The 288,358-nt window shown below is 39.1% G+C and overlaps 1 pseudogene; it reads left to right on the top strand.

Annotated features, from left to right (window-relative positions):
- The first annotated feature begins 106,015 nt into the window (after positions 1-106,015).
- LOC106828895 (small ribosomal subunit protein uS15-like) lies at positions 106,016-106,475 on the top strand (annotated as a pseudogene).
- Positions 106,476-288,358: the final 181,883 nt, after the last annotated feature.

Below are 288,358 nucleotides of genomic sequence, written 5' to 3'. Positions count from 1 at the left end.
CGGCTCTATGAATCCACGTTTGCTGCCCATGGTTACTCTATGGGGCAAATCGCGGCATTCAGCTTGAAGAGAATCAGTACCTTAAGCCTCAGGGTGATGAAGAACGAACTAATCTATTCATTCTTGACCCTATCTCTAATATGTAAATTTTACATGGGCATGGGTTGACCACTTAAGTCATTAGGACGGTCGCCAATCTCCAAGACTCCAGTGGAAGGTTTCTTTTCCTAAGGCTGGATTGGTATCCCTCCCATGGCACCTGACCACACTCTGAACTGCAGGGAAAGTCCCAATTGGGACTCCAGTTCAAGGAAAGTACCAAACTCTAACCTTTGGTTGAGTATGGGAACCCCTTCTTGGGAGAATGGCTCCAGGCTGCAATTGGATAGAATGTCCCCCAGATGGCAGAAAATTCCTCACTGTTTTTCTCTATCCTTTTATCCTGGGGACCATTCACCAGGCACCTATTCCTGCCAGGCAGAATAGGAAAGATGTTCAAGGGATGCCCCATCATCCCTTGCTACAGGAACCCCAAAGGGGGCATTTTCAAGGTAATGGCTCATTTTCTTTCATCTCTCTTAAAGTTCTCCTTTTTTCTCGGGGACCATTCGCCAGGCACCTGTTACTGCCATGCATAACAGGGAAGGTATACAAGGGCTGCAATGCTGGGGGATGCCCCCATCACCCCTTGCTATAGGAACCTCACAGTAGGAACAACGAGTAGGACACTGCCCTAGGTTCAGGGGGGATTTCCAAGGTAATGGACCCGTCTCTTTCATCTCTCTTCTTTTGTCTTTTTGCTTCTTAGGACCATGGGAGCCTCTAATTCCATACCTAAGGATTCACCTTTGGGTTGCCTTTTAAATAACTGGGAAAAATTTGATCTACAAGATCTAAAGAAAAAGAGACTTATTTTTTACTGCAATGCTGTTTGGCCTCAATATAATCTGAATGAGGAAAAATGGCCCATGAATGGCACCCTGTTTTAATGCTATTCTTCAACTAGACTTATTTTGCTGCCACCTGGGAAAATGGTCTGAAATCCCTTATATTCAAGCATTCATGGCCCTATATCAAGATCCTGAACTCAGAGCAGTTTGTCGCATGTGTCTAGCTTCCCCAACTAAAGTAGAAAAACCTACCCCTGATATATTAGATGATGACTGCCTTGTTAGACCTATTCCTAAGGCTCCTGCAGCTCCTGCCAAATTAACCTCTCCTGAGGACTCAAAGACCAAAATGCCCCCTCCCTATGACAAGGAACCTAAAATTGAGTCCTCAATCCCCATAAGCGCTGCAGGTCGTATGAGGAGTGGGACCTCTTATAATACTGGACATTTCCCTCTCCGTGAGGTAGCAAATGGGTAAATGGGGACCATTCGAGTCCATGTGCCATTTTCAATGTCTGATATGGCTCAACTTAAGACACAACTGGGTAGATATTCAGAAAATCCTTCCCAGTTTATTGATGACTTTCAACAGCTTGTCATGATGTTTGAATTGACTTGGCAGGATATTTATATTATTCTTACTCATTGCTGCACTACAGACGGAAAAAATCGTATTTGGGTGGGACATGTGAATTTACAGATGAATTACATACTAGAGACAGACATAAATATCCAGTAGGAGGCACTGCGGTGCCAGATACAGACCCCACATGGGATTATAGGGATGAAGAAGATCAAGGACAATGGAATCACCTGGTTACTTGTTTAATAGAGGGAATGAAGAAGGGATTTACAAAGCCAGTCAATTTCGACAAACTCCAGGAAATAACCCAGGGAACAGATGAAAACCCTGCCCTTTTTCAAGGTAGATTAGCTGAAGCTATTCGAAAATACACTAATCTAGACCCCACTTTTCCAGAAGGGATTACTATTCTAAACATGTACTTCATTAGTCAATCTGCCCCAGACACACACCGAAAACTGACTAAACTGGCGTTAGGTCCTCAAACACCTGTAAGAGACTTTTGGAGGTTGCTACTCAGGTGTTTAATGATCGGGACTTGACTCTTAATAGGCAGGATAAGGACAGAAGGGCAAAGTTACAGGGTAAGGTACAGGCTCACATTTTAGCAGCCTCCATTGAAGATATGCCACAGAAACAGGCTAACCAGGGGTCCAAGTCTCAGACTACCAATGCTGGAGGCTCAAGTAAGTCCCCTTTTTACCGTTGTGGTCAATCTGGACACTGGAGCAGACAGTGCCCAAGAAAGGATCTTCCTCCTGGGCCTTGTCCTCTCTGCAAGTGAGAGGGACATTGGAAGCGTGATTGTCCTCACCTCCAGAGTGAGGAGAGGCCAAGAACACACTTCCCTGCCTGGAGATGTGATCCTGAGGACTCCACCTGAAGGGGCCCAGAGACCAGTCTGGCTCCCATCACCATTGAACAGACTGAGCCCCGGGTTACTCTGGATGTGGAAGGTAAGCAGATCAATTTTCTTATTGATATGGGTGCCACTTATTCTGTACTTGTTTGCCACTCTGGCCCAACTCGTAAGTCTCATCAAAAAAATTGTCAGAATAGAGGGTGACTCTAAGTTTTGTTACCAAACTTTTCCTTTAACTTGCCAATATCGGACTTAGGTGTTTTCCCATACTTTCTTAGTCCTACCTACTTGTCCTACTCCACTATTAGGGCGAGACTTAATGAAAAAAATTAGGAAGCAAATTTATTCTAACATGTGAGGAGGATGGCTTGTTTGTCGCTCTGTCTCCAAGCTCTGTTGTTTCCCAGATACCCTCTAATATTCCACCCCCATATATGGGAAGAAGTTGATCCCCAGGTTTGGGACTGCTCCCTTCCAGGAAGAGCTATAACAGCACAGCCAGTCTCTATTACTCTGCAGGACTCTTCTCTTGTACCCCATAAGAGGCAATACCCTTTAAAGCCAGAGGCAATTGAAGGATTACAACCCCTTATATTAAAATTCCTCAGTCATGGCCTCCCTAAAAGATGTCAATCTCACTATAACACTCCTATCTTGCCTGTAAAGAAGCCAAATGGAGATTATCATTTGGTCCAGCACCTCCACATAATTAATGAGGTCACTGTTCCTATCCACCCCATCGTGCCCAACCCATACACTATACTTTCCCAGATCCCAGAAGACTCTAATTGGTTTACAGTCCTGGACTTAAAGGATGCTTTCTTTTGTATTCCTCTGGATGAAACTTCCCAACCTTTATTTGCCTTTGAATGGAAGTTTCCTAATGAAGCTCTTCCTATCCAGTTGATGTGGACAGTCCTCCTTCAAGGTTTTTGGGATAACCCCCATTTGTTTGGAAGTGCCCTAGGCAAGGATCTGCAGGATGTCCAACTCCCTGTTGGTGGTTTACTACAATATGTTGATGATATTCTTATTTGTAGTCCCACAAAGGAGGGTTCTGACCACAATGCTGTCCTTGTCCTTAATTTCTTAGCCCAATGGGGATACCGAGTGCCCCCACAAAAGGCACAAATTTCACAGCAATCAGTGTCCTATTTGGGCTATGATTTAACCCGCGGACACCGGGCACTTTCTATAAACAGGAAAAAGGCTATCCTTGAACTTGGACCACCAAAGACAAAAAGACAACTTTGCACTTTCCTGGGTATGGCAGGATTCTGTCATTTATGGCTTCCTCAGTTCGGGGTAATAGCAAAGACATTATATGAAGCAAGCAGAGGACCTGATACAGAACCTCTGGAGTGGACACAAAACGAAGACAAGGCCTTTTGGTCAATTCAACAGCAGCTATCTTCTGCCCCAGCCCTGGCTCTGCCTAATGTCAATAAACCTTTTACTCTTTATGTTACTGAAAAGCAGGGCCAGGCCCTCGGTACCCTCACCCAAAGACTAGGGCCAGAGACCTGAATTGTCGGATATTTCTCAAAGACTCTAGACTTGATGGCTTTGCGATGGCAAGCATGCTTAAGGGCTGTAGCAGCTATGGCTCTGTTAGTTGAGGAGGCCTCCAAATTAACCATGGGACAACCTTTAAGAGTCATGACTCCTCATCAGGTACAAGCCGTGTTACAAACTAAGGGACATCAATGGATGACTGGAGGACGTCTAAATATCAGGCCATCCTCCTAGACACCCCCGATATCATGCTTAAGGTTTGTCAAACAATAAATCCAGCATAACTTATGCCCAGTCCTGACTACCCTGTCCAGGACTTGGAGCATACATGCTCTGAAGTCATAGAGCAAGTGTACTCTAGCAGGCCGGACCTGCTGGATTCCCCCATAGATAGTGCAGAGGACACCTGGTTTGTAGATGGCAGTAGCTTCATAGAACAGGGCATACGCAAGGCAGGCTATGCCATAGTAAACGCCTTGCACATCACTGAGGCACACGCCCTTCCAGCCAATATGTCTGCCCAAAAGGCTGAACTCATCGCTGTTACCCGAGCCCTTCACCTGGCAAAGGATATGGTTATTAATATTTACACTGACTCAAAATATGCCTTCTTGGTCCTGTATGCACATGGGGTCATGTGGAAGGAAAGGGGTTTACTCAATGCAAAGAACTCCCCTATCAAATACGGAGCAGAGAGTTTGGCTCTTTTAAACTCTGTGCTTCTTCCTAAGCAAGTGGCTGTGGTCCTTTGCCGGGGACGTCGGAAGGATTTATCCCTTGAGAGCAAGGGTAATAACTTTGCTGACTGGGAAGCTAAACGGGCAGCTAAACAAAGTAATCTTTTAAGCTTACTCCCCACTTCCCCTGCTTTGGGCCTTATTAGTCTTACTTGTACAACTCAAGAAATAACCCTGGCTCAAGAAAAGGGATATACCCAGGAAACAAAACAGTCTTGGCTAATTAATGACCAGCGAAAAATGTTCATACCTAAAAGCCTTCAACGGAAATTAGTTAATGGAATTCATCAGGCTGCCCATTTTGGCAAACAATCATTGACTCAGCTACTTTCTAAATCCTTCAATGGCCATACTTTCCATGCCACCATTAGACAGGTCTGCCGCTCTTGTGCCACTTGTGCTCAAGTAAATCCAGAGGGGGCAGCTAAACCACCTCCTCTGTTACGGTCTATACAACGACTGGGCACCTATCCTGGGGAAGATTGGCAACTGTATTTTCCCCAAATGCCTCCATGTCATGGCTATAAATATCTTTTGGTATTTGTCGATACCTTTACAGGCTGGATTGAGGCCTTCTCTTGTCGAAGTGAACAGGCAATGGAAGTAACAAAGGCCTTTTTAAGGGAGATTATCCCACACTTTGGCTTGCCCAAGACCTTACAGAGTGATAATGGTCCCTCTTTCATAGCTCAAATAACACAACAGGTCTCTTCAGCTTTGCAAATCAAATACTATTTGCATTTGGCTTGGCATCCACAATCCTCTGGGAAAGTGGAGAAGGCAAACCATACTCTAAAACGACATCTCTCCAAGTTAAGTCTCGAGACTCAGGAAACTTGGATTACACTCTTACCTATTGGCCTCCTACGGATGAGAACGGCCCCTAAGAACAGTTTAGGGTTAAGCCCATATGAAATCCTGTATGGAAGGCCCTTTCTATCCACCGATATAGTATTTGACTCTGATTACCACCAATTATGTCGATATTCCATTGAGCCTGGTCTAATACGAAAGGAACTAAATGACTATGTTAATAATCATTTACCTAAGCTGGAACCATTGTCTGCCGATGTACCTTGCCAGGTAAATCCTGGAGATATGGTATATTTAAAAGATTGGAAAACACATTCCAATGGGTTAAGCCCAAAATGGAAAGGACCTTATCAAGTCATTCTAAGTACTCCCACAGCTGTAAAATTAAAAGATCATACTTCCTGGACTCATACTTCCCGAATAAAACTTGTGACTTCTTCTCAGGACAAAGCTGATCCAGATCCTGCTGTTCAACCGGACTACTCTTGTGAACAAACTGGTGATGATTTAAAACTACTTTTTAGAACAAAATGAACCCTACCTTGATTATCCTCTTATCTCCTTTTGTAATGACTGACAATTCTATTTTAAAATGGGCTCAACATTATGCTGAGCTCCGTAACCAAACCACGTGTTGGGTTTGTGGACTTTTGCCTCTGTCTAGTACTTCTGGCCTCCCCTGGTGGGTCCCTCTCCTCCAGGGTACTCATTGGCGTGCAATGCTTCTCTTCACTACACAATACATTTATAGCTTGTCTCTTTTACAAGATTCATCTATTACTAATCATAATGTCTCCTTGTGGCCATCCGTTTCTGACACCTGGGAGTACCCTGGCCACAATCAAACCTTTTCCTTCAGTACTACTACCCAAATACTAACTAGATTTGCCTTGTCACAGGTGGATCATAAGCAAAAAGTTCAAAATGTAAAGTCTCCAACTTATCGATATACACAAGATGGACTATATCAAATTTGGGACGAATATATTTGGCTCACTCTTACTAGTGGTCAACTCAGTCAAAAGGCCACTCTATGTTGGAAGCAAACCAATCACACCTGTGATACATGGCCTACTAGCACCTGACCTATGGGAAAAATTCCCCGTTATATGTGTTCTCATATCATAGCCTTAAGAAATACTGATTGGTTTGGGAATGACTGGGATAGACGGCCCGGCATACATTGGTTAGCCCCTAATGGCACTCAGTGGTTATGTGGCTCCAACTTATGGCCTTGGCTGCCTCCTGGATGGATCGGATGATGCACCCTAGGCTTCGGCTGGATGCAAGGTAGAACTACATTTACCATATCTCCTCCTGCTAACCTACCCAACCTGCAACAGTGCTGGACCCACTCTGTCTTCCACTGGTATGACCACGTTGCCTCAATTTTCCTTCCCCAATTAGGAATTGAAAGTGTCATCTGGCACATGGAAGTCCTAAACAAATTTACTATGAAAGCAGTAAATGATACACAACATAGCCTTTCGCTGCTTGATTTAGAAGTGTCCCAAATGCGTAAGGCAGTCCTCCAAAACTGAATGGCACTGGATGTCTTGACAGCAGCACAGGGGGGGCTTGTGCCATTATAAAAACTGAATGTTGTGTTTATATTCCTGACTACCATCAAAATATCTCTGGCTTCTTATCTGATATGAACCACCAAATTAAGTCCATGTCTGACCCTACCCTATCTCTAAATGATTGGTTGAACTCTTGGTCAGGACCAGGTTTCTGGACTACTATCGAAACCTTATTCATTGGGTTAATCATCTTACTTGTATTTCTTATTATAATTTGTTGTATATTTCGTTGTTTGTCTTCTGCATGTCAACAAAGGTTCACCTCCTGGACCACCTCTCACCAAATGATTCTCTCGTCGCCAGAGGATCTGTACCCCTTGTCAGCCTTGGACTCGATGGGTGCAGCCTTCCGGTCTGCTGAGCCCCCTACCTGTAGCCATGGCCCCATTTAGGGACAGCTCTATGACCTTGTACAGACGGAAGTAGTTACAGAAGACTGACCATCGTCCATATCTCCAAAAGATTTCAGGGTTTGGGGGGGTTATGATGAGGTTTTAGGCTGGTTAATTTTAAAACTACAGATGAGATGTAGGCTCCAAGTGGTGGAATTTGCTTGCTCCTTTGTTGGGAAACATTTACATTTCTAAGGGAAACCTCTGTCTCTGAAGATGCCTCCCTCTCTGTGCCAGGAAGAAGGGGAATGGCCTTATCTCTGGAAACTCTTAATCAATGCCAGAGGCAAGGACTTAAGTTGTTTACTGTCTGGCAAGTTCATTTAACTGACTGCCCCCCCAAATCCTCCTTTGTCTTTAGCTGAAGATAATATTCAAGCGGTGACTTCTGCCATTTACTCAATCCGGTTTGATTCTTATCTAAAAGTTGTGGGACCGCCAAATGGCCAGACCCTATGGGCACTGATACCATTTTAACTTTTTTACATATTCTTTGTCTTGTAAAGAGATAACTCACATACCTATGCCTTAAATTTAGCTCTAACCCTCAACTTGGTGCAGCAGAAGCTCTGACGGCCCATGGGTCCTGTCCCCATGCTATTCTATTCTCTAAGTAAAAGAGCACTACTGCCAGATCTTGAGTCTAAGAAACCTTACTTTCGACTCCTTGGCTCACTGACCCTGCATCACCCCCCACCTCTAGAGCAATGTAGGGCATGGCTGAGAGCATAAGTTCTACTCCAGTGAGATCAGGGCTGGAAAGAAATGGCATTTCAGCCACCTTTGTAGGAGACGTTCCCAGTACACTTTAAGAGCACAGTGGAAAGCGAGTACTTTCTCAGCTTCCTAAAGAGCTGGAAGCAAGATGGTTTGTGGCTTGTCTCCCCTTGAGGGATGGAGGCAGTGCATTGTGCCTTCCACCTCTAGAGCAATGTAGGCTGAGAGCAAATGGGCCTTGCTGATTTAGGTGCTTTTTGACAAGCTCTTCAATAATGCCTGATGCCTGTTGGTTAAAATCCTATTGTCCCTCTCCTCCTCAGCATGTGGAAGCACAATCATTCAGACGCTGCCCTGTTGCTTAAGGAGAAGCTGTAGGCATTGGGTGTGAGCAGGGTGGGCAAGACGGAAATGTGGCAGAAGTTCTACAGCAGTGATGTCAGTGCTGGAAAGAAACGGCGTTTCAGCTGCCCTAGTAGGAGAGGTTTCCCGGTATGCCGTAAGAGCACCGAGGAAAGTGAGTACTTTCTCAGCTTCCTAAAGAGCTGGAAGCAAGACGGTTTGTGGCTTGTCTCCCTGTGAGGGATGGAGGCAGTGCTTTGTGCCTTCCACCTCTAGAGCAATGAAGGGCATGGCAGAGAGCAAAGGGGCCTTCCTGATTTTGGTGCTTTCTGAGAAGCTCTCCACCAGCGCCGAAGCGCTGTTGGTTAAAAGCTTATTCTTTCTCTCTTCTGAAGCATGTGGAAGCACAATCATTGGGCTGCTGCCCTGTTGCTTAAGGAGAAGATGTAGGAACATCTTTGGGCCAGCGTTGGCAAGACGGAAATGTCGAAGAAGCTGAAGGTTTAAAGCGGCGAGACCAGGGTGGAAAAGAAATGGCTTTTCAGCCACATTTGTAGGAGACGTTCCCGGTATGCTGTAAGAGCACCGTGGAAAGTGAGTTCTTTTTCACCTTCCTAAAGAGCTGGAAGCAAGACCGTTTGTGGCTTGTCTCTCCTTGACGGATGGAGGCAGTGCTTTGTGCCTTCCACCTCTAGATCAATGTAGGGCACTGCTGAGAGCAAAGGGGACTTTCTGACATTTGTGCTTTCTGACCCTCCCTTCAACAGTGCACAGGGGCTGTTGGTTGAAAGCCTATTGTCTGTCTCCTCCTAAGCTTGTGGAAGCACAGTCATCCGGGCCTTGACCCTCTTGCTTAAGGTGAAGATGCAGGCACTCAGTCTGAGCAGGGTTGGCAAGATGGAAATGTGCCAGAAGCAGGAGTTCTAAAGCAGCGATGGAAGGGCTGGAAAGAAATGGCGTTTCAACTGCCTTTGTAGGAGAGGTTTCCCAGAACGCTGTAAGAGCACTGTTGAAAGTGAGTTCTTTCTCAGCTTCCTGAAGAGCTGGAAGCCAGTCGGTTTGTGGCTTGTCTCACATTGAGGGATGGATGCAATGCTTTGTCCCTTCCAGCTCTAGAGCAATGTAAGGCACAGCTGACAGCCAATGTGCCTCTTGAGATAGGTGCTTCCTGACTGCTGTGGGCAAATTGGTTGCTCGTTGCCTGGGACAGCTTCCCTGAAGCAAATCAACTGCAGTGGTGCAGGAGTTCATCCAGGCCTTGCCAAGAGCCAGAGGCAGGAGTGTTTCTTCTTCTTGTGATCTCATGGAGGGCAAGCAAGACACATTGTGCCTTTGCTGCACAGTGCTTTCTTAGGTTGGCTGGGACATGGTTTCCCTCTGGCTGCTGACTTGCTCTGCTGCGAGGAAGGGTTCTTCTAGGTGAGGGAGATTCTCTCTGCTGGTGCCCGAGGGAGGTTTGTGAAAAGCAGATTGTTTCACTCTTCCTAACCATGTGGAAGCACCAGCCTTCTGGCCTCGGCCCATTCCTTGAGGGGAAGAGGTAGGCATTATATCTGAGCAAGTTTAGAAAGATTGAAATGTGCCCACAACAGAAGTGCGATGGCCGCGCTTCAGAAGCTGGAAAGAAGCCACGTTTCAGCTGCCGTTTGAATCAGACGTTGCCGGGCCACTGTCAGAGCACTGTGGAAAGGGAGTTCTTTCTCAGCTTCCTAAAGACTTAGAAGCCAGACTCTTGGTGGCTTGTGTTGTCTTGAGGGATTTAGGGAGTGCTTTGTGTGTCCCAGCTCTAGACCCATGTTTGGCATGGCTGACAGCAAATGTGCCTCTCGAGATAGGTGCTTCCTGACTGCCTGTGGACAATTCGGTTGCTCCTTGCCTTGGGAAGACTCCCTGAAGGAAACCAACTGCAATGATGCAGGAGTTCCTCCAGGCCTTGCCAAGAGCCAGAAGCAAGAGTGTTTCTCCTGCTTGTGACCCTGGTGCCTCCCAGCTCTAGAGCAGTATATGGCATGGCTTACAGCAAATGTGCATTTTGAGATAGGTGTTTTCTTGACTGCTTTTTATAATTCCATTGCTGTTTGCCCAGGAAGGGTCCCCTGAGGGAAACCAACTGCAATGATTCAGGATTTCATCCAGGCCTTGCCAAGAGCCATAAGCATGAGTGTTTCTCCTCTTTTGATCTCATGGAGTGTAAGCAAGACTCATTGTGTCCTGGGTCTTCACTGAATTGTAAGTTTGCCAGTGACACAGTTTCCCTCTGGCTGGTGAGTTACCCTGCTGTCAGGGAGCATTCTTCTACGTGAAGGAGATTCTCTCTGCCATTCCAAAATGGCTATTAGTTAAAAGCATATTGCTTCACTCCTCCTAAGCATGTGAAGCACCAATGTTCTGCCCTCGGCCCTGCTGCTAAAGGGGAAGATGTAGGCATTGTGTCTGAGCAGGGTTAGAAAGATGGAAATGTGGCAGAGGCAGAATGGGGATAGCTGCGAGTTGGAAGGTGCAAGGATATCAGGCCACATGCAGGAGAAACACTCTTGCTTCTGGCTCTTGCCAAGGACTGGAAGAACTCCTCAAGATTGCACTTTGTTTCCTTCAGGGAAGCTCTCCCTGGCAGACCACAACGCATCTCTATAAGGCAGTCAGAAACCACCTATCTCTAAGACAGATTTGGTGTCAGCCCTGCCAAACAGTGCTTTAGACCTGGGACCTACGATCCATTACATCCATCCCTTAACATAAGACCAGCCACAAACCATCTTCCTTCCAGGTCTTGAGGAAGCTGTGAAAGAACTCCCTTCCACAGTGCTCTTACAGTGTAACCGCAATGCCTGATTCACAAGGCAGCAGGAACCCACTTTCTTTCCAGCTTCCAACTCGCAGATATCTCACTTCTGCTTCTGCAATATGTCAATATTTCTAACATTGCTCAGACACAATGCCTAGAGCTTACACTGAAGAACTGGAGCTGATGGAATATTTGTTCCTCTTCATGATTCTACAGATCAAAGCAAAGTGGTTTCACAAAAAGCCCTTGCTCCCTGACAGAGAATCTCTCACACCTAAAATGTCACTCTTCTGAACATATGAAAGAAGCACTCCAAGGGGAACTTTGTCACAGGTGACATATCAGAGCACTGTATAGCTGAGAGAAAAGTGCTATTTTTTCCTTGTCATGAAATCACAAGGAGGTGAATCACGCTTGCTCCCAGCTCAGGGGATGTCCTTCCATAAGTCGCGCAATATTGTGCTTAACTTGCTTCAGGGAAGCACTCTGGGGCAGACAGCGACAGAATTCTCAGAAGGCTCTCATGAAAGGCACCATTGGTCTCAGATGTTTCATACATTACTCTAGAGTTCACACGCAATAGCTATTCCATCCATCCTCAAGATAAGAGAAGCCACAAATCCTCTTCCTTCCAGGACTTTAGGAATCACGGAAAGAACTCTGTTTATACAGTGCTCTTACAACATAATAGCGAGGTCTCATTCACATGCGAGAATCAACTCTATTTCATCCTAACTTGTAACACGCAGCCTAGGAACTTGTGCTTCTGCAAGATTTCAATCATTTTCACATGGCTCATGCACTATCTGTATATCTTACGCTCATGCAGTGGTACCGAGGGAAGAACCTTGGTGCTTCCACATGCTTAGGAAGAGTGAAGGAAAATGCGTCTACTAAACAGCCCTTGCTGACTTGCAGAGAGAATCTTGCAACCCTAAAGGAATACGTTCTCAGAACAAAAAAGCAGCCACAGGGATCTTTGTCACAGGAGACATATCAAAGCAGTGTAGAGCCAAGACAGAATGTCTGTTGTTTGCTTGCCATGAGATCAGAAGGAGGAGTAACACTCTTGTTTCTGGCTGTTTTCAAAGATCTTGTATAACTCATGCAACCCTACACTTTACTTCCTTCAACCAAGTGCTCACCCACATAAAGTGAAACGATTTTTTTTTCAGCACTCTGTGCGCACCCATCTCTAAAGATGCATTTTCTGTCCAAGGTGTCAAACCTTTGACTAGAGCTTGGACAGAATAGCTATCACTTCCATCCCTCAAGATAACAGAGGAAGAAATATTCCTCCTTCTAGGTCTTTGCAATCCTCTCTAAGAAGAGTTTTCAAACAGTGCTCTTTATAGCATTCAGTCAAGCACTCAATCACATGCAATGTTTGTTCCCTTATCCCAGCCTAAAACACACCACTTAGTAACATTTTCATTTCAGAGATTTTAATCTCTTCAGTTCAGCTAGGAAGGAAAGCTTGTAACAAATATTCCAAGAACCACCCCAGGGTAGAGAAGCTCCTGATTCTACATCTTTAGGAGCATCTCAGGAGATCATTTTTAACAAACTGCACTAGAAGGCATACAGACAGAATCTCCCCTAAGTTTAATAAGAATATTCTGTCTAAACACAGCATTATAAGTAGGTGTTTGAGAACCTTGTCCTGTATGAGATTTCAAACTCACTACAGCCAAGCGAGAATATTTATCACTTCCTTGCTATGAGATCACAAGGAGGAGAAACAGTCTTGCTTCTAGCTGTTTCTGAAGATCTTGTATAACTCATGCAACATTGCACTTTGCTTCCTTTGATCGAGTGCTCACACACATACAGTGAAAGTATTCTCTCACAGAATGCAGTTCACACTTCAAAAGGCACACTTTGTGCCAGAGGTTTCAAACACTTGGCTACAGCTGGGACAGAATGGCTATGAAACCCATCACTCGAGATAACAGAGGGAAGACATCTACTTCCTTCTATGTCTTCAGGAACCTCTTACAGAACATTTTCACACAGCATTCTTTATTGCATGTGTGCCATAAAGATGTTCCTAAAGACATAGAAGGAAGAGTGTTTCTACCCTTTGTTCTTTCTTAGAATGTATGTTATAGACATTCTGTCCAAGCTGGAGTGAAAAGTTTCAAATCTCTTTAACCAAAACTTTTCCCAGGTTAAATTAGTTTCCTGACAGATTTTCACAATCATCTTCTTTATTGCGTGGTTCATCTTTTCTGTCTTTCTTGCCAACTCGGGCCACCATGAGTTGTGGAATTTCCAAGTGATACCCCAGCCCTTGAGGCTTCCTGGGTTGTTTGGGAGATAACTGCAGCGCTGTTGTCATTCTGGATCGACAGTGGAAGTCTATACCTGGGAATGATCTCCTTTCACGAAACTTTGGTCACTTTGGTGTCCTTCCCTGTTTTGGAAGGGAATGCTTCAACCCACACTGTGAAGGTGTCTATGAGTACAAGGAGTTACATGACATTCCCAGAGGCTCAAGGCATCATGTTAAAGTCCACTTGCCAGTCCTCACAGGGGACCACTCCTCAATGTTGAACCCCCTTATTCAAGGAGGGCAGCCCTGTCCTGGGATTGTTTTTGGCACAGATCACACATTTTTGGTAACATTCTGAATGGTTCGTTGCAAATTAGGACCAATTAAACACCTTTGGATCCACTGCAAGGTGGCATCCCTCCCATAGTGAGTGCTCTGAAGGATTTAACAATTTCTCCCAGAAGGGCTTCAGGTACCAAGATGAGTCTTTCTGACTTACATTTATATCCTTGATACTCCACAGATGAGGAGTCAAATCTCCATGCCCTGGCTCTCTCTCAAACTTTCTGTGTGTAGCTATGCTGGAATTTAGCAAAGTCAATTTGGGGAACTAAGGGATCCAAGAGTGCCCTGAAAGTCATAGTCCTAGCAGCAGTCTTCGCTGCCTGATCAGCCAGTTGATTACGTCGGGCTTCCGAAGTGTCCCCTTTCTGATGTGGAGGGCAGAACATGATGGCTACTGCCATGGCTAGTTAATGGCCTCTAATAAGGTCAATATTTCCTGGGAATATTTTATGTCCCTCTTTCCGGCAGTCAAGAGTCCCGTCTCTTTCCTTACGGCCCCAGGGGCATGGACCACTAAAAAGGCATATTTTGAGTCTGTGCTCTTGTGTCTTTACCTATTTGAAGAGCTTTAGTTAGGGCTATTAGCTCAGCCTCTTGAGATGAAATATCTGGAGGCAGAGCCTTTGATTCCATGGTGTCCTGTAGGGTGACAACTGCATACCCTGCTTGATGTTGCCCTGATCCAAGAAGCTGCTTCCATCAGTGAACAGTCCCAAGTCCAACTGCTCCAACAGTTGGACATTCAAATCAGGACAGCTCTAGAACACCTGTTCAATGATCTGAAGTCAATCATGAAAGTGGTCTTGTTGACTCAGTAGGTAGAAATGTTGCAGGTTTTAAGGTAGAAATAGCCTTTAACTTTACTTCTGGATTGCCTAATAAAGTAGCCTGATCCTGAGGTTAGCCAAGATCCTCCTTTCTGTTCTTTTCTTAGAGGACTCATAGAGGGAGGACACAATGGGGAGTGTGCACCATGGTGGGCTGTGCCAATGTGAACATTTCAGCTTCTTGTAGTATTTTACAGATGGTGGCAATGGCTCAGAGGCAAGACAGCTATCCTTTGACCATCTGATCTGACTGCTTAGTAAAATAGGCCACAAGCCTCCTGGTGGGTCTAAGGTTCTGAGTCAGGACTCACAGACTAAGGCCCTGTTTTTCGTTTACAAAGAGATCAAAGGGCTTTCTCAAATCTAGAAGTCCCAAGGCTGGGGCAGTTAATAATTTTTCTTTAACTTGATTGTACTTGATGGGGTTCAGGTCAGGCCGTCCCAGGATGTGTCACTCTGGTATGAGGATTATTTCAAGCTGAAGACAATAAAGGCTCAAACTCAGGAAGAATATTTGACATTTCCCCCCTAACTGCCTAAAAGAAATTTAAAATGAAGGCCTGTCCCTCTGGGTTTCGGTAGACTGGAAAGATCCTTGCTAAGCCCACTCTTATCAAGTCCTGTTTACCATTAACTTTTCCATTTCCATGTGAGTTGTCTTCCTCCCCTTTGAAGCCTCAAATCACTACCCCAAATATCATCCTTGTCTGTAGCTGAAGATATTTAAACAGGCAGCCTCAGCCTGTTTAACTCAGTTGGCTGAGTTACTCAGTTTCTCCTGAGTTTCTCCCATGTATACATGCTATTAAACTTTGTTTGATTTTCTCCTGCTGACCTGCTTTTTTAGTTATTTTACCAGCCATAACAACCCTAAGGAAAGGGCGCTTTCCTGACAAACACATTCTGGCCCTTTCATGTCCACATCAAAGGCTCGAGGTCTCCTCCCATTAAGTCCTCAAATAGAGATTTTAACATTAATCTAATGCTGACTGTCCAAATTCGACAGAAGCCTGACATTCCCAAAAAAGTCTACACAATTATCGATGGGGAGTAGGACTTCCAACTCAAGTGATTGCTTCTCTCCTGTCTGGGAACAGGATTCTCTGGGCTTCTGACAGTTCAAAACCTAAGTATTTAACATTATTTGTCACTATTTGTGACACTATCTACCTAGAGATAGCATCAGATCCTACAAGATTACCCTTTGCCTGCCATTTTAGATGCCAATTGCAAGTCCAGGTTGTCACCCATCCTTCTGACCAACCTGCCACAGACCAGAGGTGCCCATGAACACCCTCTTTTGGATTTGATTAAACTACTTTTATAGAGCAACTCACAGAACTCAGGGAAACAATTTACTTAGCCAGACTGAAGAGATGCATAGAGCACGATATGTGAGAGAGGGATGTGGAGTTCCCAAGCTCTCTCTGGGTGTACCGCTCTCCCTGAGTTTTCCCATTGTCAAATAAAAATGGCAAGTAATAGGATATATTGGAATATATGAGGAAGCCATTTTGGTGTAAACCTAATTCGGCCTGACCTTGTCTTTCCAAAAGGGCCTGACGGAGGCCATTGAACATGCATTGTATATCTGCTTTAGAGATTCCCTATGGCAAGAGCAAAAGGCCCTTGAGATAAAGGTGCAACTTCCCTCCCCCTCCCAATGTTGGCATCTCCTTAAGGGCTAAGTATCTTTCCTTAGGCTAGAAACTGATTGCTGTGCTCACCTGTGACCGCCCAGCTCGAGACAATAGCCTTGCCTCCTGCTATGCCCACGAAGATAGCAGACCCACTACCTGCTGTGTCCGTCAAGCGCTGTGCAGACAGGGCAATCTTGTGACTATTGTGGGAGGGACATTTCAATCACATGTGAAACACCCTCTTTGAGCGTATATAACCGCCCTATGTGCCCCCACTTCTTTGGAGTGCTCTGTTCCTTTGTGGAAAGACTCTCCCGGGTTATAATCCTAAGATTTAAGCTCAGAATAAACTCACTCAAATTTGCATTTATAGATTGGTTATGGATTATTTTCGTCGACAGTTCTTGGCGTAGTCACGACAGGATTTCAGAGAAACCCACCGGAGGCCACCTGGAATCTACACTGAACTGGCATTCGGTACCAATAAGGGCCCATTGAGCCCACTGGATCACTGCATTCTTCAGGTGACCTTGGTGAGTTCTCCTGAAACCCAGACCTCCTTATTTTAAGTTGACGGTCCAAGAGTTTATATGAGCTGGGTGATGTCTTAAGACCAGATGTTTTGAGGGGTACCGGTACAGTTCCTAGGTGGAGGAAAGCCTAGAGAGAATTCCTAAGCTGCAGGGGCTTAGAGGAGCTTGGAGTGAACTGGGTTGGTTGTCCTTTTAATTTGGCTTTAAATTGGACAGAATTGTGTTTATATAGTCTGAACAAACTGCTTGATAGAGAAATGAGAGACAGAATGTGTTCAGCTCCGAAGAAAAGGGACACTTGCTTCTCCCGGCCTTTACCAAAAGGCACCCTTAGGTGACTAAGGACCTCAGCGGGAGTGTCAGAGGATCAATCCTCGTGACGTGCAGCGGTCCCATAGGGAACTCCACTCATTCACGGTAATTAATTACAGGCTTGTCTGGGGACGCGCACATAACGGTTGGTCACCCCTAGCTCCAAGCTCCCACGGCGGTATTAGGCAGCCGGAGGGAAAAACCGAGGCACATAAGAGAGTGTTTACGACCTTTCTATAGGGAGTAACACTCACAAGCAGCACACTTCTGACCCACTACACTGTCCTTAGAAGTTGTTCAGACTTTATTTTAAAAGAAAAAACAGACAAGCAAAAAGAAAATGGGAAAACTGTGCCTTTAAAGCCGCCCAGCTCCTGGATGGACAACCTCCCAATGGAACTCCAGCTGGTTTCCTGTATGGAAACAATGCTTGCAAGTATCTAACAAAATGGGAAGGATTAACTAAGAATTACTTAAGTGGCCAAAGTGGGGAACATTTGATATCTCAAAGCTACTGTATTTGCGCGCAGAAGTAGAAAGAGCCGGGACTAAAACTAAAGCAAAAGGATGGGAAGCTTATTATTGGCATTTAGAGGCTTCAAAACATAATAATGATAAACTGAATTCTTTACGGGAGACTAACCGTAAATTGGCAGAGACTGTATCTGTATTAAAAAAAAGGATAGGAAGTCAGAAACCATCCCTGCCCGCTTATCCCTTCCATCTCCTCTACAGCTGCCTTTGGAATCTCAGAGCTCATCTCCTTCTTTTCTAAAGAGCTCTATTCCGTTGACTTAAAGTAAGCGCTTACAAAAGGTTTTTCTGAATAGAACTAACCCAAATGTCTTCATCTCTCTTAGAGTTACAATGGCCATTTTCATCTCCTTTTGAGCTTTGCAACCGGGAAACAAAGAAATCTTTAAAGAGTCAAAGGCTCCACCCCTGGGAGCCCCAACTTTGGGTTTCTGGGCCTGATCACCCCAGCAACCCTGAGTGGGGTGCCCTCTCTTGAAGGTTATCTCATTGAGTATTTTAGTCACCTACTGAGTCGGTTATGAGGGTAGGAGACCTGTGATTTATGCTGTGAACTGTCATGCTATGGTAGCGTGCCCCAGCATGGGAATTGTGGTGTGACTTATCTTGATAACCCTCTGGAAGAGGCCATGAGGGTGAGGTCTGATCTCTTCTTTTACTTTCTTTGTCTGTTTTGTTCATCATCTCCTCTGTTGTCACCAAGTCGAGGTTAAGTTCAGGCTGGACCTGACCAGAACCTGGACCTTCTGTAAAATCGAAAACTTGAGGAGTTTCTCTGTGCCTTTATGATGCAGTTGGACAGGTAGATCAACCTAGAACGTCATTCCAGTTACAATCCAGTTTCTGGGAAATCAAGAGAAACTGTCCTTAGAAAATCCTTGCAAGACTGGAAATACTGCTCTAGAGGCAGTTCAGATTCCACCCAGTTCCTTTATCTCAAAAAGGATTATCATCTCCCCTCTCCAGGAACTACTATCTAGCCCATCATTAATTCCTAAGACTGAAGGGAAAAAAAAAAAGAGGGGAAAGGTCATAAGCGTGCCCTCGCCGAGAAAAATCTAGCATCTTGAGTGTCTTCTCCACAAATATTAGTAAAAAGGCTTAGAACAAAATTTGGATTCATAGCTAGGGAGGTTTATATTATTGTACCTGATTCATGGAGTGATTTTTAAAAGAATAGCTGTGGAAGCTTTGTGTCTGTGTGTGTCTATATGTGTGTGATATTTTTACCCCCGGGTGATATGGCCAAAACTAAGAGCTCTGTTTAATTGGCTTAAAGTAAGCGCTTACATAAATTCTAAATGTAATAGAAATTAACCCAATGTCTTTTAAGTTAAGATGATATGGATTAATCTTTGGTTAATGAAAGTTTAAGTTTGTTGGTTTGCTTAAAGTGTTTGGATATGTCCTCCAGAGTTAGCACTGCATATGCAAATATGCAGCCTGGGTCTACTAGTCAAATAAGTTCATGTTTGTTAGAAATTTGTCAGCATAATAGCTTTAAATGATAGCTAAAATTGTCTAATGTCTCAAAGTTTTTATGGGTAATCTAAACATCATTATTGGGAACAAATGGTTTAGATAAAAATGAAATAAGAGTTTATAGATAAACTTTTAGCAATAATTATGGTTTATGGTATGTGTATTTAAAATAACTTCCAAAATGTTTTTGGTAACTCGAAATTTTGAAGTTTTGCTAGGTTAATTTGAAGGATAAAATTCGTTGAGTACCTAGAGAAATTCCAAATAAGATATTAGACATTAATTATTAAATGTAAGTTTATCTACTTTTGGCTTCTTATTGCAAAGAGGCTAAAAGTGTTTGGGTCTATTGGAAAGTGCGTCTTGTGTTTTATTGTAAAATGGCATGTTTCTAGAAATAATGAAAAGTGTTTATGATGCGGGGCCGGTGAGCCGAGGAGTCGAAAGAAAGATTTCTTAGACTCTCAAGATCTGGCAGGAGTGCTCTTTTATTTAGAGAATAGTATAGAATAGCATGGGGACAGGACCCATGGGCAGTCAGAGCTTCTGCTGCCGCTGCTTCTGCTGCCCCCACTGGCATGGGGACAGAGCCCATGGGCAGGCAGAGCCGCTGCTGCTGACCCCGCTGGCATGGGGACAGGACCCATGGGCAGGCAGAGCTGGTGCGTGGGGACAGGACCCACGGGCAGTCAGAGCTCCTGCTGCTGCCCCGAGTTGAGGGTTAGGGCTAAAATTAAGGCATAGGTATGTGAATTATCTCTTTACAAGACAAAGAATATGTAAAAAAGTTAAAATGGTATCAGTGCCCATAGGGTCTGGCCATTTAGCGGTCCCACAACTTTTAGATAAGAATCAAACCGGATTGAGTAAATGGCAGAAGTCACCGCTTGAATTTTATCCTTGGCTAAAGACAAAGGAGGATTTTTTTGGGGGGGGTCGTCAGTTACGTGAGGTTGCCAGACAGTAACCAACTTAAGTTCTTGCCTCTGGCATTGATTAAGAGCTTCTAGAGATAAGACCATCCCCCCCTTCTTCCTGGCACAGAGAGGGAGGCAACTTCACAGATAGAGGTTTCCCTTAGAAATGTAAATGTTTCCCAACAAAGGGGCAAACAAATTCCACTCCTTGGAGCCTGAATCTCATCTGTAGTTTTAAAACTAACCAGCCTAAAAATCCTCATCATAAGCCATTTTAAAATTAAGCAGCCTAAAAATCCTCATCATTTAGAACGTTGATATAAAAGACAATTCGTAATTGCTTAGTTTTTAGTGTTTACTATGGTCTGTTAAAGGTTAAAGAGTTGTAATATATGTGATTAAAGCTACTGGAAATTAATAAGGAAAACAGCTCTGTATTCAAGGAAAGTAAAATGTAAGTTTTCAGTAAAGAAGGTATAAAGAATGGAAATATTTTTGTTTGTTCGGTTAAGGAAGATAAATTTGTCCTAATGTACTAGAAGGGAAGAGAGAAGGCATGGGACAAATTCTGAAGGCAAAAAGAAAGTTGTAGAAGGTTTGTGAAAGAAATTCTGAAAAGAGTTTTGTACCTGGTCAAGTTGGCTAAGATTGAAATGAATCTAATTAAGTAAATGGGTTTTAATATGAAAAAAGTAAACTGGTACAAAAATTAGAATTAGCTCTCTCTCTTAAAAGGATAATTTTCTTAAACTCAGTCTGCTCTTGATAAAGAGATTATAAAATGTTTTTCCTTCTGAGTAAGTTTGCAAAAGATCTATGTTTTGTTGTATCTATGTTTATGTTTCCTAGGTGCAAAAAGACAGAGGTCTCTCTGATGCGGGGTGAGTGAGCCGAGGAGTCAAAAGAAAGATTTCTTAGACTCTCAAGATCTGGCAGGAGTGCTCTTTTATTTAGAGAATAGTGTGGAATAGCATGGGGACAGGACCCATGGGCAGTCAGAGCTTCTGCTGCCCCCGCTGGCATGGGGACAGGACCCATGAGCAGGCAGAGCAGCTGCTGCCCCCGCTGGCATGGGGACAGGACCCATGGGCAGGCAGAGCTGGTGCATGGGGACAGGACCCACGGCTGGTCAGAGCTCCTGCTGCTGCCACTTCTGCTGCCCCCACTGGCATGGGGACAGGACCCATGGGCAGGCAGAGCTGGTGCGTGGGGACAGGACCCACGGGCAGTCAGAGCTCCTGCTGCTGCCCCCGCTGGCATGGGGACAGGACCCACGGGCAGTCAGAGCTCCTGCTGCTGCCCCGAGTTGAGGGTTAGGGCTAAAATTAAGGCATAGGTATGTGAATTATCTCTTTACAAGACAAAGAATATGTAAAAAAGTTAAAATGGTATCAGTGCCCATAGGGTCTGGCCATTTAGCGGTCCCACAACTTTTAGATAAGAATCAAACCGGATTGAGTAAATGGCAGAAGTCACCGCTTGAATTTTATCCTTGGCTAAAGACAAAGGAGGATTTTTTTGGGGGGGGTCGTCAGTTACGTGAGGTTGCCAGACAGTAACCAACTTAAGTTCTTGCCTCTGGCATTGATTAAGAGCTTCTAGAGATAAGACCATCCCCCCCTTCTTCCTGGCACAGAGAGGGAGGCAACTTCACAGATAGAGGTTTCCCTTAGAAATGTAAATGTTTCCCAACAAAGGGGCAAACAAATTCCACTCCTTGGAGCCTGAATCTCATCTGTAGTTTTAAAACTAACCAGCCTAAAAATCCTCATCATAAGCCATTTTAAAATTAAGCAGCCTAAAAATCCTCATCATTTAGAACGTTGATATAAAAGACAATTCGTAATTGCTTAGTTTTTAGTGTTTACTATGGTCTGTTAAAGGTTAAAGAGTTGTAATATATGTGATTAAAGCTACTGGAAATTAATAAGGAAAACAGCTCTGTATTCAAGGAAAGTAAAATGTAAGTTTTCAGTAAAGAAGGTATAAAGAATGGAAATATTTTTGTTTGTTCGGTTAAGGAAGATAAATTTGTCCTAATGTACTAGAAGGGAAGAGAGAAGGCATGGGACAAATTCTGAAGGCAAAAAGAAAGTTGTAGAAGGTTTGTGAAAGAAATTCTGAAAAGAGTTTTGTACCTGGTCAAGTTGGCTAAGATTGAAATGAATCTAATTAAGTAAATGGGTTTTAATATGAAAAAAGTAAACTGGTACAAAAATTAGAATTAGCTCTCTCTCTTAAAAGGATAATTTTCTTAAACTCAGTCTGCTCTTGATAAAGAGATTATAAAATGTTTTTCCTTCTGAGTAAGTTTGCAAAAGATCTATGTTTTGTTGTATCTATGTTTATGTTTCCTAGGTGCAAAAAGACAGAGGTCTCTCTGATGCGGGGTGAGTGAGCCGAGGAGTCAAAAGAAAGATTTCTTAGACTCTCAAGATCTGGCAGGAGTGCTCTTTTATTTAGAGAATAGTGTGGAATAGCATGGGGACAGGACCCATGGGCAGTCAGAGCTTCTGCTGCCCCCGCTGGCATGGGGACAGGACCCATGAGCAGGCAGAGCAGCTGCTGCCCCCGCTGGCATGGGGACAGGACCCATGGGCAGGCAGAGCTGGTGCATGGGGACAGGACCCACGGCTGGTCAGAGCTCCTGCTGCTGCCACTTCTGCTGCCCCCACTGGCATGGGGACAGGACCCATGGGCAGGCAGAGCTGGTGCGTGGGGACAGGACCCACGGGCAGTCAGAGCTCCTGCTGCTGCCCCCGCTGGCATGGGGACAGGACCCATGGGCAGGCAGAGCTGGTGCGTGGGGACAGGACCCACGGGCAGTCAGAGCTCCTGCTGCTGCCCCCGCTGGCATGGGGACAGGACCCATGGGCAGGCAGAGCTGGTGTGTGGGGACAAGACCCACAGGTAGTCAGAGCTCCTGCTGCTGCCCTGAGTTGAGGGTTAGGGCTAATTTTATAACACATGCGTACGTGACTTATTTTTACTGGAGAAAAGAATAGATGATGTAAAAAGTCATTAAATGATTTCAGTGCAGATGGGGTCTGGTTATTGTGCGGTCATATAACTTTAGATACGAATCTGGCCATATAGATCGGCATGTAGGTGAGGATGCCCTGGGCTTCTCTCCCTGGGGCGGTCCTAATTCATACCATAAAAAAAAAGTCCACTGGGTCGTATAGTTTGGCATGTAGGCCAGGTCACCTTGGGCTTCTCTAGCTGGGGCAGCCTTAATCCACATCATAAACCCCCCCGAACCCATTTGGCCCCGAAATCTTTTGGGGATATGGATGACGGTCAGTCTTCTGTAACTACTTCTGGCTGTACAAGGTCGTAGAGCTGTCCCTAAATGGGGCCATAGGTATAGGTAGGAAGTTCAGTGGACCGGAAGGCTGCACCCGTGGAGTCCAAGCCTGACAAGGTGTACAGATCCTCTGGAGACGAGAGAATCATTTGACGAGAGGTGGTCCAGGAGGTGAAACTTTGTTGACATGCGGAAGACAAACAATGAAACAGACAACAAATTATAATAAGAAATATAAGCAGTATGATTAACCCAATGAATAAGGTTTTGATAGCAGTCCAGAAACCTGGTCCTGACCAGGAGTTCAACCAGTCATTTAGAGATAGGGGAGGGTCAGACATGGACTGAATTTGGTGGCTCATATCAGATAGGAAGCCGGAGATATTTTGATGGTAGTCAGGAATATAGACACAACATTCAGTCTTTATAATGGCACAGGTGCCCCCCTGTGCTGCTGTCAAGACATCCAGTGCCATTCGGTTTTGGAGGACTGCCTTACGCATTTGGGACACTTCTAAATCGAGCAGCGAAAGGCTATGTTGTGTATCATTTAATGCCTTCATAGTAAATTTGTTTAGGACTTCCATGTGCAAGATGACACTTTCAATTCCTAATTGGGGAAGGAAAATTGAGGAAAGATGATCATACCAGTGGAAGACAGAGCGGGTCCAGCGCTGTTGCAGGTTGGGTAGGTTAGCAGGGGGAGATATACTAAATGCAGTTCTACCCTTCATCTAGACGAAACCTAGGGTGCATCGTCCAATCCATCCAGGTGGCAGCCAAGGCCATAAGTTGGAGCCACATAGCCACTGAGTGCCATTAGGGGCTAACCAATGCGTGCTGGGCCGTCTATCCCAGTCAGTCTCAAACCAATCAGTATTTTTTAAGGTTATGATATGAGAACACATGTGACAGGGAATTTTCCCATAGGTCGGGTGCTATTAGGCCATGTATAACAGGTGTGATTGGTTTGTTCCTAACATAGAGTGGCCTTTTACTGAGTTGATCACTAGCAGGAGTGAGCCAAATATATTCGTCCCAAATTTGATATAGTCCATCCTGTGTGTATCAATAAGTTGTGGACTTTACCTTTGGAACTTGTCGTTTATGATCCACCTGTGACAAGGCAACACTAGTTAGTGTTTGGGCAGTAGTATTGAAGGAAAAGGTTTGATTGTGGCCAGGGAACTCCCAGGTATCAGAGACAGATGGCCACAAGGAGACATTATGATTAGTAATAGATGAATCTTGTGGAAGAAAAGAGCTAGAATCTAATATCCATGAATGCGTACTATAGCTTCTACTGAAACGTAATTTTTCTCTCTAAAATCACCCTCATTTTTACAAAAGATAGCCAAATTAAGATTAACTGGTTTGCAAATAAAGTGTAGTTTCAATACAACTTGGTCCAATTATTTACATAAGTGCAGCAAGAATGGCAATTGATTATACAGGCTTTTTAAATCTGCTTTGCTGGAATTTTTGAGGAATCTTAGATTGAACTGTAAAGGCCTCTCGAGGCCAGAAAAGCCAAGCCAAGGACTTGCCATCAGATTTTGCCTGCAGTACCTCCAGATTTGGGTGGACTCCTCTCTTCTCAAGTTCCTCCAAAATATTCTGAGGTTCCTTGCACCTGCCAGATAAGCAAGCTTCCTTACTTACGGGGTAAGATTGCCAGAATCTCTGTAAACAAGGTACCAGGCCCATATTTCCAAGTGGCTTTAGTTCCAGAAAGTCCAATCTTTGTTCTTGAAAAGCTGTGATGTCATATCTGAGCCTGTATATTTCTCTCAAATATGACATTCCAGTCAAAGCCTTGGTAAGATAACCAATGTGTCCTGTTATAAGGAGACCGAATTCTTATTGAACTTATGCAAATAACTATATTGTCACGAAATAACCGTACTCACAAAGAGTTTCCAAATTCTGGAGGGAATCAGGTCGGGAGAAAAAGACAACTGTTTCAGTTTTGCTCATAAAGATGTATTTCACTAAATTGCTGTAAGTCATAGTTAGCATAAGAGAAAAGAAAGAAAGATTTCCTTAAACATGAGAAAACAAAACAAAACATCAAAACTCAGCAATATTTCAAACAGAAGTCATAAAAAATTATAATCATCCTCATCAGTTCACACAGTCCTGTATAATCAGTTCTTGAGCTTAATCTTCTGTTAGCAGATCTATGAGCTTAATTTCTGTTAGAATTCTGTAATTTCTTACCCAGTTCAGTTTTACAATCTGAAAGTTTATCAGAAACCTGTAGTTTAGAACCCTTGTGTCAGAATCCTTTCCAGGAATTTCTCTGGAGATGAAACATATTTGCAAAAGCAAAAAGCATCACAGTAAAACAGCAACTATCTGCAAATGGACAAAAGACTCAAAAGGGCAATTGACAAAGAAACTTGGCTATTTCTGTGACATATAACACTTTAAGATAATAACTGGAATTATGACTGATAACCAGAACAGATTAGAATTTTAGAAATGCTATATAATGTTAAGACACGTATATTAATAACATTCACCCACGTAATACCACATAAGAAAGTTTATCATCGCTTATTTGACAATGCTTCCCATGTAATTTAATAAACCGAATAAACCTAATTAATTTAGTATTTTCCTCCTTATAGGAAGAGAGCAAATTTCTTTGAGAAGTCTCAGGGGCCCTCTGAAAATCCTCAGAGAAATTCTTCTTCCATCTACCAGGTCAAAAGAAAGCCTTCATTCAGGATTTGAATATTTTTGAGGGAGAAGCTTGTCAAAAATATCAAAAGTTTTTAAAATGTTTGTTCAAATAGGAAACAACGCTCACTGTTAAACAATGCTCAGGCATCCATTCAAAGTGACAACAGAGACAGTCAAGAGCAAACAACACCGTCAAAAAATTTTAGAAGAGACCTCTTTCTTTCTGAATATAGGAAATTATTTTAACAAAACATAGATTTTTGTCTTTTAGGTAGAGTTAGAGCAGGCCAAAAGTTCAAAAAAATTATACTTTGAGAGAAAACCAAATTTTAATTTCTGCACCAGCCTATTTTTAACCTTAAAATTCATTTACTTAATTGGATTTACTTTAATCTTAGTCTACTTGACCAGGCATAAAACTCCTTTCAGAATTTCTCCTTCACAAACCTTCTACAACTTTCTTTTTGCCTTCAGAATTTGTCCCAAAATCTTTCTTTTTTTACTTTCTAGTACTTTAGGACAAATTTATCTTTCTTAACCCATCAAACAAAAATACTTCCATTCTTTATACCCTCTTTACTGAAAACATACATTTTAACTTTCCTTGAATACAGAGGTATTTTCCTTATTAATTCCCAGTAGCTTTAATTATATATGTTAATTAGAACTTTTAACCATTAACAGACCCTAGTAAACACTAAAAGGTAAGCAATCACAAATTGTCTTTTATATCACCATTCTAAACACTTCATAATTTCTAGAAACACGCCACTTTACAGTAACAGACCCAAAGACTTTTAGCCTCTCTGCAATAAGAAGCCAAAAGTAGATAACTTAGATAAGTTTAGCTGTAATGCTTGTGTGCTATCCAATCCAAAAATGACCCAGATGCTCAGATTTTTATCATTTAACTTAACTTGGCAAAACTCAAGGTTGTTATCAAAACAATTTGGAAGGTGTTTTTTTTTTTCAAGTATACAGACCATAAAACAGTTATTGTACCCACAAAAACTTCATGAGACATTAGACAAAACTGGTCATCATTTAAAGCTATTATTTTGCTGACGAATTTAACAGACAATGTGAACTTATTTGACTAGTAAACCCAGGCTGCATGCCTGCATCATAGGCAAATACTGACAACTCTGACAAGAAGACTATTTTCAATCAAACCAACAAACTTAAACAAGCTTTCATTTACCAAAGGTTAATTCACATCAAGTTAACTTGAAAGACATTGGGTTAATTTCTACTGCATTTAGAATTTATGTAAGCGCTTACTTTAAGCCAATTAAACAGACCTCTTAATTTTGGCCATACCATCCAGAGGTAAAAATGTCACACATATAACATACATAAGACATACGTACACAGAGACTGCACAGCTATTGTTTCTTTTACCAATATTTGTGGAGGAGACACTCAAGATGCTAGATTTTTGGCAAGGGCACGCTTATGGCTGTTTTTCCTCTCCCCTCCTCTTTTTTTTTTTCCTTCAGTCTTAGGAATTAATGATAGGCCAGGTAGTAGTTCTTGGAGAGGGGAGATGATAATCCTTTTCGTGATAAAGTAACTAGGTGGAATCTGAACTGCCTCTAGAGCTGTATTTCCAGTCTTGCAAGGATTTTCTAAGGACAGCTGCTCTTGATTTCCCAGAAACTGGATTGTAACTCAAATTACATTCCAGGTTGATCTATCTGTCCAACTGCATCACAAAGGCACAGAGAAACCCCTCAAATTTTCTCCCAGATGGAGTTAGAACACATCCACAGGGTGGGTCTCTGGGGATGCTTAGGAGCCTTCCCCGTGGTGGTAAAGCCAGTGTCTGACTGACAGCAGCTGGAGAAAGGGTGCAGAGGCTGATTGCGGGTGTGCAGAGGCCGATTTCAGGTGTGCAGAGGCCGATTGCGGGTGTTGACATAGTTATAAGATTTAGTCAAGTCCCGCTCAGCCTGGGCACTTTGTCTCTGAGCCAGCAAAGTTGAGGTAGGGAAGCAGGAGGCAAAGGCCTGGAACTGGCTGGAGGCTGGGGCTCCCAGAGACAGGTTTGAGAGTTAAATCCCTAGCAAAAGGCTTATTTTTCCAATTTTACAGAAGGTCAAGGTTCTGCTCAGGTCCAGCCTGAACTTAACCTCGACTTGGTGACAACAGAAGAGATGATGAGCAAAACAGACAAAGAAAGGAAAAGAAGAGATCAGACCTCACCCTCATGGCCTCTTCCAGAGGGTTATCAAGATAAGAGTCACACAACAGTTCCTGTGCTGGGGCACACTACGCTAGCACGACAGTTCACAGAATAAATCACAGGTCTCCTACCCTCATAACCAACTCAGTAGGTGACTAAAATACTCAATGAGTCAACTGTCAAGAGAGGGCACCCCCGCTTAGGGTTGCTGGGGTGATCAGGCCGAATTGACGAGTAGGATCTTAACAGCGACTCAACCAAGGACAAAGAGGCGTCCCCAAAAGAGATCCAGAAAATTCAGTCCCAAAAATAGCCTAAGAAAGTACAGGCAAGAGACAACAAAGGCCCCTTATGAAAGCAGTTGGGACCTCTTATGACAAACTTCCCCTAGAGCTTACACAGCCGGACAAAGAGTGTCAAGTTTCCTGGAACCCCAGTCTATGTGACTGGCCACCAAGATGCATGCCAGTACATGCATCCTCCAATGGCGGAGACCAGAAAGTTCACAAAACCAAGCTCTCAAGACATAGAACAAGACAAAAGGCCCAGACAACAGGCTTATAGAGATGCCTGTGTCTTATGACAAACAAAAAGACAGAGACAAGGAAAAGTCTATCTCTGGGAGGAAAAGGATCTACGACCAGTGAGTACTCAAATCCTAGAGTCACTGAATCCAAGAAGCTAGCCTCACCAACATTTTCTCCTGCTAATCTAAATTTAGAAGAGCAAAAAAACTCACCACTCTTGCTTCCATTGGACTCTGCCGGCAGAGATCCGGGAGACTGACGTGGTAAGAACTCTTACCTCTTGCCGGCTCTCGTCAGGGGTCCGGGATCTCTCGGCCGCAGCAGTCCAGGAGCAAGCAGTGTCCAGCCAGTGAAATTTCATCCTGCTGACTACACCAAAACTGTAGGGGAGGAGGACATTTCCTCTCCTCAAATGGGGGTTCGTCTGGCTGGAGAACGAATTAAATTCACATGAGACAGAATAGCAAGAGAAAATTAAACAAAGCTTTATGAGGAACCATGGCCCTGGGCCTTTCTTCCAGAAGGAAGAAAGGGCACCCCCACTTAGGGTTGCTGGGGTGATCAGGCCCAGAAACCCAAAGTTGGGGCTCCCAGGGGTGGAGCCTTTTACTCTTTAAAGATTTCTTTGTTTCCCGGTTGCAAAGCTCAAACAGAGACGAAAATGGCCATTGTAACTCCAAGAGAGACAAAAGAAACGGGTCCATTACCGTGTAAAATCCCCCCTGAACCTAGGGCAGCGTCCTACCTGTTGTTCCTACTGTGGGGTTCCTATAGCAAGGGGTGATGGGGGCGTCCCCCGGCATTGCATCCCTTGTATACCTTCCCTGTTATGCCTGGAAGTAACAGGTGCCTGGTGCCTATTCTGCCTGACAGCATAGGCCTGGTGAATGGTCCCCGAGAGAAAAGGAGAAAGAAAAGGAGCCATTACCTTGAAAATCCCCCCACTGGGGTTCCTGTAGCAAGGGATGATGGGGGCATCCCTTGAACATCTTCCCTATTCTGCCTGGCAATAATAGGTGCCTGGTGAATGGTCCCCAGGATAAAAGGACAAAGGCAGTGAGAAAGAGAAAGATAGTGAGGAATTTTCCGCCAGTCTGGGGGACATTCTACCCAATTGCATCCTGGAGCCATTCTCCCAAGAAGGGGTTCCCATACTCCACCAAAGGTTAGAGTTTGGTACTTTCCTTGAACTGGAGTCCCGAGTGGGACTTTCCTCGCAGTTCAGAGCGTGGTCAGGTGGCAGAGGGAGGGATCCCAATCCAGCCTTAGGAAAAGAAACCTTCCACGGGAGTCTTGGAGATTGGCGGCCGTCCTAATGACTTAAGTGGCTGACCCGCGCCCACATAAAATTTGTCTATTAGAGATAGAGTCAGGAAGGAATGGATTAATTCATTCTTCATCACCCTGAGGCTTAAGGTACTGATTCTCTTCAAGCTGAATGCCACAATTTGCCCCATAGAGTAGCCATGGGCAGCAAACGTGGATTCATAAAGCCATCCAAGAAAGTTCCCGATGGAGAAGTGAATTTAGATCCATCCTTGAAAAAGAGAAAGGCACAAGGAAGAAAAGGGCACTTACCAGAACTCAAGCTCACAAGCCGATGAAGCAAAGCCCCGTATGGGCCACCAGAAATGATGCGGGGTCGGTGAGCCGAGGAGTCAAAAGAAAGATTTCTTAGACTCTCAAGATCTGGCAGTAGTGCTCTTTTATTTAGAGAATAGTGTGGAATAGCATGGGGACAGGACCCATGGGCAGTCAGAGCTTCTGCTGCCGCCACTTCTGCTGCCCCCGCTGGCATGGGGACAGGACCCATGGGCAGGCAGAGCTCCTGCTGCTGCCTCTGCATGGGGACAGAACCCATGGGCAGGCAGAGCTGGTGTGTGGGGACAAGACCCACAGGCAGTCAGAGCTCCTGCTGCTGCCCTGAGTTGAGGGTTAGGGCTAATTTTATAACACATGGGTATGTGACTTATTTTTACTGGAGAAAAGAAAAGATGATGTAAAAAGTCATTAAATGATTTCAGTGCAGATGGGGTCTGGTTATTGTGCGGTCATATAACTTTAGATACGAGTCTGGCCATATAGATCGGCATGTAGGTGAGGATGCCCTGGGCTTCTCTCCCTGGGGCGGTCCTAATTCATGCCATAAAAAAAAAGTCCACTGGGTCGTATAGTTTGGCATGTAGGCCAGGTCACCTTGGGCTTCTCTAGCTGGGGCAGCCTTAATCCACATCATCTCTATCAGGGTTTTTTTTGTTGTTGTTGATACCTAAGCATTGTTTCACAGTGAGCATTGTTCAAATAAGTGTTTTAAAAACCTTTTTGATATTTTTGACAAGCTTCTCTCTCAAAAAAAAAAAAAAAATCAAGTCCTAAATGAAGGCTTTCTTTTGACCTGGTAGACGGAAGAAGAATTTCTCTGAGGATTTTCAAAGGGCCACTGGGACTTCACAGAGAAATTTGCTCTTTCTTCCTATAAGGTGGAAGGTTCTAAACTAATTAGGCTTATTTGGTCTGTTAAATTGTCAAATAAACGATGATAATCTTTCTTAAGTGGTATTATGTGGGTAAATGTTACTGATATAAATGTTCTGAAATTATGTAACATTCCTAAAATTCTGATCTGTCCTGGCTATCAGCCATAATTCTAAATATTATTTTAAGGTGTTGTATATCACAGAAATAACCAAGTTTCTCTGCCAATTGTCATTTTTAAGTCTTTTGTTGCTTATAGTAAGTTGTTTTACTCTGATGTCTTTTTGTTTTTGCAAATATGTCTCATCTTCAGAGGGATTCATAAAAGGGACTCTGACACTTACTCTTGAATACTGTTTTCTGATAAATTTTCAGGTCATAGAAGTGAACTGGGTAAGAACTTACAGAAATCTAATGGAAAAACTGATGGCCTCATAAAACTGCTAACAGAAGATTAAGATCAAGAACCGGTTATACAGGACTGAATGAATTCAGGATGATTATAATTTTTTTTTTACGACTTTTGTTTGAAATATTGTTTTTGATGTTTTGCTTTGTTTTCTCAGATTCAAGAAAATCTATTTCCTCTTTTCTCTTGTGCTAACTAACTATGACTTAGCAATTTGGTGAAGTTATACCTTTGTGAGCAAAACTGAAACATTTATCTTTTTCTCCCTACATGACCCCTCCAGAATTTGGAAACTCTTTGTGAGTGAGTATGGTTATTTCGTGGCAATATAGTTATTTGCATAAGTTCAATAAGAATCTGTTCTCCTTATAACAGGACACATTTGTTACCTTACCAAAACTTTGACTGGAATGTCATGTTTGAGAGAAAGATACAGGCTCAGATATGACAATACTGCCTTTGAGGAATAAGGGTGACTTTCTGGAAATAAAGCCACTTGGAAATATGGGCCTGGTACCTTGCTTTACAGAGAGAGATTCCAGCAATCTTACCTGGTAAGTAAGGAAGCTTGCTTATCTGGCAGGTGCAACGAACCTCGAAATATTCTGGGGAATCTGAAGAAAGGAGAGAAATTCACCCAAATCTAAGGTATTGCAGGCAAGGCTTGATGGCACAAATCCTTGGCTTGGCTTTTCTGGCTTCGAGAAGTCTTTAAAGTTCAATCTGAGATTCCTCATAAAAAAATTCCAGCAAAAGGAGATTTAAGAGCCTATATGATCAATTGCTATTCTTGCTGCACTTATGTAAATAATTGGGCCAAGTTTCTTGAAACTAAACTTATATTGCAAACCAATTAGTCTTAATTTGACTATCTTTGGTAAAAATTAGGGTGATTTTGGAGAGAAGAATTATGTTTCAGTGAAAAAACTATAACGCACATTTGTAGATATTAGATCCTAGGTCTGTTAATTGTCTTTGAGGCTTTTTCTACCTGTGAGCTGGACTGGATCCTGAATTCTTCTACTGAAACATCTGGTTACAAATCTCCAAACTAATGTTTTCAATTTTTACCTCGTTTTCATTTGGAATCATTGAGAATTGAACATGCTCTTTTTCCTGAAACCTTACAAACTGAAGCTGAACGACTTGATAGAAACTTAAGAGAGATTCCTATCTGTTGCTGGGTAAGCTGTAAGCCACTCAAAAAGATACCTGAATGCCTGATGACATCATCAGAGACCTTTCAAGCTGCAAAAAGATGCTTTGACTCTGACATCTAGAAGTCTTCTTGACTGTCTGCCCCCTGGACGCAGGAACTAATTTATAATTTGCTCCAACCATTAACCTTGCTACCTTGCTTCCAACATCACAAGGGAGAGAAGACCATGACTGCATTCTATTGTTTAATTTGGTTTACAAGTAAGTCTTACTTAAACGATAAGTGAGGATGTTACACTGTCTAGCCTCAAGAATGCCTGCTACTTTCTGTTAACTCTGCTAACCCAGTAAAAGGTTTCCTTCTACAGGCTCAAGAAATTGCCATGGAACAAGAGAAACAGATATGGCACTCAAAGGGGGGAATTTTTGACACCCCCTCGCAGATGTGGTTCAGGCCCAATAAGAAACTCACTCCATGGGTCACAAGGCCACTTTCCCCTTCCTAAGGGACCCTTTGAGGTATGGCAATTGGACTTTGTCCAAATGCCACCATCTCAAGGATATAAATACATCTTGGTAATGATTTGCATGCTTTCACATTGGATTGAGACCTTTCCATACAGGAGAGCAACGACTTTAGCAGTAGCTGATTCTTTCACGGAGCTCCCAGAACTTAAGGATCTTGGACTGTAACCTGAAGAATTTACTTATTGAAAGAGACATCAAATAAGACTGTTTGCAGCCCTGTTGAAAAGGACCAAACCAGGAGGAAAAGAAGACGACATCTGTTGTAGAAAGCTGTCCCAAGACTCTGGACCAGGCCTGTATTCCCAACCTTATATCTCCTCATTTAAATATTTGTTATGCTTAAACTCTATACCTATTTTATAATTTGTTTCAAATGCTATCATACTTAAAGTGATTAATTCTGAACAGAGTGGTCTTGAAGGCCAGGAATTTATCGAGTGACTCCTAATGGAACTCAATGGTTATGTGGAACAAATCTTTGGCCTTGGCTACTGCCTGGATGGCTAAAACACTGTACCTTGAGTTTCCTTTAAAAGCAGGGAAGGATTCAGGCTGAGTTAAAACCTGTTGCCAACCTCCCTCTCTTTAAGGCCAGATGGGCTTGTTCAGTGCTCCACTGGTATGGCTGTATTTGCAACTATATGTGCTTCTTCTTTGGGGCTAAAAGATGTCATTATTACATATGGAAGATCTGACTAAATTTACTCAAGAAGCCCTTAATGATAGTCAAGCAGGAATAGTCTTATTAAATACTGAAATGCCTTTAATGAGAAGGGCTGTCCTTCAAAACAGAATGTCTTTAGATATTCTTACTGCATCCCAAGGTGGTACATATACAGTGATTCAGACTGGATGCTGTGGTTTTATACGTGATGAGTCTGCCAATGTGTCATCTCTTCTAAAACACATAAAGAAGCAAGTGGATGCCTTATGCGATCCAACACCCAGTCCTGAATTATTTGGTTGGCTCCCTTTTCAGTATCAGTTCCCTTTCTCGATCCAGAATGGAATTCCTCTTTCTATGATTTATTGGAATCCTTGTACTGGTCATAATATTCAAACTAATTGTTGTTTTCTTTACTCAGTGTTGTAAGAGTAGCATACAAACTAGAGTAATGATTGCTCGACGGCTTGAGATGGTTGATCTATCTTATAACCCTGGACAAATTTCCTTTTCTGATAGAGACTATGACTAAGAATTCATTTCAGACTAGTCCTTTCAAAAATGCTGTTATTATCGTTACTGTACTTGTTCTATAATCATATACAATGTAAATGCAAGGTGTCATAGAAAAGCGCATATGCAATGTTTGTGCAACAATCTAAATTAATTACATAACATATGAAATGCTTCCTCTGTTAATAAATATACTTCCATGCTTGTCCACTATTTCCCCCCAACGTGGACGACTAGGCAAATAAATGAAACAAAAGCCTAGCACCGAGGGACATGATGGACCCAGGGCAGGCAGCAACCATCCTGGCACCGAAGGACAATATTTTGATCATCAGTGCTTTCTATCAAAAGATTAGAGATCAAAAGGGGGAAATGTCAAATAAAAATGGGAAGTAATAGGATGTATTGGAATATATGAGGAAGCCATTTTGGTGTAAACCTAATTCGGCCTGACCTTGTCTTTCCAAAAGGGCCTTACCGAGGCCATTGAGCATGCATTGTATATCTGCTTTAGAGATTCCCTATGGCAAGAGCAAAAGGCCCTTGAGATAAAGGTGCAACTTCCCTCCCCCTCCAACATTAGCGTCTCCTTAAGGTTTAAGCATCTTTCCTTAGGCTAGAAACTGATTGCTGCGCTCACCTGTGACTGCCCAGCTCAAGACAATAGACTTGCCTCCTGCTATGCCCATGAAGATAGCAGACCCACTACCTGCTGAGTCCATCAAGCGCTGTGCAGACAGGGCAATCTTGTGACTATTATGGGAGGGACATTTCAATCATATGTGAAACACCCTCTTTGAGGGTATATAACCGCCCTATGTGCCCCCACTTCTTTGGAGTGCTCTGTTCCTTTGTGGAAAGACTCTCCTGGGTTATAATCCTAAGATTTAAGCTCAGAATAAACTCACTCAAATTTGCATTTATAGATCGGTTATGGATTATTTTCATCGACAGTCTCTCCTTTTCCTGATACCTCTTTTATGTCATCAGGAACTATAGCCAACTTTTGGAGTTTCCCAATGGATATCTGGAGCACTTTAAGATATGACATAGTGTCAGGGCATGAAAGTCCCCTTTCTTCCCTTATTAGGTTTCTATGGCCGGACTAATAGTAAAACTGACACAAGACCAGGTTAACAGGAGAATAATACAGTTTAATGCATGCATTTTGGAGACCATAAAGAAATGATGCTCAGAGAGTGAACAAAACAGACAGTGTATATATCTTTTACACTAAGAAACATAAAATTATGAAAAATTGACAGGGCAAAGAAACTCAGGTGTGGGGCATGTAAATAGTGGGAATGTAGGATGAGATAGTAAATTTGCAAGGTTTGTTTATGCAGGCTTCTCAGCCCTTAATCCCCTAGCTCTGGTGATAAGGATGCAGGGAGAACACTTTTCAAATGGCAGATTCATTTCCTGTATTCAAGGGAACAGAGACAGCAGGCTCAGAAAGCCGTTTTTGCTGTCTGAACCGGCAAACCCCTGGCCGCAGAAGTGAAACGTGTGAACTTAACTGCTGCCCCACTGGGCCAGCCCCTAGATGCATTATTTTATGTAAGCAAACTGGGGAATAAAAATATGTGAAGTGCATTATTGTTCTTAATAAAGAAGACTCAGAAGCAAACATAATGCTCATCCAGTTTAAATTCATGAACCAAATCCATAGCAATCAAGATAATTAAATGTCCAAAACTTATGTTTGAGCAAAATATATATGTATGTGCCAATCACAAAATGATGTCAACATCACAAATCTAATTATATAAATTTAAAGATTTTATTTTTCCTTTTTCTCCCCAAAGCCCTCTGATGCATAGTTGTATATTCTTAGTTGTGGGTCCTTCTAGTTGTGGCATGTGGGATGCCACCTCAGCATGGCTTGACGTGAGGTGCCATGTCCGCACCCAGAACCCGAACCGGTGAACCCCTGGGCCACTGCAGTGGAGCGCACGAACTCAACCACTCAGTCACTGGGCCGGCGCCTCCTTATATAAATTTAAAACCACATAACTAGCAATAGGGAGTATAATTTATTTATCCAAGAACATAACGATAAATTCATTTTAGTTTTTCAAAAGGCAAGATGGATGAACGTCGAGGACATTATACTAAGTGAAATGTGATTCCATTTACATGAGGCATATAAAATAGTCAAACACGTAGAAGCAGACAGTAGAATGGTGGTGGCCAGGGGCTGGGGGAAGGGGAAATAGGAGTTGTTATGCAATAGGTAGAAAGTTTCAGTTATGCAAGATGATTAAGTTCTAGAGATCTGTACAACATTGTGCCTATAGTTAGCATTACTGTATTGTATACTTAGAAACTTAAGAGTGTGGAGCTCTTCTCAATAAAAATATAAAAAGATTTGGAAAAATAGAAAAAAGATTCTAACACTTGATAGTTGTTGCCTCCACACAGGGTAGAGGGAATGGGAATGGGGGACACTGTATGAGTGCAAACTTAGCTTATAAGTAATTATGTGGTACTTTATTAATCTTATCAGGCAAAACTATTGTTTAAAGTGGGTGATGGAAATATGGTCTCTATAATGTCATTTTCTACATATTTACGTGTGTGTGTATGCATATGCATATAGGTGTGTGGGTGTGTTACCTACAAATATTTAGAAAGGTGAAATTTTGTGATCCACGTGATGGTCCTGTCTTATAATTTTATCTGCTTGACCAAGGTAAGTTTATTAATAGCAAACCAAAACTTAGGAAATGTGAAATGCCTCTCGTACAATAAATGATAAGCTTCAAATGAGAGATCAAGCTGTAATATAAAGCATCAATAACAATGGAAAGTAAAAGCAATGGTTTTTTTCAAAAAAGCTTTACAAAATTCTGGAAATGCTAACTAGATGAGGAAATTGACAGAGCTGTCATGAGAATAAAAGTATTGTTAACTGAGCATGGTACAGACTGCCTTTGGTCACACAACAGACAATATACAAAGGAAATTACACAGGAAGGAACATGAACTTCAGGTGGATATTTGGACTCTGGAGCTAACCTCAAGGATATAAATTCATTGTAATGAATAGCTCAAAGTTGGGAGAAATCTTTGTAATTTCCTCTGTATTGTCCACAGGTTGTCTGTTACTTCATTATTTTAGAGCCTAGAATGTGCAACATCCTTATTAACTATTAGGAGCACCAAAATGAAGAAAGAACACTTGTGTCTTACCTTAAAGTAGTAAATATTCTATAGAATGATACACAAGTTGTCTCTGTTTCTTTATCAAAGTTAAAATCTCATTAAATGTAGAATCCAGCACTGGGAACGAAAATCACATATGTTCTTTCAGAATTTTAGAGTGTATATTGTATTCATTCATTCACTTATTCATCATTCACTCCATCAGTCAGCCAACAAATAGCTTTTGAACATTGACTCTTTCTTGGATATTATTTTAGAAGGTGTTCATAAAAACTATCTAAACATACCCTTTTTTATGAAAAAGCTTATAGACTAGCAAATTCCATTCATAAAGTAAAATAAAAAATGTTGTCGGTATTTATTACAATATTTATTTTTGCTTGAAGAGAGATCACGGGTTTATATGAAAAATATATTTTCCATCCAAATAATTTTTTATGACAAGCTAGAAATTGGATGAGGTATATGATGGGTGCTTTATGAATTTCAATGAAAAATTGATATTCAGTATCATCACAAGAATTCATACTTTGAATTTATGCTTTACATCCTCCGATTTTTGTGGCAAATACACGAAGGCTTATCGCTTTTTTTGTCTGAGGAAGATTATCCCTGAGGTAACAGCTGCCAATCCTCCTCTTTTTTTCTGAGGAAGACTGGTCCCGAGCTCACATCCATGCCCATCTTCCTCTACTTTATATGTGGGACGTCTACCACAGCATGGCTTGCCACGCAGTGCCGTGTCCGCACCTGGGATCCGAACCGGCAATCCCCAGGCTGCTGAAGCAGAACATTGCGCACTTAACCACTGTACCACCAGGCTGATCCCTGAAGGCTTATTGTTGACATAAGAATTGAGGTTTTGCAAGCCAGCCATGCTGGCCTAGCAGTTCAAGTTCAGCATGCTCCACTTTGCTGGCCTGGGTTCAGTTCCTGGGTATGGAAGTACACCACTCGTGTGTCAGTAGCCATTCTGTGCTGGTAGTTCACATAGTACTCTAGTTCTAGGACTTAGAACTACAATAGACAACTATGTGCTGAGGCTTCGAGGAGGAAAAAGAAAGACGAGTATTGGCAACAGATCTTGAATGGGGTGAATCTTTCCCAGCAAAGAAACAAAAGAATAAAGAAAATAATCTTCTATTATTAAAAAGAAGAATGAAGGTCTGGCATTCAATTTTATTCATAATACTCACATTAAAATTAAACATTGGAGCCAGAATCCTTTGTTTTCCAACTGCTGGATTTGCTTACATCCCTGGACCAGAAGCAAAATTTCCCAGCAAATGTAGGGTTATCATTCAAAATACACAAACAAAAAGTGGAATCATAGCATGTGATGGTTATTCAAAATGATCACCTAAGAGAGTCCCTTGTCTATCTCCACTTTTTCACTCTAGTGGATACTTGACTAATGAATATTCAATTTATCTTTCTTTCCCTGGGGAATGAGACCTTTATTTGGGAATTCTGGTTCTCATTCAGGGAATAGGGTCATAAATAAATATATTTCAGTGTGAAGGTCTTCAGGGACTTCAGACACTTCTGAAACTATTTTGCATGCTTCATGCAGCAAGCTCAGGAGTGGGTCTCAACAGATCTCTGTGTACAATTAGGTTAAATCAAATAATTTACTTATTACTAATTCTAGATGTGAAGACCAAGTACCTTGAAAGTTTTATCATTTCAAGTCAGACTCTGCTCTATTGATATCTGCTCTAGTCTCTTTCCCTATACTCAAATCTCTGCTCACTGCTAAGTGGACATGAAGGTGTTATGACCTAAACAATAGAGTCCAGCATCCCTACTGATAAATTACACGGCTTAGTCATGTACGGAATAATGAATAGTCGTTATAGGGAGTATATTTCACCATAATATCAAAAAGAATGTTATCTGCCTTTGACTTGACAGGATTGATGGATGTTTTAGACAAGATAAGAAACTTCTCAAGTGTCTTTAAAATACAAGACTCTATGTCTCCAAGAAAGACCTATTAAATGACATCAATAAAAACAAGTTTCCATTTTGCTCAGAGTGACAAATCATAAGACAGAAGGATTCCTAGTGTCAACAGTCAGTCTCTATGTTGCTGGTGGACACCAATAGCTCATATCAAGATGCAGTTTGTCTCTAATACAACCTAGGCTTAAATAAGTTTCAAATTCTACTGTTAGAGACCAATGGCACATACTCTTGAAATCAATTCAGAGGCTATTTAAAAATTAATTTGCAATATTATTTCTCATCCATAATTGTAGCATAAAATTATTAGGATCAGGTAATTTTTACAATTTATTGAGAATTTATTTAGGTAGAATTATAAAATATTTCTTTTTATAACAAACTTGTAAAAGACTATATGTAAAATATTAAAATAACTTATCAGGAACAAGTGTAAAATCAAACAAGTTTCTAAAGAAACAGGAGAAAACTGGGGTTGTTCTACAGAATCTTTGTTTCAGTGACATATACTTACTGAAATAAAAAGTCACCCTAGATTTGCCATCAGTTATATTTCAGTAGAAGAGGGAATTTTAATAGGTAAGGATTTTTGCCAATAGAGCCAGCCCTGGTGGTCTCCTGGTTAAGATTTGGTGTTTTCACTTGCTGTGGTCTGGGTTCATTTCAGCCCAGGGAACCATACAACCTGTCTGTCAGTTTTCATACTGTGTATGCTAGTGCAGTTCTTTTGAGATGTGGTGGAAGGAGACAAAAGATACAGGATAGCTGATGCAACACCATTGGATCAGCTCCAGACACAAGCATTTCTGGAAAGCTCCACCTAGAATGTTGTCTAAGCAAAGATGCCGATGCTCAGGTCAGGGATATTCACGCTGTCTGTGCCTCAGATATTAATGGTTTCTGATAGGGCTTCCACTTATCCAGTATTGCAATATTATCACTATTTCTTATTATCAAGACTCCATAGAGTGTCATTTGTGCTATAGATAAGTGTGGCCTCATAGGCCACTAATGGCATACAAGAGACTAGGATTGTAAGAATGGAAATTGCCCCAAGAGCAGACCCTGAGGCAAGGACTTGGGTATACAATGTTTATTTGGTAGGTGATTTCAGGAAGCAAAAATGAGGGAATACGGAATGTGCTCCTGAGAAGAGAGAAAGTTACTGACGTGTGCAATAAAGTATAGATTACTGCTGTCAGCAACTAAAGATCCATCACTTGAAATGCTTTGACATATCCTTCAGAACATTTCTACATTTCTAGGAATGGTTTGAAAGAAGACTAGGAAAGCTTCAGTGTTTATCCATTGGTTCCTGTCACTTACTGGTTGAGTACTGCTCCTTGACACATGAATCTCAGGCAATACCAAACTGTCTTACGTATGGTCTGAGCAAGCTGTCAAGACAGTCTGTCCTCAGGAAAAAGAAGGGAAACTTTCAAAGTGGGAAGCTGCCATCAAGCCAGAAACAGTCTACCATAGCTGTAGGCCACGTCAGAGGTGGCTCAACGTGACAAGGGATGGGGAGACACAGTGTCTACTACAGTGATCTTTGCAATAGTAAGACGATGGCAAAGCCAAAATAATATAACACAAACTTTTAACTTAGGCTATGTCTATGGCACCACAATAGAGGATGTTTAGAAAATGTCCTGCTTGTGGTTCTTTAATATCATCTTCATAAGTGACTTTTAATTCAATGCCGAGCAGTCTAGACACAGGCTCTCAAGCGCATGTGTGGAAGGAAAATGATGACTGAAATCAGCTTGCCAGAAGCTTCAAGTGACATTTTCCTAGGAGAGTTTTTAAACATTCCACTAGAGCTGGGAAAGAATATATCTCACACACAATCAAGCAAAGTACACTGTGGAGAAAAGGTCTGGCATTTAGCTGTTTAGGATCATGCTAGTGAGAATGGCACACATTGCAGTTCACGCCTTCAGTCAGGCTGTCTCTCCCTTGATGTGAAAGCATGTTCCTGCTGAACTCAGCTACCTGTAGCTGTGAAGGGATTCATCTAAAGAGATTGAAAACCCTTCACTACCTCTGGGATAGATTATCTGTAACTTTCAGACAATGCGGGTATGCAGTTCAGAAAGACTCCTGCCTGTGGTTCTTTAATATCATCTTCCTAAGTGACTATTAATTCAATGCTGAACAGCCTACACACAGGCTCTCCTGTGCATGAGATGAAGAAAGACTACTGGTGACCTCACCATGCCAGGAGCTGCAATAGGAGAGCTATTAAAAATTTCACTACAGGGGCCGGCCCGCTGGCACAGCGTTTTTAAGTTCACACGTTCCGATTCTCGGCGGCCCAGGGTTCACCAGTTCGGATCCCAGGTGCGGACATGGCACCACTTGGCATTCTATGCTGTGGGAGGTGTCCCACATATAAAATAGAGGAAGATGGACACGGACGTTAGCTCAGGGCCAGGCTTCCTAAGCAAAAAGAGGAGGACTGGCAGTAGTTAGCTCAGGGCTAATCTTCCTCAAATAAAAATTTCATTACAGCTGGGAAAGAATATCTATAACACATATTCCAGAAAAGTACTCTATACTGAAAAGCCCTGACTTCTGCTTGTTTCAGATCATCTAGGTAAGTGCCTCACACACTGCAGTCCACAGACTTCACTCAAGATCTCTCTCAAATGTCAGGAAAGCACATTTCTTTATATTTTTTGGAAGAAGAAGATTAGCCCTGAGCTAACATCTTCTGCCAATCCTCCTCTTTTTGCTGAGGAAGACTGGCCCCGAGCTCACATCCGTGCCCATCTTCCTCTATTTTATATGTGGGGCGACTTGTACAGCATGGCTTGTCAAGCGGTGCCATGTCTGCACCGGGGATCTGAGCCGGTGAACTCTGGGATGCCAAAGCAGAAGGTGTGCACTTAACTGCTGTGCCACCGGGCTGGCCCCTAGGAAAGCACATTTTTGTTGAACTGAGCTACACGTAGCTGTGAAGGAACTTCTCCCAAAGAGACATTGAAAACCTTTCACTAGCACTGCAACAGATTTTCTGTAACTTTCAGGCAATGCTGTTATATGGTTTAGAAAATCTTCTGCTTGTGGTACTTTAACACCGTCTTCATAAGTGACTTTTATTTCAATGCTGATCAGTCTACACAAATATCTTACACTCGTATCATGAATGCAAATGACTGCCACAGGTTAGTTACTGGAAGAAATTAAACGGTAATTTTTGGTATTTCACCTTTTCCACATTGTTATTCTTCCTTTTGTTATGTTTAGGAGATGCCACCACCAACCATCATGAACTGGAACAGGTCTCACTATGAAAGCTGCGCCTGTGACCTTTGCATTACTTTTAGTGCTAAGATCTCTCCTGGAGGAGCTTAGGTCTTATTACCATCAGCTACAGTGTGTGTGAAATCATATTTCCCAACAGAGCCTGTACAAGAGGATATGCACCTCTCTTTTCAATATTCATTCCCCAGCCCAAATAAATGTCCCTGCTTCCCTTTGTATGGGGCCACCACGACTATGGAAATGATTCCTCATGGTCTCCTATTTACCGCAAATACACTTTAGTTTGTGAGACAACTACTTCTGGTGTAGAGTCTGACTTAACTCACCAGGAGGGAACCCACTTCAGTTTCGGTGACAAGTGAGCTCCCAATGGGGCACTGGCCCCTTCATGGTGCCTGTGCCACAACTTTCATGTCGCTCCACCCTCAGGAGACCCAACAGCCTCACTGAGCACTTTGCTTGGTGGCTCTCTCAATGGAGGAGGGGGCGCCAAACCCACTGCATGGCTATAAGAGGTCTTACTTTAAGCTGTCTCACAACAGCATGCCTGTTGGGGCCTGGATTTGGGATTTGAATCCCCATTTGGGGGTTGACAAGGTTAGGGCAGCGAGAGTCCCCTCTGGTCGGAAGGACCACAGGACTTGTCCACTCCGGAAGGGCTGATGCTTGACTCTGGCAAAATGGGAGCAATCCCTGTTGACCAGTCAGGGGTTCGAGTCCCCTTTAGAGATTGAGTCTTGTCTGGATGGCATGGCCCGGATACTCTGGTGAATGGGCGCAATCCCTGTTGACTACTCAGGGGTTTGAGTCCTTTGCAGAAATAATTTCCTCTTCACTGACGAGGTGGGGATTTTAGTTCCCCCTACAGACACTGGGTCTGTCTTTGAATTGGGTCTGTGATAGGAGAAGGGCTTCCCTTCGATGGAGTTAAACTGTCCCTTAAGTTGCTGAGTCTGTCTTTGTCTTGGGCCTGTGACCTGAGGAGAGGTCCTCTGCGATGGGGTCTAGTCCCCTCTGGAGTTCCTGAGTCTGTCCCTTTTGGTCATTGGTTTGTTTTTGTCAAGGACGCTAGACATCCATATTGTTTTTTCACAGTCTGGTTTTTCTGGACTCCTGGGTCTCCTTTTTCTGTTCCTTACCCTCCCTCATCACATGTTCTTGGGTGAAAGCCAGCATCCAACCATTTTCTTTCCCCTTAAAGGAATTAGTGACTCGGCCTTTGTCTCACTTTAGGCTATTAGGGTGCCAAATGTGCTCAGGGCACAGATTTGTGACATCTGAGTCTCCACTAACCATTACAAGCAGGGCCTGGAAACTTGGAAAGAGACCATCAGAAAAGATGATGGAATAAGAGGGGAAGAAAGCTCCATCACAGGTAGAGCACATTGTGCTGTGAACTCTAGAACTACAAGATGTTCAAGTGTTCACCCATTGGCCAGAGATGAGATGGTCATTTTATATATAAAACCTGGTTGCAATATGGACTGGAATATAGGTAAATATGTCAAGAAAGGGACTGTAAAGGTTAACGCTATACTTTAATGAAATCTAAGTTGCAAAGGAACCAAGAAAGAGGAAGAAATTCCTCAGGTTCACTGCCTTGAGGCACCATGTTTCAAAGAAGGGATAAACATTGAATCTAAGATTGATTATTATGAAGAGGCCGACCAGCTTGGAAAAGAGAAAAATGTGAAACAGAGGAAAGCCAATGTTACCCACATACACCAGATTCAGCCCCACGGTTAGAAGAGTTGGTGAGCCCTGGGGTATGTCCATCTCATCACACAGGGTTTCAGTGGTCCCCAGTAGTCAGGGGCTGGATGATAAACCAACGAGGCAAGACCCACGTCCCCAAACCAATAGCCTGGGGACTCCTTAAGGGTGCTCATGCTGTCTTACACCTTGGAAAAGCGGTTTGTCCCAAGATCTGCTAGATCCTAGTTGGGTAGGGCGTCACCTGGTGTCCCTAACCACAAACTCTTCCCTGAAATCACAAGGAATCACCCCTTGGATCCACCAAGCAAGGTAAAAGAAAAATAGAAAAAAAGAAAGGTGCCCAGCCCTGAACATCCAGAGAGATCGTCACAGACAATTGAGGACTCAAATGAGTGGTTTCCTGAAAACCACTCTCTGATTTGAACCTCTGGTTTCAGCAACCCTATCCAGACAAGTAGTGACTGCCTCTCCACCCGAAGCTCTGCCCTGGATCCTAACCAGCCGCATGGCACTTAGGCACGGTAGGCGGCCAAGGAGGTTGCACGTTCGTGGGCAGCAGGAGTAGGTCCATCAGAGAGGGATGGGCAACCCAGTGTGCAGACTGTAACAGGGCTGGTGGAATCTGGAGGGAGGGTGCAAATACTAAGGAAAGCCCACCTCGGAGTCCACCTCACTCACATACTCCAGCTTCTCCGGCCCCACCGTTAGACCAGCTGGTGAGCCCTGGTGGACCTCCACCTCATCCCCCTACCTCACCCCTGCTTGAGCCAGAGGGAACTGCCACAGGCAGAGACCCTCCCCCCTCCTCTTCCAGAGTGTACAGCCAGATTAGGAACAAGTGACACACCTGGGATACAGCCCCTGAGACAGGTCCCTGAAGGTGAGGGGACGCTTATTGATGTGCACGTCCCCTTTTCCACCTCTGACCTGTGCAATTGGAAGGCACACACGAAAGGACTGAGCGCTGACCCAGAGGAGTTCATAAGCCCGACGAAGGGAATCTTCTGCACTCGTGATCCAACCTGGGCAGATATTCCAAGCCTGTTGACTACACTCCTCAGGCCTGAGGAAAGTCAACCGTTCCGTTTGAGGCCAGAGAACAAGCGGGTAAGGAAGATGACCCAGGATTGGACATCTGCAGGCCTGGTGGACAGGCTGTGCCAGAGACTGAGCCAGGGTGGAATCCCAATGATCCTGAGGATCGAGGAAACGGGGGATATTTTCAGGGTCTGCTTTTGAAAGCCATGAAAAGAGTAAGCCAGCCACCCATTAAATGGCCTAAATTAAGAGAGGTCCAATAGGGCCCTGAGGAAAGTCCCCCCCCCCGCCCCACGCACACACACTTTGTTCCAGAGACTGCAGGACTGCCTCAGGCGATACACGAATTGGGACCTGGCGGCCCGGGGCAGTACAGTGATCCTGAATTCGTATTTCAGATCTCAGAATGCCCCAGACACCCATGGGAAACTCCAAAAGTTGGCTCTCTCTCCTGTTACCTGTCCTGCACAGCTACGAGTGGCTGCATGGAGGGTGCTCCATAAGCGGCTTGAAGCAGAGGATGCAAAGGAAGACAAGAAGATGAAAAGGCAGGCTGCCCTGCTCGCTGTGGCCTGCCAGTCTCCTCAAGGTAACCTGAGGGAGAGGAGGCATATGCTATGGGTGAGTAACCCCAGCCCCCACCAAGGGGCCAGGAGGCCACCAACAACGGCAGGGGCTAACCAGTGTGCAGACCACCAACAAGAAGGGCATTGGTGACAGGATTGTCCGAACTATCCCCAAGGAGGGAAGGGATCAAAGAAGACTGAGCCGTGGCAGTTTCCCTTGACTATAGGTGAGATGTGATGGGGCTGAGTGAACAGCCCCCCCACCCCCGTTTGGCTCCAGGAGGCCCCGGTAACCTTGGCAGGAAGGAGGAGAGCAGGCTGAATCTTTGCTCCCTAGTGGAGCCATGTTCTTGGTGTTGATTGCCCACAAGGGAAACCTTTCTGAAGGAAAGTGTGAACTGAAGGAGGTCTCAGGAAAGGGAGAGACCAAAAGATTTCTGGAGCCCTGGATCTGTGAAACAGGGTCAAAACTGCTGAAGGATTCCTCACAGTGTGTACCAGAATGCCCCGTTCCCCAACCCCTTCTAGGGAGGGACACACTATGTAAGTTAGGGGCCTCCACAGGCCAGGAACAGGAGAAAATCGAGATCCAAGCGCCACAAAGTGGGGGAAGTGAGCTGATGGCCCTCTTACAGGATACAGCGGCACCTGAGAAGGGAGAGATTCCCCTACATGTTTCAAGCAGGGCTAACTCGGAACTATGGGCCCAAGGACAGGTGGAGTGAGCACCTGGTGCCACGCCAGGAAAGGTAAAATGGAAGCAGGTAGGTGACTGGCCCTGGGTGAAACATATACCCCTTGAAGCCAGAAGCCATAAAAAGGAAGCTTTCCCATGATCAGTAAGTTTTCAGATCAGGGGAATCTAGATTTGCTCGAGACCTTAGTGCTTTCAATGCTGTGCACTCTGGGGCTATCATAGTAAATGTCTTCCCTTAGTTTCTGGCACAGAGGGCCTAAAATTCCTGTAATTGCCCATATGAGAGCCATGTGGGGCATCTTTGGTTACGAGAATTACTGTAGGGCTCAGTTCCTGAAATAAGTCCAGAGCCATAAAGGTGAAGTGGTTTGTCTGGCGTTATTCCTAACAAGCCCCTTTCAACGCCACCTGAACTGGTGTTAACAAGGTGAGTGTTGGAGAAGCCCTAAGGGTGGGGGCTGGGTGCCAGGGAAACCAACTGTGTGATTCGATTCCGGGCTTGGAAGTTTCAGGCTCGTCCCCACCCCCACACCAGCCCTCAGGTGGTTTTGGTGTGTTGGGTTTTGGGGGGATTTGCTGAAGTTCTTGTAGAATTGCCTATAGCCAATGTTTGAATCGACTATACCTAGGTGATGAAGTCTCCTTTCAACCCCAAAAGGATGGTCTTGTGACAGCTTTTGTGTTGTTGAACACGTGGAGGTTCAGGGAGAGTTTCACACCCAGAGAGGCTCTAGGAGCTCCTCCTCTCTCCCACGCATGTTTTGATCTATGCACCTCTTCCATCCTGCTCTTAATATGTGAAAGGTTTTCCTGAGTGTGTGAGCCCCTCTATCAGAGCATTCAAACCCAACGAGGGGTTTGTTGGAACATGTGCTCTTCTGGCTTGTTGATCAGGAGCACAACTGACACCCTGAACTTGCAGTTGGCATCTAAATTGTGTTCAGGGTGAATGGTAATCCTGTTGGATCTGATTCTGTCGTCTGGTAGAGTCAGAATTGACTTAAGTATGTTCAACTTCTTAGCCAGTAAGGGATATAAGGTGTCTAAAGGGATGGCTGTGTTTTTCCTTCTTTGGATTCTTTACATTGGATACATGGCTATTAGCCTCTCTGATAAACTACAGGGACCAGAAATGGACACTTTTGAATGGGGTAAGCTAGACACTGTGGTGAAAGGATAGCCCCCATGCTTGAGAGCTGTAGCTGCCACCTGCTTGTTAATCAAGAAAGCCAAAAAATTGGCTACGTGCCTACCTATGAGGGTTTGGACCCCTACATCAATTCTCTAGTCTACCAGTGACTGAGGACGCCTCTGGCTATCCCAAAATAGAATACTGCACTATCAAGATATGATGCTAGATTTGCTTCAGATTTCTTTAAAATCCTGTCATATCTTAAACTCTGCTGCCCTTCTCCTTGATTCCAATGGGTCTTTAAGCCATGCTTGCCCGGAAGTGACCTCCAACCACAGAGGTCTCCAGAGTGAACCATGGAAATTAAACATGGGCCGGAGATGCTTAAACTGCTAGAAGTGGTACACGTCCCCAAGAAAGAAGCTGGGATCCATGGTAAAGCCCATCAAAGTGAGGAATCAGATTCCACAAAAGGACTTAACATGGCAGCTGCAGCTGCAAAAATGGCCACTCCATCAGGAGAGCTTCTCTAGTTACCATTAATTTCCACACTGCCCTTGTGTGAACTGACACCTTCTGTGAACTTACTACAGATGAAGTGACGGAAGCTACTACACAGCATTATCATTGGTCCCCAATAGTCAAGGGCTGGATGACAAATAAAACAGGCAAGATTTATGTCCCCAAATAGCTTTAGTGTGCTCATGCCAACCCACTTTGATTTTGGTAACACCATGACCTCACAGAGACCACCTCTGATCTCATAGAGGCCCCTGCTGACCTCACTGACAGAGATCTCAGCTGACTTAACAGAGACATCCCCTGACACTTTAGACACTCCCCTGGACCACACAGAGACTTGTCTGACCACCCAGAGACCTCCACTGACCTCATAGTGACCCCCTCTGCCCTCAAGGTGATGTCTTCTGACGTCATAGAGACCTCCCTGAACACAGAAAGAACTCCCATGACCTCCAAGAAACCTCTAGTGACATTATAGAGACCCCCCTCTGACCTCACTGAGACCTGATATCACAGAGGCCAACCATTACCTCAATAAGACCCCCTACAACACAGTGAGAACTCCACTAAGTTCATGGAAACCTCAAGTGACTCTCACCAGATCTAGGATCTCAGGGAAATGAAGAGAGGATGGTGGGTGCACCCGCCCCTCCCCAGCTGACTGACAAATCCCATGGGTCCTATTGACTGTTCCATTGTCCCGCTCCATGGAGGGAAAACCCTTCTTTCTATCTACGCATGCACAGCAAAGGTGACTGGACTCAGAAAGGCCCTTAGCCTTGCTGAGGGCCAGGCCCTTGTGGCACCGAAAGTGTGGGGGAGCCTATTGGTGGTGGCCAGGTGCAGCTGCAGGTGAACTGGGGTTCCCAACTTCTACAACTGTGTCTCACATCCGCTTCTCCAATTCTGCTCAGGTCCCACTCCCATCCTTTGAAAATAGCTTTCTGCCCCTCTTTGCCCATCAGGGACCAGGGGCCAGGGCAAGGCTATCCCTCCTGCATGCTGATCATCTGGGGCCTCCTTTATTGTTTGACAAAACAAGGCCTCCCATCAGGAAGGAACTTTTCAACACAGGGAGCAGTAAATGTTTGACAAGTCAACAGGGCTCAGGAATGCTAGCCAAAGGAGTGTGGCCACACTAGACATGCCATGCCCCCTGCGTAAATAGTGGGGAAATTGGCTGGCCTGCCCTTGCATGGGCAGGCACCTCCCTTCACTCTGGAGTCATGAAAGCCATGCCCTCCTGCTGCCCAGAGCTCTACTCTTGAGAGAAATCCATGACTAAGGGCCAAGGCAGGCCCTCCCCTGGCCATCTCCCTGGGTGCACTGTGGCAGGGCACAGGGAGAGGTGTATCCTCTGGGGGAGCCTGTTTTGTCTGAAGGAGACCAGCCATTCCAGCTTCCTGGGATGAGTCTCTGTCCGGGGTCTAGGATGGGGAAAAGGGTCCTGAGACCTGAAAGTACCCTGGCAGTTGTCATCAGCCTGGTTTGAGTAGGAGGCTGCCAGGCAGCTAGTGTGCCCAAACTGTGTCTCAGCCCCTCCACATTTGGGCCCCTTCCAGCCCAGGCCGGGCTCCCGAGGGAGGATGATGAACTTGGCAGCAGCCGGTGCAAGGGCACCAGCAGTGGGGGTGGTGTCCCACAGCCTCCTGGGATGCATTGTGTGAGGTGGGGCCCCCGTGTGGTGTGGCATGCGGACTGGGCTGCCTCTGGTCACCTCTGGGGCAGGGATCCACCTCAGCTCAACAGATGCAAATGCTACAAATGACACTTGGAGAGGAGCTCAGGGATCTTCATGCCCCTGCCTCAGGGTAATTCCTCTTGCCCCACGACTCCTATCAGACCCAATCCCAACATGCCCAGGTCCAGATTTGAGACCACAGTGGTGAACTTGGAACCTACTTCTTACTTCCCTGTCCAGCCTACTGCAGTGGTGTTCTTGGTGGTTGGGGAAATGGCACTGGCGGTGGCTGCAGTGGTAAAGGCCATGGTTGCAGCTGCTTCCCAGACATCTGGCATCTTGGGGACCCAAGGAGTGTATCTTTGGTGCAACCACACCCTCCCCACCCCCCCATCTCTCCCATCTGTCCTAGTGACTCTCACCACTCCAGGAGCCCTGCTTTCTTGACTTACAGCCATCTCTTTGACTGCACTTGTTTAAATTACATGGCCTTGAAACCTCCCTCCATAAGCTATTCAGATCAAAATTCTCCCTGGAACCTTCTGAGTTGGCTGAGAGCAGGGCAGCAAAGTCCACAACATTCTCCGAAGTTAGAAGCAAGATTTTCATCTTGAACTTCCTGGGCACACCCCTGGGCTCCTAAGCAGGCTTTGTCTGACCTTAATTATGGATTTAAGGCCATCCCCTTCTGTCTTTTTTTTTTTTTTATTAATGTTATGATGGATTACAAGCTTGTGAAATTTCAGTTGTTCATTTTTGTTAGTCATGTTGTGGGTACACCACTTCCCCCTCCGTACCCTCCCCCCACCCCCCCTTTTCCCTGGTAACCACCGATCAGATCTCCTTCTCAATATACTAATTTCCACCTATGAGTGGAGTCATATAGAGTTCGTCTTTCTCTGACTGACTTATTTCGCTTAACATAATGCCCTCGAGGTCCATTCACATTGTTGTGAATGGGCCAATTTCGTCTTTTTTTATGGCTGAGTAGTATTCCATTGTGTATATATACCACATCTTCTTTATCCAATCATCAGTTTCTGGGCATGTAGGCTGGTTCCACGTCTTGGCTATTGTAAATAATGCTGCAATGAACATAGGGGTGCAATGGACTCTTGAGATATCTGATATCAGGTTCTTAGGATAGATACCCAGTAATGGGATGGCTGGGTCATAGGGTATTTCTATTTTTAACTTTTTGAGAAATCTCCATACTGTTTTCCATAGTGGCTGTACCAGTTTGCATTCCCACCAACAGTGTATGAGGGTTCCTCTTTCTCCACAACCTCTCCAACATTTGTCGTTCTTGGTTTTGGATGTTTTTGCCAATCTAACGGGGGTAAGGTGATATCTTAGTGTAGTTTTGATTTGCATTTCCCTGATGATTAGCGATGATGAACATCTTTTCATGTGTCTATTGGCCATATTCATATCTTCTTTTGAGAAATGTCTGTTCATGTCCTCTGCCCATTTTTTGATCGGGTTGTTTGTTTTTTTGTTGTTAAGCAGTGTGAGTTCTTTGTATATTATGGAGATTAACCCTTTGTCAGATAAGTGGCTTGTAAATATTTTTTCCCAATTAGTGAGCTGTTTTTTTGTTTCAATTCTGTTTTCCCTTGCCTTGAAGAAGCTCTTTAGTCTGATGAAGTCCCATTTGTTTATTCTTTCTATTGTTTCCCTCAACTGAGGAGTTACAGTGTCCGAAAAGATTCTTTTGAAACTGATGTCAAAGAGTGTACTGCCTATATTCTCTTCCAAAAGACTTATTGTCTCAGGCCTAATCTTTAGGTCTTTGATCCATTTTGAGTTTATTTTGGTGTGTGGTGAAAAAGAATGGTCGATTTTCAATCTTTTGCATGTGGCTGTCCAGTTTTCCCAGCACCATTTGTTGAAGAGACTTTCTTTTCTCCATTGTAGGCCCTCTGCTCCTTTGTCGAAGATTAGCTGTCCCTAGATGTGTGGTTTTATCTCTGGGCTTTCAATTCTGTTCCATTGATCTGTGGACCTGTTTTTGTACCAGTACCATGCTGTTTTGATCACTGTAGCTTTGTAGTATGTTTTGAAATCGGGGATTGTGATTCCGCCGGCTTTGTTTTTCTTGCTCAAGATTGCTTTAGCAATTCGTGGTCTTTTGTTCCCCCATATGAATTTTAGGATTGTTTGTTCAATTTCTGTGAAGAATGTTCTTGGGATTCTGATTGGGATAGCATTGAATCTGTATATTGCTTTAGGTAGTATGGACATTTTAACTATGTTTATTCTTCCAATCCATGTGCAAGGAATGTTTTTCCATCTCTTTATGTCATCGCCTATTTCTTTCAAGAAAGTCTTGTAGTTTTCATTGTATAGATCCTTCACTTCCTTGGTTAAGTTTATCCCAAGGTATTTTATTCTTTTCGTTGCGATTGTGAATGGGATAGAGTTCTTGAGTTCTTTTTCTGTTAGTTTATTGTTAGTGTATAGAAATGCTACTGATTTATGCACGTTAATTTTATACCCTGCTACTTTGCTGTAGTTGTTGATTATTTCTAATAGTTTTTCTGTGGATTCTTTGGGGTTTTCTATGTATAAGATCATGTCGTCTGCAAACAACGCGAGTTTTACTTCTTCGTTACCTATTTGGATTCCTTTTATTTTTTTTTCCTGCCGAATTGCTCTGGCCAGCACCTCCAGTACTATGTTGAATAGGAGTGGTGAAAGTGGGCACCCTTGTCTTGTTCCTGTCCTCAGAGGGATGGCTTTCAGCTTTTGTCCATTGAGTATGATGTTGGCTGTGGGTCTATCATATATGGCCTTTATTATGTTGAGGTACTTTCCTTCTATACCCATTTTATCATAATGGGTGTTGGATCTTGTCGAATGCTTTCTCTGCGTCTATTGAGATGATCATGTGGTTTTTGTTTTTCATTTTGTTGATGTAGTGTATCACGTTGATTGACTTGCAGATGTTGAACCATCCCTGTGTCCCTGGTATAAATCCCACTTGATCATGGTGTATAATCTTTTTGATGTATTGCTGTAATCGGTTTGCCAAAATTTTGTTGAGGATTTTTGCATCTATGTTCATCAGTGATATCGGCCTGTAGTTCTCCTTCTTTGTGTTGTCCTTGTCAGGTTTGGGGATCAGAGTGATGTTGGCTTCATAGAATGTGTTAGGGAGTTCTCCATCTTTCTCAATTTTCTGGAACAGTTTGAGGAGAATAGGTATTAAGTCTTCTTTGAATGTTTGGTAGAATTCTCCAGAGAAGCCGTCTGGTCCTGGACTCTTGTTTTTGGGGAGGTTTTTGATTACCGTTTCTATTTCCTTACTTGTGATTGGTCTATTCAGATTCTCCATTTCTTCCTGATTCAGTTTGGGGAGATTGTAGGAGTCTAGGAATTTGTCCATTTCTTCCAAGTTGTTCAATTTGTTGGCATATAGTTTTTCATAGTATTCTCTTATGATCTCTTGTATTTCATTGGTATCTGTTGTGATTTCTCCTCTGTCATTCCTGATTTTATTAATTTGCGCTTTCTCTCTTCTTTTCTTGGTGAGTCTGGCTAAAGGTTTGTCAATTTTGTTAATTCTTTCGAAGAACCAACTCTTTGTTTCATTGATCCTTTCTATTGTCTTTTTTGTTTCAATATCGTTTATTTCTGCTCTTATTTTTATTATTTCCCTCCTTCTACTGACTCTGGGCTTTGTTTGTTCTTCTTTTTCTAGTTCCGTTAGGTGTCGTTTGAGGTTGCTTACATGAGCTTTTTCTTGTTTAGTGAGGTGAGCCTGTATTGCGATGAATTTCCCTCTTAGGACTGCTTTTGCTGCATCCCAAATGATTTGGTATGTCGTGTTCTCATTTTCATTTGTCTCCAGATAATATTTGATTTCTTCTTTAATTTCTTCAATGATCCATTGTTTGTTGAGAAGCGTGTTGTTTAGTCTCCACATTTTTGCACCTTTCTCCGCTTTTTTCATGTAGTTGATTTCTAGTTTAATAGCGTTATGATCAGAAAAGATGCTTGATATTATTTCAACTCTCTTGTATTTATTGATGTTTGCTTTGGTTCCCAAAATATGGTCAATCCTTGAGAATGTTCCATGTGCACTTGAGAAGAATGTGTAACCTGCTGTTTTTGGATGAAGTGTTCTATATATATCTATTAAGTCCATCTGGTCTAATTTTTCATTTAATTCTATTATTTCCTTGTTGATTTTCTGTCTGGATGTTCTGTCCATTGGTGTTAATGGTGTGTTGAGGTCCCCTACTATTATTGTATTGTTGTTGATGTCTTCTTTTAGTTCTATTAAGAGTTGCTTTACAAATTTTGGTGCTCCTGTGTTGGGTGCGTATATATTTATAAGTGTTATGTCTTGTTGGTGGAGAGTCCCTCTTATCATTATATACTGTCCCTCTTTATCTTTCTTTATCTGTTTTGCTTTGAAATCTACCTTGTCTGATATTAGTATAGCGACACCTGCTTTCTTTTGTTCATTATTAGCTTGGAGTATTGTTCTCCATCCCTTCACTCTGAGTCTGTGTTTGTCTTTGGGGCTGAGGTGTGTTTCCTGGAGGCAGCATATTGTTGGATCTTGTTCTTTGATCCATCCTGCCACTCTGTGTCTTTTGATTGGGGAGTTCAATCCATTTACATTTAGAGTGATTATTGAGACGTGGGGGCCTACCACTCCCATTTTGTGTCTTGTTTTCCGGTTTTCTTCAGTTTCCTTTGTTTCTCGTCCCATGGTTTAATCTGTTCTGATGTAGAGCTGCTACTCTCTGTTGTTGTCCTTCTACTTATCTCCTCTGCTCTTGGTTTTGTAGCCCCTTTCCTTTTTTGGATTTTTCAGGAATGAGGGTTTTCCTGAGGATTTCCTGAAGAGGAGGTTTTGTGGCAATGAACTCCCTTAATTTTTGTTTATCTGGGAAAGTTTTTATTTCTCCATCGTATTTGAAGGATATTTTTGCTGGGTAGAGAATTCTCGGCTGTAGATTTTTGTCCTTCAGATTTTTGAATATATCATTCCACTCTCTTCTAGCCTGTAAAGTTTCTGCTGAGAAATCTGCTGATAGCCTGATGGGGGTTCCTTTGTAGGTTAGTTTCTTTTGCCTGGCTGTCCTTAATATTTTCTCCTTGTCGTTGACTTTTGCTAGCTTCACTACTATATGCCGTGGAGTTGGTCTTCTTGCATTGATAAAGTTTGGAGATCTATTGGCTTCTGTCACCTGAAGATCCATCTCCCTCACCAGATTTGGGAAGTTCTCAGCCATTATTTCTTTGAATAGGTTTTCTGCCCTTTTCTCCTTCTCTTCTCCCTCTGGTATACCTATAATCCTTACGTTGCATCTCCTAATTGTGTCTGATAATTCTCGGAGAGTTTCTTCATTTCTTTTAAGTCTTGCTTCTCTCTCCTCCTCTGCCTGCAACAATTCTATATTGCCATCTTCCAAATTGCTAATTCTTTCCTCCATATTATCAGCCCTACTGTTCAGAGCATCTAGATTTTTCTTAATCTCCTCTATTGTGTTCTTCATTTCCAATATTTCTGTTTGGTTCTTCTTTATCGTATCAAACTCTTTTGTGACATAGCTCCTGAACTCGTTGAGTTGTCGGTCAGAATTCTCTCTTAACTCATTGAGAATCTTAATGATGGCTGTTTTGAAGTCATCGTCATTTAGGTTATATATCTCATTTTCTTTGGGATTGTTTTCTGTGTATTTGTTGCTTTCTTTCTGTTCTGGAGATTTAATGTATTTTTTCATATTGCTTGATGTTGTTGATTTGTGCCTCCGCATGGAGATAGAGTTTAGTTGCTCCTTTCACTTGTTTCAGCTGCTGCGGTGGGAGGAGCAGCTGTTTATATTTCACCAACCAGGAACCCTGTCCGTAGTTGCTAACTGGGCCTGGGCCCCTCTTCGTAGCCACAGTGGCCCTTTGGATTCCCTCCTCTGCCGTGGGGGCCGTCACAGGGGGGCTTCAGGCTGCAGGTGCCTACTGTTGCAGCCCACCTAGATGTGCTCTCTCCTTGGGGTCTGCAACGGTGTTATGGGCTTTTCCAGCGGCCAGGGGTGGGATCACTTATATTTGTCGCTCCGTTGCTGTCGGCACCCACCAAATCTCACTTGTCCTCTATGGGTCGCAGGAGAGCTATTGGCATCTTCTACAGTCTGTGGTTAGTTCACCTAGCTATGCTGCTTTTGCCCTGGGGTCTTCCAGCCTTGTGGCTGGTGGCTGGGTGCCTTCTACTGGTGCTGTGCAGAGGCTTTCCCTAAGGCTGCTGTGAGCCTGTAGGGTTTCCCCCTAGGCTACTAAGCTGGGTCTCTGGAACTCTCTCCAGCCCCAGTCCTCTCTGAGATCTCCGGCAATCCCTAGCCTCACGGGGTGGGCAACGGCAGCTGGGGGTCGCCCCGCCCTCAGGGCTTCTCTCCGGGCCTCTGCCGGAGCTGTGAATGCTGGGCGTGGCCCCTCTGCTAATGGCAGACAGAGAGTTTTGTCTGCTGCCCGGGCGGAGCTCCGGCGCTTCCCCTCCGGGTCGCAGAACCGGCCTTTGAAAATTCCCCCCGCCCCGGTCCTCTCCGAGATCTCCGGCAATCCCTAGTCCCACAGGGTGGGCAACGGCAGCTGGGAGATCTCCGTGCCCTCCGTGTCTCTCTCTGGGACCCTCCGGGCACCCCGAGCACCAGGCTGGGTCTCCCCGCCAATGGCGGGGAGAGACTCTCCCCGCGGGCTCAGGTGTGCAACTCCAAAGTTTCCCTCTGTGTTTAGGAGTAATTGCAGGGGGTTTAGGTAGGGTTCTGGTCACCTGTTTCCACCGTCGCTCCTCTGTTGTGTTCTCGCTCCTGCCCTAGATGTGTGTGGATCCTCTGGGGGCGTCCGTTGGAAGAAAGCCGCTTGCGGGTACTAGGCTGCCCGTCGGGGTCGGAGAGTTTTCACCTATTTCCACATCCTCCCGGAGGAAAGTCCATCCACCTTCCGATGTATAGTCGCATGGGTGTCTCAGACGTCCTGAGATGCTGTCTGGATATCCTTTGTCAAGCGATAAGTGTCCAAATAATTGTAGACTCGAAGGGCGAGAGACAAAGAGGACTACTCACGGCGCCATCTTGGCTCTTCTCCCCCTTCTGTCTTTTTTAATCTGGTCTGCCTAGCAACATTTCATGTTTTGGAGAATATATTGGGTATTTTCCAGGTGAAACTTCAGTGTTTCCTCATGGCTTTGCTGCCTCAGTTGGTCCAACAGCTTATGGAGGTGGGCCTCCTGGGCCCATGTGACTTCACATATGTTAAATCACTGTGAACCTGTGAGTGAAAACATCTCACTCTAGTTCTATTCAAAGGGTTCTTCCCCAATGTGAGATTTCTGCTTATTGGAGGAGATAAGAGGTACTTAAAAGACTGCCCACAGACGTTCATTCGTTCTTTTCTCTATGTATGAATTCTAGGCTAATCAGTCAGTCATAGTTCCTGGTTAAAAACCTTCCTCATGTAAGTTACATATGCACGGTGTGTTACTCTCTTGCATGCATTGAGATTTCTTCTTCTTTTTTTTTTTTTTGAGGAAGATTAGTGCTGAGCTAACATCTGCTGCCGATCCTCTTCTTTTTGCTAAGGAAGACTGGCCTTGAGCTAATATCTGTGCCCATCTTCCTCTACTTTATATGTGAGACGTCTGCCATAGAATGGCCTGCCAAGTCGTCCATGTCTGCATCAGGGATCCAAACTGGTGAACCCTGGGCCACTGAAGTGGAACGTGTGAACTTAACTGTTGTGCCACTGGACCAGCTCAGAGCTTTCTTCTTTATAAAACTTCAACCGTACAGTTGGTTAATTTTGTAACTTCATTGTGTTTCATAGACTAGGTATTTGAGCCATGTTTATACAATTGTCCTTTTATAAGAACTCAGGTTATAGCTCTGAGCTCACGTCAATATCTTCCCTAAATTAAAATTATGCAAAACTTTCTGCTGGGATGGCACATACTCCCAACTCAAATTATAGTCCCATTATTGTGCTTTACTAATAATCATCCCATTCCCAGGCCTCTAATGTAGGGGACCAGGGTTCAACCCAAGAAACTTACGATCACTGTGCAGTTAGATGGATCCTTCCTGCAGATATCTGGTATAGGAACCATTTCTTGGTTTTAAAGGTTACTTCTCCTGCCTAAAGTAAATTAAGAAATAAATTTCTCAAGAGGCATTAGGGAGCCAAAGTGTTGTACATCATGCAAGGCAAATATTGACCCTTACACAGGACAAGACTGTGAAATGGAGCAATGCACTAGTGTGTAGAAACATGTTTTAGGGCACTGTCAATTACAAAATGTTTTCAAGATTGAAGAGAAAATACGGATTTTGGTAAGGTTATGAGAGAAGAAATCATCAAGGGGTAGGGATGAGGGCAAAGTTCACAATATGAAACTTTCGATCAAAAGAGGACATAAACTATACATAAAAGACATTGATAAATGCAAGGAATAATGACAACATTGAGAATTTTTCCCCACTGGATTCCCATACTTTCCTGAAAAGACCATTGACTTAAGGAATTCTGCAGTTGGCATTACCAAGGTCCTGATCCCTCACTGACTAGGCTTCTCCTCATAGTGAACACATATGCCTGGAGCTTACCCAGCCTCAGGCCTTGTGGGAATCCCCTTTCTTCCCTCCACAACTCCTCTCCTTTCTCCAATGGGAAATTGTGTCTTATTTGCAGAGCTGCCACCCTGTTCATGGGAAAAAGCCACCTGAATTTTGAACTGTGTATTAAGAACCATACATGTTCCTCAAGTCAAGCACAGGATCTCAAGGAACAACTAAGTGAGCATTGAAGAAAACCTTGTAAGTCCTTGAGCAGAGCAGGAGGAACACCGTGACACCAAGCCCAAAGCATTGAGGAACTCGTGGATGTGCAGGAGCAAGCTCACAGAGTAAAGATTCCCAGTGTTTTCAACAAGGGAGGAATTAAATGTTTCTAGTTAATCCAGAATAACCTAAGTTTATGTTGCCTGGTATTTTTTCTACTGTGGTCTCAAACTCTGAGATTACTGCTTAGAACAGAATAATTACTTAGGAATGGTTTAATCTTATTGTTTAGTTATTAAAAAAAAATTCTTTGAGTTTTCAGCACTCTTCTGGGTGCTGGCAATAGAGCAGCAACAAAGACATGAAATTGTGGTCAAGAAGACTATATTCTAGTGAAGGGACAAATTACATGTCACTAAATCAATAAATAAACAGAATTCCCTTCTCGTAGTTGTGTTATGAAAGAATAAAAATGAGAGCTGAGAGGGGAGCATGCTATGTGGAAACTTCTCTGGATACTTTTTGAGTAAATAAATCCTTATTGACAGACTCAACAACAGAGAGAAGATGACTGATGTTCTCCAGCATCACATCTCTGTATAGCTTTCACCGGGATGTGCCCACCAAGGCCTATTCTTCCTGGGTGAAGCCCACCACCACATCCATGAAGGTCGCTGATTCCTAAAACATTGTGGACATTCTGGTTGTGACAGCGACATCTCTACCAGAGTCCAGGGGTAGAAAGTTGACATGATAGAGTTGGGGAAAGGAGGCTGTAGGTACAGAAAGCTCAAGTCCTCTTTTGGCTTCTAGCCAAATGCTTCCATATGCTGATCTGGCATGTGTTATTCATGCATAACCACAAACATATATACAGTCTGTACACAGCCTTAATACATACTAGCTTCATTATAAAGGAATATCACATGATGTGTCATGTGAAATAAACTGGACATTTCCCAAAAATATGGTAAATCTCATTTACAGACTGGCGCATTTAATATAGTTTATTGGTTGTCAACTTAAGAATACATAACTAGACTCTCCTCACCAATTTAAAGTAAATCACAGACTCATCACATAGCAGGCAATATCAATTGCCTGTGACATATAACTGTGATTATATGTAAACAATTCCCGTATAGGAACCTTACCTTTCTCCTTTGTGAAATGGTTGAACAACCTCTTACAAATGTTGACAGATCCAATGAGCTAATTTGCAAAGCACTTCCTTTATATCAAACACTCAATACACATAAGTAATAAGTATGTTATTTGAATGAAGCCATGCTGACCATTCTGCAGAATGGAACAGACTTAGAGAACACGGATAGGCAGGTGCAGCCTCTGTCTCTTATCTCTACACATTCCCTGTGTTCACTAGAAGGTAGAAGGACAGATGGTCCAGAAACACAACCCAAGGGTCCCTGATAATTCTATACAGAAGGATGGCCCTAGCCTGCCGCACCTACAGTGAGGTTTCCATTGTCAATTTTCTCTGGGACCTCCAAGCCTCCCTTATCATTGTAGTTTAGACCTATGCATCTGATAACAGGTAACAGAAGCCTCTCAATTGTATATGGTCACTCCAGGACCCACCAAATGGCCACAGAACCCTCCACCCCATCCCCCACCCTGCCCCCATCCCCTGCCTGCTGAGCTGTGCTCACCCTACCCCAGCTCTGATCCCTCCAAAGTGAGTCCGCTCCACCTGAAGAGTCCACAGCCGCACCATAGAGACAGCAGCCAAGCCTGAGACCAAGTCTGAGAAGTCTGAGCGTGACATCGGTGCCTGCCATAAGACTTGGATGCCTTCGGTGGCAGGAACACCCTCTTCACACCTCCCGCAGGCTGAAGACCCCGCCCCAAAGATTTAGGGCAAGAGCAAATTGCAGCGGCAGGCCTGCTGCTCCATGGCCTGAGGGCTGAAAGGAGTCGCAGTCACTGCTGCTTATAGCACTTAGGAGAGCACTGGTGTGGCAACCCTTTCCTCCATCATGCCCATCGCCAAGCACATCAGGACGTGCGTTCCTCCACGCCCCTCCCCTCACACCCCTCGCCACACCCACCATGCTCTGTGCTCCTTCACGGCCCTCCCCTTCCTCCTTCACGCCCCTCCCCTTCCTCCTGGTGTCCTCCACGCTCTGACCCTGCAGCCATGCTGCCCGGCTAAAACGCGTTTAATTAGTGGCGTGTGAGGCCAGCTCCTGAGGGCTCCTGAGGCAGCTTGAAACCCAGCAAAATCTCCCTGGCTGATAAAAGTTCAGTGACTAAAATGGAAATACTGGGACCCGGATAGGTGGAACTTGCATTTTCAAAGCCACCTTTGCCTCCATCCCCTCCATCTGGTTGGGCTGCTGGAATCCTCACAGTGGAGAACTCCCAGCTGAGGGGTCTACACTTTGATCATGCCTCATAGAAGAACAATCCCAGCCATAGTATTAAAAGGAGGAAACATCACAGCGGACAGCTCTTATTCTTGCACTATAGACAGGAAATGCAGAAGCCCAGTAAGTGACCCCCTAAGCCCCTTCTCTGAGGCCCCACTCAGTGGGTCTGCAGGATCTCCTTACCCACTATGGGCCTCTTGGCCAAGTTAACACAGGCGACAGGACCAGAAGTTGCCAGTGTTTTTTCCCAAAATGTTAGTGTGGTTTTATCTAGGTCACTGTACTTTGGGGTCTCTTTGTTAGAACAGCTTAACCTACACCTTAGCTAATATACCCTTCCCCAGGTCATCTGACTGATAAATCAGATGGAACTCTTCATTGTCACACAACATTGACCGTGTTCCAGATGCTTGTCCCTTTCAATTTCACTGTTACTTACCACATTAGAAGTTTTTGGGTGTAAAGTAAAATTCACAGAGCCCAGCATATGAAGAGTGTGCTGTTAAATTATTCCTCCAGAATCTCCAGATGTCCTTTTTGGATTAAGACAGGCCATCAGAGAATTGCACACCTGGGCTGTCTTGATCTGGTTCCTTGGAGAATTGTTCTGTGGATCTGAGCCTTGGCCTCGCACCATCAGCCTGCAGCCCACACTGAGGAGTGCCACAAACAACCCTGTGAGCCCCACTGCTTCATTGCCTGGAGGATGTGATTGAGGATGTGGTTTGCTGCCCTTTGTGTGGACCCAAGAAAGAAGTTTCTTTCAGACCTTGTACCAGGAATATTCGTGCTTCTCCTGAGCAACTGGCTTGTTTTGTTTTTGTGAACACTCTAAATTGTGTAACTGTCTGTGTTTTTCAAAGCCATCTGAAATCCTTTGAGAATGAGACAGGGTATAAAATAAAGCTATTCAGAGTTTAGACCAAGCTCCCTATTTAACACATTATATTCCTTTTGGAAAAGTCACTTCATTTGTCTGACTTTCTTTGCTTGTAAGTTAGAGATAATGAGTTCTTCGTGTGAAGAGAGTGTAAATTAATATTTTTAAAGCACTCAGAGTTCCCTCAATGCAAGTCATTATGGAAACTAACACTAATATTTAATTTCTTTAAATCTCTGCTATTTTTCAATTCCCTCTCTTTTTATGTCATTCCTGAACTTTTCTTGCTCATTCATTTATTTCTCAAATTTGAGGATGTAACAGTGCACCAAACACCCTGGAAGGATACAGATTAAAAAGCCTGGATTGTGCTTTCCAGTAGCATGAAGAGTTGAGGGTGTGTTTTCCACTAAATTAGAGATTTAAATAGCAAGAAAACAATAAATGAATAAGTAAATAAATATCTTACTTAAAAAATTCTGTGGTTGCAGTGAAGAAAAGAAATAGGGAACAGTGGGAAAGGATGACAGTTCTAGAGGTGGAGATGGAAGGTGCCTGTAAGAAGGCAACTTTCAAGCAAAGCCCTGGAGAATAAAAAGGAACAACTGTGCTAAGAGCTGAGGAAATAAGTCTTAAGGCATGAGAGGGTTTGGCAGGGTGATGGATCTGAAATCAGACAGTGGCATGACAGTAAGCAAGGACAAAGGAGGAGTTTGGAGAGAAGGTCAGGGACCAGGCCATTTAGGGCCTTAAAGGTCAGAGCATGGGGCCTGTATCTTCTCTTACCTTCCATAGGATGCCTCTTGAAGCACTTTATGGGCCAGAGTGACGTGGTATGAGTGAGGTTTTAAGGAGATAATTTTGTTTGTATCTCTAGTGTGAGATAATCTCACGTAATAAGGGAAATGTTGAGGTGAGGTAGGCACTGAGGTTAGGATAGGGGAACACAGAGGAGGCGTCCTCTGGGAGTTCTCAATTTGGTTGTTGAGCAAGACTTCCTGAAGTATATGGTGGCTGAGCTGAGATGTGGAGAAATGAGTAAGAGTTCGCCAAGGGAAGGGAAGGGAAGGGAAGGAAGGGTGAACTAGACAGTGAGCTACATGACAGAGATATGTGACAGCACGGTAAGGATGCTGTTGTATTTAAGCATCAAGTAAAACAGAGTGTGAGGGGAGATGAAGCTGGAGGGGAGGCTAAAGATTGGACCATGGAGAACCTTGGCTGGCAGGTGGGAGGGAGCTGGGTCCCATCTCCTAACATTTTTATGAGAATTATTTGCGAAAATAATTGCTGCAACCTCTTAAATAAAAGCTTACTTCCCCCCATACTTTCTTTGAAATAAGGCCCCTTGGAGTACAGGTGGCCATGAGCAACTCTTCTGCAACCTGAGATGGAGCAGTTGGGAGAAGGTTAGTCATCTTCACCTTTGCCTGTACCTTGTCACCTCCTATCACCACCTGCTCCTTTCCCTGGCTCTTGTCAACTCCAGACCTCTGCAGGGGGAGTTGCTGGTAGGTGCCCATCCCACTTCGTAATGAATGTGGGTGTGCTTAGTAAAATGCTGACAGATATGACCTGTTATGATAAGTGCTACTGGCACTAGATTTAGAGTCAGGGGCTGGTCCTAGGCCTTCTGCTTAGTAGGTGAGTGACCTTGAGCAGGTCACTTAATTTCTGGGAGGCATTTCCTCACATATATATAAAGGGGGAAGTATCTACCTCCCTGAGTTGTTGTGAGGATTAAATGAAAAGTTGAATATATGCAAAGCGCTTACATAGCGCCTGCTTAGTAAATTATAGGTGTTATTGTTGTTCATAGTAGGGAAATAATAATCAAAAGGGAAAGCAGACTCAAAGTTCTTTTCTGAACACTGATCATGGAAGACTAGGAAATGGAGAAGCTACTGAAAAAAAATAAGGTTAATTGACCTTGGCTAAATCACTTAACTCGTTTCCTCATCCAAACTGTGGGGGTTACAATTTCCCTTTTGTGTAATGTATTGGATATTTATAAGGAATAGATGTTATTATAGATGCAAAAATTTTTTGAAAACTGAGTATTTTCTTGTTTTGCTTACAATGTTAATCTGGATCCTCCAAGAGATGACAAGGATTTTGGCGGGGAAATATTTCAGAGAGAAATTGTGGTGGAAGTTAGAGAAGCTGGCAGGGCTGTCAGACTGTGATGGAGGTCTGACTTGAGGAAAGGAAAGTTTGGCAACGGGGGACAACCTTGAACCAAAGTCAACCAATAGAGGAATCCTTCAGCTCACATCTTTCAGGAAGAGGGCAGCCAAGCTATCCCTGCTGAGCTCAGTAATGGGCTGGGAAGAGCTTGTGGGAGGCGTGGCCTCAGCACAAAGAAGTGATGGATTTCAGAGCAGCAGCTGGGGCCATTGGTCAGTTCTGCTCCCTGTAGCTGGTATGTTCTTGCGGCCACCACATTTACTATGATGAAGAATCTATTTTCTTACCAGGAGAATATATCGTTTTGCAACTAAGACTTTTTATTCTGATCCCCCTTCATATGTAAGAGAACTCATCCCGGCAAGTCCACTGCAGCCATTCTTCCAGTGAAGGTCAACAAATAGCGTGCAGTGCTCTGATAATCAGCTAAAGGAACTTGTGGGCATGGGCACTGCTTTTATCTTAAGCGCGTTCTTGAAAGAGCTAACGGGGAAGGTGTTAGTGTTCTCTCTTAGAGCTGGTACTTTTTCTTTCTTGATACAAAATAGCATTTATTAATAATTTCCTCTGTATCCACTGACTTTTTTAATCCAATCAGCCACCCTATGCCTTTCGATTGGAGCATTTAGTGCATTGACATTTAAAGTAGCTATTGATACAAATGTACTTATTGCCATTTTGTTGCTTTTTTTCTGGGTGTTTTAGTAATTCTTCTCAGTTCCTTTCTTCTCTTGCTCTCTTCCCTTATAGTTTGATGGCTTTCTTTAGTATTATGTTTGGGTTCCTTTCTATTAATTATTCGTGTATTATAGGTTGCTGGTTTGTCATTATCACAAGGTTCATATATTATAGCCTACATGTATCGTAATCAATATTGAGTTGCTGGTCTCTTTAATTTGACCTCTTGCTGAAAGCTCTACTCTTTTGTGTGTGTGTGTGTGAGGAAGATTAGCCCTGAGCTAACATCTGCTGTCAATCCTCCTCTCTTTTTCTGAGGAAGTCTGGCCCTGAGCTAACATCCATGCCCATCTTCCTCTACTTTATATGTGGGACGCCTGCCACAACATGGCTTGACAAGCGGTGCATGGGTCCACACCTGGGATCTGAACTGGCAAACCCCGAGCCACTGAAGCAGAACACGTGAACTTAACCACTGCACCACTGGGCTGGCCCTAAAAGCTCTACTCTTTTACTCCCCTCATCCCACATTTTCTGTTTTTGATATCATATCTAACGTCTTTTTTTCTTCATGTGTATCCATTACCCTCTTATCATGGAAATAGATAATTTTAATACTTTTGTCTTTTGACCTTCATATTAGCTGCTACATTTATTGTATATTTGCCTTTACCAGTGATTTTATTGTTTTTTTAAAAATTAATTTTCTTATTCCTATTTGTGGTCTTATCTTTTCCACTTAAGCAAGTCCCTTTAGCATTTCTTGTAAAGCTAGTTTCTTGGTGATAAACTCCTTTAGTTTTTGCTTGTCTGGGAAACTATCTCTCCTTCCATTCTGAGTGATAAGCTTGCTGGGTAGAACATTCTTGGCTGTAGGTTTTTTTCCTTTCAGCACTTTAAATATATCATGCCACTCCCTTCTAGCCTGTAAAGTTTCTGCTGAGAAGTCAGCAGATAACATTATGGGGTTTCCTCTGTATGTAACTTGTTGCCCTTCTCTTGTGGCTTTTAGGATTCTCTCTCATCTTTAATTCTTGACCTTTCAATTATAATGTGTCTTGGTGTGGGCCTCCTTGGGTTTCTCTTATTTGGTGCTCTCTGTGCTTCCTGTACTTGGGTGTCTGTTTCCTTCTTTAGGTTAGGAAAGTTTTCAGCTATGATTTCTTCAAATAGATTCTCTGCCCCTTTGTCTCTCTCTTCTCCTCCTGGGACACCTATAACACAGATATTAGTATGCTAGATGTTGTCCCAGTGGTCCCTTAGACTGCCCTCACTCTTTTAAAATTTTTTTCTTTTATCTGTTCAGCTTGTGTGATTTCCTCTAGTCTTTCATCCAGCTTGCTGATCCATTCTTCTGTATCTACTCTGCTATTGACTCCCTCTAGTGAAGGTTTCATTTCTAGTATTGTATCCTTCATTTCTGATTTGATTCTTTTTTAAATTAGATTATTATTTTTTTTAAGATCTTTTTCATTTTTCTCCCCAAAGCCCCCTGGTACACAGTTGTATATCCTTCATTGTGGGTCCTTCTAGTTGTGGCATGGGGGACGCTGCCTCAGCGTGGTTTGATGAGCAGTGCCATGTCTGCGCCCAGGATTTGAACCAATGAAACACTGGGCCACCTGCAGCGGAGCATGCGCACTTAACCACTCGGCCACGGGGCCAGCCCCCGATTGGTTCTTTTTTATATTTTCCAATTCTTTGTTGATGTTCTCTCTGAGTTCTTCTCCCAAGATCAATGAGCATCCTTATGACTCTTTGTTTGAACTCTTTGTCACGTAGGTAGTTTATTTCTGTTTCATTTAGTACATTTTCTGGGGTTTTATCCTGTTTCCTTACTTGGAATGTATTCCTTTATCTCCTCATTTTGCCTCTTTCTCTGTGCTTATATCTATGCATCATGTATGCCAGCTACATCTCCTGATCTTGGAGAGGTGGGCTTATATAAGAGATGCCTTATGAGGCCCAGCAGTTTGCTTCCCTCTCATCACCAGTTCCAAATGTTCCAGGAGTATCCCCTGTGTGTGCTATATGTGCCCTTCTATTCGTGTTGCTCTTGCTGCAGGTGCCTGGGGAGGCTAGGCTTAAGGTTACTCCCAGCTGGCCGTGAAGCATCTCTGCTAGAGGGTGGTCTTTTTCTCTCTAGAAAGGAGTTTCTGCCTCTTCCACCTCAGTTAGCCCTGTCCCTTTTTGCAGGGGTTCTTTTAATCCAGTTTTCAGTTCTCTCTTAGGGTTAATTTTTCCAAGGGTAGTTGTAGATTTGTTGTGTCCACGGGAGGAGGTGAGTTCAGAGTCCGCCTACACCACCATCTTGACCTAAAGTGGTAACTTTGAGTAAAATTGGGCTGGGAAGTCCTTTCAGGCTGCATCTCAGAGTGCTGTAGTCCTGTATCTGGGATGATTCCTTGTCAACATCCATGTACAAACATGCCCTAATGTGTGTTAAACAGGCAGACCTCCTTTGACCCCAGATTCTTCTCCATTTCCCATTCTGTTTCTCTGCTCCATTCAAGCTGCCTCTCCTCAGGTTCTCTTCTGAACCAATTCAGGAGTTTTCTCCACACCACTTCACTGAAATGGCTTTTTCCAGGTCACCAATGATTTCCATTTTGCTAAATTCAAGGTTAAGTTTTTGCTTTCATCTCACTCAACCTTTCAGCTGCATTTGACACAGATTATACAATTGAACACTCCCTCCTTCTTGAAACACTTTCCTCTGGATTTCCAGACACCCCTTCTCTCCTGGATTCCCTCCCCCTATCTCTCCCTCTTCCTGCCCCTTCTCCTCCACCACATCTCTAGTAATACTCCCTTGTCGTTCCTGTGTGCTCTCTCTTCTCAGAGGAGTAAATATTTTTCCTATTATCCTAGTGGCTACCCTACTTTATCAAGGTCTAACATTACTTAGTTTGTATACCTTCTTCCCAGAGAGTGCAAGAATCCCATTTACCTCTTTCTGACTTCTAGATTATTATTGTTGTGTACTTAAATTATCATATAACTATAAAACTATAAATGTAATATATGAAAATATATATTTGAAGCCTATCACATATTATCTTGGTTTTATAGATTATTTATTTGGAGCTACCCACATATTTATTAATTTTGCTGTTCTTAAGTTGTTCCTACTTCTCCATCTTGAGATTTTCTCCCTTTCTCTCAAAAAATATCCTTCACTATTATCCTTCAGTTTGATATTTTAGGGGAGCAAGAAATTTTCCTCTTTCCTCTTGGTTCTTCTGTCTGGTCTAAGAATTAAATTGACATGAGAAAGAATAACAGGAGAAAATCAAAGAAAGTTAAGAACATGTATACATGGGAGAAGCCCAGGAAAGCTGAGTAATTCCCCAAAATGGCTGGAGCCACCACCTTAAATACCTTAAATACTTCAGCTAAAGTCAAAAGAGGGTTTTGAGGGTAGTGGTTTGAGACTTCAAAGGGGAGGGAGGCAATTCACTAAGAGAAGGAAAAGTAAATGTTTGGTCAACAAATGTTTGCCATGTTTGGCAAAGAGTGTGGGACATGAGGAGGGTTTTGATCAAATGGGCCTTGCTAGGCTCCGCCCTGTCTACCATACCTAATACATATTTCACTATAGTTATCTAGGGTGAGAGCTCCTTCCTGGAACAGGCCTTCTATCTTAAATTCCCTTAGGAAGTTAGGAGGAAAGTCAAAGGATCTTCTTGGTCTTTTGTTCTTAAAAATAATCAAGCCAAGGGGCTAGCCCCGTGGCCAAGTGGTTAAGTTCGCACACTCCACTGCAGGCGGCACAGTGTTTCATTGGTTCGAATCCTGGGCGCGGACATGGCACTGCTCATCAAACCATGCTGAGGCAGCATCCCACATGCCACAACTAGAAGGACCCACAACGAAGAATATACAACTATGTACTGGGGGGCTTTGGGGATAAAAAGGAAAAAAAATTAAAAAATCTTTAAAAAAAATAATCAAGCCAAAAATACACATTTTGGGGTAGAAAATTCTGCTCCCCCACAACACATTAATGATAAATTTCAGTTTTTGTCTTCCTAGAAATGTTTTTATTTTCTATTATTTTCCAAAAGATATTTTTGTTTTCTTTACAGTTCTTGGGTTTGTCATTGTATTGTTTCAGCACATTAAAGCTATTTTTTTCCCACTGTGATCCAGCTTCCATTTTTGCTGTTGAAAAATGAGATATCGGTTGAATTTGTTCTTTCTCTCTTTCCTTATTTCCTCCTCTCCTTCCTGTTTTTGCCCCCTCCTGACTGCTTTCAGGTTTTCTCTTTGTTCATTCCTCTCTTTTTTGTGATTTTATTATACTCACTGTAGATGTGGAATTTGTTTTTTATTGTGCTTGTAATCCACTGAGCTTATTGTCTCTATGGAGTAGTCATTCATTAGTTTAAAAATGCTTAGTCATTTTCAGTTCAATATTGCTGCTACCCATGTGTCCCTTTAACCTGTGGTAATAGCTGAATGCATTTTAGAATTATTTCTATTTCATTCCCATGGTCTCTCTCTCTCCTTCAAAATTTTGCCTCTTTGTACTTTATTCTGGATTTCTTTCCAACCATTTATCCTGCTTATTAATTTTTCCTTAACTGTCTCTAAGATGTGTACTTTCAAACACATCAATTGAGTTCTTAGTATTATTTTACTTATCAGTTTTAGAATTTTTATTTTCATTTCTCCACATTTACTTTGTCTTTTTTAAAGTTTATGTTCCACTTCTCCACCAGAGTTTTTTTTTAAGATTTTATTTTTTTCCTTTTTCTCCCCAAAGACCCCCGGTACATAGTTGCATATTCTTTGTTGTGAGGCCTTCTAGTTGTGGCATGTGGGCTGCTGCCTCAGTGTGGTTTGATGACCAGTGCCATGTCCAGGCCCAGGATTCAAACCAGCAAAACACTGGGCCACCTGCAGCGGAGCACGTGAACTTAACCACTTGGCCACGGGGCCAGCCCTTCCAACAGAATATCTAAACTTGTCTTTTGTCCTCCTGAATCTTGTAACACAATTATATAAAGATAGTGTCAGGAGATCTACTGGGCTGAGAGAAAACAGCTGAACTGCCAGGTGTCAGAGTGACTGATTAAAAAAACAAACCGGAAATGAAGGAGTTAAGACTTTAATCACTTACTGTGATGGTATAAGCAAGAAACTAGAACTGGAATTTTAGTCTCCTCCTATCTAATTTTCTCCTATGGAATGGCTCACTGGTTGAGGGTCATGTGGATCAGCACAGATATGTGGGTCATCTCATTGTTTGGAGAGCTCCAGACAAAAGTCTTCATTTTTTTTCTCTGGATGCTGGGGGCTAGGAGGGATGAGATAGGAGTGGAGAAGTGTGGGGTACTGAGTCAGAGAGGGAAAAAGTGTCTTCAAGTTTTTCCTCTTCCCTTCATAGGAAATGTCTAGCAGAGGTGCCTGAGGAAGAACTCTGTTGGTGGCCTCAGAGAAAGAGACCTGGGAATGGAGGTGCCAGGGCTAGGAATGCAAATATGGGAAGTGCTGTGTGTTCACGAAGCACCGTGTTGAGTGCTCCCCAAGCACTTTGCTGAGTGCTCCACAGGCAGGTAGTCTGCTGAGTGCTGACCAGGTACTGTGCTGAGTGCTCACCTGACAGCAATATCCTGAGTCCTCACCAGATAGGAACTGTGCTGACTGCTCACGAGCCTCTTTGCTGAATGCTGCCAATGTAGGCACTATGCTGAGTACTCACCTGGCTGTCACTGTGCTGAATGCTCACCAGACAGACACTGTGCTTATCACTCACATAGCGCGAACTTTGTGAATGTTCACCAGGCACTGTGCTGAGTTCTCACAGGTGTCAAAGAAAATAATCCATAACCAATCTATAAGTGAAAATTTGGGTGAGTTTATTCTGAGCTAAAATGTGAGGACTGTGGCCTGGGGCCCTTATTCCCAGAGGAAGAAAGGGCACCAAAGAAGTGGGGTGCACATAGTGGTTATATACCCCCAAACAGGATGTTTCACATACGATTGAAATGTCCTTTTACAACAGTCATGAGACTGCTCTGTCGGCACGGTGATTGATGGAAACAGCAGGTAGGTCTGCTGTCTCAATGAACACAGCAGGGTGGCAGGTCTGCTGTCTCGAGCTGGGTGGTCACAGGTGAGGTGGGTGGTCAAAGGTGAGCACAGCAATCAGTTCTTAGCCTAAGGAAAGATGCTTATCCCTAAGGAAATGCCAATGTGGGGGGAAGTTGCACCTTTATCTTAATTTAGGCAATTTGTTCTTGCCATAGTAAATGTTTTAAAGCAGATATACAATGCGTGTTCAGTGGCTGCTCTTAGGCCCTTTGGAAAAAACAAAGTCAGGCCGAATTAGGTTTACACCAAATGGCTTCCTCATAGTCTCCAATATATCCTATTGCTTGCCATTTCTATTTGTGACAGGAAGGCACAGTGCTGCGTGCTCAACATGCAGGCGTTATGCTGAGTGCTCAGCAACCACTGTGCTGAATGCTCAAATGGACAGCACTCTGCTGAGTGCTAAACAGGCAGACATTGTGTTGTGCTCCCAAGGCATTGTGCTGAGGCATTGAGCCTTCTGGGCTCTTGACTGCTCATCCTCCTTGCTCATGTCATCTCCATAACTGTACACAAATATGCATCACAACCCTGCCCACAGCTCCTTGGGGATGAAGCCAGGGCTCCAGCTTTGAGGAGGCAGACCTGAATTCAGACCTCTTTTTTTCTACCAGTTCTGTGTCCTGGAAGAGCCGTTGTGTCTCTCAGGGCTTCCCCACTCTCCCAACTTGCACAGTGGTGATGATGCTCAAAACTACTACCTAGGCACATGGTCAGGTGTATATGAGATGACTTCTACAACACCTGTGGGCTAGCGTCACATGTATCTGATGCACAAACTTAAAGATGAAATAATTACAGGAAAGCGTGGGATATACCATGGACTATCTCTCAAAGCTGGCCTGGGTTTCAGCTGTGTGATCTTGGGAAATTCACTGCCCCTCCAGGCCTCATATTCAGGCCTGCATCTTTAAAATGTTGAAATTAGATGAAATTCAGATATTCATCTAATATCATCCACTGGCATTAAACCTTCCAGGGTCTCCTGTTTTATGGACCCAAGTACCTCATGTTGGCCTATGTGTTCTTCACAATGGCTCCCAATGCTCCCTGCCTCCTGGTGTGCATATCCTCATGTAACCATGATGTGGTTAGTTACTGGCTTCTGAACAACTTAATACGGCCCAGGTGATGGGATCATGTCCAAGTTTTTTGTTATTTTTAAGATTGGCACCTGAGCTAACATCTGTTGCCAATCTTTTTTTTTTTTTTTTTTTTGCTTATTCTCCAAAAGTCCCCTGGTACATAGTAAATGTTTTTGGGTGTGTATGTGCAATAGTTTCTATGCAGGTATTATATTTTTCAAACAGATAAGATAAGCTATTGAATATACCAAGAAAATGGATAAGTTGATCAAATTTTTTCAATGTGTGAAGTTTTTAGAGAGCAAATATCATTATTAGGAGCATAGAAAATGGAGCAAACATCTCCTGCTCAAATTTCAGGGAAGTCACTTACTAGATATGTGTATTGGGAAAATTACTATGTCATTGGTGCCTCAGTTTCTTCGTCTGTCAGTTGGCAATAATGATAAGCATACCCACTTTGTAAAGTCATGGAGAGTATTAAAGGAGTTACTGTCTGTAAAATGCTTGGAACACCTAGCATATCATAAGCACTGTATGCATTATAAATAAAATTTAAAAAATCTTCTGACCTGTTCATTAGCTCCAGAGGGTGTGGCTAGTGCTCGGATGTATGTGGAAAGCACTCCATGACATACAATGAATAAAAGAATGAACAACACTGTTGAATGTTTTACCACTGTCACATATGTCATCCTACAGGCATTCCCATCAGAATCACACCCAAACCTATGTGTTCTGTCCTTAAGCATCTTCTTTGATTCTACCCAGGAATCACTGGGGCTTCTTGGACCCTAGTGACGATACCCTCTACAGGTTCTCTTCTCTCTGTCACAAACCCCAGTCCTTGTCCTAATTGCTGCAGGTCACAGGGTCTGCACTTTGATCCTTTTCTTCACACTAAGGAGAAGTGTCATCCCCAGATCTGGGCATACACAGAACATGAGCCTTGTAAAAACGTTTCCCTGGCCTGCAGCAGGTAGAAGCATGCAGTGACAGTTTGGGATTTGTGTAACTCTCCACGTGTTGTCAGAGAGGTGGAGTCAGGGGAGTTGTCAGCAAGGACTGGTCCTGCTGGTGGGTCTTGATAGTTAAATTGTGTGTGGGGGGGGATGGCTGTTTCATAGGTCCTAGCATAATACCTGCAATATGATGGTTCATGAAGTCAGAATCATCCTAAGGAGGTCCAAATTAATCCAATGTCATCTATTCCCTGACCAATTCGCTAATCCAGTAGTGATTTATAGTAGTGATGCTTGTATTCTATCATCTCCTTTTCATTGATTGGCTAGTGTAAGTCAATTATTCTTTACATATCTTGTATACATTTACATAGTAAAGAAAAAGTGAGTTTTAAAACAACTCTCCTTCAAAGAGTGTCCCTAGCATATTGAATTAATAACAGAAGCCATTGATGGAAAATTCACAAAAAAGAATTTTGACCCTTAGTCTCTGGTTTTAGATCTTCCTAATTGGTAAATTATCTTGATTTCTGATTACTTTCTTGAGATTAGTCCATTTAGGACTATGTAGGAGTGCAACTTCATGCCACTTGAGAGGTAGTGGTGGGACTCTAGGATGACATTTGTTCCATTTTGTGTGTGTGTGTGTGTGTGTGAATGAGAGTGTTCACTGCCTCTTGCAGTGTGGGCCAGAGTACACTCCTTTTCTTGGGAAAAATGTTCCCTAACCACATTTTTCTTAGGAAGATTATCCCTGAGCTCTCTTTTCACTGAGGAAGAGTGGCCCTGAGCTAACATCCATGCCCATCTTCCTCTACTTTATACGTGGGATGACTACTACAGCATGGCTTTTGCAGATCGGTGCCATGTCCACACCCGGGTTCTGAACCGGTGAACCCCAGGCTGCCAAGAAGCGGAACGTGCGAACTTAACCACTGCACCACTGGGCCGACCCCCCTAACCACTTTCTCTGTGCTTTATTTTCACTCATGCCTTGACCGGTGCTGTCCAATAGTAGCATTAACACTCTATAACATAAAATCAAAAATTTTTAGTGGCCACGTTTAAGAAAATAAAAACAAACAGCTGAACCTAATTTTAGTAGTATATTTTAACCCATTATAACCATATTATCATTCGTGCATGCAATCTATATAAAAATTAATAATGAGAGAGTTTACATTCTGGGGTTTTTTAATTTGTTCCACAAATCCAGTTTGTACCTTCCAGCTGTAGCATAATCTCCATTCGTAACTTGAATTTTTTCAGATGTACATTCTATGTATTGAGATATTATAACTTTGACAGTTGTAACATAAGATTCACATCTCTAAGTTGTTCCAAACATACTTCAAAGATTTCCATTTAAGGATCACGTAGGATGAATAATGAAAAGTTTCTCTTGGGTCTAGTAAGAAAGGAGTCAGTGCGGCCTTACCAAGGGAATCACCCATAGAATAGTGAGGGCAGATGGAGTGTGGGGGGTCTGAGGAGGTGGTGAGACAGAGACACATAATATAGATGATCTTTTCTCAATGGTTCGCCACTACAGAAAAGGAGTTATAGACAGCAATTTCTCTGTGAAATGTGAGGAAAGTTAAGTGACTTTGAATATGTATGAAGGAATAAGGAAAGTGGGGAATATTAAAAACAGGCTGTAAATTACTGACACATAAAAAGAAAGTAAAATGTCCAGGCTTTATGGATGCTGCTTCCCAGTTGAGGTAGATGATATTGGATATACAGTGGTACCAACATATGTTATGTGCTTTTCTTAGCAGTTAACATAAGACCAGCAGCAGGTAAGGCATGGCACAGATAACCAGGATCTTCTGGGTTTGAAGTTTTACAAGACAGATATGAGCAGTAAGAAAGTTTGGATCATTCCACGGGAATTATTGAGATCATAACCCATGGAATCCTGGGATGATAGGAGAAGAGAATGAAGAGGAGAAGAGAAATGAACGTGAGGTTGTGGTGATCTGGCATTATTTCCAATCTTGAGGAACGAGTATCTATTGTATGAGCATTTGAGTAAAAACTGGAAATCAGGAATTGGTGGTGGGTGGATATGTTTTCTGAGTTATTTATTTTTGCACAAGACCATTTGGGTTGATGGAAATATCTGGGATGTGGGAGTGAGTCACTAAGAGTCAGGTAGATAATTTCACTATTAATTTAAGCTCTAAAGGAGCTCTGCATACCAAGTGGTCAATGGGAGAAAACATTTGCAAAACATATTCCTAGCAATGCACATGTATTTATAATATATAAAGAGCTCTTACAACCCAATAGTAAGAAGACAAGCAACACTTCCCTGCTTGCCAGGAGACAGCAGATCCGGCATGTTACGAGCACCATGAATCCTGCCAAAAAAATGAGAACAATGCTCTAGAAGGGGAGATATGGGCAGACAATTGCTCCTGTGAGCCACCTCCTGTAATTCCCCCAGGGCTGCTGCTGTCCCCTCACTGTGTTGCAACACTCCTTGACATGGGTTGGCCAACTTTCATCATCACCCAAGACCCTGTTTGCCTGGTTATCTTTTATGGGTCAGAGCATCAAGATATTCCCTCCCCACCCTGGGCTGGGGCTTCCTTGAGGTTGACCAGAACTCTCAGTCAAGGCACCATTTCTGTTGGGAGAATACCCTGGAAGTGAATGGAATGGAGAATGCATGTGTGTTTTACTTTTTTAAATAAAACTTTTCAAACACAGAAAAGTAGAACAATATCAGAAACATCCATCACCTAGATTTAACAATGTATATATTAGCCAATTAAAACAATATTTCTTCCAATGTGTAAATTATTAACACTTGCCACCCTTGCTTCAATGAAAATGGATATTTTCATTGAAATATTAAAGTCAAGTAGACATCGTGATGTTTCAACCCCATTTTGCACCTCTGAAAAATCAGGGAATTTTGCTACATATTCAATGCCATTATCGCACGACAAGAGAGTAACAAATTAAATCAAACTTATACCTCTGGGCACGGAGAACTGAAATTGGGCCGGGCCATCTTATGATGGTCATGGGGAGAATGGGTCATCATAACTAGCAAGCCCATGGGATCTCTCTAAATTTGTAAATTCTCACTCAAAAGCTTTCTCCTCTGCATAGAAAAATATTCATCCCCTTCTCCTTTACTGAGTTGTTTTATACTCATTTTTGAGGATTCTCTTATAATGTAATTTCCTCCAAGAAGCCTTCTCTCCCAGTCATGGATTGGTTCCCATCCCATAATTTATAATTTTCAATCACCTGTCATTGTTGTTACCAACTGCAACATAAACCCCAGGAGGGTTTGGACACACAGCCCCTGTTGTGCATGGGGGGAGGGTTTCAGGTCCCTGTACTTGTGCCACCTCTCCCCAGCCAACGTGTCGTCCAATTTGGAGTTACAAGAAGTGCCTTTTTAAGTTAAAATTAATTTTAATTAAGTAAAATTAAAAACCTGGTTCCTCAGTACCATTAGAAATCAGTAACATAAATCCTAGTCACAATAATGTAACTTCAAGTACTCGATAGCCACAGGTAGTTATGCACTGGACAGCACAGATATAGAACATTTCCATCATTGCAGAAAGCTCGAGTTCATGGTGCTGATCTAGAGCAGGACTTGGCAAACTACAGACTGTGGGCCAAGTCAGGCTCATTCCTATTTTTATACAGCCTATGGATGTGGAAACAGGTTCACCCTGCAACACTTGTCAATGCTTGTTCACACACAGCTAGAGGCCCTCACTGACCAACTGGCCAAGTGGCTTTCAGTGCAGAGATAAGGAAACAGAGTCCAGAGATGGGAGGTGACTAGCCTGAGCTCACAGAGATGTCTAGGAGAAGACCTCTTATATTCCACTGCGTCTCCTTTTCTCTCCCTCAACGGTGGGTAAAGCCTGGGGTACTATGCCACCTCCCACTAGCCTGAGAAGTTTCCATGGTCTCTCCGCTCCAGTCCTCCAGATTCCCAGGAACAACCCCAGGTGTAGAAGTTGGAAACCTACTCCTGCTGCAGTGGCCAGGGAGCCTTCCCATCCACAAAGACACTGATCTTGTCCAGGGTAAGTCTCTGTAGCTGGGTACCATTCTGAGTCAGTCACAGGAATTCCTCACAGATGGCAATTCTGTATGATCTCCTCATCAATGATGAGAAGTTACACAGACCGTCCCCCAGTGTGGTTACTGTGGGGACAGACCTAGAAGGGCACAAGGGATGCATAAGGGTGTCTGGAATTCTACCCTGATTCTAGGTCCTGTTCAATAGAACTTTCTGTAAGGATGTAAACATTTGTCTGCCCTACCCAATACAGTGATTATTAGTCCTATGTTGTTATTGAGCAGTTAAAATGTGCCTACTGGGCGTGAACAAGGAGCTAAATTTCTCATGCATTTTAATTTAATGTAATTGATTTATAAATAAGTAGTCACAGGGAAATGTTAGAGAAAGGATTTCTGAAAATACAAAAAAAAATGAGAAGACTGGTCAAAATGGTCAAAATCAATATTTTCAGAAGTCTAGAATTTAACCAAAGGCTTACAGCAATCTGAGGACTGTTTGGTTAAGAAAAACTTGATTCTTGGTGAAGTGAGTAAGCTCTGTGGCATTATAACTTGCACTATTCCCATCCTGCCCTCACAATATTCTCAATAACTTTGAAACCCGTCAGTCTCAGAACCATGGTAGCTCTGAAAACCAACACCTTAGCAGCCATAATGGATTTGGAGCTCCCAAAAGACCCATCCTCATTGAACTGTCACTATTTGACCCCTCTGGCAGCTCCTTGAAAAAGCCTCACTCTCAGGGCTTCTCTTTAGTTGACTCAGAGCGTGCTCAGTGAGGAAAGCTTTTCCCCAGAGCACTTGAAGAAAAAACATCAGTGGTAAGTGTTTTACATTTCAGAGGCCTGAGTGAGCTATACCAGTTGAGGCAGGCAAGAGGTGAGCAGAAGCATAAAAGAAAAATTGTGGGAATGAAATGTCCATGGGGGCTTTGGAAAGCTCAAGTGGAGTTGTGGTTATCTAGAAGGCTGTAAGTGTGCAGGGCTATGTGCATAACCAGGAAAGACTTGAGAAGGTCTTAATCTCTCACCTTTAGCTGAAAGTTTGGTTTATCTGAAAAATTGATTAATGTAATATGCTGTATTAATAGAGTAAAGGACAAATACCACATAATCTCAATACACACATGGAATATAGGTTTCACAAAATACAAATCCTTCAGGATTAAAAAAGAAATCACTCAACACATTAGGAATAGAAAGAAATGTTCTCAACCTGATAAATATCGTCCTTGAAAAACCCACAGCTGACAACATACTCAATGGTGAAAGACTGAAAATTTCCCCCTAAGACCAGGGACAAGAGAACAATGTCTGCCCTCATCTCATGTGGCAACCACATTGTACTAGAGGTTCTAATGAGGGCAGTTAGGCAAGAAAAAGAAATAAAAGGCATCCAGGTTGGAAAGTAAGGTGTAAAAGTATTTCCTTTTGGAGATGACATATCATATATAGAAAATCCTAAGAGATAAGCAGATGAACACACGGTATGTGAACCCTATCCCAACAGGTGTATAAAAACTTCAATTGCCTCATGTGGTTAGTGGATGCACTACTGACCAGCACAGTTAGACGGCTGCATCCTGAGTCAACTGGTTCTAGGCCCCCATCTTCCATGAATCTTGACTAAGGCATGATTCCTACACACTATATTCCATGGCTCCCAGCACTAGGTACCTTCATGACTTCTGAGTTTACACAGGCTTCCTTTAGGTTCTAAACCTGTTGGGCTCACTGGTTTAGGAAGAAGCTGGATTTTAGGTAACAGTTCTATATTCCAAGGATTCTCTTCCATAACAGCTGGAACTGAGAGACTATGGAATGGGAATGCTTTTACAGAAGGAGAACTTTCCAGAGTCATTAGGTCCTGTGTTGAAACTCAATTGAATGCTAAAACTTGACAGTCAGAAAAATAACTCCTGACACTGCTGTTTCAGAAGAGCTGGTTGAGCTGAAAGACAGGGCAATATTTCCGAGGTCAGAATCCCAGGCTCCGTGGCCTCTGAGAGTTTTCAGCTACTGAATGAACTTCCCCATTTATTTGTTCTTGTCTCAATGAACACTAGACCAGGTATGTGTACCAAAGGATGTCTTGTTCCAGGCTATGACTTAGCTATGTGACCCTGGGCCAGCTATTGAAACTCTCAGTAGCTATTTCTTAATTTGTAAAACAGGAATAAGAACCTGTCTCCATGAATTGTTAAGAAAAGTCAAACTCTGACCACCCAGTGTCCATAGGTCAGTCCTTACATGAGAGCACAGTGGACAAGCAACTCCATTCTCACCGCATCCTTAATACTTCTCTTGTTCTATTGGTGTTTGGTGGTGCTTGGCTGGGTTATGTCCTGCGAATAGAGTAGGTTGGTGACAGTGAAATTCAGCTGGAAATGCTGGGGACTTGGATCGCTTCTTGGCTTGTCTGTCAGTGGATGAAATGGTGCCTCCACTCCTAGAATAAACAGAAATTATAAAATTCCTCGATCAGCAGAAGATTTTAACAAAGAAGTCATTCCAGCCAGGTCCACTTATTCCTGGCAACGTGACCTGAGCTTGGGTTTTTTTTAAAAAAAAAAGATTTTATTTTTCCTTTTTCTCCCAAAGCCCCCCAGTACATAGTTGTGTATTTTTAGTTGTGGGTTCTTCTAGCTGTGGCATGTGGGATGCCTCCCCAGCATGGCCCAACGAGCAGTGCCATGCCTGCGCCCAGGACCTGAATGGGTGAAATCCCTGGCCGCCAAATCAGAGCATGTGAACCCAACCACTCGGCCACGGGGCCAGCCCCTGATCTGGGTTTTTAAAGGTGGGCTGCAGAAGCCCCTTCATCTCCCTGTCCACATTGAATCCATTCATATGTCTACCTGTCCAACTCCCAACCAAGAATTATGAGAGTTCACTAGGATGGGGGAAGAGGAGATTGGGCCTCTTGGGGGGCATAGTCAGCAAGTGCAGGTGCTGGTCACCACAGTGGGCATCTGTCACATACCTTTTCTGACCTAGGTTCCTAATGGGGCTTTCTGCCTCTGGTCGTCTTCCCCCTCCCAATCCATTCTCCAAACATCACCTAGAAGATGAGCTTTCTAAAGCAGGACTCTGAATGTGTAGTGTTCCCCCATGAACCATTCCAGTGCCCAAAGACCCTGCCCACATCTTTAGCCTCAACTGTCACCTCTCCTGTGTCAAACTGTATGCTTCAGCCTCACCAAACTTCTAACAGCTTCCCCAAATATGCCCTGATCTTTCTCTCTAGGTTATAGACACATGCAGGACCACTCCCCATCTCTTCCCCCTTTCTAGGTTCTGTTCCCCATCACATCTCTGTTTCCTCATCACTTCCTCAGAAAACTTTTCAAGACATGGCTGTGTGTCCCTCCTTGAGCTTCCCCCAGGCTCTAGAAATTCTCTGACTATAGCAATCATCAAAATGTACCATCAGTGCCTATTTACTTCCCTTAAGTATTTGTCGAATAAATGAATGAGAATGAAACAATGCATGACACATAACTAAGGGGCCTAAGAAATCAACTCAGGATCCTTCACGTTTTGAGTTGGAAAAATTAATGTGTAATAATAACCATTCCCTTGGGTGCAGTTGCTTGATGTCGTCTTCCTGCCTCCTGTTGGATGGCACACTTCCATGGGTATCTAGATAGACCCCCTTTCACCTCCAGAGCCTCCATCCATTACATTGCTATTGAGAAAACCCATCCTTCCTCACAGCCCCATCTCTTCGAGCCATGAAACCAGACCCCATCTTGCACCTGTCACATGTACATCAACCACCAGTTAAGTTGCACCCAGGCAGTGGGAGGAGGCATTCAGGATGTTGTCTAAAAGCACTTGCTTCACCATGAGTTGGTCCAGATTGGAGGAGAACAGTGCGTGGGTGGTGGCCAACATGTAGTCCAAACTAGAGACAGAGACCAAGGGAGCTCCTGAGATCCTGCTTTATACAGCCAGAGACCTAGGGACAAGCAGCGAGGGGTTATCCGGCAGTCTCTTCTCCCAGGCTAGGAAAGAGACCCTGACCAGAAAGAAAAGGCTTCCTGGAGTTGGGAATAGAAGCAATAACAGTGACAATAATGAACATCTATTGAGCACTTCTGAGAAGTGACTTACACATTCCCTCACCATTACTGTGGTGGAAAGTATTATTATAATTATCCCCATGTTAAAGACAAAGGAACTGAAGTTTAGAAAGATTCAAAGATAGCACTGTGTCCCATGATCCCCCTCTTCCCCTGTGTGGATGTCCTAGTTTCTCCACCCATCCCTCAGAGACCTGGATTCAAACCCATGTGCACTTCTTGGCCTGTTTGCTTCACTTCTCTGAGCTTCAGTTGCCCCATCTGAACAACAGGAATGTTCATTTTATCCACCTCATGGAGGCTTCCACGGGATTTAAATGAGGTGATCATGAATGAAAGTGCTCAGCAGGGAGCTTGGCCATGGTCAATGTCATTATTGGGCTGATATTTGCCAAAAGTGCCAGGAAGAAGTGAAGGAGGTGGATGTTGGGGCTTAATGCTTTTCCCACCCCTGAGACCTATGGAAGGAGACGGCAGGATTAGGGATGTAGGGGAGAATGGGAAGCATGTCAGTGACTTCCAGATCAAGGATGAGCCCACAGGAGCTCATCAGAGACACCAGCCACCGGCTCAGCCAATGCTTCCAATCTCTTCAATTTACATCAAGTCAGGGAGTGTGATACTTCCAGCTTTGTTTTTTGTTCTCAGGATTCCCTTGGCTGTTTGGAGTCCTGTTGTGCCATATAAATTTTAGGATTATTTGTTCTATTTCTGTGACAAGTGTCATTGGAACTATGATGGAGATGGCATTGAATCTGTAGATTGCTTTAGGGAGTATGGACATTCTAGCTGTATTAATTCTCCCAATCCAAGAGCACGGAATACCATTCCATTTCTTTGTGTCTTCTTCTATTTCTCTGAACAATGTTTTATCATTTTCAGTATAAAAGTCTTTTACCTCTTTGGTTTAGTTTCTTCCCAGGTATTTTATTCTTTCTGCTTCAATTGTAAATGGGATTTATTTCTTAATTTCTCTTTCTGCTACTTCCTTGTTAGTGTATAAAAAAGCAACTGATTTCTGCATGTTAATTTTGTATCCTACAACTTTACCATATTCATTTCTTATTTATTTATTTATTATATTCGTTCATTCATTCATTATTGTGGTAACATAGGTTTACACCATTATGTAAATTTGAGGTGTAAATCAGTATATTTCGATTTCTGTGTACAGTATATCATGCTCATCACCCAAAGGTCAATTATAATCCATCACCATACACATGTGCCTCATCACTCCTTTCACCATCCTTCCTCCCTCCTTACCCTCTGGTGACCACCAATCCAATCTCTGTCTCTATATGTTTGTTTATTGTTTTTTATTTATGAATGAGATCATACAATATTTGACTTCCATACTATGACTTATTTCACTTAGCACAGTGGACCCTCAAGTTCCATCCATGTTGTCACAAATGGCCAGATTTCATCCTTTTTTATGGTGAACAGTATTCCATTGTGTATATATACCACATCTCCTTTTTTGTATTTTAAAGATTTTATCTTTCCTTTTTCTCCCCAAAGCCCCCAGGTACATAGTTGTGCATTTTTAGTTGTGTGTCCTTCTAGTTGTGTACCACATCTTCTTTACTAATTGGCCCTTGATGGGAACCTTGTTTGCTTCAAAGTCTTGGCTATTGTGAATGATGCTGCCATGAACATAGGGGCGCATATATATTTACATGTTCATGTTTTCATCTTCTTTGGGTAAATACCCTTCATTGGAATAGCTGGATCGTATGGTAGTCCTACTCATAATTATTTTGAGGAATCTCCAAACTGTTCTCCATAGTGGCTGCACCAGTTTGCACTCCTATCTGCTGTGTATGAGAGTTCTCTTTTCTCCACATCTTCTCCAACACTTATTTCCTGTCTTGCTAATTATAGCCATTTTGACGGGCATGAGGTGTTATCTCATCGTAGTTTTCATTTGCATTTCCCTGATAATTTGTCACGTTGAACATCTTTTCATGTGCCTGTTGGCCATGTGTATATCTTCTTTGGAGAAACGTCTTTTTCCCATTTTTTTATTGGGCTTTTCAATTTTTTCTAGCTGATGTGTATGAGTTCTTTATAGATTTTGGATATTAACCTCTTATCGGATATATGGTTTGCCAATAATTTCTAGCGATTGTTAGGTTGTCTTTCTGTTTTGTTTGTGGTTCCCTTTGCTGTGCAGAAGGTTTCTAGTTTGATGTAGTCCCATCTGTTTAGTTTTTTTATTGTTTCCCTTGCCCGGTCAGACATAGTACTTGAAAATATACTGCTAAGACCGATGTCAAAGATGGTACTACTTTTATTTTCTTCTAGAATTTTCATGGTTTCAGGTTTTACATTCAAGTCTATAATCCATTTTGAGTTAATTTTTATGTACGGTGTGAGACAATGGTCTACTTTCATTCTTTTGCAAGTGGCTCTCCAGTTTTCCCAACACCATTTATTGAAGAGGCTTTCCTTTGTCCATTGTATGGTCTTTGCTCCCTTGTCAAAAATTAGCTGTCCATAGATGTGTGGGTTTATTTCTGCCCTCGTGATTCTGCTCCATTGATCTGTGTGTCTGTTTTTGTGCCAGTACAGTGCTGTTTTGATTACTATAGCTCTGTAGTATATTTTGTAATCAGGGAGTGTGATATCTCCAGCTTTGTTCTTTTTTTTCTCAGGATTCCTTTGGCTCTTTGGGGTCTCTTGTTGTGCCATACAAATTTTAGGATTCTTTGTTCTATTTCTGTGACAAATGTCATTGGAACTTTGGTAGGGACTGCATTGAACCTGTAGATTGCTTTAAGAAGTATGAACATTTTAACTATGTTAATTCTTCCAATCCAAGAGTGTGGAATATCATTACATTTCTTTGCGTCTTCCATTTCTTTCAACAATGTTTTAACTTTTTGAGTGCAAAGATCTTTCACCTCATTGGAGAAGTTTCTTCCCAGTTAGCTTATTCCTTTTGCTGCAATTGTAAATGGGATTGCATTTGCAATTTCTCTTTCAGCAAATTCCTTGTTATTGTATAGAAACCTAACATATGTCTTCATGTTGATTTGTATCCTGCAACTTTACCATATTCATTCCTTTTTTATTTATTTGTTGCAGTAACATTGGTTTATAACATTATATAAATTTCAAGTGTACATGATTATCCTTCAATTTTGGTGTAAGTTACATCATATTCACCACCCAAAGGCTAATTACAATGAATCACCATACCCAAGTGTGTAATTACCCCATTTACCCTCCTGCCTCCCTCCTAACCTCTGGTAACGACCAATCCAATCTCTGTCTCTATGTCTTTGTTCTCATTTTTATATTCTATACAGGAAGGAGATCATACGGTGTTTGACTTTCTCACCGTGACTTATTTCACTTAGCATAATACCCTCAAGTTCCATCCATGTTGTCACAAATTCCCAGATTTCATTCTCTTTCATGGCTGAGTAGTATTCCATTGTGGAGTAGTATTCCATTGTGTATATATACCACATCTTCTTTATCCATTCATCTCTTTTTTTTTGTTTGAGGAAGATTAGCCCTGAGCTAACATCGACCACCAATCTTCCTCTTTTTGCTGGGGAAGACTGGCCATAAGATAACATCCGTGCCCATCTTCCTCTACTTTATATGTGGGATGCCTACCTCAGCATGGCTTGCCAAGCAGGGCCATGTCTGCACCTGGGATCCTAACTGCTGAACCCCAGGCCACCAAAGCGGAATGTGTGAACTTAACTGCTGGCCCCCATTCATCTCTTAATGGGCACCAAAATCCTTCCAAGTTTTGGCTACTCTGAATGAAGTTGCCATGAACATAAGGGTGAATATGTCTTTACCTATTCATGTTCTTTGCAAAAATACCCAGCAGTGGACTAGCTGGATCATACTGAACTACTATACTTAATTTTTTGAGGAATCTCTATAGTGTTTTCCATAGTGGCTGCACTCCCACCAGCTGGATATGAGAGTTCCCTTTTCTCCAGATCCTCCCCAATACTTCTTATTTCCTTTTTTGTTAATTATAGCCATTCTGACGGGCGTAAGTTGATATCTCATAATAGTTTTCATTTGCATTTCCCTGATAATTAGTGATGTTGAACATCTTTTCTTGTGCTTGTTGGCCATCTGTATATCTTCATTGGAGAAATGTCTTTTGCCCATTTTTGAGTTGGGTTTTTAGTTTATTTGTTGTTGAGATGTATGAGTTCCTTATATATTTTGGATATTAACTGCTCATACGTGATGAGCATGAGTTTGAAAATATCTTCTCCTAATTTTCAGGTTGACTTTTCATTTTGTTGATGGTTTCCTTTGCTGTACAGAAGCTTTTTCATTTGATGTACTCTCATTTGCTTATTTTTTCTTTTGTTTCCCTTGCCTGGTCAGACATGGTACTTGAAAATACACTGCTAAGAGCGATGTTGAAGAGGACAGTGCCTGTGTTTTCCTCCAGAAGTGTTATGGTTTCAGGTGTTACATTCAAGTCCTTTAATCCGTTTTGAGTTAATTTTTGTGTATGATGTAAGATAATGGTCTTTCATCCTTTTGCAGGTGGCTGTCCAGTTTTCCCCATACCATTGATTGAAGAGACTTTTCTTTGTCCATTGTATGTTCTTTGCTCCCTAGTCAAAAATTAGCTGTCCATAGATACGTGGGTTTATTTACCTTGCTCTCAATTCTGTTCCATTGATCTGTGTGTCTGTTTTTGTGCCACTACAGTGCTGTTTTGATTACTATAGCTTTGTAGTATATTTTGAAATCAGGGAGTGTGGTACCTCCAGCTTTGTTATTTTATTCTCAGGATTCCCTTTTTTACCAAACCAATGTGGGTTTGCTCCTGGTGAGTTAAATCAGGCTCTCCATCAGAAGTAGCTATCTCACAAAGTAAGGCATATTTGCAGCAAATAGGAGACTATGAGGAATCATCTCCCAAGTCATGGCCTCCCTGAACAAAGGGAAGAAGGGACATTTATTTCAGATAAGGAATGAATATTCAAAAGGGTGAGGTGGGTATTTCCTTGCACAGGCTCAGTTTGAAAACATGCTTCCACATACACTGTAGGTTATGGTACTAAGGCCTAAGCTCCTCCTGGAGAGATCTTAGCGTTAAAAATAAGGCAAAGGTCATAGGCATTGCTCTTGTGATGAGGCTTGGTCTGATTCAGGGAGCTTGGTGATTGCATCTCCTTAACATAAGGAACAATAACAACATGGAAAAACAGTTAAAATATCCTTACCCACCCTTGAGTTTCTCGGGGTAACTAGTCTGTGACACAAATCCCTCCTCTGGTTTTATCCTGCGCCTTGTTCTTGATGGGCACAGGTGGAAGGTCCATGTTCTGTGACTGCTGAGCATGGGCATTGTCATAGGGACCAGAAGAGGAGCTGAATTTCCAGCCATTCTCAAATAGGTTTGTGGCTCACCACAGGCATAGCCCCAAGTTGTTCATAACAACCACCTCTAATTTTATACCCTCAATGTGTTTAGTATACGTTTAGGATCTGGGCATACTTGCCCCCGATTCCACCAGCTCTTTATAGTCTAGAAACTGAGTTGTCTATCCTTCTCTGATGGACCTAGTCTTGCTGCCCAGGAACATGCCACCCCCTTAGAAGCATACCATCCCTAATTGGTGTGGGGTTGGTTAGGATCCAGGGAAGAGCCTGGGGTGAATAGGGAGTCATTACTAATCTGTATAGTGTCACCAAAGCGCGAGTTTCAAAACAGAGAGTGGTTTGCAGGAAAACTCTGAGTCATCAAGTGTCTGTGCTGACCTCTCTTGATGTTCAGGCATGGGCACCTTTTTAACTCCTGTGTGGTGGATCTGATGCGGGGTCAGTGAGCCAAAGAGTCGAAAGAAAGATTTCATAGACTCTTAAGATCTGGCAGTAGTGCTCTTTTATTTGGAGAATAGTGTGGAATAGCATGGGGACAGGGCCCATGGGCAGTCAGAGCTTCTGCTGCCAGCATGGGGACAGGACCCATGGGCAGGCAGAGCTGTTGCCAGCATGTTGCTGCTGCCGCTTCTGCTGCTTCTGCTGCAAAGTTGGGTGGAGAGTAAGGCTAAATTTAAGGCATAGGTATGTGAGTTATCTCTTTACAAGACAAAGAATATGTAAAAAAGTTAAAATGATGTCAGTGCCCTTATGGCCAGGCCATTTGCTCTGGCCATTTGGCGATCCCACAAATTTTAGATAAGAATCAAACTGGATTGAGTAAATGGCAGAAGTCACCGCTTGAATTTTATCCTCAGCTAAAGACAAAGGAGGATTTGTGTGTGGGGGGGTCAGTTACATGAGGTTGCCAGACAGTAACCAACTTAAGTTCTTGCCTCTGGCATTGATTAAGAGTTTCTAGAGATAAGACCATCCCCCTTCTTCCTGGCACAGAGAGGGAAGCATCTTCACAGAAAGAGGTTTTCCTTAGAAATGTAAATCTTTCCCAACAAAGGGACAAGCAAATTCCACTCCTTGGAGCCTGAATCTCATCTGTAGTTTTAAAACTAACCAGCCTAAAAATCCTCATCAGATCCAAGGGGCGACTCCTTAGTTTAGGGAAGAGCTTGTAATTAGTAACACCAAGCGAGGCCCTACCCAAATAGGACATAGCAGATCTTGGGACAAACCGCATTTCCAAGTTTTAAGAAAGACCCAATCTCCTGGCTCATATGGGTGGAGTTTGACCTCCACGGACAAGGGAAGTCAGAAGTTTCCATATTTATTGAGTTCTTCTACCACCTGCTTCAGATTGATTACGTGTTTGATTGCCATGGAAACCTCTTTGTCTGGGTTTGTAGCGAATCTGAATCCTTAGGGAACAGCCTCCCATGGGTGATTTCCAAGGGACTAAGCTTCAGTTTGCCTTTTGAAACTACCCTTATCTGAGTGAGGGCTCTTGGCAGTAATTTAGCCAATTTTCCTGGATCTCTTGGCACAATTTTGCTAATGTTTTATTTAAAGTATGATTGGTCCACTCAGTTTTTCCAGAAGTTGTGGTCTGTTTGCAGCATGTAGCCCTCCGTTTAATTTTTAAAACTCTGGCTACTTTGGAGCTTATTTTTGATATAAAAGTTGGCCTGTTGTCACTCTGAATTGATCTAGGCAAGCCCAAATGGACAATTATTTCTTTTAACACTTTTGTTACCACATTTGCGCTTTCTGACCTACAAGGAAGGGCTTCAATGCATCCAGTAAATTTATCCAAAAACACCAAGAGGAATTTGTACCCTCCAGGGGCCATGGACATAACAGTAAAATCAGCTTGCCAGTCTTCCCCCACTAAAGTTCCCCGAATTTGCATGGCTTTGGCCAGGGGAGGTACAGGAGGCCTGGTTTATGCATTATTCTTCTGGCGATAAATGCACTGTCCAGTTATTGTTTTCAATAAGTTCTTTTGTACCTGGGGTGCTTATGACCTTTGTCAGCCATAGGTATATAAGGTTTCTTTTCCATGATGGGTAGAATCATGAGCACTCTTACGGAGCCCCCAAGCTGTTTGGGGACCCAAATCTTCCCTCATGGGTTTATCATCCAGCCCTTGACTATTGGAGTCCACTGATCACCCTGTGTAGTGGTTTCCCTTACTTCATCAGGGGAATTTACACTGGTATAAATTCATAGAAGGGTAGAATAGGAATTAATGATAATTGGAGAAGCTCTCCTGATATAGCAGCCCTTTTTGCAGCTGCATCTGCCAAATCATTCCCCTTTATATGCTCTGATTCTCCACTTTGATGGCCTTTACAATGGCCACAGCTACTTCCTTGGGGCCGTGCACCAGAGGATCTCTGGCTTAAGTTTGATTTCTCTTACTGCTGCCGTTACAAAGTCCTCTTTCTTTCCAAATGGCTCCATGAGCATGAATTACAGAGGAAGCATATTTAGGGTCTGTGTATACTGTTAGTATTTTTTCTAGTCCCAATTCCAAAGCTCTGATTGATGCAATTATTTCTGTCTTTTGGGTCAAGGTGACTGGTGTCAGCCCCTTGGCTTCCATAGTTTCATGCAGAGACACTACTGCATAATCTGCTCTTCCTTGTGTGGAGGAAAATAATCCGTAACCAATCTATAAATGAAAATTTGGGTGAGTTTATTCTGAGCTTAAATCTGAGGATTATAACCCGGGGCCTTTCTTCCCGAAGGAAGAAAGGGCACCAAAAAAGTGGGATGCACAGACTGGTTATATACCCCCAGAGAGGATGTTTCACATAGGATTGAACTGTCCCTTTTACAATAGTCGCGAGACTGCTCTGTCAGCACAGCGATTGATGGAAACAGCAGGTAGGTCTTCTGTCTCAGTGAACACAGCAGGGTGGCAGTCTGTTGTCTCCAGCTGAGTGGTCACAGGTGAGCTGGGTGGTCAAAGGTGAGTGCAGCAATCAGTTCCTAGCCTAAGGAAAAATGCTAATGTGGGGGGAAGTTGCACCTTTATCTCAAGGGCCTTTGTTCTGGCTATAGGAAATGTATAAGCAGATATGCAATGAGTGCTCAATAGCCACAGTCAAGCCCTTTTGGAAAAAACAAAGTCAGGCCGAATTAGGTTTATACCAAATGGCTTCCTCGTATACTCCAATATATCCTATTTCTTGCCATTTTTATTTGTCACTCATTTGTTACTCATGAAGATGCTCCCATCTACAAATCATACCTCCTCTGCATTAGGCAATAGTTCACCCTGGAGATCTCTGTGGCTAGAGTCAACCTGATCAATCACATCTGGGCAAGCATGGGTAAGAGGCCCCTTGGAATCAGGGAACAGGGTAGCTTGGTTTAAGGTATGACAAGGTTTTAAAGAAATCTGAGGGGACCCTAACAGCATAGCTTGATATTGTAGTATTCAATTCTTGGATAGCCAGAGATGTCCTTTAGTCTCTAGTAGGCTAGAGACTTGCTTGGGGCTCCACATCAGTCAAAGTTTGGCCCATCATCACTTTTTCTGCATTCTTGATTAATAGGCAGGTGGCAGCTACAGTTCTCAAGCATGGGAGTCATCATTTTGCCACAATAATAGGCTACCACGCTTTTAGGGGGGTCTCAGCATTTGGGTTAGCACTCCTGTAGCTACTCCCTGTCTGTCACAGACACCTAGGTCAAATGTTTTGCTCAGGTCTGGTAAGGCCAGTGTAGGTGCTTCCATTAGCAAGTTTTAAGCTTATTGAAAGTTTGGTGACATAGCTTATCCCATTCAAAGGGGTCTGTTTCTGGCCCTGGTAGTTTATCCTAGAGAGGCTTAACAATTAATCCAAAGTTAGGGATCTAAATGCAGCAAAAGCCAGCCATCCTCAAGAATCCTCAGAGCTGCCTACAAATTTTTGGTGAAGCAAGTTATTTTACATATTACCATTTTCCTCTCTAGGGGAAGGCCGTGTTGTCCCCTTGAAATGATGAACCCCAAGTACTTTACAGTCTCTTTAGATATTTGTGCCTTCCCTTTAGAAACTTTATATCCCTTACTGGCTAAGAAGTTTAACATTTTAACTCAATCTGGACACTACCTGGGGATAGAATCAGATCCCACAGGTTAATTGTTCAGTCCCACAGGATTACCCTTTGCCTCCCATTTTAGATGCCAATTGCAAGTTCAGGTGGTCACCTGTGCTTCTGACCAACCAGCCACAGAGCAGATGTTCCCACAGCCCCCTCATTGTGTTTGATTATTTTGATAGAGCGGCTCACAGACCTCAGGAAAACATTTTACTTAGCAGCCAGATGGAAGAGATGCATAGAGTAAAATACGTGGGGCAAGGATGTGGAGCTCCCAGACCCTCTCTGGGCATGCCACTCTCCCCAAATCTCCCTGGGTGTTTACCAACCCAGAAGCTCTCTGAAGCCCATCCCTTTGGATTTTAATGGAGACCCTCCTTACATAGGCACAGTTGATTACGTCATTGGCCTTTGACAATCGAACTCAATCTTCAGCCCCTCTCCTCACCCTGAACATGTGGAGAGGGGGATGGGGCTGAAAATTCCAACCCAGAATCACACAATAGATTTCCCTATTTTCCCACACACCAGCCCCCACCCTTAGGGGCTTTCCAAATGTCACCTTATTAACATAAATGCAGGTGTGGTTGAAAGGGTCTTGTTAGGAAGAACAAAAGACACCTCTTTCCCTTTTATTGCTCTGGAGTTATTTCAGGAACTGAGGACTAAAGTAATTATTATAACAAAATATGCCTCTATGGCTCTTATCTGGGAAATTACAAGAGTTTTTGGATCTCTGTGCCAGAAACAAAAAGAAGATATTTACTATTATAAATCGAGTACTGTACAGCATTGACAGCACTACAGTCTTGAACAAATCTACATTCCCCAATTCTAAAAACGTATTTATTATAAGAAAGTTTCATCTTTATGGCTTCTGGCTTCGAGGGGTATTGTTTTACCCGGGGCCAGCAGTCTACCTGCTTCAGTTTTACCTTTACTGACATGGCACTGGCTGCTCACTCCACCTGTCCTTGTGCCTACAATTCTGAGTTAGCTCAACTTTAAAACATTTAGGGGAATCTCTTCCTTCTCAGGTGCTGGTGTATCCTGTAATAGGGCCATAAGCTCAACTCCCCAACTTTTTGGGTCTTGGATCTCTACTTTATCTTTTTCCAAGCTTATTGAGGCCCCTCACTTAGATAGCCTGTCCCTTCCTAGAGGGGGAACAGGGCATTCTGGTACATGCAGAAAGAAACGCTTAAGTATTTTTTATCCTGTTTCATAGGTCAAGGGGCTCCAGAAAACTTTTGGTCTCTCCTTTGCCTGATACTCCTTTGATGTTACATCTTTATCTTTTTGAAAGGTTTCTCTTTTTGGTATTCAGCACCGAGAATGTGGCTCCAGTATCAAGCAAAAATTTTAACATGTTCTCCTCCTACTGCCAAGGTCACCCCTAGAGCCAACTTGGGAACCCCATAGCCCTGTCACATCTCCTCTGTGGTCAAGAGAAGAGTCCGTGGCTTGGTCCTGTTCAATCTCTTCCCTCTCTGGCGATGGTTGGGACAGTCCTGCTGCTAATGCCCTTCCTGTTTGCAGTACACACACCCAAATATGTTGGTGGCTTTCTGGTCACTCGTTGGGGCCTGAGCTCACTCACTCCTTCTCTTCTGCAGGTTACCTTGAGCAGACTTGAAGAGCCACACCTACCAGGGTGGCTTGCCTTTTCATCTTCTTGTCTTCCTCTTCGTGATCATCAGGATCATTGGGATTCTACCCAGCATCGGTCCCTGGCACAGTCTGTTCACTAAGCCTGCGAATGGCTGATCCTGGGTCATATTCATTATATGCTTGTTCTCTAGCTTTTAACAGAACAGCTGACTTTTCCTCAGCTATAAGGAGAGTAGATAACAGTCTTTGAATATCTGCCAAGTTTGGATTATGAGTGGCAGATTTATGATTTCCTCTGAGTCAGCTCTCAATCCTTTGGTGTGTGCCTTCCAATTATACAAATCAGAGAGGAAAAGGGGATGTGCACATTAAGTTTCTCCTCACCGTCAGGCTCCTGTCTTAGGGGATATATCCCAGATTTGTAACTGGTTCCTAATCTAGTTGTACTATTCGGAAGAAAAGGGTGAGGGTCTTTGGTTATTGGAGAGTCCAATTCCCCGTGGAAGGATTGCTCGGTTGGGGGACAGTAAAGAGTTTGGCCCTGGTACATCCTCCAGAGGTCTCTTGGGGCTCACCAGGTGGTCTACCGATGGGGCCAAAGCTGGTGGACTCTGAGGTGGGCTTTCCTTAGTCCCGTGTTTCCTTCTTTGGTGGAGCAGGTCCTCTTCATCAGAAAGATAAGTCTTCGATTCAACCTTTAACCTTTCACTTAGACGTAGTGCCATGAAGCACTGGACACAAGAGATTTCTTCCAATTTCTTGGTTCTTTTTCAAAATAGATCTAATTTTAGTATTGTGTTAACACTTAGGGTCTCATTTTCTGCCCATTTTCCCCCATCCTCCAGTGAATATTGCAACTAGCTGCATTGCATAAGATCATTATCCTCTGGGGTCAATGGGGACTATACAAAGGCCTTTCAAATCTGGAGGATGCAGCCCAATGAGCTTTCCTCTGGTGTGGAACTTGGTCCCCTCATTTTCTAGCATCTTTTCTGATGGTCTGTTTCGAACCTCCCTGGAGAAACTTCTAAGGTTAGTGGTGATACAGATGCCACAAGGTTGTGTCCAGAGGAAGCTTAGTACCTTAATCACCCGAAACTAGGCTCAGGCCAAGTTTCCTCAGGCTGTTTTTCTCAGGCTAAACTAAATCCTTAAAGGGAAAATCAAACTGGCGGATCCTGGGTGTCACCCAGTGAGCACTGATGGGGAAGGCCTGTGTTACCGAAACAAGTGGGTTTGCCTCTCTGTGAGTTAAATAAGAATTGATGCGGGGTCAGTGAGCTGAGGAGTTGAATGAAAGATTTCTTGGACTCTCAAGGTCTGCCAGTAGTGCTCTTTTATTTAGAGAATAGTGTGGAAAAGCATGGGGACAGGGCCCATGGGTAGTCAGAGCTGCTGCTATGGGGACAGGATCCATGGGCAGTAAGAGCTGCTGCTGCAAACATGAGTTGACAGTAGGGCTAAATTTAAAGCATAGGTGTGAGTTATCTCTTTACAAGACAAAGGAAAGAATATGTAAAAAGTTGTTAGGATGGTATCAGTGCAGGTGCGGTCTGGTTATTGGGTGGTCCTATAACTTTAGATAAGAATCAGACCAGATTAAGTCATGATGTTTTATGCTTCCCGGAGGATGTTGGTGGTGGGGGGAGTCAGCTATGTGAGGTTACCAGAGGAACACAATAAACAAGACTTAAGTCCTTGCCATCCCCATTAAGAGTTTCTAGAGATAAGGTCATCTCCCCTTCCTCCTGGTGCAGAGAGGGAGACACACCCATAGATGGAGACTTCCTTCATAAATGCAAATGTCTCTCATCAAGGGGCAAGCAAATTTCACTCCCCAGAGTCCAGGGCTCCAGAAATCTTTTAGTCTCTCCCTTTCCTGAGACATCCTTCAGTTCACACTTTCCTTCAGAAAGGCTTCCCTTGTGGGCATTCAACACCAAGAACATGGCTCCACTAAGGAGCAAGGATTCAGCCTGCTCTCCTCCTTCCTGCCAAGGTCACTGGGGCCTCCTGGAGCCAACTGGGGGAGGGTCGCTCAGCCCCATCACGTCTCATCTGTAGTCAAAGGAAACTGCCATGGCTCGGTCTTCTTCGATCCCTTCCCTCCCTGGGGACGGTTCGGACAATCCTGCCGCCAACACCCTTCCTCTTGGCAGTCAGCACACCGATTAGTCCCCGACATTGTTGGTGGCCTCCTGGCCCCTCGGTGGGGGCTGGGGTTACTCACCCATGGCATATGCCCCCTCTCCCTCAGGTTACCTTAAGGAGACTGGCAGGCCACAGCGAGCAGGGCGGCCTGCCTTTTCATCTTGTCTTCCTTTGCATCCTCAGCTTCAAGCCAGTTATGGAGCACCCTCCATGCAGCCTCTCGTAGCTGTGCAGGACTGGTAGCAGGACCGATCGCCAGCTTTTGGAGTTTCCCACAGGTGTCTGGAGCACTGCTGAGATCTGAAATACGGATTCAGGATCACTGTACTGCCCCGGGCCTCCATGTCCCAATTTGTGTATCGCCTGAGGCAGTCCTGCGGCCTCTGGAACGAAGGGGTGGGGGGCGGCTTTCCTCAGGGCCCTATTGTACCTCTCCTAATTTAGGCCATTTAATGGGTGTCTGGCTTACTCTTTTCATGGCTTTCAGAAGCAGACCCCGAAAATATCCTCCCTTTCCTCGATCCTCAGGATCATTGGGATTCCACCCTGGCTCAGTCTCTGGCACAGCCTGTCCACCAGGCCTGCAGATGTCTGATCCTGGGTCATCATCCTTACCCGCTTGTTCTCTGGCTTTGAACGGAACGGATGACTTTTCCTCAGGCATGAGGAGTGTAGTCAACAGGCTTGGAATATCTGCCCAGGTTAGATCACGAATGCAGAAGATTCCCTCCGTCGGGCTTATGAACTCTGGGTCAGCGCTCAGTCCTTTTTTGTGTGCCTTTCAATCACATAGGTCAGAGGTGGAAAAGGGGTCGTGCACATCAATAAGCATCCCCTCACTGTCAGGCTTACGGTCTGTATCCCAGGTGTGTCACTTGTTCCTAATCTGGCTATATACTCTGGAAGAGAATGGGGGAGGGTCTCAGCTTGTGCCAGTGTCCAATTTCCCATAGGGGGATGGCTGGGGAAGAACAGCAAGGGGTTTGGACCTGTGCTCGCCTCTGGCTCAAGCAGGGGTAAGGTAGTGGGATGAGTTGGAGGTCCTCCAGGGCTCACCAACTGGTCTAACTGTGGGGCTGAATCTGGTGTATGTGGGTAACGTCGGCTTGCCTCAGTTTCACATTTTTGTTTTTTCCAATCTTGTCGGCCTCTTCAGAATAATCAATCTTAGATTCAACCTTTATCCCTTCTTTGAAGCATGCTGCCTCGATACAGTGAACATAAGGAATTTCTTCCTCTTTCTTGGTTCTTTTGCAACTTAGATCTCATTAGAGCATGGCATTAACTTTAGAGTCCCTTTCTTGATGTATTTACCTATATTCCAGTGAATATTGCAGCCAGGTTGTATATATAAAAAGACCATCTCCTCTCTGGCCAATGGGTGAACACTTGAACACCCTGTAGTTCTAGAGTACACAGCACAATGTGCTTTTCTCTGGGATGGAGCTTTCTCCCCCTCTTATTATAGCATCTTTTCTTATGGTCTCTTTCCAACTTTCCAGGCCCTGCTTGTAATGGTTAGTGGAGACTCAGATGTCACAAATCTGTGCCCAGAGCACATTTGGCACCCTAATAGTCTAAAATGAGACAAAGGTCAAGTCACTAATACATTAAAAGGAAAAGAAAACTGTTGGATGCTGGCTTTCACCCAGGAACATGTGATAATGGAGGGCAAGGAACAGGAAAAGGAGACCTAGGAGTCCAGAAGAGCCAGACTGTGAAAAAACAATATGGATGTCTAGCGTCCTTGACAAAAACAAACCAATGACCAAAAAGGACAGACTCAGCAACTCCAGAGGGGCCTAGACCCCATATCAGGGGACCTCTCCTCAGGTCACAGGCCCAACACAAAGACAGACTCAGCGACTTCAGGGACAGTTTAACTCCATCGAAGGGGAGCCCTTCTCCCATCACAGACCCAATTCAAAGAATCAGTGTCTGCAGGGGGAGCTCAAATCTCCACCTCGTCACTCAAGAGGAAATTATTTCTGCAAAGGACTCAAACCCTTGAGTAGTCAACAGGGATTCCCCCATTCACCAGAGTATCTGGGCCATGCCATCCAGACAAGGCTCAATCTCTAAAGGGGACTCGAACCCCTGACTAGTCAACACGGATTGCTCCCATTTTGCCAGAGTCAAGCATCAGCCCTTCCGGAGTGGACAAGTTCTGTGGTCCTTCTGACCAGAGCAGACTCTCGCTCCCCTAAGCCTGTCAACCCCCAAATGGGGATTCAAACCCCAAATTCAGGCCCCAACAGGCATGCTTTTGTGAGACGACTTAAAGAAAGACCTCTTATAGCCATGCAGTGGGTTTGGCGCCCCCTCCTCCATTGAGAGAGCCACCAAGCAAAGTGCTCAGTGAGGCTCTTGGGTCTCCTGAGGGGGCAGCGACATGAAGCTGGTGGCACAGGCACCATGAAGGGGCCAGTGCCCCATTGGGAGCCCACTTGCCACCGAAACCGAAATGAGTTCCCTCTTGGTGAGTTAAATCAGACTCTACACCAGAAGCAGTTGTCTCACAAACTAAAGTGTATTTGCAGTAAATAGGAGACCATGAGGAATCATTTCCATAGTCGTGGCGTCCCCATACAAAGGGAAGCAGGGACATTTACTTGGGCTGGGAATTTGAATATTGAAAAGAGAGGTGCATATCCTCTTGCACAGGGTCTGTTGGGAAATATGATTTCAACACACACTGCAGCTGATGGTAATAAGACCTAAGCTCCTCCAGGAGAGATCTTAGCACTAAAAATAATGCAAAGGTCACAGGCACAGCTTTCATGGTGAGACCTGTTCCAGTTCATGATGGTTGGTGGTGGCATCTCCTAAACATAACAAAAGGAGGAAGAACAAGGTGGAAAAGTTGAAATACCCCAAATTACCATTGAGTTCCTTCCAGTAACTAACCTGTGGCAGTCATTTGCATTCATGATATGAGTGTAAGATATTTGTGTAGACTGATCAGCATTGAAATAAAAGTCACTTATGAAGACGGTGTTAAAGTACCACAAGCAGAAGATTTTCTAAACCATATGACAGCACTGCCTGAAAGTTATAGACAATCTGTTGCAGTGCTAGTGAAAGGTTTTCAATGTCTCCTTGGGAGAAGTTCCTTCACAGCTACGTGTAGCTCAGTTCAACAAAAATGTGCTTTCCTAGGGGCAAGCCCGGTGGCACAGCAGTTAAGTGCGCACGTTCTGCTTTGGCAGCCTGGAGTTCACCGGTTCAGATCCCCAGTGCGAACATGGCACCGCTTGGTAAGCCATGCTGTGACAGTCGTCCCACATATAAAGTAGAGGAAGATGGGCACGGATGTGAGCTCGGGACCAGTCTTCCTCAGCAAAAAGAGGAGGATTGGCAGTAGATGTTAGGTCAGGGTAGTGAAATTTTTATTCGAGGAAGATTAGCTCTGAGCTAACTACTGCCAGTCCTCCTCTTTTTGCTGAGGAAGCCTGGCCCTGAGCTAAAGTCCGTGTCTATCTTCCTCTACTTTATACGTGGGACGCCTACCACAGCATAGAGTGCCAAGTGGTGCCATGTCCACACCCGGGATCCGAACTGGTGAACCCTGCGCCGCCGAGAATCGGAATGTGTGAACTTAAAAACGCTGTGCCAGCGGGCCGGCCCCTGTAGTGAAATTTTTAATAGCTCTCCTATTGCAGCTCCTGGCATGGTGCGACCACCAATAGTCTTTCTTCATCTCATGCACAGGAGAGCCTGTGTGTAGGCTGTTCAGCATTGAATTAATAGTCACTTATGAAGATGATATTATAGAGCCACAGGCAGGAGTCTTTCTAAACTGCATACCTGCATTGTCTGAAAGTTACAGATAATCTGTCCCAGAGGTAGTGAAGGGTTTTCAATCTCTTTAGATGAATCCCTTCACAGCTACAGGCAGCCGAGTTCAACAGGAACATGCTTTCACATCAAGGGAGAGAGAGCCTGACTGAAGGGGTGAACTGCAATGTGTGTCGTTGTTCTCACTAGCATGATCCTAAACAGCTAAATGCCAGAGCTTTTCTCCACAGTGTACTTTGCTTGACTGTGTGTGAGATATATTCTTTCCCAGCTCTAGTGGAATGTTTAAAAACTCTCCTAGGAAAATGTCACTTGAAGCTTCTGGCAAGCTGATCTCAGTCATAATTTTCCTTCCACACATGCGCTTGAGAGCCTGTCTAGACTGCTCGGCATTGAATTAAAAGTCACTTATGAAGATGATATTAAAGAGCCACAAGCAGGACGTTTTCTAAACATCCTCTATTGTGGTGCCATAGACATAGCCTAAGTTAAAAGTTTGTGTTATATTATTTTGGCTTTGCCATCATCTTACTATTGCAAAGATCACTGTAGTAGACACTGTGTCTCCGCATCCCTTGTCACGTTGAGCCACCTTTGACGTGGCCTACAGCCATGGTAGACTGTTTCTGGCTTACTGGCAGCTTCCCACTTTGAAAATTTCCCTTCTTTTTCCTGAGGACAGACTGTCTTGACAGCTTGCTCAGACCATACGTAAGACAGTTTGGTGTTGCCTGAGATTCATGTGTCAAGGAGCAGTACTCAACCAGTAAGGGACAGGAACCAATGGATAAACACTGAAGGTTTCCTAGTCTTCTTTCAAACAATTCTTAGAAATGTAGAAGTGTTCTGAAGGATATGTCAAAGCATTTCAAGTGATGGATCTTTAGTTGCTGACAGCAGTAATCTATACTTTATTGCACACGTCAGTAACTTTCTCTCTTCTCAGGCGCACATTCCATATTCCCTCATTTTTGCTGCCTGAAATCACCTACCAAATAAACATTGTATACCCAAGTCCTTGCCTCAGGGTCTGCTCTTGGGGCAATTTCCATTCTTACAATCCTAGTCTCTTGTATGCCATTAGTGGCCTATGAGGCCACACTTATCTATAGCACAAATGACACTCTATGGAGTCTTGATAATAAGAGATAGTGATAATATTGCAATACTGGATAACTGGAAGCCCTATCAGAAACCATTAATATCTGAGGCACAGACAGCGTCAATATCCCTGACCTGAGCATCAGCATCTTTGCTTAGACAACATTCTAGGTGGAGCTTTCCAAAAATGCTTGTGTCTGGAGCTGATCCAATGGTGTTGCATCAGCTATCCTGTATCTTTTGTCTCCTACCACCACATCTCAAAAGAACTGCACTAGCATACACAGTATGAAAACTGACATACAGGTTGTATGGTTCCCTGAGCTGAAATGAACCCAGACCACAGCAAGTGAAAACATCAAATCTTAACCAGGAGACCACCAGGGCTGGCTCTATTTGCAAAAATCCTGACTTATTAAAATTCCCTCTTCTACTGAAATATAACTGATGGCAAATCTAGGGTGACTTTTTATTTCAGTAAGTATATGTCACTGAAACAAAGATTCTGTAGAACAACTCCAGTTTTCTCCTGTTTCTTTAGAAACTTGTTTGATTATGCACTTGTTCCTGATAAGAGTTACTTTAATATTTTACATATAGTTTTTTACAAGTTTGTTATGAAAAGAAATATTTTATAGTTCTACCAAAATAAATTCTCAATAAATTGTAAAAATTACCTGATCCTAATAATTTTATGTTACAATTGTGGGTGAGAAATAATATTGCAAATTAATTTTTAAATAGCTTCTGAAATGATTTCAAGAGTGTATTCCATTGATCTCTAACAGTAGAATTTGAAATTTATTTAAGCCTAGGTTGTATTACAGACAAACTGCGTTTTGATATGAGCTCTTGGTGTCCACCAGCAACATAGAGACTGACTGTTGACACTAGGCATCCTTCTGTCTTATGATTTGTCACTCTGAGTAAAACGGAAACTTGTTTTTATTGATGTTGTCATTTAATAGGTCTTTCTTGGAGACATAGAGTCTTGTATTTTAAAGACACTTGAGAAGTTTCTTATCTTGTCTAAAACATCCATCAATCCTGTCAATTCAAAGGCAGATAACATTCCTCTTGATATTAAGGTGGAATATACTCCCTATAACGACTATTCATTATTCCATATATGACTAAGCTGTGTAATTTATCAGTAGGGATGCTGGACTCTATTGTTTAGGTCATAACACCTTCATGTCCACTTAGCAGTGAGCAGAGATTTGAGTCTAGGGAAAGAGACTAGAATAGATATCAATAGAGCAGAGTCTGACTTGAAATGATAAAACTTTCAAGGTACTTGGTCTTCACATCTAGAATTAGTAATAAGTAAATTATTTGATTTAACCTAATTGTACACAGAAATCTGTTGAGACCCACTCCTGAGCTTGCTGCATGAAGCATGCAAAATAGTTTCAGAAGTGTCTGAAGTTCCTGAAGACCTTCACACTGAAATATGTTTATTTATGACCCTATTCCCTGAATGAGAACCAGAATTCCCAAATAAAGGTCTCATTCCCCAGGGAAAGAAAGATAAATTGAATGTTCATTAGTCAAGTCTCCACTACAGTGAAAAAGTGGAGATAGACAAGGGACTCTCTTAGGTGATCATTTTGAATAACCATCACATGCTATGATTCCACTTTTTGTTTGTGTGTTTTGAATGGTAAACCTACATTTCCTGGGAAATGTTGCTTCTGGCCCAGGGATGCAAGCAAATTCAGCAGTTGGAAAACAAAGGATTCTGGCTCCAAGGTTTAATTTTAATGTGAGTATTATGAATAAAATTGAATGCCAGACCTTCATTCTTCCTTTTAATAATATAAGATTATTTTCTTTATTCTTTTTTCTTTTGTTTCTTTTGCTGGGAAAGATTCACCCCTAGCAACATCTGTTGCCAATACTCCTCCTTTTTTTTCCTCCTCGAAGCCTCAGCACATAGTTGTATATTGTAGTTCTAAGCCCTAGAACTAGAGTTCTATGTGAACTACCAGCACAGAACGGCTAGTGACACACGAGTGGTGTTCTTCCATACCCAGGAACTGAACCCAGGCCAGCAAAGTGGAGCATGCTGAGCTTGAACTGCTAGGCCAGCAGGGCGGGCTTGCAAAACCTCAATTCTTATGTCAACAATAAGCCTTCAGGGGCCAGCCTGGTGGCGCAGTGGTTAAGTGCACAATGTTCTGCTTCAGCAGCCTGGGGATTGCTGGTTCGGATCCCAGGTGCGGGCACAGCACTGCGTGGCAAGCCATGCTGAGGCAGACGTCCCACATATGAAGTAGAGGAAGATGGGTACACATGTTAGCTCAGGGCCAGTCTTCCTCAGCAAAAAGAGGAGAATTGGCAACAGATGTTAGCTCAGAGCTAATCTTCCTTAAAGAAAACAAAAAAGAAACAACATAAGTGGGGTGTTGAGGCTTCCTTCAATTATTGTGTTGCTTCCAATTTCTCCCCTTTGTTCTTTTAAAACTTGCTTTAAATTCTTTTACTGTGTATTTATCCAAAGAACATGAAATCGACAATTCAAAGAGATTTATTGCACACCTATGTTCATTGTAGCATTATTCACCATTGCCAAGATATGGAAGCAACTCAAGTGCCCATAATGGGTGAATGGATAAAGAAGATGTGGTGTGTGTATATATATATATATATATATATAGTAGAATGCTACTTACCATAAAAAATGGAATAGTACTTACCACAAAAAAAGACAATATCGTGCCATTTGTGACAACATGATGGACCTTGAGGATATCGTACTCAGCAAAATACATCAGTCAGAGAAAGACAAAAACTCATCTGTGAAAGATAAACACTTAGATAAGGGGAACAGATTAATGGTTACCAGAGGGATAGGGGTGGGGTGGGCAAAAGGGGTAAAGGGGTACATATGTATCATGATGGATGAAAACTACACTATTGGTGGTGAACACGATGCTGTGTATACAGAAACTGATATTTAGTAATGTACACCAGAAACTTACACCACGTCATGAGCCAATATGACCTGAACAAAATGAACAAAAAAAGAAGCTAGGATATCCACCAATCCCTAATGCCCAGATCTTTAATATACTCCAGCCTCCTCCATCTCCCCAAGGCACAGATAGCCAGTGAGATTCCATTCCATACTGTGTGCAACAGCCTGAGTACACCACTGGTTTGTACTACTCTCCACATCTCTTTTTTCTTTCTCTTCTCTTCTCTTTTTTCCTCTCCTCTCCTCCCCTCTGCTCTCCCTTCCTCTCTCCTCTCCCTTCCCCTTTTCTTTTCTCCATCTCCTGTCTCCCCTTTCTTATTCTCTTTCTTCTGTATTTCATTCATCAAATATTTATTGACACGTACTATATGTGGGACACTCTATCAGGCAATGGGAACATAATATTAGAATTTATGGTTGGATAGAGAGGTGAGTATTAATAAAATGATCACAAATTGTTATGAATTGTATAAAGAACAGCGAGACATAATAGATTCCAGGGACCTGGTCTGATCTGCAGTGCTTCAGAACACATCCCTAGTTTTAAACTTAGATGTGAGAAATGAGTTGAATTTACTAAAATTCCTTTTTTTCTCTTTTGTTTCATTTCTGAGAGGGTCCCTATCTGCCAGCTGCTGACACATATGACCCAATGTAATGTTTTTATACCTTCTCTCTTGCTATGCTAAAATTTTCCTACTAATCTATAAATATTCTCTGAAACTACGTTTTGGACAAATATTTGATACTTACGTGTAAAGATGATATCAGTGCAAAATTGACCTTGCTTCTCCCCCATTGACTGCTGTCCCACTAAACACATGTCTCCCCTGCCCTTCTTTTCCTTCTGGTTTTCTCAAATTGCCCAATCCCTTGGTTTCCATCACTAGGTTTGGTCGTGGCCTCATCTAGAAACCAGGTTAGATTCAATCTCTGTAACTTCCTCATCCCTGTTTCTTCTTTCTGCTAATTTTTCATGAAATGAAACACATCAAAAATCTTATTAAAGAAAATTTCCAATGTCACTGATTTACCTTCCAGATTCTAAGGCAGAAAAATACATTTTAATCATATTTTTAATTGCGAAGTATAATTGAAATCAGTTTTATTTGATAAAGCTGAATGTTGGCAAGTGGGTGGAGAAAATAGAAATTCTAATTCAATGTTACTGATGCTATAAAATTTGGAGGGTTTATTGGCAATGTCTACCACAATTTTAAATGTACATGTTCCTTGACCCAGCAGATCCTCTTCCAGGACATACTTCTAAAAGGTTTGTAAAGATGTCTGTCAAGAATCTTCACCACTTCAGTTATAATAAAAATTTAAAACAACAAAAGGGTCCACCACTGGGGATTGGCGAAATCAATAGTTCAATCATACACAAAGAATCTTGCTGCCAGTAAAAACAATGAGATAAATCGGTATGGACTGACATGGAAAGGTGTTCACAATATATTGTTAAGTGGAAAACATCTAGCTACAGAACAATATAGGAGTATGAACCTATTTCTGAAAAAAAGATTACAAACAGCAACTCTGAAAGAATAAGTGAATACTAGTCATCTCTGGGTGGAAGACCATCTGGGTACATTCCTTTCCCAAAGCATCACCTCCGTAAAGTTTCAACTTCCACAATGAGCATGTATTATTGTGTTAAATAAGTAATCATGGCTGTATAATATTATGATATATTAAGTTACAGTGGAGTTTTCCCCTCCTATTCCCTTCTCTTTATTTGAGAAATTTCTGTCCTTCATTTCCTCAAGGAATGTAACAGAATTTTTTTTTAAAAGCTTTTCCAAGATTTCTGGCTTTTGTGTTCCAAAATCATAAGCCCTCAGGGGGAGAGAATTTATTATGTGCATAAACAAAATTTTTCATTCAGCAGCAAGAGGAAAGCAGAGTCTCCTTTGGACTAGGGAAAGATGCCACCTGACTGAAGTGATGAGGGAGAGAAAGCCTGAGAGGCCATCAGAGGGATAAAGAGAGCTTTTGATTTCCTAGAACAGAAATAACCTACATAATGTTTTCAGTAGCTGGTTGGTGGGGCAGGGAAGAGGGATAGGAATAGGTAAGATTCCAGAAAATAATTGTATCTAGGCCAGGAGCTACAACTCAGAGGCCTACATGGGTTACATAGGTGACATAAAGGAGGGAAGCACAACGATTGTAAAGGACTATGAAGGAGTGATGGGCCATGCCATCCTGGAACAGCTGTTACTCAGGGTCCGCCTACTATTGTGCAACAGGAGTAGGGGCCCAGCATTGCTAGACTTTTTGATTTTTGCTTCTTCTTCTCCCCAGAACCCCCAGTATAGAGTTGTATATCCTGGTTGTAGGTCCTTCTTGGTTGTGCTATGTGGGATATAGCCTCAGCATGACAACATGACTGGTGCCATGCCCTTGGTCAGGATCTGAACCAGCAAAACCCTAGGGCACTGAAGGAGAGCATGTGAACTTAACTTAGCCACTGGGCCAGCCCCATTTTCAATTTTTTACATCAAAGTTTAAGTTAAAAAGTCAATTTTTAATTGGCTCAAATGTGCAGGTCAAACTAAGAGTACCTGTCTGAGTACATTTGGGCTACTATAACACAATATCATAGACTGGGTGGCTTATAAACAACAGAAAAATTTCTCACAGTTCTAAAGGCTAGAAAGTGTAAGGTCAGGCACCAGAAGATTCAGTATTTGGTGAAGTCCCATTTCCTGGTTCATAGTCATCTTCTCACTGTGTCCTCACATGGTTGAAGGGGTAAGGGAGCCATCTAAGACCTCCTTTTTAAGGGCACTAATATCATTCACAAGCATTCCACTCTCATGACTTAAGCACCTTCCAAAGGCTCTACCTCCAAATACTATCATTTGGAAGTTAGGATTTCAACATATGAATTTGAGGGAGGGACATAAACATTCAGTCCGCTGCAGTACCTATGTGTTAATCCCAACTTACAGGTCACACACGTGTGAGCTGATGAAGGCGGAAGTGGCAGCCTCATGAAAAAAATCCTGTGCTCCAAACATCGGCCAAGTAGCAGGAGCTGTGAGTATCTCTCTCCACAGGTGGCAGAGTAGACCAGGACCACATGCTCCTTCCCACCTCCAATGCTCTGCTTAAGACCCAGAATAGATCTTGTATTAAATAAGAGAGATGAGGAGACAAGCAACCCAAAAGGACTTGATGTGATGCTTTTTATCTGCTAGTCTATGTGAATGGAGACATAGCGTCCGAAATGAAATTGAGTAAGAAAAGAAAGAATTGTTAATAATATAGACTAGTTTTTGCAACCCTTGTGGGGAAAACAGAAGTGCTCTGCCCAATCCCCTGGGGAGCCAGCTTTTTCTTAAGAACTGCAGCCCTAGGGCATTGTTTTTGCTGCCTGACCGCTGCCATCATGGGTCACATGTATGTTCCTGGGAAGGACTTGTCCCAGTAGGCTCTGCCCCTCTGCCACAGCATCCCCACCTGGCTGAAGATGATGTCTGATGACACAAAAGAGCAGATCTACAAACTGGCCAATAAGAGCCTGACTCCCTCACAAATTGATGTGGTCCTGAGAAACTCACATGGCACTGCACAAGTATGTTTTGTGAGAGGCAATAAAATCTTGAGAATTCTTAAGTACAAAGGACTCAAAGTCTTAAGTCTCACTTAAGAAAACTGTTGCAGTTTGAAAGCATCTTGAGAAGAACAGAAAGGATAAGGATGCTAAATTCCATCTGATTCTGATTGAGAGCCACATTTATCAGCTGGCTAGATATAAGACTAGACGAGTGCTCTCCCTCAATTAGAAATGTGAGTCATCCACAGCCTCTCCCTGGTTGCATAAATTTATCTATGTACTCAAGCAATAAACCGTTGTTTAACTAGAAAAATATAGAGTCACAGCCCTGGGCTGGCTTTGCCTGACTGCTCCTGCTGTCTCTTCCTTCCCACCAGCTCCATAGATGGTGCTTTCTTTTCCTGTCCAGCCCATGCCAGGAAGCATCAGTGCTCCATCTTCCACCACTGTCATCAGGACACAAGAGAAAGGTAGGTCCATGTAAGTGGGGTTGTTAGTGAGAGTCAGAACAGAGCACTTTTATTTCTGGGATTGTGAGAAAAATGAGCTTCTGGAATCCCCAGCTGGAACCCAGAACGAAGAGAAACAATGTAATAGTGAGGGTTCGGTTTCCACAGTGCATTGAATAGTATAAATTGGCCATATTAAGTCATGCCATGAGGGCTGTCCTGGAAAACTAAGCCAACTCTTGATTTAAAAAATGAGATATTGGAGGGGCCGGCCCCATGTCCAAGAGGTTAAGTTTGCATGCTGAGCTTCAGCATCCCAGGGTTTTGTCGGATTGGATCCTGGGCATGGATCTAGCACTGCTCATGAAGCCATGCTGAGGTGGCATCCCACATAACACAACTAGAAGGACCTACAACTAGAATATGCAACTATGTACCTGAGGGCTTTGAGGAGAAGAAGAAAAAAAAGAAGATTGGCAACACATGTCAGCTCAGGTGCCCATCTTTAAAAAAATTTAAACAACTAAAAAAAATGAAATATTGAGGAGAGGCATTTTGAACTCCATTACCCTACAGTCAAACCTCAGGTTCTCATTACCAATGTCCTCTCTTCCATCTCTACTTTCCCGCCTTTATTTTGCCCACTGATTCTTACAGCCTCGGTTCATACCTCTATGTGGATGAGTCAAAACCTAGACTTCAAGTGCAACTTCTCTGAGCACCAGAAACACACTCTCTACAGCCTGGGGAATTTCTCAGCCTGGGCTGTCCATAAGGTTTCCCAGACAATGAGAATTTTTAATAAGGAGCTCCCTGGAGATGGAGGGGTGAGGAAAAGGAGGAGAAAAGAATCCAGGTACCTGAGGGGTACTGTAGACATTAACCCAATTTACTCTTTTTTCTGTTTAACTTGAGGGGTGATTCAGTGGGCTCAAGGAATTGTGAGCTTGTTTTAAAGATAAAAAGGATATCTTTGGGGAGGTTGTGATCACCAAATGGCCAGCTCTGAGCAGCCCTGGAAGCCCGGAAGTCAGATTCCCCAGGGGTCTATTGGGGGTGACCCAATTGTTTCCCTGAAGCTCCTCCTGCCAAGTCCCTCATTCCATAAAACCTGCCTGTTTCTGTTCTTATGGAGGTGGATTTGAGGGAAACCAGGCTCCCACTGATTCTTTTTGACAATTTGAGTAAATATTTCTCCATTTCTAACCACCACTGTCTCAGTGTTGGCTTCCTGTGCATCGGGCACAGAAACTTGAGATTGAGGTCGGTATCAATTTTCGCAAGCCAGTCAGGAGTCTTGTGCCCATGGCTGGATGACCCTTGTGAGGGTTTCAGTGGTTGGTGGTCCCCAGGGACTGGGGGGAAGTCTTTGCCTGGGGGCTTCCCTTGCTGTTCCTCCCTTCCTGCCAGTGTCTGCCGCCCTAGGCACAATGCTCCCTTGGAGTGGAGAAACATGTTGGACTTCAGTCTTTGTGTGTGAGTGTGCTTTTGTCTTGTATACGAGTCTGTTGTCAGTTGAGTTGCCGTGACACGTGCAGTGGTGAATCTCCTGTCTCTCTATTTGCATTTTGTGTGATTGATTCATTGGAAAGGAGGGTCTCTCATTTGGGAGAGATCCAGGGGCTCTCTGTCAGAATTCATCATCTGTTTTTGTCCTACAGGAATTGGTTTTGCCTGTGAGGTGAGTGACCATGAGAAGCGCGGTCATGAATACCCCATCTTTCCATTTGCATTCTGTGTGAGAAGTGGGACCCTCATTTCAGAGAGATCCAGGGGAGTGTTGGACCTCACCTTGTGTTTTGTCCTGCCGGAGTCTGTTTGCCATTTGCTCGGTGAGTCAATAACAGTCATCAGTCTCTGTATCTCTATTTGCATTTTGAATGTGTGAAAGCAGGGACCCTCATTTGGAAGAGATCCAGGGCATTGTTAGACTTCACCTTTTGTTTTTGACCTGCAGGAGTAGGATTTGTCTTTGTGTGGGTGCGTCCGTCTTGTGTGTGTACGTGTATTTGTTGGGTTCACTAAAATGAACATGTCCTCAGAGATATTGGTAGTGGTGGTGGTCACAGGGGTAGGCAGCACACATTGGAAGGCAGTGAGGAGGATGGAGTGGGGCATCCCCATGCTCCCTGCTCCTTCATGGCAGCAGCAGTGGCCCCAACAGCAGTAGTGATGGTCGTGGCGGGAGGGGTGTCCTGATGGCAGATGGGCTCCTTTTTGCTCAACCCAGCCTGGCTCGGCCCAGGAGTCATGAGCAGTGGCAGTGGCAGCAGCGGCAGGAGAGGCTGGGTGCCCAGTCACTTTCTCGTGGGATGGCTGGAGACAGAAAAAATAAGTCTCTGGGTCAAAATTTCACGGGTCTGATGCGAAGGCTGTGCTGGGGCCTAACCCTGAGTGGAATCACAATAACCATGATGATCAAGAAAAGCTAGAATATTTTGGGAGTCTGCTTTTGAAAGCCACATATATAATAAGCCAGCCATCTATTAACTGGTCTAAATTAGGAGAGGTCCAGCAAGGCCCTGAGGACAACCCTTCTGCCTTTTTCTCCCAGAGGCTGTGGGGCTGCCTTGGGCTATATACCCTGAGGCCCAGGGAAGTACAGTTAATACCTATTGTTGGGGTCCATGACAGGCCACCCCAAAATATGCCACAATGGCTTATTGATTATCTTGATTTAAAGTTACTTGTGGAGCAAAAAGGGCTTTCTGAGCCTACTGTCTCTGTTCCCCTGAAAGCAGGAAATGAATCTCCCATGAGAAAGGTGTTCTCCCTGCATCCTTATCACCACAGCTAGGGGACTGAGGGCCGAGAAGCCTGCATAAACAAACCTTACTAATTTACTATTTCATCCTAAATTCCCCACTATTTACATGCCTCACACCTAAGTTTCTTTGCTCTGTCAATTTTCAACAATTTTATGTTTCTTGCTGTAAAAGATATATATACTGCCTGTTTTGTTCACTCTCTGAGCAACATTTCTTTATGGTCTCCAAAAGGTATGTATTAAACTGGATTTTTCTCCTGTTAACCTGGTCTTGTGTCAGTTTTACTACTAATCTGGCCATAGGAACCTAAGAAGAGAAGAAAAGGGATTTTCCCTGTCCTGACACTATGTCATATCTTAAGGTGCTCCAGATATCCATGGGGAAACTCCAAAAGTTGGCTATAGTTCCTGATGACATAGAAGAGGTATCAGGAAAAGGAGAGACCAAAAGATTTCTGGAGCCCTTGACCTGTGAAATAGGATCTAAACACAGAAGCATTCTTTTCTGTATGTACCAGACTGCCCTGTTCCCCCTCTAGGGAGGGACATGCTATCTAAGTTAGGGGTCCTAATAGGCTGGAACAAGATAGAGATCCAAGCCCCTAAAAGTTGGGGAATTGAGCTCATGGCCCTATTGGAAGATACACCAGTGCCTGAGAGAGAAGAGGGTCCCCTATCATTGGCCCTGGTGAAACAATACCCTTTGAAGCCAGAAGCCATAAGAGGACGCCCTTCCTTTAAACAATATACTTTTAGAACAGGGATTAATCAGCAGATTGCCATGGAACACACCCATTTCAGCCATTAAAAGGCTTGAAACAAGGGAATATAGATTTGTTGAAGACATTATGGCTGTCAATGCTATACAGTGCCAGATTCAAAAGATGCTTTTGGATCCTCAACACTTCCCACCACCAAGTGATGTCTGGTCACCATTCCTTGCCTTCAGCAGGGAATTCTGAGGTTGGTGTGATATTGTGATTTATAGTAAAAAAAAAAATACCCTCATTTCATTTCTGGCACAGAGCTTCTAAAACCCTTGTAATTTCTGATATAAGAGCTATGGGGCATCTTTTATTATAACAATTACTTTTGTCCTCAGTTCCTGAAATAACTGCAGGTTAATAATGGTAACATGGGTGTCTTTTGTTCTCCACAAGAAGTCCCTGTCAACCACACCTGAACTTACGTAAATAAGGTGACTTTTGGAAAGCCCTTAAGGGTGGGGGCTATTAGCCAGGGGAACCAATTGTGTGATTAGAGGGTTGGAAATTTCAGCCCCATCCCCCTCCTTATACCTCTGAGGTGGGGAGAGGGGCTGAGGACTGAGTTCAATATGGAGTTCAGGGGGCTTCTGAGTTGCAAACATGGGGAGACTCAGGGAGACTGGCACACGCAGAGAGACCTTGGGAACTCCACATCCCTCTCTCACATATGGTGCTCTATGCATCTCTTCGGTCTGGCTGTTAAGTAAAATGTTTTCCTGAGTTCTGTGAGCTGCTCTGTAAAAATAGTTTAATCAAATCCAAAGGAGGGTGTTCATGGAAACCTCTGGTTTGTGGCAGGATGGTCAGAAGGATGGGTGACAACCTGGACTTGCAATTGGTATCTAAAATGGAAGGCAAGGGGTAATCTTGTAGGATCTGGTGCTATCTCTAGGTAGATAGTGTCACAAATAGTGACAAATACTGTTAAATACTTAGGTTTTGAACTGTCAGAAGCCCAGAGAATCCTGCTCCCAGACAGGAGAGAAGCAATCACTTGAGTTGGAACTCCTACTACCCATCGATAATTGTGGGGATTTTTTTAGGAATGTCAGGCTTTGGTTGAATTTGGGTAGTCAGCTTTAGATTAATGTTAAAATATCTATTTGAGGACTTAATGGGAGGAGACCTCGAGCCTTTGATGTGGACATGAGAATGCCAGAATTTGTTTGTCAAGGAAGTGGGAGAATTCCCCCTGACTTTTACTTAGCGTTCTTATGGCTGGTAAAATAACTGAAAAGGAAGGTCAGCAGGAGAAAAATCAAAGTTTAATAGCATGTATACATGGGAGAAACTTAGGAGAAACTGAGTAACTCAGCCAACTGAGTTAAAGAGGCTGAGGCTGCCTGCTTAAATATGTACAGCTACAGACAAGGACGATATTTGGGGTAGTGATTTGGGGCTTCAAAGGGGAGGAAGACAACTCACATGGAAATGGAAAAGTAAATGGTAAATAGGACTTTGATAAGAGTGGGCCTAGCAAGGATCTTTCCAGTCTACAAAAACCCAGAGCTAACTATGGTGATGGCCTGTCCTAGGGAAGGGACTTCATTTTAAATTTCTTTTAAGCAGTTAGGGGGGAAATGTCAAATGCTCTTCCTGAGTTTGAGCCTTTATTGTCTTCAGATTGAAATAATCCTCACACCAGAGTGACACATCTTGGGACCGCTTGCCCTGAACCCCACCAAGTACAATCAAGTTAAAGAAAAATTATTAACTGCCCCAGCCTTGGGACTCCCAGATTTGAGAAAGCCCATTGATTTCTTTGTAAAGGAAAAACAGGGCCTTAGTCTGTGAGTCCTGACTCAGAATCTTGGACCCACCAGGAGGCCTGTGGCCTATTTTACTAATCAGTCAGATCAGATGGTCAAAGGATAGCTGTCTTTCCTCTGAGCCATTGCTGCCATCTGTAACATAGTAGAAGAAGCTGAAAAATTCACATTGGCATAGGCTACAATGGCGCACACTCCCCATTGTGTCCTCCCTCTATGAGTCCTCTAAGAAAAGAACAGAAAGGAGGATCTTGGCTAACCTCAGGATCAGGCTACTTTATGAGACAACCCAGAAGTAAAGTTAAAGGCTATTTCTACCTTAAAACATGCAACACTTCTACCTACTGAGTCAACAAGACCCCTTTCACGATTGACTTCAGATCACTGAACAGGTGTTCTAGAGCTGACCAGATTTGACTGTCCAACTGTTGGAGCAGTTGGACTTGGGACTGTTCACTGGTGGAAGCAGCTTCTTGGATGAGGGCAACATCAAGCGGGGTATGCAGTTGTCACCCTATAGGATGCTATGGAAGCAAAGGCTCTGCCCCCAGGTATTTCATCTCAAGAGGCTGAGCTAATAGCCCTAACTAAAGCTCTTCAAATAGGTAAAGACACAAGAGCACAGACTCAAAATACGCCTTTTTAGTGGTCCATGCCCCTGAGGCCATATGGAAAGAGAGGGGACTCTTGACTGCTGGAAAGAGGGACATAAAATATTCCCAGGAAATATTGACCTTGTTAGAGGCCGTTAATGACCCATGGCAGTAGCCATCATGTACTGCCCTCCACATCAGAAAGGGGACACTATGGAAGCCTGACGTAATCAACTGGCTGATCAGGCAGTGAAGACTGCTGTTAGCACTGTGAGTTTCAGGGCACTCTTGGGTCCCTTAATTCCCCAAATTGACTTTGCTAAATTCCAGCATAGCTACACACAGAAAGACTGAGAGAGAGCCAGGGCATGGAGATTTGACTCCTCATCTGTGGAGTATCAAGGATATAAATGTAAGCCAGAAAGACTCATCTTGGTACCTGAAGCCCTTCTGGGAGAAAGTGTTAATCAAATGCATCAGAGCACTCACTATGGGAAGGAGGCCACGTTGCAGTGGATCAAGGTGGATAATTTGTCCTAACTTGCAACAAACCATTCAGAAAGTTACTAAAAATGTGTGATCTGTGCCAAAAACAATCCCAGGACAAGGCTGTTCTCCTTGAATAAGGGGGTTCAACATTCAGGAGTTGTCCCCTGTGAGGACTTGCAACTGGAATTTAACATGATGTCTTGAGCCTCTGGGAATGTCGAGTAACTAGAGTACTCATAGACACCTTCAAACTGTGGGTTGAAGCATTCCCTTCCAAAACAGGGAAGGACACCAAAGTGACCAAAGTTTCCCAAAAGGAGATCATTCCAGGGACAGAATTCCACTGTCGATCCAGAATGACAACAGCACTGCATTTATCTAAATCATTCCGGACTTGGGCACGTTGCTTAAGGGGAAGATGGAGGCATTTGGGGTGAGCAGGTTTGGCAAGATGGAAACGTTGCAGAAGCATAAGTTCTAAAGGGGCGAGATAAGGGCTGGAAAGAAACGGCATTACAGCCACCTTTGTAGGAGAGGTTCCCGGTCCGCTGTAAGAGCACTGTGGAAAGTGAGTTCTTTCTCAGCTTCCTAAACATCTGGAAGCAAGACGGTTTGTGGCTTGTCTCCCCTTGAGGGCTGGAGGCAGTGCCTTGTGCCTTCCACCCCTAGAGCAAGGTAGGGTACGGCTGAGAGCAGAGTTGCCTTTCTTCCATAGGTGCTTTCTGACAGTCTCTCCACCAGTGCACTAGGCCGGCTGGTTAAAAGCCTCTTGTCTCTCTGCTGGTGAGCATGTGGAAGCACAATGATCCGGGCCTGGGCCACATTGCTTAAGGGGAAGATGTAGGCATTTGGTCTGAGCAGCTTCGGCAAGATGGAAATGTGGCAGAAACAGAAGTTCTAAAGCGGCAAGATCAGGGCTGGAAAGAAACGGGGTTTCCACCGCCTTTGTAGGAGAGGCTCCCGGGCCACTGTAAGAGCACTGTGGAAAGCGAGTTCTTTCTCAGCTTCCTAAAGAGCTGGAAGCAAGATGGTTTGTGGCTGGTCTCCCCTTCAGGGACATAAGCAGCGCTTTGTGCCCTCCAGCTCTAGAGTAATCTAGGGCACCACTGAGGGCAAACGGGCGTTTCTGATATAAGTGCTTTCTGACACTGTCTCTACCAGTGAACAAGGGTGGGTGGTTAAAAGCCTCTTGTCTTTCTCCTCCTAAGCATTTGGAAACACAATCCTTCAAGCCTCAGCCGCGTTGCTTAAGGGGAGGATGTAGGCATTTGTTGTGAGCAGGGTTGGCAACATGGAAATGTGTCAGAAGCAGAAATTCTAAAGTGGCGTGATGAGGGCTGGAAAGAAACGGAGTTTCAGCCGCCGTTGTCAGAGAGGTTACTGGTGGGCTGTAAGAGCACTGTGGAGAACGAGTTGTTTCTCAGCTTCCCAAAGAGCTGCAGGCAAGACGGTTTGTGGCTTGTCTCCCTTTGGGGGACGGAGGCAGTGCTTTGTGCCTTCCACCTCGAGAGCAATGTAGGACATGGCTGAGAGCAGAAGTTCTAATGTGGCAAGATCATGGCTGGAAAGCAACTGGGTTTCAGGCCTCTGTATGAGAGGGTCCCGGTAGGGATAAAAGCACTGTGGAGAGTGAGTTGTTTCTCAGCTTCCCAAAGAGCTGGAAGCAAGACGGTTTGTGGCTTGTCTCACTTTGAGGGATGGAGGCAGTGCTTTGTGCCTTCCACCTCTACAGCAATGTTGGACATGTATTAGAGCAGAAGTTCTAATGCAGCCTGATCACGGCTGGAAGGAAACTGTGTTTCAGGCCTTTGTATGAGAGGTTCCCGGTAGGCTGTAAGAGCACTGTCAAAAGTGAGCTCTTTCTCAGCTTCCCAAAGAGCTGCCAGCAAGAGGGTTGGTGGCTTGTCTCCCTTTGAGAGATGGAGGCAGTGCTTTGTGCCCTCCACCTCTAAAGCAATGTAGGATACGGCTGAGAGCAGAAGTTCTAATGCAGCCTGATGACGGCTGGAAATGAACTGTGTTTCAGAGGCCGTTTTATCAGAGGTTCCTGGTAGGCTGTAAGAGCACTGTGGAGAGCGAGTTGTTTCTCAGCTTCCCAAAGAGCTGCAAGACGGTTTGTAGCTTGTCTCCCTTTGGCGGATGGAGGCAGTGCTCTGTGCCTTCAACCACTACAACAATGTAGGACACAGCTGGGGTCAGAACTTCTAATATGACGAGATCAGGGCTGGAAAGAAACTGCGTTTCACAGGCCTTTGTATCAGAGATTCCCGGTAGTCTGTAAGAGCACTGTGAAAAGTGAGTTCTTTCTCAGTTTCTCAAAGAGCTGCAACCAAGACCATTTATGGCTTGTCTCCCTTTGGGGGACGGGGGCAGTGCTTGTGCCTTCCACCTCTAGAGCAATGTAGGACACGGCTGAGAGCAGAAGTTCTAATGCGGCCAGATCTGGGGTGGAAAGCAACTGTGTTTCAGGCCTCTGTATGAGAGGTTCCCGGTAGGCTGTAAGAGCACTGTGGAGAGCGAGTGGTTTCTCAGCTTCCCAAAGAGCTGCAAGCAAGACGGTTTGTGGCTTGTCTCCCTTTGTGGGACAAGGCAGTGATTTGTGCCTTCCACCTCTAGAGCAATGTAGGACACGGCTGAGAGCAGAAGTTCTAATGCGGCCAGATCTGGGGTGGAAAGCAACTGTGTTTCAGGCCTCTGTATGAGAGGTTCCCGGTAGGCTGTAAGAGCACTGTGGAGAGCGAGTGGTTTCTCAGCTGCCCAAAGAGCTGCAAGCAAGACGGTTTGTGGCTTGTCTCCCTTTGGGGCACGGAGGCAGTGCTTTGTGCCTTCCACCTCTAGAGCAATGTAGGACACGGCTGAGAGCAAAGGGGCCTTTCTGACATAGGTGCTTTCGGACACACTCTCTATCACTGCACAAGGGCGGGTGGTTAGAAGCCTTTTGTGTCTCTCCTCCTAAGCATGTGGAAGCACAATGATTCCGTCCTCCACCCAGTTGCTTAAGGGGAAGATGTGGACATTCGGTCTGAGCGGTGCTGGAAGGACGGAACTGTGGCAGAAGCAGAAGTTCTAAAGCGTCCAGATCAAGGCTGGAAAGAAACTGCATTTCACATTCCTTTGTATGAGAGGTTCCCGGTAGGCTGTAAGAGCACTCTGGAAAGCAAGTTCTTCCTCAGCTTCCCAAGAGCTGGAAGCAAGACGGTGTGTGGCTTGTCTCCCCTTGATGGATGGAGGCAGTGCTTTGTGCCTTCCCGCTCTAGAGCAATGTAGGAAACGGCTGAGAGCAGAAGTTCTAATGCGGCGAGATCAGGGCTGGAAAGAAACTGCATTTCACAGGCATTTGTATGAGAGGTTCCCAGTAGGCTGTAAGAGAACAGTGGAGAGCGAGTTGTTTCTCAGCTTCCCAAAGAGCTGCAAGCAAGACGTTTTGTGGCTTGTCTCCCTTTGAGGGCTGGAGGCAGTGCTTTGTGCCTTCCACCTCTAGAGCAATGTAGGCCAAGACTGAGAGCAAAGGGGACTTCCTGAATTAGATGCTTTCTGACAAGGTCTCCACCAGTGCCCAAGGGCTCTTGGTTAAAAGCCTCTTGTCTCTCTCCTCCCAAGCAATTGGAAGCACAATCATTTGGGCCTTGGCCCCGGTGCTTGAGGGGAAGATGTAGGCATTTATTGTGAGCAGGGTTGGCAAGATGGAAATCTGGCAGAAGCAGAAGTTCTAAAGCGACGAGATCAGGGCTGGAAAGAAATGGCGTTTCAAGTGTCTTTCTAGGAGAGGTTCCTGGTACACTGTAAGAGCACTGTGGAAAGGGAGTTCTTTCTGAGCTTCCTAAAGAGCTGGAAGCAAGACGGTTTGTGGCTTGTCTCCACTTGAGGGATAGAGGCAGTGCTTTGTGACTTCCACCTCTAGAGCAATGTAGGCCAAGACTGAGAGCAAAGGGTGGTTCCTGAATCAGGTTCTTTCCGACAAGCTCTCCACCAGTGCCCAAGGGCTCTTGGTGAAAAGCCTATTGTCTCTGTACTCCTAAGCATGTGGAAGCACAATCATTCGGGCCTTGGCCCCATTGCTTGAGGGGAAGATGTAGGCATTTGTTGTGAGCAGGGTTGGCAAGATGGACATCTGGCAGAAGCAGAAGTTCTAAAGCGGCGAGATTAGGCCGGGAAAGAAACGGTGTTTAAGCCGCCTTTGTAGGTGAGGTTCCCGGTACGCTGTAAGAGCACTGTGGAAAGCGAGTTCTTTCTCAGCTTCCTAAAGAGCTGGAAGCGAGATGGTTAGTGGCTTGCCTCCCCTTGAGGGATGGGGGCAGTGCTTGGTGCCTTCCTCCTCTAGACCAATGTAGTGCACAGTGAGAGCTAAGGGGCCTTTCTTCCATAGGTGCTTTCTGACACTCTCTCCACCAGTGCACAAGGGCGGGTCATTAAAAGGCTCTTATCTCTCTCCTCCTAAGCATGTGGAAGCCCTATCACTTTGGCCTCAGCCCCATTGCTTAAGGGGAAGCCGTAGGCATTTGGTCTGAGGAGGGTTGGCAAGATGGAAATGTGGCAGAAGCAGAAGTTCTAAAACGGCGATATCAGGGCTGGGAAGAAATGGCCTTTCAGCTGCCTTTGTAGCAGAGGTTCCTGGTACGCTATAAGAGCACTGTGGAAAGCGAGTTCTTTCTGAGCTTCCTAAAGTGCTGGAACCAAGAGGGTTTGGGGCTTGTTTCCCCTTGAGGATTGGAGGCAGTGCTTTGTGCCTTCCACCTCTAGAGCAATGTAGGCCAAGACTGAGAGCAAAGGGGACTTCCTGAATTAGATGCTTTCTGACAAGCTCTCCACCAGTGCCCAAGGGTTGTTGGTTTAAAGCCTCTTGTCTCTCTCCTCCCAAGCAATTGGAAGCACAATCATTTGGGCCTTGGCCCCGGTGCTTGAGGGGAAGATGTAGGCATTTATTGTGAGCAGGGTTGGCAAGATGGAAATCTGGCAGAAGCAGAAGTTCTAAAGCGGTGAGATCAGGGCTGGAAAGAAATGGCATTTCAGCCGCCTTTCTAGGAGATGTTCGCTACATAATGTGTTGAACAAAAAGTTTCATGAAAATAGTAGGATACTGATTGACTCATGCAACTGTTCCTGTCTGTTAGAACCAACTTTTACACATGTGCCGTTACGTAATATGACACCTTTCCAGAGTCCTGAGGACAGTATTTTAGAGATATAGCTGGACGTTGTTTAACACACACAATGGCATAGTTATAAATGTCTTTTAATCACTCACCTTACAGAGTTTCTTATGTGCAATGAACATGAAGTGCAGATTGCTGAACAAAATATTTCACTGAAGTAGCACTACTGTTAGAAACCCCTTTTATGATTGTGCCTTCACAGGTTGTATAATATACTGTACAGAGTTCTGAACACTGAAATGGCACTACAGACATTCATTTAAGATGATAACATTGTTAGAAACACATTTTACACGTGAGCATTATATAATTTATAAATTACGACATGGAGTGCTGATGAATGTTTCACTGAAATCGCACTATAATCACACATTCACATATATAGCCCAAATAGAAACAACTTTTACTATGTGCCTTGACAGAGCGCATCATGTGTAAGACAGAATGTAGTGTTTCATTGAAAAATCACAATCCTGACAGCATTTGCACTGCTAGCACCAATAGAAATATCTTTTACTTTTGTGCTTTTACAGAATACATAAAATCCTTAAATGTGCTGAGCAGTGTTTCACTAAAATTATGATACCGTTTAATTCACACAAGTATTGATAAACACGTTTATTTACTTAATGTATAAAATGCAGCATAGAATACTGAATACAGTATTTCACTTGAGTAGGAGCATGACAATTCACAGAGCTAATGCTCTTAGAAAAACTTTTTGAGTATGTTTCTTTACAGAGTGTAATATCAGGATACTGATTCCATCAGAATATTAGCACTTTTAGGAAAAAAGCCTTTATACCTGATCCTTTACTAATTTATTACTTGTAGCACGGAAGTCTGAGCACAGAATTTAACCATACCAGCACTACAGTGATTCACTCACAGAGCTAACAATATTTTGAAAAAATGTACATATATGGCTTTACAGATCATATAAGAAATAGCACAGAGTATTAAACAGTGTTTCATTAATGTAGCACTATACTGATTCACATAGGCTCTTAATGGTCTTAGAAACATCTTTTATTCAAGTGTCTTTACAGAATGTATAACTTTCAGCACAGAATGATGAGCATAGATTTTCACTGAAATATCAATTAATGATCCATTCATAAAGGACAGAATTGTTAGAAATAACATTTACAAATGGTGTTTTCCAATACTGCATAACATGAAACGAAATCATTAACACAGTGTTTAACTGGATTAGCACTATACTGACTCATTCATGAAGTTAGTACTATTAAAAACACTTTTATATAAGTGCTTTTACAGAATATATAACTGGCAGCACAGTGTACCAAATACAGTGTTTCACTAACATAAGATGATAGAGGATAATTCACAAAAAGAGCACTGCTACAAAGAAATGTTACACGTTTCTTTACAGAATGAACAGCATACAGTACTAATATTCAGCACAAAGTGCTGAACACAACGTTTCACCTTCATATCACTACACTGATTTATTCAGGCTGCTGGCACTGTTAGAAACACCATTTATAATAGAAACTTTATATAGTATATAATTTGAAGCACATATTTACTAAATATTAATTGACTGAAACAGCAGTGTACTGATTCAAACACAAACCTAGCCCTTTTAGAAACCTTTTTATACACGTGACTTTACAGAATGAATAACTTGTATCATAGCTTCTGGACCCAATATTTCAAAGAAATGGCTCTATACTGATTCATTGATACAGCTGACAATATTAGAAACATATTTTATATGTGTGCCTGAAAAGACTGTACAACGTTTTTCACAAAGTGCTGAGAAAATTCTTTCCCTGAAATAGCACTATATGGTTTTATTCGAGCAGCTAGCACTTAAAAACATCTTTTATGTGTGTGCCGTAACAAAGTACACAACATGAAGTGCAGAGGATGGAGCACAGTGCTTCACTGTGATAGCATTATGCTGATTCATTACTGAAGCTAGTACTGTTTTAAACACCTTTATGCATGCGCCTTTACAGAATATATACCATGTAGCAAAAAGTGCTGAGTACAGTCTTTCACTGAACTAGCGCAGTACTGATTAATTTACACTGCTAGCACTGTTAGAAAGACATTTTACCTGTTTCTTTGCAGAGTATAATAAATTGTAGCACTACTTGCTGAACACAGTCTCACTAAAGAAATAGTAATTGATTCATACACAAAGCCATCCCTAATAGAAACCACTCTTACCTATGTGCTTTTACAAAGTGTAAATGTGCCACAGAGGATGCTGAACATTGTGTTTCAGTGACGTGCCACTATGCTTACTCACCAAACCTGCTGGTGTTATTAGAAACGGTCTAATACACGTGTCTTTACAAAGTGTATAACTTGAAACATAGAATGCTTAGCATGGTGTTTCACAGTAATATCACTGTATTGATTCATTCACTGTTGGAACTTTACAAAATGAAAACCACACAATGCTTAGCAAACTGTTTCACTGAAAAACCACTATCCTTATTTATTCATGCAGCTAGTGCTGTTAGAAACACCCTTTATACATGTGCCTTTATGGATTGAAGAACACATAGCACAGAGTACTGATCACTTGTTTCATTTAAATAGTATTTTATTGCATTATTCACATAGCTAACATGGCTAGAAAACCCTTTTATACATGTGTCTTTGCAGAATATATAACATTCAGCAGAGAATGTTGAGCAGGTTTTTACAGAAATTTTGGTGTACTGATTCAAACACAGAAACATGTCTATATATGTGCTTTGCTTTGTTATGTATATGAACTATCTGAAAATGACATAAAAATATATCATTTACAGTAGAATTAAAAACAATAAAATACTAAAAAATAAATTTAAACAAGGAAGTGACAGATCTATATACCAAAACTATGAAACATTTATGAAAGAAATTGAAGAAGCAACAAACGAATGGACAGACATCCCATGTTCATGGATAAGAAATAAATATTGTTAAAATGTCCATACTACCCAAAGCCATCTATAGATTCAATGCAGTCACTATCAAGGTTCCAATGGTATTTTTCACAGAAATAGAGAAAATATCCTAAATTGTCATGCAATGATGAGAGACTCTGAATATTAGAGGAATGGTGAGAAAGAAGAACAAAACTGATGGCAAAACACTTCCTGATTTTAAACTATACTACAAAGCTACAGTAATCAAAACAGTATGGTAGTGGCATAAAAATATACATATAGTTGAATGGAACAGAATTGAGAGGCCAGAAATAAACACTCACATATATGGTCAACAAATATTTGAGAAGGGAGCCAATACTCAATGCAGAAAGGATAGTCTGTTTATTAAATGGTCTTGGGAAAACTGGATAACTGCATGAAAAAAATGAAATTGGAATTTTATCATACACCACTCACATAAATTAAAATTAGAACCATACAACTTCTATAAGAAAACGAATAGAAAACTTTGCTTGTCATAGGTCCTGGCAACATATTTATGGATATGACACCAAAGTACAAGAAGCAAAGGAAAAACTAAAATATCAAAGTAAGGATTCTGTGTAGCAAAAGAAATAATCAACAGGAGAAGTGATGTCACCAAGATGGTCATTCCTGGCTTTGCTTTTCTTCCCAAAAATCTAACAATTATTTATGAACAAGATACGACTGAGAAAATCCTGGAACATGAAAGCGAGACTGAAGCACATCCCAAGCACCAAAGAGACCACATTAGAAGAGTAAGAGGAGCACCTATATACTGACTGCATTGCCCCTCCCCCAGGCTGGCATTCCACCATGCTGAGAGGTCTCTGCTGAGCCTGCAGTTACTACAGTGGAAGAAAAGAAGTCAAGGAGGACATCCAGCTCCTGAAATGTTGTGGGTTACATCTTGGGAGTTCCCAACATGGTCTTACCCTACAGGGAATGCAGGGAAACCGGTGGGATGTGGTCACTGGGAATCAGATTGTGCTGGAGAAGGGGGAAGAGACTTGTAACAATCAGCACTTTGATCTTGGCATATTGAGTTTCTACCTGTGTCTCTATCCAAGAGGGGGGCCATCTACTCACCTCAAGACATGCCAATAGTTGAGAGGCAAGGTGGTAGGAGAGAAAGGGTTTTATTACAGTTTGTTTGCAAGGAGGAAGATGGCTGACTAATGTCAGAAAGAACCGTTTTACAGAACAAAGACTACAGGCTAGTTATTTAAAGGCTAGTCTCCAGGTGGGGGCAGACATCTTGTCTCAGTTACTGATAATCTTTGTTTTACTGGCTATGCATCAGAGAAGGGAGCAACACCCTATACTCTGATTTAACATAAAGATAATAAGAACAAAATCTTCAATATATGCAGTAAAGATTACTGTTTATGTGGGTGGTGCAAACACCTGCAGTGCCCAAGTAGTACTCCCAACCAGTGGCTTTGCTCATCTGTAAAGCCAAGAAGGTTGCAGTCTGATGAGGGAATTCAGTAGGGTGTAGGTCTGCTTGATTTGGGTCCTCAACCAAAAAGCCTTTAATGGCCCTTGACCCTATCCTGTCTTCACCCAGGTAAGGGAGCTGAGTCATAGCCTGGTCTATAGCTGAGTGTAGCTCCTGGCCCTATCTGGCCAGAAAGACTGGCTGGAACACCTGGAATCTATGTAGCCCAGCAACACTCAAGCAGAGAGTACAGCAAGCAGTTCTGATCAACTGTGAAGCAAAGCCTGTGGTACTGTTTGGCCAAGGAACTTGGGGAGTAGGTCAGATTGAGTCAAGACAATAGAGCCCTTCCAGGCTTGGACTTGGTTGCCTGTTCCTCCCAGGAAGGGGATGTAATTCATAGCCCAACCTATTTCTAAGAGTAGCTTCATGACCCTCTCAACAAGAAAGACTGACTCAGAACACCTGGGAGGCTGCTTGGAGCTGGCCCTCCTGTTCCACCCAGGCAGAGGAGCTCATTCGTAGCCACACCCACTTATGAATATAGCTCCCAGCCTGTCTGATTAGAAAGCCTGGCCATAACACCTGGAAGCTGCATAGCCCAGTAATGCTTGAGCAGAGAGTAGAGAGGGCAGAGCTGATCATCTGCAGAGGAAAGCCTGCTCAAGCAGGGAACTTGGGGAGTGGGTTGGCTTGAGTCAAGACAACAAAGGAGCCTGCTGGCTTTGGAACCATTTTTCCTGCTCCACTCAGGCAGGGAGACTATTCATGGCTCCACTCATTGCTAAACATAGCCTTCAGTCTACCTGACCAGGAAACCTAACCAGAGCACATGGGAACCTGATTAGCCTATTCAACAGCCCTGATTCCATTGGGACTTGAACATAGAGCAAAGTCTGTGGCTTTTGCCATCTGTAGAACATAATCAGTGGCCCTGTCTGGCCCAAGAAATCAGTGCATAGTCTTGTTTAATTCTAGTTCACAAACAATAATTCATGCAGTACCTGGAGCCTGTTGTGCTGCCTCATGATGTCAGGGGAGCTAATTTATAGCCCCTCCTACTACTGAGTATAGTATCCAGCCTTGACCACCTATAAGCCTAGCCAGAGAACCCAGGAACCATGGGGGCAATTCCTAAAGCCTCACTTGGACAGAAAACCAAACCAGGAGTCCTGCCAAAATGTTCTCAGCCAGTGGCACTCTCACCCACCATCAGAGCTTTAGCAGTGGCTTCAATAATAAACCCTGATAGCAGGCCTCACCTGCCCAAGGACATTACCTGCTGATACATCCAGAAACCCAAAGTGAGATGAGATGAGATGACTGGTGAAGAACTGTCTCTGGAAAAGCAAACTTATAAAGTCTGGAAGAGGTACCACTTACTCAAATGTAGAGATACCAACAAAAGGAATCAAGGATCACAAAAAAATTAGGTAAATATGACACCACTAAAGGAAACTAATAAAGCTCCAATAACTGACTCTAAAGAAATAGAGATCTATGAACTGTCAGATAAAGAATTCAGAATAATCCTTTTAAAGAAGCTTAGTGAACAAGAACACACAGTCAGACAAGTAAACAAAATTAGGAAAACAATGCATGAACAAAATGAGAAGTTAACAAAATAGAAATCATGAAAACAACAGAAATCCTAGAGGTGAAAAATTCAATGACTGAATTGAAGAACTAAATAGAGTTTCAAAAATAGATTTGATCATGCAGAAGAAAGAATCAACTACCTAGAAGGTAGGACATTTGAAATTATCCAGTCAGAGGAACAATAAAAAAAAGAGGGGCCAGCCCCGTGGCCAAGTGGTTAAGTCCGCACACTCCACTGCAGTGGCCCAGGGTTTGGATCCTGGGTGCGGACATGGCACCGCTCATCAGGCCATGTTGAGGCAGCAGCCCATATGCCACAACTAGAAGGACCTGCAACTAGGGTATACAACTATGTACCAGGGGGAATTTGGGGAGATAAAGCAGAAAAATAAAGATTGGCCACAGTTGTTAGCTCAGGTGCCAATCTTTAAAAAAAATAAATAAAATAAAAGAGTGAAAAAAGCCTACGGGACTCTTGGGAAACTATCAAAAGAGACAATATCTGCATTATGGTAATTCCAGAAGGAGAAGAGAAAAAGAAAGAGGCAGAAAGTATATTGAAAGCACTAATGACTGAAAGCTTCTCAAACTTGAGGAGAGAAATGGACGTCCAGATCCATAAGGCCCAAAAGATCCCAAATAGGTTGAACCCAAAAAGGGCTACACCAAGACACATTATAACTAAATTACCAAAAGTCAAAGACAAAGAAAGTAATTTAAAAGCAAGAGAAAGTTGTTTCTTTGAAAAGGTAAACAAAATTGACAAAATTTTGGGTAGAATAACTAAAGAAATAAGAGACCGGACTTAAATAAAATTATAAGTGAAGAAGGAGATATTGCAACTGACAACAGAAATAGAAAGGAACATAATAGGCTACTATGAAAAACTATATGCCAACAAATTGGACAACTTCAAAGAAATGGAAAAATTCTTAGAAACTTACAACCTATCAAGAATGAATGAGGAAGAAATAATAAACTGAAGAGCCCAATTATTAGTTAGAAGATTAAACCATTAATCAAAAATACCCCAATGAAGTAAAGCCTAAGACCAAATAGCTTTATAGTTAAATTTTTACCAAACATTTAAAAAGAATTAACACCAATCTTTCTCAAATTCTTCCAAAAAATAAAAAAGGGAAGACTCCCAAACTCATTTTATGAAGTCAGCATTACCCTGATACCAAAGCCAGAAAAGTACAATACAAGAAAACAAACTACAGGCCAAAATCTCTGATGAACATATATGCAAAAAAAACCCTCAACAAAATATCAGTACATTGAATTCACCATGACCAAGTGTTATTTATTCGTGGGTTGCAAGAATAGTTCAACATGCACAAATCAATAAATGTAATACATCACGTTATTAGAATCAAAGAAAAAAATCACATGATTATCTCAACAGATGCAGAAAAAGCATATGACAAAATTCGAGATCCATTCTTAAGAAAAACTCTTAACAAATTAGGTATACAAAGAATGTACCTCAAAATAATAAGGCCATATGTAACAAGCATACTGATAACCAGCTCAGTGGTGAAAATTTGAAAAATTTTTCTCTAATAGCAGTAACAAGACAAAAGTACATCTCTCATGACTCCTATTCAACATAGTACTGGATGTCCTAGCCAGAGCCATCAGGAAAGAAAACAAAATAAAAGTCATCAGAATTGGAAAGGAAGAAGTAAAATTGGCTCTGTTTGCAGATGTCATAACCTTATGTATAAAAAATCCTAAAAGTACCACCAAAAAACTGTCGATCTAATCATCAAATTTAGTGAAGTTGTAGGATAGAAAATTAGCATACAAAATTATAAGCATTTCTATATACTAACAATAATTATCCAAAAAAGAAACAAAGAAAATAATCCTATTTACCATAGCAACAAAAACAGTGAATACTTTGGAATAAATTCAACCAAAGAGGTAAAAGATCTCTGTACTGAAAACCACAAGACACTAATGAAAGAAATGGAAGAAAATGCAAATAAGCGGGAAGATATCCTATGATCAAGGATTGGAAGAAATAATATTGTTTAAATGCCCATACTACCCCAAACCATCTACAGAATCACAGCAAACGCTATGAAGATTTTAATGGCTTTTTAAAAATAAAAAATAGAGAAAACCATCCTAAAAGTTATATGGAACCATGTAATACTTTAAATAGCCAAAGCAATCCTGAGAAAGAAGAATAAAGCAGAAAGCATCACACTTCCTGATTTCAGATTGTACTACAAAACTATAGTAACTAAAACAGTGTGGTACTAACATAAAAACAGACACATAGACCAATGGAACAGAATTGAGAGCTCAGAAATAAACCCACGTATGTACAATCAACTAATATTTGACAAGGGAACCAAGAACACTCAATGGAGAAAAGACAGTTTCTTTAATAAAATGGTGTGGGTAAAATTGGATATTGTCATGTAATAAAATAACACTAGACCCCTATCTTACACTACTTACAAAAATAATTCAAAATGGATTAAAGAAACCTTTGTGCACTGTTGGTGGGATTGTAAACTGGTACAGCCACTATGGAAAACAATACGGAGATGCCTCAAAAAATTAAAAATAGAACTACCATATGATTCTGCAATTCCACTTCTGGGAATATCCAAAGGAAGCGAAAACACTATGTTGAAGAAATATCTGAACCTTCACTTCATAGTAGCATTGCATACAACAACCAAGGCATGGAAACAACCTAAGTGTCCATTGAAAGATGAATGGATAAAGAAGTAGGATTATAAGTACACACACACACACTGGAATATTATTCACCCTTAAAAAAAGAATGAAGTCCTGCTATTTGCGACAACATGGATGGACCTTGAGGGCATTATACTAAGTGAAATAAGTCAGACAAAGACAAATACTGCATGATCTCACTTATATGTAAATTTTAAAAAAATCATAGTAAAAGAGATTAGATGTGGTTACCAGAGGGGGAAGGTGGGGGATGGAGAAATTGGAGAAAGGTTGCCAAAAGATACAAACTTCTAATTATAAGACAAATAAGTACTAGGGATGTAATGTACAACATGATGACTATGCAGTCATGCATTTCTTAATAACGAGGATACATTTGAGAAATGTGCCATTAGGCAATTTTCCCATTGTACAAACATCATAAAGTGTGCTTACACAAACCTAGATGGTGTATAGCCTACTATGAACCTAAGCTATATGGTACTAATCTTATGTGACCACCATCATATATGTGGTCCATCATTGACCAAAACATTGCTATATAATGCATGACTGTAGTTAAGACTGCTGTATGGTATATTTGAAAGTTGTTAAGAGAGTAGATCCTAAGAGTTCTCATAACAAGATAAAGAAATTTTTCTATTTTTTATATCTATATGTGATGATGGATGTTAACTAAACTTATTTTGGTAATTATTTCATGACATATGCAAGTCAAATCATTATGCTCTACACCTTAAACATACACAGTGCTTTATGTCAATTATATATCAGTAAAACTGGGGGAAAAAAGTCAAACAGGAGAAAATAATAAAAAATGGAAAGGTGTCCTATGGAATGGGAGAAAATATTTGCACCCCATATATCTGATAAGGGGTTAATATCCAAAATACATAAGGAACTCATGCAACTCAATAGGGAAAAACAATCAGATAAAAGGTGGGCAGAGGACCTGAATAGACATTTCTCCAAAGACAAATAAATGACCAATGAGTACATAAAAAGGTGTGGAATATAACTAATAATTAGAGAAATGTAAATCAAAACCACAATGAGATATCACCTCACAGCTGTGAGAAGTACTATCATCAAAAAGACAAGAGGTAAGTGTTGGCGAGTGTATGAAGAAAATTAAATCCTTGTGCACTGTTGATGGGAATGTACATTGGTACAGCCACTATGGAAAACATAGGTTCTTCAAAAAAAACTAAAAACACAACTACTATGGGATTTAGTTAAACCGCTTTGGGTACGTATTTTAAATAATTGAAACCAGACTATTGAAGGAATATCTCCACCTTCACATTTATTGAAGCATTATTCACAGTAGCCAAGATATGGGACCAACCTAAGTGTCCATCAAAGAATGCATGGACAAAGAATATGTGAATATATAGGTGATCTTTAGGTATACATACATACATACATATATAATGTTATTCAGCCATGAGAAATGATAAAGTCCTACCATTTATGACAACACAGATGGTCCTTGAAGACATCATGCTAAGTGAAATGAAAGAGAAAGACAAATACTATATAGTATCACTTATATGTGGAATCTAATATATCAAGTCTGTAGAAACAGAGTATAGTGGTAGTTATCAGGGCCTGGGTAGGCGGGGGAAATGGAGAAATGTTGGTGAAAGAGTACAAGCTTCCATTTAGAGAAAGAATAAATTCTGGGGATTTAATTCACAGTATTGTGAATGTGAATAACAATATTGTACTATATACTTGAAAATTGCTGAGAGTAAATCTTGTGTCCTCACCACAAAAAAGATATGATAATTACGCAACATGACGGAAGTGTGAGCTAACACTACAGTGGTAATTATATTACAATATGTAAATGTGTATAAGATCAACACTTTGTACACCTAAAGTTACAAGTTACACAATGTTATATGTCAATTATATCTCAATAAAGTTGGGAGGAAAAAAGAAATGCTTTAATATATGTGCTTTTATACAATTTGTGTCATGAAGCAGAGTGCTGACCACAATTTTTTACTGAAATAGCACTCTTCTGTTTTATTCAAGCCTGTAGCAATATTAAAAATTGTTTCCGTGTGTGCTTATAAAAGTATGAACATGCAGCACAAATTTATGAACACATTGTTTCAAAAATATGATGATAGAGGTTAAATCACATCAATTACCAACAACTTTTACATGTCTTTACATTGTGTGCAACATTAAGTTCAGAGTGCTGGAAATAGTGATTCACTCTGGCTTCTAGGACTGTTAAATACACCTTTAAAGAGATGTCTTTACAAAATTTAAACCTTGAAGCACAGAGTCCTAAAGATATTGTTTCACTGAATTACAGTATACTGATTAAGCCACACAGCTAGTACAGTTAGAAACAAATTTAAGCATTGTATATACAGAGTGTATAACATGCAGCACAGGTTTCTGAACATAGGGTTTCACAAGAATGTGATGATAATCTAATTCTCACAAATAGTATTGTTAGAAACAACTCATACAGGTGTCTTTACATTGTGAATAGCATGAAGCACAGACTGATTAACAAAATGTTTCAGTGAAATAACGCTATACTGATTCATTCAGGCTGCTAGCGTAGTTAGAAACAACCTTTTTTGAAACTAGTGGCAAAAAAATACATAACAAAAAGCTTACCATTTTAACTGTTTCCAATTATACAGCTCCATAATATTAAGTATATTCATATGGTTGTGCAACTAATGTCCATAAATATTTCATCTTGAAAAACTGAAACTTTATACCCATTAAACATCACTCCCCATTTCTCCTTCCCCTAAACCTTGGCAAAAACTATTCCACTTCTGTTTCAATTAATTTAACCACCCTAGATACTTCATGTTAGTGGAATCATACAGTATTTTCCTTTTTGTAACTGACTTATTTCACTTAACATAATGTTTGAATTTTCTCCATGTTGTAACATGCACCAGAATTCTTTTTTTCAGGTTGAATAGTATTCTATCGTGTGCATATACCTCATCTTGTATATGCATTTATCCATTGACAGGCACTTTGCTTGCTTCTAACTTTTGACTTTTATGAAAAGTACTGCTATTTTAAGGGGTGTGCAAATATCCCCTCAATTTCTTACATTCAATTCTTTTGGATGTATGCTCAGAAGTGAAATTGCTGCGTCATATGATACATCTATTTTTAATTTTTTGAGGAATGTTTATACTGTTTTCCATATTGACTCCAACAATGAACCTTTCCATCAACAGTGTATAAGGGATCATATTTCTCCACCTCTTCCCCAACACTTATTTCCTGTTTTTTCTTTTCTTGAGCAAGATTAGCCCTGAGCTAACATCTGTCCCAATCTTTCTCTATTTTATATGTGGGTCACTGCCACAGCATAGCTGACAAGTAGTATATGTCCACGCCCAGTATCTAAACCTGTGAACCCAGGCTGCCAGAGCAGAGCATGCCCAACTTAACCACTAGGCTATGGGGCCAGCCCTTCTGTTTGTTTTTTAATAGTAGCCATCCTAAGTATTCTAAGGTGATATCCATTGTGGTTTGACTTGTGTTTCCTTGATTATTAGTAATGTTGAGAATCTTTTCATATACTTGTTGTTTATGTGTATATCCTCTTTGGAGGAAAGTGTATTCAAGTCCTTTGTACATTTTAATCGGATTGTTTTGTTGTTGTTCTTGAGTTTTTGGATTCTTTACATATTCTGGATGTTAACCTCTTGACATATATATGATATGCAAGTGGTCTATCTTATTTTATAAATTGCCTTTTCGCTCTGTTGACTGTGTCCTTTAATGTACAAAACAGTTTTCAATTTTGATGCAATCCAGTTTCTGTACTTTTGTTGACTGTGATTTTGGTGTGATGTCCAAATCCTTTACAAATACAGTGCCATGAAGATTTTCTACTATGTTTTCTTTGAATATTTTATAGGTTTAGATCTTTGTTCCATTTTTAGTTAACTTTCATATATTGTGTGAAATAAAAATACAACTTCATTTATTTGCATGTGGATATCCAGTTTTCCCAACACTATTTGTTGAAGTAAAAGTTTTTCCCCAATTGAATGGTCTTGGCAACTTAGGTAAAAATTACTTGACAATATGTGAAAGAGTTTATTTCTAGGTTTTCTATTCTGTGTCATTGATATTTGTGCCTGTCTTTATGCCAGTGCCATACTGTTTTATTAATGTAGCTTTGTAATACATTTTGAAATCATGAAGTGTGAGACCTCCAACTCTGTTCTTATTTTTCAGATTGTTTTCTTAATGATATTAATTTTCCATTGCAAGAACAAGGTATGTCTAAGCAATTATTTGTGTGTTCTTTCAGCAATGTTTTGTAGTTTTCAGTGTAAAAGTCTTTCATCTCTTTGGTTAAGTTTACATCCACGTATTTGTGTCTTTAATGTTATAGTAAATGATATTATTTTCTTAAATTCCTCATTGTTAGTGTATAGAAACAAAACTGATTTTTGGAGTGGATTTTTTTTTTTATCCTGCAACTGCCTAATTCATTCATTAGTTCTAAGAGAACTTTTGCTGTTGTTGTTCAATCTTAAGATTTTATACATCTAATATCATGTCTGTTTACAGAGATAATTTTACTTTTTTAAACAGCTTTACTGACGTAGAATTCACATACCATACAATTCACCCATTTAAAGTGTAGGTATATTTGGTATGTTACATTAACTTTTTTTAATGTGGTAAAACATATACAACAGAAAAGTTGCTATTTTAACCATTTTAAGTGTATAATTAAGTGGCATTAATTATAGTCACAATGTTGTGCAACCATCACCACCACCTATGTCCAAAACTTTGCCATCATCCCAAACAGAAGTTCTGTACCCATTGAACAGTAATTCCACATTCCTCTCTCTAAATTTAGATGCATTTTAATTTCTTTTTCTTGCCTAATTTGTCTGGCTACAGCTTCAATATTATACTGAATAGAAGTGGTGAAAGTGGGTATTTTTGTTTTCTTCCTTATATTAGAGAAAAAGCTTTCAGTCTTTCACCATTGAGTACAGTGTTAGAGGTGAGCTTTTCATATATGGACTTTATTACGTTGAAGTAGTTTCCTTCTATTCCAAGTTTGATGAATGTTTGTATTAAGAAAGAGTGCTGAATTTTGTCAAATGTTTTTTCTGCATCAATTGAAATCATCATGTGATTTTTTCCCCTTCATTTTGTTACTGTGGTGTATTACATTAATAAATTTTCCTATGTGGAAATATCCTTGCATTTCAAGATGAAACACCATTTTCTGTTTCATTAAAAGGTGTTTCCTTTTAATGTGTGGATGAATTCTATTTTCTAGCATTTTGTCGAAGGTTTTTGCATCAATAGTCATCAGGGATATTGTTCGATAGTTTTGTTTCGTTATTTTCATGTAATATTACTTTCTGGAGTTAGTATCTGGGTAATGCTGGCCTCATAAAATGAGTTTTGAAGTATTCCAACCACTTAAAGATTTGGAATAGGTTGAGGAAGATTGGTGTTAATTCTTCCTTAAGTGTTTGGTAGAATTCTCCACTGAAGCCATGTAGTCCTGAGATTTAGTTTTATTGGGAAAGTTTTCAGTACTGATTCAAACTTCTTACTAGTTACAGACTTGTTCATATATTTATGTCTTCAGGATTCAGTCTTGGTAAGTTGTGTTTCTAAGAATGCACCCCTTTTATCTAAGGTATTTAATGTCTTATGCAATTTTCACAGTACTTTATTCTAACGTACTTTATTGATGTAAAAAAGATAGTACTATCCCTTCTTTCATTTCTCACTTAAGTAATTTGAGTGTTCTCTCTTATTTCTTAAATTAACTAAAGGTTTTAAAATTTTGTTGATCTTGTACCAACTTTTGATTTCATGGATTTTTTCTATTATTTTAATCTCTATTTTACTTTTCTGTGATCTAATCTTTATTATGTTTTTCTTCTGCTCAATTTGAATTTGGTTTGTTCTTCTTTCTCTAGTTTCTTGGCGTATAATGTTTGATTGTTGGCTTGAGGCCTTTCTTCTTTTATTTTATTTTTTTGGTAGACTGGCTCTGAGCTAACATCTGTTGTGAATCTTTTTTTCTCTTCTTCTCCCCAAAGCTCCCCAGTACATAGTTGTATATTTCTAGTTATAGGTCCCTCTAGCTGTGCTGTGTGGGATGCCGCTTCAGCGTGACTTGATGAGCTGTGTTAGGTCCACACCCAGGATCCAAACCAGTGAAACCCCAAGCTTTGGAAGTGGAGCATGTGAATTTAACCACTTGGCCATGGTGCTGGCCCCATAGGATTTAAAAAAAATTTTGCAAAGAATATCGTTGGTATTTTGATGGAAATTGTGTTACTCTATAGATGGCTTTGGGTAGTACAGACATTTTTACAATATTACTTCAATCCATGAACACAGACTATCTTTCCATTTATTTGTGTCCTTTGATTTCTGTCAACAAAATCTTGCAGTTTTCATTGTACAGATCTTTCACTTTATTGGTTAAATATATTCCTTGGCATTTTACTGTTTTTGATGCTATTATGAATAAGATACTTCTCTTTATTCCTTTTTTAGATGTTTCATTATTAGTATGTAGAAATGCAATTGATTTCTGTATTTTGATTTTATATCATGCAACTTTACTGAAACTGTTGTTTAATTCCAAGAGTTTTTGGTTGAGTCTTTGTGATTGTCTATATATCTAATCCTATCATCTGCAAAAAGTGACAACTTTACTTCTTCCTTTCCAGTTTGGATGCCTTGTATTTCTTTGTCTTTCTTAATTGCTCTATTTAAGATTTCCAGTACTATATTAAATAACTGTGGTGAGAATGGGCATCCTTGTGTTGTTTCTGATCTTAGAGAAAAAGCTTTCAATTTTTCTCCATTGAGTACAATGTTTGCTGTGGATGTGCCATATATGAGGTATATTCCTTCAACACCCAATCTGTTAAGTATTTTTATGATGAAAGGATGTTATATTTTGTCAAATGCTTTTTTTGCATCTATTGAAATGATCATGTGATTTTTATATTTCATTCTACAGTTGTGTGTTACTTAATGATGGGGATACATTCTGAGAAATGTGTTCTTAGGCAATGGTGTCATTGTGCAAACATAGAGTGTGCTTACACAAACCTAGATGGTATAGCCTATTACTATAGCTACACTTTTATATGACTGGCACAACAGTAGGTTTGTTTACACCAGCATCACTAAAAACATGTGAGTAATGTGTTATGCTACAACATTATTATGGCTACAACATCACTAAGAAATAGAAATTTTTCAGCTTCATTATAATTTTATGGGACTACTGTTGTATATACAGTCCATAATTGACTAAAACATTGTTATGCAGCACATGACTGATTAATGTAATGTATTACATTTGTTGCTTTGTGTATGTTGAGCCATCTTTGCATCCCAGGCATAAATCCCACTTGGTCATGGCATATATTCATGTTAATTTTCCTGAATTCAAATTGCTAATATTCTTCTGAGAGTTTTTTCATCTATATTCATCTAGGATATTGGTCTACAGATTTCTTTTCTTGTGATATCTTTATCTGGTTTTGGTATCAAGGTAAGGTTGGCCTCATAGAATGAGTTTGAAATAGCCAAAGCAATCCTGAGAAAGCAGGAAAAGCCAGAGTTTTTACAATTTCTGATTTCAAATTATGTTACAAAGTTCTAGTAATTAAACGTATGATACTGGCATAAAAATAGGCACACAAAACAAAGTAACAGAATAGAAAGCCAAGAATCAACCCCCCACATATATGGTCAACTAGTATTTGACAAGGGAATCAAGAACACCCAATGGGGAAGGGATAGTTCTTTTAATAAATGGTGTTGGGATGACTGGATAAACACGTGCAGACCAGTGGCATTGGACCCCTATCTTATACCACTTACAAATAGTAACACAAATTAGATCAAATACTTAACATAAAACTTGATAATATAACACTAATAGAAGAAAATGTAGGGAAGTTCCACTTTGGTCTTGGCAATATTTTTATGGCTATGACACCAAAGTGCAAACAACAAAAGCAAAAATCAACAAACGATATTCTGTTTAACTTAAAAATCTTCTTAACAGAAAAAGAAACAATTGACAAAATAAAAAGGCAACCTACAGAATAGGAGAAAAATTTCACAAACCATGTATTGGATAAGGGGTTAACACAAAATATATACAGAACACATACAATTAAATAATAAAAAAATTTAAAATGGGCAGAAAAACTAAATAGACACTTTATAGAAGACATCCAAATAGGAAAGAGTTACATGAAAAGATTCTCAAAATCACTGATCATCACAGAAATACAAGTAAAAACCACATAAGATATCATGTCACACCTGTTAGAATGGCTATCATCAAGAAGACAAGAGATAACAAATGTCAGTTAAGATGTGGAGAAAAGAGAACAACTGTGCACAATTGGTGGGAATGCAAATTGGTTCAACCAATATAGAAAAACAATATGGAGGATCATCATAAAATTAAAAATAGATCTTTTATGATCCATAAATTCCACTTCTGAGTATATACCTAAAGGATATATATATATATATGGATATAAAATGGATGCTATATATTATATATATATACTGGAATTTTAGCCTTGAGAAAAAAGGACATCCTGTCCTTTGTGACAACATGGATGGAACTTAAAGATATTATACTAAGTGAGATGTTAGGCAGAAAAAGACAAATACTGTATTGTATCACTTATATGTAGAATCTAAAAAAGCCAAAATTGTTAAAACAGAGAGCAAAATGGTGCTTACCAGGAGATGAGGGTGAGGGCATAGGACAGATGTTTAGAGGTACAAACTTACAATGAGTATAAATGAGCCCTAGGAATCTAATGTACAGTATGGTGAACATAGTCAATAATATTGTATTATAACCATCAAACTTGCTAAGAGACTAGAACGTAACTTTTCTAACCACCAAAAGGAAACTATAATATAAACAGGTGCCAAATTATTGCTGCAATGGCAATCATATTACTATATATAAATGTATCAAGTTAACGTGTTGTACACCTTAAATTTACATGATATTATATGTCAATGGTATTTCAATTTAAAAAAACAAAAAAATTTGAAAAGGACAAAGATTCTCACTCTTACCACTTCTTTTCAGCATAGTCCTGGAAGTCCTACACAGAGCAATTAGGCAAAAAAGAAATAAAGACATTCAAATCAGAAAAGAAGTAAAATTATTACTGTTTGCACATGACATGAGAGTTATGTAGTAAACCTTAAAGAATCAACAAAAACCTGTTAGAATACATGAATTTAGTAAAGTTGCAAGATAAAAATCAATATACGAAAATTACTTGCATTTCTATAAACTATAAATGAACTATCTGAAAAAGAAGTTAACCACCTCACTTACAATAGCATTAAAAAGATTAAAATAGGAATGAATTTAATAAGATAAAATACTTTTCATACTTCAAACTATAAAGTATTGATGAAAGAAATTCAAGGAGACACAAAGTAATGGATAGACATCTCATGTTTTTGGATTGGGAAAATTAATATTGTTAAAATATCCATACTACCCAATGTGATCGTTAGATTCAATGCTATCCCTATCAAAATCCCAATTGTCTTTTTTGCAGAAATCGAAAAAAAATCCTAAAATTCCATATGGAACTATGAAAGACCCAAAATAGCCAAAGCAATCCTCAGAAAGAAGAACAAAACTGAAGGCATCACATTTCCGAATAACAAATGTTATTACAAAGCTACTGCAATTACAACAGTATGGTACTGGCATAATGACAGACATACAAAATGAATGGAACAGAATAGAAAGCCCAGGAATAAACTAATGCATATACAGTCAACTAATCTTTTACAAGTAAGCCCAGGATACACAATGTGGAAAGGGTTGTGTCTTTGACAAATGGTATTTTGGAAAGGTGGACATCTGTAGGCAAAACAAAATGTGAATTGGACCCCTACCTTACATGACAACCAAAATCAATTCAAAATGTATTCAAGACTTAAACAAAAGACCTAAAAATCTTAGAAGGAAACGTAGGGGTAAACCTCTTGACATAAGACTTGGCAATAATTTCTTGGATATGAGATCAAAAGCACAGACAAGAAATCAAACGTAGACAAGTGGGACTACATCAAACTAAAAACCTTACGTACTACAAAGAAAGTAATCAACAGAGTGAAAAGAAAATCTATGCAGGGAGAAAATATTTGCAAACTATATATTTGATGAGTTTAATATTCAAAATATATCTGAACTCCTACAACTTAATTGTAAAAGAACAAATAATCTGATTTAAAAATGGGGAAAGGCTTTGAATAGATGTTTCTGCAGAGAAGACATAAAAATTTTCAACAGATATATTAAAAGTGCTCAATCCCAATAATCATTAAGAAAATGCCAATCAAAACCATAGTGAAATACCCCTTCACATCTATTAAAATGGTTATTATCTTAAAGAAGAAGTATTGTAAAAGATATGGAGGAGCTGGAACACTTGTACACTGTTAGTAGAAAGGTAAAATGGTTCAATCACTATGGAAAGCAGTATGGAAGTTCCTCAAAATTTAAAAACGGCGTTGTTATATGATATAGCATTTCTACTTCTAGGTAATTTTCCAGAAGAATTGAAATCAGGACTTTGAAGAGATATATGCCTTCTCATGCTCATTGCTGCATCATTTGCTATAGCTAAGATTTAGAAACAACCAAGATGTCCATTACAAATGAATGGATAAGAAAACATACGCATATGATGAATGAATATTATTCAGTCATGAAAAGTAAAGTGTGTTATATGTGGTGATATGAACATGGAGAACATTATGCTAAGTGAAATAAGCCAGCCATAGAAGGACAAATATCACATGATTCCACTTATATCAGCTATCCAAAAATAGCCAAACTCACAGAAGCAGAAAGTAAGAGAGCAGTTGCCAGGGGCTCAAGAGAGGGGGAAATGGGGAGTTGCCATTCAGTGGGTATAAAGTTACAGTTATACAAGATAAAGAAGTTCCAGGGATACGCTGTTCAGCATTGTGTCTTTAGGTAAGAATACTGTACTGTACACAAAATTCTAACGGAGTAGATCTCATGTTATCTCTTCTTATCACAATTAAAAAAAAAAAAAACTAGGGTTGTTAGAAATGACTTGACACATGTGCCTTCACAGGTTGTATAAAATGTAGCACAGAGTACTGAACATATTTTTTTTCTGAAGTACCAGCATGCTGATTCATTCAAAGTTGTGTCAGAAAAAAAATTTACACTGTTCTTTAGAGAGTACATAACATGTTCTGAACACTGTTTCACTTTAATAACTGATTGTACTGATTAATTCAGGCTTCTTTCACTGCTTTAAGCTTATTTTATACCTGAGGCTTTACATACTTTATGACTTGCAACCCAGATTGCTGAGCACAATATTTAACTAAATTCACACTGCATTGTTTCATTCACTCAACTAGCACTGTAAGAACCAACTTTTACACATGTGCCTTAGGAGGAATAACATGATGAGTTTGCAAAGCAGAGTGTTTTGGTGAAATAGCACTATAATGTTTAATTCACTATTAGAATCACCTTTTACATGTGCCTCTACAGGGTGTATAATATACAGCCCAGATTACTGAACACTGTGTGCCGCTTTAATAGAAATATTCTGATTTGTTCAACTTGTTAGAATCATTTTCTATACATGTGTTTTATAGAATATATTTACAGAATGTATTACATTCAGGACAGTGTTGAGCAATGTATATATATATATATATATATATACACACACATATGTATTCATATATATATGAATGAATATGAGTCTATCTATATATAATAGATTTTATATTATAAATAATATTTATATATATTCACTCATATTCATTCATCGCTAGCACTGTTAGAAACAAGTAGTCCTTAAATGACTTTATGGAGTGTATAACATGAGGCAAAGAGGGTTGAACACACTGTTTAGCTGAAATGGCTGGATACTGAATTCAGTGATGATGATAACGCTGTTAGAATTTACTTTTACACATATACCCTACACTGTGGCTAACACACAGACTGATTGCTGAAAAACAGTTTCACTGAAATGGCATTATAGTGAGCCAATCAGGCAGCTAGCAGTTTCAGAAAATATATTTTACATGTGCTATTACATAGTGTACAATATACAAATCAGAACACTTACAAACTGTTTAACTGTAGTAGCAATATCTCAATTTATTCCAACAAACAGCATTGTAAGGAAGACAATTTACTCAAGTTACTTTCAAAGTATATAATATGCAGCCCAGAGGTTTGAAAACAATTTTTTCACAGAAATTGTACTATATTGATTTATAAAAACAGCTAGCACTTTAGAAACATTTTTTACAAACCTGAATTTTAAAAGTGTATAACGTGGTACACAGTTGTGAACATATTGTTTCACGGAAACAACACAGCACTAATTAATTTACACCAGAAGCATGGTAAAAAGAAAAACAAGTAACCGTTACACATGTGACTTTACAGAGTGTATACCATGAAGCATAAATATATGAAAACAGAAATTCGCTGAAATAGCACTATATTGATTTACTCACAGAGCTAGCACCATTAAAAAAACCTTTTGTAAGTATGCCTTTATATCATGCAAAAAAGGGTGATGGAAACAGTGTTTCAGTGAAATAAAATGATAGAGATTCATACACAGATATATTACTGCTATAATCTCCTTTCCTAACTTTCATTTACAGAATGTATGTTATGCCACACACATTGATGAACAATTTAAAAAGTTAGATATAACTTTCACATATGTGGACTATATTTTTTGCTCCTTTCATAGAGTGCTGAATATGATGTTTCACTGAGATAGTACTCTACCAAATCATTTATGAAACTAGCACCTTGGAAAAGTCTTTTACGACTTCATCTTTACAGAGTGTATAACACAGAGAACAGGTAACATGATACAGAATATAACTTACACATGTGACATTACCAAGTCTGTAACATGCACCACAGAATGCTGAACAGTGTTTCACAGGTGTAACAGTATAATGATTCATCTTCACATATAGCAATGTAGAAATTCCTTTTACACATATCTCTTTGCAGAGAGTATAATAAAGGACACGGATTCCCAAAAAATTGTTTCACTGAAATAGCATCATATTGATTTATTTGTGTAGATGGTATTTTTAGAAACAACCTTTAAACTGTGACTTTATAGTGAGTATAACTTTCCACACAGTGCCGAACAAAATATTTAATTTACATAGGACTATATTGATTTACTCTCATAGCTAGTAATGTTCAAACACATTTTATTTTATTCTTTTAAGGTATGCTTTTTGGTGAGGAAGACTGGCCCTGAGCTAACATGTGTCGCCAATCTTCCTCTTCCCCCCCCAAAGCCTCACTACATAGCTGTATATCCTAGTTGTAAGTCATTCTACTCATTCTAGTTCTTCTTTGTGGGATACTGCCACAGCATGGCTTGATGAGTGGTGTGTAGGTCTATGCACTGGATCTGAACCAGCTAACCCCAGGCTGCCAAATCAGAGCATACAAACTTAACCACTTGGCCACAGGGCCAGCCCCCACATTTTATTTCTATTTATTTTTTCCAGTTTATTAAGATATAATTGGCATATAACATTGTATAAGTTAAGGTGTACAGCCTAATGATTATATATATATGTATTATTACCACACTATAAACTTCAATTATCCATTATGCAACAAAAAAATTGCAAGGCATGCAAAGAAATAGGAAAGTATGGCTCATTCAAAGGGGAAAAAAACTAGAGCAACAGAAACTGTCCCTGATAGATACCAGATGTCAGATTTACTTGACAAAGACACTGTCAAAATTACTCACAGAACTATATAAAGACCTGAAGAAAGTAAAGAAGATAATTATTAACACAATGGAAATATCAGTGAAATGATAGAAAACATAAAATGAAACAAAATGGAAACTCTGAGGACAAAAGTACAAACACTTAAATGGAATTTCACTAGAGGGATTCAAAAGCAGATTTCAGTATGCAGGAGAAATAGAAAATGTAAAGATTAGAGAACTGAAATTATTAAGCCTGAGGAATATGAAGAAAGAAATATTGAACAAAATTAAACACAGGTTCTGGTTCCATCATGGTGACATGAGAGGACCCTGAACTCACCTCCTCCCATGGACACACTGAATCTACAGGTGTATACAGAACAATGAGTTATGAAAGAAACCCAAATACAAGCTGTGACTCCTACACATTGGTCAAACCAAAAAAACTCCACATCAAAATGGATAGAGAGGCTGAGGCACAATCTTTCCATAAATCCCATCCCCAGTGCAGTGACACAAAATTGAAAGGGAATTCACAACAGCCAGCTTCTCTCTGAGTATCCGAGGATTAGAACCCCACATCTATCACCCCAACTTTTAAGTCTTGCACCTGAGAGATGGAACCCCACAACATCTAGCTCTGAAAGCCAATAGGGCAGACATCCATGAGACCCACAAGTCTATAACAAATGAAGAAATAGTTCTTAAGGCTTGCACAGACTTTCTGTGGCAACTTCCCCAAGGCACACAGCAGAGGGAGCTGAATGAAATGCACCAAGTCTTTCTGTCAAAGAGGTTTTATGCTTCACGCTTTTAAAATCTTCAACATGAGGGGAAGGCGTCTAATTTAAAACACTTCTAGGGACCTACAGAAATACTCTCCAAGAACCAGGGAGGCCAGTGTGTTTCATCTTTATGCTCTCCCCCTGCCTTGTTCCAGGTCCATGATAATTCTCAGAAAGAAGCTTGTGCATATGTCTAAGGACCCAATTTTTGCAACTACTGGCCAGGAAATGGCCCTTCATAGCCTGGCTATCATATCCAGCGGGGCTTATATTTGTGGATCCCATAGGACTGTTTCAAACATAGAAAGAATTCTTACCCAGCTAGTTCCCAGGGGTAAGGAGCAGAGGCAGCCAACTGAAACACACTCAGTCTTTGTGTGAAATAGACCTATTTGCTTATCTTAAAGCTTTGGCAGGAGGAACAATTTCTAATTTAAGACATGTCAGTAAGCCTAATGCAATAGGCCTTCTGACAGGATTTGGCACCTACTCAACTACTGGGAGCTATTAAAAGATAATAGACTGCTTGGATAAGCACAAAGACTTGAGAGGAAACCAAGAGCTGAGGCAGGTTTGAATGCAAGGTTCATCTCCTATAAGAAGCCACTCCTTCAAGACTAGGAGAGGTAGTTGTTTCATCTACTGTATAGAAATCAACAGAGTCAAGCAAAATGAGAAAATAGAGGAATATGTTCAAACAAAAGAGTGAGATAAAACCTCAGAAAAAACCTTAGTGAAGCAGAGATAAGTAATCTGGTAAAGTCTTCAAAGTAATCGTCATAAGATCCTCACCAAACTGGTGAGAAGAATAGATGAACACAGTGGGAACTTAAACAAAGACGTGGGAGATATAATAAAGTACCAAATAGAAGTCACAGAGGTGAAGAATACAATATCTGAACTGAAAAATACACTAGAAATTTTCAACAACACACTAGATGAAGCAGAAGACAAGATGTGTTGACTCAAAGACAAGGCAGTGACACTTACCCAATCATTGCAGCAAAAAGAAGAAAAGAATTTTTAAAAAGTGAAGGGACTTATGGGGCAACATCAAACAAACCAACATTTGCATCATAGGTTTCCAAGAAATAGAAGAGAGAATGGAACAGAAATCCTATTTGAAGCAATAATAGCTAAAAACTTCCCTAACCAGGGGAAGGAAACAGACATCCAGATGCAGGAATCTCAGAGTTCCAAATAAAAGGAATCCAAAGAGACACACACCAAGATACAATATAAATAAAATGTCAAAAGTTAAAGACAGGGAGAAAATATTAAAAGCACCAAAAAAGAAACATCTTGCTACATACAAGGGAATCCCATAAGACTATGAGCAGACTTTTGCAGAAACTTTGCAGGGCAGAAAGGAGTGGCACAATATATTAAAAGTGCTGAAAGAAAATACCTCCAACTAAGAATACTCTATCTGGCAAAGTTAGCATTCAGAAGTGAATAAGAGATTTTGTTTTCCAGACAGGCAAATGCTAAAGGAGTTCATCACCACTAAACCAATCTTACAAGAAATGTTAAAGGTGTTTCTTCAAGTTGAATAAAAAGAGCACTAATTAGAAGCATAAACACATATGAAAGAATAAATTTCATGGAAAGGTAAATATATGGTAAAGCTAGTGAATTTTATTACTTATAAAGCTAATATGAAGGTTAAAAGACAAATGTAGTAAAAATAACTATGATTACAACAATTAGTTAAGGGATACAAAAGATGAAACAATGCAAAATATGACACGAACAACACAAAATGAGGGGAGAGTGAGTAATGTTGAATTTACAATGAGATCAAACTTTAGTTGTTATCAACTTAAAATAGACTATTATAGATATAAGCTGTTAGATGTAAACCTTAAGGCAACCACAAAGCAAAATCCTATAGTAAATATACAAAAGATAAAGAGAAATAAATATAAGCATACCACTAAAGAAAGTCATTAAACCACAAAGGAACAAAGTAAGAGAAGAAGAAAGGAACAGAGAGGAACTACCAAAACAGCCAGAAAACATGTAACAAAATGACAATATGCACATATTTATCAATAATTACTTTAAATGTAAATAAACCAGGTACTCCAATTAAAAGACAGAGTCGTTGAGGGACATAAAAAGAAGACCCATCTATATGTTGCTCTCCAGAGACTCATGTCAGATGTAAGCATACACACAGACTGAAAGTAAAGGGATGGAAAAAGATATTCTATGCAAATGGAAACCAAAAGAAAGCTGGAGTAGCTATACTTATATCCAACAAAATAGACTTTAAAACAAAGACTATAATAAGAGAGGAAGGGCATTATTTGATGATGAAGGAGTCAATCAAACAAAAGGATATAACATTGATAAATATTTGTGCACTCAACACCGGATCACCTAAACATATAAAGGAAATATTAACAGACATAAAGTAGAAATAGACAGCAATACAATAACAGTAAGACATTTTTCATTTGTTTTTTTTTTTTTGAGGAAGCTTAGCCTTGAGCTAACTACTGCCAGTCCTCCTCTTTTTGCTGAGGAAGCCTGTCCCTGAGCTAACATCCATGCCCATCTTCCTCTACTTTATATGTGGGATGCCTATCACAGCATGGCATGCCAAGGGGTGCCATGTCTGCACCCAGGATCCAAACCAGCAAACCCCAGTCTGCTGAGAAGCGGAACCTGCGAACTTAACCAATGTGCCACTGGGCTGGCCCCACAGTAAGATGCTTTAATATCCCACTTTCACTAATGGATAGATCATCCAGGCAGAAATCAATAAGGAAACACTGACCTTAAACAACACTTTAGTCCAGATCAATTTAACAGACATTTATAGATCATTCAATCCAAAGCAACAGAATACACATTATTCTCAAGTGAACAAGAAACATTCTCCAGGATAGATTATATACTAGGCCAAAAAACAAGTCTTAAATCGAAGGAAGATTAAAATAATATCAGAGATGGTTTCTGACCATAATAGTATAAATATAGAAATCACTTACAAGAAGAAAACTAAAAAATTCAGATATACATGGAGATTAAACATACTTCTGAACAACAAATGGCCCGAAAAAGAACAATAAAAAATCACCTTGGGACAACAAAGAAACAACCCACCAATTGGGAGAAAATATTTGCAAATCATACATCTGACAAGGGGTTAATCTTCATAATATACAAAGAACTCACACAAATCAACAATAAAAAAGTAAACAAACTGATCAAAAAGTAGGCAGAGGAGATGAACAGACATTTTTCCAAAGAAGAGATACAGATGGTCAATAAACATATGAAAAGATGTTCAACATCACTAATCATCAGGGAAATGCATATTAAAAATTACGCTAAGATACCCCCTTACACCTGTTAAAATGGCTATAATCACTAAGACTAAAAGTAAATGTTGGTGAGGGTGTGGAGAGAAGGAAACGCTCATACACTGCTGGTAGGAATGCAAACTGGTGCAACCACAATGAAAAACAGTATGGAGCTTCCTCAAAAAACTAAAATAGACCTACCATATGACCCAGATATCCCACTACTGGGTATCTACCCAAACAATTTGAAATCAACAATCCAAAGTAACACATGCAACATTATGTTCTTTGCAGCACTATTCACAACAGCCAGGACATGGAAGCAACCCAAGTGCCCATCGACTGATGACTGGATAAAGAAGATGTGGTATATATATATATATATATATATATATATATACACACAATGGAATACTACTCAATCAGGAAAAATGACAAATTCATCCCATTTGCAATAACATGGAAGGACCTGGGGGAATTATGCTAAGCGAAATAAGCCAGTCTGAGAAAGACAAACACCAGATGATTTCACTCATATGTGAAATATAAACAAGTACTGGGACAAAGAAAACAGTTCAGTGGTTACCAGGGGAAGAGGGGTAGGGAGGGCACTGGGGGTGAAGGGAAGTACTTACGTCGTGACAGTCAAGAAATAATGTACAACTGAAATCTCACATTGATGTAAACTATTATGAATTCAACAAAAAAGAAAGAGAAAAAAATTACCTTGAGACAAATGAAAATGGAAACACAATATACCAAAGCTTATGGGCTGCAGCAAAAAGAGTTTTAAGGGGAAAGTTCATAGCAATAAATGCCTCCTTCAAGAAACAAGAAAAAACTCAAGCAACATAACTTGACGCTTCAAGGAAGTATGAGAATAAAAATGAAAAAGCCCAGAGTTAGTAGAAGGAAGAAAATCACAAAGATCAGAGTGAAAATAAATAAAATAGAGACTAAAACGACAATGGAAAGATCAATGAAAGTAACAGTTGGTTCTTTAAAAAGATAAACGAAATTGACAGACCTTTAGCTAGACTAACCAAGAAAAAAGAGAACTCAAATAAATAAAATCAGGAATGAAAGAGGAGATGCTACAACTGGCCACATAAATACAAAGTTTCATAAGAGACTACTATGAATAAGTATACATCAAAAATTTGACAACCTTAGAAGAAATGGATAAATTCCTAGAAACATACACCTTACCAAGACCAAATCATAATGAAATAGAAAATCTGAACAGACTGATTATGGGTAATGAGATTGAATCAGTAATTAAAACCTCCAAACAAAATCTAGGACCAGATGGTTTCACTGGTGAATTCTACCAAACATTTAAGGAAGAATTAATACCAATCGTTCTCGAACTCTTTCAAAAATTGAAGAGGAAGAAACACTTTCAAATTCATTTTACAAAGCTAGCATTACTGTGATACCAAAAACAGAGAAGACACCACAAGAAAAGAAAATTACAGGCCAATATTTCTGATGAGCTTAGAAGGAAAATCCTCAACAAAATATTAGCAAACCAAATTCAACAAAACATTAAAAGGATCGTACACCATGATGAAGTTGGGTTTAGTCCAGGGATGTAAGGATGGTTCAAAATCAGCAAACCAGTCAATGTGATATACCATCCTAACAAAATGAAAGATAAAAGTTATATGATCACCTCAATAGATGCTGAGAAGGAATTTGACAAAATTCAACAACCATTTATGATAAAAACTCTCCACAAAGTGAGTATAGCTGGAAATAACATCAATGTAAAAATCATATATGATAAGCTCACAGCTAAAATAATACTCAATGCAGAAAAATTGAAAGCTTTTCCTCTAAGATCAGGAACAAAGCAAGTGTGCCTATTCTCACCACTTTTATTCAACATAGTACTGGAAGTCCTAACCAGAGTAATTGGGCAAGAAAAATAAGCAAATGGCATCCAAATCAGAAAGAGAAAAGTAAAATTGTCACTATTTCCAAATGACATGATGTTATATATGGAAAACCCTGAAGACTCCCCGAAAAAGCTGTTATAACTAATAATTAAGTAAAGTTGCAGGACGCAAATTCAGTATACAGATTTTTATCTCTTGCAATTCTATACACTAATAACAAACTATCAGAAAGAGCAATTTAAAAAATCTCATTTTAAATCTAAAGGAATAAATTAGCTACAAAGGAATTTATCCAAGAAGGTGAAAGACCTGTACACTGAAAGCTATAGATCATGGATGAATGAAATTGAAAAAGACAGAAATAAATGGAAAAATATTATGTGCTCATGGATTGGAAGAATCAATATTGTTAAAAATTCCATACTACTCAAAAAAATATGCAGATGCATTACAATCCCCGTCCAAGTTCCAAGAGCATTTTTCACATATATAGACCAAACAGTCCTAACATTTGTATTAAACCACAAAAGACCCCAACTAACTAAAGCAATCTTGAGAAAGAATTACAAAACGGAAAGCATCATGCTCCCTGATTTCAAAAAATATTGCAAAGATATAGTAATGAAAACAATATGGTATTGCCAAACAAAACAGATATATAGGTCAATGGAATAGAAGAAAGAGGCCAGAAATAAACTCACACCTATATGGTCACTTAATTTATGACAAGGAAGCCAAGAATATACAATGAGAAAATATCACTCTTTTCAACAAATGGTGTGGGGAAAACTGGACAGTCACATGCAAGAGAATGAAACTGGAGCACTATCTTACACCATACACAAAAATTAACTCAAAATGGATCAAAGACTCAAATTTAAGACCTTAAGACTCCTAAAAGAAAAGATAGACAGTAATCTGACTGACACTAGTCTTGGCAATTAGTTTTTTGGTTTGACGCCAAAAGCACAGACAACAAAAGTGAAAAAAAAGAGTGGGACTACGTAAAAGTAAAAACCTTTTGCACAGCAAACAAAACCATCAACAAAATTAAAAGACAACCTATCAAATGGGAGAAATTTTTGCAAGTTGTATCTCTGATAAGGAGTTAATATCCAAATTATATTAAGAAACTCATACAACTCCATAACAAAAATCCAAACAATTTGATTAAAAGATGTGCAGAGGGTCTGTCTGAGTCCAGTATAATTCTAATTCTGTGAAACATTGTCCTTATTACTCTGTGCTTCAGGTTTTAAATAATGTAAAGAACATTTTCACAGGAGTAGTTTTATAGTTTGTATAATATGAGGCAAAATGTGCTGAACACAGTGTTTCATTGAAATAGTAGAATCTGATTCATTTACACAGCTACCACTCTTAGAAATATTTTTTAAAGTGTGCTTTTACAGAATAAAAGGTATTTTAACAGTAGGTATTTCACACAGCTGTCATGGTACACAGTAACACTATGTTTCATGGATCAGTATAGTGCTATATAGTGAAACACTGTGTTCAGAACTCTGTGCTGCATGTTATTTACTCTGAGAAGAAATGTGTAACAATTTTTTTAACAGTGTAGCTGTGTGAATTAATTAGCATGCTCCTTCTTTAGTGAAACACCTTGTTCATACTCTGTGCTGCATTTTATCCAATCTGAGAAGCACATATGTAAAATTATGTCTAAAAGTGCAGATTCTTAAAAGAATAGGAATACTATTTCAGTGACATTTTGTTTATCACTTTGTGCTGCATGTTATACATTTTGTAAGTAAATATACTTAGTTTTCTAACAGTGATATTTGTGTGAATATCCTGTATCATCCCATTTTAGTGAAAAACTGTGTTCAGAACTATATGCTGCATTTTAGCATTTTATACTTTCTGTAAGTGCACAGGTATAGAAGGTGTTGCTGTCAGGGTGAACTGCACGAATATATCAGGAAAGTGTTCTTGTTCAGTGAAACAAGATGTTCAGCATTCTATCTTGCATGATATACATTTCGTAAAGGCACATGTGTAAAAGTTGTTTCTAATGATTATCTGCATTACTAAATCTATGTAATGTCATTTCAATGAAATAATATTTCAGCACTCTCTGTTGCAAGTATACACTCTGTAAATACACAAAAGTAAAAGTTGTTTTTAACAGTGCAATCTCTGTGTATGAATCAGCATCATGCTATTTCAATCTCTGTTGTATGTTATATACTCTTTAGAGATGCATATTTAAAAGTTGTTTCTAAAGTGAAAACTGCATGGGTTAATAAGTGTAGTACTTTTTAAGTAAAATACTCTATTCACCTCTCTGCACATCATGTAACAAACTGTTAAAACACAAGGGTAGAAGGCATTTCAGACAGTGCTGTCTATGTGAATAAATCGGTATACTGCTGGTTTAGTGAAACACTGTGTTCAGCAAATTGTGTTTTTCGTTATATACTCTGCTAAGGCACATTCATAAAAGACTTTTGTTAATGGCAGTGTCTGTGTGTATGAACAAGTATTGAGCTATTTAGTGAACCACTGTTATAACACATTGGGCTGTATCCTTTCACGGTAAAGGTAAATATGTAACTGTGTTTATAACACCAAAAGCTGTGTGAATAAATCAGGATATTGATATTTTAGTTAGACATTGTCAGCACTCTGTATTGCCTGTTATATATTCTGTAAAGTACTTGTATAAAAGTTTTGTCTGACCATGCTATCTATGTAAATAAATCTCTATAGTACTATCTCAGTGAAATATTGTATTCAGAAATTTGTGCTGCATTGTTATAAAGTCTGTAAAAGCATATATCTAAAAGTTGTTTCTAACCATGGGCAACTGTGTGACTTAATCAGGAGTGTGCTCTAACAATGTAAAATTATTCAGCATTTTATGCAGCATGCTATACATTCTGTAAAAGTACACTTTAAAAAATATTTCTAAGAGTGGTAGCTGTGTAAATGAATCAGATTCTACTATTTCAATGAAACACTGTGTTCAGCACTTTTTGCCTCATATTATGCAAACTATAAAGCTACCCATGTGAAACTGTTCTTTATAACAGTGCTAGTTGTATGAATGCAAGAGAGTAGTCCAAATTCAGTGAAACAGTGTGGTCATTACTCTGAGCTTCAGTTATAAACTTTGTAACTGCTCACGAATAAAAGATGTTTCTAAGAAGGCTAGAAACCTATACACATCACAATAGCGTTAGTTTAGTCAAGAAGTGCTCAGCAATCTGTATTTCATGTGATATATTCTGTAAGGGAACACATGTAAAAGTTGATATAAGAGTGTTACTTATGTGAATGAATCAGTATATTGGGAATTTAGTGAATCACTCTTCTTAGCACTCTGTCCTGCCAGTTCTACATTTTGTATAGGCTTCTGTGCAATAGGTATTTCTAACAGTGCTAGTAGCCTGAATAAATCATTATAGTGCTATTTCAGTAAAACACTGCATTCAACAGCCTCTGCTTCATGTTATTCACTGTGTAAGGATGTGTAACAAACTTTTGTAACAGTATTTTTGTGAATTAATCATTATATCATTTTACTGAAACAGTGTTCAGCACTCTGTTACATTATTTACTTTTTCAAATCACATACGTAAAAATCATTCATAACAGTTCTAGTTGCTTAAATAAATCAGGATAGTGATATTTTAGTGAATCACTGAGTATTCTGAGTCGCATCTTATATACTCTCTAAATGTATGCATGAAAATGTTGTTGTAGCATTGTTAGTTATGGGAAATACTAGTATTCTGCTGTTTGTGCTATTTGTATGAAACAGTTTTCAGCATTGTGTGCTGCATGTTGCCACACACTTAAAGGTTCATGTATAAAACTTGTTTTCAACAATACTAGCTGTGTGACTGAATCAGTACAGAGTTATTTTGATGAAAGGCTGTGTTGATAACTGTGTGGTACATGTACATGTTCCAAAGGTGCATAGAGAACAGTAATTTCTAACAGTGTTACATGTGTGAATGAATCAGTATAGTAGAATTTCAGTGAAGCACTGTGCTAAGCACTGTGTGTTATATGCTGTATAGTCTATAAAGGTGCATGTGAAATAGTCATTTCTAACAGTACTAGCTATGTGGATGAATTAGGATAGTTCTGTTTTAACTATCTTGTAGTTAATTAAGTTACTCCTCTTGTAACTACTAAATTTAATAGTGAAACTATTATCAGCATGCTTGTTGCATGTTATACATTCTGTAAATGTGCATATACAAAAGCACTAGCTGCATGAAGAATAAAGGTTATATAAATAAAGAAACTATAAATATATATAAATAAAGGTTCTATAATAAAGAAAGTAAAAAAGTTGTTTCTAAAGGACTAGTCTCACTAAACTAGCCTATATTGAGTCAGTATAGGGCTATTTTAGCGGAACACTCTATTCAACATGAGCTTCATGTCATATTTTTTGAAAGGCACACATGTAATAGTGCTGGATGTGTGGATTAACCAGTATGGTGCTATTTCAGAGAAAGTATTCACCACCTGTGCTTCTGCTCTTTTCAGTCCAAACTGGCAGAATTGCTGCTAAGATTATTGATCAGATCTAGAAATCACATGCCTAATCTCTTTAGTAAATGTCCAGCCATACCCTTGGTGTTCCTTCCACAGCTCTTTCTTATTTTTGTCACATCAGAAAAATGAGAATTTTCCAGATTTTAAAGTTCCAACTTCTTTTGGCTTAACAACTTCTTCTTCAATTTCTCTCTCTCTTTTGTCATTCTACTGTAAGCACTAAGGAGAAACCAGGACATGTCTTCATGACTTTGCTTAGAAATCTCCACAGATGTGTATCCAAGTTCATCACTTACAAGTTCTACTTTTCACAAAACACTAGAACACAATTTAGCAAAGTTTATTGTCACTTTATAACAAAGATATATATATATATATATATATATGTAGATAGATAGAAGCTTTCTACTGCTTTCTTCTTTTCTTTCTGAGCTCTTACCACCAATGACTTATATCCATATTTCTACCAAAGTGCTTTTAAGGCAATCTGGATTTTTCCAAAATTCACCTCAAAACTCTTCCAGCCTCCAATCATTACCAAAGACACTTTCACACTTTTAGGTATTTGTTACACTAGTACCCCACATTTGGAATCAAAATCTGTATTAGCTTGCAAGGGCTGTGTAACAAATACCAGCAACTGGGTGGCTTAAACAACATAAGTTTATTTTCTCACAATTATGGAGGATAGAAGTCCTGGATCAAGGTGTCAGCAAGGTTAATTTCTTCTGAGGCCTCTCTCTATGGTTTTTAGATGGCCATCTTCTCCCTGTTTCTTCACAAGGTCTTTCCTCTGTGTGTGTCTGTGTCCTAATCTCCTCTTCTTGTAAGGACACTAATCAGATTGGATTAGGGCCCACCCTAAAGACCTAATTTTAACTTAAATACTCCTCTAAAGACCTATATCCAAATATAGACAGATTTCGATGTACTAGAGAACAGGACTTCAAGGTATGAAATTTCAGGGGGTAGAAATTCAGCCTGTAAAACCCTCTGTAAATTCACACATATTCATAGCATTTATTAAAGTTCTGTTTTCATGTATGACTCAGGATCATGCCTCTTCCATTAAACACTGTGTTCAGCAGCCTGTGAATAATGTTGTATGTCCCAAAAGTGCCTTGTTTAAAGGTGTTTCTGATAGTGCCATCCGGATGAACAAATCAATATATTACCATTTCAGCGATGCATTTATTGAGTACTTTGTACTGCATCTTATACACTCTGTAAAGTCACATGAATAAAAGGAACTTTTGACAATGTTATCCATCTCTATGAATAAATATCTTGCTCTTTCAGCGAAATACTATGTTCAGCATATTGTGCTCCTTGTTATACACTCTGTAAAGACACATATGTAAAGAGATTTATAGGAATTGCTGAAGGATTGCTGAGAATAAAGTGGGATGGGAAGACTGTCGACTCAACTCCTCCTACAGATGCAATGACTTTATAACTACCTATGGAACAATTACCCCTCAGAGAGAACCAGAAACTGGATAAAAAGAACCCACACAACAAGGAACAACACTGACTGAGGTGGAAGAGGCATAAATACCTCTCAGGAGAGGGAAAAAAAATCACATTCTAGCCATGGTGCTTCACAGCTAGGAGAAATCTTAAGGTACAAAGCTTTTCCTGGAGGAGCTGGGTATCTGAGCAGGAGAGCTTTGTCACAATAAGCAGCTTTTGAACTCATCACAACTGAGATGAGTGTCATGATATCTGGCTTTGCCAGCTATTAAAAACAATGAGGGGGGCTGGCCGCATGGCCAAGTGGTTAAGTTCACGCACTCCGCTGCAGGCGGCCCAGTGTTTAATCAGTTCAAATTCTGGGTGTGGACATGGCACTGCTCTTTGAGTCATGCTGAGTTGGTGTCCCACATGCCACAACTAGTAGCACCCACAACGAAGAATATAGAACTATGTACCGGGGGGCTTTGGGGAGAAAAAGGAAAAAAATAAAATCTTTAAGAAAACCCCCAAAAAACCATGAGGAATATCCCTATAAAAGCTAAAAAGCATAGGAGAAAGAAATGCCTGCTTTTTCTGGACCCATGCACAAATTCATTCATTCTGGAAACCAACACGAAATTACTAGAAAGAAAGGTGTACCGACCTTTAGTGAAAGAGATTCACTTGGTAGGCTCTGGCCACATCTCAGGGAGGCAGGTGGTGGCTGGAGCCACCTCTCCAGGAACTGAAAAAGAGGCACAAGCCATTACTGGGACCTAGTACAAGTGTCCTGACACAGATGCTGGCAGATGCCATTTGATTTCTTCACCTGGCCTGTTAACACAGGGCTTTTCCCCATGCACCAGAGCACTGATTTAATCCAGCACAACCAGGGCAGGCAGCCTGCCCTAGGAACAAACCCCACCAACCAGCAAGCATGCAGGCAACTTGTGGGCCCAAGTAGGCTGACTATGAGCAACCTTTTGCAGCAGGGCAAGAAGGTCCACCTCTGTCAAGCAGAGTGTCCGCAAGGGGTGGGTCTGGGTTGGAGTGTGTGGGACCTCTGCAGCAGCAGGGCGATTGGGTTCACTTCAGTGGGGCAGGGCATGAACCTGGGGCAAGACTTCATTGATGGGGTGTGTGGGCCTGTTGTCAACTGCAGCAGACTTGTGCTTCTCAACTACATAGGGGACTGCTCCAAATTCCAATGCATGAAACAACTGTGTACTATCATGCCTGGGGCTGGCCCCACCTGGACACACTCCTGAGAGAGCTAACAGCCTTCCAAGCCAGAGGCCTACAGCAATTGTGAACCCCTGAGTCTAGCAACAAGACACAATGGGGGCCTACTCACTTAACAGCAAGACAGCAGCAGGTGTGTGCCATTAGACCTTTAAACTACCTGTGCTTGGGCTCCCTTCCACCCAATAAAGTGACTAAAGAGACTGTACCAGCCCCACACAGTTGAGCCTTACAACCAGGGAGCCGGGGGACTGCCTAGCCTTTGCATGCACTTGCAGTAGGAGCAACCCTTCCACAACAGGAGGGCAAGCATAGCCCACATAGGGGACACTCCTCAAACATTTGGAACTGGTGACGAGAGGGAAGCACATTGCTGGGGCTCATAAGGCTTCTCTTAAAGATGGAGATACATAGCCCATCTACATAATACCTAGATACAAGCACAGAGGCAAAATGAGGAGACAGATGAATATGCTCCCAATAAGGGAATAGGAAAAGAACTAAATGAAACAGACATAAACAATCTACCTGATAAGGAGTACAAACTAATAGTCATAATGATGCTCACTGATCTTGGGAGAAGAATAGATAAACAGTGAGAACTTCAAAAAGAATTGGAAAACAAAAAAGAACCAATCAGAACTGCAGAATACAATAATGGAAATGAAAAATTCACTACAGAGAATCAATAGCAGAGTAGATGACACAGAACGACAGATCAGTGAGCTGGACAAAAGACTAGAGGAAATCACCAAAGCTGAACAGAAAAAGAAAAATAATTGAAAACAATGGGAACACTCTAAGGTAGCTCTGGAACAATATCAAGCATACGAACACCCATATTATAGGTGTTCCAGAGGAGAAGAGAGAGACAAAGGAGCAGAGAATCTATTTGAAGAATTAATAGCTGAAAATTTCCCTAACCCAAGGAAGGAAACAGACATCCAGGTACAGAAATCACAGAGAACACTAAACAAGATGAACCTAAAGAGGTCCACATCAAGAAACATTGTAATTAAAATGTCAAAAATTAAGGAGAAAGAGAGAATCTTAAAAACTGCAAGAGAAAGGCAACACATTACATATAAAAGAAACCTCATAAGGCTATCAGCTGACTTCTCAGCAGATACTGAGATACTTACTGGCTAGAAGGGAGTGGCATGATGTATTTAAAATGCTGAAAGGAAAAAAAAAAAGCCAGGAATACTCTACCTGGCAAAGTTATCACTCAGAATGGAAGGAGAGACAAAGAGTTTTGCAGACAAGCAAAAACTAAGGGAGTTTATCACAAATAAAACAGCTTTGCACGAAATGTTAAAGGGACCTATTTAAGTGGAAGAGAAAAGACCACAAATAGGAGTAAGAAAATTATCAAAAATAAATAAAATCGCAGGTAAAGGCAAATATATAGTAAAGGTAGCAGATTGACCACCTTTTGAAGCGAATAGGAGGAACAAAAGAGAAAAGCATTAAAATTATCTATTTCCATGATAAGGAGTTAATGGATACACACACACACACACACACACACAAAACAGGTTAAATATGACATCAAAACATAAATGTGGGTGAAGGTGAATAAAAGTGTATGACATTTAGCAAGAGGTCAAATTTAAGAGACTATCAACTTAATATAGATTGCTATTTATATAGATTATTATATATGAACCTCATGGTAGTCACAAGACAGAAACCTATAATAAAAACAAAAACTTAAGAGAAAATAACCCAAACATAATACTAAACAAAGTTATCAAACCACAAGGGAAGAGAGCAAGAGAAGAAGAAAGGAACAGAGAAGAACTACTAAAAAACTCAGGAGAAAAGAATTAAAATGGCAAAAGTACATACTTATCAATAGACTAAATACTCCAAACACAAAATATAGAGTGACCAAGTGGATAAAAAAGCAAGACCCATACATATGCTGCATGTAAGAGGCACATTTGAGACCTAAAGAAATTCATAAACTGAAAATGAAAGGATAGAAAAGGACTCCATGGAAATGGCAAAGAAAACTAAGCTGGGGTAGCAATACTTATATCAGACAAAATAGACTTTAAAACACAAACTGTAACAAGACAAAGAAGAGCAGTACATAATGATAAAGGGTACAATCCAACAAGAGGCTATAACACTTGTAAATATCTATTCACCCAACACAGGAGTACCTAAATATATAAAGCAATTATTAACAGACATAAATGGAGAAAGAGATAGTAATGCAATAATAGTAGGAGACTTTAACACTCTACTTATATCAATGTATAGATCATCCAAACAGAAGATCAATAAGGAAACATTGGCCTTGAATGACACATTATACCACACGGACTTATTAGATATATACAGAAAATTCCATTCAAAAACCGCAGAATACACATTCTTCAGACTAGATCACATATTAGGCCACAAAAGAAGTCTCAATAAATTTTAGAATATTGAAATAATACCAAACATGTTTTCTGAACACAACAGTATGAAACTAGAAATCAACTACGGGAAGAAAACTGGAAAAGACACAAATATGTAGATATTAAACAAAATGCTGCTGAAGAACTGTTCAATGAAGAAATCAAAGGAGAAATAAAAAATAGCTGATGACAAATGAAAATGAAGATATGACATGTCAAAATTTATGGGATATAACAAAGGTGGTACTAAGAGGGAAGTTCATAGCAATACAGGCCTACCTCAACAAACAAGAAAAATCTTAAGTAAACTAACAGTGCACTTAAAGTAACTAGAAGAAGAAGAACAAAAAAAAGCCCTAAATAAGTAGAAGGAGGGAAATAATAAAAATCCGAGAATGAATTAATGAAATAGAGACAAAAAAACAGTAGAGAAAAATCAATGAAACTAAGAACCGGCTCTTTGAGAAGATAAAGTTGACAAAACTTTAGCTAAATGCACCAAGAAAAATAGAGAGAAGGCTCAGATAAATAAAATCAAAAATGAAAGAGAAGAAATTATAACTCCTCAGAAATACAAAAGATTGTAAGAGAATACTGCAAAAAAACGTATGACAACAAACTGGGTAATCTAGAATAATGGATAAATTCTTAGAATCATACAACCTTCTAAAACTGAATCAAGACGAAATAGAGAATTTGAATAGACCAATCACCAGTAAGGAGATTGAAACAGTAGCCAAAAACCTCCTCAAAAATGAAAGTCCAGGATCAGACAGCTTCCCTAGTGAATTCTATCAAACATTCAAAGAAGACTTAAAACCTATCCTTCTCAAACTCCTCCAAAAGGTTGAAGAGGAGGGAAAGATTCCTAACTCATTCTAAGAAGCCAACATTACCCTGATACCAAAAACAGGCAAGGACAGCACAAACAACCAAAATTATAGGGAAGTATCACTGAAGAGCACTGATGCAAAATTCCTCAACAAAATGCTAGAAAATCAAATACAACAATGCAATAAAAAGGTCATACACCAAGATCAAGTGGGGTTTATTCTAGGGATGAAAGGATGGTTCAGCATCCACAAATAAATCAACATAATACACCACATTAACAAAATGAAGAATAAAAATCACATGATCATCTCAATAGATGCAGAGAAAGCATTTGACAAAAACAGCATCAATTTATGATAGAAGCTCTGAATAAAATGGGTATAGAGGGAAAGTACCTCAACATGATAAAGGCCTTATATGAAAAACCCACAGCTAATATCACACTCAATGGAGAAAAGCTGAAAGTTATTCCTTTAAGAACTGGGACCAGACAAGGATGTCCACTTTCAGCACTCTTATTTGACATAGTATTGGAAGCCCTCGCCAGAGCAACAAGGCAAGTAAAAGAAATAAAATGGATCCATATTTGAAAAGAGGAGGTAAAACTTTCACTATTTGAAGACAATGTGATGTTATATAATGAAAAGCCCAAAGATTCTACAAAAAAACTATTAGAAATAATAAATGAATACAGTGAAGTTGCAGGATACAAAATCAACATACAGAAATAAGTTGCAATTCTATACACTAACTGCAAAGTAGCTGAAAGAGAAATTAAGAATACAATCCCATTTACAATTGCAACAAAATGAATAAAGAACTTAGGAATAAATTTAACCAAAGAGGTGAAAGATGTGTACTCTGAAAACTATAAAAAAATGTTGAAAGAAATTGAAGACATAAAGAAATGGAAAGATATTCTGTGCTCTTGAATTGGAAGAATTCACATTGTTAAAATGTCCACGTTTCCTAAAGCAATCTACATGTTCAATGAAATCTCTATCAAAGTTCCAATGACTTTTTTCAAAGAAATAAAACAAGCAATCCTAAATTTTACATGGAACAATGAAAGACCCTGAAAAAGCCAAAGGAATCCTGAGGAAAAAGAACAAAGCTTGACGTATCACACTTCTTGAGTTCAAAATATGCTACAAACCTGCAGTAATCAAAACAGCATGGTATTCGCAGAATGACAGACACAGAAATCAATGGAACAGGATCCACAGCCCAGAAATAAACGTACACATCTATGGATAGCTCATTTTCCACAGGAAGCCAAGAACATACAATGGAGACAAGAAAGTCTCTTGAAGAAATGGTGTTGGGAATACTGGACAGTCACGTGCAAAAGAATGAAAGTAGACCATTATCTTACACCATACACACAAATTAACCCAAAATGGAGTAAAGACTTGAAGGTAAGACCTGAAGCCATAAAGCTTCTAGAAGAAAACATAGGCAGGACACTTTTCGATATGGGTCTTAGCAGCATATTTTCAAATACCATGTCTGACCAGACAAGGGAATCAAAAGAAAAACAAATGGACTACATCAAACTAAAAATCTTCTGCACAGCAAAGGAAACCATTAACAAAATGAAAAGACAACCTAATAATGGGAAGAAAACATCTGCAAACCATATATCTGACAAGGGATTAATATCCAAAATATATAAAGAACTCATGCAACTCAACAACAACGAAACAAACAATCCAATTAAAATATGGGCAAAAGATCTGAACAGACATTTTTCCAAATGACCAAGAGGCATATGAAGAGATCCTTAACATCACTAATTATTAGGGAAATGCAACCAAAACTACAATGAGATATCACCTCAAGCCTGTCAGAGTGGCTATAATTAACAAGACAAGAAATGACAAGTGTTGGAGAGGATGTGCAGAAAAGGGAACACTTATACACTCCTGTTGGGATGCAAACTGGTGCAGCCACTATCAAAAACAATATGGAGATTTCTCCAAAAATTAAGAATAGAACTATCATACAATCCAGCTATTCCACTGTTGGGTATTTATCCAAAGAACGTAAAGCACAAGTGTGTAAAGGTATATGCATCTGTATGTTTGTTGCAGCATTGTTCACAATAGCCGAGACTTGGAAACAACCTAAGTGCCCATCAAGGGATGAACGGACAAAGAAGATGTGGTATATATGCACAATGCAATACTACTCATCTATAAATGATAAGGTGAAATTTTGCCCTTTGTGACAATATAGATGGAACTTGAGGGTGTTATGCTAATTGAAATAAGTCACATGGAGGAAGTCAAATACTGTGTGATCTGACTCATAAGTAGAAGATAAAAAACAACAACAACAAACAGACACATAGAAACAGAGATTAGATTGTTGGTTATCAGAGAAGAGAGGAGGGAGGAGGGTGACTGATGTGACAGGCCACATGTGTGCAGTGATCGATGGTAATTAGTCTTTGAGTGGTGAACATGATATAGTCTACACAGAAATTGAAATATAATGATGTAGACCTGAAATTTATATACTGTTAGAAACCCACATTACCACAATAAATGAATAAATAAACAGAAATTTATAATAGTTCTTATATGTCTGAAACTGTATTATTCTGTTTCAGTGAGAGTGCGTTTATCACTCTGTGGTGCATGTTACACACTCTGTAATTGCATATTTGTAAAAGTTGTTTGTAGCACTCCTATTTGTGAGTTTGAATTAATAACGTGCAATTTCAGCGTTCCACACTGTGCTTTATGCTATACACTCTTTGAATGTAGATATGTAAAATTTGTTTGTAACAGTGATAACAGCATACATAAAACTGTATTCCATTATTTATTGAAACACTTTGCTCAGCAATATGCTGCATGTTATATATCTGTAATAGACCTTTTGTAAATGATGTTTATAATACTGTCACTTGTGAGAATGAATCAGGATAGTGCTATTTCAGTAAAACACTGTTTTCACTGCTCTGCACTGCATAGCATATCCTTTAAATTGACTTGTGCAAAAGAGTTTTCTGATAGTGCCATTTTCATGAATGAACTAGTATCATGCTATTTCACAGAAACATTGTGTATATCACTCTGTATATACTATGTAAAGGCATACGTGTAAAGTTGAGTAAAACAGTGCTAATGGTGTGAATGATTAAAAGTCAAACATAAAAGTTATTTCTAATAGTGATAACTGCCTGAATAATCATTACAGAACTATTTCAGTGAAACAGTGGTCAGCTCTCTGTGCTGCATATTGTGTGTTCTGTAAAGACACATGAATTTAAGTGCTAGTTACATGAATGAATTATTATAGAACTATTTTAGTGAAAATCTGTGTTCAGCAATCTGTGCTGTATGCTATACACTTTCCAAAGGCACAAGTGTAAAACTGGTTTCAAAGTGCTATTTTGAGAATGAATTTCAATACTCCTATTAGATGAAATACTCTATTTAGCACTCTGTACTCCATGTTATACACTATATAAGGGTACATACGTAAAAGTTGTTTCTAAAGGTGCTAGCTGCATAAATAAATCAGTATAGTGTTATTTCAGTGAAACACTGTGTTCAGCAATCTGAGATGCCTGATATGCCCTCTGTTACATCAATCTACATGGTTGAAAGGGTTTCACAGAGTGTCCCATTTGTATATGACTCTATCATTGCATTTTAATGAAACACTGTTTATCACTCTGTGTTGCTTGATATACACTCTGTAAAGGCACATGTATAAATATTGTTTTTAAAAGTGCTGGTTTCCTCAATAATTTGTATAGTGCTATACTGGCAAACACTATGCTGACAACAATAAGCTGTATGTTAAAATTGTTCTAAGGCACAAGTTTAAAAATTGTAACAATCCTTGCAGTCTGAATCATCATAGTGCTATTTTCGTGAAACTATATGTTCATCACTCTGTGCTGCATGCTATATTCTCAATACAGGCAAGTGTATAATAAGTGTTTTAAACAGTCTTCATTCGTGAATATATCAGTATACTGCTATTTTAGTGAAACAATTGTTCATCACTCTGAAATATATTTTATACACACTGTAAAGTCTCATATGTAAAGGTCATCTCTCACTGCACTACTTGTAGGAGAGAATAAGCATAGTGCTATTTCTTGAAACAAAGTTTTCAGCTTACTGTGATGCATGTTATACTATACACAGTGCTCTTTTAGTGAAACACTGTGTTCAGAACTCTGTGCTACATGTTATAAACCCCGTAAAGACACGTGAGATTTTTTAACAATGTTATCCATGTGATTGAATTGGTATCATGCTATTTCAATGAAATGTATTATTCAGTCCTCTATGCTTCTTGTTATGCGCATTTATTGACTTATGTAAAACTTGTTTCTAACATTAATGAATCAGTATCCTACAATTTAAGTGGAACAAGTTGCTCACCATTTTGTGTGGCATGTTATAAACTCTGTAAAGATATACGTGTAAAAGTTTTTTCGAAAAGTGCTAGCTGCATGAATGAATCAGTATAGTGCCCTTTCAATCAAATGCTGTTTTCAGTAATCTGTGCTTCATGTTATCACACTATGTAAAGGCACATTTATATGTTTCTTTTAACTGTGATATCTGTGTGAACAAATCATTTTACTTTTCCTTCAGTTAAACATCATTTTCAGCAATATTTGCTGCTTGATATACTTACTGGAAATCTTCAGGTATAAGCCACATGTATAAAGGGGTTTCTAACAGTATTATATGAATGTATGGATATCATGCTATTTCAGTGAAATAGTGTATTCAGCATTCTGTGTTATATAATGTAATTGGTATCAAACTATTTCAACAAAACACTATGTCCAGGGTAATGTGTTGCAATGCTATACACTTTGTAAATGTGTTTCTATTCATGAAAGCTCCATGAATAAATTAGCACAGTTATTTTAGCAAAAAATTTTGCTTATAGTTACTTGTACTTCGTTATACGCTCTGAAGGCACATTTCAGAATCTCTCTTTTGTAGTGCTAACTGTGTGAATAAATAAAGGCACATAGGTAAACATTTTTCCTAACAGTGCTAGCTCCTTTAATGAATCAGTATAGTGCTATAGCAGTGAAGCAATGTAACTGTAATGCATGTTATAGATTTTGTAATGGGACATGTATAAAAGGTGTTCTTTTGCTTTTTTCTTATTTTATTGGGGTCATATTGGCTTACAACACTGTAAATTTCAGGTGTACATGACTATATTTCAGTTTCTGTACAGATTGCATCTTGTTTGTCACCAAGAATCTAGTGTTTAATCCATCACCATACACATGTGCCCCTTTACCCATTTCACCCTTCCCCAACCCCCTTTTCCTCTGGTAACCACGAATCTGTACTCCTTATCCTTGTGCTTGTTTTTTCATCTTACACATAAGAGTGAAATCATATGGTATTTGTCTTTTTTGATCTGAATTATTTTGCTTAGCATAATACCCTCAAGGTCCATATGTGTTGTAGCAAATGGTAAAATTGTGTCTTCTCATGGCTGAGAATATATATATATATATATATATATATATATATATACACATACATATACCACATATTCTTTATCCATTCATTTGTTAATGGGCACTTGGTCTGCTTCCACATCTTGGCTACTGTGAATAATGCTGTGATGGGCATAGGGGTGGATATATCTTTTAGAATTATTGATTTCATGTTCTTTGGATAAATACCAAGAAGCTGGATTATACAGTAGTTCAATTTTTAAGTTTTTGATAAATCTCCGTACTATTTTCCATGGTTTTCATTCCCACCAGCAGTGTATGATGATACGAAGATTCCCATTTCTCCACTTCCTCTTCAAACTCATTGTCTTTCCTGTTAATTATAGTTATTCTAATGGGTATGATGTGATAGCTCATTGTAGTTTTGATTTGCCTCTCCCTAATAGTTAGTGATGTTGAACATCTTGTCATGTGCCTGTTGCCCATCTGTATATCTTCTTTGGGAAAAAGTCTGTTCAAATCTTTCGTTCATATTTTGATTGGGTTGCTTGTTTCTTTTTTTTATTGAGTTGTATGAGTTTATATATTTTGGAAATTAATCCTTTGTCGGATATACAATTTGCAAATATTTTCTCCAAGTTGGCAGGCTTTTTCATTTTTTTGATGGTTTTCATTGCCTTGCAGAAATTTTTTGGTTTTATGTAGTCACATATGTTTATTTTTCCTTTTGTTTCCCTTGCCTGGGTAGACATAATATTCAAAACGATATCACTAAGACTGATGTCAAAGAGTTTACTGCCTGTATTGTCTTCTAGGAGTTTTACAGTTTCAGGTCTTCCATTCAAGTCCTTAGTCCATTTTCAGTTCATTTTTGTGTATGGTGTCAGATAATGATCTACTTTTGTTCTTCACATGACTGTCCAGTTTACTGCCTGTATTTTCTTCTAGGAGTTTTACAGTTTCAGGTCTTACATTCAAGTCTTTAGTCCATTTTCAGTTCATTTTTGTGTATGGTGTCAGATAATGATCTACTTTTGTTCTTCACATGACTGTCCAGTTTTCCAAACACCATTTATTGAAGAGAATTTCCTTTCTCTGTTGTATGTTCTTGGGTTGTTTGTCAAAGATTAGCTGTCCGTAGATGTATGGTTTTATTTCTGGGCTTTCAATTCTGTTCCATGGATCTGTGTGTCTATTTTTCTGCTAGTATCATGCTGCTTTTATTACTACAGCTTTTTAGTATATTTTGAAGTCATAGAGTATGATATCTGCAACTTTGTTCTTTTTTACAAGATTGCTTTAGCTATTTGAGGTCTATTGTGTGTTCCATATAAATTTTAAGATTCTTTATTGTATTTCAATGAAGAATGTCATTGGGTTTCTGACTGAGATTGCACTGAATCTGTAGATTGGATATTTAACTATGTATGCCTTATGGACATTTTAACTATGTAAATACTTCCAATCCATGAGCATGAACTATCTTTACATTCGTACATATCTTCTTCAATTTCTTTCAATAATATCTTACAGTTTTCAGTGTATGTCTTTTACCTCCTTTGTTAAATTTATTCTTAGGTATTTTATTCTTTTTGTTGTAATTGTAAATGGAATTGTATCCTGGATTTCTTCTCCTGCTAGTTCATTATTAGAGTATAGAAATGCCACTGATTTTTGTAAGTTGATTTTGTACCCTGCAACTTTACTGGATTTGTTGATTATTTCTAGTAGACTTTTCATGGATTCTTTAGGGTTATCTATATACATAATCATGTCATCCACAAATAGTGATACTATTCCTTCATCCTTTACAATTTTGCTTCTTTTTTTTTCTTTTTCTTGCTTAATTGCTCTGGCTAACCCTATCAGTACTATACTGAATAAGAGTGACAAGAGTGGACATCCTTCTCTTGTTCCTGTTCTCACAAGAATAGCTTTCAGTTTTTTACCATTAAGTATGATGTTCACTGTGCATTTGCCATGTATGGCTTTCATTATGCTGAGGTACTTTCCTTCTGTACCCATTTGATTGAGGCATTTTATCTTAAATTGTTGTAGGATCCTGTCAAATTCTTTCTCAGCATCTATTGAGATTATCAGGTGATTTTGATTCTTTATTTTGTTAATGTGTTGTATCACATTGATTGATTTGCAGATGTTGAGCCATCCCTGCATCACTGGAATAAATCCCACTTGATTGTGGTATATTATCCTTTTAATGTATTATATTTGATTTGCTAATATTTTGTTGACAAATTTTGCATTTATGTTCATCAGTGATACTGGCTTGGAGTTTCCTTTTTTGTGTTGTTCTTGTCTTGTTTCAGTATTAGGGTAATCTTGGCCTTGTGGAATGAGTTAGGAAGTATCTGTCCTCTTCAATACTTTGGAACAGTTTGAGAAGCATAGGTATTAAATCTCCTTTGAATGTTTGGTAGAATTCACCAGAGAAGCCGTCTGGTCCTGGGCTTTTTTTGAGGGGGAGGTTTTTAGCTATTTTTTCAATTTCTTTTCTTGTGATTGTCCTATGAAGATTCTCTCTTTCTTCTTGGTTCAGTTTTAGGAGGTTGTATGATTCTAAGAATTTATCTATTTCTTCCAGGTTATGCAATTTGTTGACATGTAGCATCTCATAGTACTGTTTTGTAATCCTTTGTATTTCTGTGGTATCTGTTGTAATTTCTCCTGTGTCATTTCTGATTTTATTTATTTGAATCATCTGTCTCTTTTTCTTACTCAGTCTGGCAGTAAATGCAGTGAAACTACAGGACACAAAATCAATATACAAAAATCAGTTGCATTTATATACAGTAAAAACAAACTTACAGAAGAGAAATCAAGAATATAATCCCACTTACAATTGCAACAAAAAGAATAAGATAATTAAGAAGAAATTTAACCAAAGATGTGAAAGATGTAGATGTTGAAAAGAACAAGATATTGAAGAAAAGCTAAAGAAATGGAGAAGTATTCTATTCTGTTGGATTTGAAGAATAAACGTAGTTAAAATGTCCTTATATAAAGCAATCTAAAGATTCAATGCAGTGCCAATCACAATCCCAATGACATTTTTCACAGAAATAGAACAAAGGGACAGAAATGGAATTTCTCATCAAGACGGCAGTGTGAGGAGATATTCAACTTGTCTCCTCCCATGAACACAACCAGGTTATAACACTTTTTGGAAGAATTACCATGGATTGAAAACTGAAAACTGGATAAAAAGAACCCCCATGACAAGGGACAGTCCTAATGAAGGCAGAAGAGGCAGTAATTCTGGCTGGAGAGGACAAAAGCCACCTTTGGGAGCAGTGGAGCTTCTCAGCTGGCCAGGCGGGAGTCACCCTAATGTACGCAGCCCTCCCTGGTGGAGTGCGGTCCCAAGTGGGGGCGACACTGCTATAAGCATCCTTTGGACTCAGCCCAGCTGAGATGGAGGTCTAACTGTCTGGCTTTGCTGGTTATTAACTGCAGCAAGGACACCCCCAGAAAAGCTATTGGTAAAAAGCCAAAAAGACCCAGGTCTTAAAGGGCCCACTCACAAACTGACTCATTGCAACAACCTACAATCACCAGAGAGAAGGCTGACTGTCCTTTGGTGAAAAGAGACTCACCTGGTGGGATCTGGGGGCATCTTGGTGAGAGGAGGGACCTCTCCGGAGACTGAGACATTGGTGGGGGCCATTGTTCTGAGCTGATCCTGGTGTGCTGATACAGATACCAGTGGGGGCCATTGAGGTGCATCCATTGGCCTGTTAGCCCAGGGGTCTGCCACACCCACTAGAGAACAGATTTAATCCAGTTCAGGCAGGCAGGCAACCCACCTTAGGGACTGGCCCCACCTAACAGCAAGCCCTCAGGCTACTTTTCAGCCTGCATTGACTGACTGCCTTGATCTTCCACAGGCAGGCAAGGGTGTCTGCCTCTGTGGGGCAGAGCCTGTGTGAGGACCAGGTGAACTGTGGGGGGAATTTGGGGAGACATGGGGCACTCTGTAGTGTGGCATTGGGCTATGCTCCAGGGGGTTGAGAAGTGTGCATAGACCAGGACTGTGTTGACAGTGTATGTGGTCCTGTGGGGGGTGAGGCTTATCAGTGGCAGAAGACTTGTGCTTCACCAATAGCCATAAAAAGGATCAGCTCCACTTTCCAAAGCATGAAGCAATTGAGTGTCCCCATGCCAAGGGCCAGTAACCAGCTACACTGGGTACCAGCCCAATTAAGAGGACAATTGCAATAAGAGTGTGCTGATAGACTTTGTAGCCAACAGTGCTGAGGCTCCCCAAACTGGATTTACAAACAGCTGGCCAGGAAAGAAAAGATCAGAGTCCCTGGGTACCTGCAGTGGGAGCAACCCTGCCACAGCAGAAGAACACAAGTAGCCCACAAAGGGGTCACTCCTGGTTCTTATGGTTTGGTGATAAGAGGGAACCACCCTGCTGTGCCTCATAAGGCATACATAAGGCCACTTCCCAAGATCAGGAGACATAGCCGACTCACCTAGTACAAAGAAAATAGCACAGAGAAAGAGGCATAATAAGGAGGCAAAGGAATACTTTCCAAGCGATGGAACAGTACAAAACCCCAGAAAAAGGACTAAGTGAAACAGAAACTAGCAACCTACTTGACAAAGAATTCAAACAAAATCTAATGAGGATGGTCACAGATATGCAGAGATGAATGGATGAACACAGTGAGCACATCAGCAAAGAAATGAAAGATATAAAAAAAACAATCAGAAGTGAAAAATACAATACTCAAGAAATTCACTAGAGGGACTCACTTGCAAAGTAGAGGAAGCAGAAGAATGGATCAGCGAGCTAGATGAAAGACGAGGGGAAATCACCCAAGCAGCTTCCCAAAGAGCTGCAAGCAAGACGGTTTGTGGCTTGCCTCCCTTTGAGGGCTGGAGGCAGTGCTTTGTGCCTTCCACCTCTACAGCAATGTTGGACATGTATTAGAGCAGAAGTTCTAATGCAGCCTGATCACGGCTGGAAGGAAACTGTGCTTCAGGCCTTTGTATGAGAGGTTCCCGGTAGGCTGTAAGAGCACTGTCAAAAGTGAGCTCTTTCTCAGCTTCCCAAAGAGCTGCCAGCAAGAGGGTTGGTGGCTTGTCTCCCCTTGAGAGATGGAGGCAGTGCTTTGTGCCCTCCACCTCTAGAGCAATGTAGGACACGGCTGAGAGCAGAAGTTCTAATGCGGCCAGATCTGGGGTGGAAAGCAACTGTGTTTCAGGCCTCTGTATGAGAGGTTCCCGGTAGGCTGTAAGAGCACTGTGGAGAGCGAGTGGTTTCTCAGCTGCCCAAAGAGCTGCAAGCAAGACGGTTTGTGGCTTGTCTCCCTTTGGGGCACGGAGGCAGTGCTTTGTGCCTTCCACCTCTAGAGCAATGTAGGACACGGCTGAGAGCAAAGGGGCCTTTCTGACATAGGTGCTTTCGGACACACTCTCTATCACTGCACAAGGGCGGGTGGTTAGAAGCCTTTTGTGTCTCTCCTCCTAAGCATGTGGAAGCACAATGATTCCGTCCTCCACCCAGTTGCTTAAGGGGAAGATGTGGACATTCGGTCTGAGCGGTGCTGGAAGGACGGAACTGTGGCAGAAGCAGAAGTTCTAAAGCGTCCAGATCAAGGCTGGAAAGAAACTGCATTTCACATTCCTTTGTATGAGAGGTTCCCGGTAGGCTGTAAGAGCACTCTGGAAAGCAAGTTCTTCCTCAGCTTCCCAAGAGCTGGAAGCAAGACGGTGTGTGGCTTGTCTCCCCTTGATGGATGGAGGCAGTGCTTTGTGCCTTCCCGCTCTAGAGCAATGTAGGAAACGGCTGAGAGCAGAAGTTCTAATGCGGCGAGATCAGGGCTGGAAAGAAACTGCATTTCACAGGCATTTGTATGAGAGGTTCCCAGTAGGCTGTAAGAGAACAGTGGAGAGCGAGTTGTTTCTCAGCTTCCCAAAGAGCTGCAAGCAAGACGTTTTGTGGCTTGTCTCCCTTTGAGGGCTGGAGGCAGTGCTTTGTGCCTTCCACCTCTAGAGCAATGTAGGCCAAGACTGAGAGCAAAGGGGACTTCCTGAATTAGATGCTTTCTGACAAGGTCTCCACCAGTGCCCAAGGGCTCTTGGTTAAAAGCCTCTTGTCTCTCTCCTCCCAAGCAATTGGAAGCACAATCATTTGGGCCTTGGCCCCGGTGCTTGAGGGGAAGATGTAGGCATTTATTGTGAGCAGGGTTGGCAAGATGGAAATCTGGCAGAAGCAGAAGTTCTAAAGCGACGAGATCAGGGCTGGAAAGAAATGGCGTTTCAAGTGTCTTTCTAGGAGAGGTTCCTGGTACACTGTAAGAGCACTGTGGAAAGGGAGTTCTTTCTGAGCTTCCTAAAGAGCTGGAAGCAAGACGGTTTGTGGCTTGTCTCCACTTGAGGGATAGAGGCAGTGCTTTGTGACTTCCACCTCTAGAGCAATGTAGGCCAAGACTGAGAGCAAAGGGTGGTTCCTGAATCAGGTTCTTTCCGACAAGCTCTCCACCAGTGCCCAAGGGCTCTTGGTGAAAAGCCTATTGTCTCTGTACTCCTAAGCATGTGGAAGCACAATCATTCGGGCCTTGGCCCCATTGCTTGAGGGGAAGATGTAGGCATTTGTTGTGAGCAGGGTTGGCAAGATGGACATCTGGCAGAAGCAGAAGTTCTAAAGCGGCGAGATTAGGCCGGGAAAGAAACGGTGTTTAAGCCGCCTTTGTAGGTGAGGTTCCCGGTACGCTGTAAGAGCACTGTGGAAAGCGAGTTCTTTCTCAGCTTCCTAAAGAGCTGGAAGCGAGATGGTTAGTGGCTTGCCTCCCCTTGAGGGATGGGGGCAGTGCTTGGTGCCTTCCTCCTCTAGACCAATGTAGTGCACAGTGAGAGCTAAGGGGCCTTTCTTCCATAGGTGCTTTCTGACACTCTCTCCACCAGTGCACAAGGGCGGGTCATTAAAAGGCTCTTATCTCTCTCCTCCTAAGCATGTGGAAGCCCTATCACTTTGGCCTCAGCCCCATTGCTTAAGGGGAAGCCGTAGGCATTTGGTCTGAGGAGGGTTGGCAAGATGGAAATGTGGCAGAAGCAGAAGTTCTAAAACGGCGATATCAGGGCTGGGAAGAAATGGCCTTTCAGCTGCCTTTGTAGCAGAGGTTCCTGGTACGCTATAAGAGCACTGTGGAAAGCGAGTTCTTTCTGAGCTTCCTAAAGTGCTGGAACCAAGAGGGTTTGGGGCTTGTTTCCCCTTGAGGATTGGAGGCAGTGCTTTGTGCCTTCCACCTCTAGAGCAATGTAGGCCAAGACTGAGAGCAAAGGGGACTTCCTGAATTAGATGCTTTCTGACAAGCTCTCCACCAGTGCCCAAGGGTTGTTGGTTTAAAGCCTCTTGTCTCTCTCCTCCCAAGCAATTGGAAGCACAATCATTTGGGCCTTGGCCCCGGTGCTTGAGGGGAAGATGTAGGCATTTATTGTGAGCAGGGTTGGCAAGATGGAAATCTGGCAGAAGCAGAAGTTCTAAAGCGGTGAGATCAGGGCTGGAAAGAAATGGCATTTCAGCCGCCTTTCTAGGAGATGTTCGCTACATAATGTGTTGAACAAAAAGTTTCATGAAAATAGTAGGATACTGATTGACTCATGCAACTGTTCCTGTCTGTTAGAACCAACTTTTACACATGTGCCGTTACGTAATATGACACCTTTCCAGAGTCCTGAGGACAGTATTTTAGAGATATAGCTGGACGTTGTTTAACACACACAATGGCATAGTTATAAATGTCTTTTAATCACTCACCTTACAGAGTTTCTTATGTGCAATGAACATGAAGTGCAGATTGCTGAACAAAATATTTCACTGAAGTAGCACTACTGTTAGAAACCCCTTTTATGATTGTGCCTTCACAGGTTGTATAATATACTGTACAGAGTTCTGAACACTGAAATGGCACTACAGACATTCATTTAAGATGATAACATTGTTAGAAACACATTTTACACGTGAGCATTATATAATTTATAAATTACGACATGGAGTGCTGATGAATGTTTCACTGAAATCGCACTATAATCACACATTCACATATATAGCCCAAATAGAAACAACTTTTACTATGTGCCTTGACAGAGCGCATCATGTGTAAGACAGAATGTAGTGTTTCATTGAAAAATCACAATCCTGACAGCATTTGCACTGCTAGCACCAATAGAAATATCTTTTACTTTTGTGCTTTTACAGAATACATAAAATCCTTAAATGTGCTGAGCAGTGTTTCACTAAAATTATGATACCGTTTAATTCACACAAGTATTGATAAACACGTTTATTTACTTAATGTATAAAATGCAGCATAGAATACTGAATACAGTATTTCACTTGAGTAGGAGCATGACAATTCACAGAGCTAATGCTCTTAGAAAAACTTTTTGCGTATGTTTCTTTACAGAGTGTAATATCAGGATACTGATTCCATCAGAATATTAGCACTTTTAGGAAAAAAGCCTTTATACCTGATCCTTTACTAATTTATTACTTGTAGCACGGAAGTCTGAGCACAGAATTTAACCATACCAGCACTACAGTGATTCACTCACAGAGCTAACAATATTTTGAAAAAATGTACATATATGGCTTTACAGATCATATAAGAAATAGCACAGAGTATTAAACAGTGTTTCATTAATGTAGCACTATACTGATTCACATAGGCTCTTAATGGTCTTAGAAACATCTTTTATTCAAGTGTCTTTACAGAATGTATAACTTTCAGCACAGAATGATGAGCATAGATTTTCACTGAAATATCAATTAATGATCCATTCATAAAGGACAGAATTATTAGAAATAACATTTACAAATGGTGTTTTCCAATACTGCATAACATGAAACGAAATCATTAACACAGTGTTTAACTGGATTAGCACTATACTGACTCATTCATGAAGTTAGTACTATTAAAAACACTTTTATATAAGTGCTTTTACAGAATATATAACTGGCAGCACAGTGTACCAAATACAGTGTTTCACTAACATAAGATGATAGAGGATAATTCACAAAAAGAGCACTGCTACAAAGAAATGTTACACGTTTCTTTACAGAATGAACAGCATACAGTACTAATATTCAGCACAAAGTGCTGAACACAACGTTTCACCTTCATATCACTACACTGATTTATTCAGGCTGCTGGCACTGTTAGAAACACCATTTATAATAGAAACTTTATATAGTATATAATTTGAAGCACATATTTACTAAATATTAATTGACTGAAACAGCAGTGTACTGATTCAAACACAAACCTAGCCCTTTTAGAAACCTTTTTATACACGTGACTTTACAGAATGAATAACTTGTATCATAGCTTCTGGACCCAATATTTCAAAGAAATGGCTCTATACTGATTCATTGATACAGCTGACAATATTAGAAACATATTTTATATGTGTGCCTGAAAAGACTGTACAACGTTTTTCACAAAGTGCTGAGAAAATTCTTTCCCTGAAATAGCACTATATGGTTTTATTCGAGCAGCTAGCACTTAAAAACATCTTTTATGTGTGTGCCGTAACAAAGTACACAACATGAAGTGCAGAGGATGGAGCACAGTGCTTCACTGTGATAGCATTATGCTGATTCATTACTGAAGCTAGTACTGTTTAAACACCTTTATGCATGCGCCTTTACAGAATATATACCATGTAGCAAAAAGTGCTGAGTACTGTTATGTAATTTTGACACAACAGAGCTTGTTCTAAAATAATACTGAAGTTAGACCTGATTGAAGACTGGAGGTCTTTCTTATCAGATCCAGCTAAGGTCTACTGTTAATGGTTCCAGAAAAGATTAATGTATGAAGTCATGATGGAGCATAAAAACTCCAATGCTCTTTTGAAGAGATGTATTCTCAGAACAACTGAAGACCTAGAACATACCCAATAAAAACAAGGATGTAATTGTCATAAGCACCTTTCTCTACTCTAGGTACACCTAACAATACTCAAAAGAATGTTGCATGCACGATATCCAGCTGGCCCAATCAGATTAAGTATCCTAATAAAATTCAATGATCCTGCATATTTCATATTTCAAGGTGGTACTCAGTAAAATTAGGGGAAGTATCTGGGGAAACAGCTAACTTCTATAACCAATTTTCAAGTACTATTTCTATATACACAGACTCAAACAAACAATTAGTATCAATTATCACTAATTGGTTAAGTTTGTTAAGCAAGAATTGGATTTGAGTTCAGTTGTTGTTAACATGAAAGCAAAGACTGCCAATAGGTAAGTACTTGTTAACATCAAAAAGGTTGTTTAAGAGAACTCCGTTAGATAAATTAAGGAGAACAGCTTATGAGCCCTAATGTACAAAGAAAGTTTGAGAACTGAATCATCAAAGAAAAAAATCACCAACATCACTGTATACCACTGAATACAAGAGGATCAGAGTTGTATCAAAATCCATTGGTACTACTTATGGAGACTTTCTATCAGAAATAAATCCAAGTGCTGTAAAATTCAGCATTATGGCTAGCAGTGTTAACTGTGCCTAACATCACGTAGCACCTCAGGTCAGTGATGTCTAATATATCCACATTTAATTTAGCAACATAGCAAAATAGTGGATTCTTTAAACAAATAAACAATTGTTTTGTTTTTCAACATTTTTTTCCAGGCAATAAGATTATGTGATGGCAATAACTACATGTGGCATTACAGAAAGTCATAACCTGAAAAAACAATTTTGTTAATAAAGTGATAATATTAAACTTAGACTAGGCACTTCCAAACATGATGAAAAAAAAGAATTTCTGGCCTTCAGGACTCCCCTTCCAATGCGACTTGTTAAAAAGTTGACTGTATCCATTCAAAGAATCTGGGATCTCAGAGCAACTGACAGCTGATTTTTGTTGTTTAGCCATTTAACAAGGAATCAGTAGAAAATTGGATCCAGAAGCATAACTATTAGAAGGATGACCTGAATGTTAGTATATAGATGGTGTGTATATGATCACATGGGGAAAGATCTGTCTTCACTAGTACAAAATCTAAGTAGAGATTTGCATGAACTACTGTTAAATTGCGCTTTTCTGAAGAATAAGCAAACCTCAAAAAGTCCAAGTAAGTGCCATAATCTCTTATGTTTCAAAGAGTGGCTCTGAAAAGTAAATGGGATGATAACTTAATGGCAACATGCTGAACACATGTTATGCTCCTACTGTGCTTACAAACTATTAACATAGCAATAACATTAAAAACTGCAAGCTCATAGAGTCAGTCTTATAGTTTTTTATAAAGAAGTGTATTGCTACTGACAAAAGCATCATATGCTGATAAAGGCAATATGGCTTAAATTCATACTTTTAAAGTTTGATTAGATTAATGAACACTGATGAATGGCATTGACTGATAATGCCGTTTTTGAAGAATAACAGGCACTCCATAAGGGGCAAGAGCATAGGTCAGGGGCAGTACACAGAAATTTTGGCTACATGAGTAAGATCTACTACCTACTCTACGTAAAAATAGAGTAAGCTCCCTTAATATATGTGTAAGCTTTGTACAAGTATGTGAAATTATTTTTGTGTGTGAAAATAGGTACAATAAAAAAGTTAAATGCAGCGAGTGATCAGACCTCTGCATTCTGAAACAGTAAATAGTTTCATAGTTGCTTGTAATCTTCTTGAGCAGGACTCTTAAATTTGAAGCTCAGGCTCTACTCAAGAAGTATGAAGATCAAGTTAAAGATGTCCTTAAAATTTTAGGGGTCAATACCATGTTTATACTATGCTTTGTAGACCTTCACTGCCCTATCAGTTGGGCAAGCGATTGGATGGTCTATGATAAGACTATTAAAAAATTAAGGGAGATACAAGAAACTTATGTATGGAACACAACTAGCTCAACAATATTAACAAATGATACCTTAGTGAACATGATGTGTTGTTTGCTTTGTACTCCTGTATAGTAAAAAAACACCATGCTGTGTTATAACCCTGGTATCACCCTATTATTGTATTTTGCTAACACAGGTGCTAGGCTTCAACTTCCATGGGTGCATTGAAGCAGACAAAAGGAGACTTTTGACAGATGTAGAGTAAAATCTGTCCTAAACTCAACCTTATTGAACAGTAACAGGAACATCAAAAATGTTTTCTTAGCAATACAATAGTTTGTATGGCTTTGACAGGCTGACTTAAAGAAACTAACTTTTGATCAGTTGCAAATAGGTCCTGCTTTTCATAGCCTGTCAGAAGGAACTACAGAACCTGAGCCAAGATTTGTGTACTGAAGCAGCCCCAAAGGGTTGAAGGAATCAAAAAGATTGGTCAATAATAGCATTTTAACATTTTCTATTTGTTCCAATACTTTTAACAACCTCTTACTAGCTGCTTGTAGAATCTAAACTATGTTTTATCGTTTGTATAAACTATGATCAAGTAATGCCTGGTTAGAATGTTGGAGTCCAACCCTCCTTCATCATTTCACTTCATTGGTTTGGGAAAATGATCTACTAGTTGCTTTATATGTGGGACAGTACTGCATCAACCTTATAATTCATACATTAGGACTGCAACAAGCTATAAGAGAGTTGATGACAAAAATCATAGTGTATCTATGTCAATGCAAACTAAACCTTAAAAACTAAAATGTCAGTAAGTCAATAATAGAGCAGACCATCAATCCTCTAATATTGTAATTTATTCTGTGGTTTCAAGGACAAATAATATGCCGACAACACATACTAAATGAAAAAAGCTCTTAGTGAAACTGCACAATAAATCCAAAACGTGATTATTATAATAATATCTTCAATGGTCTTTGAGAGATGAATGAATCAAGCTTTATTACAAATGATCATCTGCTATCAACTTGCCTGCTTTTAAGTTAAAAACTTTGTTGCTTCAATTCCTATATCACCCCCAGGATTCAATTGTTTGTCTAAATCAAGCCATAACAACAAGCACATTTTCATGTATCATTCCATCGTAATGACTGTGTACATAAAATAAAAATTATCTTTCAAATCAGTAATACTGAGGTGGCCAACCTCTTTCGTGGTTCAACTAAGAGTATTTAAGGTAAAGACTCATTTCAATTAGACCAAAGATGTCAGTGTAATGCAGCTAGCAACAATAATGTCCATTTCATCAGCAAAGACTAGAATGACCAAACTTCTTATAATAACTAGATAGTGATAAAAAATGAATCTGCAATTAGGACTTAACATAAGCCTGGCTGTAATGGTGTTCTCATGTACAAGATGTGCTCAGGAATTGTATGGGCATGCACTGTTTATACTCTACTGGTGAGTCTGCAAGGACCTTGAAATCAGTATTGGGATTTTCTTAAACTAGTCCAAGACTACACACCAGTGACAACAAATCAACATTGATGACAAGGGAAAGAATTCATCTGCTCTCTCTTTCTAACTTAGCTCATTTAATTTATCTGACCTTGTGCTGGGTACTTACTGTGGAATCTTTTATGTGCAAAACTTTTATTATGCAAAAGCATCTGAAGAAAAAACGTTGATGGAAACTAAGAATTAAGTTGGAGCAAATGACAGTTTGGTATAATTAAACACTAATGCCTAAAACTCTTAATTGACTTGAATTAAAAGTAAAGCCATCAAGTCATATGCTTAATCCTACACCATAGAATGACTATTCAAGAAGATAAAGCAACAGGCTATAGGTATATCAACTAATGAGTGACTCACCGAATGCTGGATATGTTATGCAGTGTGTGGAATTTTTTATCTGACTCATCTAAACAGTTCTAAGGTAGACCTTCAGGCATGTCTCTAACATAAAGGCATACCATAGGCACTATGTAACACTTGAGTCATTTGAACCTCAATCAACTAAATGGAAAGTACACTACTAGCTCTGAACTCTGACATATATTCCACAGCTCCTTGGCTGAACAGAACCAAGCAAATGTGGGACCAAAAATACACGTTTTAAAATACTTTTTTAAATCAGCTTTTTTGAACTACCTACATCCTGTATCTGTTATTCATCAGGACCTAAATGATAGAGAACAAACAAATGAAAAGAATGTGAGCCTAATGAGCACGTTTGTACAATTATTAAAACAACACTGTAATTATTGAATTTGGAAACAAAAACTATTTGTATTTGTTATATTACAAAACATCCTAGCTCTATCCATGACACAACATCTAACATTGTGAACAGTTATAAGACTGATCATACAATTGAGATTCCCTACTGAACTGTCTATATTGCTGTCAATTTATAGGAACAATAGGTGAAACTAATACTGGGGATAGAATCTGCCTTTGATGTCTCTTCAAATTGATAAAGCTGAATTAGTCAAGTCCTCTCAAATAAGTAGAATCTATGAAATAATTAGTTAAGTGACTAACAATCCATGTTCAACCTGCATTCATTACAGAATTGGAGAACTAGGGAGCCTAGTATCTCGTTTTCTAAAATTAATAAGCAAGGTTGTCAGTTCAAACTCATAGATTTCCTTTCTTGTGAGCTCATGACACAAAATAAATACATAAGCAGTTCATGGATTAAAAGTTAAGGTACTCAGAGCCATCCAATTTTCTTAGAAATAAGTTACTGAGAGTAAAAGACCTAAGCTATGTTAGGTAGCACCCAATCACAGCATGTGTCTGTCTATAAGTAATCATCAAAACAGACAAATGTAACAAGCTCTCATGATAAAGTGTCAAGTGTCAACTGGGTGGCTTAAACAACATAAGTTTATTTTCTCACAATTATGGAGGATAGAAGTCCTGGATCAAGGTGTCAGCAAGGTTAATTTCTTCTGAGGCCTCTCTCTATGGTTTTTAGATGGCCATCTTCTCCCTGTTTCTTCACAAGGTCTTTCCTCTGTGTGTGTCTGTGTCCTAATCTCCTCTTCTTGTAAGGACACTAATCAGATTGGATTAGGGCCCACCCTAAAGACCTAATTTTAACTTAAATACTCCTCTAAAGACCTATATCCAAATTTAGACAGATTTCGATGTACTAGAGAACAGGACTTCAAGGTATGAAATTTCAGGGGGTAGAAATTCAGCCTGTAAAAACCCTCTGTAAATTCACACATATTCATAGCATTTATTAGAAGTTCTGTTTTCATGTATGACTCAGGATCATGCTCTTCCATTAAACACTGTGTTCAGCAGCCTGTGAATAATGTTGTATGTCCCAAAAGTGCCTTGTTTAAAGGTGTTTCTGATAGTGCCATCCGGATGAACAAATCAATATATTACCATTTCAGCGATGCATTTATTGAGTACTTTGTACTGCATCTTATACACTCTGTAAAGTCACATGAATAAAAGGAACTTTTGACAATGTTATCCATCTCTATGAATAAATATCTTGCTCTTTCAGCGAAATACTATGTTCAGCATATTGTGCTCCTTGTTATACACTCTGTAAAGACACATATGTAAAGAGATTTATAGGAATTGCTGAAGGATTGCTGAGAATAAAGTGGGATGGGAAGACTGTCGACTCAACTCCTCCTACAGATGCAATGACTTTATAACTACCTATGGAACAATTACCCCTCAGAGAGAACCAGAAACTGGATAAAAAGAACCCACACAACAAGGAACAACACTGACTGAGGTGGAAGAGGCATAAATACCTCTCAGGAGAGGGAAAAAAAATCACATTCTAGCCATGGTGCTTCACAGCTAGGAGAAATCTTAAGGTACAAAGCTTTTCCTGGAGGAGCTGGGTATCTGAGCAGGAGAGCTTTGTCACAATAAGCAGCTTTTGAACTCATCACAACTGAGATGAGTGTCATGATATCTGGCTTTGCCAGCTATTAAAAACAATGAGGGGGGCTGGCCGCATGGCCAAGTGGTTAAGTTCACGCACTCCGCTGCAGGCGGCCCAGTGTTTAATCAGTTCAAATTCTGGGTGTGGACATGGCACTGCTCTTTGAGTCATGCTGAGTTGGTGTCCCACATGCCACAACTAGTAGCACCCACAACGAAGAATATAGAACTATGTACCGGGGGGCTTTGGGGAGAAAAAGGAAAAAAATAAAATCTTTAAGAAAACCCCCAAAAAACCATGAGGAATATCCCTATAAAAGCTAAAAAGCATAGGAGAAAGAAATGCCTGCTTTTTCTGGACCCATGCACAAATTCATTCATTCTGGAAACCAACACGAAATTACTAGAAAGAAAGGTGTACCGACCTTTAGTGAAAGAGATTCACTTGGTAGGCTCTGGCCACATCTCAGGGAGGCAGGTGGTGGCTGGAGCCACCTCTCCAGGAACTGAAAAAGAGGCACAAGCCATTACTGGGACCTAGTACAAGTGTCCTGACACAGATGCTGGCAGATGCCATTTGATTTCTTCACCTGGCCTGTTAACACAGGGCTTTTCCCCATGCACCAGAGCACTGATTTAATCCAGCACAACCAGGGCAGGCAGCCTGCCCTAGGAACAAACCCCACCAACCAGCAAGCATGCGGGCAACTTGTGGGCCCAAGTAGGCTGACTATGAGCAACCTTTTGCAGCAGGGCAAGAAGGTCCACCTCTGTCAAGCAGAGTGTCCGCAAGGGGTGGGTCTGGGTTGGAGTGTGTGGGACCTCTGCAGCAGCAGGGCGATTGGGTTCACTTCAGTGGGGCAGGGCATGAACCTGGGGCAAGACTTCATTGATGGGGTGTGTGGGCCTGTTGTCAACTGCAGCAGACTTGTGCTTCTCAACTACATAGGGGACTGCTCCAAATTCCAATGCATGAAACAACTGTGTACTATCATGCCTGGGGCTGGCCCCACCTGGACACACTCCTGAGAGAGCTAACAGCCTTCCAAGCCAGAGGCCTACAGCAATTGTGAACCCCTGAGTCTAGCAACAAGACACAATGGGGGCCTACTCACTTAACAGCAAGACAGCAGCAGGTGTGTGCCATTAGACCTTTAAACTACCTGTGCTTGGGCTCCCTTCCACCCAATAAAGTGACTAAAGAGACTGTACCAGCCCCACACAGTTGAGCCTTACAACCAGGGAGCCGGGGGACTGCCTAGCCTTTGCATGCACTTGCAGTAGGAGCAACCCTTCCACAACAGGAGGGCAAGCATAGCCCACATAGGGGACACTCCTCAAACATTTGGAACTGGTGACGAGAGGGAAGCACATTGCTGGGGCTCATAAGGCTTCTCTTAAAGATGGAGATACATAGCCCATCTACATAATACCTAGATACAAGCACAGAGGCAAAATGAGGAGACAGATGAATATGCTCCCAATAAGGGAATAGGAAAAGAACTAAATGAAACAGACATAAACAATCTACCTGATAAGGAGTACAAACTAATAGTCATAATGATGCTCACTGATCTTGGGAGAAGAATAGATAAACAGTGAGAACTTCAAAAAGAATTGGAAAACAAAAAAGAACCAATCAGAACTGCAGAATACAATAATGGAAATGAAAAATTCACTACAGAGAATCAATAGCAGAGTAGATGACACAGAACGACAGATCAGTGAGCTGGACAAAAGACTAGAGGAAATCACCAAAGCTGAACAGAAAAAGAAAAATAATTGAAAACAATGGGAACACTCTAAGGTAGCTCTGGAACAATATCAAGCATACGAACACCCATATTATAGGTGTTCCAGAGGAGAAGAGAGAGACAAAGGAGCAGAGAATCTATTTGAAGAATTAATAGCTGAAAATTTCCCTAACCCAAGGAAGGAAACAGACATCCAGGTACAGAAATCACAGAGAACACTAAACAAGATGAACCTAAAGAGGTCCACATCAAGAAACATTGTAATTAAAATGTCAAAAATTAAGGAGAAAGAGAGAATCTTAAAAACTGCAAGAGAAAGGCAACACATTACATATAAAAGAAACCTCATAAGGCTATCAGCTGACTTCTCAGCAGATACTGAGATACTTACTGGCTAGAAGGGAGTGGCATGATGTATTTAAAATGCTGAAAGGAAAAAAAAAAAGCCAGGAATACTCTACCTGGCAAAGTTATCACTCAGAATGGAAGGAGAGACAAAGAGTTTTGCAGACAAGCAAAAACTAAGGGAGTTTATCACAAATAAAACAGCTTTGCACGAAATGTTAAAGGGACCTATTTAAGTGGAAGAGAAAAGACCACAAATAGGAGTAAGAAAATTATCAAAAATAAATAAAATCGCAGGTAAAGGCAAATATATAGTAAAGGTAGCAGATTGACCACCTTTTGAAGCGAATAGGAGGAACAAAAGAGAAAAGCATTAAAATTATCTATTTCCATGATAAGGAGTTAATGGATACACACACACACACACACACACACAAAACAGGTTAAATATGACATCAAAACATAAATGTGGGTGAGGGTGAATAAAAGTGTATGACATTTAGCAAGAGGTCAAATTTAAGAGACTATCAACTTAATATAGATTGCTATTTATATAGATTATTATATATGAACCTCATGGTAGTCACAAGACAGAAACCTATAATAAAAACAAAAACTTAAGAGAAAATAACCCAAACATAATACTAAACAAAGTTATCAAACCACAAGGGAAGAGAGCAAGAGAAGAAGAAAGGAACAGAGAAGAACTACTAAAAAACTCAGGAGAAAAGAATTAAAATGGCAAAAGTACATACTTATCAATAGACTAAATACTCCAAACACAAAATATAGAGTGACCAAGTGGATAAAAAAGCAAGACCCATACATATGCTGCATGTAAGAGGCACATTTGAGACCTAAAGAAATTCATAAACTGAAAATGAAAGGATAGAAAAGGACTCCATGGAAATGGCAAAGAAAACTAAGCTGGGGTAGCAATACTTATATCAGACAAAATAGACTTTAAAACACAAACTGTAACAAGACAAAGAAGAGCAGTACATAATGATAAAGGGTACAATCCAACAAGAGGCTATAACACTTGTAAATATCTATTCACCCAACACAGGAGTACCTAAATATATAAAGCAATTATTAACAGACATAAATGGAGAAAGAGATAGTAATGCAATAATAGTAGGAGACTTTAACACTCTACTTATATCAATGTATAGATCATCCAAACAGAAGATCAATAAGGAAACATTGGCCTTGAATGACACATTATACCACACGGACTTATTAGATATATACAGAAAATTCCATTCAAAAACCGCAGAATACACATTCTTCAGACTAGATCACATATTAGGCCACAAAAGAAGTCTCAATAAATTTTAGAATATTGAAATAATACCAAACATGTTTTCTGAACACAACAGTATGAAACTAGAAATCAACTACGGGAAGAAAACTGGAAAAGACACAAATATGTAGATATTAAACAAAATGCTGCTGAAGAACTGTTCAATGAAGAAATCAAAGGAGAAATAAAAAATAGCTGATGACAAATGAAAATGAAGATATGACATGTCAAAATTTATGGGATATAACAAAGGTGGTACTAAGAGGGAAGTTCATAGCAATACAGGCCTACCTCAACAAACAAGAAAAATCTTAAGTAAACTAACAGTGCACTTAAAGTAACTAGAAGAAGAAGAACAAAAAAAAGCCCTAAATAAGTAGAAGGAGGGAAATAATAAAAATCCGAGAATGAATTAATGAAATAGAGACAAAAAAACAGTAGAGAAAAATCAATGAAACTAAGAACCGGCTCTTTGAGAAGATAAAGTTGACAAAACTTTAGCTAAATGCACCAAGAAAAATAGAGAGAAGGCTCAGATAAATAAAATCAAAAATGAAAGAGAAGAAATTATAACTCCTCAGAAATACAAAAGATTGTAAGAGAATACTGCAAAAAAACGTATGACAACAAACTGGGTAATCTAGAATAATGGATAAATTCTTAGAATCATACAACCTTCTAAAACTGAATCAAGACGAAATAGAGAATTTGAATAGACCAATCACCAGTAAGGAGATTGAAACAGTAGCCAAAAACCTCCTCAAAAATGAAAGTCCAGGATCAGACAGCTTCCCTAGTGAATTCTATCAAACATTCAAAGAAGACTTAAAACCTATCCTTCTCAAACTCCTCCAAAAGGTTGAAGAGGAGGGAAAGATTCCTAACTCATTCTAAGAAGCCAACATTACCCTGATACCAAAAACAGGCAAGGACAGCACAAACAACCAAAATTATAGGGAAGTATCACTGAAGAGCACTGATGCAAAATTCCTCAACAAAATGCTAGAAAATCAAATACAACAATGCAATAAAAAGGTCATACACCAAGATCAAGTGGGGTTTATTCTAGGGATGAAAGGATGGTTCAGCATCCACAAATAAATCAACATAATACACCACATTAACAAAATGAAGAATAAAAATCACATGATCATCTCAATAGATGCAGAGAAAGCATTTGACAAAAACAGCATCAATTTATGATAGAAGCTCTGAATAAAATGGGTATAGAAGGAAAGTACCTCAACATGATAAAGGCCTTATATGAAAAACCCACAGCTAATATCACACTCAATGGAGAAAAGCTGAAAGTTATTCCTTTAAGAACTGGGACCAGACAAGGATGTCCACTTTCAGCACTCTTATTTGACATAGTATTGGAAGCCCTCGCCAGAGCAACAAGGCAAGTAAAAGAAATAAAATGGATCCATATTTGAAAAGAGGAGGTAAAACTTTCACTATTTGAAGACAATGTGATGTTATATAATGAAAAGCCCAAAGATTCTACAAAAAAACTATTAGAAATAATAAATGAATACAGTGAAGTTGCAGGATACAAAATCAACATACAGAAATAAGTTGCAATTCTATACACTAACTGCAAAGTAGCTGAAAGAGAAATTAAGAATACAATCCCATTTACAATTGCAACAAAATGAATAAAGAACTTAGGAATAAATTTAACCAAAGAGGTGAAAGATGTGTACTCTGAAAACTATAAAAAAATGTTGAAAGAAATTGAAGACATAAAGAAATGGAAAGATATTCTGTGCTCTTGAATTGGAAGAATTCACATTGTTAAAATGTCCACGTTTCCTAAAGCAATCTACATGTTCAATGAAATCTCTATCAAAGTTCCAATGACTTTTTTCAAAGAAATAAAACAAGCAATCCTAAATTTTACATGGAACAATGAAAGACCCTGAAAAAGCCAAAGGAATCCTGAGGAAAAAGAACAAAGCTTGACGTATCACACTTCTTGAGTTCAAAATATGCTACAAACCTGCAGTAATCAAAACAGCATGGTATTCGCAGAATGACAGACACAGAAATCAATGGAACAGGATCCACAGCCCAGAAATAAACGTACACATCTATGGATAGCTCATTTTCCACAGGAAGCCAAGAACATACAATGGAGACAAGAAAGTCTCTTGAAGAAATGGTGTTGGGAATACTGGACAGTCACGTGCAAAAGAATGAAAGTAGACCATTATCTTACACCATACACACAAATTAACCCAAAATGGAGTAAAGACTTGAAGGTAAGACCTGAAGCCATAAAGCTTCTAGAAGAAAACATAGGCAGGACACTTTTCGATATGGGTCTTAGCAGCATATTTTCAAATACCATGTCTGACCAGACAAGGGAATCAAAAGAAAAACAAATGGACTACATCAAACTAAAAATCTTCTGCACAGCAAAGGAAACCATTAACAAAATGAAAAGACAACCTAATAATGGGAAGAAAACATCTGCAAACCATATATCTGACAAGGGATTAATATCCAAAATATATAAAGAACTCATGCAACTCAACAACAACGAAACAAACAATCCAATTAAAATATGGGCAAAAGATCTGAACAGACATTTTTCCAAATGACCAAGAGGCATATGAAGAGATCCTTAACATCACTAATTATTAGGGAAATGCAACCAAAACTACAATGAGATATCACCTCAAGCCTGTCAGAGTGGCTATAATTAACAAGACAAGAAATGACAAGTGTTGGAGAGGATGTGCAGAAAAGGGAACACTTATACACTCCTGTTGGGATGCAAACTGGTGCAGCCACTATCAAAAACAATATGGAGATTTCTCCAAAAATTAAGAATAGAACTATCATACAATCCAGCTATTCCACTGTTGGGTATTTATCCAAAGAACGTAAAGCACAAGTGTGTAAAGGTATATGCATCTGTATGTTTGTTGCAGCATTGTTCACAATAGCCGAGACTTGGAAACAACCTAAGTGCCCATCAAGGGATGAACGGACAAAGAAGATGTGGTATATATGCACAATGCAATACTACTCATCTATAAATGATAAGGTGAAATTTTGCCCTTTGTGACAATATAGATGGAACTTGAGGGTGTTATGCTAATTGAAATAAGTCACATGGAGGAAGTCAAATACTGTGTGATCTGACTCATAAGTAGAAGATAAAAAACAACAACAACAAACAGACACATAGAAACAGAGATTAGATTGTTGGTTATCAGAGAAGAGAGGAGGGAGGAGGGTGACTGATGTGACAGGCCACATGTGTGCAGTGATCGATGGTAATTAGTCTTTGAGTGGTGAACATGATATAGTCTACACAGAAATTGAAATATAATGATGTAGACCTGAAATTTATATACTGTTAGAAACCCACATTACCACAATAAATGAATAAATAAACAGAAATTTATAATAGTTCTTATATGTCTGAAACTGTATTATTCTGTTTCAGTGAGAGTGCGTTTATCACTCTGTGGTGCATGTTACACACTCTGTAATTGCATATTTGTAAAAGTTGTTTGTAGCACTGCTATTTGTGAGTTTGAATTAATAACGTGCAATTTCAGCGTTCCACACTGTGCTTTATGCTATACACTCTTTGAATGTAGATATGTAAAATTTGTTTGTAACAGTGATAACAGCATACATAAAACTGTATTCCATTATTTATTGAAACACTTTGCTCAGCAATATGCTGCATGTTATATATCTGTAATAGACCTTTTGTAAATGATGTTTATAATACTGTCACTTGTGAGAATGAATCAGGATAGTGCTATTTCAGTAAAACACTGTTTTCACTGCTCTGCACTGCATAGCATATCCTTTAAATTGACTTGTGCAAAAGAGTTTTCTGATAGTGCTATTTTCATGAATGAACTAGTATCATGCTATTTCACAGAAACATTGTGTATATCACTCTGTATATACTATGTAAAGGCATACGTGTAAAGTTGAGTAAAACAGTGCTAATGGTGTGAATGATTAAAAGTCAAACATAAAAGTTATTTCTAATAGTGATAACTGCCTGAATAATCATTACAGAACTATTTCAGTGAAACAGTGGTCAGCTCTCTGTGCTGCATATTGTGTGTTCTGTAAAGACACATGAATTTAAGTGCTAGTTACATGAATGAATTATTATAGAACTATTTTAGTGAAAATCTGTGTTCAGCAATCTGTGCTGTATGCTATACACTTTCCAAAGGCACAAGTGTAAAACTGGTTTCAAAGTGCTATTTTGAGAATGAATTTCAATACTCCTATTAGATGAAATACTCTATTTAGCACTCTGTACTCCATGTTATACACTATATAAGGGTACATACGTAAAAGTTGTTTCTAAAGGTGCTAGCTGCATAAATAAATCAGTATAGTGTTATTTCAGTGAAACACTGTGTTCAGCAATCTGAGATGCCTGATATGCCCTCTGTTACATCAATCTACATGGTTGAAAGGGTTTCACAGAGTGTCCCATTTGTATATGACTCTATCATTGCATTTTAATGAAACACTGTTTATCACTCTGTGTTGCTTGATATACACTCTGTAAAGGCACATGTATAAATATTGTTTTTAAAAGTGCTGGTTTCCTCAATAATTTGTATAGTGCTATACTGGCAAACACTATGCTGACAACAATAAGCTGTATGTTAAAATTGTTCTAAGGCACAAGTTTAAAAATTGTAACAATCCTTGCAGTCTGAATCATCATAGTGCTATTTTCGTGAAACTATATGTTCATCACTCTGTGCTGCATGCTATATTCTCAATACAGGCAAGTGTATAATAAGTGTTTTAAACAGTCTTCATTCGTGAATATATCAGTATACTGCTATTTTAGTGAAACAATTGTTCATCACTCTGAAATATATTTTATACACACTGTAAAGTCTCATATGTAAAGGTCATCTCTCACTGCACTACTTGTAGGAGAGAATAAGCATAGTGCTATTTCTTGAAACAAAGTTTTCAGCTTACTGTGATGCATGTTATACTATACACAGTGCTCTTTTAGTGAAACACTGTGTTCAGAACTCTGTGCTACATGTTATAAACCCCGTAAAGACACGTGAGATTTTTTAACAATGTTATCCATGTGATTGAATTGGTATCATGCTATTTCAATGAAATGTATTATTCAGTCCTCTATGCTTCTTGTTATGCGCATTTATTGACTTATGTAAAACTTGTTTCTAACATTAATGAATCAGTATCCTACAATTTAAGTGGAACAAGTTGCTCACCATTTTGTGTGGCATGTTATAAACTCTGTAAAGATATACGTGTAAAAGTTTTTTCGAAAAGTGCTAGCTGCATGAATGAATCAGTATAGTGCCCTTTCAATCAAATGCTGTTTTCAGTAATCTGTGCTTCATGTTATCACACTATGTAAAGGCACATTTATATGTTTCTTTTAACTGTGATATCTGTGTGAATAAATCATTTTACCTTTCCTTCAGTTAAACATCATTTTCAGCAATATTTGCTGCTTGATATACTTACTGGAAATCTTCAGGTATAAGCCACATGTATAAAGGGGTTTCTAACAGTATTATATGAATGTATGGATATCATGCTATTTCAGTGAAATAGTGTATTCAGCATTCTGTGTTATATAATGTAATTGGTATCAAACTATTTCAACAAAACACTATGTCCAGGGTAATGTGTTGCAATGCTATACACTTTGTAAATGTGTTTCTATTCATGAAAGCTCCATGAATAAATTAGCACAGTTATTTTAGCAAAAAATTTTGCTTATAGTTACTTGTTCTTCGTTATACGCTCTGAAGGCACATTTCAGAATCTCTCTTTTGTAGTGCTAACTGTGTGAATAAATAAAGGCACATAGGTAAACATTTTTCCTAACAGTGCTAGCTCCTTTAATGAATCAGTATAGTGCTATAGCAGTGAAGCAATGTAACTGTAATGCATGTTATAGATTTTGTAATGGGACATGTATAAAAGGTGTTCTTTTGCTTTTTTCTTATTTTATTGGGGTCATATTGGCTTACAACACTGTAAATTTCAGGTGTACATGACTATATTTCAGTTTCTGTACAGATTGCATCTTGTTTGTCACCAAGAATCTAGTGTTTAATCCATCACCATACACATGTGCCCCTTTACCCATTTCACCCTTCCCCAACCCCCTTTTCCTCTGGTAACCACGAATCTGTACTCCTTATCCTTGTGCTTGTTTTTTCATCTTACACATAAGAGTGAAATCATATGGTATTTGTCTTTTTTGATCTGAATTATTTTGCTTAGCATAATACCCTCAAGGTCCATATGTGTTGTAGCAAATGGTAAAATTGTGTCTTCTCATGGCTGAGAATATATATATATATATATATATATATATATATATATACACATACATATACCACATATTCTTTATCCATTCATTTGTTAATGGGCACTTGGTCTGCTTCCACATCTTGGCTACTGTGAATAATGCTGTGATGGGCATAGGGGTGGATATATCTTTTAGAATTATTGATTTCATGTTCTTTGGATAAATACCAAGAAGCTGGATTATACAGTAGTTCAATTTTTAAGTTTTTGATAAATCTCCGTACTATTTTCCATGGTTTTCATTCCCACCAGCAGTGTATGATGATACGAAGATTCCCATTTCTCCACTTCCTCTTCAAACTCATTGTCTTTCCTGTTAATTATAGTTATTCTAATGGGTATGATGTGATAGCTCATTGTAGTTTTGATTTGCCTCTCCCTAATAGTTAGTGATGTTGAACATCTTGTCATGTGCCTGTTGCCCATCTGTATATCTTCTTTGGGAAAAAGTCTGTTCAAATCTTTCGTTCATATTTTGATTGGGTTGCTTGTTTCTTTTTTTTATTGAGTTGTATGAGTTTATATATTTTGGAAATTATTCCTTTGTCGGATATACAATTTGCAAATATTTTCTCCAAGTTGGCAGGCTTTTTCATTTTTTTGATGGTTTTCATTGCCTTGCAGAAATTTTTTGGTTTTATGTAGTCACATATGTTTATTTTTCCTTTTGTTTCCCTTGCCTGGGTAGACATAATATTCAAAACGATATCACTAAGACTGATGTCAAAGAGTTTACTGCCTGTATTGTCTTCTAGGAGTTTTACAGTTTCAGGTCTTCCATTCAAGTCCTTAGTCCATTTTCAGTTCATTTTTGTGTATGGTGTCAGATAATGATCTACTTTTGTTCTTCACATGACTGTCCAGTTTACTGCCTGTATTTTCTTCTAGGAGTTTTACAGTTTCAGGTCTTACATTCAAGTCTTTAGTCCATTTTCAGTTCATTTTTGTGTATGGTGTCAGATAATGATCTACTTTTGTTCTTCACATGACTGTCCAGTTTTCCAAACACCATTTATTGAAGAGAATTTCCTTTCTCTGTTGTATGTTCTTGGGTTGTTTGTCAAAGATTAGCTGTCCGTAGATGTATGGTTTTATTTCTGGGCTTTCAATTCTGTTCCATGGATCTGTGTGTCTATTTTTCTGCTAGTATCATGCTGCTTTTATTACTACAGCTTTTTAGTATATTTTGAAGTCATAGAGTATGATATCTGCAACTTTGTTCTTTTTTACAAGATTGCTTTAGCTATTTGAGGTCTATTGTGTGTTCCATATAAATTTTAAGATTCTTTATTGTATTTCAATGAAGAATGTCATTGGGTTTCTGACTGAGATTGCACTGAATCTGTAGATTGGATATTTAACTATGTATGCCTTATGGACATTTTAACTATGTAAATACTTCCAATCCATGAGCATGAACTATCTTTACATTCGTACATATCTTCTTCAATTTCTTTCAATAATATCTTACAGTTTTCAGTGTATGTCTTTTACCTCCTTTGTTAAATTTATTCTTAGGTATTTTATTCTTTTTGTTGTAATTGTAAATGGAATTGTATCCTGGATTTCTTCTCCTGCTAGTTCATTATTAGAGTATAGAAATGCCACTGATTTTTGTAAGTTGATTTTGTACCCTGCAACTTTACTGGATTTGTTGATTATTTCTAGTAGACTTTTCATGGATTCTTTAGGGTTATCTATATACATAATCATGTCATCCACAAATAGTGATACTATTCCTTCATCCTTTACAATTTTGCTTCTTTTTTTTTCTTTTTCTTGCTTAATTGCTCTGGCTAACCCTATCAGTACTATACTGAATAAGAGTGACAAGAGTGGACATCCTTCTCTTGTTCCTGTTCTCACAAGAATAGCTTTCAGTTTTTTACCATTAAGTATGATGTTCACTGTGCATTTGCCATGTATGGCTTTCATTATGCTGAGGTACTTTCCTTCTGTACCCATTTGATTGAGGCATTTTATCTTAAATTGTTGTAGGATCCTGTCAAATTCTTTCTCAGCATCTATTGAGATTATCAGGTGATTTTGATTCTTTATTTTGTTAATGTGTTGTATCACATTGATTGATTTGCAGATGTTGAGCCATCCCTGCATCACTGGAATAAATCCCACTTGATTGTGGTATATTATCCTTTTAATGTATTATATTTGATTTGCTAATATTTTGTTGACAAATTTTGCATTTATGTTCATCAGTGATACTGGCTTGGAGTTTCCTTTTTTGTGTTGTTCTTGTCTTGTTTCAGTATTAGGGTAATCTTGGCCTTGTGGAATGAGTTAGGAAGTATCTGTCCTCTTCAATACTTTGGAACAGTTTGAGAAGCATAGGTATTAAATCTCCTTTGAATGTTTGGTAGAATTCACCAGAGAAGCCGTCTGGTCCTGGGCTTTTTTTGAGGGGGAGGTTTTTAGCTATTTTTTCAATTTCTTTTCTTGTGATTGTCCTATGAAGATTCTCTCTTTCTTCTTGGTTCAGTTTTAGGAGGTTGTATGATTCTAAGAATTTATCTATTTCTTCCAGGTTATGCAATTTGTTGACATGTAGCATCTCATAGTACTGTTTTGTAATCCTTTGTATTTCTGTGGTATCTGTTGTAATTTCTCCTGTGTCATTTCTGATTTTATTTATTTGAATCATCTGTCTCTTTTTCTTACTCAGTCTGGCAGTAAATGCAGTGAAACTACAGGACACAAAATCAATATACAAAAATCAGTTGCATTTATATACAGTAAAAACAAACTTACAGAAGAGAAATCAAGAATATAATCCCACTTACAATTGCAACAAAAAGAATAAGATAATTAAGAAGAAATTTAACCAAAGATGTGAAAGATGTAGATGTTGAAAAGAACAAGATATTGAAGAAAAGCTAAAGAAATGGAGAAGTATTCTATTCTGTTGGATTTGAAGAATAAACGTAGTTAAAATGTCCTTATATAAAGCAATCTAAAGATTCAATGCAGTGCCAATCACAATCCCAATGACATTTTTCACAGAAATAGAACAAAGGGACAGAAATGGAATTTCTCATCAAGACGGCAGTGTGAGGAGATATTCAACTTGTCTCCTCCCATGAACACAACCAGGTTATAACACTTTTTGGAAGAATTACCATGGATTGAAAACTGAAAACTGGATAAAAAGAACCCCCATGACAAGGGACAGTCCTAATGAAGGCAGAAGAGGCAGTAATTCTGGCTGGAGAGGACAAAAGCCACCTTTGGGAGCAGTGGAGCTTCTCAGCTGGCCAGGCGGGAGTCACCCTAATGTACGCAGCCCTCCCTGGTGGAGTGCGGTCCCAAGTGGGGGCGACACTGCTATAAGCATCCTTTGGACTCAGCCCAGCTGAGATGGAGGTCTAACTGTCTGGCTTTGCTGGTTATTAACTGCAGCAAGGACACCCCCAGAAAAGCTATTGGTAAAAAGCCAAAAAGACCCAGGTCTTAAAGGGCCCACTCACAAACTGACTCATTGCAACAACCTACAATCACCAGAGAGAAGGCTGACTGTCCTTTGGTGAAAAGAGACTCACCTGGTGGGATCTGGGGGCATCTTGGTGAGAGGAGGGACCTCTCCGGAGACTGAGACATTGGTGGGGGCCATTGTTCTGAGCTGATCCTGGTGTGCTGATACAGATACCAGTGGGGGCCATTGAGGTGCATCCATTGGCCTGTTAGCCCAGGGGTCTGCCACACCCACTAGAGAACAGATTTAATCCAGTTCAGGCAGGCAGGCAACCCACCTTAGGGACTGGCCCCACCTAACAGCAAGCCCTCAGGCTACTTTTCAGCCTGCATTGACTGACTGCCTTGATCTTCCACAGGCAGGCAAGGGTGTCTGCCTCTGTGGGGCAGAGCCTGTGTGAGGACCAGGTGAACTGTGGGGGAAATTTGGGGAGACATGGGGCACTCTGTAGTGTGGCATTGGGCTATGCTCCAGGGGGTTGAGAAGTGTGCATAGACCAGGACTGTGTTGACAGTGTATGTGGTCCTGTGGGGGGTGAGGCTTATCAGTGGCAGAAGACTTGTGCTTCACCAATAGCCATAAAAAGGATCAGCTCCACTTTCCAAAGCATGAAGCAATTGAGTGTCCCCATGCCAAGGGCCAGTAACCAGCTACACTGGGTACCAGCCCAATTAAGAGGACAATTGCAATAAGAGTGTGCTGATAGACTTTGTAGCCAACAGTGCTGAGGCTCCCCAAACTGGATTTACAAACAGCTGGCCAGGAAAGAAAAGATCAGAGTCCCTGGGTACCTGCAGTGGGAGCAACCCTGCCACAGCAGAAGAACACAAGTAGCCCACAAAGGGGTCACTCCTGGTTCTTATGGTTTGGTGATAAGAGGGAACCACCCTGCTGTGCCTCATAAGGCATACATAAGGCCACTTCCCAAGATCAGGAGACATAGCCGACTCACCTAGTACAAAGAAAATAGCACAGAGAAAGAGGCATAATAAGGAGGCAAAGGAATACTTTCCAAGCGATGGAACAGTACAAAACCCCAGAAAAAGGACTAAGTGAAACAGAAACTAGCAACCTACTTGACAAAGAATTCAAACAAAATCTAATGAGGATGGTCACAGATATGCAGAGATGAATGGATGAACACAGTGAGCACATCAGCAAAGAAATGGAAGATATAAAAAAAACAATCAGAAGTGAAAAATACAATACTCAAGAAATTCACTAGAGGGACTCACTTGCAAAGTAGAGGAAGCAGAAGAATGGATCAGCGAGCTAGATGAAAGACGAGGGGAAATCACCCAAGCAGCTTCCCAAAGAGCTGCAAGCAAGACGGTTTGTGGCTTGCCTCCCTTTGAGGGCTGGAGGCAGTGCTTTGTGCCTTCCACCTCTACAGCAATGTTGGACATGTATTAGAGCAGAAGTTCTAATGCAGCCTGATCACGGCTGGAAGGAAACTGTGCTTCAGGCCTTTGTATGAGAGGTTCCCGGTAGGCTGTAAGAGCACTGTGAAAAGTGAGCTCTTTCTCAGCTTCCCAAAGAGCTGCCAGCAAGAGGGTTGGTGGCTTGTCTCCCCTTGAGAGATGGAGGCAGTGCTTTGTGCCCTCCACCTCTAGAGCAATGTAGGACACGGCTGAGAGCAGAAGTTCTAATGCGGCCAGATCTGGGGTGGAAAGCAACTGTGTTTCAGGCCTCTGTATGAGAGGTTCCCGGTAGGCTGTAAGAGCACTGTGGAGAGCGAGTGGTTTCTCAGCTGCCCAAAGAGCTGCAAGCAAGACGGTTTGTGGCTTGTCTCCCTTTGGGGCACGGAGGCAGTGCTTTGTGCCTTCCACCTCTAGAGCAATGTAGGACACGGCTGAGAGCAAAGGGGCCTTTCTGACATAGGTGCTTTCGGACACACTCTCTATCACTGCACAAGGGCGGGTGGTTAGAAGCCTTTTGTGTCTCTCCTCCTAAGCATGTGGAAGCACAATGATTCCGTCCTCCACCCAGTTGCTTAAGGGGAAGATGTGGACATTCGGTCTGAGCGGTGCTGGAAGGACGGAACTGTGGCAGAAGCAGAAGTTCTAAAGCGTCCAGATCAAGGCTGGAAAGAAACTGCATTTCACATTCCTTTGTATGAGAGGTTCCCGGTAGGCTGTAAGAGCACTCTGGAAAGCAAGTTCTTCCTCAGCTTCCCAAGAGCTGGAAGCAAGACGGTGTGTGGCTTGTCTCCCCTTGATGGATGGAGGCAGTGCTTTGTGCCTTCCCGCTCTAGAGCAATGTAGGAAACGGCTGAGAGCAGAAGTTCTAATGCGGCGAGATCAGGGCTGGAAAGAAACTGCATTTCACAGGCATTTGTATGAGAGGTTCCCAGTAGGCTGTAAGAGAACAGTGGAGAGCGAGTTGTTTCTCAGCTTCCCAAAGAGCTGCAAGCAAGACGTTTTGTGGCTTGTCTCCCTTTGAGGGCTGGAGGCAGTGCTTTGTGCCTTCCACCTCTACAGCAATGTAGGCCAAGACTGAGAGCAAAGGGGACTTCCTGAATTAGATGCTTTCTGACAAGGTCTCCACCAGTGCCCAAGGGCTCTTGGTTAAAAGCCTCTTGTCTCTCTCCTCCCAAGCAATTGGAAGCACAATCATTTGGGCCTTGGCCCCGGTGCTTGAGGGGAAGATGTAGGCATTTATTGTGAGCAGGGTTGGCAAGATGGAAATCTGGCAGAAGCAGAAGTTCTAAAGCGACGAGATCAGGGCTGGAAAGAAATGGCGTTTCAAGTGTCTTTCTAGGAGAGGTTCCTGGTACACTGTAAGAGCACTGTGGAAAGGGAGTTCTTTCTGAGCTTCCTAAAGAGCTGGAAGCAAGACGGTTTGTGGCTTGTCTCCACTTGAGGGATAGAGGCAGTGCTTTGTGACTTCCACCTCTAGAGCAATGTAGGCCAAGACTGAGAGCAAAGGGTGGTTCCTGAATCAGGTTCTTTCCGACAAGCTCTCCACCAGTGCCCAAGGGCTCTTGGTGAAAAGCCTATTGTCTCTGTACTCCTAAGCATGTGGAAGCACAATCATTCGGGCCTTGGCCCCATTGCTTGAGGGGAAGATGTAGGCATTTGTTGTGAGCAGGGTTGGCAAGATGGACATCTGGCAGAAGCAGAAGTTCTAAAGCGGCGAGATTAGGCCGGGAAAGAAACGGTGTTTAAGCCGCCTTTGTAGGTGAGGTTCCCGGTACGCTGTAAGAGCACTGTGGAAAGCGAGTTCTTTCTCAGCTTCCTAAAGAGCTGGAAGCGAGATGGTTAGTGGCTTGCCTCCCCTTGAGGGATGGGGGCAGTGCTTGGTGCCTTCCTCCTCTAGACCAATGTAGTGCACAGTGAGAGCTAAGGGGCCTTTCTTCCATAGGTGCTTTCTGACACTCTCTCCACCAGTGCACAAGGGCGGGTCATTAAAAGGCTCTTATCTCTCTCCTCCTAAGCATGTGGAAGCCCTATCACTTTGGCCTCAGCCCCATTGCTTAAGGGGAAGCCGTAGGCATTTGGTCTGAGGAGGGTTGGCAAGATGGAAATGTGGCAGAAGCAGAAGTTCTAAAACGGCGATATCAGGGCTGGGAAGAAATGGCCTTTCAGCTGCCTTTGTAGCAGAGGTTCCTGGTACGCTATAAGAGCACTGTGGAAAGCGAGTTCTTTCTGAGCTTCCTAAAGTGCTGGAACCAAGAGGGTTTGGGGCTTGTTTCCCCTTGAGGATTGGAGGCAGTGCTTTGTGCCTTCCACCTCTAGAGCAATGTAGGCCAAGACTGAGAGCAAAGGGGACTTCCTGAATTAGATGCTTTCTGACAAGCTCTCCACCAGTGCCCAAGGGTTGTTGGTTTAAAGCCTCTTGTCTCTCTCCTCCCAAGCAATTGGAAGCACAATCATTTGGGCCTTGGCCCCGGTGCTTGAGGGGAAGATGTAGGCATTTATTGTGAGCAGGGTTGGCAAGATGGAAATCTGGCAGAAGCAGAAGTTCTAAAGCGGTGAGATCAGGGCTGGAAAGAAATGGCATTTCAGCCGCCTTTCTAGGAGATGTTCGCTACATAATGTGTTGAACAAAAAGTTTCATGAAAATAGTAGGATACTGATTGACTCATGCAACTGTTCCTGTCTGTTAGAACCAACTTTTACACATGTGCCGTTACGTAATATGACACCTTTCCAGAGTCCTGAGGACAGTATTTTAGAGATATAGCTGGACGTTGTTTAACACACACAATGGCATAGTTATAAATGTCTTTTAATCACTCACCTTACAGAGTTTCTTATGTGCAATGAACATGAAGTGCAGATTGCTGAACAAAATATTTCACTGAAGTAGCACTACTGTTAGAAACCCCTTTTATGATTGTGCCTTCACAGGTTGTATAATATACTGTACAGAGTTCTGAACACTGAAATGGCACTACAGACATTCATTTAAGATGATAACATTGTTAGAAACACATTTTACACGTGAGCATTATATAATTTATAAATTACGACATGGAGTGCTGATGAATGTTTCACTGAAATCGCACTATAATCACACATTCACATATATAGCCCAAATAGAAACAACTTTTACTATGTGCCTTGACAGAGCGCATCATGTGTAAGACAGAATGTAGTGTTTCATTGAAAAATCACAATCCTGACAGCATTTGCACTGCTAGCACCAATAGAAATATCTTTTACTTTTGTGCTTTTACAGAATACATAAAATCCTTAAATGTGCTGAGCAGTGTTTCACTAAAATTATGATACCGTTTAATTCACACAAGTATTGATAAACACGTTTATTTACTTAATGTATAAAATGCAGCATAGAATACTGAATACAGTATTTCACTTGAGTAGGAGCATGACAATTCACAGAGCTAATGCTCTTAGAAAAACTTTTTGCGTATGTTTCTTTACAGAGTGTAATATCAGGATACTGATTCCATCAGAATATTAGCACTTTTAGGAAAAAAGCCTTTATACCTGATCCTTTACTAATTTATTACTTGTAGCACGGAAGTCTGAGCACAGAATTTAACCATACCAGCACTACAGTGATTCACTCACAGAGCTAACAATATTTTGAAAAAATGTACATATATGGCTTTACAGATCATATAAGAAATAGCACAGAGTATTAAACAGTGTTTCATTAATGTAGCACTATACTGATTCACATAGGCTCTTAATGGTCTTAGAAACATCTTTTATTCAAGTGTCTTTACAGAATGTATAACTTTCAGCACAGAATGATGAGCATAGATTTTCACTGAAATATCAATTAATGATCCATTCATAAAGGACAGAATTGTTAGAAATAACATTTACAAATGGTGTTTTCCAATACTGCATAACATGAAACGAAATCATTAACACAGTGTTTAACTGGATTAGCACTATACTGACTCATTCATGAAGTTAGTACTATTAAAAACACTTTTATATAAGTGCTTTTACAGAATATATAACTGGCAGCACAGTGTACCAAATACAGTGTTTCACTAACATAAGATGATAGAGGATAATTCACAAAAAGAGCACTGCTACAAAGAAATGTTACACGTTTCTTTACAGAATGAACAGCATACAGTACTAATATTCAGCACAAAGTGCTGAACACAACGTTTCACCTTCATATCACTACACTGATTTATTCAGGCTGCTGGCACTGTTAGAAACACCATTTATAATAGAAACTTTATATAGTATATAATTTGAAGCACATATTTACTAAATATTAATTGACTGAAACAGCAGTGTACTGATTCAAACACAAACCTAGCCCTTTTAGAAACCTTTTTATACATGTGACTTTACAGAATGAATAACTTGTATCATAGCTTCTGGACCCAATATTTCAAAGAAATGGCTCTATACTGATTCATTGATACAGCTGACAATATTAGAAACATATTTTATATGTGTGCCTGAAAAGACTGTACAACGTTTTTCACAAAGTGCTGAGAAAATTCTTTCCCTGAAATAGCACTATATGGTTTTATTCGAGCAGCTAGCACTTAAAAACATCTTTTATGTGTGTGCCGTAACAAAGTACACAACATGAAGTGCAGAGGATGGAGCACAGTGCTTCACTGTGATAGCATTATGCTGATTCATTACTGAAGCTAGTACTGTTTTAAACACCTTTATGCATGCGCCTTTACAGAATATATACCATGTAGCAAAAAGTGCTGAGTACAGTCTTTCACTGAACTAGCGCAGTACTGATTAATTTACACTGCTAGCACTGTTAGAAAGACATTTTACCTGTTTCTTTGCAGAGTATAATAAATTGTAGCACTACTTGCTGAACACAGTCTCACTAAAGAAATAGTAATTGATTCATACACAAAGCCATCCCTAATAGAAACCACTCTTACCTATGTGCTTTTACAAAGTGTAAATGTGCCACAGAGGATGCTGAACATTGTGTTTCAGTGACGTGCCACTATGCTTACTCACCAAACCTGCTGGTGTTATTAGAAACGGTCTAATACACGTGTCTTTACAAAGTGTATAACTTGAAACATAGAATGCTTAGCATGGTGTTTCACAGTAATATCACTGTATTGATTCATTCACTGTTGGAAACAACATTTATACCTGTGACTTTACAAAATGAAAACCACACAATGCTTAGCAAACTGTTTCACTGAAAAACCACTATCCTTATTTATTCATGCAGCTAGTGCTGTTAGAAACACCCTTTATACATGTGCCTTTATGGATTGAAGAACACATAGCACAGAGTACTGATCACTTGTTTCATTTAAATAGTATTTTATTGCATTATTCACATAGCTAACATGGCTAGAAAACCCTTTTATACATGTGTCTTTGCAGAATATATAACATTCAGCAGAGAATGTTGAGCAGGTTTTTACAGAAATTTTGGTGTACTGATTCAAACACAGAAACATGTCTATATATGTGCTTTGCTTTGTTATGTATATGAACTATCTGAAAATGACATAAAAATATATCATTTACAGTAGAATTAAAAACAATAAAATACTAAAAAATAAATTTAAACAAGGAAGTGACAGATCTATATACCAAAACTATGAAACATTTATGAAAGAAATTGAAGAAGCAACAAACGAATGGACAGACATCCCATGTTCATGGATAAGAAATAAATATTGTTAAAATGTCCATACTACCCAAAGCCATCTATAGATTCAATGCAGTCACTATCAAGGTTCCAATGGTATTTTTCACAGAAATAGAGAAAATACCCTAAATTGTCATGCAATGATGAGAGACTCTGAATATTAGAGGAATGGTGAGAAAGAAGAACAAAACTGATGGCAAAACACTTCCTGATTTTAAACTATACTACAAAGCTACAGTAATCAAAACAGTATGGTAGTGGCATAAAAATATACATATAGTTGAATGGAACAGAATTGAGAGGCCAGAAATAAACACTCACATATATGGTCAACAAATATTTGAGAAGGGAGCCAATACTCAATGCAGAAAGGATAGTCTGTTTATTAAATGGTCTTGGGAAAACTGGATAACTGCATGAAAAAAATGAAATTGGAATTTTATCATACACCACTCACATAAATTAAAATTAGAACCATACAACTTCTATAAGAAAACGAATAGAAAACTTTGCTTGTCATAGGTCCTGGCAACATATTTATGGATATGACACCAAAGTACAAGAAGCAAAGGAAAAACTAAAATATCAAAGTAAGGATTCTGTGTAGCAAAAGAAATAATCAACAGGAGAAGTGATGTCACCAAGATGGTCATTCCTGGCTTTGCTTTTCTTCCCAAAAATCTAACAATTATTTATGAACAAGATACGACTGAGAAAATCCTGGAACATGAAAGCGAGACTGAAGCACATCCCAAGCACCAAAGAGACCACATTAGAAGAGTAAGAGGAGCACCTATATACTGACTGCATTGCCCCTCCCCCAGGCTGGCATTCCACCATGCTGAGAGGTCTCTGCTGAGCCTGCAGTTACTACAGTGGAAGAAAAGAAGTCAAGGAGGACATCCAGCTCCTGAAATGTTGTGGGTTACATCTTGGGAGTTCCCAACATGGTCTTACCCTACAGGGAATGCAGGGAAACCGGTGGGATGTGGTCACTGGGAATCAGATTGTGCTGGAGAAGGGGGAAGAGACTTGTAACAATCAGCACTTTGATCTTGGCATATTGAGTTTCTACCTGTGTCTCTATCCAAGAGGGGGGCCATCTACTCACCTCAAGACATGCCAATAGTTGAGAGGCAAGGTGGTAGGAGAGAAAGGGTTTTATTACAGTTTGTTTGCAAGGAGGAAGATGGCTGACTAATGTCAGAAAGAACCGTTTTACAGAACAAAGACTACAGGCTAGTTATTTAAAGGCTAGTCTCCAGGTGGGGGCAGACATCTTGTCTCAGTTACTGATAATCTTTGTTTTACTGGCTATGCATCAGAGAAGGGAGCAACACCCTATACTCTGATTTAACATAAAGATAATAAGAACAAAATCTTCAATATATGCAGTAAAGATTACTGTTTATGTGGGTGGTGCAAACACCTGCAGTGCCCAAGTAGTACTCCCAACCAGTGGCTTTGCTCATCTGTAAAGCCAAGAAGGTTGCAGTCTGATGAGGGAATTCAGTAGGGTGTAGGTCTGCTTGATTTGGGTCCTCAACCAAAAAGCCTTTAATGGCCCTTGACCCTATCCTGTCTTCACCCAGGTAAGGGAGCTGAGTCATAGCCTGGTCTATAGCTGAGTGTAGCTCCTGGCCCTATCTGGCCAGAAAGACTGGCTGGAACACCTGGAATCTATGTAGCCCAGCAACACTCAAGCAGAGAGTACAGCAAGCAGTTCTGATCAACTGTGAAGCAAAGCCTGTGGTACTGTTTGGCCAAGGAACTTGGGGAGTAGGTCAGATTGAGTCAAGACAATAGAGCCCTTCCAGGCTTGGACTTGGTTGCCTGTTCCTCCCAGGAAGGGGATGTAATTCATAGCCCAACCTATTTCTAAGAGTAGCTTCATGACCCTCTCAACAAGAAAGACTGACTCAGAACACCTGGGAGGCTGCTTGGAGCTGGCCCTCCTGTTCCACCCAGGCAGAGGAGCTCATTCGTAGCCACACCCACTTATGAATATAGCTCCCAGCCTGTCTGATTAGAAAGCCTGGCCATAACACCTGGAAGCTGCATAGCCCAGTAATGCTTGAGCAGAGAGTAGAGAGGGCAGAGCTGATCATCTGCAGAGGAAAGCCTGTTCAAGCAGGGAACTTGGGGAGTGGGTTGGCTTGAGTCAAGACAACAAAGGAGCCTGCTGGCTTTGGAACCATTTTTCCTGCTCCACTCAGGCAGGGAGACTATTCATGGCTCCACTCATTGCTAAACATAGCCTTCAGTCTACCTGACCAGGAAACCTAACCAGAGCACATGGGAACCTGATTAGCCTATTCAACAGCCCTGATTCCATTGGGACTTGAACATAGAGCAAAGTCTGTGGCTTTTGCCATCTGTAGAACATAATCAGTGGCCCTGTCTGGCCCAAGAAATCAGTGCATAGTCTTGTTTAATTCTAGTTCACAAACAATAATTCATGCAGTACCTGGAGCCTGTTGTGCTGCCTCATGATGTCAGGGGAGCTAATTTATAGCCCCTCCTACTACTGAGTATAGTATCCAGCCTTGACCACCTATAAGCCTAGCCAGAGAACCCAGGAACCATGGGGCAATTCCTAAAGCCTCACTTGGACAGAAAACCAAACCAGGAGTCCTGCCAAAATGTTCTCAGCCAGTGGCACTCTCACCCACCATCAGAGCTTTAGCAGTGGCTTCAATAATAAACCCTGATAGCAGGCCTCACCTGCCCAAGGACATTACCTGCTGATACATCCAGAAACCCAAAGTGAGATGAGATGAGATGACTGGTGAAGAACTGTCTCTGGAAAAGCAAACTTATAAAGTCTGGAAGAGGTACCACTTACTCAAATGTAGAGATACCAACAAAAGGAATCAAGGATCACAAAAAAATTAGGTAAATATGACACCACTAAAGGAAACTAATAAAGCTCCAATAACTGACTCTAAAGAAATAGAGATCTATGAACTGTCAGATAAAGAATTCAGAATAATCCTTTTAAAGAAGCTTAGTGAACAAGAACACACAGTCAGACAAGTAAACAAAATTAGGAAAACAATGCATGAACAAAATGAGAAGTTAACAAAATAGAAATCATGAAAACAACAGAAATCCTAGAGGTGAAAAATTCAATGACTGAATTGAAGAACTAAATAGAGTTTCAAAAATAGATTTGATCATGCAGAAGAAAGAATCAACTACCTAGAAGGTAGGACATTTGAAATTATCCAGTCAGAGGAACAATAAAAAAAAAGAGGGGCCAGCCCCGTGGCCAAGTGGTTAAGTCCGCACACTCCACTGCAGTGGCCCAGGGTTTGGATCCTGGGTGCGGACATGGCACCGCTCATCAGGCCATGTTGAGGCAGCAGCCCATATGCCACAACTAGAAGGACCTGCAACTAGGGTATACAACTATGTACCAGGGGGAATTTGGGGAGATAAAGCAGAAAAATAAAGATTGGCCACAGTTGTTAGCTCAGGTGCCAATCTTTAAAAAAAATAAATAAAATAAAAGAGTGAAAAAAGCCTACGGGACTCTTGGGAAACTATCAAAAGAGACAATATCTGCATTATGGTAATTCCAGAAGGAGAAGAGAAAAAGAAAGAGGCAGAAAGTATATTGAAAGCACTAATGACTGAAAGCTTCTCAAACTTGAGGAGAGAAATGGACGTCCAGATCCATAAGGCCCAAAAGATCCCAAATAGGTTGAACCCAAAAAGGGCTACACCAAGACACATTATAACTAAATTACCAAAAGTCAAAGACAAAGAAAGTAATTTAAAAGCAAGAGAAAGTTGTTTCTTTGAAAAGGTAAACAAAATTGACAAAATTTGGGGTAGAATAACTAAAGAAATAAGAGACCGGACTTAAATAAAATTATAAGTGAAGAAGGAGATATTGCAACTGACAACAGAAATAGAAAGGAACATAATAGGCTACTATGAAAAACTATATGCCAACAAATTGGACAACTTCAAAGAAATGGAAAAATTCTTAGAAACTTACAACCTATCAAGAATGAATGAGGAAGAAATAATAAACTGAAGAGCCCAATTATTAGTTAGAAGATTAAACCATTAATCAAAAATACCCCAATGAAGTAAAGCCTAAGACCAAATAGCTTTATAGTTAAATTTTTACCAAACATTTAAAAAGAATTAACACCAATCTTTCTCAAATTCTTCCAAAAAATAAAAAAGGGAAGACTCCCAAACTCATTTTATGAAGTCAGCATTACCCTGATACCAAAGCCAGAAAAGTACAATACAAGAAAACAAACTACAGGCCAAAATCTCTGATGAACATATATGCAAAAAAAACCCTCAACAAAATATCAGTACATTGAATTCACCATGACCAAGTGTTATTTATTCGTGGGTTGCAAGAATAGTTCAACATGCACAAATCAATAAATGTAATACATCACGTTATTAGAATCAAAGAAAAAAATCACATGATTATCTCAACAGATGCAGAAAAAGCATATGACAAAATTCGAGATCCATTCTTAAGAAAAACTCTTAACAAATTAGGTATACAAAGAATGTACCTCAAAATAATAAGGCCATATGTAACAAGCATACTGATAACCAGCTCAGTGGTGAAAATTTGAAAAATTTTTCTCTAATAGCAGTAACAAGACAAAAGTACATCTCTCATGACTCCTATTCAACATAGTACTGGATGTCCTAGCCAGAGCCATCAGGAAAGAAAACAAAATAAAAGTCATCAGAATTGGAAAGGAAGAAGTAAAATTGGCTCTGTTTGCAGATGTCATAACCTTATGTATAAAAAATCCTAAAAGTACCACCAAAAAACTGTCGATCTAATCATCAAATTTAGTGAAGTTGTAGGATAGAAAATTAGCATACAAAATTATAAGCATTTCTATATACTAACAATAATTATCCAAAAAAGAAACAAAGAAAATAATCCTATTTACCATAGCAACAAAAACAGTGAATACTTTGGAATAAATTCAACCAAAGAGGTAAAAGATCTCTGTACTGAAAACCACAAGACACTAATGAAAGAAATGGAAGAAAATGCAAATAAGCGGGAAGATATCCTATGATCAAGGATTGGAAGAAATAATATTGTTTAAATGCCCATACTACCCCAAACCATCTACAGAATCACAGCAAATGCTATGAAGATTTTAATGGCTTTTTAAAAATAAAAAATAGAGAAAACCATCCTAAAAGTTATATGGAACCATGTAATACTTTAAATAGCCAAAGCAATCCTGAGAAAGAAGAATAAAGCAGAAAGCATCACACTTCCTGATTTCAGATTGTACTACAAAACTATAGTAATTAAAACAGTGTGGTACTAACATAAAAACAGACACATAGACCAATGGAACAGAATTGAGAGCTCAGAAATAAACCCACGTATGTACAATCAACTAATATTTGACAAGGGAACCAAGAACACTCAATGGAGAAAAGACAGTTTCTTTAATAAAATGGTGTGGGTAAAATTGGATATTGTCATGTAATAAAATAACACTAGACCCCTATCTTACACTACTTACAAAAATAATTCAAAATGGATTAAAGAAACCTTTGTGCACTGTTGGTGGGATTGTAAACTGGTACAGCCACTATGGAAAACAATACGGAGATGCCTCAAAAAATTAAAAATAGAACTACCATATGATTCTGCAATTCCACTTCTGGGAATATCCAAAGGAAGCGAAAACACTATGTTGAAGAAATATCTGAACCTTCACTTCATAGTAGCATTGCATACAACAACCAAGGCATGGAAACAACCTAAGTGTCCATTGAAAGATGAATGGATAAAGAAGTAGGATTATAAGTACACACACACACACTGGAATATTATTCACCCTTAAAAAAAGAATGAAGTCCTGCTATTTGCGACAACATGGATGGACCTTGAGGGCATTATACTAAGTGAAATAAGTCAGACAAAGACAAATACTGCATGATCTCACTTATATGTAAATTTTAAAAAAATCATAGTAAAAGAGATTAGATGTGGTTACCAGAGGGGGAAGGTGGGGGATGGAGAAATTGGAGAAAGGTTGCCAAAAGATACAAACTTCTAATTATAAGACAAATAAGTACTAGGGATGTAATGTACAACATGATGACTATGCAGTCATGCATTTCTTAATAACGAGGATACATTTGAGAAATGTGCCATTAGGCAATTTTCCCATTGTACAAACATCATAAAGTGTGCTTACACAAACCTAGATGGTGTATAGCCTACTATGAACCTAAGCTATATGGTACTAATCTTATGTGACCACCATCATATATGTGGTCCATCATTGACCAAAACATTGCTATATAATGCATGACTGTAGTTAAGACTGCTGTATGGTATATTTGAAAGTTGTTAAGAGAGTAGATCCTAAGAGTTCTCATAACAAGATAAAGAAATTTTTCTATTTTTTATATCTATATGTGATGATGGATGTTAACTAAACTTATTTTGGTAATTATTTCATGACATATGCAAGTCAAATCATTATGCTCTACACCTTAAACATACACAGTGCTTTATGTCAATTATATATCAGTAAAACTGGGGGAAAAAAGTCAAACAGGAGAAAATAATAAAAAATGGAAAGGTGTCCTATGGAATGGGAGAAAATATTTGCACCCCATATATCTGATAAGGGGTTAATATCCAAAATACATAAGGAACTCATGCAACTCAATAGGGAAAAACAATCAGATAAAAGGTGGGCAGAGGACCTGAATAGACATTTCTCCAAAGACAAATAAATGACCAATGAGTACATAAAAAGGTGTGGAATATAACTAATAATTAGAGAAATGTAAATCAAAACCACAATGAGATATCACCTCACAGCTGTGAGAAGTACTATCATCAAAAAGACAAGAGGTAAGTGTTGGCGAGTGTATGAAGAAAATTAAATCCTTGTGCACTGTTGATGGGAATGTACATTGGTACAGCCACTATGGAAAACATAGGTTCTTCAAAAAAAACTAAAAACACAACTACTATGGGATTTAGTTAAACCGCTTTGGGTACGTATTTTAAATAATTGAAACCAGACTATTGAAGGAATATCTCCACCTTCACATTTATTGAAGCATTATTCACAGTAGCCAAGATATGGGACCAACCTAAGTGTCCATCAAAGAATGCATGGACAAAGAATATGTGAATATATAGGTGATCTTTAGGTATACATACATACATACATATATAATGTTATTCAGCCATGAGAAATGATAAAGTCCTACCATTTATGACAACACAGATGGTCCTTGAAGACATCATGCTAAGTGAAATGAAAGAGAAAGACAAATACTATATAGTATCACTTATATGTGGAATCTAATATATCAAGTCTGTAGAAACAGAGTATAGTGGTAGTTATCAGGGCCTGGGTAGGCGGGGGAAATGGAGAAATGTTGGTGAAAGAGTACAAGCTTCCATTTAGAGAAAGAATAAATTCTGGGGATTTAATTCACAGTATTGTGAATGTGAATAACAATATTGTACTATATACTTGAAAATTGCTGAGAGTAAATCTTGTGTCCTCACCACAAAAAAGATATGATAATTACGCAACATGACGGAAGTGTGAGCTAACACTACAGTGGTAATTATATTACAATATGTAAATGTGTATAAGATCAACACTTTGTACACCTAAAGTTACAAGTTACACAATGTTATATGTCAATTATATCTCAATAAAGTTGGGAGGAAAAAAGAAATGCTTTAATATATGTGCTTTTATACAATTTGTGTCATGAAGCAGAGTGCTGACCACAATTTTTTACTGAAATAGCACTCTTCTGTTTTATTCAAGCCTGTAGCAATATTAAAAATTGTTTCCGTGTGTGCTTATAAAAGTATGAACATGCAGCACAAATTTATGAACACATTGTTTCAAAAATATGATGATAGAGGTTAAATCACATCAATTACCAACAACTTTTACATGTCTTTACATTGTGTGCAACATTAAGTTCAGAGTGCTGGAAATAGTGATTCACTCTGGCTTCTAGGACTGTTAAATACACCTTTAAAGAGATGTCTTTACAAAATTTAAACCTTGAAGCACAGAGTCCTAAAGATATTGTTTCACTGAATTACAGTATACTGATTAAGCCACACAGCTAGTACAGTTAGAAACAAATTTAAGCATTGTATATACAGAGTGTATAACATGCAGCACAGGTTTCTGAACATAGGGTTTCACAAGAATGTGATGATAATCTAATTCTCACAAATAGTATTGTTAGAAACAACTCATACAGGTGTCTTTACATTGTGAATAGCATGAAGCACAGACTGATTAACAAAATGTTTCAGTGAAATAACGCTATACTGATTCATTCAGGCTGCTAGCGTAGTTAGAAACAACCTTTTTTGAAACTAGTGGCAAAAAAATACATAACAAAAAGCTTACCATTTTAACTGTTTCCAATTATACAGCTCCATAATATTAAGTATATTCATATGGTTGTGCAACTAATGTCCATAAATATTTCATCTTGAAAAACTGAAACTTTATACCCATTAAACATCACTCCCCATTTCTCCCTCCCCTAAACCTTGGCAAAAACTATTCCACTTCTGTTTCAATTAATTTAACCACCCTAGATACTTCATGTTAGTGGAATCATACAGTATTTTCCTTTTTGTAACTGACTTATTTCACTTAACATAATGTTTGAATTTTCTCCATGTTGTAACATGCACCAGAATTCTTTTTTTCAGGTTGAATAGTATTCTATCGTGTGCATATACCTCATCTTGTATATGCATTTATCCATTGACAGGCACTTTGCTTGCTTCTAACTTTTGACTTTTATGAAAAGTACTGCTATTTTAAGGGGTGTGCAAATATCCCCTCAATTTCTTACATTCAATTCTTTTGGATGTATGCTCAGAAGTGAAATTGCTGCGTCATATGATACATCTATTTTTAATTTTTTGAGGAATGTTTATACTGTTTTCCATATTGACTCCAACAATGAACCTTTCCATCAACAGTGTATAAGGGATCATATTTCTCCACCTCTTCCCCAACACTTATTTCCTGTTTTTTCTTTTCTTGAGCAAGATTAGCCCTGAGCTAACATCTGTCCCAATCTTTCTCTATTTTATATGTGGGTCACTGCCACAGCATAGCTGACAAGTAGTATATGTCCACGCCCAGTATCTAAACCTGTGGACCCAGGCTGCCAGAGCAGAGCATGCCCAACTTAACCACTAGGCTATGGGGCCAGCCCCTTCTGTTTGTTTTTTAATAGTAGCCATCCTAAGTATTCTAAGGTGATATCCATTGTGGTTTGACTTGTGTTTCCTTGATTATTAGTAATGTTGAGAATCTTTTCATATACTTGTTGTTTATGTGTATATCCTCTTTGGAGGAAAGTGTATTCAAGTCCTTTGTACATTTTAATCGGATTGTTTTGTTGTTGTTCTTGAGTTTTTGGATTCTTTACATATTCTGGATGTTAACCTCTTGACATATATATGATATGCAAGTGGTCTATCTTATTTTATAAATTGCCTTTTCGCTCTGTTGACTGTGTCCTTTAATGTACAAAACAGTTTTCAATTTTGATGCAATCCAGTTTCTGTACTTTTGTTGACTGTGATTTTGGTGTGATGTCCAAATCCTTTACAAATACAGTGCCATGAAGATTTTCTACTATGTTTTCTTTGAATATTTTATAGGTTTAGATCTTTGTTCCATTTTTAGTTAACTTTCATATATTGTGTGAAATAAAAATACAACTTCATTTATTTGCATGTGGATATCCAGTTTTCCCAACACTATTTGTTGAAGTAAAAGTTTTTCCCCAATTGAATGGTCTTGGCAACTTAGGTAAAAATTACTTGACAATATGTGAAAGAGTTTATTTCTAGGTTTTCTATTCTGTGTCATTGATATTTGTGCCTGTCTTTATGCCAGTGCCATACTGTTTTATTAATGTAGCTTTGTAATACATTTTGAAATCATGAAGTGTGAGACCTCCAACTCTGTTCTTATTTTTCAGATTGTTTTCTTAATGATATTAATCTTCCATTGCAAGAACAAGGTATGTCTAAGCAATTATTTGTGTGTTCTTTCAGCAATGTTTTGTAGTTTTCAGTGTAAAAGTCTTTCATCTCTTTGGTTAAGTTTACATCCACGTATTTGTGTCTTTAATGTTATAGTAAATGATATTATTTTCTTAAATTCCTCATTGTTAGTGTATAGAAACAAAACTGATTTTTGGAGTGGATTTTTTTTTTTATCCTGCAACTGCCTAATTCATTCATTAGTTCTAAGAGAACTTTTGCTGTTGTTGTTCAATCTTAAGATTTTATACATCTAATATCATGTCTGTTTACAGAGATAATTTTACTTTTTTAAACAGCTTTACTGACGTAGAATTCACATACCATACAATTCACCCATTTAAAGTGTAGGTATATTTGGTATGTTACATTAACTTTTTTTAATGTGGTAAAACATATACAACAGAAAAGTTGCTATTTTAACCATTTTAAGTGTATAATTAAGTGGCATTAATTATAGTCACAATGTTGTGCAACCATCACCACCACCTATGTCCAAAACTTTGCCATCATCCCAAACAGAAGTTCTGTACCCATTGAACAGTAATTCCACATTCCTCTCTCTAAATTTAGATGCATTTTAATTTCTTTTTCTTGCCTAATTTGTCTGGCTACAGCTTCAATATTATACTGAATAGAAGTGGTGAAAGTGGGTATTTTTGTTTTCTTCCTTATATTAGAGAAAAAGCTTTCAGTCTTTCACCATTGAGTACAGTGTTAGAGGTGAGCTTTTCATATATGGACTTTATTACGTTGAAGTAGTTTCCTTCTATTCCAAGTTTGATGAATGTTTGTATTAAGAAAGAGTGCTGAATTTTGTCAAATGTTTTTTCTGCATCAATTGAAATCATCATGTGATTTTTTCCCCTTCATTTTGTTACTGTGGTGTATTACATTAATAAATTTTCCTATGTGGAAATATCCTTGCATTTCAAGATGAAACACCATTTTCTGTTTCATTAAAAGGTGTTTCCTTTTAATGTGTGGATGAATTCTATTTTCTAGCATTTTGTCGAAGGTTTTTGCATCAATAGTCATCAGGGATATTGTTCGATAGTTTTGTTTCATTATTTTCATGTAATATTACTTTCTGGAGTTAGTATCTGGGTAATGCTGGCCTCATAAAATGAGTTTTGAAGTATTCCAACCACTTAAAGATTTGGAATAGGTTGAGGAAGATTGGTGTTAATTCTTCCTTAAGTGTTTGGTAGAATTCTCCACTGAAGCCATGTAGTCCTGAGATTTAGTTTTATTGGGAAAGTTTTCAGTACTGATTCAAACTTCTTACTAGTTACAGACTTGTTCATATATTTATGTCTTCAGGATTCAGTCTTGGTAAGTTGTGTTTCTAAGAATGCACCCCTTTTATCTAAGGTATTTAATGTCTTATGCAATTTTCACAGTACTTTATTCTAACGTACTTTATTGATGTAAAAAAGATAGTACTATCCCTTCTTTCATTTCTCACTTAAGTAATTTGAGTGTTCTCTCTTTTTTATTTCTTAAATTAACTAAAGGTTTTAAAATTTTGTTGATCTTGTACCAACTTTTGATTTCATGGATTTTTTCTATTATTTTAATCTCTATTTTACTTTTCTGTAATCTAATCTTTATTATGTTTTTCTTCTGCTCAATTTGAATTTGGTTTGTTCTTCTTTCTCTAGTTTCTTGGCGTATAATGTTTGATTGTTGGCTTGAGGCCTTTCTTCTTTTATTTTATTTTTTTGGTAGACTGGCTCTGAGCTAACATCTGTTGTGAATCTTTTTTTCTCTTCTTCTCCCCAAAGCTCCCCAGTACATAGTTGTATATTCTAGTTATAGGTCCCTCTAGCTGTGCTGTGTGGGATGCCGCTTCAGCGTGACTTGATGAGCTGTGTTAGGTCCACACCCAGGATCCAAACCAGTGAAACCCCAAGCTTTGGAAGTGGAGCATGTGAATTTAACCACTTGGCCATGGTGCTGGCCCCATAGGATTTAAAAAAAATTTTGCAAAGAATATCGTTGGTATTTTGATGGAAATTGTGTTACTCTATAGATGGCTTTGGGTAGTACAGACATTTTTACAATATTACTTTAATCCATGAACACAGACTATCTTTCCATTTATTTGTGTCCTTTGATTTCTGTCAACAAAATCTTGCAGTTTTCATTGTACAGATCTTTCACTTTATTGGTTAAATATATTCCTTGGCATTTTACTGTTTTTGATGCTATTATGAATAAGATACTTCTCTTTATTCCTTTTTTAGATGTTTCATTATTAGTATGTAGAAATGCAATTGATTTCTGTATTTTGATTTTATATCATGCAACTTTACTGAAACTGTTGTTTAATTCCAAGAGTTTTTGGTTGAGTCTTTGTGATTGTCTATATATCTAATCCTATCATCTGCAAAAAGTGACAACTTTACTTCTTCCTTTCCAGTTTGGATGCCTTGTATTTCTTTGTCTTTCTTAATTGCTCTATTTAAGATTTCCAGTACTATATTAAATAACTGTGGTGAGAATGGGCATCCTTGTGTTGTTTCTGATCTTAGAGAAAAAGCTTTCAATTTTTCTCCATTGAGTACAATGTTTGCTGTGGATGTGCCATATATGAGGTATATTCCTTCAACACCCAATCTGTTAAGTATTTTTATGATGAAAGGATGTTATATTTTGTCAAATGCTTTTTTTGCATCTATTGAAATGATCATGTGATTTTTATATTTCATTCTACAGTTGTGTGTTACTTAATGATGGGGATACATTCTGAGAAATGTGTTCTTAGGCAATGGTGTCATTGTGCAAACATAGAGTGTGCTTACACAAACCTAGATGGTATAGCCTATTACTATAGCTACACTTTTATATGACTGGCACAACAGTAGGTTTGTTTACACCAGCATCACTAAAAACATGTGAGTAATGTGTTATGCTACAACATTATTATGGCTACAACATCACTAAGAAATAGAAATTTTTCAGCTTCATTATAATTTTATGGGACTACTGTTGTATATACAGTCCATAATTGACTAAAACATTGTTATGCAGCACATGACTGATTAATGTAATGTATTACATTTGTTGCTTTGTGTATGTTGAGCCATCTTTGCATCCCAGGCATAAATCCCACTTGGTCATGGCATATATTCATGTTAATTTTCCTGAATTCAAATTGCTAATATTCTTCTGAGAGTTTTTTCATCTATATTCATCTAGGATATTGGTCTACAGATTTCTTTTCTTGTGATATCTTTATCTGGTTTTGGTATCAAGGTAAGGTTGGCCTCATAGAATGAGTTTGAAAGAGCCAAAGCAATCCTGAGAAAGCAGGAAAAGCCAGAGTTTTTACAATTTCTGATTTCAAATTATGTTACAAAGTTCTAGTAATTAAACGTATGATACTGGCATAAAAATAGGCACACAAAACAAAGTAACAGAATAGAAAGCCAAGAATCAACCCCCCACATATATGGTCAACTAGTATTTGACAAGGGAATCAAGAACACCCAATGGGGAAGGGATAGTTCTTTTAATAAATGGTGTTGGGATGACTGGATAAACACGTGCAGACCAGTGGCATTGGACCCCTATCTTATACCACTTACAAATAGTAACACAAATTAGATCAAATACTTAACATAAAACTTGATAATATAACACTAATAGAAGAAAATGTAGGGAAGTTCCACTTTGGTCTTGGCAATATTTTTATGGCTATGACACCAAAGTGCAAACAACAAAAGCAAAAATCAACAAACGATATTCTGTTTAACTTAAAAATCTTCTTAACAGAAAAAGAAACAATTGACAAAATAAAAAGGCAACCTACAGAATAGGAGAAAAATTTCACAAACCATGTATTGGATAAGGGGTTAACACAAAATATATACAGAACACATACAATTAAATAATAAAAAAATTTAAAATGGGCAGAAAAACTAAATAGACACTTTATAGAAGACATCCAAATAGGAAAGAGTTACATGAAAAGATTCTCAAAATCACTGATCATCACAGAAATACAAGTAAAAACCACATAAGATATCATGTCACACCTGTTAGAATGGCTATCATCAAGAAGACAAGAGATAACAAATGTCAGTTAAGATGTGGAGAAAAGAGAACAACTGTGCACAATTGGTGGGAATGCAAATTGGTTCAACCAATATAGAAAAACAATATGGAGGATCATCATAAAATTAAAAATAGATCTTTTATGATCCATAAATTCCACTTCTGAGTATATACCTAAAGGATATATATATATGGATATAAAATGGATGCTATATATTATATATATATACTGGAATTTTAGCCTTGAGAAAAAAGGACATCCTGTCCTTTGTGACAACATGGATGGAACTTAAAGATATTATACTAAGTGAGATGTTAGGCAGAAAAAGACAAATACTGTATTGTATCACTTATATGTAGAATCTAAAAAAGCCAAAATTGTTAAAACAGAGAGCAAAATGGTGCTTACCAGGAGATGAGGGTGAGGGCATAGGACAGATGTTTAGAGGTACAAACTTACAATGAGTATAAATGAGCCCTAGGAATCTAATGTACAGTATGGTGAACATAGTCAATAATATTGTATTATAACCATCAAACTTGCTAAGAGACTAGAACGTAACTTTTCTAACCACCAAAAGGAAACTATAATATAAACAGGTGCCAAATTATTGCTGCAATGGCAATCATATTACTATATATAAATGTATCAAGTTAACGTGTTGTACACCTTAAATTTACATGATATTATATGTCAATGGTATTTCAATTTAAAAAAACAAAAAAATTTGAAAAGGACAAAGATTCTCACTCTTACCACTTCTTTTCAGCATAGTCCTGGAAGTCCTACACAGAGCAATTAGGCAAAAAAGAAATAAAGACATTCAAATCAGAAAAGAAGTAAAATTATTACTGTTTGCACATGACATGAGAGTTATGTAGTAAACCTTAAAGAATCAACAAAAACCTGTTAGAATACATGAATTTAGTAAAGTTGCAAGATAAAAATCAATATACGAAAATTACTTGCATTTCTATAAACTATAAATGAACTATCTGAAAAAGAAGTTAACCACCTCACTTACAATAGCATTAAAAAGATTAAAATAGGAATGAATTTAATAAGATAAAATACTTTTCATACTTCAAACTATAAAGTATTGATGAAAGAAATTCAAGGAGACACAAAGTAATGGATAGACATCTCATGTTTTTGGATTGGGAAAATTAATATTGTTAAAATATCCATACTACCCAATGTGATCGTTAGATTCAATGCTATCCCTATCAAAATCCCAATTGTCTTTTTTGCAGAAATCGAAAAAAAATCCTAAAATTCCATATGGAACTATGAAAGACCCAAAATAGCCAAAGCAATCCTCAGAAAGAAGAACAAAACTGAAGGCATCACATTTCCGAATAACAAATGTTATTACAAAGCTACTGCAATTACAACAGTATGGTACTGGCATAATGACAGACATACAAAATGAATGGAACAGAATAGAAAGCCCAGGAATAAACTAATGCATATACAGTCAACTAATCTTTTACAAGTAAGCCCAGGATACACAATGTGGAAAGGGTTGTGTCTTTGACAAATGGTATTTTGGAAAGGTGGACATCTGTAGGCAAAACAAAATGTGAATTGGACCCCTACCTTACATGACAACCAAAATCAATTCAAAATGTATTCAAGACTTAAACAAAAGACCTAAAAATCTTAGAAGGAAACGTAGGGGTAAACCTCTTGACATAAGACTTGGCAATAATTTCTTGGATATGAGATCAAAAGCACAGACAAGAAATCAAACGTAGACAAGTGGGACTACATCAAACTAAAAACCTTACGTACTACAAAGAAAGTAATCAACAGAGTGAAAAGAAAATCTATGCAGGGAGAAAATATTTGCAAACTATATATTTGATGAGTTTAATATTCAAAATATATCTGAACTCCTACAACTTAATTGTAAAAGAACAAATAATCTGATTTAAAAATGGGGAAAGGCTTTGAATAGATGTTTCTGCAGAGAAGACATAAAAATTTTCAACAGATATATTAAAAGTGCTCAATCCCAATAATCATTAAGAAAATGCCAATCAAAACCATAGTGAAATACCCCTTCACATCTATTAAAATGGTTATTATCTTAAAAAAGAAGTATTGTAAAAGATATGGAGGAGCTGGAACACTTGTACACTGTTAGTAGAAAGGTAAAATGGTTCAATCACTATGGAAAGCAGTATGGAAGTTCCTCAAAATTTAAAAACGGCGTTGTTATATGATATAGCATTTCTACTTCTAGGTAATTTTCCAGAAGAATTGAAATCAGGACTTTGAAGAGATATATGCCTTCTCATGCTCATTGCTGCATCATTTGCTATAGCTAAGATTTAGAAACAACCAAGATGTCCATTACAAATGAATGGATAAGAAAACATACGCATATGATGAATGAATATTATTCAGTCATGAAAAGTAAAGTGTGTTATATGTGGTGATATGAACATGGAGAACATTATGCTAAGTGAAATAAGCCAGCCATAGAAGGACAAATATCACATGATTCCACTTATATCAGCTATCCAAAAATAGCCAAACTCACAGAAGCAGAAAGTAAGAGAGCAGTTGCCAGGGGCTCAAGAGAGGGGGAAATGGGGAGTTGCCATTCAGTGGGTATAAAGTTACAGTTATACAAGATAAAGAAGTTCCAGGGATACGCTGTTCAGCATTGTGTCTTTAGGTAAGAATACTGTACTGTACACAAAATTCTAACGGAGTAGATCTCATGTTATCTCTTCTTATCACAATTAAAAAAAAAAAAACTAGGGTTGTTAGAAATGACTTGACACATGTGCCTTCACAGGTTGTATAAAATGTAGCACAGAGTACTGAACATATTTTTTTTCTGAAGTACCAGCATGCTGATTCATTCAAAGTTGTGTCAGAAAAAAAATTTACACTGTTCTTTAGAGAGTACATAACATGTTCTGAACACTGTTTCACTTTAATAACTGATTGTACTGATTAATTCAGGCTTCTTTCACTGCTTTAAGCTTATTTTATACCTGAGGCTTTACATACTTTATGACTTGCAACCCAGATTGCTGAGCACAATATTTAACTAAATTCACACTGCATTGTTTCATTCACTCAACTAGCACTGTAAGAACCAACTTTTACACATGTGCCTTAGGAGGAATAACATGATGAGTTTGCAAAGCAGAGTGTTTTGGTGAAATAGCACTATAATGTTTAATTCACTATTAGAATCACCTTTTACATGTGCCTCTACAGGGTGTATAATATACAGCCCAGATTACTGAACACTGTGTGCCGCTTTAATAGAAATATTCTGATTTGTTCAACTTGTTAGAATCATTTTCTATACATGTGTTTTATAGAATATATTTACAGAATGTATTACATTCAGGACAGTGTTGAGCAATGTATATATATATATATATATACACACACATATGTATTCATATATATATGAATGAATATGAGTCTATCTATATATAATAGATTTTATATTATAAATAATATTTATATATATTCACTCATATTCATTCATCGCTAGCACTGTTAGAAACAAGTAGTCCTTAAATGACTTTATGGAGTGTATAACATGAGGCAAAGAGGGTTGAACACACTGTTTAGCTGAAATGGCTGGATACTGAATTCAGTGATGATGATAACGCTGTTAGAATTTACTTTTACACATATACCCTACACTGTGGCTAACACACAGACTGATTGCTGAAAAACAGTTTCACTGAAATGGCATTATAGTGAGCCAATCAGGCAGCTAGCAGTTTCAGAAAATATATTTTACATGTGCTATTACATAGTGTACAATATACAAATCAGAACACTTACAAACTGTTTAACTGTAGTAGCAATATCTCAATTTATTCCAACAAATAGCATTGTAAGGAAGACAATTTACTCAAGTTACTTTCAAAGTATATAATATGCAGCCCAGAGGTTTGAAAACAATTTTTTCACAGAAATTGTACTATATTGATTTATAAAAACAGCTAGCACTTTAGAAACATTTTTTACAAACCTGAATTTTAAAAGTGTATAACGTGGTACACAGTTGTGAACATATTGTTTCACGGAAACAACACAGCACTAATTAATTTACACCAGAAGCATGGTAAAAAGAAAAACAAGTAACCGTTACACATGTGACTTTACAGAGTGTATACCATGAAGCATAAATATATGAAAACAGAAATTCGCTGAAATAGCACTATATTGATTTACTCACAGAGCTAGCACCATTAAAAAAACCTTTTGTAAGTATGCCTTTATATCATGCAAAAAAGGGTGATGGAAACAGTGTTTCAGTGAAATAAAATGATAGAGATTCATACACAGATATATTACTGCTATAATCTCCTTTCCTAACTTTCATTTACAGAATGTATGTTATGCCACACACATTGATGAACAATTTAAAAAGTTAGATATAACTTTCACATATGTGGACTATATTTTTTGCTCCTTTCATAGAGTGCTGAATATGATGTTTCACTGAGATAGTACTCTACCAAATCATTTATGAAACTAGCACCTTGGAAAAGTCTTTTACGACTTCATCTTTACAGAGTGTATAACACAGAGAACAGGTAACATGATACAGAATATAACTTACACATGTGACATTACCAAGTCTGTAACATGCACCACAGAATGCTGAACAGTGTTTCACAGGTGTAACAGTATAATGATTCATCTTCACATATAGCAATGTAGAAATTCCTTTTACACATATCTCTTTGCAGAGAGTATAATAAAGGACACGGATTCCCAAAAAATTGTTTCACTGAAATAGCATCATATTGATTTATTTGTGTAGATGGTATTTTTAGAAACAACCTTTAAACTGTGACTTTATAGTGAGTATAACTTTCCACACAGTGCCGAACAAAATATTTAATTTACATAGGACTATATTGATTTACTCTCATAGCTAGTAATGTTCAAACACATTTTATTTTATTCTTTTAAGGTATGCTTTTTGGTGAGGAAGACTGGCCCTGAGCTAACATGTGTCGCCAATCTTCCTCTTCCCCCCCCAAAGCCTCACTACATAGCTGTATATCCTAGTTGTAAGTCATTCTACTCATTCTAGTTCTTCTTTGTGGGATACTGCCACAGCATGGCTTGATGAGTGGTGTGTAGGTCTATGCACTGGATCTGAACCAGCTAACCCCAGGCTGCCAAATCAGAGCATACAAACTTAACCACTTGGCCACAGGGCCAGCCCCCACATTTTATTTCTATTTATTTTTTCCAGTTTATTAAGATATAATTGGCATATAACATTGTATAAGTTAAGGTGTACAGCCTAATGATTATATATATATGTATTATTACCACACTATAAACTTCAATTATCCATTATGCAACAAAAAAATTGCAAGGCATGCAAAGAAATAGGAAAGTATGGCTCATTCAAAGGGGAAAAAAACTAGAGCAACAGAAACTGTCCCTGATAGATACCAGATGTCAGATTTACTTGACAAAGACACTAAAATAACTGTCAAAATTACTCACAGAACTATATAAAGACCTGAAGAAAGCAAAGAAGATAATTATTAACACAATGGAAATATCAGTGAAATGATAGAAAACATAAAATGAAACAAAATGGAAACTCTGAGGACAAAAGTACAAACACTTAAATGGAATTTCACTAGAGGGATTCAAAAGCAGATTTCAGTATGCAGGAGAAATAGAAAATGTAAAGATTAGAGAACTGAAATTATTAAGCCTGAGGAATATGAAGAAAGAAATATTGAACAAAATTAAACACAGGTTCTGGTTCCATCATGGTGACATGAGAGGACCCTGAACTCACCTCCTCCCATGGACACACTGAATCTACAGGTGTATACAGAACAATGAGTTATGAAAGAAACCCAAATACAAGCTGTGACTCCTACACATTGGTCAAACCAAAAAAACTCCACATCAAAATGGATAGAGAGGCTGAGGCACAATCTTTCCATAAATCCCATCCCCAGTGCAGTGGCACAAAATTGAAAGGGAATTCACAACAGCCAGCTTCTCTCTGAGTATCCGAGGATTAGAACCCCACATCTATCACCCCAACTTTTAAGTCTTGCACCTGAGAGATGGAACCCCACAACAGCTAGCTCTGAAAGCCAATAGGGCAGACATCCATGAGACCCACAAGTCTATAACAAATGAAGAAATAGTTCTTAAGGCTTGCACAGACTTTCTGTGGCAACTTCCCCAAGGCACACAGCAGAGGGAGCTGAATGAAATGCACCAAGTCTTTCTGTCAAAGAGGTTTTATGCTTCACGCTTTTAAAATCTTCAACATGAGGGGAAGGCGTCTAATTTAAAACACTTCTAGGGACCTACAGAAATACTCTCCAAGAACCAGGGAGGCCAGTGTGTTTCATCTTTATGCTCTCCCCCTGCCTTGTTCCAGGTCCATGATAATTCTCAGAAAGAAGCTTGTGCATATGTCTAAGGACCCAATTTTTGCAACTACTGGCCAGGAAATGGCCCTTCATAGCCTGGCTATCATATCCAGCGGGGCTTATATTTGTGGATCCCATAGGACTGTTTCAAACATAGAAAGAATTCTTACCCAGCTAGTTCCCAGGGGTAAGGAGCAGAGGCAGCCAACTGAAACACACTCAGTCTTTGTGTGATATAGACCTATTTGCTTATCTTAAAGCTTTGGCAGGAGGAACAATTTCTAATTTAAGACATGTCAGTAAGCCTAATGCAATAGGCCTTCTGACAGGATTTGGCACCTACTCAACTACTGGGAGCTATTAAAAGATAATAGACTGCTTGGATAAGCACAAAGACTTGAGAGGAAACCAAGAGCTGAGGCAGGTTTGAATGCAAGGTTCATCTCCTATAAGAAGCCACTCCTTCAAGACTAGGAGAGGTAGTTGTTTCATCTACTGTATAGAAATCAACAGAGTCAAGCAAAATGAGAAAATAGAGGAATATGTTCAAACAAAAGAGTGAGATAAAACCTCAGAAAAAACCTTAGTGAAGCAGAGATAAGTAATCTGGTAAAGCCTTCAAAGTAATCGTCATAAGATCCTCACCAAACTGGTGAGAAGAATAGATGAACACAGTGGGAACTTAAACAAAGACGTGGGAGATATAATAAAGTACCAAATAGAAGTCACAGAGGTGAAGAATACAATATCTGAACTGAAAAATACACTAGAAATTTTCAACAACACACTAGATGAAGCAGAAGACAAGATGTGTTGACTCAAAGACAAGGCAGTGACACTTACCCAATCATTGCAGCAAAAAGAAGAAAAGAATTTTTAAAAAGTGAAGGGACTTATGGGGCAACATCAAACAAACCAACATTTGCATCATAGGTTTCCAAGAAATAGAAGAGAGAATGGAACAGAAATCCTATTTGAAGCAATAATAGCTAAAAACTTCCCTAACCAGGGGAAGGAAACAGACATCCAGATGCAGGAATCTCAGAGTTCCAAATAAAAGGAATCCAAAGAGACACACACCAAGATACAATATAAATAAAATGTCAAAAGTTAAAGACAGGGAGAAAATATTAAAAGCACCAAAAAAGAAACATCTTGCTACATACAAGGGAATCCCATAAGACTATGAGCAGACTTTTGCAGAAACTTTGCAGGGCAGAAAGGAGTGGCACAATATATTAAAAGTGCTGAAAGAAAATACCTCCAACTAAGAATACTCTATCTGGCAAAGTTAGCATTCAGAAGTGAATAAGAGATTTTGTTTTCCAGACAGGCAAATGCTAAAGGAGTTCATCACCACTAAACCAATCTTACAAGAAATGTTAAAGGTGTTTCTTCAAGTTGAATAAAAAGAGCACTAATTAGAAGCATAAACACATATGAAAGAATAAATTTCATGGAAAGGTAAATATATGGTAAAGCTAGTGAATTTTATTACTTATAAAGCTAATATGAAGGTTAAAAGACAAATGTAGTAAAAATAACTATGATTACAACAATTAGTTAAGGGATACAAAAGATGAAACAATGCAAAATATGACACGAACAACACAAAATGAGGGGAGAGTGAGTAATGTTGAATTTACAATGAGATCAAACTTTAGTTGTTATCAACTTAAAATAGACTATTATAGATATAAGCTGTTAGATGTAAACCTTAAGGCAACCACAAAGCAAAATCCTATAGTAAATATACAAAAGATAAAGAGAAATAAATATAAGCATACCACTAAAGAAAGTCATTAAACCACAAAGGAAGAAAGTAAGAGAAGAAGAAAGGAACAGAGAGGAACTACCAAAACAGCCAGAAAACATGTAACAAAATGACAATATGCACATATTTATCAATAATTACTTTAAATGTAAATAAACCAGGTACTCCAATTAAAAGACAGAGTCGTTGAGGGACATAAAAAGAAGACCCATCTATATGTTGCTCTCCAGAGACTCATGTCAGATGTAAGCATACACACAGACTGAAAGTAAAGGGATGGAAAAAGATATTCTATGCAAATGGAAACCAAAAGAAAGCTGGAGTAGCTATACTTATATCCAACAAAATAGACTTTAAAACAAAGACTATAATAAGAGAGGAAGGGCATTATTTGATGATGAAGGAGTCAATCAAACAAAAGGATATAACATTGATAAATATTTGTGCACTCAACACCGGATCACCTAAACATATAAAGGAAATATTAACAGACATAAAGTAGAAATAGACAGCAATACAATAACAGTAAGACATTTTTCATTTGTTTTTTTTTTTTTTTGAGGAAGCTTAGCCTTGAGCTAACTACTGCCAGTCCTCCTCTTTTTGCTGAGGAAGCCTGTCCCTGAGCTAACATCCATGCCCATCTTCCTCTACTTTATATGTGGGATGCCTATCACAGCATGGCATGCCAAGGGGTGCCATGTCTGCACCCAGGATCCAAACCAGCAAACCCCAGTCTGCTGAGAAGCGGAACCTGCGAACTTAACCAATGTGCCACTGGGCTGGCCCCACAGTAAGATGCTTTAATATCCCACTTTCACTAATGGATAGATCATCCAGGCAGAAATCAATAAGGAAACACTGACCTTAAACAACACTTTAGTCCAGATCAATTTAACAGACATTTATAGATCATTCAATCCAAAGCAACAGAATACACATTATTCTCAAGTGAACAAGAAACATTCTCCAGGATAGATTATATACTAGGCCAAAAAACAAGTCTTAAATCGAAGGAAGATTAAAATAATATCAGAGATGGTTTCTGACCATAATAGTATAAATATAGAAATCACTTACAAGAAGAAAACTAAAAAATTCAGATATACATGGAGATTAAACATACTTCTGAACAACAAATGGCCCGAAAAAGAACAATAAAAAATCACCTTGGGACAACAAAGAAACAACCCACCAATTGGGAGAAAATATTTGCAAATCATACATCTGACAAGGGGTTAATCTTCATAATATACAAAGAACTCACACAAATCAACAATAAAAAAGCAAACAAACTGATCAAAAAGTAGGCAGAGGAGATGAACAGACATTTTTCCAAAGAAGAGATACAGATGGTCAATAAACATATGAAAAGATGTTCAACATCACTAATCATCAGGGAAATGCATATTAAAAATTACGCTAAGATACCCCCTTACACCTGTTAAAATGGCTATAATCACTAAGACTAAAAGTAAATGTTGGTGAGGGTGTGGAGAGAAGGAAACGCTCATACACTGCTGGTAGGAATGCAAACTGGTGCAACCACAATGAAAAACAGTATGGAGCGTCCTCAAAAAACTAAAATAGACCTACCATATGACCCAGATATCCCACTACTGGGTATCTACCCAAACAATTTGAAATCAACAATCCAAAGTAACACATGCAACATTATGTTCTTTGCAGCACTATTCACAACAGCCAGGACATGGAAGCAACCCAAGTGCCCATCGACTGATGACTGGATAAAGAAGATGTGGTATATATATATATATATATATATATACACACAATGGAATACTACTCAATCAGGAAAAATGACAAATTCATCCCATTTGCAATAACATGGAAGGACCTGGGGGAATTATGCTAAGCGAAATAAGCCAGTCTGAGAAAGACAAACACCAGATGATTTCACTCATATGTGAAATATAAACAAGTACTGGGACAAAGAAAACAGTTCAGTGGTTACCAGGGGAAGAGGGGTAGGGAGGGCACTGGGGGTGAAGGGAAGTACTTACGTCGTGACAGTCAAGAAATAATGTACAACTGAAATCTCACATTGATGTAAACTATTATGAATTCAACAAAAAAGAAAGAGAAAAAAATTACCTTGAGACAAATGAAAATGGAAACACAATATACCAAAGCTTATGGGCTGCAGCAAAAAGAGTTTTAAGGGGAAAGTTCATAGCAATAAATGCCTCCTTCAAGAAACAAGAAAAAACTCAAGCAACATAACTTGACGCTTCAAGGAAGTATGAGAATAAAAATGAAAAAGCCCAGAGTTAGTAGAAGGAAGAAAATCACAAAGATCAGAGTGAAAATAAATAAAATAGAGACTAAAACGACAATGGAAAGATCAATGAAAGTAACAGTTGGTTCTTTAAAAAGATAAACGAAATTGACAGACCTTTAGCTAGACTAACCAAGAAAAAAGAGAACTCAAATAAATAAAATCAGGAATGAAAGAGGAGATGCTACAACTGGCCACATAAATACAAAGTTTCATAAGAGACTACTATGAATAAGTATACATCAAAAATTTGACAACCTTAGAAGAAATGGATAAATTCCTAGAAACATACACCTTACCAAGACCAAATCATAATGAAATAGAAAATCTGAACAGACTGATTATGGGTAATGAGATTGAATCAGTAATTAAAACCTCCAAACAAAATCTAGGACCAGATGGTTTCACTGGTGAATTCTACCAAACATTTAAGGAAGAATTAATACCAATCGTTCTCGAACTCTTTCAAAAATTGAAGAGGAAGAAACACTTTCAAATTCATTTTACAAAGCTAGCATTACTGTGATACCAAAAACAGAGAAGACACCACAAGAAAAGAAAATTACAGGCCAATATTTCTGATGAGCTTAGAAGGAAAATCCTCAACAAAATATTAGCAAACCAAATTCAACAAAACATTAAAAGGATCGTACACCATGATGAAGTTGGGTTTAGTCCAGGGATGTAAGGATGGTTCAAAATCAGCAAACCAGTCAATGTGATATACCATCCTAACAAAATGAAAGATAAAAGTTATATGATCACCTCAATAGATGCTGAGAAGGAATTTGACAAAATTCAACAACCATTTATGATAAAAACTCTCCACAAAGTGAGTATAGCTGGAAATAACATCAATGTAAAAATCATATATGATAAGCTCACAGCTAAAATAATACTCAATGCAGAAAAATTGAAAGCTTTTCCTCTAAGATCAGGAACAAAGCAAGTGTGCCTATTCTCACCACTTTTATTCAACATAGTACTGGAAGTCCTAACCAGAGTAATTGGGCAAGAAAAATAAGCAAATGGCATCCAAATCAGAAAGAGAAAAGTAAAATTGTCACTATTTCCAAATGACATGATGTTATATATGGAAAACCCTGAAGACTCCCCGAAAAAGCTGTTATAACTAATAATTAAGTAAAGTTGCAGGACGCAAATTCAGTATACAGATTTTTATCTCTTGCAATTCTATACACTAATAACAAACTATCAGAAAGAGCAATTTAAAAAATCTCATTTTAAATCTAAAGGAATAAATTAGCTACAAAGGAATTTATCCAAGAAGGTGAAAGACCTGTACACTGAAAGCTATAGATCATGGATGAATGAAATTGAAAAAGACAGAAATAAATGGAAAAATATTATGTGCTCATGGATTGGAAGAATCAATATTGTTAAAAATTCCATACTACTCAAAAAAATATGCAGATGCATTACAATCCCCGTCCAAGTTCCAAGAGCATTTTTCACATATATAGACCAAACAGTCCTAACATTTGTATTAAACCACAAAAGACCCCAACTAACTAAAGCAATCTTGAGAAAGAATTACAAAACGGAAAGCATCATGCTCCCTGATTTCAAAAAATATTGCAAAGATATAGTAATGAAAACAATATGGTATTGCCAAACAAAACAGATATATAGGTCAATGGAATAGAAGAAAGAGGCCAGAAATAAACTCACACCTATATGGTCACTTAATTTATGACAAGGAAGCCAAGAATATACAATGAGAAAATATCACTCTTTTCAACAAATGGTGTGGGGAAAACTGGACAGTCACATGCAAGAGAATGAAACTGGAGCACTATCTTACACCATACACAAAAATTAACTCAAAATGGATCAAAGACTCAAATTTAAGACCTTAAGACTCCTAAAAGAAAAGATAGACAGTAATCTGACTGACACTAGTCTTGGCAATTAGTTTTTTGGTTTGACGCCAAAAGCACAGACAACAAAAGTGAAAAAAAAGAGTGGGACTACGTAAAAGTAAAAACCTTTTGCACAGCAAACAAAACCATCAACAAAATTAAAAGACAACCTATCAAATGGGAGAAATTTTTGCAAGTTGTATCTCTGATAAGGAGTTAATATCCAAATTATATTAAGAAACTCATACAACTCCATAACAAAAATCCAAACAATTTGATTAAAAGATGTGCAGAGGGTCTGTCTGAGTCCAGTATAATTCTAATTCTGTGAAACATTGTCCTTATTACTCTGTGCTTCAGGTTTTAAATAATGTAAAGAACATTTTCACAGGAGTAGTTTTATAGTTTGTATAATATGAGGCAAAATGTGCTGAACACAGTGTTTCATTGAAATAGTAGAATCTGATTCATTTACACAGCTACCACTCTTAGAAATATTTTTTAAAGTGTGCTTTTACAGAATAAAAGGTATTTTAACAGTAGGTATTTCACACAGCTGTCATGGTACACAGTAACACTATGTTTCATGGATCAGTATAGTGCTATATAGTGAAACACTGTGTTCAGAACTCTGTGCTGCATGTTATTTACTCTGAGAAGAAATGTGTAACAATTTTTTTAACAGTGTAGCTGTGTGAATTAATTAGCATGCTCCTTCTTTAGTGAAACACCTTGTTCATACTCTGTGCTGCATTTTATCCAATCTGAGAAGCACATATGTAAAATTATGTCTAAAAGTGCAGATTCTTAAAAGAATAGGAATACTATTTCAGTGACATTTTGTTTATCACTTTGTGCTGCATGTTATACATTTTGTAAGTAAATATACTTAGTTTTCTAACAGTGATATTTGTGTGAATATCCTGTATCATCCCATTTTAGTGAAAAACTGTGTTCAGAACTATATGCTGCATTTTAGCATTTTATACTTTCTGTAAGTGCACAGGTATAGAAGGTGTTGCTGTCAGGGTGAACTGCACGAATATATCAGGAAAGTGTTCTTGTTCAGTGAAACAAGATGTTCAGCATTCTATCTTGCATGATATACATTTCGTAAAGGCACATGTGTAAAAGTTGTTTCTAATGATTATCTGCATTACTAAATCTATGTAATGTCATTTCAATGAAATAATATTTCAGCACTCTCTGTTGCAAGTATACACTCTGTAAATACACAAAAGTAAAAGTTGTTTTTAACAGTGCAATCTCTGTGTATGAATCAGCATCATGCTATTTCAATCTCTGTTGTATGTTATATACTCTTTAGAGATGCATATTTAAAAGTTGTTTCTAAAGTGAAAACTGCATGGGTTAATAAGTGTAGTACTTTTTAAGTAAAATACTCTATTCACCTCTCTGCACATCATGTAACAAACTGTTAAAACACAAGGGTAGAAGGCATTTCAGACAGTGCTGTCTATGTGAATAAATCGGTATACTGCTGGTTTAGTGAAACACTGTGTTCAGCAAATTGTGTTTTTCGTTATATACTCTGCTAAGGCACATTCATAAAAGACTTTTGTTAATGGCAGTGTCTGTGTGTATGAACAAGTATTGAGCTATTTAGTGAACCACTGTTATAACACATTGGGCTGTATCCTTTCACGGTAAAGGTAAATATGTAACTGTGTTTATAACACCAAAAGCTGTGTGAATAAATCAGGATATTGATATTTTAGTTAGACATTGTCAGCACTCTGTATTGCCTGTTATATATTCTGTAAAGTACTTGTATAAAAGTTTTGTCTGACCATGCTATCTATGTAAATAAATCTCTATAGTACTATCTCAGTGAAATATTGTATTCAGAAATTTGTGCTGCATTGTTATAAAGTCTGTAAAAGCATATATCTAAAAGTTGTTTCTAACCATGGGCAACTGTGTGACTTAATCAGGAGTGTGCTCTAACAATGTAAAATTATTCAGCATTTTATGCAGCATGCTATACATTCTGTAAAAGTACACTTTAAAAAATATTTCTAAGAGTGGTAGCTGTGTAAATGAATCAGATTCTACTATTTCAATGAAACACTGTGTTCAGCACTTTTTGCCTCATATTATGCAAACTATAAAGCTACCCATGTGAAACTGTTCTTTATAACAGTGCTAGTTGTATGAATGCAAGAGAGTAGTCCAAATTCAGTGAAACAGTGTGGTCATTACTCTGAGCTTCAGTTATAAACTTTGTAACTGCTCACGAATAAAAGATGTTTCTAAGAAGGCTAGAAACCTATACACATCAAAATAGCGTTAGTTTAGTCAAGAAGTGCTCAGCAATCTGTATTTCATGTGATATATTCTGTAAGGGAACACATGTAAAAGTTGATATAAGAGTGTTACTTATGTGAATGAATCAGTATATTGGGAATTTAGTGAATCACTCTTCTTAGCACTCTGTCCTGCCAGTTCTACATTTTGTATAGGCTTCTGTGCAATAGGTATTTCTAACAGTGCTAGTAGCCTGAATAAATCATTATAGTGCTATTTCAGTAAAACACTGCATTCAACAGCCTCTGCTTCATGTTATTCACTGTGTAAGGATGTGTAACAAACTTTTGTAACAGTATTTTTGTGAATTAATCATTATATCATTTTACTGAAACAGTGTTCAGCACTCTGTTACATTATTTACTTTTTCAAATCACATACGTAAAAATCATTCATAACAGTTCTAGTTGCTTAAATAAATCAGGATAGTGATATTTTAGTGAATCACTGAGTATTCTGAGTCGCATCTTATATACTCTCTAAATGTATGCATGAAAATGTTGTTGTAGCATTGTTAGTTATGGGAAATACTAGTATTCTGCTGTTTGTGCTATTTGTATGAAACAGTTTTCAGCATTGTGTGCTGCATGTTGCCACACACTTAAAGGTTCATGTATAAAACTTGTTTTCAACAATACTAGCTGTGTGACTGAATCAGTACAGAGTTATTTTGATGAAAGGCTGTGTTGATAACTGTGTGGTACATGTACATGTTCCAAAGGTGCATAGAGAACAGTAATTTCTAACAGTGTTACATGTGTGAATGAATCAGTATAGTAGAATTTCAGTGAAGCACTGTGCTAAGCACTGTGTGTTATATGCTGTATAGTCTATAAAGGTGCATGTGAAATAGTCATTTCTAACAGTACTAGCTATGTGGATGAATTAGGATAGTTCTGTTTTAACTATCTTGTAGTTAATTAAGTTACTCCTCTTGTAACTACTAAATTTAATAGTGAAACTATTATCAGCATGCTTGTTGCATGTTATACATTCTGTAAATGTGCATATACAAAAGCACTAGCTGCATGAAGAATAAAGGTTATATAAATAAAGAAACTATAAATATATATAAATAAAGGTTCTATAATAAAGAAAGTAAAAAAGTTGTTTCTAAAGGACTAGTCTCACTAAACTAGCCTATATTGAGTCAGTATAGGGCTATTTTAGCGGAACACTCTATTCAACATGAGCTTCATGTCATATTTTTTGAAAGGCACACATGTAATAGTGCTGGATGTGTGGATTAACCAGTATGGTGCTATTTCAGAGAAAGTATTCACCACCTGTGCTTCTGCTCTTTTCAGTCCAAACTGGCAGAATTGCTGCTAAGATTATTGATCAGATCTAGAAATCACATGCCTAATCTCTTTAGTAAATGTCCAGCCATACCCTTGGTGTTCCTTCCACAGCTCTTTCTTATTTTTGTCACATCAGAAAAATGAGAATTTTCCAGATTTTAAAGTTCCAACTTCTTTTGGCTTAACAACTTCTTCTTCAATTTCTCTCTCTCTTTTGTCATTCTACTGTAAGCATTAAGGAGAAACCAGGACATGTCTTCATGACTTTGCTTAGAAATCTCCACAGATGTGTATCCAAGTTCATCACTTACAAGTTCTACTTTTCACAAAACACTAGAACACAATTTAGCAAAGTTTATTGTCACTTTATAACAAAGATATATATATATATATATATATATATATATATGTAGATAGATAGAAGCTTTCTACTGCTTTCTTCTTTTCTTTCTGAGCTCTTACCACCAATGACTTATATCCATATTTCTACCAAAGTGCTTTTAAGGCAATCTGGATTTTTCCAAAATTCACCTCAAAACTCTTCCAGCCTCCAATCATTACCAAAGACACTTTCACACTTTTAGGTATTTGTTACACTAGTACCCCACATTTGGAATCAAAATCTGTACTAGCTTGCAAGGGCTGTGTAACAAATACCAGCAACTGGGTGGCTTAAACAACATAAGTTTATTTTCTCACAATTATGGAGGATAGAAGTCCTGGATCAAGGTGTCAGCAAGGTTAATTTCTTCTGAGGCCTCTCTCTATGGTTTTTAGATGGCCATCTTCTCCCTGTTTCTTCACAAGGTCTTTCCTCTGTGTGTGTCTGTGTCCTAATCTCCTCTTCTTGTAAGGACACTAATCAGATTGGATTAGGGCCCACCCTAAAGACCTAATTTTAACTTAAATACTCCTCTAAAGACCTATATCCAAATATAGACAGATTTCGATGTACTAGAGAACAGGACTTCAAGGTATGAAATTTCAGGGGGTAGAAATTCAGCCTGTAAAACCCTCTGTAAATTCACACATATTCATAGCATTTATTAAAGTTCTGTTTTCATGTATGACTCAGGATCATGCCTCTTCCATTAAACACTGTGTTCAGCAGCCTGTGAATAATGTTGTATGTCCCAAAAGTGCCTTGTTTAAAGGTGTTTCTGATAGTGCCATCCGGATGAACAAATCAATATATTACCATTTCAGCGATGCATTTATTGAGTACTTTGTACTGCATCTTATACACTCTGTAAAGTCACATGAATAAAAGGAACTTTTGACAATGTTATCCATCTCTATGAATAAATATCTTGCTCTTTCAGCGAAATACTATGTTCAGCATATTGTGCTCCTTGTTATACACTCTGTAAAGACACATATGTAAAGAGATTTATAGGAATTGCTGAAGGATTGCTGAGAATAAAGTGGGATGGGAAGACTGTCGACTCAACTCCTCCTACAGATGCAATGACTTTATAACTACCTATGGAACAATTACCCCTCAGAGAGAACCAGAAACTGGATAAAAAGAACCCACACAACAAGGAACAACACTGACTGAGGTGGAAGAGGCATAAATACCTCTCAGGAGAGGGAAAAAAAATCACATTCTAACCATGGTGCTTCACAGCTAGGAGAAATCTTAAGGTACAAAGCTTTTCCTGGAGGAGCTGGGTATCTGAGCAGGAGAGCTTTGTCACAATAAGCAGCTTTTGAACTCATCACAACTGAGATGAGTGTCATGATATCTGGCTTTGCCAGCTATTAAAAACAATGAGGGGGGCTGGCCGCATGGCCAAGTGGTTAAGTTCACGCACTCCGCTGCAGGCGGCCCAGTGTTTAATCAGTTCAAATTCTGGGTGTGGACATGGCACTGCTCTTTGAGTCATGCTGAGTTGGTGTCCCACATGCCACAACTAGTAGCACCCACAAGGAAGAATATAGAACTATGTACCGGGGGGCTTTGGGGAGAAAAAGGAAAAAAATAAAATCTTTAAGAAAACCCCCAAAAAACCATGAGGAATATCCCTATAAAAGCTAAAAAACATAGGAGAAAGAAATGCCTGCTTTTTCTGGACCCATGCACAAATTCATTCATTCTGGAAACCAACACGAAATTACTAGAAAGAAAGGTGTACCGACCTTTAGTGAAAGAGATTCACTTGGTAGGCTCTGGCCACATCTCAGGGAGGCAGGTGGTGGCTGGAGCCACCTCTCCAGGAACTGAAAAAGAGGCACAAGCCATTACTGGGACCTAGTACAAGTGTCCTGACACAGATGCTGGCAGATGCCATTTGATTTCTTCACCTGGCCTGTTAACACAGGGCTTTTCCCCATGCACCAGAGCACTGATTTAATCCAGCACAACCAGGGCAGGCAGCCTGCCCTAGGAACAAACCCCACCAACCAGCAAGCATGCGGGCAACTTGTGGGCCCAAGTAGGCTGACTATGAGCAACCTTTTGCAGCAGGGCAAGAAGGTCCACCTCTGTCAAGCAGAGTGTCCGCAAGGGGTGGGTCTGGGTTGGAGTGTGTGGGACCTCTGCAGCAGCAGGGCGATTGGGTTCACTTCAGTGGGGCAGGGCATGAACCTGGGGCAAGACTTCATTGATGGGGTGTGTGGGCCTGTTGTCAACTGCAGCAGACTTGTGCTTCTCAACTACATAGGGGACTGCTCCAAATTCCAATGCATGAAACAACTGTGTACTATCATGCCTGGGGCTGGCCCCACCTGGACACACTCCTGAGAGAGCTAACAGCCTTCCAAGCCAGAGGCCTACAGCAATTGTGAACCCCTGAGTCTAGCAACAAGACACAATGGGGGCCTACTCACTTAACAGCAAGACAGCAGCAGGTGTGTGCCATTAGACCTTTAAACTACCTGTGCTTGGGCTCCCTTCCACCCAATAAAGTGACTAAAGAGACTGTACCAGCCCCACACAGTTGAGCCTTACAACCAGGGAGCCGGGGGACTGCCTAGCCTTTGCATGCACTTGCAGTAGGAGCAACCCTTCCACAACAGGAGGGCAAGCATAGCCCACATAGGGGACACTCCTCAAACATTTGGAACTGGTGACGAGAGGGAAGCACATTGCTGGGGCTCATAAGGCTTCTCTTAAAGATGGAGATACATAGCCCATCTACATAATACCTAGATACAAGCACAGAGGCAAAATGAGGAGACAGATGAATATGCTCCCAATAAGGGAATAGGAAAAGAACTAAATGAAACAGACATAAACAATCTACCTGATAAGGAGTACAAACTAATAGTCATAATGATGCTCACTGATCTTGGGAGAAGAATAGATAAACAGTGAGAACTTCAAAAAGAATTGGAAAACAAAAAAGAACCAATCAGAACTGCAGAATACATTAATGGAAATGAAAAATTCACTACAGAGAATCAATAGCAGAGTAGATGACACAGAACGACAGATCAGTGAGCTGGACAAAAGACTAGAGGAAATCACCAAAGCTGAACAGAAAAAGAAAAATAATTGAAAACAATGGGAACACTCTAAGGTAGCTCTGGAACAATATCAAGCATACGAACACCCATATTATAGGTGTTCCAGAGGAGAAGAGAGAGACAAAGGAGCAGAGAATCTATTTGAAGAATTAATAGCTGAAAATTTCCCTAACCCAAGGAAGGAAACAGACATCCAGGTACAGAAATCACAGAGAACACTAAACAAGATGAACCTAAAGAGGTCCACATCAAGAAACATTGTAATTAAAATGTCAAAAATTAAGGAGAAAGAGAGAATCTTAAAAACTGCAAGAGAAAGGCAACACATTACATATAAAAGAAACCTCATAAGGCTATCAGCTGACTTCTCAGCAGATACTGAGATACTTACTGGCTAGAAGGGAGTGGCATGATGTATTTAAAATGCTGAAAGGAAAAAAAAAAAGCCAGGAATACTCTACCTGGCAAAGTTATCACTCAGAATGGAAGGAGAGACAAAGAGTTTTGCAGACAAGCAAAAACTAAGGGAGTTTATCACAAATAAAACAGCTTTGCACGAAATGTTAAAGGGACCTATTTAAGTGGAAGAGAAAAGACCACAAATAGGAGTAAGAAAATTATCAAAAATAAATAAAATCGCAGGTAAAGGCAAATATATAGTAAAGGTAGCAGATTGACCACCTTTTGAAGCGAATAGGAGGAACAAAAGAGAAAAGCATTAAAATTATCTATTTCCATGATAAGGAGTTAATGGATACACACACACACACACACACACACACAAAACAGGTTAAATATGACATCAAAACATAAATGTGGGTGAGGGTGAATAAAAGTGTATGACATTTAGCAAGAGGTCAAATTTAAGAGACTATCAACTTAATATAGATTGCTATTTATATAGATTATTATATATGAACCTCATGGTAGTCACAAGACAGAAACCTATAATAAAAACAAAAACTTAAGAGAAAATAACCCAAACATAATACTAAACAAAGTTATCAAACCACAAGGGAAGAGAGCAAGAGAAGAAGAAAGGAACAGAGAAGAACTACTAAAAAACTCAGGAGAAAAGAATTAAAATGGCAAAAGTACATACTTATCAATAGACTAAATACTCCAAACACAAAATATAGAGTGACCAAGTGGATAAAAAAGCAAGACCCATACATATGCTGCATGTAAGAGGCACATTTGAGACCTAAAGAAATTCATAAACTGAAAATGAAAGGATAGAAAAGGACTCCATGGAAATGGCAAAGAAAACTAAGCTGGGGTAGCAATACTTATATCAGACAAAATAGACTTTAAAACACAAACTGTAACAAGACAAAGAAGAGCAGTACATAATGATAAAGGGTACAATCCAACAAGAGGCTATAACACTTGTAAATATCTATTCACCCAACACAGGAGTACCTAAATATATAAAGCAATTATTAACAGACATAAATGGAGAAAGAGATAGTAATGCAATAATAGTAGGAGACTTTAACACTCTACTTATATCAATGTATAGATCATCCAAACAGAAGATCAATAAGGAAACATTGGCCTTGAATGACACATTATACCACACGGACTTATTAGATATATACAGAAAATTCCATTCAAAAACCGCAGAATACACATTCTTCAGACTAGATCACATATTAGGCCACAAAAGAAGTCTCAATAAATTTTAGAATATTGAAATAATACCAAACATGTTTTCTGAACACAACAGTATGAAACTAGAAATCAACTACGGGAAGAAAACTGGAAAAGACACAAATATGTAGATATTAAACAAAATGCTGCTGAAGAACTGTTCAATGAAGAAATCAAAGGAGAAATAAAAAATAGCTGATGACAAATGAAAATGAAGATATGACATGTCAAAATTTATGGGATATAACAAAGGTGGTACTAAGAGGGAAGTTCATAGCAATACAGGCCTACCTCAACAAACAAGAAAAATCTTAAGTAAACTAACAGTGCACTTAAAGTAACTAGAAGAAGAAGAACAAAAAAAAGCCCTAAATAAGTAGAAGGAGGGAAATAATAAAAATCCGAGAATGAATTAATGAAATAGAGACAAAAAAACAGTAGAGAAAAATCAATGAAACTAAGAACCGGCTCTTTGAGAAGATAAAGTTGACAAAACTTTAGCTAAATGCACCAAGAAAAATAGAGAGAAGGCTCAGATAAATAAAATCAAAAATGAAAGAGAAGAAATTATAACTCCTCAGAAATACAAAAGATTGTAAGAGAATACTGCAAAAAAACGTATGACAACAAACTGGGTAATCTAGAATAATGGATAAATTCTTAGAATCATACAACCTTCTAAAACTGAATCAAGACGAAATAGAGAATTTGAATAGACCAATCACCAGTAAGGAGATTGAAACAGTAGCCAAAAACCTCCTCAAAAATGAAAGTCCAGGATCAGACAGCTTCCCTAGTGAATTCTATCAAACATTCAAAGAAGACTTAAAACCTATCCTTCTCAAACTCCTCCAAAAGGTTGAAGAGGAGGGAAAGATTCCTAACTCATTCTAAGAAGCCAACATTACCCTGATACCAAAAACAGGCAAGGACAGCACAAACAACCAAAATTATAGGGAAGTATCACTGAAGAGCACTGATGCAAAATTCCTCAACAAAATGCTAGAAAATCAAATACAACAATGCAATAAAAAGGTCATACACCAAGATCAAGTGGGGTTTATTCTAGGGATGAAAGGATGGTTCAGCATCCACAAATAAATCAACATAATACACCACATTAACAAAATGAAGAATAAAAATCACATGATCATCTCAATAGATGCAGAGAAAGCATTTGACAAAAACAGCATCAATTTATGATAGAAGCTCTGAATAAAATGGGTATAGAAGGAAAGTACCTCAACATGATAAAGGCCTTATATGAAAAACCCACAGCTAATATCACACTCAATGGAGAAAAGCTGAAAGTTATTCCTTTAAGAACTGGGACCAGACAAGGATGTCCACTTTCAGCACTCTTATTTGACATAGTATTGGAAGCCCTCGCCAGAGCAACAAGGCAAGTAAAAGAAATAAAATGGATCCATATTTGAAAAGAGGAGGTAAAACTTTCACTATTTGAAGACAATGTGATGTTATATAATGAAAAGCCCAAAGATTCTACAAAAAAACTATTAGAAATAATAAATGAATACAGTGAAGTTGCAGGATACAAAATCAACATACAGAAATAAGTTGCAATTCTATACACTAACTGCAAAGTAGCTGAAAGAGAAATTAAGAATACAATCCCATTTACAATTGCAACAAAATGAATAAAGAACTTAGGAATAAATTTAACCAAAGAGGTGAAAGATGTGTACTCTGAAAACTATAAAAAAATGTTGAAAGAAATTGAAGACATAAAGAAATGGAAAGATATTCTGTGCTCTTGAATTGGAAGAATTCACATTGTTAAAATGTCCACGTTTCCTAAAGCAATCTACATGTTCAATGAAATCTCTATCAAAGTTCCAATGACTTTTTTCAAAGAAATAAAACAAGCAATCCTAAATTTTACATGGAACAATGAAAGACCCTGAAAAAGCCAAAGGAATCCTGAGGAAAAAGAACAAAGCTTGACGTATCACACTTCTTGAGTTCAAAATATGCTACAAACCTGCAGTAATCAAAACAGCATGGTATTCGCAGAATGACAGACACAGAAATCAATGGAACAGGATCCACAGCCCAGAAATAAACGTACACATCTATGGATAGCTCATTTTCCACAGGAAGCCAAGAACATACAATGGAGACAAGAAAGTCTCTTGAAGAAATGGTGTTGGGAATACTGGACAGTCACGTGCAAAAGAATGAAAGTAGACCATTATCTTACACCATACACACAAATTAACCCAAAATGGAGTAAAGACTTGAAGGTAAGACCTGAAGCCATAAAGCTTCTAGAAGAAAACATAGGCAGGACACTTTTCGATATGGGTCTTAGCAGCATATTTTCAAATACCATGTCTGACCAGACAAGGGAATCAAAAGAAAAACAAATGGACTACATCAAACTAAAAATCTTCTGCACAGCAAAGGAAACCATTAACAAAATGAAAAGACAACCTAATAATGGGAAGAAAACATCTGCAAACCATATATCTGACAAGGGATTAATATCCAAAATATATAAAGAACTCATGCAACTCAACAACAACGAAACAAACAATCCAATTAAAATATGGGCAAAAGATCTGAACAGACATTTTTCCAAATGACCAAGAGGCATATGAAGAGATCCTTAACATCACTAATTATTAGGGAAATGCAACCAAAACTACAATGAGATATCACCTCAAGCCTGTCAGAGTGGCTATAATTAACAAGACAAGAAATGACAAGTGTTGGAGAGGATGTGCAGAAAAGGGAACACTTATACACTCCTGTTGGGATGCAAACTGGTGCAGCCACTATCAAAAACAATATGGAGATTTCTCCAAAAATTAAGAATAGAACTATCATACAATCCAGCTATTCCACTGTTGGGTATTTATCCAAAGAACGTAAAGCACAAGTGTGTAAAGGTATATGCATCTGTATGTTTGTTGCAGCATTGTTCACAATAGCCGAGACTTGGAAACAACCTAAGTGCCCATCAAGGGATGAACGGACAAAGAAGATGTGGTATATATGCACAATGCAATACTACTCATCTATAAATGATAAGGTGAAATTTTGCCCTTTGTGACAATATAGATGGAACTTGAGGGTGTTATGCTAATTGAAATAAGTCACATGGAGGAAGTCAAATACTGTGTGATCTGACTCATAAGTAGAAGATAAAAAACAACAACAACAAACAGACACATAGAAACAGAGATTAGATTGTTGGTTATCAGAGAAGAGAGGAGGGAGGAGGGTGACTGATGTGACAGGCCACATGTGTGCAGTGATCGATGGTAATTAGTCTTTGAGTGGTGAACATGATATAGTCTACACAGAAATTGAAATATAATGATGTAGACCTGAAATTTATATACTGTTAGAAACCCACATTACCACAATAAATGAATAAATAAACAGAAATTTATAATAGTTCTTATATGTCTGAAACTGTATTATTCTGTTTCAGTGAGAGTGCGTTTATCTCTCTGTGGTGCATGTTACACACTCTGTAATTGCATATTTGTAAAAGTTGTTTGTAGCACTGCTATTTGTGAGTTTGAATTAATAACGTGCAATTTCAGCGTTCCACACTGTGCTTTATGCTATACACTCTTTGAATGTAGATATGTAAAATTTGTTTGTAACAGTGATAACAGCATACATAAAACTGTATTCCATTATTTATTGAAACACTTTGCTCAGCAATATGCTGCATGTTATATATCTGTAATAGACCTTTTGTAAATGATGTTTATAATACTGTCACTTGTGAGAATGAATCAGGATAGTGCTATTTCAGTAAAACACTGTTTTCACTGCTCTGCACTGCATAGCATATCCTTTAAATTGACTTGTGCAAAAGAGTTTTCTGATAGTGCCATTTTCATGAATGAACTAGTATCATGCTATTTCACAGAAACATTGTGTATATCACTCTGTATATACTATGTAAAGGCATACGTGTAAAGTTGAGTAAAACAGTGCTAATGGTGTGAATGATTAAAAGTCAAACATAAAAGTTATTTCTAATAGTGATAACTGCCTGAATAATCATTACAGAACTATTTCAGTGAAACAGTGGTCAGCTCTCTGTGCTGCATATTGTGTGTTCTGTAAAGACACATGAATTTAAGTGCTAGTTACATGAATGAATTATTATAGAACTATTTTAGTGAAAATCTGTGTTCAGCAATCTGTGCTGTATGCTATACACTTTCCAAAGGCACAAGTGTAAAACTGGTTTCAAAGTGCTATTTTGAGAATGAATTTCAATACTCCTATTAGATGAAATACTCTATTTAGCACTCTGTACTCCATGTTATACACTATATAAGGGTACATACGTAAAAGTTGTTTCTAAAGGTGCTAGCTGCATAAATAAATCAGTATAGTGTTATTTCAGTGAAACACTGTGTTCAGCAATCTGAGATGCCTGATATGCCCTCTGTTACATCAATCTACATGGTTGAAAGGGTTTCACAGAGTGTCCCATTTGTATATGACTCTATCATTGCATTTTAATGAAACACTGTTTATCACTCTGTGTTGCTTGATATACACTCTGTAAAGGCACATGTATAAATATTGTTTTTAAAAGTGCTGGTTTCCTCAATAATTTGTATAGTGCTATACTGGCAAACACTATGCTGACAACAATAAGCTGTATGTTAAAATTGTTCTAAGGCACAAGTTTAAAAATTGTAACAATCCTTGCAGTCTGAATCATCATAGTGCTATTTTCGTGAAACTATATGTTCATCACTCTGTGCTGCATGCTATATTCTCAATACAGGCAAGTGTATAATAAGTGTTTTAAACAGTCTTCATTCGTGAATATATCAGTATACTGCTATTTTAGTGAAACAATTGTTCATCACTCTGAAATATATTTTATACACACTGTAAAGTCTCATATGTAAAGGTCATCTCTCACTGCACTACTTGTAGGAGAGAATAAGCATAGTGCTATTTCTTGAAACAAAGTTTTCAGCTTACTGTGATGCATGTTATACTATACACAGTGCTCTTTTAGTGAAACACTGTGTTCAGAACTCTGTGCTACATGTTATAAACCCCGTAAAGACACGTGAGATTTTTTAACAATGTTATCCATGTGATTGAATTGGTATCATGCTATTTCAATGAAATGTATTATTCAGTCCTCTATGCTTCTTGTTATGCGCATTTATTGACTTATGTAAAACTTGTTTCTAACATTAATGAATCAGTATCCTACAATTTAAGTGGAACAAGTTGCTCACCATTTTGTGTGGCATGTTATAAACTCTGTAAAGATATACGTGTAAAAGTTTTTTCGAAAAGTGCTAGCTGCATGAATGAATCAGTATAGTGCCCTTTCAATCAAATGCTGTTTTCAGTAATCTGTGCTTCATGTTATCACACTATGTAAAGGCACATTTATATGTTTCTTTTAACTGTGATATCTGTGTGAATAAATCATTTTACCTTTCCTTCAGTTAAACATCATTTTCAGCAATATTTGCTGCTTGATATACTTACTGGAAATCTTCAGGTATAAGCCACATGTATAAAGGGGTTTCTAACAGTATTATATGAATGTATGGATATCATGCTATTTCAGTGAAATAGTGTATTCAGCATTCTGTGTTATATAATGTAATTGGTATCAAACTATTTCAACAAAACACTATGTCCAGGGTAATGTGTTGCAATGCTATACACTTTGTAAATGTGTTTCTATTCATGAAAGCTCCATGAATAAATTAGCACAGTTATTTTAGCAAAAAATTTTGCTTATAGTTACTTGTTCTTCGTTATACGCTCTGAAGGCACATTTCAGAATCTCTCTTTTGTAGTGCTAACTGTGTGAATAAATAAAGGCACATAGGTAAACATTTTTCCTAACAGTGCTAGCTCCTTTAATGAATCAGTATAGTGCTATAGCAGTGAAGCAATGTAACTGTAATGCATGTTATAGATTTTGTAATGGGACATGTATAAAAGGTGTTCTTTTGCTTTTTTCTTATTTTATTGGGGTCATATTGGCTTACAACACTGTAAATTTCAGGTGTACATGACTATATTTCAGTTTCTGTACAGATTGCATCTTGTTTGTCACCAAGAATCTAGTGTTTAATCCATCACCATACACATGTGCCCCTTTACCCATTTCACCCTTCCCCAACCCCCTTTTCCTCTGGTAACCACGAATCTGTACTCCTTATCCTTGTGCTTGTTTTTTCATCTTACACATAAGAGTGAAATCATATGGTATTTGTCTTTTTTGATCTGAATTATTTTGCTTAGCATAATACCCTCAAGGTCCATATGTGTTGTAGCAAATGGTAAAATTGTGTCTTCTCATGGCTGAGAATATATATATATATATATATATATATATATATACACATACATATACCACATATTCTTTATCCATTCATTTGTTAATGGGCACTTGGTCTGCTTCCACATCTTGGCTACTGTGAATAATGCTGTGATGGGCATAGGGGTGGATATATCTTTTAGAATTATTGATTTCATGTTCTTTGGATAAATACCAAGAAGCTGGATTATACAGTAGTTCAATTTTTAAGTTTTTGATAAATCTCCGTACTATTTTCCATGGTTTTCATTCCCACCAGCAGTGTATGATGATACGAAGATTCCCATTTCTCCACTTCCTCTTCAAACTCATTGTCTTTCCTGTTAATTATAGTTATTCTAATGGGTATGATGTGATAGCTCATTGTAGTTTTGATTTGCCTCTCCCTAATAGTTAGTGATGTTGAACATCTTGTCATGTGCCTGTTGCCCATCTGTATATCTTCTTTGGGAAAAAGTCTGTTCAAATCTTTCGTTCATATTTTGATTGGGTTGCTTGTTTCTTTTTTTTATTGAGTTGTATGAGTTTATATATTTTGGAAATTAATCCTTTGTCGGATATACAATTTGCAAATATTTTCTCCAAGTTGGCAGGCTTTTTCATTTTTTTGATGGTTTTCATTGCCTTGCAGAAATTTTTTGGTTTTATGTAGTCACATATGTTTATTTTTCCTTTTGTTTCCCTTGCCTGGGTAGACATAATATTCAAAACGATATCACTAAGACTGATGTCAAAGAGTTTACTGCCTGTATTGTCTTCTAGGAGTTTTACAGTTTCAGGTCTTCCATTCAAGTCCTTAGTCCATTTTCAGTTCATTTTTGTGTATGGTGTCAGATAATGATCTACTTTTGTTCTTCACATGACTGTCCAGTTTACTGCCTGTATTTTCTTCTAGGAGTTTTACAGTTTCAGGTCTTACATTCAAGTCTTTAGTCCATTTTCAGTTCATTTTTGTGTATGGTGTCAGATAATGATCTACTTTTGTTCTTCACATGACTGTCCAGTTTTCCAAACACCATTTATTGAAGAGAATTTCCTTTCTCTGTTGTATGTTCTTGGGTTGTTTGTCAAAGATTAGCTGTCCGTAGATGTATGGTTTTATTTCTGGGCTTTCAATTCTGTTCCATGGATCTGTGTGTCTATTTTTCTGCTAGTATCATGCTGCTTTTATTACTACAGCTTTTTAGTATATTTTGAAGTCATAGAGTATGATATCTGCAACTTTGTTCTTTTTTACAAGATTGCTTTAGCTATTTGAGGTCTATTGTGTGTTCCATATAAATTTTAAGATTCTTTATTGTATTTCAATGAAGAATGTCATTGGGTTTCTGACTGAGATTGCACTGAATCTGTAGATTGGATATTTAACTATGTATGCCTTATGGACATTTTAACTATGTAAATACTTCCAATCCATGAGCATGAACTATCTTTACATTCGTACATATCTTCTTCAATTTCTTTCAATAATATCTTACAGTTTTCAGTGTATGTCTTTTACCTCCTTTGTTAAATTTATTCTTAGGTATTTTATTCTTTTTGTTGTAATTGTAAATGGAATTGTATCCTGGATTTCTTCTCCTGCTAGTTCATTATTAGAGTATAGAAATGCCACTGATTTTTGTAAGTTGATTTTGTACCCTGCAACTTTACTGGATTTGTTGATTATTTCTAGTAGACTTTTCATGGATTCTTTAGGGTTATCTATATACATAATCATGTCATCCACAAATAGTGATACTATTCCTTCATCCTTTACAATTTTGCTTCTTTTTTTTTCTTTTTCTTGCTTAATTGCTCTGGCTAACCCTATCAGTACTATACTGAATAAGAGTGACAAGAGTGGACATCCTTCTCTTGTTCCTGTTCTCACAAGAATAGCTTTCAGTTTTTTACCATTAAGTATGATGTTCACTGTGCATTTGCCATGTATGGCTTTCATTATGCTGAGGTACTTTCCTTCTGTACCCATTTGATTGAGGCATTTTATCTTAAATTGTTGTAGGATCCTGTCAAATTCTTTCTCAGCATCTATTGAGATTATCAGGTGATTTTGATTCTTTATTTTGTTAATGTGTTGTATCACATTGATTGATTTGCAGATGTTGAGCCATCCCTGCATCACTGGAATAAATCCCACTTGATTGTGGTATATTATCCTTTTAATGTATTATATTTGATTTGCTAATATTTTGTTGACAAATTTTGCATTTATGTTCATCAGTGATACTGGCTTGGAGTTTCCTTTTTTGTGTTGTTCTTGTCTTGTTTCAGTATTAGGGTAATCTTGGCCTTGTGGAATGAGTTAGGAAGTATCTGTCCTCTTCAATACTTTGGAACAGTTTGAGAAGCATAGGTATTAAATCTCCTTTGAATGTTTGGTAGAATTCACCAGAGAAGCCGTCTGGTCCTGGGCTTTTTTTGAGGGGGAGGTTTTTAGCTATTTTTTCAATTTCTTTTCTTGTGATTGTCCTATGAAGATTCTCTCTTTCTTCTTGGTTCAGTTTTAGGAGGTTGTATGATTCTAAGAATTTATCTATTTCTTCCAGGTTATGCAATTTGTTGACATGTAGCATCTCATAGTACTGTTTTGTAATCCTTTGTATTTCTGTGGTATCTGTTGTAATTTCTCCTGTGTCATTTCTGATTTTATTTATTTGAATCATCTGTCTCTTTTTCTTACTCAGTCTGGCAGTAAATGCAGTGAAACTACAGGACACAAAATCAATATACAAAAATCAGTTGCATTTATATACAGTAAAAACAAACTTACAGAAGAGAAATCAAGAATATAATCCCACTTACAATTGCAACAAAAAGAATAAGATAATTAAGAAGAAATTTAACCAAAGATGTGAAAGATGTAGATGTTGAAAAGAACAAGATATTGAAGAAAAGCTAAAGAAATGGAGAAGTATTCTATTCTGTTGGATTTGAAGAATAAACGTAGTTAAAATGTCCTTATATAAAGCAATCTAAAGATTCAATGCAGTGCCAATCACAATCCCAATGACATTTTTCACAGAAATAGAACAAAGGGACAGAAATGGAATTTCTCATCAAGACGGCAGTGTGAGGAGATATTCAACTTGTCTCCTCCCATGAACACAACCAGGTTATAACACTTTTTGGAAGAATTACCATGGATTGAAAACTGAAAACTGGATAAAAAGAACCCCCATGACAAGGGACAGTCCTAATGAAGGCAGAAGAGGCAGTAATTCTGGCTGGAGAGGACAAAAGCCACCTTTGGGAGCAGTGGAGCTTCTCAGCTGGCCAGGTGGGAGTCACCCTAATGTACGCAGCCCTCCCTGGTGGAGTGCGGTCCCAAGTGGGGGCGACACTGCTATAAGCATCCTTTGGACTCAGCCCAGCTGAGATGGAGGTCTAACTGTCTGGCTTTGCTGGTTATTAACTGCAGCAAGGACACCCCCAGAAAAGCTATTGGTAAAAAGCCAAAAAGACCCAGGTCTTAAAGGGCCCACTCACAAACTGACTCATTGCAACAACCTACAATCACCAGAGAGAAGGCTGACTGTCCTTTGGTGAAAAGAGACTCACCTGGTGGGATCTGGGGGCATCTTGGTGAGAGGAGGGACCTCTCCGGAGACTGAGACATTGGTGGGGGCCATTGTTCTGAGCTGATCCTGGTGTGCTGATACAGATACCAGTGGGGGCCATTGAGGTGCATCCATTGGCCTGTTAGCCCAGGGGTCTGCCACACCCACTAGAGAACAGATTTAATCCAGTTCAGGCAGGCAGGCAACCCACCTTAGGGACTGGCCCCACCTAACAGCAAGCCCTCAGGCTACTTTTCAGCCTGCATTGACTGACTGCCTTGATCTTCCACAGGCAGGCAAGGGTGTCTGCCTCTGTGGGGCAGAGCCTGTGTGAGGACCAGGTGAACTGTGGGGGGAATTTGGGGAGACATGGGGCACTCTGTAGTGTGGCATTGGGCTATGCTCCAGGGGGTTGAGAAGTGTGCATAGACCAGGACTGTGTTGACAGTGTATGTGGTCCTGTGGGGGGTGAGGCTTATCAGTGGCAGAAGACTTGTGCTTCACCAATAGCCATAAAAAGGATCAGCTCCACTTTCCAAAGCATGAAGCAATTGAGTGTCCCCATGCCAAGGGCCAGTAACCAGCTACACTGGGTACCAGCCCAATTAAGAGGACAATTGCAATAAGAGTGTGCTGATAGACTTTGTAGCCAACAGTGCTGAGGCTCCCCAAACTGGATTTACAAACAGCTGGCCAGGAAAGAAAAGATCAGAGTCCCTGGGTACCTGCAGTGGGAGCAACCCTGCCACAGCAGAAGAACACAAGTAGCCCACAAAGGGGTCACTCCCGGTTCTTATGGTTTGGTGATAAGAGGGAACCACCCTGCTGTGCCTCATAAGGCATACATAAGGCCACTTCCCAAGATCAGGAGACATAGCCGACTCACCTAGTACAAAGAAAATAGCACAGAGAAAGAGGCATAATAAGGAGGCAAAGGAATACTTTCCAAGCGATGGAACAGTACAAAACCCCAGAAAAAGGACTAAGTGAAACAGAAACTAGCAACCTACTTGACAAAGAATTCAAACAAAATCTAATGAGGATGGTCACAGATATGCAGAGATGAATGGATGAACACAGTGAGCACATCAGCAAAGAAATGGAAGATATAAAAAAAACAATCAGAAGTGAAAAATACAATACTCAAGAAATTCACTAGAGGGACTCACTTGCAAAGTAGAGGAAGCAGAAGAATGGATCAGCGAGCTAGATGAAAGACGAGGGGAAATCACCCAAGCAGCTTCCCAAAGAGCTGCAAGCAAGACGGTTTGTGGCTTGCCTCCCTTTGAGGGCTGGAGGCAGTGCTTTGTGCCTTCCACCTCTACAGCAATGTTGGACATGTATTAGAGCAGAAGTTCTAATGCAGCCTGATCACGGCTGGAAGGAAACTGTGCTTCAGGCCTTTGTATGAGAGGTTCCCGGTAGGCTGTAAGAGCACTGTGAAAAGTGAGCTCTTTCTCAGCTTCCCAAAGAGCTGCCAGCAAGAGGGTTGGTGGCTTGTCTCCCCTTGAGAGATGGAGGCAGTGCTTTGTGCCCTCCACCTCTAGAGCAATGTAGGACACGGCTGAGAGCAGAAGTTCTAATGCGGCCAGATCTGGGGTGGAAAGCAACTGTGTTTCAGGCCTCTGTATGAGAGGTTCCCGGTAGGCTGTAAGAGCACTGTGGAGAGCGAGTGGTTTCTCAGCTGCCCAAAGAGCTGCAAGCAAGACGGTTTGTGGCTTGTCTCCCTTTGGGGCACGGAGGCAGTGCTTTGTGCCTTCCACCTCTAGAGCAATGTAGGACACGGCTGAGAGCAAAGGGGCCTTTCTGACATAGGTGCTTTCGGACACACTCTCTATCACTGCACAAGGGCGGGTGGTTAGAAGCCTTTTGTGTCTCTCCTCCTAAGCATGTGGAAGCACAATGATTCCGTCCTCCACCCAGTTGCTTAAGGGGAAGATGTGGACATTCGGTCTGAGCGGTGCTGGAAGGACGGAACTGTGGCAGAAGCAGAAGTTCTAAAGCGTCCAGATCAAGGCTGGAAAGAAACTGCATTTCACATTCCTTTGTATGAGAGGTTCCCGGTAGGCTGTAAGAGCACTCTGGAAAGCAAGTTCTTCCTCAGCTTCCCAAGAGCTGGAAGCAAGACGGTGTGTGGCTTGTCTCCCCTTGATGGATGGAGGCAGTGCTTTGTGCCTTCCCGCTCTAGAGCAATGTAGGAAACGGCTGAGAGCAGAAGTTCTAATGCGGCGAGATCAGGGCTGGAAAGAAACTGCATTTCACAGGCATTTGTATGAGAGGTTCCCAGTAGGCTGTAAGAGAACAGTGGAGAGCGAGTTGTTTCTCAGCTTCCCAAAGAGCTGCAAGCAAGACGTTTTGTGGCTTGTCTCCCTTTGAGGGCTGGAGGCAGTGCTTTGTGCCTTCCACCTCTAGAGCAATGTAGGCCAAGACTGAGAGCAAAGGGGACTTCCTGAATTAGATGCTTTCTGACAAGGTCTCCACCAGTGCCCAAGGGCTCTTGGTTAAAAGCCTCTTGTCTCTCTCCTCCCAAGCAATTGGAAGCACAATCATTTGGGCCTTGGCCCCGGTGCTTGAGGGGAAGATGTAGGCATTTATTGTGAGCAGGGTTGGCAAGATGGAAATCTGGCAGAAGCAGAAGTTCTAAAGCGACGAGATCAGGGCTGGAAAGAAATGGCGTTTCAAGTGTCTTTCTAGGAGAGGTTCCTGGTACACTGTAAGAGCACTGTGGAAAGGGAGTTCTTTCTGAGCTTCCTAAAGAGCTGGAAGCAAGACGGTTTGTGGCTTGTCTCCACTTGAGGGATAGAGGCAGTGCTTTGTGACTTCCACCTCTAGAGCAATGTAGGCCAAGACTGAGAGCAAAGGGTGGTTCCTGAATCAGGTTCTTTCCGACAAGCTCTCCACCAGTGCCCAAGGGCTCTTGGTGAAAAGCCTATTGTCTCTGTACTCCTAAGCATGTGGAAGCACAATCATTCGGGCCTTGGCCCCATTGCTTGAGGGGAAGATGTAGGCATTTGTTGTGAGCAGGGTTGGCAAGATGGACATCTGGCAGAAGCAGAAGTTCTAAAGCGGCGAGATTAGGCCGGGAAAGAAACGGTGTTTAAGCCGCCTTTGTAGGTGAGGTTCCCGGTACGCTGTAAGAGCACTGTGGAAAGCGAGTTCTTTCTCAGCTTCCTAAAGAGCTGGAAGCGAGATGGTTAGTGGCTTGCCTCCCCTTGAGGGATGGGGGCAGTGCTTGGTGCCTTCCTCCTCTAGACCAATGTAGTGCACAGTGAGAGCTAAGGGGCCTTTCTTCCATAGGTGCTTTCTGACACTCTCTCCACCAGTGCACAAGGGCGGGTCATTAAAAGGCTCTTATCTCTCTCCTCCTAAGCATGTGGAAGCCCTATCACTTTGGCCTCAGCCCCATTGCTTAAGGGGAAGCCGTAGGCATTTGGTCTGAGGAGGGTTGGCAAGATGGAAATGTGGCAGAAGCAGAAGTTCTAAAACGGCGATATCAGGGCTGGGAAGAAATGGCCTTTCAGCTGCCTTTGTAGCAGAGGTTCCTGGTACGCTATAAGAGCACTGTGGAAAGCGAGTTCTTTCTGAGCTTCCTAAAGTGCTGGAACCAAGAGGGTTTGGGGCTTGTTTCCCCTTGAGGATTGGAGGCAGTGCTTTGTGCCTTCCACCTCTAGAGCAATGTAGGCCAAGACTGAGAGCAAAGGGGACTTCCTGAATTAGATGCTTTCTGACAAGCTCTCCACCAGTGCCCAAGGGTTGTTGGTTTAAAGCCTCTTGTCTCTCTCCTCCCAAGCAATTGGAAGCACAATCATTTGGGCCTTGGCCCCGGTGCTTGAGGGGAAGATGTAGGCATTTATTGTGAGCAGGGTTGGCAAGATGGAAATCTGGCAGAAGCAGAAGTTCTAAAGCGGTGAGATCAGGGCTGGAAAGAAATGGCATTTCAGCCGCCTTTCTAGGAGATGTTCGCTACATAATGTGTTGAACAAAAAGTTTCATGAAAATAGTAGGATACTGATTGACTCATGCAACTGTTCCTGTCTGTTAGAACCAACTTTTACACATGTGCCGTTACGTAATATGACACCTTTCCAGAGTCCTGAGGACAGTATTTTAGAGATATAGCTGGACGTTGTTTAACACACACAATGGCATAGTTATAAATGTCTTTTAATCACTCACCTTACAGAGTTTCTTATGTGCAATGAACATGAAGTGCAGATTGCTGAACAAAATATTTCACTGAAGTAGCACTACTGTTAGAAACCCCTTTTATGATTGTGCCTTCACAGGTTGTATAATATACTGTACAGAGTTCTGAACACTGAAATGGCACTACAGACATTCATTTAAGATGATAACATTGTTAGAAACACATTTTACACGTGAGCATTATATAATTTATAAATTACGACATGGAGTGCTGATGAATGTTTCACTGAAATCGCACTATAATCACACATTCACATATATAGCCCAAATAGAAACAACTTTTACTATGTGCCTTGACAGAGCGCATCATGTGTAAGACAGAATGTAGTGTTTCATTGAAAAATCACAATCCTGACAGCATTTGCACTGCTAGCACCAATAGAAATATCTTTTACTTTTGTGCTTTTACAGAATACATAAAATCCTTAAATGTGCTGAGCAGTGTTTCACTAAAATTATGATACCGTTTAATTCACACAAGTATTGATAAACACGTTTATTTACTTAATGTATAAAATGCAGCATAGAATACTGAATACAGTATTTCACTTGAGTAGGAGCATGACAATTCACAGAGCTAATGCTCTTAGAAAAACTTTTTGCGTATGTTTCTTTACAGAGTGTAATATCAGGATACTGATTCCATCAGAATATTAGCACTTTTAGGAAAAAAGCCTTTATACCTGATCCTTTACTAATTTATTACTTGTAGCACGGAAGTCTGAGCACAGAATTTAACCATACCAGCACTACAGTGATTCACTCACAGAGCTAACAATATTTTGAAAAAATGTACATATATGGCTTTACAGATCATATAAGAAATAGCACAGAGTATTAAACAGTGTTTCATTAATGTAGCACTATACTGATTCACATAGGCTCTTAATGGTCTTAGAAACATCTTTTATTCAAGTGTCTTTACAGAATGTATAACTTTCAGCACAGAATGATGAGCATAGATTTTCACTGAAATATCAATTAATGATCCATTCATAAAGGACAGAATTGTTAGAAATAACATTTACAAATGGTGTTTTCCAATACTGCATAACATGAAACGAAATCATTAACACAGTGTTTAACTGGATTAGCACTATACTGACTCATTCATGAAGTTAGTACTATTAAAAACACTTTTATATAAGTGCTTTTACAGAATATATAACTGGCAGCACAGTGTACCAAATACAGTGTTTCACTAACATAAGATGATAGAGGATAATTCACAAAAAGAGCACTGCTACAAAGAAATGTTACACGTTTCTTTACAGAATGAACAGCATACAGTACTAATATTCAGCACAAAGTGCTGAACACAACGTTTCACCTTCATATCACTACACTGATTTATTCAGGCTGCTGGCACTGTTAGAAACACCATTTATAATAGAAACTTTATATAGTATATAATTTGAAGCACATATTTACTAAATATTAATTGACTGAAACAGCAGTGTACTGATTCAAACACAAACCTAGCCCTTTTAGAAACCTTTTTATACATGTGACTTTACAGAATGAATAACTTGTATCATAGCTTCTGGACCCAATATTTCAAAGAAATGGCTCTATACTGATTCATTGATACAGCTGACAATATTAGAAACATATTTTATATGTGTGCCTGAAAAGACTGTACAACGTTTTTCACAAAGTGCTGAGAAAATTCTTTCCCTGAAATAGCACTATATGGTTTTATTCGAGCAGCTAGCACTTAAAAACATCTTTTATGTGTGTGCCGTAACAAAGTACACAACATGAAGTGCAGAGGATGGAGCACAGTGCTTCACTGTGATAGCATTATGCTGATTCATTACTGAAGCTAGTACTGTTTTAAACACCTTTATGCATGCGCCTTTACAGAATATATACCATGTAGCAAAAAGTGCTGAGTACAGTCTTTCACTGAACTAGCGCAGTACTGATTAATTTACACTGCTAGCACTGTTAGAAAGACATTTTACCTGTTTCTTTGCAGAGTATAATAAATTGTAGCACTACTTGCTGAACACAGTCTCACTAAAGAAATAGTAATTGATTCATACACAAAGCCATCCCTAATAGAAACCACTCTTACCTATGTGCTTTTACAAAGTGTAAATGTGCCACAGAGGATGCTGAACATTGTGTTTCAGTGACGTGCCACTATGCTTACTCACCAAACCTGCTGGTGTTATTAGAAACGGTCTAATACACGTGTCTTTACAAAGTGTATAACTTGAAACATAGAATGCTTAGCATGGTGTTTCACAGTAATATCACTGTATTGATTCATTCACTGTTGGAAACAACATTTATACCTGTGACTTTACAAAATGAAAACCACACAATGCTTAGCAAACTGTTTCACTGAAAAACCACTATCCTTATTTATTCATGCAGCTAGTGCTGTTAGAAACACCCTTTATACATGTGCCTTTATGGATTGAAGAACACATAGCACAGAGTACTGATCACTTGTTTCATTTAAATAGTATTTTATTGCATTATTCACATAGCTAACATGGCTAGAAAACCCTTTTATACATGTGTCTTTGCAGAATATATAACATTCAGCAGAGAATGTTGAGCAGGTTTTTACAGAAATTTTGGTGTACTGATTCAAACACAGAAACATGTCTATATATGTGCTTTGCTTTGTTATGTATATGAACTATCTGAAAATGACATAAAAATATATCATTTACAGTAGAATTAAAAACAATAAAATACTAAAAAATAAATTTAAACAAGGAAGTGACAGATCTATATACCAAAACTATGAAACATTTATGAAAGAAATTGAAGAAGCAACAAACGAATGGACAGACATCCCATGTTCATGGATAAGAAATAAATATTGTTAAAATGTCCATACTACCCAAAGCCATCTATAGATTCAATGCAGTCACTATCAAGGTTCCAATGGTATTTTTCACAGAAATAGAGAAAATACCCTAAATTGTCATGCAATGATGAGAGACTCTGAATATTAGAGGAATGGTGAGAAAGAAGAACAAAACTGATGGCAAAACACTTCCTGATTTTAAACTATACTACAAAGCTACAGTAATCAAAACAGTATGGTAGTGGCATAAAAATATACATATAGTTGAATGGAACAGAATTGAGAGGCCAGAAATAAACACTCACATATATGGTCAACAAATATTTGAGAAGGGAGCCAATACTCAATGCAGAAAGGATAGTCTGTTTATTAAATGGTCTTGGGAAAACTGGATGACTGCATGAAAAAAATGAAATTGGAATTTTATCATACACCACTCACATAAATTAAAATTAGAACCATACAACTTCTATAAGAAAACGAATAGAAAACTTTGCTTGTCATAGGTCCTGGCAACATATTTATGGATATGACACCAAAGTACAAGAAGCAAAGGAAAAACTAAAATATCAAAGTAAGGATTCTGTGTAGCAAAAGAAATAATCAACAGGAGAAGTGATGTCACCAAGATGGTCATTCCTGGCTTTGCTTTTCTTCCCAAAAATCTAACAATTATTTATGAACAAGATACGACTGAGAAAATCCTGGAACATGAAAGCGAGACTGAAGCACATCCCAAGCACCAAAGAGACCACATTAGAAGAGTAAGAGGAGCACCTATATACTGACTGCATTGCCCCTCCCCCAGGCTGGCATTCCACCATGCTGAGAGGTCTCTGCTGAGCCTGCAGTTACTACAGTGGAAGAAAAGAAGTCAAGGAGGACATCCAGCTCCTGAAATGTTGTGGGTTACATCTTGGGAGTTCCCAACATGGTCTTACCCTACAGGGAATGCAGGGAAACCGGTGGGATGTGGTCACTGGGAATCAGATTGTGCTGGAGAAGGGGGAAGAGACTTGTAACAATCAGCACTTTGATCTTGGCATATTGAGTTTCTACCTGTGTCTCTATCCAAGAGGGGGGCCATCTACTCACCTCAAGACATGCCAATAGTTGAGAGGCAAGGTGGTAGGAGAGAAAGGGTTTTATTACAGTTTGTTTGCAAGGAGGAAGATGGCTGACTAATGTCAGAAAGAACCGTTTTACAGAACAAAGACTACAGGCTAGTTATTTAAAGGCTAGTCTCCAGGTGGGGGCAGACATCTTGTCTCAGTTACTGATAATCTTTGTTTTACTGGCTATGCATCAGAGAAGGGAGCAACACCCTATACTCTGATTTAACATAAAGATAATAAGAACAAAATCTTCAATATATGCAGTAAAGATTACTGTTTATGTGGGTGGTGCAAACACCTGCAGTGCCCAAGTAGTACTCCCAACCAGTGGCTTTGCTCATCTGTAAAGCCAAGAAGGTTGCAGTCTGATGAGGGAATTCAGTAGGGTGTAGGTCTGCTTGATTTGGGTCCTCAACCAAAAAGCCTTTAATGGCCCTTGACCCTATCCTGTCTTCACCCAGGTAAGGGAGCTGAGTCATAGCCTGGTCTATAGCTGAGTGTAGCTCCTGGCCCTATCTGGCCAGAAAGACTGGCTGGAACACCTGGAATCTATGTAGCCCAGCAACACTCAAGCAGAGAGTACAGCAAGCAGTTCTGATCAACTGTGAAGCAAAGCCTGTGGTACTGTTTGGCCAAGGAACTTGGGGAGTAGGTCAGATTGAGTCAAGACAATAGAGCCCTTCCAGGCTTGGACTTGGTTGCCTGTTCCTCCCAGGAAGGGGATGTAATTCATAGCCCAACCTATTTCTAAGAGTAGCTTCATGACCCTCTCAACAAGAAAGACTGACTCAGAACACCTGGGAGGCTGCTTGGAGCTGGCCCTCCTGTTCCACCCAGGCAGAGGAGCTCATTCGTAGCCACACCCACTTATGAATATAGCTCCCAGCCTGTCTGATTAGAAAGCCTGGCCATAACACCTGGAAGCTGCATAGCCCAGTAATGCTTGAGCAGAGAGTAGAGAGGGCAGAGCTGATCATCTGCAGAGGAAAGCCTGTTCAAGCAGGGAACTTGGGGAGTGGGTTGGCTTGAGTCAAGACAACAAAGGAGCCTGCTGGCTTTGGAACCATTTTTCCTGCTCCACTCAGGCAGGGAGACTATTCATGGCTCCACTCATTGCTAAACATAGCCTTCAGTCTACCTGACCAGGAAACCTAACCAGAGCACATGGGAACCTGATTAGCCTATTCAACAGCCCTGATTCCATTGGGACTTGAACATAGAGCAAAGTCTGTGGCTTTTGCCATCTGTAGAACATAATCAGTGGCCCTGTCTGGCCCAAGAAATCAGTGCATAGTCTTGTTTAATTCTAGTTCACAAACAATAATTCATGCAGTACCTGGAGCCTGTTGTGCTGCCTCATGATGTCAGGGGAGCTAATTTATAGCCCCTCCTACTACTGAGTATAGTATCCAGCCTTGACCACCTATAAGCCTAGCCAGAGAACCCAGGAACCATGGGGCAATTCCTAAAGCCTCACTTGGACAGAAAACCAAACCAGGAGTCCTGCCAAAATGTTCTCAGCCAGTGGCACTCTCACCCACCATCAGAGCTTTAGCAGTGGCTTCAATAATAAACCCTGATAGCAGGCCTCACCTGCCCAAGGACATTACCTGCTGATACATCCAGAAACCCAAAGTGAGATGAGATGAGATGACTGGTGAAGAACTGTCTCTGGAAAAGCAAACTTATAAAGTCTGGAAGAGGTACCACTTACTCAAATGTAGAGATACCAACAAAAGGAATCAAGGATCACAAAAAAATTAGGTAAATATGACACCACTAAAGGAAACTAATAAAGCTCCAATAACTGACTCTAAAGAAATAGAGATCTATGAACTGTCAGATAAAGAATTCAGAATAATCCTTTTAAAGAAGCTTAGTGAACAAGAACACACAGTCAGACAAGTAAACAAAATTAGGAAAACAATGCATGAACAAAATGAGAAGTTAACAAAATAGAAATCATGAAAACAACAGAAATCCTAGAGGTGAAAAATTCAATGACTGAATTGAAGAACTAAATAGAGTTTCAAAAATAGATTTGATCATGCAGAAGAAAGAATCAACTACCTAGAAGGTAGGACATTTGAAATTATCCAGTCAGAGGAACAATAAAAAAAAAGAGGGGCCAGCCCCGTGGCCAAGTGGTTAAGTCCGCACACTCCACTGCAGTGGCCCAGGGTTTGGATCCTGGGTGCGGACATGGCACCGCTCATCAGGCCATGTTGAGGCAGCAGCCCATATGCCACAACTAGAAGGACCTGCAACTAGGGTATACAACTATGTACCAGGGGGAATTTGGGGAGATAAAGCAGAAAAATAAAGATTGGCCACAGTTGTTAGCTCAGGTGCCAATCTTTAAAAAAAATAAATAAAATAAAAGAGTGAAAAAAGCCTACGGGACTCTTGGGAAACTATCAAAAGAGACAATATCTGCATTATGGTAATTCCAGAAGGAGAAGAGAAAAAGAAAGAGGCAGAAAGTATATTGAAAGCACTAATGACTGAAAGCTTCTCAAACTTGAGGAGAGAAATGGACGTCCAGATCCATAAGGCCCAAAAGATCCCAAATAGGTTGAACCCAAAAAGGGCTACACCAAGACACATTATAACTAAATTACCAAAAGTCAAAGACAAAGAAAGTAATTTAAAAGCAAGAGAAAGTTGTTTCTTTGAAAAGGTAAACAAAATTGACAAAATTTGGGGTAGAATAACTAAAGAAATAAGAGACCGGACTTAAATAAAATTATAAGTGAAGAAGGAGATATTGCAACTGACAACAGAAATAGAAAGGAACATAATAGGCTACTATGAAAAACTATATGCCAACAAATTGGACAACTTCAAAGAAATGGAAAAATTCTTAGAAACTTACAACCTATCAAGAATGAATGAGGAAGAAATAATAAACTGAAGAGCCCAATTATTAGTTAGAAGATTAAACCATTAATCAAAAATACCCCAATGAAGTAAAGCCTAAGACCAAATAGCTTTATAGTTAAATTTTTACCAAACATTTAAAAAGAATTAACACCAATCTTTCTCAAATTCTTCCAAAAAATAAAAAAGGGAAGACTCCCAAACTCATTTTATGAAGTCAGCATTACCCTGATACCAAAGCCAGAAAAGTACAATACAAGAAAACAAACTACAGGCCAAAATCTCTGATGAACATATATGCAAAAAAAACCCTCAACAAAATATCAGTACATTGAATTCACCATGACCAAGTGTTATTTATTCGTGGGTTGCAAGAATAGTTCAACATGCACAAATCAATAAATGTAATACATCACGTTATTAGAATCAAAGAAAAAAATCACATGATTATCTCAACAGATGCAGAAAAAGCATATGACAAAATTCGAGATCCATTCTTAAGAAAAACTCTTAACAAATTAGGTATACAAAGAATGTACCTCAAAATAATAAGGCCATATGTAACAAGCATACTGATAACCAGCTCAGTGGTGAAAATTTGAAAAATTTTTCTCTAATAGCAGTAACAAGACAAAAGTACATCTCTCATGACTCCTATTCAACATAGTACTGGATGTCCTAGCCAGAGCCATCAGGAAAGAAAACAAAATAAAAGTCATCAGAATTGGAAAGGAAGAAGTAAAATTGGCTCTGTTTGCAGATGTCATAACCTTATGTATAAAAAATCCTAAAAGTACCACCAAAAAACTGTCGATCTAATCATCAAATTTAGTGAAGTTGTAGGATAGAAAATTAGCATACAAAATTATAAGCATTTCTATATACTAACAATAATTATCCAAAAAAGAAACAAAGAAAATAATCCTATTTACCATAGCAACAAAAACAGTGAATACTTTGGAATAAATTCAACCAAAGAGGTAAAAGATCTCTGTACTGAAAACCACAAGACACTAATGAAAGAAATGGAAGAAAATGCAAATAAGCGGGAAGATATCCTATGATCAAGGATTGGAAGAAATAATATTGTTTAAATGCCCATACTACCCCAAACCATCTACAGAATCACAGCAAACGCTATGAAGATTTTAATGGCTTTTTAAAAATAAAAAATAGAGAAAACCATCCTAAAAGTTATATGGAACCATGTAATACTTTAAATAGCCAAAGCAATCCTGAGAAAGAAGAATAAAGCAGAAAGCATCACACTTCCTGATTTCAGATTGTACTACAAAACTATAGTAATTAAAACAGTGTGGTACTAACATAAAAACAGACACATAGACCAATGGAACAGAATTGAGAGCTCAGAAATAAACCCACGTATGTACAATCAACTAATATTTGACAAGGGAACCAAGAACACTCAATGGAGAAAAGACAGTTTCTTTAATAAAATGGTGTGGGTAAAATTGGATATTGTCATGTAATAAAATAACACTAGACCCCTATCTTACACTACTTACAAAAATAATTCAAAATGGATTAAAGAAACCTTTGTGCACTGTTGGTGGGATTGTAAACTGGTACAGCCACTATGGAAAACAATACGGAGATGCCTCAAAAAATTAAAAATAGAACTACCATATGATTCTGCAATTCCACTTCTGGGAATATCCAAAGGAAGCGAAAACACTATGTTGAAGAAATATCTGAACCTTCACTTCATAGTAGCATTGCATACAACAACCAAGGCATGGAAACAACCTAAGTGTCCATTGAAAGATGAATGGATAAAGAAGTAGGATTATAAGTACACACACACACACTGGAATATTATTCACCCTTAAAAAAAGAATGAAGTCCTGCTATTTGCGACAACATGGATGGACCTTGAGGGCATTATACTAAGTGAAATAAGTCAGACAAAGACAAATACTGCATGATCTCACTTATATGTAAATTTTAAAAAAATCATAGTAAAAGAGATTAGATGTGGTTACCAGAGGGGGAAGGTGGGGGATGGAGAAATTGGAGAAAAGTTGCCAAAAGATACAAACTTCTAATTATAAGACAAATAAGTACTAGGGATGTAATGTACAACATGATGACTATGCAGTCATGCATTTCTTAATAACGAGGATACATTTGAGAAATGTGCCATTAGGCAATTTTCCCATTGTACAAACATCATAAAGTGTGCTTACACAAACCTAGATGGTGTATAGCCTACTATGAACCTAAGCTATATGGTACTAATCTTATGTGACCACCATCATATATGTGGTCCATCATTGACCAAAACATTGCTATATAATGCATGACTGTAGTTAAGACTGCTGTATGGTATATTTGAAAGTTGTTAAGAGAGTAGATCCTAAGAGTTCTCATAACAAGATAAAGAAATTTTTCTATTTTTTATATCTATATGTGATGATGGATGTTAACTAAACTTATTTTGGTAATTATTTCATGACATATGCAAGTCAAATCATTATGCTCTACACCTTAAACATACACAGTGCTTTATGTCAATTATATATCAGTAAAACTGGGGGAAAAAAGTCAAACAGGAGAAAATAATAAAAAATGGAAAGGTGTCCTATGGAATGGGAGAAAATATTTGCACCCCATATATCTGATAAGGGGTTAATATCCAAAATACATAAGGAACTCATGCAACTCAATAGGGAAAAACAATCAGATAAAAGGTGGGCAGAGGACCTGAATAGACATTTCTCCAAAGACAAATAAATGACCAATGAGTACATAAAAAGGTGTGGAATATAACTAATAATTAGAGAAATGTAAATCAAAACCACAATGAGATATCACCTCACAGCTGTGAGAAGTACTATCATCAAAAAGACAAGAGGTAAGTGTTGGCGAGTGTATGAAGAAAATTAAATCCTTGTGCACTGTTGATGGGAATGTACATTGGTACAGCCACTATGGAAAACATAGGTTCTTCAAAAAAAACTAAAAACACAACTACTATGGGATTTAGTTAAACCGCTTTGGGTACGTATTTTAAATAATTGAAACCAGACTATTGAAGGAATATCTCCACCTTCACATTTATTGAAGCATTATTCACAGTAGCCAAGATATGGGACCAACCTAAGTGTCCATCAAAGAATGCATGGACAAAGAATATGTGAATATATAGGTGATCTTTAGGTATACATACATACATACATATATAATGTTATTCAGCCATGAGAAATGATAAAGTCCTACCATTTATGACAACACAGATGGTCCTTGAAGACATCATGCTAAGTGAAATGAAAGAGAAAGACAAATACTATATAGTATCACTTATATGTGGAATCTAATATATCAAGTCTGTAGAAACAGAGTATAGTGGTAGTTATCAGGGCCTGGGTAGGCGGGGGAAATGGAGAAATGTTGGTGAAAGAGTACAAGCTTCCATTTAGAGAAAGAATAAATTCTGGGGATTTAATTCACAGTATTGTGAATGTGAATAACAATATTGTACTATATACTTGAAAATTGCTGAGAGTAAATCTTGTGTCCTCACCACAAAAAAGATATGATAATTACGCAACATGACGGAAGTGTGAGCTAACACTACAGTGGTAATTATATTACAATATGTAAATGTGTATAAGATCAACACTTTGTACACCTAAAGTTACAAGTTACACAATGTTATATGTCAATTATATCTCAATAAAGTTGGGAGGAAAAAAGAAATGCTTTAATATATGTGCTTTTATACAATTTGTGTCATGAAGCAGAGTGCTGACCACAATTTTTTACTGAAATAGCACTCTTCTGTTTTATTCAAGCCTGTAGCAATATTAAAAATTGTTTCCGTGTGTGCTTATAAAAGTATGAACATGCAGCACAAATTTATGAACACATTGTTTCAAAAATATGATGATAGAGGTTAAATCACATCAATTACCAACAACTTTTACATGTCTTTACATTGTGTGCAACATTAAGTTCAGAGTGCTGGAAATAGTGATTCACTCTGGCTTCTAGGACTGTTAAATACACCTTTAAAGAGATGTCTTTACAAAATTTAAACCTTGAAGCACAGAGTCCTAAAGATATTGTTTCACTGAATTACAGTATACTGATTAAGCCACACAGCTAGTACAGTTAGAAACAAATTTAAGCATTGTATATACAGAGTGTATAACATGCAGCACAGGTTTCTGAACATAGGGTTTCACAAGAATGTGATGATAATCTAATTCTCACAAATAGTATTGTTAGAAACAACTCATACAGGTGTCTTTACATTGTGAATAGCATGAAGCACAGACTGATTAACAAAATGTTTCAGTGAAATAACGCTATACTGATTCATTCAGGCTGCTAGCGTAGTTAGAAACAACCTTTTTTGAAACTAGTGGCAAAAAAATACATAACAAAAAGCTTACCATTTTAACTGTTTCCAATTATACAGCTCCATAATATTAAGTATATTCATATGGTTGTGCAACTAATGTCCATAAATATTTCATCTTGAAAAACTGAAACTTTATACCCATTAAACATCACTCCCCATTTCTCCCTCCCCTAAACCTTGGCAAAAACTATTCCACTTCTGTTTCAATTAATTTAACCACCCTAGATACTTCATGTTAGTGGAATCATACAGTATTTTCCTTTTTGTAACTGACTTATTTCACTTAACATAATGTTTGAATTTTCTCCATGTTGTAACATGCACCAGAATTCTTTTTTTCAGGTTGAATAGTATTCTATCGTGTGCATATACCTCATCTTGTATATGCATTTATCCATTGACAGGCACTTTGCTTGCTTCTAACTTTTGACTTTTATGAAAAGTACTGCTATTTTAAGGGGTGTGCAAATATCCCCTCAATTTCTTACATTCAATTCTTTTGGATGTATGCTCAGAAGTGAAATTGCTGCGTCATATGATACATCTATTTTTAATTTTTTGAGGAATGTTTATACTGTTTTCCATATTGACTCCAACAATGAACCTTTCCATCAACAGTGTATAAGGGATCATATTTCTCCACCTCTTCCCCAACACTTATTTCCTGTTTTTTCTTTTCTTGAGCAAGATTAGCCCTGAGCTAACATCTGTCCCAATCTTTCTCTATTTTATATGTGGGTCACTGCCACAGCATAGCTGACAAGTAGTATATGTCCACGCCCAGTATCTAAACCTGTGGACCCAGGCTGCCAGAGCAGAGCATGCCCAACTTAACCACTAGGCTATGGGGCCAGCCCCTTCTGTTTGTTTTTTAATAGTAGCCATCCTAAGTATTCTAAGGTGATATCCATTGTGGTTTGACTTGTGTTTCCTTGATTATTAGTAATGTTGAGAATCTTTTCATATACTTGTTGTTTATGTGTATATCCTCTTTGGAGGAAAGTGTATTCAAGTCCTTTGTACATTTTAATCGGATTGTTTTGTTGTTGTTCTTGAGTTTTTGGATTCTTTACATATTCTGGATGTTAACCTCTTGACATATATATGATATGCAAGTGGTCTATCTTATTTTATAAATTGCCTTTTCGCTCTGTTGACTGTGTCCTTTAATGTACAAAACAGTTTTCAATTTTGATGCAATCCAGTTTCTGTACTTTTGTTGACTGTGATTTTGGTGTGATGTCCAAATCCTTTACAAATACAGTGCCATGAAGATTTTCTACTATGTTTTCTTTGAATATTTTATAGGTTTAGATCTTTGTTCCATTTTTAGTTAACTTTCATATATTGTGTGAAATAAAAATACAACTTCATTTATTTGCATGTGGATATCCAGTTTTCCCAACACTATTTGTTGAAGTAAAAGTTTTTCCCCAATTGAATGGTCTTGGCAACTTAGGTAAAAATTACTTGACAATATGTGAAAGAGTTTATTTCTAGGTTTTCTATTCTGTGTCATTGATATTTGTGCCTGTCTTTATGCCAGTGCCATACTGTTTTATTAATGTAGCTTTGTAATACATTTTGAAATCATGAAGTGTGAGACCTCCAACTCTGTTCTTATTTTTCAGATTGTTTTCTTAATGATATTAATCTTCCATTGCAAGAACAAGGTATGTCTAAGCAATTATTTGTGTGTTCTTTCAGCAATGTTTTGTAGTTTTCAGTGTAAAAGTCTTTCATCTCTTTGGTTAAGTTTACATCCACGTATTTGTGTCTTTAATGTTATAGTAAATGATATTATTTTCTTAAATTCCTCATTGTTAGTGTATAGAAACAAAACTGATTTTTGGAGTGGATTTTTTTTTTTATCCTGCAACTGCCTAATTCATTCATTAGTTCTAAGAGAACTTTTGCTGTTGTTGTTCAATCTTAAGATTTTATACATCTAATATCATGTCTGTTTACAGAGATAATTTTACTTTTTTAAACAGCTTTACTGACGTAGAATTCACATACCATACAATTCACCCATTTAAAGTGTAGGTATATTTGGTATGTTACATTAACTTTTTTTAATGTGGTAAAACATATACAACAGAAAAGTTGCTATTTTAACCATTTTAAGTGTATAATTAAGTGGCATTAATTATAGTCACAATGTTGTGCAACCATCACCACCACCTATGTCCAAAACTTTGCCATCATCCCAAACAGAAGTTCTGTACCCATTGAACAGTAATTCCACATTCCTCTCTCTAAATTTAGATGCATTTTAATTTCTTTTTCTTGCCTAATTTGTCTGGCTACAGCTTCAATATTATACTGAATAGAAGTGGTGAAAGTGGGTATTTTTGTTTTCTTCCTTATATTAGAGAAAAAGCTTTCAGTCTTTCACCATTGAGTACAGTGTTAGAGGTGAGCTTTTCATATATGGACTTTATTACGTTGAAGTAGTTTCCTTCTATTCCAAGTTTGATGAATGTTTGTATTAAGAAAGAGTGCTGAATTTTGTCAAATGTTTTTTCTGCATCAATTGAAATCATCATGTGATTTTTTCCCCTTCATTTTGTTACTGTGGTGTATTACATTAATAAATTTTCCTATGTGGAAATATCCTTGCATTTCAAGATGAAACACCATTTTCTGTTTCATTAAAAGGTGTTTCCTTTTAATGTGTGGATGAATTCTATTTTCTAGCATTTTGTCGAAGGTTTTTGCATCAATAGTCATCAGGGATATTGTTCGATAGTTTTGTTTCATTATTTTCATGTAATATTACTTTCTGGAGTTAGTATCTGGGTAATGCTGGCCTCATAAAATGAGTTTTGAAGTATTCCAACCACTTAAAGATTTGGAATAGGTTGAGGAAGATTGGTGTTAATTCTTCCTTAAGTGTTTGGTAGAATTCTCCACTGAAGCCATGTAGTCCTGAGATTTAGTTTTATTGGGAAAGTTTTCAGTACTGATTCAAACTTCTTACTAGTTACAGACTTGTTCATATATTTATGTCTTCAGGATTCAGTCTTGGTAAGTTGTGTTTCTAAGAATGCACCCCTTTTATCTAAGGTATTTAATGTCTTATGCAATTTTCACAGTACTTTATTCTAACGTACTTTATTGATGTAAAAAAGATAGTACTATCCCTTCTTTCATTTCTCACTTAAGTAATTTGAGTGTTCTCTCTTTTTTATTTCTTAAATTAACTAAAGGTTTTAAAATTTTGTTGATCTTGTACCAACTTTTGATTTCATGGATTTTTTCTATTATTTTAATCTCTATTTTACTTTTCTGTAATCTAATCTTTATTATGTTTTTCTTCTGCTCAATTTGAATTTGGTTTGTTCTTCTTTCTCTAGTTTCTTGGCGTATAATGTTTGATTGTTGGCTTGAGGCCTTTCTTCTTTTATTTTATTTTTTTGGTAGACTGGCTCTGAGCTAACATCTGTTGTGAATCTTTTTTTCTCTTCTTCTCCCCAAAGCTCCCCAGTACATAGTTGTATATTCTAGTTATAGGTCCCTCTAGCTGTGCTGTGTGGGATGCCGCTTCAGCGTGACTTGATGAGCTGTGTTAGGTCCACACCCAGGATCCAAACCAGTGAAACCCCAAGCTTTGGAAGTGGAGCATGTGAATTTAACCACTTGGCCATGGTGCTGGCCCCATAGGATTTAAAAAAAATTTTGCAAAGAATATCGTTGGTATTTTGATGGAAATTGTGTTACTCTATAGATGGCTTTGGGTAGTACAGACATTTTTACAATATTACTTTAATCCATGAACACAGACTATCTTTCCATTTATTTGTGTCCTTTGATTTCTGTCAACAAAATCTTGCAGTTTTCATTGTACAGATCTTTCACTTTATTGGTTAAATATATTCCTTGGCATTTTACTGTTTTTGATGCTATTATGAATAAGATACTTCTCTTTATTCCTTTTTTAGATGTTTCATTATTAGTATGTAGAAATGCAATTGATTTCTGTATTTTGATTTTATATCATGCAACTTTACTGAAACTGTTGTTTAATTCCAAGAGTTTTTGGTTGAGTCTTTGTGATTGTCTATATATCTAATCCTATCATCTGCAAAAAGTGACAACTTTACTTCTTCCTTTCCAGTTTGGATGCCTTGTATTTCTTTGTCTTTCTTAATTGCTCTATTTAAGATTTCCAGTACTATATTAAATAACTGTGGTGAGAATGGGCATCCTTGTGTTGTTTCTGATCTTAGAGAAAAAGCTTTCAATTTTTCTCCATTGAGTACAATGTTTGCTGTGGATGTGCCATATATGAGGTATATTCCTTCAACACCCAATCTGTTAAGTATTTTTATGATGAAAGGATGTTATATTTTGTCAAATGCTTTTTTTGCATCTATTGAAATGATCATGTGATTTTTATATTTCATTCTACAGTTGTGTGTTACTTAATGATGGGGATACATTCTGAGAAATGTGTTCTTAGGCAATGGTGTCATTGTGCAAACATAGAGTGTGCTTACACAAACCTAGATGGTATAGCCTATTACTATAGCTACACTTTTATATGACTGGCACAACAGTAGGTTTGTTTACACCAGCATCACTAAAAACATGTGAGTAATGTGTTATGCTACAACATTATTATGGCTACAACATCACTAAGAAATAGAAATTTTTCAGCTTCATTATAATTTTATGGGACTACTGTTGTATATACAGTCCATAATTGACTAAAACATTGTTATGCAGCACATGACTGATTAATGTAATGTATTACATTTGTTGCTTTGTGTATGTTGAGCCATCTTTGCATCCCAGGCATAAATCCCACTTGGTCATGGCATATATTCATGTTAATTTTCCTGAATTCAAATTGCTAATATTCTTCTGAGAGTTTTTTCATCTATATTCATCTAGGATATTGGTCTACAGATTTCTTTTCTTGTGATATCTTTATCTGGTTTTGGTATCAAGGTAAGGTTGGCCTCATAGAATGAGTTTGAAATAGCCAAAGCAATCCTGAGAAAGCAGGAAAAGCCAGAGTTTTTACAATTTCTGATTTCAAATTATGTTACAAAGTTCTAGTAATTAAACGTATGATACTGGCATAAAAATAGGCACACAAAACAAAGTAACAGAATAGAAAGCCAAGAATCAACCCCCCACATATATGGTCAACTAGTATTTGACAAGGGAATCAAGAACACCCAATGGGGAAGGGATAGTTCTTTTAATAAATGGTGTTGGGATGACTGGATAAACACGTGCAGACCAGTGGCATTGGACCCCTATCTTATACCACTTACAAATAGTAACACAAATTAGATCAAATACTTAACATAAAACTTGATAATATAACACTAATAGAAGAAAATGTAGGGAAGTTCCACTTTGGTCTTGGCAATATTTTTATGGCTATGACACCAAAGTGCAAACAACAAAAGCAAAAATCAACAAACGATATTCTGTTTAACTTAAAAATCTTCTTAACAGAAAAAGAAACAATTGACAAAATAAAAAGGCAACCTACAGAATAGGAGAAAAATTTCACAAACCATGTATTGGATAAGGGGTTAACACAAAATATATACAGAACACATACAATTAAATAATAAAAAAATTAAAAATGGGCAGAAAAACTAAATAGACACTTTATAGAAGACATCCAAATAGGAAAGAGTTACATGAAAAGATTCTCAAAATCACTGATCATCACAGAAATACAAGTAAAAACCACATAAGATATCATGTCACACCTGTTAGAATGGCTATCATCAAGAAGACAAGAGATAACAAATGTCAGTTAAGATGTGGAGAAAAGAGAACAACTGTGCACAATTGGTGGGAATGCAAATTGGTTCAACCAATATAGAAAAACAATATGGAGGATCATCATAAAATTAAAAATAGATCTTTTATGATCCATAAATTCCACTTCTGAGTATATACCTAAAGGATATATATATATGGATATAAAATGGATGCTATATATTATATATATATACTGGAATTTTAGCCTTGAGAAAAAAGGACATCCTGTCCTTTGTGACAACATGGATGGAACTTAAAGATATTATACTAAGTGAGATGTTAGGCAGAAAAAGACAAATACTGTATTGTATCACTTATATGTAGAATCTAAAAAAGCCAAAATTGTTAAAACAGAGAGCAAAATGGTGCTTACCAGGAGATGAGGGTGAGGGCATAGGACAGATGTTTAGAGGTACAAACTTACAATGAGTATAAATGAGCCCTAGGAATCTAATGTACAGTATGGTGAACATAGTCAATAATATTGTATTATAACCATCAAACTTGCTAAGAGACTAGAACGTAACTTTTCTAACCACCAAAAGGAAACTATAATATAAACAGGTGCCAAATTATTGCTGCAATGGCAATCATATTACTATATATAAATGTATCAAGTTAACGTGTTGTACACCTTAAATTTACATGATATTATATGTCAATGGTATTTCAATTTAAAAAAACAAAAAAATTTGAAAAGGACAAAGATTCTCACTCTTACCACTTCTTTTCAGCATAGTCCTGGAAGTCCTACACAGAGCAATTAGGCAAAAAAGAAATAAAGACATTCAAATCAGAAAAGAAGTAAAATTATTACTGTTTGCACATGACATGAGAGTTATGTAGTAAACCTTAAAGAATCAACAAAAACCTGTTAGAATACATGAATTTAGTAAAGTTGCAAGATAAAAATCAATATACGAAAATTACTTGCATTTCTATAAACTATAAATGAACTATCTGAAAAAGAAGTTAACCACCTCACTTACAATAGCATTAAAAAGATTAAAATAGGAATGAATTTAATAAGATAAAATACTTTTCATACTTCAAACTATAAAGTATTGATGAAAGAAATTCAAGGAGACACAAAGTAATGGATAGACATCTCATGTTTTTGGATTGGGAAAATTAATATTGTTAAAATATCCATACTACCCAATGTGATCGTTAGATTCAATGCTATCCCTATCAAAATCCCAATTGTCTTTTTTGCAGAAATCGAAAAAAAATCCTAAAATTCCATATGGAACTATGAAAGACCCAAAATAGCCAAAGCAATCCTCAGAAAGAAGAACAAAACTGAAGGCATCACATTTCCGAATAACAAATGTTATTACAAAGCTACTGCAATTACAACAGTATGGTACTGGCATAATGACAGACATACAAAATGAATGGAACAGAATAGAAAGCCCAGGAATAAACTAATGCATATACAGTCAACTAATCTTTTACAAGTAAGCCCAGGATACACAATGTGGAAAGGGTTGTGTCTTTGACAAATGGTATTTTGGAAAGGTGGACATCTGTAGGCAAAACAAAATGTGAATTGGACCCCTACCTTACATGACAACCAAAATCAATTCAAAATGTATTCAAGACTTAAACAAAAGACCTAAAAATCTTAGAAGGAAACGTAGGGGTAAACCTCTTGACATAAGACTTGGCAATAATTTCTTGGATATGAGATCAAAAGCACAGACAAGAAATCAAACGTAGACAAGTGGGACTACATCAAACTAAAAACCTTACGTACTACAAAGAAAGTAATCAACAGAGTGAAAAGAAAATCTATGCAGGGAGAAAATATTTGCAAACTATATATTTGATGAGTTTAATATTCAAAATATATCTGAACTCCTACAACTTAATTGTAAAAGAACAAATAATCTGATTTAAAAATGGGGAAAGGCTTTGAATAGATGTTTCTGCAGAGAAGACATAAAAATTTTCAACAGATATATTAAAAGTGCTCAATCCCAATAATCATTAAGAAAATGCCAATCAAAACCATAGTGAAATACCCCTTCACATCTATTAAAATGGTTATTATCTTAAAAAAGAAGTATTGTAAAAGATATGGAGGAGCTGGAACACTTGTACACTGTTAGTAGAAAGGTAAAATGGTTCAATCACTATGGAAAGCAGTATGGAAGTTCCTCAAAATTTAAAAACGGCGTTGTTATATGATATAGCATTTCTACTTCTAGGTAATTTTCCAGAAGAATTGAAATCAGGACTTTGAAGAGATATATGCCTTCTCATGCTCATTGCTGCATCATTTGCTATAGCTAAGATTTAGAAACAACCAAGATGTCCATTACAAATGAATGGATAAGAAAACATACGCATATGATGAATGAATATTATTCAGTCATGAAAAGTAAAGTGTGTTATATGTGGTGATATGAACATGGAGAACATTATGCTAAGTGAAATAAGCCAGCCATAGAAGGACAAATATCACATGATTCCACTTATATCAGCTATCCAAAAATAGCCAAACTCACAGAAGCAGAAAGTAAGAGAGCAGTTGCCAGGGGCTCAAGAGAGGGGGAAATGGGGAGTTGCCATTCAGTGGGTATAAAGTTACAGTTATACAAGATAAAGAAGTTCCAGGGATACGCTGTTCAGCATTGTGTCTTTAGGTAAGAATACTGTACTGTACACAAAATTCTAACGGAGTAGATCTCATGTTATCTCTTCTTATCACAATTAAAAAAAAAAAAACTAGGGTTGTTAGAAATGACTTGACACATGTGCCTTCACAGGTTGTATAAAATGTAGCACAGAGTACTGAACATATTTTTTTTCTGAAGTACCAGCATGCTGATTCATTCAAAGTTGTGTCAGAAAAAAAATTTACACTGTTCTTTAGAGAGTACATAACATGTTCTGAACACTGTTTCACTTTAATAACTGATTGTACTGATTAATTCAGGCTTCTTTCACTGCTTTAAGCTTATTTTATACCTGAGGCTTTACATACTTTATGACTTGCAACCCAGATTGCTGAGCACAATATTTAACTAAATTCACACTGCATTGTTTCATTCACTCAACTAGCACTGTAAGAACCAACTTTTACACATGTGCCTTAGGAGGAATAACATGATGAGTTTGCAAAGCAGAGTGTTTTGGTGAAATAGCACTATAATGTTTAATTCACTATTAGAATCACCTTTTACATGTGCCTCTACAGGGTGTATAATATACAGCCCAGATTACTGAACACTGTGTGCCGCTTTAATAGAAATATTCTGATTTGTTCAACTTGTTAGAATCATTTTCTATACATGTGTTTTATAGAATATATTTACAGAATGTATTACATTCAGGACAGTGTTGAGCAATGTATATATATATATATATATATATACACACACATATGTATTCATATATATATGAATGAATATGAGTCTATCTATATATAATAGATTTTATATTATAAATAATATTTATATATATTCACTCATATTCATTCATCGCTAGCACTGTTAGAAACAAGTAGTCCTTAAATGACTTTATGGAGTGTATAACATGAGGCAAAGAGGGTTGAACACACTGTTTAGCTGAAATGGCTGGATACTGAATTCAGTGATGATGATAACGCTGTTAGAATTTACTTTTACACATATACCCTACACTGTGGCTAACACACAGACTGATTGCTGAAAAACAGTTTCACTGAAATGGCATTATAGTGAGCCAATCAGGCAGCTAGCAGTTTCAGAAAATATATTTTACATGTGCTATTACATAGTGTACAATATACAAATCAGAACACTTACAAACTGTTTAACTGTAGTAGCAATATCTCAATTTATTCCAACAAATAGCATTGTAAGGAAGACAATTTACTCAAGTTACTTTCAAAGTATATAATATGCAGCCCAGAGGTTTGAAAACAATTTTTTCACAGAAATTGTACTATATTGATTTATAAAAACAGCTAGCACTTTAGAAACATTTTTTACAAACCTGAATTTTAAAAGTGTATAACGTGGTACACAGTTGTGAACATATTGTTTCACGGAAACAACACAGCACTAATTAATTTACACCAGAAGCATGGTAAAAAGAAAAACAAGTAACCGTTACACATGTGACTTTACAGAGTGTATACCATGAAGCATAAATATATGAAAACAGAAATTCGCTGAAATAGCACTATATTGATTTACTCACAGAGCTAGCACCATTAAAAAAACCTTTTGTAAGTATGCCTTTATATCATGCAAAAAAGGGTGATGGAAACAGTGTTTCAGTGAAATAAAATGATAGAGATTCATACACAGATATATTACTGCTATAATCTCCTTTCCTAACTTTCATTTACAGAATGTATGTTATGCCACACACATTGATGAACAATTTAAAAAGTTAGATATAACTTTCACATATGTGGACTATATTTTTTGCTCCTTTCATAGAGTGCTGAATATGATGTTTCACTGAGATAGTACTCTACCAAATCATTTATGAAACTAGCACCTTGGAAAAGTCTTTTACGACTTCATCTTTACAGAGTGTATAACACAGAGAACAGGTAACATGATACAGAATATAACTTACACATGTGACATTACCAAGTCTGTAACATGCACCACAGAATGCTGAACAGTGTTTCACAGGTGTAACAGTATAATGATTCATCTTCACATATAGCAATGTAGAAATTCCTTTTACACATATCTCTTTGCAGAGAGTATAATAAAGGACACGGATTCCCAAAAAATTGTTTCACTGAAATAGCATCATATTGATTTATTTGTGTAGATGGTATTTTTAGAAACAACCTTTAAACTGTGACTTTATAGTGAGTATAACTTTCCACACAGTGCCGAACAAAATATTTAATTTACATAGGACTATATTGATTTACTCTCATAGCTAGTAATGTTCAAACACATTTTATTTTATTCTTTTAAGGTATGCTTTTTGGTGAGGAAGACTGGCCCTGAGCTAACATGTGTCGCCAATCTTCCTCTTCCCCCCCCAAAGCCTCACTACATAGCTGTATATCCTAGTTGTAAGTCATTCTACTCATTCTAGTTCTTCTTTGTGGGATACTGCCACAGCATGGCTTGATGAGTGGTGTGTAGGTCTATGCACTGGATCTGAACCAGCTAACCCCAGGCTGCCAAATCAGAGCATACAAACTTAACCACTTGGCCACAGGGCCAGCCCCCACATTTTATTTCTATTTATTTTTTCCAGTTTATTAAGATATAATTGGCATATAACATTGTATAAGTTAAGGTGTACAGCCTAATGATTATATATATATGTATTATTACCACACTATAAACTTCAATTATCCATTATGCAACAAAAAAATTGCAAGGCATGCAAAGAAATAGGAAAGTATGGCTCATTCAAAGGGGAAAAAAACTAGAGCAACAGAAACTGTCCCTGATAGATACCAGATGTCAGATTTACTTGACAAAGACACTAAAATAACTGTCAAAATTACTCACAGAACTATATAAAGACCTGAAGAAAGCAAAGAAGATAATTATTAACACAATGGAAATATCAGTGAAATGATAGAAAACATAAAATGAAACAAAATGGAAACTCTGAGGACAAAAGTACAAACACTTAAATGGAATTTCACTAGAGGGATTCAAAAGCAGATTTCAGTATGCAGGAGAAATAGAAAATGTAAAGATTAGAGAACTGAAATTATTAAGCCTGAGGAATATGAAGAAAGAAATATTGAACAAAATTAAACACAGGTTCTGGTTCCATCATGGTGACATGAGAGGACCCTGAACTCACCTCCTCCCATGGACACACTGAATCTACAGGTGTATACAGAACAATGAGTTATGAAAGAAACCCAAATACAAGCTGTGACTCCTACACATTGGTCAAACCAAAAAAACTCCACATCAAAATGGATAGAGAGGCTGAGGCACAATCTTTCCATAAATCCCATCCCCAGTGCAGTGGCACAAAATTGAAAGGGAATTCACAACAGCCAGCTTCTCTCTGAGTATCCGAGGATTAGAACCCCACATCTATCACCCCAACTTTTAAGTCTTGCACCTGAGAGATGGAACCCCACAACAGCTAGCTCTGAAAGCCAATAGGGCAGACATCCATGAGACCCACAAGTCTATAACAAATGAAGAAATAGTTCTTAAGGCTTGCACAGACTTTCTGTGGCAACTTCCCCAAGGCACACAGCAGAGGGAGCTGAATGAAATGCACCAAGTCTTTCTGTCAAAGAGGTTTTATGCTTCACGCTTTTAAAATCTTCAACATGAGGGGAAGGCGTCTAATTTAAAACACTTCTAGGGACCTACAGAAATACTCTCCAAGAACCAGGGAGGCCAGTGTGTTTCATCTTTATGCTCTCCCCCTGCCTTGTTCCAGGTCCATGATAATTCTCAGAAAGAAGCTTGTGCATATGTCTAAGGACCCAATTTTTGCAACTACTGGCCAGGAAATGGCCCTTCATAGCCTGGCTATCATATCCAGCGGGGCTTATATTTGTGGATCCCATAGGACTGTTTCAAACATAGAAAGAATTCTTACCCAGCTAGTTCCCAGGGGTAAGGAGCAGAGGCAGCCAACTGAAACACACTCAGTCTTTGTGTGAAATAGACCTATTTGCTTATCTTAAAGCTTTGGCAGGAGGAACAATTTCTAATTTAAGACATGTCAGTAAGCCTAATGCAATAGGCCTTCTGACAGGATTTGGCACCTACTCAACTACTGGGAGCTATTAAAAGATAATAGACTGCTTGGATAAGCACAAAGACTTGAGAGGAAACCAAGAGCTGAGGCAGGTTTGAATGCAAGGTTCATCTCCTATAAGAAGCCACTCCTTCAAGACTAGGAGAGGTAGTTGTTTCATCTACTGTATAGAAATCAACAGAGTCAAGCAAAATGAGAAAATAGAGGAATATGTTCAAACAAAAGAGTGAGATAAAACCTCAGAAAAAACCTTAGTGAAGCAGAGATAAGTAATCTGGTAAAGCCTTCAAAGTAATCGTCATAAGATCCTCACCAAACTGGTGAGAAGAATAGATGAACACAGTGGGAACTTAAACAAAGACGTGGGAGATATAATAAAGTACCAAATAGAAGTCACAGAGGTGAAGAATACAATATCTGAACTGAAAAATACACTAGAAATTTTCAACAACACACTAGATGAAGCAGAAGACAAGATGTGTTGACTCAAAGACAAGGCAGTGACACTTACCCAATCATTGCAGCAAAAAGAAGAAAAGAATTTTTAAAAAGTGAAGGGACTTATGGGGCAACATCAAACAAACCAACATTTGCATCATAGGTTTCCAAGAAATAGAAGAGAGAATGGAACAGAAATCCTATTTGAAGCAATAATAGCTAAAAACTTCCCTAACCAGGGGAAGGAAACAGACATCCAGATGCAGGAATCTCAGAGTTCCAAATAAAAGGAATCCAAAGAGACACACACCAAGATACAATATAAATAAAATGTCAAAAGTTAAAGACAGGGAGAAAATATTAAAAGCACCAAAAAAGAAACATCTTGCTACATACAAGGGAATCCCATAAGACTATGAGCAGACTTTTGCAGAAACTTTGCAGGGCAGAAAGGAGTGGCACAATATATTAAAAGTGCTGAAAGAAAATACCTCCAACTAAGAATACTCTATCTGGCAAAGTTAGCATTCAGAAGTGAATAAGAGATTTTGTTTTCCAGACAGGCAAATGCTAAAGGAGTTCATCACCACTAAACCAATCTTACAAGAAATGTTAAAGGTGTTTCTTCAAGTTGAATAAAAAGAGCACTAATTAGAAGCATAAACACATATGAAAGAATAAATTTCATGGAAAGGTAAATATATGGTAAAGCTAGTGAATTTTATTACTTATAAAGCTAATATGAAGGTTAAAAGACAAATGTAGTAAAAATAACTATGATTACAACAATTAGTTAAGGGATACAAAAGATGAAACAATGCAAAATATGACACGAACAACACAAAATGAGGGGAGAGTGAGTAATGTTGAATTTACAATGAGATCAAACTTTAGTTGTTATCAACTTAAAATAGACTATTATAGATATAAGCTGTTAGATGTAAACCTTAAGGCAACCACAAAGCAAAATCCTATAGTAAATATACAAAAGATAAAGAGAAATAAATATAAGCATACCACTAAAGAAAGTCATTAAACCACAAAGGAAGAAAGTAAGAGAAGAAGAAAGGAACAGAGAGGAACTACCAAAACAGCCAGAAAACATGTAACAAAATGACAATATGCACATATTTATCAATAATTACTTTAAATGTAAATAAACCAGGTACTCCAATTAAAAGACAGAGTCGTTGAGGGACATAAAAAGAAGACCCATCTATATGTTGCTCTCCAGAGACTCATGTCAGATGTAAGCATACACACAGACTGAAAGTAAAGGGATGGAAAAAGATATTCTATGCAAATGGAAACCAAAAGAAAGCTGGAGTAGCTATACTTATATCCAACAAAATAGACTTTAAAACAAAGACTATAATAAGAGAGGAAGGGCATTATTTGATGATGAAGGAGTCAATCAAACAAAAGGATATAACATTGATAAATATTTGTGCACTCAACACCGGATCACCTAAACATATAAAGGAAATATTAACAGACATAAAGTAGAAATAGACAGCAATACAATAACAGTAAGACATTTTTCATTTGTTTTTTTTTTTTTTTGAGGAAGCTTAGCCTTGAGCTAACTACTGCCAGTCCTCCTCTTTTTGCTGAGGAAGCCTGTCCCTGAGCTAACATCCATGCCCATCTTCCTCTACTTTATATGTGGGATGCCTATCACAGCATGGCATGCCAAGGGGTGCCATGTCTGCACCCAGGATCCAAACCAGCAAACCCCAGTCTGCTGAGAAGCGGAACCTGCGAACTTAACCAATGTGCCACTGGGCTGGCCCCACAGTAAGATGCTTTAATATCCCACTTTCACTAATGGATAGATCATCCAGGCAGAAATCAATAAGGAAACACTGACCTTAAACAACACTTTAGTCCAGATCAATTTAACAGACATTTATAGATCATTCAATCCAAAGCAACAGAATACACATTATTCTCAAGTGAACAAGAAACATTCTCCAGGATAGATTATATACTAGGCCAAAAAACAAGTCTTAAATCGAAGGAAGATTAAAATAATATCAGAGATGGTTTCTGACCATAATAGTATAAATATAGAAATCACTTACAAGAAGAAAACTAAAAAATTCAGATATACATGGAGATTAAACATACTTCTGAACAACAAATGGCCCGAAAAAGAACAATAAAAAATCACCTTGGGACAACAAAGAAACAACCCACCAATTGGGAGAAAATATTTGCAAATCATACATCTGACAAGGGGTTAATCTTCATAATATACAAAGAACTCACACAAATCAACAATAAAAAAGCAAACAAACTGATCAAAAAGTAGGCAGAGGAGATGAACAGACATTTTTCCAAAGAAGAGATACAGATGGTCAATAAACATATGAAAAGATGTTCAACATCACTAATCATCAGGGAAATGCATATTAAAAATTACGCTAAGATACCCCCTTACACCTGTTAAAATGGCTATAATCACTAAGACTAAAAGTAAATGTTGGTGAGGGTGTGGAGAGAAGGAAACGCTCATACACTGCTGGTAGGAATGCAAACTGGTGCAACCACAATGAAAAACAGTATGGAGCGTCCTCAAAAAACTAAAATAGACCTACCATATGACCCAGATATCCCACTACTGGGTATCTACCCAAACAATTTGAAATCAACAATCCAAAGTAACACATGCAACATTATGTTCTTTGCAGCACTATTCACAACAGCCAGGACATGGAAGCAACCCAAGTGCCCATCGACTGATGACTGGATAAAGAAGATGTGGTATATATATATATATATATATATACACACAATGGAATACTACTCAATCAGGAAAAATGACAAATTCATCCCATTTGCAATAACATGGAAGGACCTGGGGGAATTATGCTAAGCGAAATAAGCCAGTCTGAGAAAGACAAACACCAGATGATTTCACTCATATGTGAAATATAAACAAGTACTGGGACAAAGAAAACAGTTCAGTGGTTACCAGGGGAAGAGGGGTAGGGAGGGCACTGGGGGTGAAGGGAAGTACTTACGTCGTGACAGTCAAGAAATAATGTACAACTGAAATCTCACATTGATGTAAACTATTATGAATTCAACAAAAAAGAAAGAGAAAAAAATTACCTTGAGACAAATGAAAATGGAAACACAATATACCAAAGCTTATGGGCTGCAGCAAAAAGAGTTTTAAGGGGAAAGTTCATAGCAATAAATGCCTCCTTCAAGAAACAAGAAAAAACTCAAGCAACATAACTTGACGCTTCAAGGAAGTATGAGAATAAAAATGAAAAAGCCCAGAGTTAGTAGAAGGAAGAAAATCACAAAGATCAGAGTGAAAATAAATAAAATAGAGACTAAAACGACAATGGAAAGATCAATGAAAGTAACAGTTGGTTCTTTAAAAAGATAAACGAAATTGACAGACCTTTAGCTAGACTAACCAAGAAAAAAGAGAACTCAAATAAATAAAATCAGGAATGAAAGAGGAGATGCTACAACTGGCCACATAAATACAAAGTTTCATAAGAGACTACTATGAATAAGTATACATCAAAAATTTGACAACCTTAGAAGAAATGGATAAATTCCTAGAAACATACACCTTACCAAGACCAAATCATAATGAAATAGAAAATCTGAACAGACTGATTATGGGTAATGAGATTGAATCAGTGATTAAAACCTCCAAACAAAATCTAGGACCAGATGGTTTCACTGGTGAATTCTACCAAACATTTAAGGAAGAATTAATACCAATCGTTCTCGAACTCTTTCAAAAATTGAAGAGGAAGAAACACTTTCAAATTCATTTTACAAAGCTAGCATTACTGTGATACCAAAAACAGAGAAGACACCACAAGAAAAGAAAATTACAGGCCAATATTTCTGATGAGCTTAGAAGGAAAATCCTCAACAAAATATTAGCAAACCAAATTCAACAAAACATTAAAAGGATCGTACACCATGATGAAGTTGGGTTTAGTCCAGGGATGTAAGGATGGTTCAAAATCAGCAAACCAGTCAATGTGATATACCATCCTAACAAAATGAAAGATAAAAGTTATATGATCACCTCAATAGATGCTGAGAAGGAATTTGACAAAATTCAACAACCATTTATGATAAAAACTCTCCACAAAGTGAGTATAGCTGGAAATAACATCAATGTAAAAATCATATATGATAAGCTCACAGCTAAAATAATACTCAATGCAGAAAAATTGAAAGCTTTTCCTCTAAGATCAGGAACAAAGCAAGTGTGCCTATTCTCACCACTTTTATTCAACATAGTACTGGAAGTCCTAACCAGAGTAATTGGGCAAGAAAAATAAGCAAATGGCATCCAAATCAGAAAGAGAAAAGTAAAATTGTCACTATTTCCAAATGACATGATGTTATATATGGAAAACCCTGAAGACTCCCCGAAAAAGCTGTTATAACTAATAATTAAGTAAAGTTGCAGGACGCAAATTCAGTATACAGATTTTTATCTCTTGCAATTCTATACACTAATAACAAACTATCAGAAAGAGCAATTTAAAAAATCTCATTTTAAATCTAAAGGAATAAATTAGCTACAAAGGAATTTATCCAAGAAGGTGAAAGACCTGTACACTGAAAGCTATAGATCATGGATGAATGAAATTGAAAAAGACAGAAATAAATGGAAAAATATTATGTGCTCATGGATTGGAAGAATCAATATTGTTAAAAATTCCATACTACTCAAAAAAATATGCAGATGCATTACAATCCCCGTCCAAGTTCCAAGAGCATTTTTCACATATATAGACCAAACAGTCCTAACATTTGTATTAAACCACAAAAGACCCCAACTAACTAAAGCAATCTTGAGAAAGAATTACAAAACGGAAAGCATCATGCTCCCTGATTTCAAAAAATATTGCAAAGATATAGTAATGAAAACAATATGGTATTGCCAAACAAAACAGATATATAGGTCAATGGAATAGAAGAAAGAGGCCAGAAATAAACTCACACCTATATGGTCACTTAATTTATGACAAGGAAGCCAAGAATATACAATGAGAAAATATCACTCTTTTCAACAAATGGTGTGGGGAAAACTGGACAGTCACATGCAAGAGAATGAAACTGGAGCACTATCTTACACCATACACAAAAATTAACTCAAAATGGATCAAAGACTCAAATTTAAGACCTTAAGACTCCTAAAAGAAAAGATAGACAGTAATCTGACTGACACTAGTCTTGGCAATTAGTTTTTTGGTTTGACGCCAAAAGCACAGACAACAAAAGTGAAAAAAAAGAGTGGGACTACGTAAAAGTAAAAACCTTTTGCACAGCAAACAAAACCATCAACAAAATTAAAAGACAACCTATCAAATGGGAGAAATTTTTGCAAGTTGTATCTCTGATAAGGAGTTAATATCCAAATTATATTAAGAAACTCATACAACTCCATAACAAAAATCCAAACAATTTGATTAAAAGATGTGCAGAGGGTCTGTCTGAGTCCAGTATAATTCTAATTCTGTGAAACATTGTCCTTATTACTCTGTGCTTCAGGTTTTAAATAATGTAAAGAACATTTTCACAGGAGTAGTTTTATAGTTTGTATAATATGAGGCAAAATGTGCTGAACACAGTGTTTCATTGAAATAGTAGAATCTGATTCATTTACACAGCTACCACTCTTAGAAATATTTTTTAAAGTGTGCTTTTACAGAATAAAAGGTATTTTAACAGTAGGTATTTCACACAGCTGTCATGGTACACAGTAACACTATGTTTCATGGATCAGTATAGTGCTATATAGTGAAACACTGTGTTCAGAACTCTGTGCTGCATGTTATTTACTCTGAGAAGAAATGTGTAACAATTTTTTTAACAGTGTAGCTGTGTGAATTAATTAGCATGCTCCTTCTTTAGTGAAACACCTTGTTCATACTCTGTGCTGCATTTTATCCAATCTGAGAAGCACATATGTAAAATTATGTCTAAAAGTGCAGATTCTTAAAAGAATAGGAATACTATTTCAGTGACATTTTGTTTATCACTTTGTGCTGCATGTTATACATTTTGTAAGTAAATATACTTAGTTTTCTAACAGTGATATTTGTGTGAATATCCTGTATCATCCCATTTTAGTGAAAAACTGTGTTCAGAACTATATGCTGCATTTTAGCATTTTATACTTTCTGTAAGTGCACAGGTATAGAAGGTGTTGCTGTCAGGGTGAACTGCACGAATATATCAGGAAAGTGTTCTTGTTCAGTGAAACAAGATGTTCAGCATTCTATCTTGCATGATATACATTTCGTAAAGGCACATGTGTAAAAGTTGTTTCTAATGATTATCTGCATTACTAAATCTATGTAATGTCATTTCAATGAAATAATATTTCAGCACTCTCTGTTGCAAGTATACACTCTGTAAATACACAAAAGTAAAAGTTGTTTTTAACAGTGCAATCTCTGTGTATGAATCAGCATCATGCTATTTCAATCTCTGTTGTATGTTATATACTCTTTAGAGATGCATATTTAAAAGTTGTTTCTAAAGTGAAAACTGCATGGGTTAATAAGTGTAGTACTTTTTAAGTAAAATACTCTATTCACCTCTCTGCACATCATGTAACAAACTGTTAAAACACAAGGGTAGAAGGCATTTCAGACAGTGCTGTCTATGTGAATAAATCGGTATACTGCTGGTTTAGTGAAACACTGTGTTCAGCAAATTGTGTTTTTCGTTATATACTCTGCTAAGGCACATTCATAAAAGACTTTTGTTAATGGCAGTGTCTGTGTGTATGAACAAGTATTGAGCTATTTAGTGAACCACTGTTATAACACATTGGGCTGTATCCTTTCACGGTAAAGGTAAATATGTAACTGTGTTTATAACACCAAAAGCTGTGTGAATAAATCAGGATATTGATATTTTAGTTAGACATTGTCAGCACTCTGTATTGCCTGTTATATATTCTGTAAAGTACTTGTATAAAAGTTTTGTCTGACCATGCTATCTATGTAAATAAATCTCTATAGTACTATCTCAGTGAAATATTGTATTCAGAAATTTGTGCTGCATTGTTATAAAGTCTGTAAAAGCATATATCTAAAAGTTGTTTCTAACCATGGGCAACTGTGTGACTTAATCAGGAGTGTGCTCTAACAATGTAAAATTATTCAGCATTTTATGCAGCATGCTATACATTCTGTAAAAGTACACTTTAAAAAATATTTCTAAGAGTGGTAGCTGTGTAAATGAATCAGATTCTACTATTTCAATGAAACACTGTGTTCAGCACTTTTTGCCTCATATTATGCAAACTATAAAGCTACCCATGTGAAACTGTTCTTTATAACAGTGCTAGTTGTATGAATGCAAGAGAGTAGTCCAAATTCAGTGAAACAGTGTGGTCATTACTCTGAGCTTCAGTTATAAACTTTGTAACTGCTCACGAATAAAAGATGTTTCTAAGAAGGCTAGAAACCTATACACATCACAATAGCGTTAGTTTAGTCAAGAAGTGCTCAGCAATCTGTATTTCATGTGATATATTCTGTAAGGGAACACATGTAAAAGTTGATATAAGAGTGTTACTTATGTGAATGAATCAGTATATTGGGAATTTAGTGAATCACTCTTCTTAGCACTCTGTCCTGCCAGTTCTACATTTTGTATAGGCTTCTGTGCAATAGGTATTTCTAACAGTGCTAGTAGCCTGAATAAATCATTATAGTGCTATTTCAGTAAAACACTGCATTCAACAGCCTCTGCTTCATGTTATTCACTGTGTAAGGATGTGTAACAAACTTTTGTAACAGTATTTTTGTGAATTAATCATTATATCATTTTACTGAAACAGTGTTCAGCACTCTGTTACATTATTTACTTTTTCAAATCACATACGTAAAAATCATTCATAACAGTTCTAGTTGCTTAAATAAATCAGGATAGTGATATTTTAGTGAATCACTGAGTATTCTGAGTCGCATCTTATATACTCTCTAAATGTATGCATGAAAATGTTGTTGTAGCATTGTTAGTTATGGGAAATACTAGTATTCTGCTGTTTGTGCTATTTGTATGAAACAGTTTTCAGCATTGTGTGCTGCATGTTGCCACACACTTAAAGGTTCATGTATAAAACTTGTTTTCAACAATACTAGCTGTGTGACTGAATCAGTACAGAGTTATTTTGATGAAAGGCTGTGTTGATAACTGTGTGGTACATGTACATGTTCCAAAGGTGCATAGAGAACAGTAATTTCTAACAGTGTTACATGTGTGAATGAATCAGTATAGTAGAATTTCAGTGAAGCACTGTGCTAAGCACTGTGTGTTATATGCTGTATAGTCTATAAAGGTGCATGTGAAATAGTCATTTCTAACAGTACTAGCTATGTGGATGAATTAGGATAGTTCTGTTTTAACTATCTTGTAGTTAATTAAGTTACTCCTCTTGTAACTACTAAATTTAATAGTGAAACTATTATCAGCATGCTTGTTGCATGTTATACATTCTGTAAATGTGCATATACAAAAGCACTAGCTGCATGAAGAATAAAGGTTATATAAATAAAGAAACTATAAATATATATAAATAAAGGTTCTATAATAAAGAAAGTAAAAAAGTTGTTTCTAAAGGACTAGTCTCACTAAACTAGCCTATATTGAGTCAGTATAGGGCTATTTTAGCGGAACACTCTATTCAACATGAGCTTCATGTCATATTTTTTGAAAGGCACACATGTAATAGTGCTGGATGTGTGGATTAACCAGTATGGTGCTATTTCAGAGAAAGTATTCACCACCTGTGCTTCTGCTCTTTTCAGTCCAAACTGGCAGAATTGCTGCTAAGATTATTGATCAGATCTAGAAATCACATGCCTAATCTCTTTAGTAAATGTCCAGCCATACCCTTGGTGTTCCTTCCACAGCTCTTTCTTATTTTTGTCACATCAGAAAAATGAGAATTTTCCAGATTTTAAAGTTCCAACTTCTTTTGGCTTAACAACTTCTTCTTCAATTTCTCTCTCTCTTTTGTCATTCTACTGTAAGCATTAAGGAGAAACCAGGACATGTCTTCATGACTTTGCTTAGAAATCTCCACAGATGTGTATCCAAGTTCATCACTTACAAGTTCTACTTTTCACAAAACACTAGAACACAATTTAGCAAAGTTTATTGTCACTTTATAACAAAGATATATATATATGTAGATAGATAGAAGCTTTCTACTGCTTTCTTCTTTTCTTTCTGAGCTCTTACCACCAATGACTTATATCCATATTTCTACCAAAGTGCTTTTAAGGCAATCTGGATTTTTCCAAAATTCACCTCAAAACTCTTCCAGCCTCCAATCATTACCAAAGACACTTTCACACTTTTAGGTATTTGTTACACTAGTACCCCACATTTGGAATCAAAATCTGTACTAGCTTGCAAGGGCTGTGTAACAAATACCAGCAACTGGGTGGCTTAAACAACATAAGTTTATTTTCTCACAATTATGGAGGATAGAAGTCCTGGATCAAGGTGTCAGCAAGGTTAATTTCTTCTGAGGCCTCTCTCTATGGTTTTTAGATGGCCATCTTCTCCCTGTTTCTTCACAAGGTCTTTCCTCTGTGTGTGTCTGTGTCCTAATCTCCTCTTCTTGTAAGGACACTAATCAGATTGGATTAGGGCCCACCCTAAAGACCTAATTTTAACTTAAATACTCCTCTAAAGACCTATATCCAAATATAGACAGATTTCGATGTACTAGAGAACAGGACTTCAAGGTATGAAATTTCAGGGGGTAGAAATTCAGCCTGTAAAACCCTCTGTAAATTCACACATATTCATAGCATTTATTAAAGTTCTGTTTTCATGTATGACTCAGGATCATGCCTCTTCCATTAAACACTGTGTTCAGCAGCCTGTGAATAATGTTGTATGTCCCAAAAGTGCCTTGTTTAAAGGTGTTTCTGATAGTGCCATCCGGATGAACAAATCAATATATTACCATTTCAGCGATGCATTTATTGAGTACTTTGTACTGCATCTTATACACTCTGTAAAGTCACATGAATAAAAGGAACTTTTGACAATGTTATCCATCTCTATGAATAAATATCTTGCTCTTTCAGCGAAATACTATGTTCAGCATATTGTGCTCCTTGTTATACACTCTGTAAAGACACATATGTAAAGAGATTTATAGGAATTGCTGAAGGATTGCTGAGAATAAAGTGGGATGGGAAGACTGTCGACTCAACTCCTCCTACAGATGCAATGACTTTATAACTACCTATGGAACAATTACCCCTCAGAGAGAACCAGAAACTGGATAAAAAGAACCCACACAACAAGGAACAACACTGACTGAGGTGGAAGAGGCATAAATACCTCTCAGGAGAGGGAAAAAAAATCACATTCTAGCCATGGTGCTTCACAGCTAGGAGAAATCTTAAGGTACAAAGCTTTTCCTGGAGGAGCTGGGTATCTGAGCAGGAGAGCTTTGTCACAATAAGCAGCTTTTGAACTCATCACAACTGAGATGAGTGTCATGATATCTGGCTTTGCCAGCTATTAAAAACAATGAGGGGGGCTGGCCGCATGGCCAAGTGGTTAAGTTCACGCACTCCGCTGCAGGCGGCCCAGTGTTTAATCAGTTCAAATTCTGGGTGTGGACATGGCACTGCTCTTTGAGTCATGCTGAGTTGGTGTCCCACATGCCACAACTAGTAGCACCCACAACGAAGAATATAGAACTATGTACCGGGGGGCTTTGGGGAGAAAAAGGAAAAAAATAAAATCTTTAAGAAAACCCCCAAAAAACCATGAGGAATATCCCTATAAAAGCTAAAAAGCATAGGAGAAAGAAATGCCTGCTTTTTCTGGACCCATGCACAAATTCATTCATTCTGGAAACCAACACGAAATTACTAGAAAGAAAGGTGTACCGACCTTTAGTGAAAGAGATTCACTTGGTAGGCTCTGGCCACATCTCAGGGAGGCAGGTGGTGGCTGGAGCCACCTCTCCAGGAACTGAAAAAGAGGCACAAGCCATTACTGGGACCTAGTACAAGTGTCCTGACACAGATGCTGGCAGATGCCATTTGATTTCTTCACCTGGCCTGTTAACACAGGGCTTTTCCCCATGCACCAGAGCACTGATTTAATCCAGCACAACCAGGGCAGGCAGCCTGCCCTAGGAACAAACCCCACCAACCAGCAAGCATGCGGGCAACTTGTGGGCCCAAGTAGGCTGACTATGAGCAACCTTTTGCAGCAGGGCAAGAAGGTCCACCTCTGTCAAGCAGAGTGTCCGCAAGGGGTGGGTCTGGGTTGGAGTGTGTGGGACCTCTGCAGCAGCAGGGCGATTGGGTTCACTTCAGTGGGGCAGGGCATGAACCTGGGGCAAGACTTCATTGATGGGGTGTGTGGGCCTGTTGTCAACTGCAGCAGACTTGTGCTTCTCAACTACATAGGGGACTGCTCCAAATTCCAATGCATGAAACAACTGTGTACTATCATGCCTGGGGCTGGCCCCACCTGGACACACTCCTGAGAGAGCTAACAGCCTTCCAAGCCAGAGGCCTACAGCAATTGTGAACCCCTGAGTCTAGCAACAAGACACAATGGGGGCCTACTCACTTAACAGCAAGACAGCAGCAGGTGTGTGCCATTAGACCTTTAAACTACCTGTGCTTGGGCTCCCTTCCACCCAATAAAGTGACTAAAGAGACTGTACCAGCCCCACACAGTTGAGCCTTACAACCAGGGAGCCGGGGGACTGCCTAGCCTTTGCATGCACTTGCAGTAGGAGCAACCCTTCCACAACAGGAGGGCAAGCATAGCCCACATAGGGGACACTCCTCAAACATTTGGAACTGGTGACGAGAGGGAAGCACATTGCTGGGGCTCATAAGGCTTCTCTTAAAGATGGAGATACATAGCCCATCTACATAATACCTAGATACAAGCACAGAGGCAAAATGAGGAGACAGATGAATATGCTCCCAATAAGGGAATAGGAAAAGAACTAAATGAAACAGACATAAACAATCTACCTGATAAGGAGTACAAACTAATAGTCATAATGATGCTCACTGATCTTGGGAGAAGAATAGATAAACAGTGAGAACTTCAAAAAGAATTGGAAAACAAAAAAGAACCAATCAGAACTGCAGAATACATTAATGGAAATGAAAAATTCACTACAGAGAATCAATAGCAGAGTAGATGACACAGAACGACAGATCAGTGAGCTGGACAAAAGACTAGAGGAAATCACCAAAGCTGAACAGAAAAAGAAAAATAATTGAAAACAATGGGAACACTCTAAGGTAGCTCTGGAACAATATCAAGCATACGAACACCCATATTATAGGTGTTCCAGAGGAGAAGAGAGAGACAAAGGAGCAGAGAATCTATTTGAAGAATTAATAGCTGAAAATTTCCCTAACCCAAGGAAGGAAACAGACATCCAGGTACAGAAATCACAGAGAACACTAAACAAGATGAACCTAAAGAGGTCCACATCAAGAAACATTGTAATTAAAATGTCAAAAATTAAGGAGAAAGAGAGAATCTTAAAAACTGCAAGAGAAAGGCAACACATTACATATAAAAGAAACCTCATAAGGCTATCAGCTGACTTCTCAGCAGATACTGAGATACTTACTGGCTAGAAGGGAGTGGCATGATGTATTTAAAATGCTGAAAGGAAAAAAAAAAAGCCAGGAATACTCTACCTGGCAAAGTTATCACTCAGAATGGAAGGAGAGACAAAGAGTTTTGCAGACAAGCAAAAACTAAGGGAGTTTATCACAAATAAAACAGCTTTGCACGAAATGTTAAAGGGACCTATTTAAGTGGAAGAGAAAAGACCACAAATAGGAGTAAGAAAATTATCAAAAATAAATAAAATCGCAGGTAAAGGCAAATATATAGTAAAGGTAGCAGATTGACCACCTTTTGAAGCGAATAGGAGGAACAAAAGAGAAAAGCATTAAAATTATCTATTTCCATGATAAGGAGTTAATGGATACACACACACACACACACACACACAAAACAGGTTAAATATGACATCAAAACATAAATGTGGGTGAAGGTGAATAAAAGTGTATGACATTTAGCAAGAGGTCAAATTTAAGAGACTATCAACTTAATATAGATTGCTATTTATATAGATTATTATATATGAACCTCATGGTAGTCACAAGACAGAAACCTATAATAAAAACAAAAACTTAAGAGAAAATAACCCAAACATAATACTAAACAAAGTTATCAAACCACAAGGGAAGAGAGCAAGAGAAGAAGAAAGGAACAGAGAAGAACTACTAAAAAACTCAGGAGAAAAGAATTAAAATGGCAAAAGTACATACTTATCAATAGACTAATTACTCCAAACACAAAATATAGAGTGACCAAGTGGATAAAAAAGCAAGACCCATACATATGCTGCATGTAAGAGGCACATTTGAGACCTAAAGAAATTCATAAACTGAAAATGAAAGGATAGAAAAGGACTCCATGGAAATGGCAAAGAAAACTAAGCTGGGGTAGCAATACTTATATCAGACAAAATAGACTTTAAAACACAAACTGTAACAAGACAAAGAAGAGCAGTACATAATGATAAAGGGTACAATCCAACAAGAGGCTATAACACTTGTAAATATCTATTCACCCAACACAGGAGTACCTAAATATATAAAGCAATTATTAACAGACATAAATGGAGAAAGAGATAGTAATGCAATAATAGTAGGAGACTTTAACACTCTACTTATATCAATGTATAGATCATCCAAACAGAAGATCAATAAGGAAACATTGGCCTTGAATGACACATTATACCACACGGACTTATTAGATATATACAGAAAATTCCATTCAAAAACCGCAGAATACACATTCTTCAGACTAGATCACATATTAGGCCACAAAAGAAGTCTCAATAAATTTTAGAATATTGAAATAATACCAAACATGTTTTCTGAACACAACAGTATGAAACTAGAAATCAACTACGGGAAGAAAACTGGAAAAGACACAAATATGTAGATATTAAACAAAATGCTGCTGAAGAACTGTTCAATGAAGAAATCAAAGGAGAAATAAAAAATAGCTGATGACAAATGAAAATGAAGATATGACATGTCAAAATTTATGGGATATAACAAAGGTGGTACTAAGAGGGAAGTTCATAGCAATACAGGCCTACCTCAACAAACAAGAAAAATCTTAAGTAAACTAACAGTGCACTTAAAGTAACTAGAAGAAGAAGAACAAAAAAAAGCCCTAAATAAGTAGAAGGAGGGAAATAATAAAAATCCGAGAATGAATTAATGAAATAGAGACAAAAAAACAGTAGAGAAAAATCAATGAAACTAAGAACCGGCTCTTTGAGAAGATAAAGTTGACAAAACTTTAGCTAAATGCACCAAGAAAAATAGAGAGAAGGCTCAGATAAATAAAATCAAAAATGAAAGAGAAGAAATTATAACTCCTCAGAAATACAAAAGATTGTAAGAGAATACTGCAAAAAAACGTATGACAACAAACTGGGTAATCTAGAATAATGGATAAATTCTTAGAATCATACAACCTTCTAAAACTGAATCAAGACGAAATAGAGAATTTGAATAGACCAATCACCAGTAAGGAGATTGAAACAGTAGCCAAAAACCTCCTCAAAAATGAAAGTCCAGGATCAGACAGCTTCCCTAGTGAATTCTATCAAACATTCAAAGAAGACTTAAAACCTATCCTTCTCAAACTCCTCCAAAAGGTTGAAGAGGAGGGAAAGATTCCTAACTCATTCTAAGAAGCCAACATTACCCTGATACCAAAAACAGGCAAGGACAGCACAAACAACCAAAATTATAGGGAAGTATCACTGAAGAGCACTGATGCAAAATTCCTCAACAAAATGCTAGAAAATCAAATACAACAATGCAATAAAAAGGTCATACACCAAGATCAAGTGGGGTTTATTCTAGGGATGAAAGGATGGTTCAGCATCCACAAATAAATCAACATAATACACCACATTAACAAAATGAAGAATAAAAATCACATGATCATCTCAATAGATGCAGAGAAAGCATTTGACAAAAACAGCATCAATTTATGATAGAAGCTCTGAATAAAATGGGTATAGAAGGAAAGTACCTCAACATGATAAAGGCCTTATATGAAAAACCCACAGCTAATATCACACTCAATGGAGAAAAGCTGAAAGTTATTCCTTTAAGAACTGGGACCAGACAAGGATGTCCACTTTCAGCACTCTTATTTGACATAGTATTGGAAGCCCTCGCCAGAGCAACAAGGCAAGTAAAAGAAATAAAATGGATCCATATTTGAAAAGAGGAGGTAAAACTTTCACTATTTGAAGACAATGTGATGTTATATAATGAAAAGCCCAAAGATTCTACAAAAAAAACTATTAGAAATAATAAATGAATACAGTGAAGTTGCAGGATACAAAATCAACATACAGAAATAAGTTGCAATTCTATACACTAACTGCAAAGTAGCTGAAAGAGAAATTAAGAATACAATCCCATTTACAATTGCAACAAAATGAATAAAGAACTTAGGAATAAATTTAACCAAAGAGGTGAAAGATGTGTACTCTGAAAACTATAAAAAAATGTTGAAAGAAATTGAAGACATAAAGAAATGGAAAGATATTCTGTGCTCTTGAATTGGAAGAATTCACATTGTTAAAATGTCCACGTTTCCTAAAGCAATCTACATGTTCAATGAAATCTCTATCAAAGTTCCAATGACTTTTTTCAAAGAAATAAAACAAGCAATCCTAAATTTTACATGGAACAATGAAAGACCCTGAAAAAGCCAAAGGAATCCTGAGGAAAAAGAACAAAGCTTGACGTATCACACTTCTTGAGTTCAAAATATGCTACAAACCTGCAGTAATCAAAACAGCATGGTATTCGCAGAATGACAGACACAGAAATCAATGGAACAGGATCCACAGCCCAGAAATAAACGTACACATCTATGGATAGCTCATTT

This window comes from Equus asinus, chromosome X (assembly GCF_041296235.1).
Source record: "Equus asinus isolate D_3611 breed Donkey chromosome X, EquAss-T2T_v2, whole genome shotgun sequence".
Taxonomy (NCBI): Eukaryota; Metazoa; Chordata; class Mammalia; order Perissodactyla; family Equidae; genus Equus; species Equus asinus.
The sequence above is the reverse complement of the archived record's forward strand: the minus strand, read 5'-3'. Positions and strand labels throughout refer to the sequence as shown.